This window comes from Mustela erminea, chromosome 3 (assembly GCF_009829155.1).
Source record: "Mustela erminea isolate mMusErm1 chromosome 3, mMusErm1.Pri, whole genome shotgun sequence".
In the NCBI taxonomy this organism is placed as follows: domain Eukaryota; kingdom Metazoa; phylum Chordata; class Mammalia; order Carnivora; family Mustelidae; genus Mustela; species Mustela erminea.
In genome coordinates, this window is record NC_045616.1 from 19,600,626 (window position 1) to 19,888,983 (window position 288,358).

The following is a 288,358-nucleotide window of genomic DNA, read 5'->3' on the forward strand; positions in this document are numbered from 1 at the left end:
GATCCTCCTCAAAACTCTACACCATGATTCCTGAAATGAAGATGCATCAGTTAGGATGTCCTCACTAACTCATACCCCCATCCCCAAAGTCTCTGCCAAAAAAGTGGGTGACTGGAGAAATGCTAGAGATATTTACTCGGTAAGAAGAAGCGATAGAAAGCTAGCCCTTTGGGATTTTACATCTTAGACGTAGGAAGGGGGGGGGAAGTGAAAAATTATCAACGGGGTCATGAGATGTGGACAGAGTAAAACAATGCAAATTCCATTTATTTAAATTTCTTAAAAAACTCACGACACATATTTCTATGGATTTCCACAGGTGACTTTTAATGATAATTTTTACTAGTTTAAAAAAATTTATCCAGCGGCGCCTGGGTGGCTCAGTGGGTTAAGCCTCTGCCTTTGGCTCAGGTCATGATCTCAGGGTTCTGGGATCGAGACCCATATCGGGCTCTCTGCTCAGCGGGAAGCCTGCTTCCCCCTCTCTCTCTGCCTGCCTCTCTGCCTACTTGTGATTTCTCCTTCTCTCTCTCTGTCAAATAAATAAATAAACAATCTTAAAAAAAAACATAAAAAATATTTATTCAAAAAAAACATAAAAAATATTTATTCAATCTACATATATATGCTATACTGGGTTCAACCACTTTTCTATATGTGTCTTGGTTGATTCCAGTTTTTTAAAGTTAAAGCATATTGCAATGAAAATTTGCATCAATGTAGTCCTCTTGGATGGAATTTTGGTCTTAGGATATATATTCCCATAGGTGGAATTACTGAGTCAAACTGTATGAACACATTGCTTTTGCTACATATTGTGTATTACACAGCAAACAGCTGTGTTCAGTTGTATTAGTTTAATTATGATCTCACAAGTTTTGAATGCTTTTACTGAAGCAAAATTGTTTTACGCAGAGATGAAAATTACAGTGGTATCATAAAAATGTGTATATTCTATTTTTTGTATTCTGCTACTTGAGTAACTGACAAAATCGTGTATCACGTGTCTTTATAATCTTGGCTTATATAAATTTTTTGCTCATATTTTTTACTTTATTCAAATGAGGAGCAGGACCCCATTAAATAATCTCTAATAACCACAAATTCTTTGAAAATCCTGTTTGGCGCATATGTTTTCCCAGCATGACTTTTATCTCCGTTGCTTTCATTTGAGCGTAATTTTTATTACTTTATATTGTTAACCTCTCGATGTGTTTTGAATCTCTCTTCTTTTCCATTTCTACAAGTTGGCATGCCCATAGAATGAGTACCGTGTTTATCATTTCTTCTGCATCATTTTTTATTCAGTAGTGACTTTGTCTGCCACTCCTTGGGCCTTAAATAGCATTTACAAGTCAAGGATTCCCAACCTTTATGTCCTGATTCAGCTTTTCTTCTGAGTTTTGTCCTTAGCTGCAACTGAGTCTCACAGGCATCCACCTTGCCTCAACCCTTGCTCCCCAAAACACCCAGCAGAGAGCAGAGTCAGATCCCCCACTGGCTGACCTCAGATCACATGATGCATCAACATAAAACTTCCCATTGCCTTCTCATCCCCCATAAGATACAACCCAGACTTCTTGTCTTGCTCGGTATGTCTACTTGATGGGTTCACACCTTTGAATTCATGCCACCCTGGTCCTCGTTCATTTGTTCGCATTTACACTGCAGGTTTTTCTCTCCTTAAGCCTGCTGGGTTTGTTTTACCCCAAACTTTTGCTTCTGCCGGTCCCTCAGGGGAATGCTTGTCCTTCTAAAATGTACATGCCTGCCTCGTTTTTGTCAGGTCATAGCTCAAAAGTCATCTTCTTCAGTGTCCATCCTCAGACACTTTCCCAGATCATAGAAACAAACAAAAAACAAAACAAGATTAAAAAAAAAAGATATAAAGTATCATGTTATTTTATCTGAATAACAATACTGTCTGATACCGCCATGGTTTTATGTTTTCTTTTTAGATGTAAATGGTCTGCTCTTATATTACTGAAATAAGTTTCAAGAGACTAGCCATCCTGCCTACCCCTGATCAGTTAATCACGTTTTCTCCATCATCTTGAATAGTGGAAGTAACTCAATAGTCATTTGTAGAATGATTAGACTAATGAGTTTCCCTGTTGCTGTAAATCTCAGAGTGTCATTTTGTAATGAATCTGGGTATCAGTACTTTATTTTACTTGCTGTCATTTCATTTCATGATTTTTTAAAATTTGATAGGATATTTATGGGCAAACTTCCAAGATTTTGAGGTAGGATAAGTTTTGTACACCTGTCTCTTTTCCACATCTTATTGTTGTTTCTCTCTCTCTCATTGCCACTTCCATCACTCAAATAGAGAACAAATAATTTTAGATTCTGGTCTTAGTGCTTCCAGAGTTTTTGCAAGTCTACAAATAACTAACAACAAATATCCTTATTTTCTATTTCTTTTAAAACACAAAAGATAGGGGCACCTGGGTGGCTCAGTGGGTTAAACCTCTGCCTTTGGCTTGGGTCATGGTCTTGGGGTCCTGGGGTTGAGCCCCATGTTGAGCTCTCTGCTCAGTGGGGAATCTGCTTCCCCCTCTCTCTCTGCCTGTCTCCCTGCTAACTTGTGATCTCTCTTTCTCTGTTAAATAAAAAAAATAAATAAAATCTTTAAAAGAAAAAAAAAACACAAAAGATAGCACAATATAAATACTGTCTTGACTTACACGTCTTTCATTTAATTATGTATCCTGGAGATCTTACGGAAATTTCTCTCATTCTTTCTAGTTACATCATATTCCTATTGAGAGGATGTTCCATAAGTAATTTAAACAGTCCTCATCTCTATCGATGGGAATTTGATTTCTTTTCACTATTTTGCTTTTAATAATTTGTAGAGAATTACCTTATACCTACTTTATTCGCACATGCACAGGTCTCTACAACGCTACCCAGATTAGAATTATGTCAAAATTAGCTTTGTACTTGTGATGGCTTTCCCTCCATAAACTTTACATAAGTTACATGACCATCAGTGATATATGATAACTTTCTTCATAGCTTTACCAATAGGAAATTTTATCAAGTATTTGGATTTTTACGAATTTAATAGATTAAAAATGGAATAATTTATCTTACTATGATTAGGGATTAACCATCATTAAATATATATAAAACCCATTTCTGTTTCCTTTCTGCTAGGTATTTGCTACATTTTTTCCGATAGGATTCAAGTATGTACTCAACAAACATTTCCATATTGGCAGTCGGTGTTCTATGTGTTTGAAGTATAGCAAGCATATACATGGGATGTGCATTGTGTATGTGCGTATGGATGTGTGTGTGTGTGTGTGTGTGTGAGATGTACATTCATCTTGGCCATGCATAGATTTTGATATGTAATATATTTCTAAAACTTGCCTGGGAAGTTTCTGCTGCTGGCCTGCATACAAGTTATATAACTTTTGCACTTACTGAATGAATGCCTCTTTCAGGATATATTTTTCAGTCTTCAAAGAACTGCTACTGCTGGGCTTCTTTCTGCTTTGTTTTTTCTTCCTCTTACGCAGCTTCTGCCAAATCCCACTGACCTACAGTCAGTACACGTACATTCGTTATATAAATAGTATATTTCTCTTTTACTTTTATTGAATATGGGGTGTTTAGAAGTGATCTTTATTGCCTTTTTGTAATTTAGAGGAGGAACAAGTGTGGAGGCAGAGAATTGATGTAGATAGCTATATTCATACCAAAAGTCTCTATGCATTTATTTATTTTTATAAGACAGATATAATCATACCCCCAAGTAGCCAAAAAAATCACAAAAAATAGAAAAAAATGTTGGTTCTTCCACAGTGACCCAATAGAGGATTAGAAAGATTCATTTTTCAAAGATTGCTGATACTGAAGTTGAATTCTCTAGTCAGAAAATCAAGAAGGTATAGAGACATAGAATTGGCAAGGACAAAATGGCAGCAAATCTTCTAAGACAATGTATATAAAATATCTCTCCAGTATCGTCAGTAGCAAAGAGTAAAGCTATAAAGATGTCAGAGATACTTATACCTTCAGTAGAAATGAGAATCCTGTGAAATTAGAGTCTTATAATGTTTAGCTATGGCTTTGGAAAGAATGAGTGAAGTTTCTCCTTCTCGGCAGACATCCTTTTGTGAAAAGTACTTGGGGTGGGCGTGTTAGGTCTTGGCACTGCCTGTTTTGCATAGCATATATTCCTAGGCCTATTGAGAGAGTTGGTGGTTGAAATGAAAAGGGAGTTTTGATCACAGTTCACCCAAGTAATTGAGGACTAGGTTTGATGGATATCTACCACTGCTCCCCACCCTACCCCATAATGAAGTGAGTATGGTCAATGTTTGATTTTCTGGGGCACATTAATCAGTGTGTAAATAGTGATAGTTCAAACACAAAATAATCAGGATATTCTCTTTTTCTCAGCTAATCTTTATTTTCAGACAGTAGCTTTGTAGAGCTGCTTATCACTCTGTTCTCTGCCTGAGAGGTTTGTGGTCTTCAGCAGGGAAGAGGAAGACAAGATGGCAACAAAATAAGGATATGTAACATGGTTGACATATTAAAAGCTTGAGTTTTAACCAACTAATGTCTACCTAGATCTATTCCTATGCATTTTTTGATTGGAATTCTTATGCATTTTTAATTTTATAATCCATTTGCTTGAACAAAATGCAAAAGCAAATTCACTGGTTTTCTGCTCTTTTAAAATGAGGACCTCATGGACATAATTGTGAAACCTAAGATTCCACTTGATGAATTATCCTTGGTAACATAAGACTGATGGGTGGCGCCATCTTTACTAGGCCCTAGAAGAGCAAGGTTTGTAAGACAGAGGAACCATGTAGGCACTTGCCAATAAACCAGACCATGGACTCACAGTTCAAGATTATGGATGTAGAAATGGCTATTGAGGGTGAACAAAACCAGAAAGGAGTAATCAATCTGGAACTGTGTTCAGAGTAATTTAACTCATTAAAAGAATATTATTTTTAATTTTTTTTTAATTTGACACACAATGTTACATTAGTTTCAAGTGTATAGTCTAGTGATTCAGCAACTCTATACATTTTGCTGTGCCCACTACAAATGCAGCTATTATCTATTACCATCCAATACTATTATGATACCATAATATCACATTATTATGATATTCCCTCTGCCATATCATTTATTCCCATAACTTCCACAACTGGAAATCTGTAGCTCCTACTGCCCTTGACACATTTTTCCCTCCCCAACACCCTTCCATGTGGCAACCACAGATTTGTTCTCTGTAATTGTAGGTCTGATTTTGTTTTTTTGTTTCTTTATTCATTTGGGATTTGGGAGCATTCCACAAGTGAGTAAAATGATAAGGTACTTGTCTTTCTCAGTCTTAGTTAACTTAGCATAATACCTCAAGGTGCATCCATATTGCAAGTGGCAAGATCTCAACTTTTTATGGCTGCATAATATTCCATTGTTTATATATGTGTCTATGTGTGTTTATGTATCTCCAAGTTCTATAAATCCTAAATTTAGTACATACAAGCTAGATCTTTCTTGACTATTCATTAGAAAAGTAAGTAATTGTGAATAACCTAACTAAAAGGCTACAGTATATAGTTTTAAGTCTATTTATCTGGAACTAAATCCCATCTCTGATTTTCAAAATGGGTAAGGTTTTTACAATCACAGCATCTTTTTTTCTTGAAACTGTAGATATTTTATCAAAGGAAAGCATCCTCTGGTCTTAGCTGTAATATGACACATTTGATTAATGACTGAAACTCTTTATCTATATACACAAGTAAATATGTTCAAAAATAACTTTAGATCAATGTGATACTGACAGCCAGATAATGAAATAAAATAAAGGATATTTAAAATTTGAATGGGCAACATTTTTTTTTTCTGTGCTTCATATTTCTCAAGTGCAGGCATTAACATTTTAGATGGTATTACACTCAAAAGAAGTGTGCTGCCATGTACTGAGTAACGATCAGAGAAGGAAATAAACTTTATTTTGTATGATACTTTCAAAAATAATTTTTTTTTCTCTAGCTGAGGAATATGTACCACATCTCAATTTATTGTACCCATAACCTAGAAAATCAGTGAATTAAGAAAATTATTTAGAAAATTTACAATGACAAAGACCCTCAGTGAATCAGAATGATAATTTGAAGAAAGTACACTTTCTGGCTAAATAGGTATTTCATGCTTTGAAATCAGAAGAGAGTTACAAAATTAGTGAGTTTAAGTGTGTGCACATATTTTATTTTAATGTTATGGATTTATTGTGGCAATGATCATAGTAAAAAAAATAAAACAAGGTTTTCTGTGTATATATATATAATAATAACTTTAGAATCATGTGTTTTCACCCCATATCACTTGAAAACCACCACATTTTTCTATTGTTTCCATATCTTTCTCACAATAAATGCTAGAATACTAGAATATTTTCTAGTATCCAACATATAAAGTTAGATAAAAATAAATGACTTTTTACTTACACATAAGTGTAGATTCACAGTATTCTGGAAAATCATAGTTCTTGAAGAAATGATAAAACTGCAATGAAGAAGTAGAAATTTTGAAATTACCTCATGCTACAATGCAGGTGGGACAGTGTGGACTTTCTCTTTTAAGGTGGAATTCTTCTCGGATTAATACGAAGGACCTGCCTAACCTGGTCTTTTCTCTCTTTAAGTTTGCTGATTTATAACAGTTTGTTTGTTTCCTTGTTTAATTCCTCCCAGAAAGGGTTTTAAAAGATTTTCTTTATTACACTATTTAAAAAAATTGAGCATGACTCCAAGAAGAGTCATTCCATCTACCTTATAAGGCAGATGATTGAAAGTTTACCCTAGAGGCAAAATGTTTCATATTTTTACCCTCAAACATGTCCCTATAATTATTTCTTCCTAGTCTTCCCTAGTAACTGTTCTATACAGAAGCATAGCAGGTCAGTGATCTTTAGTCCTGAGGCTTACTATTTCCTAAATCCATAAAATTGAACTAACTCCTAAAATCGGTAGGGTTTTGTTTCTTTTATGACAGAAGCACCAGAAGACCATTCAGATTCTCTCTCACAGTTTTCTACATCAGCGTTTAAGAGCTAAAGAAAAGCGCTTGGTGATTATTTGAAAATCAGGGACTTGTCAGAACCCTTAGGTGACAAACATTTCCTGTGAAGAGTTTTGTCACTCAGAGTTAGCCTTTGGCTGGAGGGTATTTATCCAGTGGCAAGACGACTGGAAACATCTCTCACCACCCTCCTTACCAACTCCCTGCCCCCTTTGTTGGTAAGAGTCACAGTTTTGCTATGAAATATTCATGTGTGGAATGTCAGTCTGCTGTATCCTGTCAAGAGGACGACAGTCTGTAAGGCAGCTGTGCATGTCAAGGAAGCACCCTTACACTTTCTGCCCAAGTACATCTCCTCTTTCTATGGGATTTAAAAAATATGCTGCCATTTTCCAGTATCCTGTGCAGCGAGCGTAGATTTTCATCAATCGGACTGTTTTCTTCTCCATTCTAGCAGAATAGTTGGCGTTATTGTCTTGAGCATTTTGAGAAGCCATTGGTGCATAAGAAGGGGGCGAAGTCATTGCCCTTTCTTAGAACTCTTCTGGAAAGGTTCATTGGGTTACTCAGGACGTATAGAGATACACGGTAGCTTTTACTGGTTCCACAATACCTGGTATTCTCGTTCTCAGAGTCTCATCCTTGAGAAACCTGTAGTAGAATCATCTTCTCAACTCCACATTTGAGGCCAAGGCAACTCCTTGGCACATGAATTTTCACTGAACATTGTAAAGTCCAAACAATTCACCTGGCATTTTTATAGTCTGGCTCTAATGTTATTCTGCTCCCCTTACTTGATCACTACCTTCCTGGAATGCTGAATTTTTTATATTCTTTGACATGCCGATTTCTGTCTCTCTTCCATGCCTCCATGGTTTTTCCCTGCCTAGACGACACTCCCTAATGTATTTGAAAAACTCCTGCCCATGCTTTAAAACCCAGTTTGAATATTTTCCCAAACCCCATCTTTTATGTAATTGCAGTTCTTGGTGTATTTCTAGAAACACATTCTTGTTGTTTTTTTTTTTTTTTTTAATCCTGTTGCAATGAAGTATTTGCTAATCTGATTCATTCTTGGATTTTGGATTCTCAAGAACAATAATTATGTATCTTCTTTTTAATCCATGCAGTTGTTGGATTTGTTTTTTAAAGAGCATTTATTTTATTTGTGACAATACGTTAGATGCAAACTTAGAAAATACTTTTAAAAAATTCTATAGAAATGTGAACACTTTCCATAATATATAAGGTAAAATGTGCACACTTCTTCCTTTAAGTGTATCTTTTAATTTAGGGATCATTTTTAGAGTTTTCCAAAGTTAAATCTGTAGCAAATCAGAGTTCATAGATTTCAGCTTCATTCATTACAATACAGGACCCAAAAATGCCCCTTTAGAACCATGAGGTACCTGTCACTTGTTGTCCCTGAAATTCAATTTGCAAGTTATTTTGAAGAGACATGTGATTTCTTCAAAAGTTCATTTAAACACTTGTTTTCTATTAATGAACCTTGATAAGAGCCATCAGAGATCAACTTTCATTAGCTTATCTTTAGGTTGAACCAAAACCATTTACTTTTCATCAGCCCGCAGAGAAAGAGAATCTGTAGCCTGAATTTCAGTGATTAACAATGCTGGCTACCAAGACAATTTTATTTATTTTTAATCTAGCTCACCCAGCATTAGTCCACTTTCTTTGGTCCTGTTTTTAGGGAAAAAAAAAAAATAAGGAAAACAGAAGGTCACCATCCTCTGCATAGAAACCCCTCATATATTTGAGGACTCTCAGTAAGCAATCTGCCTCAAGACTTAAGGATCTCTGTCCCTTTAATCTCTGGAATGACTCCTGTATTCCAAATGTGAATCATCTTTGTAGCTCTTCTCTGAACAGTATCCTGACTCCCATAAGTTGTGGCTTCCATAATGCTTTTCTAGGTGAAGAGACAGCACTTTTTTTTTTCCGCTTAAAAACAAAACATTTTCCATAGGCAGTCCAAGAGTTTCAGAATCCATTGTTTTCCAGAACATTCCTCACTAGAAACTCTTACATGTGCTCTAAAGAAAATTAATATAAATACTTAAAACTGAAAGAGATTATTTTCTTTATCTGAATAGTGTACTACTATTATATTGAAGCAAAACTGATTTTATATCCTGCAATTTTACTCAGTTTACAGGTCCTAACAGATGTGCATGTGTGTGTGTGCGCAGAGTCTTAAGGGTTTTGAATGAGTAATATCATGTCATCTGCACACACAAAGAACTTTGTTTCTTCCTTCCTGATTTGTATGGCTTTTATATTCTTACTCACTTATAATAGAATCAAAAATAATATAATGGGAATAAAGTTAACTAAGAAGATAAGACATCTGTACCTTGAAAACTATAGAATATTGCTGAAAAAAATTAAAGACAAAAATACTAAGTGGAAAGACATCCCTTATTTATGGATTGAAATACTTAATATTGGTAAAATGCCCGTACTACCCAAAGTGATCTACAGATTCAGTGCAATTCTTATCGAAATCCCAAGGCATTCTTTACAGAAAGATGTTGATGGCAGCTGACCCATCGGTCGGTAGTTACTGAAGGTTGGGGTGGTTATGCCTTTTCTTAAAATAAGACATCAGTGAAGTTTGCTGCATGAATTGACTCTTCCTTTTACAAATGATTTCTCTGTAGCACACAATGCTTTTTGATAGCATTTTACCCACACTAGTACTTCTTTCAAAATTGGAGTCAATCCTCTCAAACCCAGCCACTGCTTTGCCAACTAAGCTAATGAAACACTCTAAATTCTTTGTTGTCATGTCAACAATTTCCACAGCATCTGTACCAGCTCAAGAAACCACTTGCTTTGTTCATCCATAAAAAGCAACTCTTCATTTCTTCTACTTTGATCATGAGATTGCAGAAGTTGAGTCACATCTCTGGACTCCACTTCTAATTCCTCTCTTGGCATTTCCACCACATCTGCAGTGACTCCCTTCACTGAAGTATTCAACCCCTCAAAGTCATCCTTGAGGGTTGGAATCGACTTCTTCCAAACGCCTGTGAATACTGGTATTTTGACCTCCATGACTCGCCGATACTCTTGATGGCATCTGGAGTGGTGAATCCTTCCCAGAAGATTTTTCAATTTACTCGGCCCAGATTCATCAGAGGAAGCCTCTCTGTGGCAACTAGAGCTTTACAAAATGTATTTCTTAAATAATAAATCTTGAAAGTTGAAATTACTCTCTGAGTCATGGACTGCAGAATGGATGTCATGTTAGTTGGCATAGAAGTAACATTAATTTTGTTCTCCGTCCCCCATCAGAGTTTTCGGGTCCATTGTCACTGAACAGTAGCAGTTCGAAAAAGATTTTGTTTTTCCTGAGCAGTAGTTCTCAAGAATGGGCTTAAAATATTCAGTAAACCATGTTGTAAATAGATGTGCTGTCATTTGGGCTTTGTCATTCCATTTATAGAGCTCAGGCACAATGGGTTTAGTGCAGTTCGTAAAGGTCCTGTGATTTTTGAAATGGTAAATGAACATTAACTTCAAGCCATCAGCTTCATTAGCTCCCAATGAGAGAGCCTTTCTTTTCAAGCTTTGAAGCCAAGCACTGTCTTCTCCCGAGCTATCAAATTCTTAGATGGTATCTTCTTCCAGTGTAAGACTTCTCATTGAGATTGAAGAGGGGTTGTTTATGTAGCCACCTTCATGAATGATCTTAGGGAGATTGATGTGGCTGGTTTGATCTTCTCTCCAGACCCCTAGAACTTTCTCCATATCAGCAATAAGGCTCTTTTGCTTTCTTACCATTCATGTGTTTACTTTAATTTCCTTCAAGAACCTTTTCTTTGCCTTCCTGACTTGGCTGTTTGGCACAAGAGGTATCTTGGTTTCAGTCTGTCCTGGCTTTTGACATGTCTTCCTCACCAAACTAATTAATTATTTCTAGCTTTTGATTTAAAGTGAAAGACTTGTGACTCCCTTACATGTGAACACATACAGGCCATTGTCAGATGATGAATTGGCCTGTTTTGAAAATTATTGTGTCTCAGGAAATGGGGAGGCCTGAGGAGAGGGATAGAGATGGGGGAGCAGCCAGTCAGCGGAACATTCAGAGCACATGGCCATCACTTAAACCAACCATCTTGTGTCGACATGATCTGTAGAGCCCTAAAACAATTGCAAGAGCAGCATCAGGCATCATTGATTACATAGCAAATATAATGGTGAAAAATTTGGAATATTGTGAAAATTTCCAGAATGTGCTACAAAGTGGGAAGATGCTGTTGCAAAAATAGCATTAATAGACTTGCTCGATGCAGGGTTGCGGGGTTGCTTGTTACAAACTTTCAGTTTGTAAAGAAAAACAAAACAAACAACAAAAAACCCCCATAGTCTGCAAACACGATAGGGGGAGCACAATAAAATGAGGTAAACATGGATAACGTCTCTCCTTCCCACTGCTCACAGTTGCCTTAGGAACTCTGATGGTACGTGCAAAGGCCTCGCCTACATAGCTAAGGGAGGAAATTTAGATTTATAAGGAGATTTGAATTTGTATCTGTTGGCTTTTACTTTGTTGGTGTATAGGGGTTTTTTGGCCTTTTTTATTAGTCTATCTTCTCTTACTTATTGTCCCCATTAGAATTTCATTAGCTTGGATGCTACAACAGACTAAGCCCGGGGCTTTGTAAGGCTATGAAGGAAATGGTTGCCATGAACAGATCAATTAGGAAAGTGGGTAAAGGAGGGAGAAAAAGCACTCTCCAGACCTCTTAGAAAAGCCTTGTATGGGCAAACAAAAGCATTTAGTATGTATTTGTCTGTCTGGGTATCTATGCAGAGAGAGGGAGAGAGAGAGAGACAGAGGAACTGCAAGGAACTGGTGTATATGATTGTTGGAACTGATGAGGTAGGTTTGAACTCCATAGAGCAGAAATTCAAGAAGAAAAGACTCAGCAGACTGAGACTCCTTTGTGTATTGGCTGAAGACTCAGGAAAGGAAGATCCTGGAAAGGGAAAACAAATTTTAGACCAGTAGTTAGAATACAGTCAGGGGAATGTCAAAGTCTTTTAAAGGGTCTTCACTGATTATGCCAGGCCCACCAGAATAGGCTCTCTTACTTAAACCCAACTGATCAGAACTTCTGCACAATCCCCTCCAGCAGGACCCAGGTTGGTCTTTGATTAAAGATCTGGAGGAAAATGTGTGTGTGTTAGAAAATGGTCACTGGACCCACTTTCATCCTCTTAATAGTGTCCTCGATTTGATCTGTGAAAAAGCCATTCCAGATAGATGATGTTTCTCTGGGTCTTTCTCCTGGACATTTTCCTCATTGGTGGTCTCTTGAGGGTTGCTCAGGCCACTGCAACTCTGAGAACAGCTTTAGAATTCAGATGTTTAATATTGACCAGTTCCAGGTAAGGCTATAGATGAAACTGTTATAACTAAACTTTAATTTAAAAACAAAGCAGAGGTTCCTGGGCGACTCAGTGGGTTAAGCCTCTGCCTTCCGCTCAGGTCATGATCCCAGGATCCTGGGATCGAGCCCTGCCTGGGGCTCTCTGCTCAGCAGGGAGCCTGCTTCCCACGCCTCCACCCCTTGCTCTCTCTCAGCCTACTTGTGATCTCTCTCTGTCAAATAAATGAATGAAATCTTAAAAAACAAACAAAACAAAGCAAACAAACAAACAAAAAAGCAGATGCCCTATACTTGAGAACTGAAAGGAATCTTGGCCATTGCTCTACTTACTCCCTCATACGTCAGTGAGTTTATGTGGTTTTCCTATGGTTACAGTCATAGAGTCCTGTCTAATAACACTATTCCATGATATTCACAGGTGGAAACCCAGGAAAAGAGAAATTAAGTAACTCCATTAAGTTACTGTTATTAAGGGAGGTAGACTTGAACACAGGTGGCCTGATTTCAGACTATGTTTCTAACCTATGCGTTCTACTACCTATGCATCTTGTGACTAATGTTAAAGTGAGTTGTTTTGTTGTGGTGGTTGTTTTTCAGCACTCTTTTACTTATCATGAAAAAAAATCCCAAATTACTTTTGCCACACAGCAGTTAGGAAGATGAACCATCTAATGCTCTGTTTAGTTCCATTCCGTCTCCGCTCCTCTTTCCTCCTTCCCCTCCTCACCCTCCTCACCCTGGTCCCCCACTTCCTTCTCCTTCTCCTCCTCATCCTCCTCCCTTTCCTCTTCTTTTTAACTCGGCACTTTCTCTCTCAAGGAGAATACCTGATATGTATTTCTGGGTTACGATTTGTACCCATTTCCATATTACTCTCCTTTTCTTCTTTTTTCCTTTCTATGATTTCAGCAGATGGATTTTATTAAAGAGGTTTTTGAGATACCCTAGGGTCCTGTCCTTACCTTCACTAGCTTTCAAGCTATAACTCAGCAGAGCTTAAACCTTTAATAGGTACTCTTTCTAAATAGCTGAAACCTACAATTTTAGTTTAATATTCTTGCCTAAATCAAACACATCTATAACCTTTAGGCACGATACATACAAAAAAGTCCGCAAGTTCAATATGAATATAGAAAATTATTATTTCTTAGGCTAACATGGAATCCCCAAAGTGATATTCCTTATTGAGCTTCTCCTATAGATATTTTTCTTCGAGGTGTCAATAAGTGAGTTTTCATCCAACAGTAGGTTTTGGTTGGATTACTTCCATATGAAAAATGAAAGTATGTAAAAAAAAAAAAGACAAAAGCAAGAAACAAAAAATTAAGAGTAACCAAGAGTAACCAAGAATTATACAAACATAGAAAAATCAAGACACACATTTTTAGCAGCTTGAGATATGATTTAGGTATCATAAAGTTCTCCTGTTTTAAGTGCATAATTCATTGGTTTTCATTGTTTTTACAAAGTCATGCAACCACCCCCATAATCTAATTTTACAACATACTCATCATTCCAGAAAGAAACAGGCCACCCATTAGGCATCATTCTCCATTCACCTCTCTGTCTAGCCCTAAGCAACCTGCTAATCTTTCTGTTTCTATGGAGTTGCCCATTCTGAGCATTCCATACTGATAAGAGTCGTACAATATGTGGCCCTTAGTGACTGGCTTTTTTTTCCACTTAGGACGATTTTTTGAGGTTTATCCATGTTCCAGAATATCTCAGTACTTCATTCCTTTGTATTGATGGATAATTTTCTATTGTATGATTGTTTATCCATTCATCTGTGGATGGGAATTTGGTATGTTTCCACTTTGGGAGATATTCACAATAATGGATAATGCTGCTATGAATACTTACGCAAATGTTTTTGTGTGAACATATCTTTTTATTTGCGGTACAAACCTGGAAGTGGAATTATTAGTCATGAGCTAATTCTATAACTGGCCTTTAGGGAAACTGCCCAAATATTTCTTTGGAGAAATATCCATGCAAACCTTTTTCCATTTTTAAATGGTGTGAATTGCCTTTTCTGTTATTGGGTTGTGAGAGTTCTTCATGTGTTCTCATACAATTCCTTTATTAAAAAGAAGATTTGCAAATGTTTCCTCCCATTTGATGTGTAGTCTTTTTTGGTTTTTGATGATGCTATTTAAACTACAAGAGATGAATTTTTGGAAAAAATCACCATTTTCTTTAAATATTGACATGATGCTAAACTGATTAATTGGAGGAAGAAACACACTGACAACAATTCTAAGATCATTTAATATAAATCAGAGGCAAGATAAGAATTTCATGTTCATTGACTCTGCCTTGGTCAAGGAGCATCGAAATGACAGACTTGGCATTCTAAAATATTTGGCATGAGTGTTTATATCTGCTATCATGGATTCAGATATTTTTCTTTTCAGTTAATACTCTCAGATAATGCATATAAGAATGTTTAAGGTAAGACTTTCAAATATTATCCCAGTCTTAGTTTATAGATATAATAAGATTCTGCCTACTGAATTTTGTTTTTCTAATGAGATTTGGTTAGCCTATTCCCTAGCAAACTAGGACAAATTTCTGTAATTAGCATCATAAATATTTATAAAAGACTACAGTAGACACAATTCAGTTTTTTTGAATTTTGCATAAATGCTACCTGATTCACTGTGTCAAGTATTTCCCTTGCAAATGAGTTTTTTTTCATCCTACTTCACTCAGAATCAATAAGTCTCAGGAGATTTCCTACACCTATTAAACTAGAGATGACAAAATGTGTCAAAATAAAATACAAGCAGATTCCCAATGTCAACATTTGTCTACATTTTATATAGGATCCTGGAAAAAGAAGAGTCTCATCACAAAACTATCATAAATAATAGCAAGAAAATCACTGCATTCTTTTATCCTGCTCTAGTTGCCTTACTCATTCAGTTATCTAAAAGTACCCACAACTTTAAACTCATAGATCTGAAACTAATCACCGTAATCTAGAACTACGTCAACGTCTTTACTTTCTTTGTGCTTTTCGTGGTGAGATGGTGAGGGCTTTGAATTTTGCATAGTTGTTACAACCACGTTCAGTTTTGTAAGGAGCCCCTTATCTTTCAGTCAATGAGCATTCTTTTGAGGGTAGAGTTCAAATTAATTGACAAGTATCATGGGTTTGCCATTCTTTTATATCATGAAAATTATGTATGAGATCCTTTGTGATTTTAATAGTGGAGGTAATGGGGATAAAAAAGAATCAGGTCATTTTTCTAGGCATCATACATGATATGTAAGGAGAAACCAAGGCATCTTAAAGGATATTTAAGTGACTGAACTGAATGTAGTTACTGATGGGGCCCCTTGAATTTCCCCATCCTTTTCCATTTAACAAGATTGTCTCTCACATAAGTTTTCATTATGAAATAGATTAAAGCCATTTTTATTTTAAAATTACTGGGATACACTCCTCATAATTTGCTCTCCTTCCAGCAGATACATCAAGTGATTGATGTATTCTAAAGAACCACACACAATAAAGTAAACTGGACAAAGTATAAGTTGTCATTGGTCGTGGCAGAAACACCCTTGGTGGAATGAGGGATGTCATTGACAAAGACTGTAGCAAACCAGAGCTGTACAGAAGAAACTAGGTTGCAGTCTCATATAAACCTCATCCCTTTCTCAAGGGAAAGCCTGCTTATTTATGTGAAGCTTCTAATTTAACATAATGTGATCTGAATCCTGGTCTGTGGCATGCTCTGTGCATCTTTCATTTATTATCCTGGACCCAGCCCCTGCTGGGACAAGTCTGCCCTGGGAGATCCCACTTACCCCTTCCCTTCTGGCAGCAGCTGCCAAGACCTGTGTCTGCTTCTCAGGCCCGTGTTCGCCAAAGCAGTGATTATCCTGGACACTTGCAAAATCATGGAAACCTCATTTGCACCTAAATACAGTCTACATACATGAATAGTAATTGCTCATCTTTCTGGCAAAATTATATAAACACAGAGAAGGCACAGTCTTAGACATATTTATGGCAGCTTGGCGAAAAGTTTTCAAAAATTGTTACATCAGGCTAATAAATCTTTCAAATTTTGCACAAGGAGGTCTGTCCACATTAACCAGTGCCAACCTTTTCTTCTCATCTCCTACTGTTTCACTTCTCAAACCAAACTGCCTCACCCAGCCAAGGTCACTGAACACAGTTTTCATAAACAACATTCACTCAGCATTTGCCATGCATGAGACGCTAGACTGAGGGCTTTATGTGAGGGAAGAAGATTCTGTATAATCATGGACAGGTGGTAATGGCATAATAATGAAAAAGAACACAGAGGTTGTATTTAAATATTCTTGAGTTCACATCTTGGTTACCGCTCATGCTAGCCTGGACGTAAGCTTTTTAAACGTCAATTGCTTCATCTTTGTAGTAAGGTTGGGAGATTTTAAGTAAGGTTGGGAGATTTTAAGGGACATGTCCAAGGAAACAGAGCCAACAACATGGAGCATAAATACTCAAACCCATGTCCTTTGTCACTATGTTTTACTTCACCATCATTCTCTTGTAGCTTTGCTACTTACCACAAGAGTGTTGAGACCCTTCATGATTTTGAAAAAACTGTTCCACTCGTATCATGGATAGGAATGGACTGACATTATATGGTGTTTCTGGACAACTGAAATCCCATAATGCATCTTTTTAAAAAAGATTTTATTTATGATTTTTTATGAGTTTTGAAATTTTTCTTTATATATTTATTTGAGAGAGAAAGAGAGCACATGTGCATGTGTTGTGTGCATAAGTTGGGGGAGATGCAGAAGGGGAGGGAGAATGAGGGGTAAGAATCCCAAACAGAGTCTGTGCTGAGTGCAGAGCCTGATGCAGGGCTTGATCTCATGACCCTGAGATCGTGACCTGAGCTGTAACCAAGAGGCAGAGTCTCTGCTGCCTGAGGCAGCCAGTTGCCCTGTTCTACGATGCATCTTACTGGAATACCATTCTCCAGTGTTCCCCACAGCGTGTCCATCCCTGTCCATCCTATTGTTTTCCTTACCTCCGCTTTCGGAAAGAATTGTGTGAACCGTGCGTTGTTAGGCATATGTGCAGGGCAGGGGACGGTGGGGTGTATAGGGGAAGAAGTGAGGGAACTGTATCTACGTAGTGAGTGCAAAGAAATAAAACACTTTGCTCCTTGTTCTACCTTCAAGCTTTGTTGTAGGTGCTCATTAAATATGAGGACAAAGTGTGTTTCAACTTCAATGATTGTCTTTAATAAACCAGAGCCTTTCAGCTTTAATTATGCTTTTAATTCTAGTACAGACTGTGGCAAGTAGAGGTTAAGGAGGAGAGTGAACGAGAGAAGATAAAGAGTGTTTTTTTGCTGTTACTAAAATCTGAGTAATAACTGCGAAGGGTTACGCAAATGAATATAAATCCATAGGTCTCTAGAATGAACTTGTCTTTTGTTTTGTTTCATGAAGAACTTGGAGTGAACTCTTGAGCTCTTATCATTAGACGTACTTCATCCAAAACCATCTGACAGGCTAGATTAGAGGAAATCAAATAGATTTTAAAATGTTATTTTAACTCTCTTTATTGGCACTTGGTGCTCACACAAAAATGTAACTTCACAGAGCCCTTGCATTGTCCACGATAACCTGAAGATGCTGAAGAGACAGATCCTTGGATTTCATTGAATTGACACTTACTTTTATCCAGTGGAGTGCAGGTCAAAGGCACTCCATAAACTGAATTTGTAGCTGTAGGAAGCAGTGTTCTGAACCAGAAAACAGGAAAGAGTATTAATCAAAAGTGAAAAGGTTCAGCTAAGAGCAGAACAGCCTTGCAAAACGATTTTAAAGATCACTTGCCCTGCACACAATTATTTTGTAGTTGCAGCTCATGCCAAGATTTTAAAGAACACTGATAGAAAATTTCATTATTCAAGTATGCACTATATATACAATGTAATCCCAGTCACTCACCAGGGCAAGGCAGAGGTGACATAAAGACAGACTATTTAAAAAATCAAATTGTCCCATATTGTACAAAGTGAGCTTTCATTGCAAATATTTATTTCCATTATGAGGTCTATAGGGACATAATATTGTCAAAATGAGAGTAGTTTCTGAACTGAATAGACTTTTATGGATATTTTAAAATATGTCTCTGAAGTGATGAATGACTGGTGCTATTATTCCTTATTTTCATTTTTTTCATGTATTCTACCAGTTCAGGAAGGATCCAATTTAATATAAATTCCCATCACAGTCTGTAACTTCCTCTTCATTTTCTTGGTAGAAACCTGAGACCCTGCTTCAAACACGGTTAGCCTGTTAAAGGTGTTGAAGACACAGTCGTGTCATTTTTAAAAGACACTTATTCTTTAAAGAAGAGGTAAGGTTGATAGACTGAGAATGAAGCCTCAGATACTCTATGTCATGGAAAAATAAAGATTTCTTTCTTTCTCTCAAATGCCAAACCAGTGAACCTCATACTTGCCCCAGAGCTTTCTATAGAAGGTTGTCAATATACAGCTGGCAATACCTGTCATTTCAGAAAACAACCAACCTTTTATTAAAATGATAATAGTAGCATCAAGTGAAGAACCACTCATGAGGTTAAATGCATTGTTGTTTTGTTGCCGTAACTAGTTGAACTAAAGATATTTTATCAATATGCTCTTTTTTTAAAAAAGATTTTATTTATTTACTTAATGGGGAGAAAGGGAGAGAGAGAGAGAGAGAGAGCACACAAGTAGGCAGAGAGGCAGACACACAGAGAGAGAAATGCAGGCTCCCCACTAAGCAGAGATGCCAAAATGAAACTCGATCCCAGGACTGAGGGATCATGTCCTGAGCCCAAGGCATATGCTTAATGGACTGAGCCACCTAGGTGTCCCCAGTATGCTCTTTCCCGTTAGAAACCAATCAGAGATTTGTGTCTGCTCACCTGGCAAAATATAGAGCTGTTGTGGAGAAATAGAAAATAAGTATAAATCTTCAAAGTATTGTAAAATACACTTTCAAAAAGAATCCTGTGCAGGAAAGAGGCCGTGTCTTTGGAGACTCACCCCCGGCTCCAGGGTTTCAAAATTGAACTGGTTCTGGTTTCCTCAAACGAACTCTGCTTCCAAATCTCATTCCCTGAAGTAGAAGCATTTAGGTCAGTTCTGCAAGATTTCTTTCTGACTCATCCAAACTATTATTCCTTCAGAGGAATCCAAGCAAACAAATGCAATAAATAAAATATACTATACAATGAAGTCACTACATACCTCAGACATACTCTAATGTAAGTGGCATTGGGTTTTTCCATAGTTACTTTATTATTCTTCTGGGAAGTTGTCTTCATTTCTAGAGATTTTCTGCATTTTTATCTATGTATTTCTAGAGATTTTATATATATGTGTGTGTGTATATATTTCCATCATATTAATGTATGGAATTATGTATGTATATGTTTACATATGTACATATGTATTATATGTATGGTATTATATGTATTGTATCTAATATATACATAATTATATGTATATAATGTATACAGTCTATGCATATTATGTGTATATATACACATATATGTATATATACATTTCATCATATTAATGTATAGAATTATTATATATGTTTACATATGTATGTATTATATGTATATAATTATATGTATATATGTACATAATTTTACATATATTATGTATATATGTATCTATATACATAATTATATGCATATAATGTATACATTATAATTATGTATATAGATACATATATATATATTTTTTCCATCATATTAATATATGGAATGTCAATATATAATAAACTCTCAATAATAGGAATTTTTCATTCTTCCCATATGTGTTTTCTACAGTATATTTTTTCATTTTAAAATGCTTTTCATTCAATCATCAAATATTGATTAACTGCCAGCTATAACTATATATATGACTGTAAGTTTTCAACAAGTGCTTCCTGTGTGCCCATGATGTGAAAGAAATATGGTGGGATTTGGGTATAAAAATACATGGTCTTGATGGTATTACCTTCCAAAAGCTTATAAACTGCAAGTTAATGAGCTAAGTGCTGTTCACAATTAAAAGTCACTGTGTAATTTTAAATACTTCAGTGCAGTCATTAAGGAAATATTACCACAGAAAATCGAATAGCTCATTGTGAGCACATTATTTACTTTGGTTTAGGCAGAGAGCATTTAAAATACAGTTGTGTCACACCTGACTTTAAGTTGGCGAACTTAAATATTTTTTCAAATGTGAAGGTACCTGATTTTGTGGACTATTTTAATTCCCCAGTCCATTTCTCATTGTTATTTTTAATATCAGGACATGGTAAAATATGCTGAACGAGATTTCTTTAAATAGGCCTTAATGATGAATTCCTTAGTAAGTGAAGGAATAACCGACTGAAGGATTAGTCGGCAGAGGGAAACACAAAGTTATTGGGGTTTTGCACACATTTGGAAATTTTTATGTTGAGGAAATAACTACTAAAAGCTGCTATGGATTTCTAGGACTTTTTTTTCTTCTTTAAATCAGTCGTGGTTTAATTGAAATTTTCTCTCTCTCTCTCTCTCTTTTTTTTTAGTACTTGCTATTTATTTTTTTTATTATGTTATGTTAGTCACTGCACAGTACATCATTAGTTTTTGATGTCATGTTCCACAATTTATTGTTTGTGTGTAACACCCAGTGCTCCATGCAATCCGTACCCTCCTTAATACCCATCACTGGGCTCACCCATCCCCCACCCCCTCCCCTCTGAAACCCTCAGTCTGTTTCCCAGAGTCCACAGTCTCTCATGCTTCATCTCCACTTCTGATTCCACCCGCCCTTCATTGTTCCCTTCCTTCTCCTAATGTCCTCCATGCTGTTCCTTATGTTCCACAAATTCATGAAAACGTAGGATAATTGACTTTCTCTGCCTGACTTGTTTCACTCAGCAATATGCATCTTCAGAGTCAAAGTCTGCTTATCACTGGTGCTTGAGACCAGGGGCACTTACGTCATAAAGAGCTGTTGAACTGCAGCTGCTTGAGTCTTTTGGACAGGAATTGGCTAACCTTGAGGAGGGAAGCTACAGCCACATGCAGCGCTGGGAGAACGCTCTGCCACAGTGATGGGAACTGGGTGAAAAACTACTAATACTATGTGATATATGTTTTATTTATTTATTCATTTATTCATTCATTTATTTAAGTTCAGTTAATTAACATATCATGTATCATTGGTTTCAGAGGTAGAGGTCAGTGACTCATCAGTCTTAAGAAATACCCAATGTATTTCAAAAACAATTTACCGTATGTAATTCAAACTAAAACCAAAAGCTCCTAGAAGGAAACGAACAGGTAAATCTTCATGATCTTGGCGTCAGCTGCGAAAAATAGAGAGATTGGAATTCCATCAATATTAAAATCTCTTGTGCATCGAGACTATTATCAAGAAAGCCAAAGGACAGCCTACAGAATGGGGTAAGATATTTGTAAATCATATGTCTGATAGGGGTTTCATATCGAAAATAGATAAAGAACTCCTTCCACTCAACAGAAAACCAAACCTCTCAGTAAAACCTGGGCAGAGGACTTGAATAGATATTTCTTTTTCTTTTAAGATTTTATTTATTTATCTGACAGAGATCTCAAGTAGGCAGAGAGGCAGGCAGAGAGAAAGGGAAGCAGGCTCCCTGATGAGCAGAGAGCCTCATGTGGGGCTGGATCCCAGGACCCTGAGATCATGAGCTGAGCCAAAGGCAGAGGCTTTAACCCACTGAGCCACCCACCCAGGTGTTCCTTGAATAGATATTTCTAAAAAAAAAAAAAAAAAAAAAAGCTAGTGGCCAAGAACATAGGAAAAATGTTCACCATCAGCAGTCATTTGGTAAATACAAATCAAAACTGCACTGAGATACAAGTTTAACTTTCAAAGATGGCAATTTTCATCATCACCACCATGATCATCATCATCATCACATAACACATCCTGGTGAGGGTATAGTATGGCAGTCCTTCAAAAGCTCAGTATGAAATTATATGGCCCCATAATTCTAATACTATAGACAGAGCCTCACCAGAATTGAAAACAGAGACTCAAACACATAGTTGTACCCAATGTTCCTGTAACATTACTCAAGATAAACAAAAGATAAAAATAACTCCCTGTCCATCAACAGAAGTGAACCAACTGTAATACACACATACAATGTAATAGTGTTCGGTCATAAAAAGAAATGAAGATCAGCTACATTTTACAGTATGGATATACCCTGAAGAAATTATGCTAAGTGAAATAAGCTGGACACAGAAGGACAAATACTGCATGAAACGTCTAGAATAGGAAAATTTATGGCACTATAAAGTCCAGTAGAGGTGACCAGGGACTGGAGACATGAATAGGGAGTTACTGCTTAATGCTTACATGGTTTCCATTTGGGGTAATGAAAACATTTTGGAAATAATCTAGACAGTCACACAACATTGTGAGTGTAAATTTATAATCACTGACTTATACCCTGAAAAATGGTAGAAAAAATTACAAACACACACATATATATATAACCACAATGTACATATTTTAATTTGCTTTATTTAGTTCATTTTAACTTACTTTATCTACTTGGATAAACATAATAGCTCTACAAGGAAAACAAATGTATTATTACTATTCTATTTTCCACTAACTATGTCAAGAAATTTTATTGAGTGCTATAATGTTCGAGGCCCTGATTGAAGAACTCTGCAATTATTAGCTTAAGTATTACTCATAGGAATCCTATGAAATAGGAATTTTTGTTACAATTGAGAACAATGAGAGGGAGGGGTTAAGCAACTTGTTCGAGGCTCAGCAGAGAGCCAGTGGCCAAGGAGAACAACAATGTAGGCATTCTGGTTCCAGAACTTCTCCTGAACTTGAGGCTTGACCATTTTGACATTCTGGACTTATATGACTCATCATAAAAGCAAGTGTAGTGGTCAGATACAGTCCACTGAGTGCCCATGTACAAAGGATATGAATTTTTTTTTTTTTTTTTTTTTTTTTTTTAGTTCTTTGCTTCTGGGCAATATTTTTACACCGTCTACCAATTCTCCTAGGAACTGATCTATTTGCTTCTACTACTAGTTGTTATTAGAAGGTGGCCAGTGGTTATCATCACTTTTGCATTCAAAGTATAGGCGACATGTCTCATTTTCAATCTGCCACTTAGAAATTGCTCTTTAGATGGTGAGCTTTCCGTGAGTGTGGGATGGCAACAGGACAGTTGCTTTATTTAGTTCATTTTTACTTTTTTTTATCTACTTGGATAAACATAATAGCTCTACAAGGAAAACAAATGTATTATTGCTATTCTATTTTCTTAACTATGTCAAGAAATTTTATTGAGTGCTATAATATTCTAGGCCCTGATTGAAGAACTCTGCAATTATTAGCTTATGTATTACTTGTATGATGGGCTGTGCTCCTGAAGAAGCTTTTTCCACTCCTTTTGAACTTTCTGTCACTGTCTCTGTCATCTTCACAGTGACATGAGGGTAGACTACATTCCTTCCTTGCATACTCTCTTTCACCTCTGTGTCATCTGTGTCCCCAGCACAGGGCCCAGTGCTTGGTACATGGTAGGTGCTAAGACCCTGTGGTTACATGGGTGAATGTAGGAATGATGCAAACACCCCTGAGTAATTTTCTTTCTTCTTAATTTTTTTTAAAGACTTTATTTATTTATTTGACAGAGAGAGATCACAAGTAGGCAGAGAGGCAAGCAGAGAGAAAGAGGAGGAAGCAGGCTCCCCACTGAACAGAGAGCCCAATGGGGGACTTGATCCCAGGACCCTGAGATCATGACCTGAGCCGAAGGCAGAGGTTTAACCCACTGAACCACCTAGGGGCCCATCTTTTTCTTAAATTTTTAAAAGGTTTTATTTCTTTGTTTGACAGACAGAGACAGAACAAGTGGGGGAAACGCGGAGGGAGCAGGAGAAGCAGGCTCCCCACTGAGCGAGGAGCTCAGTGCAGGGTTCAGTCTCAGGACCCTGAGATCATGACTTGAACCAAAGGCAGGCACTGAACTGACTGAGACACCCAGGTGTCCCCCGACCCCGGCCAACCCAACTAATTTCCTAAAATCTCTTTAGAGTATTCTGTTCTATTCTCCACATCTCAGTTATTCAGAGGATCGATTCATGTCCTTCATAGGAGTGAAGACACGATGCTCAAGTGTGAGCTCTCCCATATTTCTGCAGGGCCGAGGATCTCACAATTACACCTTATGTTGTTCTCTCTTTGGAGTATACTTGCTTTCAATTTGAATGATTTGGCGATATGAAATATATCATTAGCTATGGAAGGGATTGTGTAGAAGGATAAATCATTTCTGGCCAGCATGAAGAAAGGACCTCCTCTCTTTGCACTACTTTTTGAATGAGTCGGGGCAGGGCTAGAATTTGGCTCGGGGTGAGGGATGTGGGGTACTGAGTGTGCCCAGTGTAGGGAGGTACTCACCCTTGAGGCGTGCAAGGGCAGGGTTGCCATTGACCTGGTCATGACAGAGAGTGTCTTCTGTTGTTTGCACCCTTAGTGACCCTCTTGGCCTTGGAACCGGTGCTCTAAAAATGGTGGCATTGGACTAGATGTAAATGAGCCTGGAAAAGATCGCCAAGGGAAGCAGAACGATAATCTGTTGATGTAAAGAGAATATGGCGGTGTTTAAAACAGGGGGAGTCACGGGGTGCCTGGGTGGCTCAGTGGGTTGAGGCCTCTGCCTTCGGCTCGGGTCATGATCTCAGGGTCCTGGGATCGAGCCCCGCATCGGGCTCTCTGCTTGCCAGGGAGCCTGTTTCCTCCTCTCTCTCTCTCTGCCTGCCTCTCTGCCTACTTGTGATCTCTGTCTGTCAGATAAATAAATAAAAATCTTTAAAAACAACTATCATATGATCTCCCTGATATGAGGAAGTGGTGATGCAACAAGGGGGCTTAAGTGGGTAGGAGAAGAATCAATGAAACAAGATGGGATTGGGAGGGAGACAAACCATAAGTGACTCTTAATCTCACAAAACAAACTGAGGGTTGCTGGGGGGAGGGGGTTTGGGCGAAGAGGGTGGGATTATGGACACTGGGGAGGGTATGTGCTTTGGTGAGTGCTGTGAAGTGTGTAAACCTGGTGATTCACAGACCTGTACCCCTGGGGATAAAAACATATGTTTATATAAAAAATAAAAAATGAAAATTAAACCGTGAAAAAAAAAATTACCACACACAAAAAAAATCTTTAAAAAAAAATATATAAAACAGGGGGAGTCTTGCTGGTGCATGGCCCCCTTCAACATATTTTGATCAAACTCTTCCTGGCGCTGGTGCAGACGGGCTCCCAGTAAATCACATGGCTTGGTTGGCAGCTGCTTTGTCTCCAAGTTCAGGTATCCCATGATCATGGCCTAAGACAGAACCTGACTCCTGAGGCAGAAGAGCTGAGACCAGATCAATAAAACCTGGCAGGTACTAAATGTTGACTTTGAAAGAAGCCTGGGTTCTGAAGATTCAAGGTTGGGGGGGGGGGTCTACACTTGCCAGTTTTTTGTAACTCCGAGCGTCCTGTGGTGGATATGCTAGATGTAGTCTATGGAACGGAGGATTTGTAATATTTTAAAATAATGGCAAAGTGCTGGACGTAATTAAATGCCATTGTTTATCAAGTGCCACAAAATAATTTTTGCTCATGGATGAGTACAGCTACAAGAATAACGTGTTTGTCCCTGGCCAGGAGCCCTGCACTGAAAAATACCCAGGTTATCACCCAGATTTCCTCACTTGCCTTTTTACCGCTATCGGGCGTCATCCCACTTACCAGCCTCCTTGTGCGCCCTGTGTGATTTTGTTGTTTCAAGAGCTTGCGCCTGCTTCTCTTTGCAGAGGGCTGCCCTTGGCTGCCAAGTCCTGTCATGCCCTCCCGCACAGAAAGTTAAGGAGGGCCTGGGGGTTTCTGCCCCTCCCCAGACCGTACCTAGCAGAGCCCAGACTCCTTCACATGTGTAACCTGGTCTTCCTGACCTGCTTCCTGGCTCTCTTCTGAGAACCCCTCATCCTCTCCCTCCATAATGCAATCCTTCCACTACCCTCTCTATACACCTGTCCTTATACCTTGGGGTCCTCGTGCTGGAAACTGTACCTGTCCCTACTCATCAAACAACTAACTCTGACTCATTCTTTTTCTTTTTTTTAAGATTTTATTTATTTATTTGACAGACAGAGACCACACGTAGGTAGAGAGGCAGCCAGAGAGAGAGAGAGAGAGAAAGAAGCAGGCTCCCTGCTGAGCAGAGAGTCCGATGTGGGACTCGATCCCAGGACCCTGAGATCATGACCTGAGCCGAAGGCAGAGCCTTAACCCACTGAGCCACCCAGGCGCCCCACTCTGACTCATTCTTAAGGTCTCAGCTGAACATACAACCTTACAGAAAATTTTCCTTATCTCCTGAATTTAGAAGTGCCACGGATACAGTCCCAGAATGCTTTCTGCTTTCTGGGCAAATTCTCTTATCTAATAACTTTCTCATCCACCGGCCTTTGACCTTTGTGAGGAAAAGGAATACAGCTTTTGGTTTCACTGTGGTAACCCTAAGGTGTAGCCCAGGGTTGAAACAAAACATAAACGAAGCATAAATAAATATGCATTGACTTTAAGATTAAATGGATGAACGTATTTGATTAATTGATCGATATGTGGCTTATAAATATAAATCACTACATGTTATTTTCTTTGTTTATAGGCTTATTCAGTAGGCTCTGTGCACTGCCCCTGTATATGTTCTTAGCAAGGTTGTTAATACATGTATGGCATGCTCCCCTGGTGAAAAGAGTGCAAAGCCATTTTTGGAATGAACACTTAAACACATAAAAAATCAAATGTTTAAAGATAAATTCCTATTGATTTTTTTAAGGAGTGAGGGCTTAGGAGGTAGCCAAAAATTCATGCTTCTTAGTGGGACCTAATTCCTAACTTCAGTCCATACCTGGACCCAAAACTTGTCCTTCTATCTTTTCTCTCAGCTTAAATGCCATCGTTTAAATATTTTAGAATAAGGGTTGGGTTGGATCCAGTGCCACAAATACTCATTAAATAGTCTGTGAACATAGCATGTCTTTCAGACAAAGTCAGAGAGACCTTTTAAGATTTTTTTCTAGAGTGGAATTTTCAGAATGATGGAGTTTACATGGGAATCTCCCCAAAAAGCAGAGCCTGAGAAAAAGGTTGTTTGCAGATCATTTGTTTTGGTATTTTATCCCATGGAGTGAGGGACTCAAGAGAATTACAACAGAAGAGAGGGGAAGTCAGAGCACCTGGGTGGCTCAGTCCTTAAGCATCTGCCTTCAGCTCAGGTCATGATCCCAGGGTCCTGGAATCAAGCCCTGCATCAGGCTCCCTGCTCAATGGGGAGACTGCTTCTCCCTTTTCCACTCCCCTTGCTTGTGTTCTCTCTCTCTCTCTCTCTCTCTCTCTCACTGTCTCTCTGTCAAATAAATAAAAATCTTAAAAAAAAAAAAAAAAAGGAAGGAAGAAGAAGAAGAGAGGGGAGGCCAACATAAGAACGTGTTCTCATCCTCTGGATACCACAGAGGTCATTGTACTTGAACTCTCTGAGAAACCATGGGCATGAGCTGGGATTGTCCAGACTAAGGCACAGAAAGGGAAATGATTAGAACCTAGCTTGGGTAGCACCTTGGTCAGCGTTGTTTCCCCTTATAGATTCAGTTACTCAGACTAGAGTCCTGGGTGATTCCCACAAATGTCACATGCTAAGGGTTTGGAAAAGCCCTGGGGCATAAATGTGAAATATATTCAGGCTACAAAGAGGAAAAAAAAAAAAATTGCCCCATCAATTGTGTTCTCCACATAGGAGCTTTTTGCCTCAGCAATGTCTGGATCAAAGTTAAGCCTAGAAGACATGAATAGGAGAGCCAGAGTTACTTAAAGCAGTTGGCCTGTGAGATGAATTTCTACATGGATGTCTTTTGTTCGGTCATCCCAGGATCTGATTTTCTTCGATTATTTGCCAATATTTAAAAATCAATGGAATTTACATCGTGATATGCTTTGCTTCCGGGAGGTGGGGTCAATATCTCTCCCAGATGTGTTGAATTTGGTCATCCTCAAGTCTAATTGTTATCCCAATTATTTCCCAGTGTTCAGACGTGGGTTCACAGAAGAATCTGGATTTTGTGCTTCACTTCCAAAAGTGGACCATGGAGAAATTCTGGGTCTACATGACCCCAGGGCTGGAAGGAAATTGCATGTGTTGTTTTTTGACTCCTGTTGTTCCCTCTTCCCGTGTGTGTACCTGTCTGTCACTATAGATCTGTGCATTGGAGATAGCTCTTCTAAGACTGGAGCATTAATTAAGGTAGATGGTTAATGTGTTTGCTCTCTCAGAAACACCCATTTCTCTCTGCATCTGTACCCTGAACAGCTGATTTGCACAGACTGCCTCCTGTGGGCTGCATTTCCCATGTGGTTTTTGGGTTGGTTCAGCCAAGAAGAGGCAGTGGAAGAGATCCGAGGGCAAGAAGAACAAGACGGGGAATATTTACTCCACTCCCTCCCCGCTTCAGCATCACAGTTACAAAAATGGTGACATCCATGTCTAATCACCATTCCCCTGAGCCTTCTCTGATCCCTAGCAACACAAGAGTCCTCTGCCCTTTTCACGGTGTTACTAGCTGCTAGGTACCTCAGCATCATTTTTGGGTTCCTTTGGCCCTGCCCTCCTTTCTGGAAGTTGCCCCCTCATTAAACTCTATTCAGTGAACCTATTTGAGGCTGGGGTTCTGCCTAATGCCTATTGTGGTATTATAATTATTAATAAGGGAGCCACCCCTCTCTCTCCCCTGCAGAGAAACCGCAGGCCATTCTATTCTGAGATCCTGCTTCTACCATCCAGCCCTGTTTTCCTACTTAGCTGACCATGTGCACTATGGGGGCTGAATCTGCTGCCTTCCTTTGGTGTGCGCTGTCTGCTATGACCTGACCGCGGCTTGATTGACCCCTGGGCCAGGAGGCTCCGTGCTGGGCTCTCAGGTTTCCCGATGTCCTTGCCAAGGCTTCGAGTGGCCATAATGAGTTTCCCACGGACCAGCTGCAGCTCACCCTGGCAACCTGGCAGCAAGCAAGGGTAGTCAAACCTCTTATCTTGCCTCCCTCCTCCAGAGCCCTGTTTGTGATTTTTAGATTGTTTACTTTCTTGGTAACAGTCCACCTGCAAAGGCCTGCGGAGACCCTGTTTTGATCCTGGCACTGCGGGGCAAAGCTTCCTGCAGAAGAAGAGATGCTGGAAGCTTGATGGAGGCTGTGACTCTGAGTCCTGCCGAGTTTGGCAAGATGAGTAGGCTTTGGAGCAGGACTAGGTCCAGCTTGCTAGGGACGGGCGCCTCACTCCCCAGGTGTCCGTCAGGTCCTAAAGACCACCTGGTCCGGCTCGGCTGTCTGCAAGCCCTCTCAGACCCTTGTCAGATGCTCGATTTCAAGAGCTCATCAAGCTCCGGTTCTTCACGCTGAGTCACAAAACCAGAACAAGAGAGGCTGGGCTTGAACACCTGCTTGGCCAGTTTGGATGAGTTCCTTCAGCAATTCCTCTCAGTTTTTCTGGCTTTAAAATGGGGATGCTTATCCCATTTAGGAGGTTGGGCATTTATAAGTTACATCCGTTGCTTGTCCATTGTCTGTTCTATAAGGACCCCTCAAACCATAGTAGTTTCTTTCCTAAGAGGAAATTTAAACTCTTCTTCCTTACTGATTGTGGAATGCTTGCCAGCATTGCCCAATTTTACTCAGCCATGAATCGTAAGAAAAGTGCTCAAGATTGTGATGTGTAAAAGCCGTACTACCTGGGTTGACCTACAGCTCCACACCTTTCTAACTGTTTGACTCTGGAAAAGTGTCTGATCTTTGGCATTTTAGTGTATTGTCTCCAGAATCATATAGATGTGGTTCACATTCCTGCTTTACACTCTTACTAGCTGTGCAACCTTAGTGTCTTAACTGGTCTGTGCCTCAGCTTTCTAATCTATATGTAGATCTTAACACTGGCTCTCCTCTACCTCATTGGTTCTTTGAGATAATTAAACAGATTACTTCTTAAGCAAGGTCTTAAAACTGCCCTATTCGACCAAAGTCAGCAAAGACTGCTTTCTTCGTAGAGTTGGTGTGACGATTCTTACAGAGTTATTGCGATTGTTAAGCAATAAATTGTGCAGAACCAAGATGAAATTGCCAAAATGTGTCCGTATAGCAATCTTGTGTCTCCTAGTAATTAACATACGAATATATTTAAGAACACATACAGCATAATGGATGTAATATGAGCGCTCAGTAAATGTCACGTGGTATCATCTCACTGTCTTGGGAAGATAAAACACCACAAGTGACACTCCTTTTTTAGGTGGAGATGATCTAATTAGGAGCACTCTCTTCCCAGTAAAATCCCCCAGTGCCACCTATGCTGCTATATTGTCTTGTAGGCATAGGATGTGGGTCTCTCTGCTCTGAGTGTTACAGGCTCTCTTTCCTTATCCATCGCATTTCTTGATTCTAACTGCTGATTGTTAAACAAACAAATTCCGTTCATATGGCTTCACAGAGACTTACTTGGCCAAGATCTTCCCTAAAGAACATTGTGGGGGTGGGGGGTATTCTCCTCCAGCCCCAAAGCTCTGGGAGGCTGTGTACTGACTGAAATTCCATCTGGTTTGGGCCATTTCCAGCTTGTGGGCAAGTTAGGATTCCATGGCTAGCTAGCTTCAAGGTGGCCGTTTGAAAACCCCCTTCATTCACCATCCGCAGTTGGCTCCTGACCAACTGCCCCCTTGAAGTGATGGTTATTTCAGTAAAGAATTTATAGCTTTTGGTGTGAAGCAAGACAGCAGCTGGCAGGAGAAAAAACACAAAAAACACAAAAATCCCTCTACGGGCCCTTTCATTGAGCTTAGCTAAGCATGTACCACTTCAGTCCAACATCAGAAAAATGGGATGGTAGTCTCCCCAGGAAACAAGGCAGCTTTTACCAGAGCCCCAGGGAGGAGGTTGGGGAGAGGTCACAGGGAAGCCTTGACAACCAACACTTCTTGAGAGGGAGCCTGAGGAACCTGTTAAAAGGGCTTTTTGCTAGATATTTTGTTTGAGAGTAGAGATTATACAGATAGACAGAAATAGCCAAATTTATGCAACCATTGTTCTCAATAGAACCCTGTGTTCAGATCTCTCTCCCTGATTCTAAGTGGGGCTGGATGACAGTCTCTGCAGAAGGTGTTTTAAAACTCAGACGAAGTAAAGGGACTCGAGGAAGTAATGGCCAGTTGTGTAAAAATGTGCCAGGAGAGAACAAGGAGAAATCCTCGCCGTAAAAATATTTTTATTTAATAATTGGAAGGACGGAATGAAACACCTGCACTTTATAAATCAAAGTTACCATATGGCATATAACATTTGCTAGTAATTTTTTTTTTAATTTAGCTTTATTTTTTCAGTGTTCCAAGATTCACTGTTTATGCACCACGCCCAGTGCTCCATGCAATACGTGCCCTCCTTAATACCCACCACCAGGCTCACACCACCCCCCACCTCCCTCTCCTCCAAAACCCTCAGTTGGTTTTTCAGAGCCCACAGTCTCTCATGCTTTGTCTCCCCCTCCCATTTCTCCCAATTCAGCACAGTCCTGGAAGTGAAGCCTTTCAGAAAGTTTTGCTATAGTGCAATGCCATTTTGCACTGCTTTACTTCGTCCTGCGGCCTTTTTTTTTTTTTTTCTCCTGCCAGATTTGAAGTTAATAGATCATAAAATGGTACTTTAAAGTCTATTTCGAACTCTTACGAGTGACAAAAATACAAAGCAGAGCAAATTTCAGAGACATGGGTGATAGTGATAAATTCATAGTTGAGACATTAGGATGATCTCCCTATAGCTTTTCCTCCACTTTTTATGTTGATTCTTCAGGGTCACTGGAAGCAGTAGTTTGTCAATGGCAAGCTGGCCATAGCTAAGGATCTGTCCATTTTCAGATACTCTGCTGTAGACAGCTCTGGCATCCGGGATTAATCTGATAGAACATTTTTTCCAACCATCCTTCCCTCTCTTGGGAAGGAAAAAACAGTAACAAAAATGCATCACGATCCCTACTGAAGTCGCTATTAATTACTCTTACTTTTGGTAAGTGGAAGAATAGTTTTTCTCTCTCCTCTTCTAAAGATTTTTATTTATTTATTTGCCAGAGAGAGAGCGAGAGAGAGAGCGCGCGCGCAAGCAGGGGTAGTAGCAGGCAGAGGGAGAATAGACTCCCCACTGAGCAAGGAGCCTGGTGCAGGGCTCGATCCTAGGACCCTAGGTTCATGACCTGACCTGAAGGTAGACACTTAACTGACTGAGGCACCCCAGCATCTCTATAGTGCCTCTCTTAAAGACAAATAGTAAGTCACTGAATCGATGTCATGAACACCTTCCAGGATCCGCCCCAGGGGTCAAATGCCCTATCCCCGTTTACTTCCTGAGTATTTCATGCTGAATAATTCTCATACCTTAACGTCAACACTGACTCAGCAGTGTGGGCACACCGTTGTTAAAAATGAATTTTAGGGGCGCCTGGGTGGCTCAGTGGGTTAAGCCGCTGCCTTCGGCTCAGGTCATGATCTCAGAGTCCTGGGATCGAGTCCCGCATCGGGTCTTCTCAGCAGGGAGCCTGCTTCCTTCTCTCTCTCTCTCTGCCTGCCTCTCAGTGTACTTGTAATTTCTCTCTGTCAAATAAATAAATAAACTCTTTTAAAAAAAAAATGAATTTTAGGTGGGGCGCCTGGGTGGCTCAGTGGGTTGAAGCCTCTGCCTTCAGCTCAGGTCATGATCCCAGGGTCCTGGAATCGAGCCCCACATGGGGCTCTCTGCTCAGCGGGGAGCATGCTTCCTCCTCTCTCTCTGCCTGCCTCTCTGCCTACTTGTGATCTCTGTCTGTCAAATAAATAAAATAAAATAAAATAAAATAAAATAAATGAATTTTAGGTGCACATCTGAAAGAAGGCTGCTGTTTCTGGCAGAGTCTAAGTAATGCCATTTTTCAAGTTTCTCAATTTGTTGTGAATTGCCTTTGGTGTCTTGGCATATGCTTTTGAATATTTGCACTGATTCTAGCTCTTTGCCCTCTGATGGTGGATTTAGTACTTGTGGTTGTCTAAAGGGCTGTGGAAGCCAAGACTTGTACAAAGGAGCATGGGCAAGCTTTATTAGAAATAGCTGCACTTATCAAATATTAAATTCCTTTCTTCCATGTTTGTAAACTCATGAGTCATATACTGTTAAACAAAGGAGTATATTGCCACTATGGTAGCTTAACCAGAAAACTTCTACAGAGTTATGTATTGAGGCTGATGTGCAAACCTGACTCGCGGAACCAGGATAAACTTAAGATGAATGAAATGGGTGCTTCCAATTGGCTAGATATCCAGCAATAATTTTATTTTCTTTTTCATTTTTTAAAAATTTATTATTTTTTTAAAAAACAATTTCAGAATTTTAATAAAATGTATTCTTTTTTACAGAGCAAAAATTAAAATCTCATTAAGGAAAAATATCAGTATAATTTTATTTTCTGTATAAGTTTTATGTTGGAGCAAATACTTATAAAAATCCTGCACAGAAACTCAAAGCTTGATAGGTAAAAGGTGATTCATATTGAACAAAAGAGATTGCTACTGACAGCATTTCAGACAAAACGAAATGAGTTGTGTTAGAAAATCTCTCTCATCTCTAAAATTACAATGAGATGTCAGTTTAAAGCCACACGTCAATCTCGTACGGTTTGCACACACACACGGAGTTTGAATAGATAGCAGACAACATACTATGAACAAGTTTTTGGTGAAATTTACCTTATGTCTGCAACAGAAAACATTTTCACAATTAAAAATAGGATTTTAGGGGTGCATGGGTGGCTCTGGATGAAGCCACTGCCTTCGGCTCAGGTCATGATCTCAGTGTCCTGGGATCAAGCCCCACATCGGGTTCTCTGCTCAGCAGGGAGCCTGTTTCCCTCTCTCTCTCTGCCTGCCTCTCTGCCTACTTGTGATCTCTCTCTCTGTCAAATAAAATAAATAAAATCTTTAAAAAAATAGGATTTTACACCCATTTTCATATATTTTTCTGTATCTTTTTCTCTGCCTCTTCTTTTTTTTTCTGCCTATTTAGCCAAATTGTAAAGAAGCAAATTTTCCATCCATAATATATTTACTATTTCCATGAAAATAAGTCAGAAAACTGTTTGTACTATTTGTTACAATTTATTATAAACTGTCTATTAAAATTAAGATGGAAGCTTGCAAAAATATTCTTTGACCTTGCATATCCTTATAAGGAAGAAATTATTTTCTTCCCATTTCCAGCTAATAATTATTTTTGGACATACTTTAATTTTCTCCCTCATTTTCTCTTTATCTTCTGAATCTTTTTCTGAAGCAAGGAGAAATTGAGGAATTTGTCTTTTTAAAAATTTTGCATTGAGGTAATTGTAGTGAAAACAGTCATTTGACTAAATTGTTTTTTCATAAAAAACTTCAAAATATGAGAATCAGTTATTAATAACCAGCTTTAAAATATGCACGGATCCATCATTTAAAGTTAAAATGTCAGTAGAACTCTGAATGGCTATAGGAAGTCATGGAAATTTTGTCTGTCACATCCAGCTCTCATGAAGTCAGTTTTAATAGATCTCAGCCTAACGCAAGCAGTGGTGACTCTCACCTGCAGAGCACCATACGATTTTCTGTCTCAAGAAAATGATGTAAACACTTGAATAAATTACCTTCAGAAGAAAGACACAGTCAACCCTCCTCCTTGAAAAGGCAAAGGGTTCTCCATAAATTGAAACCTCACAATGGACAAAGAAATTATAATGTCTTCTAAAATACTGTGGGCTTTGATTTGCTTTCTAACATATTTTAACTTCTTTTTAAAGAATGGTAAAAGAAGGAAACAGAAGATTTGGCTTATTTTTATTTCTCATGAGGGAGAAAAGCTCATAGAAATGAAATAAATGAGCTCAGTAAAAAGAAATGGTAAATTCTGAAGTAAATAGGTGACTATTACTTGAGCTCAAGCCAAATACATAACTACATTAGTGACCTCGATTCTTAAACAAAGAAGCAAAATGCAATAGGTCAGGGCTTTTTTGTTTTGTTTTGTTTTGTTTTGTTTTGTTTTAATCTCCGTAGTGAAGATACCGTTGTGCAGAATTACAGGTCAAATTAACAAAGCGATTCAATTATTAGACTGCCTGTTGCTGAATACGATAGGAATGATCTTTAGGGCAAAGAAAAGGAGACCCAATGCACTTTTTGTTGCGACGGAATAAGGAGGTTAAATCATTTCCTCTGCAGAAAGTGATTATCAAGCTGAATAAAAACAGTCAAAAACAACTATTTAAATGCCTGGGAAAGAGATAACATGTATACACTAAATAAGAAAGGATGTTTATTCTTGAAAACTACGAAGCATTCAGTGAGAACCTTGGGAGCATTGGCAGTCTTGATTGGCGTGGCTCTTATCACAGCTGATCTGTTTGGGCAAAGTCATTGGGCCATTGTGGGGCAGACCCCGAAAATCAGCAGTCTGGCTACTGCCACTAGAGGCAGCTCCCTTGAAGTGAAAGACTGTGTGTAAAAGTGGTAAAGTCAGTGACAAGTGAACAGGGAGGGCCAGCAGCTCTGCTACCATAAATTTTCGGGCCTGAAAGGACAACCCAATAAATGATAGCCAGGAAATTTTCCAAGAAGTCTCAGAAGGTAAGCCATCTGTAGGACTCTGGGTGAGCTCTCTCCGTTGCCTGGATGGAGCTAGGGCTGGCTCATGCACCATAGAGACTGAAGGGAGTCCAAGGTATACCTGCATCGTTGGCCAAGGAAATCTCTGCATACATTCAAAGGAGACATGAGAGGACATGGCAAAAAATAAGAGCCAGAAGAGACTTGAAAATGGCCTCAAGTTTTTTTTTTTTTTTTAAGATTTTATTTTTATTTATTTGACAGACAGAGATCACAAGTAGGCAGAGAGGCAAGCGGGTGTGTGTGGGGGGAACAGGCTCCCTGCTGAGCAGAGAGCTCCATGTGGGGCTTGATCCCAGGGCCCTGGGCCGAAGGCAGAGGCTTTAACCCACTGAACCACCCAGGCGCCCTGGCCTCAAGTTTTAATATGTTCCTAGGTCACACAGAGATCTATCAGCAGAGACTGGAAGACTTATCAGTTGGGTGCATTTGAGTGCAACATCTGATCAGTGTTTGGTTGAAAACCAGTATGTGCAGACCCAGGAAAAATCCCTAAGGATCTAGGTTTAAAAATAAAAGCAGCAACAATGATAAAAAGCTGAAAACAAAAATTCACGTGACAGGGAAAACAGATTTTATGGATTTAATTCAGAGAAGTTAGTTATTAAGCAAACAAATCAAAACAATTATAATCCTCTGTAAGAAAACATCAAAATCCAGATAAATACATAAAATGTCATGTATTTCACAAAAATCTTCCAAGACAAGCGAAGACATAATTTGAAAATGTGACTGATACTGATGGGAAAAAAAAAAAAATCAATAGAACCTGCCATTAACTGTTTCCAGATACTGGGGTTTATAGACAAACACTACAAATCAGCAAGTACTTCATATTTTCAAAGAACAGAAGGCAACCACATTTAAAGATCTAAACAAAAGCACCACAACAATGATTCAACAAAGAACGAATATCAGCAAAGAGATAAAACTTAAAGAAACAAAGCAAATAGAAATGTTGATGGAATGGTTAACAAGGTTGGAGTAACTACTGAAAAGTTAAAGTATGAGAACTCAGTCATTTTCAAATGCTCTGGATACTACAACCTAAGCCCATTAAAAAAACAGGTTTTTCCCTACATGTGTATTGCTGTCTATGTTATTTAAAAAATACTTGATGTTTATTGTGCCTGTAAGTGGTACTTTGGTTATAGAAAAATACGTTTTGGGATTTTCTGGGAGTTTTTTTTTCATCCTACCTCCTCCCACTCCAGAAATACTCACTTGCTCAAACGCAGTAAGTAATCTATCTACCCAGCACATTGTCCAAAGTATCAAAGAATAAACCCAGTTATAATAATATTTTTATGATCTAAGTAATAAAGAACAGATTACTTAGATCGAATACTTAAATTGATACATTGTTTAATATTTCCAGGAGAACAAGACTGAAAATCCACTGATAGATGAAGATTTTATCAGCCTTCTACTAAAAGAAACCAGTTGGAAATGGTTTCTGAATCCATTTGTTCATGTGTTGGTGTTAGTAACTCTTGCTTCTTTGGACTTGTGGTTTACTCAATAAACTAGAAACATCATGGGTTGAATTTATTTCTGTTAAGCAATTCTATAACAAAAAGCAGTGTGAGATCCAGGAAAAGTAAATACAGTGGTATGAAGAGTGTTCAAAGTGTTCAGGGTTGGACAAGAGTACCCACACTCTTAGGGATCAGAAGAGCTTCATAGAAGAGTGGCGGAGTGTTGACCAGTCTCTGCATTCCAGATTGTGAGTGAAAAACAACATCTTACAAGATTGATATGAGTGTGTTATATAACATTTTTGCAGGGAAATGTGGAGCAAGAGCTTGGAAAGCAGATTGAGGTTAAAGGGTTGAAGGCTAGACTAAGATCAGGACCTTGGATTCCTTTACTCAGCGGCTCAAAGATCATCAGTGGTTCCCCACCGCTAAATTCAAAAGACTGTGAAAATTCAGTGTGATAGTCATGTAGAAGACGGATTCGAAAGACAAGATATTGGAGGCAGAAAGATTTCAGAGCAAGGCATTTTCAGAACAGAGAGCTGGCATCAGAGGAGGCCTGCTGATCAGTTCCAGGCTCCCCAAATCAAACCAAATGTTAGGCTTCATTTTTATAAACATGGACGTCCCAAACTCTGACAAGTTTCCATGCATAATTGAAAAGCTGGTGACCCCTGACTCAACTTAAACATTTTTCAGTGACTTTGCATTTTTCTTTTCTATCTTACAAGCTTCATGAAACAAATATTTTCAAAAAACTTTCATATATATCTTCTAACAATGTAATTAAACCTGTAGCTTTGTTGTAATATATATATTTAAATACTATACACTATCATAAAAATGTTATATATAGCACCATCTGTTGGCTAAGGTATCTTTAACAGATGAAAAATGTTTTATGCAAATGAGATTAGAATATCATTAAGTTTGAACAGAGAAAAGAAAAACAGCTTTAATTTCGATTAGGAAAAAGTAAACTCTCTATGTGGTCACTGAGTAGTAATGAAGCCTGATAATTCAGATTGTTTTGGCCTCTGCAAACAGTAATAGCATCAATTATGATAAATTGGCCGAGTAATAGTTTATTTTAGTCAGAAATGATAAAAATGACAAAGCCATACCCTATACATTTTAAGCACATGAATCTCACCAAAAACATATAAACAGTGAATATAGTCAGTTTGAGGATGAAATGTAATGTACAAAAAAACTTTCAAAACAGCAACACCATTTAAGATGCATTTAGAAGTTGGAAATTAACCAAATAATGAGTTGCTTGCATATTTCTCCTTCCTTTGATTTGTGTATATTCAGTGACATAATATGTATGGTATTGTAATAAGTTAAAATTTTAGTTATATTTCCTTGCATATCCTTGGGAATTCAGGAATGAAATGAATCTCTGTTCTTTTCTCAGTATTGATCTCTTTGTAGTATTTGTGGTAAAGACATAGGCAGATACTGCTTTGGATTATTTTTTCCTGAGAGTTCACCTCTTTCCTTTAAGAAATACCAACAACTTGGGGTGCCTGTGTGGCTCAGTGGGTTAAGCCTCTGCCTTTGGCTCAGGTCATGATTTTAGGGTCCTGGGATTGAGCCCGGCATTGGGCTCTCTGCTCAGCAGGGAGCCTGCTTCCTCCTCTCTCTCTGCCTGCCTCTCTGCCTACTTGTGATCTCTCTCTGCCAAATAAATAAATAAAATCTTAAAAAAAAAAAAAAAAAAGAAAGAAAGAGGGGCACCTGGGTGGCTCAGTTGGTTGGACGACTGCCTTCAGCTCAGGTCATGATCCTGGAGTCCCCGGGATCGAGTCCCGCATCGGGCTCCCAGCTCCATAGGGAGTCTGCTTCTCCCTCTGACCTTCTCCTCACTCATGTTCTCTCTCACTGTCTCTCTCTCAAATAAATAAATAAAATCTTAAAAAAAGAAAGAAAGAAATACCAACAACTCAAACTTACCAAAGAAATTTAAGTGTACTCTTTCCAAATGTTGGGTTGTCACCATCTGGTCTGTCAATAAAACAGCAACTGTGAATTGAGTTTCATGACCTGATGCTAGACAATCCCTATCTTTAAGGAGCCTATACATTATTTTATTTTTTTTATTATTTTATTTTAATTTTTAAAAGATTTTATTTATTTATTTGAGAGAGAGAGACAGTGAGAGAGAGCATGAGAGGTTAGAAGGTCAGAGGGAAAGCAGTCTCCCCATGGAACTGGGAGCCTGATGTGGGGCTCGATCCCAGGACTCTGGCACTCCGGGATCATGACCTGAGCCAAAGGCAGTCGCTGAACCAACTGAGCCACCCGGGCGCACCAAGGAGCCTATACTTTAAAATAAGTTATAAGACTTGTCCATAAAGAACAATTATAGAAGCAAAGGTAGTGTGATTGTACTATGCTGTGGATAATGAGGATAGTAAGTGATCTGCTCTCAGATTACAATTACTTCCTTCTTTTGAAGCTTTCGTTGATTTTCCAATAGGAGTTAAGAATTCCTCTCAATTGTTGTCATGCATTTCTGTGTTTCAGGACGTACCACAACCACAGTGTACGGTGTCAGTTCTTCTCTAGACTAGCGTTTTTATCTATCTTTAAGTGTGCTACGGTGAGTGCGGTGAATTGTGTCAACCGATGAATCACAGACCTGTACCCTGAAACAAATAATACATTATATGTTAATAAAAAAGAAATAAATAAGAAAAAACACTCTATAGAGAGCTTATCAGCTAGTATGGTTTATGATAGATAGAGTTGGCACAATAAATATTTACATGTAAATTAATGTAAGAGTGCATGATCTATCTTTCTTTCATGAGAAGTAGAGGTAGTTGCTCGTCTTTATGTTTCCAAAGGATTTTTTTTTTTAAGCTTGATCCTAACACTAGCTGTATTTATTTGAAAAGATGTTTATTCATATTTAAGTGCAAGGGCAGAGATTATGTCTGCAATACCAAGCCTGGGCATTAGCTATGTTTTAAATAAATTTCTATCATATGTTGATGATGCTTAAAAACAAGGTATCAGAATGGGTAGATCTAGAAAACTGAGATACTACAGTTTGCCTTTGATTTTACTACAAATCAGTTGGGACCACAAATATTTCCTATCAGGCAACCAAAACTCAAAACTTTAGTTCTCCACCTAATATTTTTACAGCTCTTCCTCTAGTTCATTTTTGTCTGGGACATATCAGTCAATCTCCTTGGTATGTAAAAAAATATTGGAAAAATTTATTTTTGTATTGGATTTGTTATTTTATTATTATTTGCTATTTCATGCTTTTACTGTGACAGTAAATGTGATTATGAATACCATGCATCCTTTGAACTAGCTTTATGCACCAGAATAAAAATCTGTAGGGGTTTTACCAGGACGGTAACCATGTCGATATTTTTTTTTCTTTTAAGATTGTGAGTCTGACTGTATATCCTGGAAAAAAAGAGCAAGTACTCTTATAAAGCTGCGTTAAGAAGATTAGGTATATATGCCAAATAATCTCTGATAGATTGTAAATATCCATTAGATATCTGTAGACATTTTTCTGGATGTTGAGATATAGTAGTGCATATAGGGATAATGCCTTTGCCCTCAAGGTGCACATGGTTTTAAAGATGGGAGAAAAGAAAGAGAAAGGGAAGGAAGAAAGGAAAAAGGAAGAGAGGAAAGGATGAAGAGAGGGAGGGAGGAAGAAAAGAAGGAGACAGAAGAGAGAAGGAAAAGAGAAAATTCAAGTAAAAGTAAATGAGGTAATTTACTGTAGTTACCTAGAATAATAAGTTGCAGTAAAAAAAAAAAAGTTAAATTAGTTAATGCCAAGATTAAGTGGAGGAAAACTTTAAATACACTGATCAGGGGAAGATCTGAGAGCTGAAATACAGAAGGGGTGAATGAAGAAAATAAGGATGAACAATGCTATAAAGTAAAAACAGACCAAAAATCAAGTCACCAGTGATCCATTTCCTTGCGTACAAGTTTACCTTGCATATCTGAAGTGAAACAAAACCATGTCCTTTAGAGGTTCTACCAGATTGGGTGATCTGGAGTTAGGGCAACACAACCCCTTTCCCCTCTAGATTTCAGCTCTTGGTAGAGCACCATGCATTTAATGGCTGCTGAAGAGTACCCAATGACCGGATCTGAGATTTTTTTTTATGGCCATATGTTGCCTTCTCTCTTTCTGGACAAGAATGGTTTTAAAATAAAACACATTGCCTAAAATCAGGACAGTAAAACCACGGAGACCATTATGTAAGGCAAGTCCATTTTTAAGCCTAACAAACTTGAAGGTGTCCCTTCGAGCAGGAAGTACCTATAATGGGAAGAAATAGCTTCATTACCGTGCCCTTTCTTGAAGAATAAGAACTATCAAAGCAGCTGGCTGTGTCTCAGGGGGTATCATTTGGGCCTTTGAGAGAAAATGCGAGACTGTTGGTCTGGTTTGAAATGTTTGTACGCGGTCATCTAAATCCCTGAAGAAACTTTTAAGGTTCTGGCTAAGGCTGCTGCTATTGAAAAGAATAAATATGTTTTCAGAAACTTCGAGCAATAGAGAGGGAAATAATTCACCTGTAACCTTTTCAAAACTTTAGTTTCCTATGGGGAGCACGAATTTGGTCTTGTGCCTCATTTGACTATCAATTTTGAGTTGCTTCATTAAATTTTTCACTGGGTTAGGGCCAGGTTTCGGGGAAGGGGAAGGCAAAGCGTGGAGAATTGAAAGCAGCTCGGCTGCTTTCGATGTATGTTTTTTTCTGCTCTTTTGCAGTTTAATATGCTTAAGGGTTTGGGGAGAAAGGGTTGGTTACCTGCCATGCGACAAATCCTACCATCAAAGCCATAAAATAATTGCATTATAAGTTATAGGTAATACCTACAAAGAAATATTTATTTGTATTTTATTTATTGATAAAATTATTAGATAAAAATTGATGTAATTATCAATTAGATTGATAAAATTATTATTATATGATAAAAATTCATATAAAATATGAAGGGCTAACTGGCATGAACATTTAGTTTTACAGTCTGGCTTTGCAAGTTGAGTTGCAACTTTGCAACATAGCCCAGTTCAAGTCTTGGTGTATATTAAAGTAGACGTTGTCTATCAGAAACGTAATTCTGGAAATTGAGTGGCAGACATGATCACCCTTTATTTATGGGAATTACAACAGTTTTCACCTGTAAACTGTTCCTCAGGTATTGCCTTATCAGTCCTTAACATCATCATCACAATCATCATCACTTTCCTTGAGATCTGTATGGGAGCTGATATGTAGCAAGAACTATTCTAAGTGCTTCATACACTTAATCTCATTTAGTATTCATGGTTACATTATAAAATCAGTATTCTTTTATGGTTATGTTTCATGGATGAGAAACAAGGAGGCTTGTTTAAGTAACAAGTTCAAGGTCACTCCCCAAATTCCCAAATTGTACACAAGGTTATTTTCAGCATCTATCAAATAGCCAATGGACAGATTCAGAGCAAAATGTAAAGTAGGAGAATTTGGTTTTCTTTTATGAATGTTTCCAGTGCCCTGTGATCATCTCATTTCTCTTATAGGAGCAAGAAACAAATGTGATGCTCAAATTAGAGATGTCTTCTCTGAAAGCACTAAACATTCATGGTTTCATTGCTTTCTGTTAAAACAGTTTATTAAAATAATCTCGCTTACTGGGATGTGGGCTATGGTAGATTTTTCTTGTCAGGAGGTTGAGTGGAAGTGACAAGTTGTCCCTCTTTTCTCTTATCCACATGCAGAAATACCAGTGGCAGAAAGTGTTAGCAATGTGGCGCACTGCTTCTGAAACCTTGTACACATAGTCTTAAACAAGTGGGATCCTTATAAGTCTTAATAAAGCAGAAGAGTGAGTCCAGGAGAGTGAAAAGTCTTACTTGCATTTCTGTTTTGTAATCTTAGAAGCCCTGGGTTTACAAAGCAGAACTCCGAGATCTTAAGAGTTCTAGAAAAAGTGAACCAAGAGGTTTTTAGTCCTCTCAGGGTGTCTGTGCAGAGACTGAAATCCCGCAAAGCTGTATTGGTCATAGAAAGTGAGGAGAGTATTACAGAGTCACTGTGGTCCAGAACAATATCTGGGTCAGGGAAACTGCAATCCTTTGCCATGAGCAGGTAACTGAAGGACCAAATTCTCCACCTGTTAACTTGTCTATTAACTCTATCTGTTAAACTTTAGTTGATATCTCAGGGCTTCCCCAGATACTTTTAAAGATACATATGCATTAATTATGTCCTTCACAACTTGCTCAGTGCGCCTCTCCAACTCAGAGCATAATAACACAGTCATAGGATCACTTCTCGGTCTTTTGGCTAAGATCAAGTATAATAATACAGCCATAGGAACCGTTCTCCTATGGAGTTTTGAACATAGCATCCTAGTTTGCTCTTGACCTGTATCTTCATCATTTACGACTGCAGCTTAATTTGTTACTATGAAAATAAAATTACATAAAAATAATTTTATGTAGACTCTGTGCATCATAGCTAAACACTCTTGTTACAGAATTTATTATATTTTTTGGCAAAGGATCCTGGATCATGAGCCAATAAGAATTTCAAAGACAGCTAAAAGAAATATCATAGTAACACAGTGTCTGGTGGTGAGGTGGGTTAAAGCAGGGAGCGCTGGTATGTTGTGTGGAAAAATATACAAACGGTTATAAAGAGGGGTCATGACACAAGTTCACTCACATTTAAACAGGCCAGAAATAAAAGAATCAGGTTATTTCTGAAAGTCGTTGTGAGTGAGATTGATGCTTCTGGTCTTGGGAAATCAATACTCTGTCGTCTCTGTAGTACATCTTGATTTGTAATTCATACAGTGTTATGAAATGTTATAAATCTTGAGGAAGAAAAGGAGCTCATAGCCTAAGGAGTTCATGCAAGAGAAACTAAAGTTAGAGGAAAATAATGACTATCCCAGATTTTACACTTGTTTGCTCCTCTTTTTCCTACTACATCCAGCTTTATGCTAAACAGTCATGAGATCTGTCTGGAGAGATCTTGGGAGGTCAAGCCATATTTGCTTCTCAATTATTAAGAGTCTGACTTACACGTTAGTCAATATGTAGAACTGAGAAAAGTCTATATTTGATGAGACTCAGTTTAAGAAAATAAATACGTTATTTTTTTAAATGGAATATTCTTAAAGATTTCATTTCATTTCATGACTTATGTGTTGAGCACGTAGGTGTCAGGAAGAAGATAGGAATAAGATCCAGTTTCATTTAATAGGTTAAATCTGATATGGTATTTCAAATTTATGTATGTATGTGTGTCTTTGTATGTAAGCTCCATGCCCAGTGTAGAGCCCAACACAGGGCTTAAACTCACAACCCTAAAATCAAGACCTGATCCGAGATCAAGAGTCAGACGCTTAACCCCCTGAGCCACCCAGGTGCCCCTTTATTTTAAATTTAAATGAAAATGATGATCTAACTTCTTGGAATGAAGCTAGTTTCTCTGCCCTCACATATAAAAGTAGTACTTGCTTTATTAAGAAACATACAAAATAGATCATTAATTCTTTTTTTTTGAAGTGTTATTCTAAATTCTGGGTCTGATCCATTTCATTTTAAGGTACATTGTGTAATAACTAAGATTCTGACTTTTTAGAAAGAAAGGACTGTATCCTTTATCTACTTGTAGCCTGCATACTGGATAGAAGAATTTAGGCACATATTAGGGTCACAATAAATAAATATATAAAAATAGCATAGCACTGTATATCATAAGATAGAATAGATTATTTTATTTCTTAACATTCAGTGAAATCTGTCTACACATAATAGCAGAAAAATATACTACCTTCATTATTGTTTGTAAGTTAAAAGCAAACAAACAGTGGATTCTGACCACTTTAGCTGCAAACCAAGTGTCAGATGTTAAATTCCACCCTGGGTCAGATAATAAAAGTTTTCTATCCTTGATACCTGTCCATATTCAGCCTTTCATATTTCTTCACACTATCAAAGAGCCCCTCATCATAGTGATTGGAACAGCACATGCCACAACACTCACTGTTACAGGATCAACCAAACCAAAGCATCCCTTATTTACAAATAAGTTCCAGCTACCAACCTACCCAGCTATCTGCCAGTCTGGCTTAGAAGAAATCTTGGCCATTAACAAGTTCATTAGTCCTCATCCAGAAGAAAAGAGGATGGCTTTTCTGTAACGTGCTAGAGCCAGTGCTCATGAGAGCCACTTTTGCACATCTTTCTCGAATACTGCACTCAGTGACCCAATATTAGTAGCATTAAATTGAGCTTGGTGGAGGTATTTACAACATGGGAATGGGCAAACCGTTCAATGTCTTTTACCCTGAAGGTCAGTTAAAAATTTACTAGCCTAGGGGTGCCTGAGTGGCTGAGTCAGTTAAATGTCCAACTCTTGATTTTTGTCTCAGTTCATGATCTCAGGGTCATCAGGTCTAGCCCCGTGACAGGCTCCACACTCACTGGGGAGTCTGTTTGAGATTCTCTCTCTCCCTTTCTCCTGCCCTTTTTCAAACAAATAAATAAATCTTTTAAAAAATGTACTCATCAACCACTAGTTTTCTCCTTTTTAAAAAATATTCTTCTTGGGACGCCTGGGTGGCTCAGTCAGTTAAGAATCTGCCTTTGGCTCGGGTCATGATCCCAGGGTCCTGGGATCAAGTCCCACATCAGGCTCCCTGCTTTGCGGGGAGCCTGCTTCTCCTTCTGCATGTTGCTCCCCCTGTTTGAGATTTCTCTCTCTCTCTGACAAATAAAATTAATAAAATCTTTATAAAAGATATTCTTCTTATTCTATCTCTTATCATTTTTTAAAACATGTAGCTTTTTAAGTATTTTTATTAAAACCTAATAATTGTAAGTGATCATAGCCTCAGACAAGCATATCAAAATGAGACTTACAGATTTATTTTTAAAGAGTTATCTTAGTTTGTGATCATTTGCAGTAACTGTAAGCAAAAGGGAACACGTTGCTACTTTCAATATTGTTACAAGTATGTATTTTGATACATTGTGTTTCCATACTCAATATCTGACAGATCTTATGACCTTTGATAATTAAAAATTTAGGAAACATTTCTTCATATCTGTGCCTATAACTGTTTGGGCTCTGAATTTTTCTTCTTCTTATTCTCTCCCTGCTAATCTGCACTTTTGGAGTTGTCTTCAAACAATGCTGAGTTGCCAAATAAAACCAATTACCTTTCATGTTGAAAGTATTAACAACCACAAAAACATATTTTTACAGATCTGTTTAACCATTTAGGCTCACTGACTTTGTTTAGAGGGCATATTTTCCTCCTTTATTTTCTATGTGGTCCTAGAAATGAGAAAACATTCTCTTTCTCCTCTTTAATCTAAGTGGAGTTATGAAATAAGTATGGAATTCACATGGGATGCTTTCCATTTGTTCCATTATGTGTGTCAGAGTACATATGATTTATACGTTACTCCTTAAGTCAAACAGCATTAGTTTTCTTTGAACATCTGGCTGGCATCTGGGAGATCTACTCCATGCACTATTAATCAGAATATCATTGTGAAGTTTGGGTAATGACCGATGTGAATAGAATATATTTCTATGCGGTAAAGTTCACTTTATTGATTTAATACTACGTGGCGTCCTGAAGTACTTTGGTTTTCAACACAATTTAAATACGTTGCCAAAGCTTTATTTATTTAGTAAATTTACACAATATTTTTCTTCCAAAGTGCTATGTAGTAATGGCAACCAGGCGAGATACAAAAGGCACTTTGTCTTCCCTCTCTAGTTATTTTTACTGAGCACTTCCCTACAAACTGACTGCAAAATCCAACAGCTGTCTGGTTTAAGATGCAATGCACTCTCCTTCTTTCCCCCCTTCTGGACTCTTCTGTCTAAATCTTGACACTTGTGCTTGTCTGTTTCTCCAAGTCTCCCACCCACCCCTCTCCCTGCCTCTAGATCTGTCTCTCTCTCTTCATTAGGAATCAAGGCAACCTCCAATGAAGAAAAGTAAAGACCTAAGAATGAAATTACTTTTTAATATCTTGATACATCTTCTCTTGAGTTTTCATGCAACTTTCCTCTCTAATCTACATGAACTGTTTGCGTTCCTATTGCCCTTCTCAGGATGTCTCCTTTTCCTATCCTAGTTTAAAGTTCATTAGGATGGGGGATTATTTCTTGTTGTTTAGATGTCAGTCTGTCTCAGCTGAGGAATGAAGAATAAAATAAGATAAAATAAGGAGAAAATGATAAAATTGTGAATTAAGATGAACACAAAGCTCATAGCTTTTGGTGTTTAAGTTATTTTTAAAAGCATTTTGTAAACCCCATCTTTCAATTAAAGAATGGACATCATATTTAAATTTTCTTCTCTTGGGCGCCTGGGTGGCTCAGTGGGTTAAGCCGCTGCCTTCGGCTCAGGTCATGATCTCAGGGTCCTGGGATCGAGTCCCGCATCGGGCTCTCTGCTCAGCAGGGAGCCTGCTTCCCTCTCTCTCTCTCTGCCTGCCTCTCCGACTACTTGTGATTTCTCTCTGTCAAATAAATAAAAATAAAATCTTTAAAAAAATAAAAAAAATAAAAATAAATAAATTTTCTTCTCTCGATTTCTGGTACTTTTATATTTTCTCGAATATCTCTCTGCTTCTTAGTCATTTGTTAATCTTCTAAGGGTAGAGATTGCATTTAACTCAGTGCACAAAGAACATGGTGCTGAATAAACACCAAAGGTATATTGCTCTGGTAATCAGAATAATAGTTAAATGTAACCGGTTTTATTACTACTCTTTCCCTTTACTTATGGTAAAAAAAAAAAAAAAAAAAAAGCTTGGCCCAGTGAGAGGCCAAAGGAGAGCATGATCTCTAAAGTTCCTTTTCCTTATGACACACCTCTAACAGTAGGACATGAATATGTCTGTAATTTTGAACTACTGATTCTGAAGCCGACTATAGTTGTGAAGGCAACAGGAAAATCTGTGGAGCATAGTCCTCTGGGCAAATTAACTCCTTTAGCCTTCAGGATCACTAGTGACCCTGCTCTCTCCATCACATCAGATCATCTCTGAGATGTCAGGGATCAATTACCAATTCCCATTTGCTTGAGAAATAGGGTGGAGACTAACCCTAAATTTAAACAGCAGTGTATACTTTTTATTTCTGTGAAAATACGAAGTTTGACATTTCTTTCTAGTTCCCATCTCATTTTCCAGGTGCCTTTGCCCCATGAGGTCTTCCCCAGATATGCCTGTAGGAGTCACTGGTTAAGGAACTCCTTTACAGGTGTTCAGCAAGTGCCCTGAGAGTTGGTGTCTTGGAAGTGGTTTACTTAGATGCTGCCCCAGGAAATCAGAGGCTGCTGTTTAACCTGCAAGAAGCCTAATACGCCAATAGTGGCTACAGAATGAGAGCAATCTGGGTGTTGTTCATCCCACACATTGCCATTAGGAAGAAGGCAAACCAGCTGTAGATTATGCGGAGTTGGAGCAACAGAACAACCAATTTTATTCTTTCCTACCATTTTTTTAAAAATCAAGTTTAGCACTTAGGAAGTCACAAAGCAGTGCCATATCTAACAGCTGTCACATATTAAAATCATTTAAATAGATTGAACTCTACTTCATAAGCAAAAATAAGACATACCTTATACAAGGAATTATCTAACAGAGAGTGACCTAAGGAGTAATCTAAACAAAGGAGAGCAGAGTGGAGGTGCAGAAAAGGAATGACCTCTGATTTTGTCCGGACTGTGACACTAACACCCCTGACCCCCTAGGGGCTGTTTTCTCTAGGTTATGTAGGTCATTATTATGTCAAGCAGTAAGGTGGCAGTTGATTGTTTAACTGTTGTATTCTGAGATACATTTTAATTTTTTGTACATATGCACTCATAAATGCTGACATGTTCCCTTCTCTAATTATACTATTGTCCTGGACAGTTTCACTTCTGAGATGAGAAATACTAAGGGGGAAAAGAAGGAGGAGGAAGGAAAAACAGCATGAAATATCAACATTCCTTCTTGCTGTAGTCCAGTGGGAACTCCAGTTCTCTTGGGTTGGACAGATTCATGTTGATGGAACCAACTACATTTATATCTACATTTGGAGATGTGAGAACAGACAGAGACAGGAGAGGAAGAGGAGAAAAAAGAGTTCAGCTCTACTGAAAACATACCATGTAATTTTTAGAACAGAAAAAGTGATGGATAAGTGGGGAGAAAATCATATTTTTGAGGGAAATGAAATTATTCCACCATTCCATTAACAAAGCTGAGTTGAGCTCACACAAATGTGGTGGGCGTGTGCACACACACACACGCGCACACACACAGAGTAAGGGACTGCTAGTCACTCTTTGGTGCATTTATCTCACTATTGAGAATCAAAATCTTTACCTTGAATGGGACTTCAATGCCTAAATTCTAGACAAAAGCAGAAATAACTGTTTTGCGAAATTAGGCATTCTCATACCAAATTTTCTAGTCCTCTTACAAATTCCCCATGAGAGCCAGGGATTTGAAACTCAGTTGGCTTGAGTGAAGGGCTGTACCTTTCCTTGATCCTTGCTCTGAGCTCGTGGGCAGTCATGAAGTTCTCATTTTATGTGATCTCATGGGTGAGAAAATTGCACACCTGCTTGGCTCACAATGACCTACATTTTGAAGTCTAAATACATAACAGATGCACCAGAGGATTCCATTCTGGGAGGACTTTACTTACAGATTCAGGCAGTTAACACATCCCCCACAGTCCTAATCCTATCGCTATGCTGTAATGATGGTGTAGATTGGAAAAGTTGGCATTGTGTATTCCTCAAGGACATGAATCCACTATTTTCCCCACATACTTGTTAGATATGCTCAATAAAACATACAGCCCATACATTTAAAATATGAGACAGTTTTGTACATTCTGTTGGAAATGTAATATAGTTAAGCATTTCAAATGACAGCAACAGTGGACAGGTGACGTTCTATTTGCAAATCTTTCTAGAGCCTATCAAGATCACCATATCTGTCAGATCACTCTTGAAACCTACTTCCTCTGGAGAATTTCCCTCAACTAATTGGAGAGTGATGCTGAAGACCCGGGAGATGGAAATCCCACAGAGGTTCTGTCCTCACAGTCTCTCCGAGCACCTTTGTTTGGCTCTACAGAATCAAAGTGCTTCATTTTTTCCTTCTGTTTTTTCCCAAAGTAGTTATTCTGTGCCATTGCTCTTACTTGAGGCAGATTTCATGTATCAGAGTTTCTCAAACTTCATTTAGTTGTGTAATCCAATAAAAAGTTGACCAGATGCAAGTATAAATTCTCCTCCTAGGTTTGAAGTTTCCTGAAATGGACTCACTTTTATACTCAGTCATTTGTTTGAGAGGGAAATGTTATATTTTTACTGTAGATGTGAAATTCTTATTTTTTAATAAATAGAAGATTCACATCCAGGTCCATCAATGAAAAGAAAGTGATGTATTTGAATTCAGCTGGAGTCATTTGCCAGGTAGTTTAAGGACTGATTTTCCATTGCCAGGAAAGGATCCCGAGAAGCAAGTGGTCCAGAGATGCTAAGGACTTTAGAGTACCGTGGTGAGATTTGCCCCTGATGTAAGGAAAAAAAAAAATTTTTAAACTAGATATTCTTCAAAAGAATAAAAATTAAAAAGGGATAATTTTGTCCTTTTTCTCCACTGATGTGCTAGTAACACGGACTAGAATCATCTAAGGTTCCATCGCTGTGTGTGTCTCACATCTGGGGATACCCTGTTTTATTGCTGGATAGTATTAAAGTGATCTATAAAGCAGACAATATGATGTAAAGTTTAGTAAATTAAAAAAAAAAAACCTCTAATCAGTGATAATAATTCAAATTCGTGGTTACTTTTTTGGCTTAATGCTTAAGAGTGCCTATGTGGGAGTTTCCTGGGGACTGGTAGTGCTTTTTATCTCAGTGTGGTTGGTAGTAACATGAGCATCTTTACTTTGTGAAAACAAATCTAGCTGTAATTTTAATATATGTGTCTTTCTTTTTTTTAAAGATTTTAAATTTATTTTTGAGTGGGAGCATGCACGCACAAGTGGGGTGAGGGGCAGAGGGAGAAGCAGGCTCCCCTTGGAGCAGGGAGCCAGATACAGGACTCGATCCCCGGACATCAGGATCATGACCTGAGCTGAAGATTTCTCCTTCTTCCCTTCACCCTTGCTAGTGCTTGCATGTGCACTCTTTCTCTCTCTCTCAAATAAATGAATAAAATCCTAAGTAAAAAGCATTGCCACCCAGGCTCAGTGGGTTGAGCCTCTGCCTTCAGCTAGGGTCATGATCTCAGGGATCTGGGATCTGGGATCGAGCCCCACATTGGACTCTCTGCTCAGTGCTCCCCGCACCTCTCTGCCTGCCTCTGCCTACTTGTGATCTCTCTCTCTCTGTCAAATTAATACAATCTTTAAAACAAAAAACAAAAAACATTGCCCTAATGCAACTCTGTGTTCGGTGACATCATGATGGTTACCTCGAACTAGCCAACTGGTGGGTATATTCACACCACGAAAATCAGTGGACATTATAAATCAGGGTTTCTTTTATCCCTATAGGGCCACTCACTAAACATTTATAGCACAGAACTGCTAAACCCAGTGTTTCCACAATGACATCAGGATCAAAAATATTTGTAATTCCTACAGCTAAGAAAGGACTGATACCAAGAATATGCAAAGATTCCTACAAATCAGTAGGAAAAAGATATACACACAAATAGAAAAATGGGAGATTGGAGCATTACAGAAGGAGATCTCTAAGTGACCAAAAGGCATAAAATCAGTTTTTCTTCATTAGTCATTAGGAAAAGGTAAAATCACAGGAAGATACAAATGGGAACCCATGAGAGGGGATAAATATACTTTTTTAACTGACAAATCCAAATGTTAGTGAAGATGTGAAACAATTAGAGATTTCATACCCTTCTGGTAGAAATAGAAATGTGTGTAAATATTTTTTAAAACCCCCATGGTATTATTTCCTAAAGCTGAATGTATGAATACTCTGTGTCGTCTCCGTTCCTTTCCTAGGTATGTCCTCCACAGGAATGCATACATTAGCTCATCACAGAATTCTTCACAGCAACACAAGTCCTCATAACTCAAAGCTGAAAACCAAATGTCTGTCAACAGGAACATAATAACCATATTGACATGTAACAATGGGGAAGATTGAACTGTAGCTGCATACAAATCATGGGTGAATTGTATGAAAATAAAATTGAGAAAAAGAGGGGCCCTGGGATGGCTCCATCACTCAAGTGTTTGACCCTTGGTTTTGGCTCAGGACCTGATCTCAGGGTTGTGAGATTGAACCCCCTGTCGAGATTATGCTGGGCGTGGAAACTGCTTCAGATTCTCTTTCTCTCTCTGCTCTTCTTCCTCTCTCTGTTTCTCTCTTCCTCTTTCTCTCTCTTTCTCTCTTTCTCTCACAGACACACATACACGCACACATAGTTGTAATTACTGTGGGTTACCACTATGGGAAAGCTAGTCTAGGATGTTAAAAGTCAGGATAATGGTTACCTTATTGAGGTTACTAACTGGGAGGGGCCGCTCAGAAAACTCCTGGGTGCTACAAAGCTTCTGTTTCTTTAACTGAATTCTGGTTACATGGCTGTACTTTGTGAAACACTGTTACTGACTGCAGGATCTAAGTTTGGGGCATATTTTCTCTCTGTTAAAAGGGGAGATAAGCGAATGTTGAAGAGATGTTAAGTCTATCCGAGATTTTCTCCTTGAGATGAACAGAAGGAATGAGAGAAAGTTGAAAGTAACCATACCTAAAGATTTAGGCACACTCCTATGTGTATATTATACTTCAATAAGAAGTTAAACTATAAAATATTAAGAAATGTATTTGCACACCTGAAAAAAAAGGGGGGATACAGATGGTATATACTTCTAGGTGGGCAGATGCATGACTTGAAACAAGGTCACTAAGGAATCTGTCTGATGACCCAGGTTTGTCTTTATTCTGAGTCAAGTTCCCCAGTAGTTTAAGGCTTCTTCACCTGGAGTATGCAGTTGTTGTTTAAGTTTGGCCCGAGTGGTTTCTCAGTTCTCTAAGAATAGGAGAGAGCTTTCCCAGGAGTCCACAGCAATTTTACCTTTGTACGTCACTGGTCAGAAGTTGTTCACAGTTACTACCAAGAAATTCCTAATTTCCATTCTGGGAACAGGCTTGCCTGGGTGCAAATTCTTCAAACGTCATGCTATTTAACAGTGTGGGGCAGGTATAATAGATGTAGAAGCCTCACTCCTAACACCCAGTGCACTCTGGTACTCACAGCTGGACACTCCTTAACTTGTGTTCTATACGTAAGCCCATTTTTTAAGCCTGGAAAATTTTCATCAGAGAGCTCATCAAAATTTACATGGTGATACAAGCATTAATTTTTGATCCCTTGAGGGACACCTGGGTGGCTCAGTTGGTTAAGCTTCTTTCTTTGGCTCATGTCATGATCCCAGGGCCCTGGGATCGAGTCCCCTCTCCCCCAATCAGGTCATGATCTCAGTGTCCTGGGATCAAGTCCCTCATCAGGCTCTTTGCCCAATGAGGAGCCCGCTTCTCCCTCTGTCTGCCACTCCCTCAGCTTGTGTTCTTTCTCTGACAATAAATAAATAAAATCCTAAAAAAAAAAAAAAAATTCTAGGGGCACCTGTGTGGTTCAGCGTGTTAAGCCTTTGTCTCCAGCTCAGGTCATGGTCTCAGGGTCCTGGGATCGAGTCCCACATCGGGCTCTCTGCTCAGTGGGGAGCCTGCTTCCCCCACCGGCCGGCCTCTCTGCCTACTTGTGATCTTTCTCTCTCTCCTTCTCTCTCTCTGTCAAATAAATAAATAAAAATCTTTAAAAAACAAAGAACGTTCTTGACCCCTTAGGAATCAACTCACAATCAGCTTTGCAACTTGTCCTGAATGAAATTCATAATACTTTAACCTTCACAGATAAGCTTCAGTTCTCAATACAGTAGCCTAATTACCATATAAAGAAAATAATTCATAATAAAGTAATGATTCTTTCTTAAAATACGTAGGAGTAACTACACTAGTTGACATAATGACGGAGCTAGATACTTGCCAACATTTTGTAACGAAGAGAGGTTTTATTTAGGAGAAGGAAAATATTGATCAATGGGCATTTTGACATGTTTTCTTTATACTTGACATTTTAACATGAGGCCCAATAAGAACATGACTGCCAGCTACGATTGCCAGATGGATAGAGGTAACTTAAGTTACTCTGGCAACTTAAACACCATGGACAGCAGTGTCATGAATGAAGAGATCTTTGAAATGGTGAATAGCTCTTGAGAAATTTCCAAACAAAACAAATTCGAATCTTCTCCCTGAATTACCAAGAAGTAGCATTTCTAGAAAATATATAAGTTTTAATATACATTAAAACTTAAAAAAAAATCTTTCGGCTTATATGCAAAGTGGAGTTAGGTTCAAGTTGTATAAAATTAGTGAACAGATTTTTCTTTGGTATTCTTTTGGGAAATTTTACATCACAGAATGCACAGACCATTTCTTCATTGTGCAGGATTACATTAATACTGGAAGATATCTGGACACTGTCCAAGAGCTCCACCCATTAGATGCCAGCAATGACTCAGAAACATTCTGACAACTGAAAATGCCCCCCCTCCTCAAATTTCTAAAACACACCTAAAACACTGTTAAAATTAGATAAACATAGATCCTTAAGTTAGATCTGGTTTTAAATCCTTACCCTATCCCTCATGCTTGTGGGGACTTAAGAATGTTAATGCAAAGGGGGTGCCTGGGTGGCTCAGTGGGTTAAGCCTCTGCCTTCAACTCAGGTCATGATCTCAGGGTCCTGGGATTGAGTCCCGCATCAGGCTCTCTGCTAGGCAGGGAGGCTGCTCCCTCCTCTCTCTCTCTCTCTGCCTGCTTCTCTGCCTACTTGTGATCTCTCTCTGTCAAATAAATGAAAACTTAAAAAGAATGTTAATGCAAGGCCTTAGTTTTCTCTTTTGCAAAAGAGAAATCATATTGTAGCCTTGGTTTTAGGATTGATGAACTTACAAAGGCATAAAATAGATGCTCTCCAGAAGTTATTTTCTTTATCTTTCCAATCATTTTGTCTCTTGTTTCTTTTCCCCTTTATTTTCCCCCAGATTACTTGCTCCGGCATCTTTATTTGCTAAAAAGCTTTTACCAAGAGGGGAAAGCATAAATCAAAAGTAGAGTGCAATCCAGTATAGAGGACTTCAGCAACCATATGGAAAAACTATGAAAGGAGATAATTAATGATCCTTTCTTTCTTAAAAGGGGATAGTTGAAGTTTGGTCATTGCTATACCTGTGCATTATCTCTTGAGTTCTTAAGATTTGTAAAATAATCTAAAATGTTTATCTATAGCAGCTTGAATTTCATCCTTTACTTAGATCAAAGACACAGACCATGTAAATAGCCCCTTTCCACAAGACAGGTAGAAAACTTCATTATGGAAGATTTTTTTCAAAATGACAAAGCCAAGTAAATTCTCTAAGTTAACCACTCAGTCCCTGCAGTGATTGCATTCAGTTTTGCGCATGTGTGTGTGTGTGCGAGCACGCAGTGTGTCTTTGTGCATGTGTGTAGTGAATTCACCAAGGGGCCCCTTAACTTCCTTTTCTCTTGTTAGAAAGTCACAGACGTCAAGGGGAAACTACAACAGCATTTTTTTTTCCCATTGGTTGATTAGAAAATCCTGATGGATTGGCTAAAAATTACTGGGGATTATTCCTTGGGAATGTTAGAAATACTTTGTTGATGTTTTCCAACTGTAAAACTGTCTTTTCTTTCCTGTAGTTGAGGTTAGTCTCTGACATGGATGTCTGCGTGCCTTAGGTGGTTTGAAGGATGTGAGTATAATATACTTAGAGGTCACCAAACTGGCGACCCCCATACCACCAGTTGCCCTATATGTAAGCAGTCTCTTAGAAATTTTGTATTTGTTTTTCTATTATTTTTATTTTTGGTTAGATGTTCTCCCAATAAGTGAATTCCTATAAGTAAAGTATAAGAAACCTATTTTATACACACACACACACACACACACACACAAAATATATTCGGTGCAATACATCCGTATTTTAGAAGGAGTTACCTTTTTTTTTTTTTTTCTAAGTAGATTCCATGCCCACCATGGAGCACAACACAGGGCTTGAATTCACAACCTTGAGATCAAAAATGGAATGCTTAACTGACTGAGCCATCCAGGCACCCCAGAAGGAGTTAAATTTTTAAAGATGAAAGTATTAGTACAATAAAATTAATCCTTAAGTATTTTTTTATTCTAAAATGAAGGTGCCATATTGAATACTGATATATTGTTCCTCAATAATTCATAGGTGCTCAATTTGAAATAAAATTCAGTCTTGGAGTAAAATCCTAGGTGTTTGATTGCACAGCCTAGTTTTTTACACTTAGGGTTTATTTTGTTTTATGTGATTGCACAGCCTAGTTTTTTACACTTAGGGTTTATTTTGTTTTATGTGAAATATACAAATCTTAAAATATTTAAAATGTTGAATATGTAAGAGATGCATGTATAATAAAAGGTATGACAAACAGGCTCACTGAAGAAACAACAGATTTATGGGTTTTTTTTAAAATGATTTTTATTATTTACTTGTCAGAAAGAGAGAGAGCATGAGCGTGAGTGGAGAGCGGGGCAGAGAGAGAAGCAGGCTCTGTGCTGAGCAAAGAGCCGGATATGGGACTTGATCCCAGGACCCTGGCATCATGAGCTGAAGGACTATGCTTAACCAGCTGAGCCACCCAGCTGTCCCCAGATTTGTAGTTTATAGAAATAGGTTTAAATAAAGAAGTGTAAGGGCTTTATACAAAAATATATTCTTGAAAGTCACAAAATATATCCTAAACAGATTAAAGGATACAATAATATTTTCATTGCTGGGAAAACTGACCATCTTAAAGAGACCATTATTCCTGTCAAAGTTCTAACAAGTGTTGGGAGACATTAACAAATTTATTATAAATTTATAAAGAAGTATAAATGTGCAAAAATAGTCAAGGATACATTTAAAACTGGGAAGGAGAGATTGATTTCCAGATATTAACACCTTTTTTTTTAAAACCTGAGTCATCAGAATTGGGCTCTACAAAAGCAGAAAAAGTCAAATAGATCAATGGTACAGAGCATTGAGAAACATAACTGTGTGAATCATGAAATCCTGGAATATAACAGTGGTGGTAGACCGTTCTTTTCTTTTGATGCTGCAATGTGTGTTACACCTTTTTTGCCTCCCCTCCACCCCATTTCATATGGGAAATCCACTGTCCACCCCATCGTCAATCCCCTGTAAACAGGGCAAAGTTTTTAGCATTGTAGCTCTTGAAAAGAATGAACTAGAACAGTTTAGCAATTTGAACAGTTAGAAACACAGTGTTGCCATGAAAAGAAAATCCAGTGGCATGATAAGGTACACACTTGAATAGAATTTACATGATACTTTTTGAATCTTCAAGCTCTATTGAACATACTTGTGTGTGTGCATATGTCTTTTTAAATTATTAAATTGCTCTAGAAGTTTTTGTACACAGTTTATTACTTGGATGGCTCTTAGAGGGTGGAGGAGAATGGGATAGAAAGAGGGAAGAGTCGCCTTATCTACCATACTCTCTTTCTTCTCTAGAATGACATTTGAAGAATTTGAGAAAACCTATCTTTTTTTATTTTGAGCAGAATGCACAGAGGTGTTTATTCTGTTTTTGTTTATTTACTTATTTAGGATTTTATTTATTTGCCAGAAGGAGAGAGGCGGGGTAAGCAGATTCCCCGTTAAGCCTCAATCCCAGGCTCTGGGATCATGACCGGAGCCGAAAGCAGACACTAAACCACTGAGCCACCCAGGCACCCCATTACCTGTTTTTAAATGTTCATGTTTTGTTTTTTAATATCAAAAATATAAAATCTGCCATGTTGAGTACTTTTTTTTTTTAAGATTTTATTTATTTATTTGACAGACAGAGATCACAAGGCACAGAGAGAGAGAGAGAGAGAGAGAGAGAGAGGAGGAAGCAGGCTCCCCGCTGAGCAGAGATCCAGATGCGGGGCTTGATCCCAGGACCCTGGGATCATGACCTGAGCCGAAGGCAGAGGCTTTAACCCACTGAGCCACCCAGGCGCCCCAGTGAGTACTTTTTAAAAATGTTTTAGTGATGGGTATTTTTGATTAATACAGTAAAAACAAATTTAGTTTTACTTATGAAATAAGCCATAGAGAACCTGGTGAGTTTCATTGGATGTATTAGTGCCAACCATGCGGACACTGATGTGTAGAGCCAATTACAGGTCACTCTGTTGGTGAAAATGTGGATATTCTGACTGAGAGCCATAATTAGGCAAAGCTCTTGCTGAACTATAATTCTGTCCTAGGTGTCTAGAGAAGGTATGCCTAGAATCAAAAGGGGGAAATCTTACGATAGTAAGTCATTAATTCTCTTACCATAAATTACAGATTTGACCTCCAAATCTGTTATTTCTCTGCAGAAACTATAGTAGGTGGTATTTTTTAAAAGTCATATTCTGTGAAGTAGTAAATTTCAGGCTCCCTACTACCGGCCATCATAATTTTTCAAAACATAAAACTCTCTTCACTAATGCGACTGGACTTACCTAAAGTTAAAAGATATATTTACTTGTTGAAAAATTTATATAATTGCTTCTGTGCCAGAATATAACATGCACAGACAGATATAAAAGTATTGACATTTGGATTTAGGCATATAAGAATTTCTCTTTATTAGATATTTCTAATAAAGTAAAGGGGGGAAAAAGCAGCTTCCTAGAGGAGAAAGTTTTATTTTGGAGGCTCCTGGCAGTTGTAAATTTCAAGAAATTTTACCATGTAAATCTTCTATGCATATGGGACTTCCTTTGTCAAGTATAGAAGGTCTCTGCACACGTCAGATCTAAAGTTTGCTTTGTAAAATGATCGTGTTTCTTGACCTGTCATATTAAGTGAATGTCAGGGATTTCTGAGTTCTCAACTAAGCTGTTGCTTATTTTATCAGGAGCATTAGAGTGAGATATGGAAGGAGGTAGGGGACTGGGGAGACTCCCCTTATGAGGTTACTCAATAACTAATCAAAATATTACGAACACATCTTATACTTCTGTATCTCTTAGAGAGAGGAGATGCAGTTGGAAGCGCTTTAAAAAATGTTCACATAGTAGGGGCACCTGGGTGGCTCAGTGGGTTAAGCCTCTGCCTTCAGCTCAGGTCATGATCCCAGGGTCCTGGGATCGAGCCCTGCTTCGGGCTCTCTGCTCAGCAGGGAGCCTGCTTCCTCCTCTCTCTTTGCCTGCCTCTCGGCCTACTTGTGATCTCTGCCTGTCAAATAAATAAATAAATAAAATTTTTAAAAATGTTCACATACTTAAGTTTCACAACCATTCTCTGAGATTTTACAAATGAGGAAATAGAGTCATCGGGAAGCGTAGTAACTTGTCCATGATCCCACAGCTAGGAAGTGGGAGGACTGGGATTTTCATTCAGCCATCCTAAATCCTGAGTCTTATTCTTGGTTGCTAGATGACATTTCTGCACAAAAGTAAACGCAAGGTTGTAAAAAGATATGATAGAAATCAAACAAACAAACAAACATGGGGACTGGTTGTGTTTTTTCTATCACTTTTGTTGAGTTGGAAATCTATTTTAAGACTTCTATTTCTTGGGGTGCCTGAGTGGTTCAGTTGGTTAAGCCTCTGCTTTCAGCTCAAGTCATGATCCCAGGGTCCTGGGATCGAGCCCTGCTTCGGGCTCTCTGCTCAGCAGGGAGCCTTCTTTCTCTTCTCTCTCTGCCTGCCTCTCTGCCTACTTTTGATCTCTCTGCCAAATAAATAAATAAATAAACCTTTTAAAAAAAACGACTTTCATTTCTAACCAAAATTGGTCTTTCTCTCTCTCATTGCCTATCTTAGTTCATGCACCAGAAATCATCTAGTAATACAAACCGAAAAACGTCGACCTTACATTCCTACCACTTTCTTACTTCCCCCTTCTAATCACTGACCAAACCCTGTGTTTTATGCATGTGCCTTTCAAACCAGCTTTCATTTCCTGAACACCTAGGGCCCCAGACTGTGCAAGTACCTTTTTCGCTGATGTATTTATTTCCACAGGTGACGTTGGTGTTATCATCACTGCCTAAGTCCATAAAGTTTCATTAGTTTGCTTAAATAACTATTCTAAGAATTCACTGAGCGGAGATGACATCTGGGTCCTTATTGAAAGCCCATGTTTCTGCAGCTACAGCACCCTGTATTAATTCTCAGATAACCACAACAGTATAACCTAGTTTTTCAATCCCAACTCCATACTCCTGTGGCATAATTTCATTATTGCCTCATCTCCATGTATCTATACAATCTTAACAAGTTTTCCTTTTCTCATTGTTGAGGAAATTCTCTTACTGTCAGCCACTCAAATTCTGCTGACAGATTATTACCTAAAGGACAACTTTGATCATGTTACCCATGTGCAAAAGAGCATCCTCACTTTCTAGAAGATGCGTTTTCCTACATTCATGAGACCTTTCACATGTCCACCTACTTCACTAGCTCCTTACTTACCCACACTACCTATTCTCCCCGGTTCCCATATACTCTCTCTCTCTGTTCCAGTGAAATTAATCCATGGGCGGGTCTCTGAAATGCATGTCTTTGCTCCACATTTATCTACGTGTGTTTATTCCTAACCCCTTTGTTGTGGTTGTCCTTGAATTTTTTTTTCTTAAACTGTTAACTCAAGTGTTACTGTTTCATGGAATCTTCTCCAAGTTACTGTTCCCCTTACCCTAGTCTGAGTTACCTATCACTCTCCTCAGTACGTAATTTTCTTTTTCTTTACTTTTTTTTTTAAGATTTTATTTATGTATTTGACAGACAGATCACATGTAGGCAGAGAGGCAGGCAGAGAGAGAGGAAGGGAAGCAGGCTTCCTGCCTAGCAGAGAGCACGACATTCAGAGAGCCCAACGGGGTCCCCTCCATCCCAGGACCCCGAGATCATGACCTGAGCCGAAGACAGAGGCCTTAACCCACTGAGCCACCCAGGCACCCCGGTACATAATTTTCTAAAAGGACTACGTCATAATTGTTTGTTTTTCTTCTGTTTAGGTAGGATTGCAACATAGGAAATTTCAGGATAGAGTTTTAAAGACAATGACATTATCAGAGTCTTCAGATTTTAATGAAAGAACCAACAGCTGCATTTCTGAATGGGGTTAGCTTAAATTATTATGTGGGATCGTGGGACAGGTCATACCCTCACAATTCCAATTTGATCGCATGAAGTTAAGCCAATAAATATTTCCTAAATAGGTCTGTAAATGGAACACTGCTATGAAAGAAGAGTATATTATCCTTTGTTTCACTGGGAAAATAAACTCTTTTTAACTAATGAAGATAGGCATTTACCCACAGTATGAGTAAACAATGATTTTTTCCTTGTGTAAAGAAATATTATACATGCCTCAGAACAGCAAATGTATTTATGTGATGCATTAGTTTGAATACCAAACTCATAAGGTTAAATTAACCTGGTTTCATGATAATAGGGAATTATAGTCTGTCATTTACTCAATGGATACTTACTGAATGTCTTAGGTAGAGAAGGAAAGGGAGGGAGAGCTCAGTCATGGGCACATTATGAGATGTGACTTCCCTGGGTGCTGTCCAGCAGATGAAGAGTAGATTGACTAAGAATAAGTCGTGGACAATGAAAAGACAACAACAGGAAGCAGTTTGAATATGCAGGTCCTTGTATGCTAACCTTAGAAGATTTGAAATGATCTTGAAAGTATTGCAATCCTTTGGAACGTTTTAAATAAGGAATGTCATAAATGGATTGTAACTTTAGGACTATCCCTCTGGCACCATCATAAAGTTTAGATTGGAGAAGATTGGTTACGTGTAGTGGCTGCAGGGTAAACTGATGGTGGGAAGAAAATATTAGAGGCTGGTCAAGTAGCCTGGAGAGGAGGCATGTAGGATCTGTGGCACTGGATAAGGGGTGATGAGGAATTAACACAATGAGATTGTTTCTACAGGATAGTGATAATTGTATTAGTTTCTTATTGCTGCTATAACAAATTGCCACAGACTTAATGAACTAAAATAACACAAACTTATTCTGAAATCTATTTCATTTGGCTCAACTTAAATTGAGAGAGAACTGTGTTCCTCCGGAGGCTGTCAGGGAGAATCCATTTCCTTCACTTTTCTGGTTTCTAGATTCTTCTAAATTCTCATGGCCCCTCCCTCCATCTTTAAAGCAGTAGTGTAGCATCTTCAAAACCCTCTTTTTCAGGCCTCTGCTTTATGACCCTGCCTATCTCTTACAAGCACCTTGTGACTGCACTGCAGGTACTGGGATAATTTTCTCATCCTGAAATCCTTACCTAAATCACATCTGCAGGATCCCTTTTGCCAAGTCGGGTAGCAGCTCCATATGTTCCATGGGTTCAGATGTGGACAGTGTGGAGAAGGGGGCATTGTCCTGTGAACCACAAAGATAAAGGAAAGAACCGTTGCGTTTTGGATGGACTGTTCATTTATTTGTCTCTGAAGTGTGAGTAATTGTTGATGCCTTTCTCTGAACCACAAAGTAAAGAGGTTTGAGGGGAGAACAAAGGAATTTATTTGTGAACTCAAATTTTGAATGTGGGCTAACTCAATATAACAGTATAACAAGTAGAAAGTTGGCATAGATATTGAAAGCTTAAAAAGAGAGACTTGGCAGGATGTATTGATTACAGACTCAGCAATAGATCCATAAGGGGTAGGAGTGCTACTTCAGGTCATTAAAGAGTGACTCGTTCTGGACTAACCCTTCCTCCTGTAAACAGCTATAAAACTTGACAGATAACACAGGGCAGTGGTTTCTAGGCATTGGGCAAATATTGAAGAGATACTTGAATTTCCCCAGTTCCATAAAATGTATTGATTTTGAGATCCAAGAAAGTGAACACTAAGCAAGATAAGCAGAAAGAAAAACACATCTAGATACACCAGAGAATATGCTGAAGAAATATTGTTAAAATGTCTTGTACCTATATTTATAAATACCATTCTGATAAAAAATGTAGGAATTCTGGGTCGGAGAGGACAACAATTATTTACTTAGAAAGTGTCTTAGTATAGGTTCTCCACAGCCTTTTCCTCCTAAAATGGTATAGATGAGGGGTGTCTCTAACAGTGTATAGGAACTCCAGAAATGGGAATTTGGAGCCACAGACAACTGTCCTCATTCTGGAGAGGCAGAGTGACCTTTGTTCTAGATGTTAAACAAATCCTGTTTGAATGGGGGAGGGGAAGTTCCTAGGTTCATTACACTTAGAAATGTAAGCAGCTGGCTCAGAGGGTTAAGCCTCTGCCTTCAGCTCAGGTCATGATCTCAGGGTCCTAAGATCGAGCCCCACATCGGGCTCTCTGCTCAGCGGGGAGCCTGCTTCCCCCGCCCCTCCCTGCCTGCCTTTCTGCCTACTTGTGATCTCTGTCTGTCAAATAAATAAATAAAATCTTTTAAAAAAAATAACTACCAAGGATTGTTTGCCCTTCGCTAATGCTTTAGCTCACTTGCCAGCAGCGTTTCTCAGAAAGCCTTGATCATGCCAACACCTGAAGAAATTGTTTCCCCACAACTTTATGGCAATACATTTGATCATGTAGATGAAACTGACAAGTTTCTTCAAAACTATAACTTAAAATTTACACACACACCTCCCAAAAGAAATCTGAATAGGTCTATACTTGGAAAAATTAAGAGTCATTCTCATTCCTATGAAGGAAACTGGGAGGTTGAAGTGGTGAATTCTGCCCACATTTAAGAAAAAAAAAATGCCCAATTTACATAAACTCAGAATATGAAGGAGGAGAAAACAATTTCTAACTTATCTACTGAGACTGGCATAACCTGACACCAGAACCAGATAAAGACATACAAGGGGAAAGAAAAAAAAAAAAGTTGTTGGTCAATATCTTTCATAAATATAGAAGTAAAAATTCTCCTCAAACTATTAGGAGGTTTAAATTAGCACCATATTTTTAAAAAAAAACTGTTTTGATATTAATGATATCCATGAGTGTTTATCCCACAGTTCTCAAATCAGTCACTACAGTTCATGTGAATAAGATAAAAAATAGAAATTGTATTATCATCTCAATAGATGTAGAGAAAAATTATTTGACAAAATTCATACCCATTCATGATAAAAAGACTCAAGAAATGGGGGTTACAAGAAAACTCTCTAAAGTTGATAAAAGATACATAAGAAAAACCTGTATCTAGCATGATTGTTAATGGAGAAATAGACTTTATTCCTAAAATTGGGACTACAACAAGGAAATTAATATTAATTAATATTTGCATTCAGGGTTATTCTTATGTTAACATTTCTGTTTCTAAATATATAATAGTTCCCTATTGCAACTGAAACAAATTAGCACAAGTTTTGTGGCTGAAGGCAGTACAGATGCATTCTCTTAGGGTTTAGGAGGCCTAAGGTCTAAAGTCAAGATGCTCTTCTTAAAGGCTTTCGGAGGGTCTCATCTTTGCCAGCTGCTAATGGCCATTAGCTTCCACTCCTTCACTTGTGGTTCTTTACTCCATTTTAAGGTGAATCACTCCAATTTCTGGTTCCATTCTCAAAATTTATTTTCTGACTATCCTTCTGCTCTCCACTTATAATAATGACCCTTTTTTATTACATATCAACGTACCTGGATATTTCAGGGGGATCACATCTGAACATCTTTAATCACATCGGCAAAATGTCTTTTTATTATGTTGATAATACGTTTGCAATTTACAGGGATAGCAATATGGGAATATTTACAGAGCTATTACCAGTCAAACAAGTAGAAAGCTTATATATAGTATTATACTTATTGGTGAAATATTGAACATTTTCTCCCAAGATCTGGAATACAATGAGGAGGTCAAGTAGTCGGACAACTTAGTTGGAAATTCAGCCTCCCAGATAGAATTTGTAAGGCTTCTGTGTCCCAGCCTTAGAAGTTACCCATCATTTCTCCCACATTCAGTTAGTTACACCAGCCCAGGTTAAAGGGGGAATTCAAATGTATCTTTCAATGCAAGGGGTGGTAGAAATTCTCTCCCACCATGTTTTCTCTTCAAATTGATAATGTCACTACATTATGAATCAGAATCACAGCAAGTTTTTCTTTTTTTTTAAGAGAAATCAGCAGTCTGATTCTAAAGCTTCCACTAGAAATGCAGAAGATGCAGAATATCCCAGATAATTTTGATAAATAAGAACATATTTGGAAAACACATGCGACCTTATTTCAATACTTACATGAAAACCATAGTCAAGACAATATGATTTTTCTGTAAAGTTGGAGAATTCAGGTATAGGTTCACATATATATGGTCACTGGATTTTCAGAAAAGTTACTGACATGATGGAGGAAAATGGTATTACCAGCAAATAGTGCTGGAACAACTAGAAATTTGCACAGAAAAATATGTCCCGGGGCGCCTGGGTGGCTCAGTGGGTTAAGCCGCTGCCTTCGGCTCAGGTCATGATCTCAGGGTCCTGGGATCGAGCCCCACATCGAGCTCTCTGCTCAGCAGGGAGCCTGCTTCCCTCTCTGTCTCTGCCTGCCTGTCTACTTGTGATCTCTCTCTGTCAAATAAATAAATAAAATCTTTTTTAAAAAAAAAGAAAAAGAAAAAGAAAAATATGTCCCATGACATCACGTGAAATTGAATACAGAAGATATTCTGGGACCTTGGGATGACGAAGATTATTGATAGGACACAAAAAGTACTAGAAATAAAAGAAAAACTTGTAAGTTGGACTCATCAAAATTTTAAAATTTCTTCTTTTCTGAGGACATCCTTAAGGAAATGAAACGGTAAGCCAGATACAGGGAGAAAATACCCGGGAGACATATATCTGACAAAGTATTTCTAGAATAACTCAGTAACAACACAAGAATGCAATTAAAATGAGCAGGCAAACTACTTGATTCAACACTTTGCAGTAGATGACATGAATGGCTAACAGCACTTGAAATTATTCTCAACATCACATTCAACTGGGATATGAAAATGAAAATTGCAATGAGGGCCAACTTCATAGCAATTTGATAGGCAAAAATCAAAAAGTACGGGTAAGGGGCACCTGGGTGCCTCATTCAGTTAAGTGTCTGCCTTTGGCTCAGGTCACAGTCCTGAGATCTAGCCCAGCATTGGGCTTTCTGCTCAGTGCAGAGCCTGCTTCTCCCTCTGCCCTCCCCCCCCCTCATGTGCGCTGTCTCTCTCTCTCCCTCTCAAATAAAAACATAAAATCTTTAAAAACAAACAAAACCCCCCAAATTATGGGTGAGACCGGTGGTGAGTTTTTGATGTTGCTTGAGGACTTATAAAATGTAAATACTTTGGGAAACTCTTTGGTTGTTTCCTATAAGCACATGGTTGGAAATAGATGTCCATTAGCATAAGAATGAATAAGCAAATTATGGAATATTCATTCGATTGAATACCGATCAATAATATAAAGAAAGGACTTAACGTATAGCTGTATCTCAAAAAAAGCAATGCTGAACCAAAAAAAAAAAAAAAAAGCTTTACACAGAAGATATATTTACCCTTTTCCACTTAGATGAAGTACTAGAATGGATAAAACTGCTTTGCTGAGTGATTGTTTCTGGAAATGGTGGAGGCATGAATGACTATGATAGGTGTTGAGGGAAATTCCTGGCATTACAGTAACATTCTAGAATGTAAAAGGGGCTTATGTTGCACAGGTCTTTGCATTTACCAAAATTCAACAAATGAATATCTATCTTTGTGTACCTCCTATCATAAAAGGCAAGTTCTGTTTTTTACAAATTCTATGAATACTGAACTTTGATTACTGATAGGCATACTTTAATCTCCAGGGAAAAGTGAACTGGTGTCTGTGATTTATTTTGATGTTTGCAATGTACTTTGGATGGACAATAGGTCCGATTCATGAGTAGATAGATAATTCAACGAGTATACGAAAACGTTAATAGTAGAACACAGATGGTGTGTGTATGAGAGTTAACCATACAGTTCTTTCACTGTGGCTGCATGTTTGACATTGTCCACAATGACATAACAGGAAAAAAAAAATGTTTAAGAGATTCTATGAATGCCTGTTCTTAATACATCAAAATATTATATGTGTAATAGAATCCATAACTTCTTGCCAGCTGTTGTGTTGCATTTCTTACAGCAACCCTCCCTGAGGAAAGACTATATGGCCCTGTCCTCTTGCATTCAGTGTTGGGCATTTGACTCATGAGTAGAAGTGATGAGTGTCATTTCTAAACAGAAAAGTTAAGAACCGGAACACAGTTTGCCACGTTGTTGATGTTGTTCTCCCTCTGTTATAAGCCCGGACTTCCTCCAGACAAATTCTCCTCTGTGAGCTCAGCACTCCTCTAAAGAAATATAGGGCAGAGCTGTCACTGATCCGAAATGGACGTGCACGAGGACAAACAAAACAAAAAAGAAGTAATTTCTTGGAAGCCCCTGAAATGTTGTTTGTCGCCATGGCATAGCTGAATCTTTTCTGGTGTTGTGAGGGAGAGGAAAGGGTAGAAGAGAGATGATCGTAGTAAGTAGGGAGGTAGGTAGACTTTGCGTTCACATTAAATAATGAACGCATTTTAGGAAAGTGATTGAGCATCTGGGAGACATTAGCTTTGAAGTTCTCCTGTTCCATCAGGTAACCAACATGAATAACGTGAGATAGAGTTTTTAGATTTTAAATTCTCCACTACTCCCAATTTAGCTGGGAGTAGTCAAAATATCTCCAGTAGTACAATATCCTTTGGGGGATATAATATGGCTTCTCTTTATCTCTTCGTGTCAGTAACAACAGCCAGCTGCCCATGTGTGGCAGATGTTCTTTTAGAAGCTACGTTGGGTATCTTGGTGATTTATATTAGCATTTGTATTGAGGGACCAGGGCCGGAGGCATTAAATTTTGTTGATGCAAAATTAATCCAGAGACAAAATGTAAAGTGATCCCAATAAATAGCACAGTTTATCATGTAAGGATGCATTCCCTTACACTAAAATGTCTGATTCTCTATTGCCTCACCTTTGAAACTTGGATTTTTTGCCATTGCATTTTTGGGGGGTAAATTCCATATTTTCACTATAAATAGCATCCAACTTCTTCTGACCCAACATTCGAGTTTATCAGGCCTCTCAGTGCTACATATTTATGTCTTTAGATGTAATGACCCTAAGAGGGAAAAAAATAAATAAAAGGAAGGAAATAATGAAAACACAAAATCTTATAGCACCCCTAACCTAATTACAATTTCAGGGAACATCTAACATATTAAAAAGGCCAAACCAATAATACTGCATTAGTAGGGTTTTCTTCAACAATGACATTGATCTTTTTTGCTTTAGCAACATAAGAGATTCTTTCTCCAGTGCTGGAACTTGGGAGGAGATAAAAAACATAGAATGACAAGATTGAGCAAAGAAAGACATACTGGTCACAGGGAAAATGAAGAATCACGGGGTGGAAAGAAACAATATAAATGCAGATGTGGGATGATAGAAAGCCTTAAAAATGAAGAAAAGACTGACATAAGGTAAAGTACAGGGGTGCATTTCTTTGGAAGATGAATTTTATATGACTTGGATGGCAATCATAGTTGTGGCTTAAGACCAAAGAGGAATTAGGGTTTTTTTTTCATTAACCTTTTCCTAGATCTAGTATAGAGGAGCTGCCTGTTTGATGCCATTCAAGCAGGCTCCAAGTATTGGTTCAACCCAAAAGGGAATAGATTCCTCATTTAGAAAAAAGAGAGGTTCTTCTAGTAAATTATTGCAATAGATAAGAGGTAATTCAACGTAAAATGGCTGGAGCTATTGAAATATGTAAAAATGTGGCAGTGAAATGTAATGGTCTGGTTCTTTTTCTGTGTTGTTGCCTTTAAAATTCTTTTTTAATTTTTTATTTTTTTATTTATTATTATTATTTTTTAAGCAGGTCTGTGCTCAGTCTTTGAAAGTGGCCTAGGTATGAGAGTGGGCAATCTCTGTGTCAAGTTAGATGGCTCACAGATCAACTCCAAGCCAAGAGAGTCTGATAATCCTGGAAAGGACCAGTTACGTGGTGGTTTTTAAAACTCTAGCTTTTATTATTGGAGTTGTCATAAGAGAAGTAACCAGTATATCTCTGTTGGGTCTCCTTGTCTGTCTGGCATGTGGTGCTTCTGTTCTTTTCCTGCTTTCCTTTTGCCCCTGAGAACTCTTCTCTCATTTTCATGGGTTAACACTAAAACAAGAAAGCAATACTTTGTCAGCTCTTGTCTCCTAATTTGTGCATGTATGAGCTTGGATCTGAATGTGTTTGTATGTGGAGGACACGGGAGACGGGGTAATAAGAAGAGATGATGTAAAAAGAAACAACGTCATGAAAACTCTGAAAATCCTTATTTGGAGAGAGAGATGAGACAGGGGGAAAAGACCTAAGGAAGAAGGGTACAAAAAAATGTTTCCATGGAGATTTTTGGTCAGTATTCACATTAAAATAAAATTTGGACATATCAGATTATACTTTAAGAGGAAGAACAATTATGGGTATGCAATGGATGTTCAAAAGAGACTTGAAAGAAACATGCTGAAATAAACATCCTCCCACCACTGCTTTGTAGTAGAGGTGAGAACAATAGGATGAGAGCAGTGGTTAAAGGTTAAAGAAACACAGGTGATCTTAGGACGGACACAAAGTAACAAGAGATTTGAGAAAGTATGTTCTAATGTTTGGTTTTGTTTTCAGAAAAGGAGATGGGGGAGAAGTTCAAGTAAGCGGGAAGTTTAATCAAACTAAGGGTTGCCTCAGAGAAGGAAACAGGGTTGGGGGTGAGGGGCAACAGGGAAAGAAGGAGATTGATTGAAAAAGTTGAGTGGACTTGTCCAGGGAGGATTTGTAAGCTCTCGTTCAGATTGGATTTGAAGCTAAGGGGAGAAAAATCAGTGAAATGCTTAGAGGAAATAGTTGATTATTGCTCCATTTTGTGTAATCATGAAGTAGCCTGGCCTGAAGATGACCTTCCAAAGCTTAGAGAACCATGAGAGAAAAATTGTACCAGAGGGAACTGTAGTAGTGAGGAGTGGAAATTAGACTTTGCTGGTCTAAGGTTCAACACGAGGGTCAGTTTTAGCAATTTTCCATAACTATCATTCATCTGAGACCACAGACATGGTGATGGAGCTCTTCTGGAGGTCAACAAAAAAGAAGTAGACACAAGCCTGAGAAATAAAGTCTGAGGTGAGGTTTGGGGATACTCCAGAGATCTACAGCAACAAGGATTTGGTGGCCGAGGTATTATTTCCTTCTGTCTTAAACAAGGAAGGAAGGCATTTCAAAGCTTTCTGAAGGAGAAAGTCAGTTCGAGCAGGAGTTGAGAGTTCAGGCAGGGAAGTTAGAAGAAATGCTGGTATAAATGAATGGGCATTGGATTGTTGCAAAGAAGAGATACTCATTTTAACTCCAGCCAGATTCCATACCCCATGTTCAGTGACACTGGTGACCTGTGTATGATCTAGAAAAAACTAACTTTGGTTTTTTTTGTTTGTTTGTTTTAATTTATTTTTTATTTATTTTCAGCATAACAGTATTCATTATTTTTTCACCACACCCAGTGCTCCATGCAATTTGTGCCCTCTATAATACCCACCATCTGGTACCCCAACATGTTTGTTTTTTTAATTGAAATACAGTTGACATACAATTTTATATTAATTTCAAGTGTATGATGTAGTGATCAACTGTTGCCTGTGTTAGGAGATACTCACTGCAGTTAGGGAATTTACCACATATCCCTGTACAAAGTTATTATGATATTATTGATTATTTTCCCTATGTTGTACTTTTCATCCTCATGACTTATTTTCATAAGACTAGAATAGTTTCACTTTAATGGTTTAAGTAAAATGACTTTCTATTTGGAATTTTTTTTCCACTTCTTTTGAGTAAACAATGTACTTTCCCAAGAGTATCTTCTTGTTTTCTGAGAATCCCAAGAGGAGAGGAGGAAAAAGTACAGGTATGGCTGGGAGTTGGGGTGAAGAGTGGCTCCTTCTACAGATAAAGAGGAAAGATATATGGTATTAGCATCTAATACTGAAGGTCAGCCAACGGAGCCCGTACACAGTAAGATGTCCCTTATGACCGAGGAGGGAACATCTGAGTCACATTCTCTTATTGTACATGTTATCTGATGATTGTGATAGATTGGGTTTTAAAATCTATGGTCATGGCTGGAGAAGGAAAATAGCATTAAATGAAACTTTTGGAAGAGTCTAACCTTCCCCTGGGGCTTTGTTGATGCACATATGATTAACAAAAGCTCACAACTTAATCTTGCTGTATTTGTCTGAGCGCAATTATTTTGGAGACGACTCAATATTCTACTTCAAACTAACAGCATAAGACGACACTGCATCCTTTATGAGTTTTCTCATTGTTGCAAAATGGCACATTTCCCTTTATTCTCGACGAAATTGTCTAAACCCAGAAACAAAAAAAGGTGAAATCACATCACTTGTATATATATCCCTCGGGGTTAGAAATTAAGCCACACCGGGGGGCTTGAGGAAAGGAGATGTGATTGAAAATGTAGTGGAAGGGAACATGGTCACCCCCCTCTCTTCCAGGTGACAGAAAAGTGAGGCTAACCCACTTTTCTTGAGGTGAATGGTTCCTGCCATTCAACAAAATTGTGAGAACCCAACAGTTGAATATGATGCTTTTTCAATAAAAGTTACTTAACATGACTGTTCAAACGGTGGATTAGGACAGTTTCTGGGCTCAGAAGGGGAAGGCTTTGGAGCTGTGCAAACATGCTGTGAGGGATGAGCAGAATATTTGACCCCACTGTGCCCAGGCTTGTACAGGCTCACATTCTCTGTTCTGCTGTAGACCATTATGATCTGAAGTTAAATACTACTGCTCTAATTCTCAAAATTACATAGTTACACTTTTATAAAGGTATTTATACATGGATTCAAAGCAGGTAAGTATATCCATCTCCACTTCCGGTTGTTCTTTCCCCCTTAAAAAGTGGGTTGCCTTGTTTCCTTTGAATCATCATTTTTAGTTTTGAAGATTTCATGAGATTTTAGGATGTAATGCAGTGTACCTATAGAATACACACACACTCAAGTCACCTTATTAAAAAGCTTCACTTTTAACGATAACTTTTAAGATGATTCAGCGTCAAGAGATAGGCTTTGTATGGGTTGGTTGAACTTTGATGATTGCTCCTGTTGCTTTTTAACTTGTAGGTCATGTTCATAATTAAACCCTTGGTATATATGAAGTGGGAGTAGAGGTCAGAGAGGTAAAAAGGGTTAGAAGGAGATGAGAGGCCTGGGAGAAAGTAGGCAGAGGTGGATATGGTTAAGAGTAAGAAATAAACCAGAAAACAAGCAAGAAGTGCGAAGTAAGGACTTTGCAATTATCCTGTGGCATGGAAGCACGTATCTCCGTAACAGAATGCTGAGAAGTCCATTTCTAGTCTGTGCTGAAGGCAGGATGGGGGAGGTGGGTACCCTCCACCTTCTTTCAAATCCCAAACCTCATTTACAGAGTGAATTCCCATCTTTCTTTATAGTTTTTGTTTATTTACCATAAGAACAAAAATAAATTAATGGTGAGGGGAAAAGGAAGAGGTGGCAAAGACGGAAAAGGACATATTACATTGACTGAAGACCCTTTCACAAAGAGGTTTCTTATTCTCTCGAAAGACTCTGTCCTGCAACCTGAATCCACACCTTAATCCCAGGGAAGTTTCTTTTGAGGTAGCTGCAGCTCACCCAGGAAAGAGGATTGTTACTCTGAGCTCATCTCTGTAATGGACTGACCCGTGTCTGTGAAGCCCATTTTTGAGGTGTGCTCTGGAGTTCAACCATCTTTGAGGTTATGCAGCAGCTTTCAAAAGTAGGGCTTGGTACATTGTTTTGACATTCATTTCTGACCTCCAGAAAACTATTTCTGGTCCTTAGAACAACTGTCAAAGGGTGACAGCTTTCTAATAAGCTGGTTATTGGTGCAATAAATAAAAGCATTCCCAAGGCAAATATGCCTGTCTCTTTCAAAGTGCATAAGATACACATGAGGAACTTCTGTTTGCATCTACAAAGGCTTGTGAAATGTTGAAATCTGTCTTTTCACCTTTGATGATTGACAGTTGAGGTGCCTGTTTTATTTTCCTTAGGGGGACCCACCAATAACTTTGGTGTAAAATGGAGGCAAAGGATGCCTCGGTGGCTCAGTTAGTTAAGTGTCTGCCTTCAGCTCAGGTCATGATCCCAGGGTCTTGGGATAGAGCCCCACCTGGGGCTCCCTGTTCGGCGGGGAGTCTGCTTCTTCATCGGCTCCTCCCCCTGCTTGTGCTCACACACACACTCTCTCTCTCTCTCTCTCATTCTAACAAATAAATAAAATCTTAAAAAATTAAATGAATGAAGGAAGGAAAAAAATAGGTGGCCAGTTTAGGAGTTAATTGTTTCTGACTTGACTCGAAGGATAGGCATACCTAGTTGAAAGGTGCACGCTGAAACCCACAGAAGCAAGTCATCCAAACAGATTTTAAAACTATAGTTGTCTTCTTTTTTCTTTTTCAGCATGAAAACCTCTCATAGCCACAGTTCGTTTTAAAAAAGAGCAGAGCCCAGTTTCCAGCTAAGCAGGCACTGAGAGCCTTGTGAAACTTCCTTTGTGTTCTTCGTAATATCACACGTTAAAATTTTGCATTCAAAACACAAGCGGGTGATCAAACCCATGTACAACGGAAAGTGATTTCTTCTGGGGAGAGCGAAGCTGAGGGGATTGTGGGCCCAGTTTGGCTTGGAATTTTATCTGCTCTGGTAACCACCTCCTACTGAATTTTCCTTTAGAACCTCTGAAGAAACTGTTAAAAGGGGTTCTCTGACCTTCTCGGTGTGTGGCCAGATTTTCCTGCCATTTCGGGTCAAATTGGAAATCGTGGGTCATTGCATTGTGTTTACGCTGGTAGACAGGTGCCCTTCCTCAGATTAAGCATTCATATAGTAACTCATGATGAAAACAGCACTGAGGATCCCAAGGACAATAAATGTGGAAAGAGAAGTAAACAACTCTTTCTACTAGCCCCTTCTGTAAAGCTCCTGCCAACACCTGCTCTCCAGGCTGAGGCCAAATGAAAGTTGTAGATGAAATTGGCGGCTGACAATCAAGGTCACAGATCAGAGAGGAACGCAGTGTATCTGGAGGTGAGACTGTTACACTGTTCCATTCTGCTTCTCAATGGCGATATTAGCCTAGCCACCACCTCACACAAAATGTGTAACTACAAAACAGTTACATCAGATGGTAACATTTGCAACTACATATAGGATTTTATACTCAGTGAATAATTATTGAATGCAGGAATAAATCTTAAAATGCATTACTGGGTGATTTTCTTTCTTTCTATATTCTTTCTTTCTTTCTTTTTTTAAGATTTTATGTATTTCTTTGACAGAGAGAGACACAGCAAGATAGGGAATACAAGCAGGGGGAGTGGGAGAGAGAGAAGCAGGTTTGCCGCTGAGCAGAGAGCCCGATGTGGGGCTTGATCCCAGGATCCTGGGATCATGCCCTGAGCCTAAGGCAGACACTTAATGACTGAGCCACCCAGGTGCCCCTGGGTAATTTTAAAATATGTTTTCTTTTGTAATCTCTTTAACAAACACTAAGGCCTCTGTTTTATGGATGAGACAAGAGATATCCAGATCATTCAGGTGATTGACTTAATTCCGCATGGTGTAGTAAATGATAGAGGTGGGAAGGAAATTAGTTCTGTTTTGCTATTCTCTGCTGATTTGTTTGACCTGTGTTGTATGGAAAATTAATTTCCAGCTGCCAATTATCCCAATTGAGTCTGCCCCCTCTATAGCTGAGGCCATAACCCTATTGAAGATGAAGATGTTACATGATTTTCCTATACCCTTTATTTGATTGTCTTTCCTTCCTATTTAAGCTCACCCAGGTTCTTTGGAATCTCCAGCCTTTGCCAGCAAAGATTCTTGTGGGCCCAGAAGGCCAGTTCATCATTACCCAGGTTAAAGTACAAGATGATAAGCACCTTCAATTTTATTTGCCTATATTTTTTAAGAAGAGACTTCTAGGGAAAAGACCAGATATATCTTCATATTCTAAGGACACTAAAGAGATTAATTTCCACTCTTATATCAGAGACAGTGCTAATGATCTACTTAGGGAATAAAAGAGAGAGTAAGACAAAGAGAGGAGGGTCTCCCATTTCTTGTGTGAGAAATTCATTTGTTTATCTACTTGTCCAAGTTTCTTGAGCATCTTGTATGTGATAAGGACTGTGTAACACTCAAATGACCCTAAGGATGAGCAGGCCATCACATATTCCCTACACATGGGTGTGTGGGGGGTGGGGGGAATCTGCACCCTTGAAGTGATGGTCATACATTGTAGTAACTCTCTAACAGTTACCAGGATACCAGAGCCTCAAGCTTTGATTTCTGCCGACCTCAGATGGAATAGGTTCTTCTCAGATGGAATAGGTTCCATTCTCCTGTAGGAACATAGAAGGCAAAATATCAGTGCTTGGAGTCATTGGGAAAGGGGAGATGTGGCAAGAGCAGGATTCAACTTCCGTGCTACTGTGGAGCTGGATACCTTCCCCAGGAGGACCTGAGGCCCCTGCTCAAGTCAGATGCCCAAGTCATTTGCACTAATAGGAAGGGTCACCATTACCATTGCCCAGTTTGGAGGCCATGGGGTGGATGATAGCTTGTTTAGTCTCATCTGTGGGGAATTAGGGACTACTGTGTGGAGATAGTAGCAACCCTTAATAGTAAGAGGGATTTATGATAATCTGGTTTTGGGAAAAGAAGAAATAGCGAGGATGGCAAGACTTCTGGCCTTGATTCTTTATACTCTCTGGGAATACTGGGCTGGAAGTCTCCCCTGAAACTTAGAACTCTCTTCCCCAGTAGAGGTGGGACACTCATGCTCTTCCCATAGCTATGAGGCACCATGCAGTTTCCCCTAACAGCTCAACTGCCATCACATATGAACACACTTTGGACAAAGAAGGTTTCTAACCAGGTGGACCAAAAGTTCAGATTTCTTAAAATGCCAAAGAATGTGTTGATTCTGGGAGATCAGCCGACCACTGTTAGGCCTCCTGGTTTGAGCTTCAAGATTTGTTAGCTAAAGTTGTATGTCTCTGACTTTGTGTGACTCTTTCTCTGTTTCAATTTTTTGTATCAGAGCAGGGTCTCACAGAGCACCAATGGCAATCCTGTATGGTTCCTATGAAAGTGGACATTTACTTACCCTCCTCCTGTACCTTATCAGTCCTAGAAGCCTTGGGTATTTTTGGGTGTTCTGAACTTTGTAAGGACAACAGGTCAGATTTTAGGATCCTCTTTAGATATGTCTTCAACAATCAGAAGTCCCTTTGGCAACATCGTTAGAGAAAGAGTGAGGTTGCCCTCACATTGGTCAACACAAAAATCACTTCACTTGAATCACTTGAAGTGGGGCTCCTGGGTGACTCAGTCCATTAAGCGTCTGCCTTCGGGTCAGGTCATGATCCTGGAGTCCCTGGATGGAGACCTGCATCAGGCTCTGTGCTCAGCAGGAGCCTTGCTTCTTCCTCTCCCTCTACCTCTCCCCTGTTCATGTTTGCTCTCTCTCTCATATAAATAAATACAAATCTCAAAATACATTTTAAAAAGTCACATAAAGATAGTCATAGAAAGAATAATATAGGGCACCCTGAGTGGCTCAGTTGGTTAAGCATCTGCCTTTGGTTCAGGTCATGATGCCAGGGTCCTAGGATTGAGCCCCGCTTCAGGATCCCTGCTCAGTGGAGAGTCTGCTTTTCCCTCTACCCTCCCTGCCCCCCTGCTTGTGCTCTCTATCTCTCTGAAATAAATAAAATCTTTCTTTAAAAAAGAATATATTTGGTAATGGGCTGATGAGCTGTGTTTGAGAGGACAAGGTCTTTTTATGTCACATTTGCCAACGTTTGCAGTATACTTTTACCATGTTAGTTTAATGACTGGTTCTCAAAATTCCTGAGTGTTTAACAGTTGGCTTTTGCAAGCCATTGTAAGCTGGCCCCGGGAGACACTTTATAACTACATATTTTCCACAACAAAACAAATGTAGTTTGATAGATCTCATTTACTTTTTTGGATCAATGAAATTAATTACAAAGAGATCAATTCTCCCTCGCCATTTGGGTCCAGTCTGCATAAGAACTGGAACATTCTGTTTTGTCTGGCAGGCCATGGAAGCACATCCCAAGGGTTCCCTTACCCTTACCTGGGATACACTGTGCCGAGGTTACAGACTAGAGAGATGTCAAAGTCAGATGCTCCCAGAGCAAGCATAACTGGATCATCAAGAAAGGAACCCAAAGAATTGGCAATGACATGGAAGTCAAAGCACTAAGAAAGTAAAGATCAAGAATTCTAAAGAACCTGGGAACAAGAGAAAGGATTTCTTTTTCTCTTTGTGCTTTCATTTAATACTAACCAATTTTTGCCCTTATGGACCACACACTCTTTTAAGGGGACGGAGAAATCAATGTACAAGTAATCAAAAAACACATAAGGCAATTGGAGATAGCAGTATATGTAAAAATTAGTGAAAGGAAATTAAATAAGCTCATGAAATGGAAACTGACAGGGTTGAGATTTAACAAGGAATTCACTGAAGCTCATTCTGAGAAAGTAACATTTGAACAAAGACTTCAGCGGTTAAGAAGCAAGCAGCAAAGCAAATCTCCAAAGTTGACCAGAGAGAAGCAATTGAACAATATAGAGTATTCTAAGCCAGAAAAATGCTCAGTAAGTTCAAGGACACCTATTGTGGCTGGAGCCTGCTAAATGATCATGGAGAAGATCAGCAGACAATGAGCCAGAAGGATGAAGCAGGAAGATCACATGAGGTCTCAATATGCCATAAAAAGATTTAGTGTTTCTTTCTAATTTTAATGAGAAGTGTTTGGAGGGTTTATAATAGCAAGTGATACCTGATTTGTCTTTCTTTCTTTCTTTTTTTTTAATTTATTTTCAGCACAACAGTATTCATTATTTTTTCACCACACTCAGTGCTCCATGCCATCCGTGCCCTCTATAATACCCACCACCTGGTACCCCAACCTCCCACCCACCCGTCAATTCAAATCCCTCAGATTGTTTTTCAGAGTCCATAGTCTCTCATGGTTCACCTCCCCTTCCAACTTCCCCCAACTCCCTTCTCCTCTCTAACTCCCCATGTCCTCCATGCCATTTGTTATACTCCGCAAATAAGTGAAACCATATGATATGTCTTTCTTAAAAGACCACTCCATTTTCTAATAGGGCATTTGTATGGCAAAGGAATCATTAAATAGATGAGTGTGGGAGGGTCTGGAAAAATCCAGACAGATAACTATGGTTGCTTATCCTACAGTCCTAGCACAGATTTGCAGATGGACATAGCTCCAAGCGGTTAAGAAACAATCTTGGCTTTAGAAGGAACTGACCACTTCTGCATTGAAGGAACATAGAATCACAGGTTTTTGTTAGCTTAACTGAGAGCAGTAACACCCACTGGTACAATGTTTCTTGCACAGCATAGTCCGGACCAACCTTGATTCAATGCTTGAATGAAATGAAGCCTGCCTCAACTTTTATATTGATGGTTGCTACTATAGATCATTGGTTTAGTCAGCAAAATGTTAGCAGAAAAATGGAACTTGGAAACTCTCTGACAAATAACGCCTCATAGTATAAAGAATAAAATGTAGCAAATATCTGTTCCCTGAAGAAATAAATTAAGGAGAGACAATTCATTTTCTGTTTAATTGGATAAAAAGCCCTTTGCGTGATGATTTTAATTGTGTTTCCCATGGGCAGACAGACATTTCATGAATTCACCATGGATTTAGAATGTCATAGACAACAAAAGCATTTCTTCCATTATGTCTATTTATGGATCCTAAGTTTCAGTAATTAACTCAGAAATGGAATAAACCATTTTTAATTAACCTGAAGATACAACCTTTAAGAGATTCATTTTTCTGTAAAATTTTAAAAATGATTCATTATGAATTAGTTCACTTTAATTACACAGAAATAAAATTCTAGATTGAGGTTGGAGTCACATATTAATGTACCTCAAAATTCATTAATATTATTTACCATTAAGAAATACATTTGAAAGATGTATTTGCAAGTCTTGCTTGTGGTGAATTTTCAATCTTGTAATTATAATGATAATATAATGGCAATAAAATACAGTGGCTGGCTGTCATATGCCTTTGAAGTATTTCTCTTTAAAATGTAATTTCTTATACATGTCTAGAAATCAGATACATAATGGTTTTATTTCCAAGTTTATTGCCTTACGCTGCTTCAGACCTACAAAGACCAACGATACACTTGTAAAAAAAAATAAGTGATTATGAATTCATTTTCTTACCTATATAATTAGCATCCAGTCATTAGTTATTGACAGTAAGTACAATAAGTAAAGCATTTATCTTTGTATTGATAACATGTCAGTATTATCTGAAACACATCCATACACATTCTATGTAGCTATTATTCTGGGCATGATATGTCTTGCAACAAATCTTGCACCTAACTTTTTTGATAGCATTTTCTGGATTCAGTATTTGTGCAAATAGTGGCTTCTGATTTATACTGCATTTACACTAATAGCAGTTGCTAATACTGATGACTGGGAAAATAGGACCCTAAAAAGACAGAACCAGAAAGGGAGAGCTAGAGAGAGAGAAGAGGGAAGAAAGACAAGGAGGAGGCAAAGATCATTAACACGTAAGAGAAGAACTAGAAGAGGAAGAGGAGGGAAAGAGAGGCAAGAAGGCAGCCAAGGAGGAGATAGAAGAGGAGGGGAACCTGCTGTCCTCTGCTTGGTTCATTGGCTGAATCTGAGAAGTGAATTTACCACTCCCCTTGCCCAATATAAAATCCAAGTTGGGTGTTCCCTTTCCAGCCATCCTGATAAAATCAAAACTTTGTTGAAGACGCTATGACTTCACATAACCTTCTACAGGTCATTTTTCATAAGGAAGTCAAGTATTTTTTAAGTCAAATATAATATTTTTTAAGTCAAATTGAATTTTTTTTTTAAATTTTATTTATTTATTTTTTTTTTAGAGAGAATTTTCTCTTCCTTGGAATTATACAATGTTCTTCTACCTATGGAAAACAAACTCATTCAGGTTATTTTCCCATTAGAAAGTTTTTTTATAAGGACGCATCCAGATGGCATGGATCGGGCCTCTGAGAAACCTAATGGAAGACAAAGAGATCGGCCTGTGAAGAATGGGAGCTACAGGTAACTGTGCCTCATGATGGGATCCTTGGGAATTCAGCTGAAGGGATTATTTGGTCATCCTCTAATGGCAGAATTTTTTCGTTCTTCGTTTGCTCCTGTCCGTGTCACTTAACTTGTCTTGTTTATTCTCTTGCATAAACCAAGTCATCCACTTCCCCTGGAGTTTTCATTTAATTACCATCTTTCTTATTTGGAAAGAGCTTTGGCATTGTACCATTAAGAAGACCCTGGGCAAACCTAAACATGAGCTCCTTTTTGAGCTTCATGTCGCTCATATCCAGTCAGGAGGTTGGGTCGTGCGTTGCCACAGATTCTCTTCCATGATGTCCTTGGGAATGACTGCCATTTTGATGCTTGGCGACTCCAGTCACTGAATTTTTAAAATAGGACTCCAGTTACATCTCTGAAAGCCGCACCTTCCAGAACCTTAATATCTTGGTAATCCAACTGTTGGAAATAAAAGAAGGACAGCATCAAAGGAGGAAAATTTCATATAAAGTTCTTATGACAGTCCCTTCATGTTGGAAAGTGAAATGTCTCTTGTAAACAAGCCCCTGAATTTCTGAAAGAACATCCATTTCAATATATATATATAAATATATATATATATACACACACACACATACATATATACATATATTTTTTTTTTCTGGTGTATTTTGTGACCTAAACAAATAAGGTCCCAGCCCCTTCTTCCCAACCCCAGTCTTAAATTATTTAAAGAAATGATTTACAATTAAACTAAATAAATGCCAGTGGGATTATGAAGAATTTTCCATTTGAAATTAAATGGTGATGTCTATTTTCTGATACTGTTTGCTCTGATAAGAGACTACTAGGGTTGAGAATTAAATACTGAGAAGCACTAGCCAATAGTCATGATATTCAGTTTTGGTGTCCAATTTTATATTGCCTTACAGGGATGAAGACCAATGACGTAAGACTGATTTTTTTTAAGATTTTATTTATTTATTGGACAAACGGAGATCACAAGTAGGCAGAGACGCAGGCAGAGTGAGAGGGAGGAAGCAGGCTCGCCACTAAGCAGAGAGCCCGATGTGGGGCTTGATCCCAGGACCCTGGGATCATGACCTGAGCTGAAGGCAGAGGCTTTAATCCACTGAGTCACTCAGGCGACCCCATAAGACCGATTTTTTAACATCAGCTTTTGACCTAGCTCAGTCAGTTCTTAAGGCAAAAATTGGTCCATTGGCCAAGGTATCTGAGGGTATTTTCCTTACTTTTTAGCGCAATGGTGCTCTTAGAATGAACCGTACATTGGCTTGCTTGAAATGTTACTATAATTTGGGAATGAAAAATTGCCACCTGGAAGAGAATATTTCTCAAGAACGATAGGACAGCACATACCATGGAATTATAGTAACAGCAGCTGAACACTGATCCATCTGGAAACTTTAAACAATGCATCTGGCAATTTACAGGTAATAACTTGCCACTTTTGACAGAAAAGGTCATAAATATTTCTTATTATTACCAAACAAGACACCTGTGAGCTCGGAGCAAACCCTTATAAATCTAGGGGCCGTACTGGCTGGCTGTCCTGAAGTAAACATAAAGTCAGCTAATCTTTCAAATTGGAAAATGCCATAAACATGCAAAGAAGTCATAAGATTTGTGAATAAAAGTAAACTGTTTGACAGCAGAATGTCGTTGGATTTTAAACGTAAGTGGGTATCGGACATGGTAATCATGAGTCCCTGTTTTCACGTGACTCTCTTGGTATATGCCAGTTGACTTGCTGAATTGTTAAAGGTGTAGTACTCCTTTTACTCTCAAATGTGTCCTTGCCCCATGTCGAAAGGTAAATTATATCCTATCCTTAGTCTTAATACTCCTATGCTCCAAAAGACAAAAAGAAGCAAGAAGAACTGAAGAAGAATTTAGGCCCCCTGCTGTTTGGAAATCAGATAGTGAAAAAGCTGTTTAGTTTAGCTGGGGATATTAGTCCTTTAGTGTCACCTGACAAGTTATGGTCTACTTTAAGGAGATAAGGAAGGCTTCCAGGGAAAGCAAGCTGGACTGAGACAGACAAGTAGACTGATGGATGAATGGTTGGATGGAGATAGGTAGATGGATGATAGACAGATGGTAGATAGAAATAGATGTTAGATAGAAGATAGTAGATAAATATAGATAAAACAGGTGCTAGATGAAGAAAGGGATGGTAAAGACCTACATGATAGAGGGGAGGGAGAGAGTTACATATACATGATATGTCTAACGAGGTCAACTCTGTACTCAGCTAATTGCAATTCTTCTAATGTTCTTTCTGAGAAGTAATGCTGAGCTACTTGCATTTTCTAACTCCCTAATGATGTAACTTTCTTTTGAAAATCAGTAGAGTATGTTTTATGCATCCTCTAGAAACTCAAGCTAAGGAAGAAATTGTTTATAAAAAAAAAATCTCAACTCAAGCTTAATTTTATAAAGATCAGGAATACCTATATTGAGCACAAGAAATTCGACCTTCTAACTCAATTAACTTAGTATGACCAATTCTGAAAGATATCTTTATCACATCATTGATAATTTGAAAGATACAACATTTTCAAAGGAATTGAATTTTGAACCATTCAACCTCACTAACATCCCTTTTGAGCAAATGATAAAATTTTATTGCAATGAGTAATAGTTTGTATCAATTACAAACCAGCTAGCTCCTCCTCTCCTTTGTCGTGGACTGACTTTCCTAAGTTTTGAATTTCATTTTTGCCCTAAAATAACTTACTCAACAAGAGCGGCTAGAATTTTCTATATAATGAAAATCAAGCCATTAAAATCTCAGGTTTTTGTCAGCAGACAAAATTGAATTCAACCAACAAAGAAAAACAGGTTACAAATACTCAGATCATGCTTTTCCTGAAGCAGCCAGTATACCTGCCACGGAATCTGATCAAGGGTGGGACTCTGAAGAACATTGGTATAGTTTCAGAATGATCTTTTAGGAAGCTAAACTAGAATGTTTGCAATTAGTGTGCGTGCATGTGTGTGTATGTGTGTGTGTGTTTTGACAATACGGCAAAGCCATATTGTATAGGTATATACATCTTGACTAAAATCCACCTGTGTGGCAAAAGGAAGGAAGAAGAATACTAATGTATTAATTATCTTCTTGCCCCAGTTAACCATGCATGTTAATTAAGATGGCTTATTTCATTATCACCCCAAGATATTCATGTAATACCTGAAATTCACACGTTCTTTTAAAAGAAATATTGCCTTCATTGATAGGAAATTAAGCAACATATTAGTACATTCATAATTAAAATTAAGATATAGAGTATTCTCAATTTGAAATGGCTACTCTCCAAAAGAGAAATATAAATAAGAATTTAAGTAGTGGAATTGAAAACTTTATTTGACTTAAGCCACTGGTTACATCTATAGTTATATTTTTTTAAGACCATCTTTATGTCTTTATATATACCTGTATCACTATGTTGCTGTTACTAGCTGTATAACTAGATAAGTTTTCATTTGTTCATCTATCCTTACTCAATAGAGCTGCTTCAAGGGCATCTTGCAGAAAGGGTAGTGGCTTGGGAAACAGATGAAAAAACACTCACAAACCTCTTGAGTTTATAGATCTCTACAAGGCTTGTCTTGATTGGTGGCAGGTCAAGAAATCCATTCTTAGGCACCAGGATTCCTACACTGTCATGTCTCCAGAAAATGCCAAGTCTGGGTGTCACACTAGCTTAGAGGACCGATGTCTCAGACATGACCCATGAGAGTCTAACTTGAATATGCATCTCATCATATCAAGTACCTCTCCTTTATCACAAAGGAACATTTTCGCTTATATTGAAGACAGTTAGCATTGCTACACTTTATGTTTCTTTCCCTTCTCACCCTCCTCATCTGGTGAAGGTTCTCATTTCCATGGAGGTCAGGAAAAAGGATCAAAAAAGGATCAATGGCATTAAGCTGCCTAAGTTTGTTTGTGTGTGTGTGTGGGTGTTTTTTTTTTTTTTTTTAGTTCAGTGAGAGGAATCTTTAATGGGTTCCTTCTAAGTCTCTGAAGAATATTTTGTAATTGAGTTATGTGGAGCCCTAAATATCTGCAAATGCTCATTTTTAGAGACTATATTCCCCCCTTGTACAACTTGTTTTCATGCCTTTTTTGATTTCCTACTTTCTTTTATTGCCAGGTGATCAGTCCTTAAAGGCAATGGCCCTTCCTCATAGAAATGCTTCCAGACATTAGATGGAGAATATCCCTCTTGAGACCTTAGCTAGCATAATTAATTTGAACTTCATATGCCTCTCTCCCTAGGAGAGAGGAATGGTCTTAGGTTTTGAAGTCCCAGGTGGACCGAGCTACTTATAAATTAAAATACCTTACTTTGCTTTTGTGTAATATGGGTATTTTATCTATCTCAAAGTGGCAACAGTTAAGAAATTTGAAATCGTAGTAACAAATATAGGTCTGACTTGCTAAAAATGGAACATATTTTAGAGGGGGCATCACCTCTTTCCTGTCTCTTGTTTCCTCCAACATCTGGTGGTGCCATGTGTCCCTAGTCTGGCAAATACCTGGGACAGTTGAGTTTTTGTGTTCAAAGTTTAAAACACTTTTCTGTCTGACACATAGGAGGTACTCAATATAATTAACTTCTTTTTTAAGATTTTATTTATTTATTTGACACAGAGAGAGAGAGAGCACAAGTAGGCAGAACAGCAGGCAGAGAGAGAGGAAGAAACAGGCTCCCTGCAGAGCAGAGAGCCCAATGTGGGGCTCAATCCCAGGACCCCGGGATCATGACCTGAGCCAAAGGTAGAGGCTCTAACCCACTGAGCCACCCAGGCGCCCCTATAATTAACTTTTAAACACTTTCCATTCTGCCAAACAAACATATCTATCTTGAATAATACAAATGCATTTATCTCAGTGTACTAATGGATTAAGTGGGTCCTTCAATGCCTTAATTTTCTTGTTCTTCCTTTTCTTCCCTGTGGAACACTAGGATTAAAACACTAAAACATTACAGAAGCTAAATTTCATCCATAATTTTACATATATCTAAGCAGAATCTATTGCTTTTATTTTCTATATGTTTGAATGTATATAATTAGATATTTTTAATGTATGTGTATATTTGTATATTATTACTTTCAAGTTTTGAAGTTACTGTTTTCAAGAGTTCGTCATGTCCTCATAGTTGTTGCATTTACGGTTGCGTAATATCCTAATTAACAACGGTTGAAAACTTAGGAATATTGCCAGGATTTGCCATGATAAATATATGTAGCTTATCTGATAAGCTACATATATTTATCATGATAAATGATAAATATAGGGGCGCCTGGGTGGCTCAGTGGATTAAGCCGCTGCCTTCGGCTCAGGTCATGATCTCAGTGTCCTGGGATCGAGCCCCGCATCGGGCTCTTTGCTCAGCGGGAGCCTGCTTCTCTCTCTCTCTCTGCCTGACTCTCCGCCTACTTGTGATTTCTCTCTCTGTCAAATAAATAAATAAAATCTTTAAAAAAAAAATGATAAATATAATGTAGCTCATAAACAGCTTGCTTCATGTTTTTTTTTTTTTTTTCAAAAATTCTAAGTGAAATAATTGAATGGCTCTTGGTAATCACTCTCAGTTACTCTTAATAGCAATATGTGTAAGACCAGAGAGGGCTTTGTGGGTGTAGGGAAAGAAAAATTGTTATTCTATCCTTAGAGTTCTTCTAGCTGGACTAAGAATTAAATTGTCATGAGACAGATGAACAGGAGAAAAAAAAACACACAAGGTTTTATTATATGTGTATGGAGGTCTAATCATAAAATTGAGACTAAAATAAGTGACCAAGGCAGGCAGTTTTTATACAGTTTAGATAAAGGGACAATAAATTTCTGAGAAATTGACAGGATAAAGAAAACAGATGCTTGGGGGCTTTAATTTGCAAGGAATTCTAAATAGAATATGAGTTGAGGCAGTATCTTAGCAAGAAAAGTAACAAGGTGGGGTGCCTGGATGGCTCAGTGGGTTAAAGCCTCTGCCTTCTGCTTAGGTTGTGATCCCAGGGTCCTGGGATCCAGCCCTGCATCAGGCTCTCTGCTCAGCAGGGAGCCTGCTTCCTCCTCTCTTTCTCTGCCTGCCTCTCTGCCTACTTGTGATATGTCTGTCAAATAAATAAATAAAATCTTAAAAAAAAAAAAAGTAACAAGGTTCGTTGCTACAGCTTTCTCAGTTTTAAAATTCCTACCTCTGGTGGTAAGGATGTCTTTTGTACTTAGGATAGGGAGGGTACATTTCATTTGGAAGATTTATTTGCTGCTTTTGGGGAGAGAGGGGAGGGTCCGAGTATCTTTGCACAAGCTACTTTTCTAGTAGCTTCAAGACAAAATAATCAGTATGCCATTGTATGTATTTTGGACAGCCTGTCCTTGGCCCCTACTGTTGTAACACCTCTGTCTTTAATCAAAGGACCCGTTTTAAAATTGGACTTTAATTAAAAATGGCTTCCTAACGGCGAATGTCAGGGCAATCCCTTTGAGCGGCAAATGCCTTTGACTTCTGGAATCCTTCCCTTAAGCATAGGACTGATAGCCTTACTCATGAACTTCCCAGTAAATCGCAATAGAAATCTGAGTTCATTCGACAAATGAAGATTTCCGTGCCCAGTAAGATATATTTGTCAAGACGGTGACTTTAGTATGTAACTATTTTTTTTTACACGTACAATCAATGGTGCTTACCTAGAAAACGCAAATTCTAAAGCATTTCACAAATAATTCACCCGGCACAGGAAGCTCATCTTCATATTTGAATTTACCCATTGTCCTCATTTGTCTATTCTGAAGCCCTATTTTGATTACTCTTAACATCTTCACTCTTATCTGAAAAGTATGGCATCTTCCTAATGCATGTATTTTTTCCTTTTAGAATCTCAACTCATTCTCAAGACAGAGGGTTCTTTCCAGAAAAAAATAAATTGCCCACTTAGTGCATATTTCATTTCCTTGGTATGAGTTTCTGTGTTCAACCCAGTTAGGATGTGTTTGACTTCTCTCTCTTGATTTATGTCACTTTCTTTTCCCTTTTCTGCACAGCCCTCTTGCCTTCCAGCCTTTCCCATTCATTTGAGGATATGAAGGCTTGATACAGGTGAATTGGTCTCCCCAAAGACAAAGAGTTTGACACAGATAGCAGAAACTTTCCTATAAAGTTGTATATCAGATGAGGAGTTGTTAAAAGGAATAGCTGCCTAGAGCATCTCATTTCACATTACCTGGAGAAGGAGTTTTTGTCAGAAACCATCACACTGCATAGGTGAAAATACGTTGCCCAGCACATCCACCGACAACACATTATAGACATTACTCCCATGAATAATTGAAATTGTTTCCCACAGAGTTCGCATTATTAGTATTCATTTGAGCAACACGATAATAAATTCGGAGAAAAAACTCACTCTGAATATTTAATAATATTTTGCATTTTCATGGTATGTTATATTTTGGAAGCGAGGTTTAATGAGGTGTAATGAATTAGCGAGTTGCATGGGATGTACCTTGGAGGCAAATCAAGCTCATTATGCCCATTTTGCAGTTTAAAAAACAGAGAACATGAGAGAGGAAGGGATTTGCTCAGTATATTTCTGTGACCATGTGACATCAGAAGCAAAGGATATAAAATCTTTTATAGTCAGAAGACATTCTCTCAGGAAAGGGGAAATTAAGATAAAAATGTAATATATGGTCTTGCTTATCAACATTCAAATATCCAAATAGCACTGACAGTTCTCAGGATGGTAGGAGAAGCACAGAAAACTGGTTTCTTGGTTCTTTAAAATTCTTCTGTAATAAAAATGATTATAAGTGGGTATTAGGCATCTAAGAAAACTCTAGAGTTGTGGTGATTTTTAGGTGATTGGTCCTTGAGATTCAGGTCATGAGTAGTCTCCTCATACAAAAACCAGTTCTACATGCTGATGTGTGGGCTTGCTAAAATGCATGAAGTTCAGTGTCGCCTAAGGACCCTTTTGTCTAGAACCCAATTTTAAAGCGTTTGTACCTGCCAGTGGAGCCAGGCATTGAGGGCAATTAAAAATAGTTCCTAACTGCTGAAAACTAACCAAGTGGTATTTCCCAGTTTGTCCCAGATATTTCTAGTTTGTCACTTCTAATTAAGAGAAAGGATTCTGATGTCAATAAACAGTGTGTATATGTAAATGTAGACTAAATATATAAACTACATATGTAAAGTATATGTATAAACTATATATATATACATATATATATAGCCAAAACCATAAAGAAAAGTAGTCAATTCTTATAAAACCATAACAAAACTATATTTATATAAATGAAATTCTTGTAATACCGTAACAAAATTATATTTACATTTACGCAGAGACCTAAAACATATATGTACTTATCTAGTTGTATAATTTTTGTTATAGAAAACACAGTTTTCATGTAAGTTATCCCATTATTAAGATGGTAGAGTGTGACATCATTACATTTTTTTTTAAGATTTATTTATTTATTAGAGAGAGAGAGTGTGTGTGCATGAGTAGAGGGAGGGGCACATGGAGGGAGAGAGAGAAGCAGACTCCTGCTGAGCACCGAGTCTGAGACGGGGCCTGATCACATGACCCTGAGATTGTGACCTGAGCCAAAACCGTAAGTAGAATGCTTAAATGACTGAGCCACCCAGGCATCAGTATAAAATGAAAAAGTAAGTAGTCTGAAGTTTCCAGGTACCTTTGCCATATTTTAGTCCACGTCCCAGAAGTTTGACCTTTGACAAATGTCAGAGTCAAAGCAAGGAAGTATTCACTTTGGAGAAATTAAGTCCTCTTGGTGGACTAAAGACACCAATAGGGTTTTGGAAACAATACATTAGTACTGAAAGAACCTAGGAGATCATGTACCCAACCCCTTCAGAATGATTTTATCTAATGTCCCAGGACTTATTAGTGGCAGAGATCAATTTAGAGTCTTAATCACTCGGGGTTTTTTGTTTGTTTGTTTTAATTTTTTTTTATTTATTTATTTGACAGACAGAGATTCCAAGCAGGCAGAGAGGCAGGCAGAGAGAGGAAGAAGCAGGCTCCCCGCTGAGCAGAGAGCCCGATGTGGGGCTCGATCCCAGGACCCTGGGATCATGACCTGAGCCGAAGGCAGAGGCTTTAACCCACTGAGCCACCCAGGCACCCCAATCACTCGGTTTTTCTTTCTTTTTTTTTTTTTTTTTACACTTTCTTCATCTCACGGCTAGGTGGGAAATGGCAGCAAATTGAGAGCTGGCACTTTTAAATTAATTTTTATATTTCACAACTATATGTTACAGTGTCAAAATGCTCATTACTTTAAATATAAACCCGATAGCTGTGGAAGCTTACTGTGTTAACCTCTCCCCATCTGTCCCCAGCTCCCAGATTTTACCCGTTCTGTTGTAATGGTGACAGAATAAAATTCTGCCCCTTTGGTTTGATGTGTAAGACATAAACTTATTCCTCTCCAGATGCATATTTACCTTTTATTTACTTTTGATTTTCATGGCCAACCTGTATTCTAACCAAACCGAGTTATTTATTTGGAAGTTCTTTCCTATTCTTTCTGACCTCCCTGGTTTTGTTCACGCGCTTGTCATCGTGTGGAAATCTATTTATTCTCTTCCCCGCGCAGCCTGAATCTCCTCAGTAGCAAAGCTAATCTGAAATTCCATATGTTCCGTGGAGTTTTCTCTGAACCCCAAGCTGGAATTGAGCTCTCTGTTCTCTGAACTTTAAGGCCTCTCTTCACCTAGAGTGTACCCATTTTTTTTTTTTTAAATCACATATAACCTGTTAGACGGCAAACTCTTCAAAGGTTTGATTTTTGGCTGCTTGATCTTTGTAAGTCCCGTAACACTCCCATGGTGTAATGCTTTTTCTTCATTCATTCATCTGGTCATTCACTAACTGATTCAACCAATTTTGCTTTAGGATCCTCTTTGTGTTAGACACAAACACATAATAGTACTGAATGAGTACTCAGTAACTGTATATATATAGACAGATAGATAGATAGATATCTATAGATACCTATAGGTATACCTATAGGTATACCTGTATATAGGTATATATAGGTATACCTATAGGTATACCTCTATACCTATATCTATATATATATACAGTTACTGTATGTATATATATACAGGTATTTATAGTATATATATACTATATATACAGGTATACCTATAGGTATCTATATCTATCTATCTATCTATATATATTTTTAATAAATAGGGATAGCTGAAAAGGGGTCAGTTTGAAAGGATCTAGTAGCTGAGTAAGAAGGCTACCCAACAAGTGAGATAAAATACTCTTCTTTATTAGATTTTAATGCAGGTGAACACCCGCTGTTGTTGGAAAGATCCCATATATGGTGCTATAATGGCAACCTCTAGCAGACGCACTGGTCGTACCTAGGTAGAGAATATATATGTACTTTACTTTGTAATACAGATCGTTACTTTGCTTTCTTTGCTATACCATAATTAAATTAGCGTTTGTGGTTCAGAAGTTAACATCACTTCTGAGGGGCTGATTTCCACTCCCCTCTGTATACTTACTTATCTCTTCCATATGTAAAACAGCTTCCTTTGAAGTTAGTAAGAGCTCCCATGTGGCAGAGATAAAAATATTAACAATAGTTCCTTAAAACTCCTAGGAGATGCATAAACAAGAATACTTCAATAAAGACTTAAGGAAATCTCTTTGCAAGACCAGAACAGATAAATAAAAAAAAAAAAACTTCCAAAATGTAAGTAAGGAACAATCACATATCGAGATTTTTTTTACATATCATGATTTTTCAGGCAGAAGGTAAATATATATATTTATTTCAAACCCCAACAATTAATTGCAAATACCTTGAAATAGAACTCATGAGTGTGTATATGCCAAACACCCATATTATATGCCAGTTTTGACTTATTTAAAATAGAAAAATGCTATTTGTCAACATTTTCTGGAAAATGCAATTTTCACCATTCATTTTTGCCTTTGAAAGATGGAAGCATACTTAGAATATAATGTTTGATACCTTTCAAAAGCCCCTTTAAAGGCTGATAAGCATTCTTCATGGTGTATATCTTATTAGCAAAATGGAGCCCAGAATATCAGTTGTTAGGAACTAAGATAATCTTTCATGGGCCAATTTATTCTTTTCTGGAGGGGAGAAGAGCCGGGGGAATTGTACATCAGTGATGGAAATTAAAAAGGAATTAAAAATATTATCATAGTTACACACTTGTTGCCAGCTGCGATGTAAATAGAACCTACACTTAAATGAAGTGTGCTAGTTCTTATCCACTCTTTCTGTGAACTGAATCATGTTAGTCGACTCAGCTGGTAGGAGCTGGTAGGAGGAGGTAGGAGCTGGTAGGTAGGAGCTAATAGGTAGGAGCTGGGCTGTTGATTGTTCCTCCCGGGAGGGCTGATCGCAAGCTTTGAAGAGTTGGCTCAAATTATGCAACCCACTGGAGAGTTGATACTGTCTAACTCCTTCACAAAGTTAAAAATGTATGTAAATATGAAGGTTGTAAATAGGATCATCATGAATTTTCCTCTTTTTAAAATGTTTTCTGTCACAGTCTGTTTAACACTCACAGTCTTTTCTAAGGGGTGCCTGGTGGCTCTGTTGGGTAAGCATCTACCTTTGCTAAGTTCATGATCTTGGGTTCCTGAGATCAAGTCCTGCACTCAGTGCGAAGTCTTCTCCTCCCTCTCCTTCTGTCCCCCTCATCCACCCATTCTCTCTCTCTCTCTCTCTCAAATAAATGAATAAAATCTTTTTTAAGTAAGTCTTTTCTGAGAAGATAACATTATATTTCTTAAAACTGAGTAAGCTTGGTTACATTGTTACATGGAAATCTCTTTTTCTTCTTCATATTCTTCTAGCAATACCATTGTGGTCATTTGTTTTAATACAGATGAGACCAAAGGACCTCCGAACATAACTTCCTTATTTTCTCTTTTCCATCTGTTCCCTTGTCACTTTCTTAGTGTGATTTTTTTTCAACTTACTAGATTATCATATTGACTTGAGCGTTTCCAAGTGTGCTTATAATCACTGAACTATCTGCACCCTATAACCAGATATTTAAATGGTTCCACTTATTCCAAATCAGGTATTTTCTATTGATGCTTAATCCTTAATGAATCTTTCATTTTGAAATCACCTCATTCATAAATTTGCATGTTTCATTTGTAACATTATCTAATATCTAATTAATCTAACTAATCTAATTAATCTAATATCACATTCTTTCCTTGACCCATGTATTTTATTTTATTATTTAATTCTAAAAATTAATTAATTAATTAATTATTTTATTACCATTACTCATACCCTCCCCAATGCCCATCACCCAGGCACCTATCCCTCTCACTCCCCTCCCCTCCAAGAACCCTCCGTTTGTTTCATGAGATTAAAAGTCTTTTATGGTTTGTCTCCCTCTCTGGCTTTATCTTGTTTCATTTTTCCCTCCCTTCCCCTATGATCCTCTGTCTTATTTCTCAAATTCCTCCTATCAGTGAGGTCGTATGAAAATTGTCTTTCTCTGATTCACTTATTTTGTTCTGAAGGGTATGATGCTAAGCAAAATAAGTCAATCAGAAAACAACCTATGTATTTTTAAAACATATGAATGTAAATTTTATTGACTTCTTTAGTGTAAGAGGCTGTTGTGTAAAATTGCCCCAGGATAAAATGAGAGACTTTAGAAAGGAAGATCCTTAGTTCTATTTTCTTTTCCTAATATTCTACAAATGTATTTTATGATATAACGGTCCAGGCATAATAAATGATGATCAGCTGTCCAAGAGTAGAGCTGTAAGGGTTTAGTTGTCACTTCAGGAGTAGTGTCATAAAGAAAAGTGAAGGAATATCAACAGTCCTCCGCACAATTGCAGTGTAAGGACAATCAAGTAAAAAAGATCAAATTCTACTGGAAGGAGAAAGGAAAATATGATTTTTAAAAAATTAAATCTCATGTAAGTCTAATAAGATATAAGGATAAAAATATGACAATTATTTAGCATGTAATTTGGATTATAATATGCACATAAAAGTGCATAATTCATGAGCATAAGTATTAGTAAATTTTGACAAAGTAGTAGAATCATTAAAGCATCATTCAGGTAAAATAATAGAATACTGATAGTCCCCAGAAACCCTCTTTATGTAACCACAATATGGCAACCACCTCAGTAAAGTTTACCATATCTTGACTTGTTATCATCATTTGATTGCTTTGCTGGTTTTGAAATATTTATGTCTTTTTTCACCCAGTATTATGTTTGTGATTCATCTGTATTGATGTCTGTGAAAATAATTATTCTCAGGGCACCTGGCTGGCTGAGTCCGTTGGGCATCTGCCTTGGGCTCAGGTCATGATCCTTGGGTCCTGGGATCAAACCCCACATCAGGCTCCTTGCTGAGTGGGGAGTCTGCTTCTCCCTCTCCCTCTTCAACTCCTCCTGCACATGCTCTCATTCTCTCTGTCAAGTAAATTAACAGTTAATTCTCATCAACATATATATACATATATACACATACTTATATGTATATATATGTTAGTAGACTTTAGTTTTTAGAACAGTTTTTAGTACATAACAAAATTGAGAGGCAGGCACACAGATTTTCCATATACCCTCTGCCTCCCCATATGCACAGTCTCCCCCTCATTATCAGAATCTCCCACCAGAGTGTTACAGTAGAGTTCCCTCTTGGTGTTGTAAATTCTGTGGGTTTGAACAAAGGTATAATGACATGTGTTGCTGATTATAGCATCATAGAGTTTTTTCACTGCCCTAAACATCTTCAGTGTTCTACCTACTCATACCTTGCTTTCCCCAACCACTGTCAGTCTCTCAGCCTTTTTAGGCATTACACAGATGTGCTTTTTCAGAATGTCCTACACTTGAAATCATACAGTATGCAGACTTTTCAGGTTGTAATTTTTCACTTACTAATGTGTACTTACATCTTCTTCTCCTATCTTTTCATGTTTTATAATCAGGAACTATTTTTTTCCTATTTTTTTTTTTTAATCAATCTAAAGTTTTCAGTTTTCCGAGTGATCACATTTTATCCATTTACCTACTAAAGGATATCTTGATTACTTCCAAGTTGGGGCAATTATAAAAAGAAGCTGCTGTAAACATCTATGTGCAAGCTTTTAGTCAGGGATCAGTTTTTTTTTTTTTAACTCCTCTGGGTAAATCTAAGGAGCATGATTGCTAGATCACTTGGTAATAGTATACTTAATTATATAAGAAACCACTATACTGAATTCCACAGTGACTGTACCATTTTGCATTCTCGCCAACAGTAAGTGAGAGGTCCTTTTCCTCCATACTCTTACCTGCATTTGGTATTGTCACTATTCTGGAATTTGGCCATTCTTGATTCAGAGTCCAGAGTGCTCACCATTACACCATGGAACCGCCGAATTTGGCCATTCTAATAGCTGTACAGAGGTATCATTTTTTAACTCGGGTTTGTCTGATAGTGTATGATGCAGAGTTCTTTTTTATATGATCATTTGTCATCTTTATATCATCTTTGGTGAGGAGTTCTGCAAAGATCTTTGACCTGTTTTCTAATCAGGTTGTTTTCTTACTATTTTAAGAATTCTTTGTATATTTTAAAGAATAATCCTTTATAAGATATGCCTTCTGCAAGTAATTTCTCCCACTCTATAAGCTATTTTTTTCATTCTTGCAACAGTGTCTCTCATAGAGCAAAAATATTTAATTTTGGTGAAGTCCAGCTTGTCAATTATTTCTTCCATAGATTACACTTTCATGTCCGATCAAGAAAAGCCATCATCATAACTGAAGTCATCTTGATTTTCTCCTCAGTTATCTTCTAGGAGCTGCATAATTTTATGGTTTTACATTTTGAGTTAATTTTCATGAAGGTGTTAGGACTATGTCTACATTTTTTGCATTTGGTTGACCTCTTGTTTCTGTATCATTTGTCGTGAAGACCCTCTTTGTTCCCTTGTATTTCATTTGCCTCTTTGCCGGATAACAGGTGACCATATTCATGCAGGTCTTTTCTAAACTTTCTATTCTGTTGCACTGATCTGTGTGTCCTTTAACCAGTTCCACATTGTACATAATAATGTAGCTTTATCATAAGTCTTGAAGTTTGATAGTGCCAGTTCTTGAACTAGTTCTCCTTCGATACTGTGTTGGCAGTTCTGAGAGTTTTGATTCTTCATGTAACCTTTAGAATGACTTTATTGCATCCACAGAATAACTGGGATTGCATTGAATTCACAGTTCAATTTTGGAAGAAATCCTGACTGTATTGGGTCTTCTTCATCATAAGCATGGAATATCTTTACTTTTTTTTTCTCCTTTGATGTCTTTTATCTGAATTTAGGCGATTCACTCATGGATCTTGTACACATTTTTTAGACTTACCCCAAAGTATTTCATTTGAGGGGTGAGTACTATTAAAATGGTATTGTGTTTTTAATTTTAAATTACATGTGTTCATTGCTGGTATATAGGAAAACAGTATTTTTTATATGTGTCTTTTCTTAAATTTAAGTATAATTGATATAAAATATTATGGTTGTTCCAGATGTACAATATAGTATTTGTCACCACAAAAAATATAGTTAAAGTCTGTCACTATACAATATTATTGATTCTATTTTAAAACTGGAAGTTAGTACCTTTTAATTCTCTTTATATATTTTACTCATCCTCCCTCCCTTTGGAAAAGCAATTGATTTGTGTATATCAACTTGGCATACTGCAACATTGTTACTATTACTTATTAGTTTGAAGTTTGGGTTTTTTTGTCAGTTCTTTCAGATTTATAACATGTAGTCTGTGAACCTCAGGATACTTTTAGCTCTTCCTTCTTAATCATTAAACCTTTTATTTGCTTTTCTTGTCTTATTGCATTAACTAGGACTTCTAGTATGATGTTGAAAAGAAGACGTGAGAGAGGGGACATGCTGTTTTGCTCTTGATCTTATAGGGAAAACTTGAAGTTTTTCACCATTAATGATGATGCGCTGTAGGTTTTTGTATACATTCTTTATCAAGTTGAGTAAGTTCCCCTCTAGTCTTCGTTTGCTGAGAATTGTTATCATGAATGTGTGTTTGATTTTGTCAGATTCTTTTTCTGTATCTCATGATGTGATAAAATGATATTTCTTCTTTAGCCTGTCCCTGTGCTGGATTACATTAATTGATTTTTGAATGTTGAACCAACCTTGCATTCATGGGATAAATTCCATTTGGTCATGATATGAAATTATTTTTGTACATTATATTTTGTTGAGAATTTTTGAATTTATGTTCATAAGGAACTGGTCTGTAGTTTTTTTTTTCTTATAATGTATTCATCTGGATTTGTTATTAGGATGGTATTTGTCTCATAGGATGAGGTAGAAAGCATGAGCTCTTCTTCCATATACCAAAAGAGACTACGGATGTTAAGTAGAAATTCTCTCTTAAATGTTTATTAAGATTACCCTTGAACCACTCTGGGTCTGGTGTTTTCTGTTTTGGAAAGTTACTAATTAATTTTTTAAGTAGATGTACATTAGTTTAGCTTGTGTATACCTTATGACTTTCAGCAGATTGTGTCTTTAATGAAATTAGTCCATTTCATCTAGGTTGTTGAATCTTTAGGTATAGAGTTGTTCAAGTATTCCTTGGTTTCAACATCCATGGATATGTAGTTACATTCCCACTTTCACTTCTGATATTAGTAATTTGTGTCCTCTCTTTTAAGTGAATATGGCTAGATTATCAATTGCATTAATCTTTTTAAAGAACCAGCTTCTGTTTTCATTCATTCTTCTGTTGATTTCCAGTTTTCGGTTCCATTGATTTCTACTCTAAATTTTATTACTTATTTTCCGCTTACTTTGGATTTTAGTTGCTCATCTTTTTCTAGTTTCCTAAGGTGGGAGCCAAGTTTATTGACATTAGGTTATTCTTGTATCTCATTCACATATTCACATACTCAATGTTATAAACTTCCTCCTAAGCACAATTTTCCTGTAGCCTATGAATTTTAATAACTTGTGTTTGAATTTTAATTTCATTCATAATATTTTTAAACTTAAGATTTTTTTTGACCTGTTTGCTATATAAAAGTCATGGTTTAATCTCCATGTACTTTGTAATTTTTCATCCCTTACTCTGTTATTGATTCCTGGCTTAATTCCACTGTGGTCTGAGGGCAAACATTCTACATTTTCTTTCTTTTTTTTTTTTTTTTTTAAGATTTTATTTATTTTTTTGACAGAGAGAGATCACAGTAGACAGAGAGGCAGGCAGAGAGAGAGAAGGAAGCAGGCTCCCTGCCGAGCAGAGAGCCTGATGCGGGACTTGATCCCAGGACCCTGAGATCATACCTGAGCCAAAGGCAGTGGCTTAACCCACTGAGCCACCCAGGCGCCCACATTCTACATTTTCTATTCTTATACATTTAAATTCTGTGTTATGGCCCAGAATTTATGAATGTTCCATGTGAGCTCAAGAAAGATGTGTATTCTGCTCTTGTTGGATGAAGAAGTATACAGATGTCCATTATATGTAACTGATTGATGGTGTTTTTGAGTTCAACTATGTCCTTCCTAATTTTCTGCCTGCTGGGTTTGTCCGTTTCTGAAAGAATGCTTTGAAGTACCCACCTATAGTAGTGGATACATTAATTTCCCCTTACAGTTTCATCATTTTTTGCCTCACCTAGTTTGGCTCTCTGTTATTAGGTGTCTATAAGTTAAGGATTGTTTTATCTTCTTGGAGATTTGGCTCCATTATCATTCTTTATCCCTGATACCTCTCCTTCATTTAAAGTCTGTTCTTTCCTAAAATTAATGTAACTATCCCTGCTTTCCTTTGGTATATATTAATATGGTGTATGCTTCTTCACTTATTTACTTTAATCTATAAGTATCCTTATGATTAAAGTGGGTTTCTTGCAGACAATATGTAGATGGTGTATATATATATATATATATATATATATATATATATTTTAATATTTTTATTTATTTGACCGACAGAGATCACAAGTAGGCAGCGAGGCAGGCACAGAGAGAGAAAGGAGGAAGCAGGCTCCCCGCTGAGCAAAAAGCCCAATGCAGGGCTCCATCCCAGAACCCTGGGATCATGACCTGAGCCGAAGGCAGAGGCTTTAACCCACTGAGCCACCCAGGTGCCCCTTGGTATATGTTTTTGATCCACTCTAACAATGTTTGCCCATCAGTTGGTATATTTAGACCATTAATGTTCAAAGTAATTATTTTATACATTGGGATAAAATTCTGTCATATTTGTTCTTGTCTTCTATTTGTTGATCTTATTCTTAGTTCCAATTTTTGCCTTCCACTTGTTTCCTGCCTTTTACAGCTTTAATTGAGCATTGTATGTGATTCCATTGTCTCTCCTCTTAGCTTGTGGATTATACTTAAGTGTTTTTTTTTTCCCAGTTTCCAGAATGTATTTACAACTAGTCCAAGTCTACTTTCATATTATACTATGTCATTTCACAGATAATGTATTTTAAGTGGCAAAATAATCCTAACCTCCTCCCCTTCCCAGCCACTGCCCATCCTTTGTATCATTGCTGTCAGATCTTGTGGTCTTGAGTTCTAACCCCATATTGGGCTCCCCACTAGGCATGGACCCTACTTTAAAAGAAATCCTATATAAGCAAATATGAACTTGCAAAATATATATATATATACATATGTGTGTGTGTATATATATATACACAAATATATAAATATATAAATATAAATAAATACACATATATATTTGTTTACATAATAAAATATATTGCTGCCATTATTACTTTGAGTAAACTTTTATCTGTTAGTCCAATTAAAGCTAAGAAAAACAAGTTTTTTTTAATACTTTAACATACACCTTCTTTGATGCTCTTTATTTATGTCAATCCAAGTTTTGATGTATTTCATTTTCTTTTTCTCTGTCTCTGAAAACATTTCTTACATTGCAGGTCTCCTGGCCATAAATTTCCTCAATTTTTGTTTACCTGAGAAAGTCTTTCTTTCTACTTTACTTATGAAAAGATTTTGCAGGGTACAGAATTCTAGACTTTCTTGTCAACAATTTGAATATTTCATTATATTCTCTGCCTGACTGCATAGATTTTGAGAAGCTGGATGTCAGTCCTCTCTTTCCTCCTCCTTATGTAAGATTCTTTTCCCTCTGAGTTCCTTTGGATTTTTTTGTTTGCCTCAGATTTTTTTAATATATTGAATATATGATTGGGGAATATATATATATATATATATACATATATATATATATATATATATACACACATATACTTTTTGTGTTGAGTTTTTTTTCTGAGATATCTGGATCCATATGTTCATATTTGACATTAATTTGGAGGAAATTATCATTAGTTTTCACATATCTCTTCTGTTTCCTTCTCTTGTTCTTTGTTGTCTGGAATTAGCACTGCAGGTATTAGACACTAATTGTCCCACTGTTCTTGGATATTCTGTGTTGGAGGTTGTTTTTTTTTTTTTTCCCCTTATTTTTGTTTTTTAAGTCTTTTTCCTCTTGGCTTCTCAGTGGTTTCTATTGAGATATTCTCTAGCTCAGAGACTTCTCAGCTGTGTCATGTCTACTAATAAGCGCATTAAGGCATTCTTTATATCCATTACAATGTTTTTGATCTCTACCATGTTTGGTTTGGTTTGGTTAAGTTCTTTTTTGTAACTTTTTTCCTTCTGATTACATTGACTGTGTGTTTTTTCATCGCTAGTTTATCCATGAGAGTCTTCAACATATTAATCATACTTGTTTGTTTTTATTTTTAAGATCTTATCTATTAGAAAAAGAGTGTGTAAGCATGGGAAGGGGGCAGAGGAAGAGTGAGAATCTCAGGCAGACTCCTTGCTGAGCAGGAGCCCAGTGTGGGGCTTGATCCCATGACCCTCAGATCATGACCTGAGGCAAAATCAAGAGTTGGATGCTTATCTGAATAGCCACCTGGGTGCCCCAAACATAGTTGTTTCAAATTCCCAGTATGATAATTCCAACATGTCTGTCACAATTATTCTGGTTCTGATGCTTGCTCTGTCTCTTCATATTGTCCTTTTTGCCTGTTGTATGTTTGGCAGATTTTTTTATCTTGATGCTAGATCTGTTGTACTTGTCAAGAGGAACTGTTACATATTATTCTTTAGTAATGTGATGGCGAGGTGTTTGGGAAGAGAAAACAGTGTCTAGTTCCATGATGAAGTCTCAGTCTTCTAGTAAGCCTGATTCTCTTGACTGTGAACTTCAAGAGTGCTTCTCATTTACCTCTTCCTCTTAATTACAACAGTTTCATACACTGTTGTAGCCATCATGGCACTATGGTCTTTTTGGACTCAGAGACCAGCAGGCAAAAAAGTAAGTGATCAATCAAAAGTAAGCTAAGGCTATCTGGCCCTGATTTTTATGAGGAGTAAAAGCTGGTGAAAATTAAAGAAAGTTAACGACCTAAAAACATGCAGAGATATTCCTTGCTTACAAATTACATAGCTCAAAACTTTTAAGGTGGTGTTTCAAACTGATGTGTAAAAGAATGCAATCCTACTTACAACTCCAGCAGATTTTTTTTTCTTTACCTAGTGATAAAGGATTCTAAAATTGATATAGATGAACAAAAATTAGAATTGTGAAAATAATTTTGAAACAAAAATGTTGTTGAAGGACTTAAACTACTGGATTTGAAGACTCATAATGGAAACCCTTGTGATTTCTTTCTTTGGGGTTCTCTTAGTTCTGTGGCACTATATGCTGGTCCATAATTATTGTTATTATCATTTTGTCTTGCCTTAAGTGATGGCTGGGTTAATGTGGGTATAGTAGCTGTTTGTTTTATTGATTAATATCTTCAATAAATATGCCATTGTGCATATTTTGCATGTTTGGATTTCTAGCTCATAAAAATGCAGACTTTGAGAAAAATCCAATAAAGTGTGGGAGGAAGGAGTTAACCTAGAATTCACATCATGGTTTAAAAGGAGTTGATTCTGAAAACCACCTTAGGAAATGTGAATCTGGATGAAACAGCAGACTTAAAAAATATGAAGTAATTAATTTTCTATTAAGTGCTAGGGCATACACTAACAAATCTTCCTAAAGTAATTGTTATTCATGGTGGATCTGGGTTTATTCAAGCTGATGACAGGCATTTAAACTTGATCTGGTTCTATAGGTCCCTAGTAGAATTCTATGGCTTTCTCTATAAGGGACCATTCATTCATGGGTTTATTTATTCAATACACATGTATTTCACACCTAATATATTACAAGCACTTTGAGAATATTAGGGATAAAGAATTATGTAATAAATGCAGAACTTGCTCAGAAGGAGTACATGGTTTAACAAAATGGACATTATTATGAGTTCAGTGAAGAGGCTATTAAGTAACATGTTCCAAGAATGCGTGATCCATCAAATCAGTAGTAGTACAAAGTAAAGCAGGTGTGTTTTTTTATCTTACATATTAATAGATATTACCAAGATATTTTTGTCACTTGTACATAGTAGACAATGCATGCTTTTAATGACTCATGACAGTTTTCTGGCTATCCCTATGATATACAGCCAGTCTAAATTCTTAGTTTTTACAAAACTTAAATGGAGTGTAAGTTATATGCATAACTTAATTTGAATATTTTTTTCCTTCTTTCCAACACTTACATAACCTATTGACATCATTATGAACCTTCATAAATTCATAAAGCAATGGATTTACTGCAATTTTAGGTCAACTTTTTGAAGAGACATTTGAATAGATTCTAATTATGTTGTAATTATACACAGCTTGTATTATTGTGTGATTTCCCTTGACCTGTAATTTTTTTTTATATTTAAACTTTGTTTTATTTTTTCAGGGTCCCAAGATCAATTGTTTATGCATCACACTATTTATTTATTTCTTTGAAAGAGAGAGAGAAAGGAAGAAAGAGAGGAGAGAGTGGGGGAAGGGACAGAAGGAGGGAATCTTCAAGCGGACTCCCCATTGAACCTGGAGCCTGAGGAGGGGCTCAGTCTCATGACCCATGTGATCATGACCTGAGCTGAAACCAAAAGTCGGATGTTCAGGCAGCTAAGCCACCCAGGCACGAGCTGACCTGCAATGTTTGACAATAGATGTGAGTTGAAATTCTGGGAAGCATGTAGTCTTCAAATTCCAAATCCTCTAGGTTTACCTGTAGCAGCCCCTCACTCCAGGGACCCTCTTGAAAGATTGCCTGGACACTGAAACTTCCAGGAATGTCACTGCCTCCTTCAAGCAGAAGTTTAGATTCTAGTCACTTGACACCTGTCCTACTCCAAGTAGTTTCAGATCAATCCAATTGCCTCTGAGCCACTGGAGGTCTAATTAAACAATAACACTTCAAACCTTCTCCTGTCCCATGTTGCACTAACCAAGGGGGGAATTTCAGAAACATTTCTGAGGCCTCTTCTGTCTGAAGGATGGGTTCATAGGTCAATGAGATGGGTGTCTGTGCTTTTACTATGTGTAATGTATAAAGCAAGGCAGTTCTCCATTTTGTGATTAAATGGCAAGAAAATGTTATCCAGAATTACTTTTCTATCCCATGCCTTGTAATATTCAGAGGTCTGTATAGTTTTATCAAAAGGCAAAAAAGGAGAAACAGCAACCATTAGCTACTGTCCCTAAGCTGATAATATGATAATTTACCACAGGGTGTTTTTAGACCCCAGGACCCTGAGTGGGTCAGGCACTAGGCTGCGTCAGGGAACCCCAAATTGAATAAGACATAGTCTTCTGTGAGGTGTAAACTATCTGCGGATGGCCTTCTCCAGAGTTTGCTTCTGTTTCTGGCACGTTCTTTCCTTAAGGATTTAGAGTGTTTCTAATGTTCAAAATTGTATTTAAATCTTTGAGATAAGTTTGTGTTGTTATTGATAGAACAAGATAGTATATTCTTGCAAGTATCCAGTGCAGAATAGCTTAGGTCTCCATACCTGAACAACACTGTTTGGATTGTTTTTTAAAAGAAACAGAAGAGTGACTTCTCATAATAGTCTCTGGAAAAAATACAAAATACAGTTTAAGAAATGGTAGTCTCTAAGCCTAAACCCCCCCATACCTAATAAGATTTGTTCCTATCAATCAGGAAAATGCCAAAATAAATCTAATTTGCACTTTGTCTTAACTGCCCATTAAGTCAGATGAGATGGGCAGAGAATTTCCAGGCCAGGAGTGTTCTTCATTTTTTACGGAGGAAGAATTGAAACGCCCTGGTATTTTTTAGAAATTATTTTGTTTTCACACAAGAAATGATGTTCATTATAAAATAAAATAAAAAAAAAGAATCTTCTACTATGTATAATAAAACTGGAAAGCCTCTATGTTTTCTCAACTAAATGTTTAATGTAGTAAAAACTATCTCATTAGGAGGAGGGTTCAGTCTGTAGGGCAGACAACACCAAAAGGTGAGTGTTGAACTCATTTAGGTTCCTAAGTGTAATTGTAACTGGGGAGGTGTTGTCATATTCAGAGAAGAGTAACCAGAAGGCTGGGACCTTCAGAAAGCATAGGAGCCCACTGAAGGAATTGTGTGGGTTTACTCTACAGGAAAAGGAGACTAAGGGGGAGGTTGGACTCTTGACTTCAAATTCTTTAAAGGCCACAAAGCAGAAAACAAAGTAGACTTGGACCAGGCACCATAGGACCAACTTGTGAATGGTAACAAGGAGATAGCGCTTCTGTTCTGTCTTGTGTGAAAATAAGCTTCCTATCAGTTGATGCTGCTCAGCTGTGAGATGGGCTGCCTCTGAAAACAGAGCTTTCTACACAGAATACACCTCAGAAAGAACTCCATGGCCGTGAGTCAAAGGTACTGCAATAGGGTTTTCAGTGTTACAGAAGAGTTATATTCTGGGGTCTTTCTTTTTGGGGTGCCCCTCCACTTCCTCTACTTGGATCTACCTCACTTTCCCTCTCATTTCAGACATCTAAGTTCATCCAGGCAGACCCCTCACAATACATGAGGAACAAGTTATTGGCTTATGACAGATGGCCAAGACAATGGTAGCAAGTATTTTCAGCACTTTTTAAAGGGAACCTCAAACTTCTGGAAGCTGAGAGCCCTTGGCACTCTCTCTTCCCAGAGCCCATGAATCTAAGAGACACAGGCGCTGGGCTTCCTTTTGCTTTGGTCAGGAGACTGTATCTCTTCAGTATCCCGGGCCTCACACCATTTTGCTCATGTTAAAGTAAACAAACGTTATTGCATCTATACCACATGGAAATACCTACTTTTTCTCAGAAAAATCCATCAGAAACTCTTGAATGAATACAAAGATACCTGAGATGCTATTTATACCTCATACTGCCTGAGTACAAAAAACAGTCAAAGCATATGAGACTGTCTTTTCTCATAGTCACCGAGTATCGCCTCCTCCTCCGTTTCTAATTTCAGTCAAAGAGTTTCAGAAATAAAAAGAAAAATAACTGAACAGTATGAGGAGACAGATGGCTCAGCTGATGGCGAAATCCATTTGACTTTTACCACATTGAGAGATGGAGAGCTTGATTAATAGTGGGTCAGCTGGGGAATAATATGAAAAGAGATCCTACTTGGGGAGATGTTTCTTAAATGGATATAAATACCTGAAAATAGCTTCATGTCAGTGTCCCCTGTGGAATCACCAATTTGCATCACCCTTCCTAAATTTGAACCTGCTCAAACCAGCATCAAAGTGTTTCTAGCATTAAGTTGAGCACATGAGCCAATATAAGGCTATTTTAACAGCATCGACTGATGAGGTTAAAAAAAGAAAAATGCAATTGAGAACTTAGTCCCTTTCCCTGGATGGCACTCTAATCTATTACAATTAACAGAGAGAAAAAGGATCAAAGAGAGTCTGCCTATACAGATTATTGTTAGAATAATAGAACTTCAGATTTGGAAAGAGCCTGAGACTTCTAACCAATTACCTTAAACACACACACACACACACACACACACACACACACACACCACCACCAACAACAAGTAAAATTAATGAGGCTCCAAGGAATGAAGTGATTTTGCTGAGACTACACAGTTTTTTAGCAAAACGTAGGCTAGAACCTTAGAATTATAATCTATTTTGATATCCACTATCTTTCTCACTGACCTTTACTGTGTTTATAATCAGTATCTCACAAGTTTGGTAGAATTATTGTTTTGTTTTAAGTTGGAGGAGACACTGAACATGAAATTAAATGTGCTTGTACTGTCAATGTATGTGAAATTAAAAATCAGATATCTTAGCGCTAACTCATGTGTATGGCATTATTTAAATGCCATTAAAAAGAACACATCTCCTGTAAAAGCTTGGGATTCATTTCGATGTGTGTTAGTTTTAATCAGAGTTATTTCTAGATATTGGTCTAACCAGGGGAGACAATTTTTTTTTTAAAGATTTTTATTTATTTATTTGACAGAGAGAGATCACAGTAGGCAGAGAGGCAGGCAGAGAGAGAGGAAGGGAAGCAGGCTCCCCGCTGAGCAGAGAGCCCAATGCGGGGCTCAATCTCAGGACCCCGGGATCATGACCTGAGCCGAGGGCAGAGGCTTAACCCACTGAGCCACCCACGCACCCCCAGGGGAGACAATTTTTAACTGAACAATTGACTTGTGATCATGGGCCAGATAGTTGGTGACAGGGAGTTTTGTGAAACCAAATGTAGTACTGGGTGAAAACAGCCATAGAGGTAAGGATGATAGAGCTAAACTTTCCTGGGGAGATAAATTACAAGGAGTAGAAGCACAACAATTTTGACTTCAATTTGAGTTGAAGTACTCAAAAGGTTAAGAGTATTGTGGTTATTTAACAATGACATGTTACATGGATGATTTTCTAGCAAGTCTTCTCTCTCTCTTATTTGACCAGACTGGAGTACTTTTGCAACTTTGTTCAGAGTGCTTGTCTCATTTGCTCAAGAGTATGGTTCCAGACAGACATGCACACACACACAATGTCTCTACCTATAGCTGAGTAATATCAAATAATATCATTTGACACATGTATGCTACAGATCCGTATATGTGGTGTTTTCTCTTTTGTGCATTTGTTATAACTTACAGCAAAGCTTCGCATATATGGTGTGTCAAATCATGTCTTCTGTGTTATATCACTCAACTAAAGGAAAAGGCTGATATAATATAATTAGTTTCTTTGTGGAGAGGCCATTTGTCCCCACTTAAAAGCTGATCCTCGTAATTTGAATTGAAAATTATTTGTAGGGGTGCCTAGGTGGTTCAGTCTTTAAGCATCTCTCTTTGGCTCTGGTCATGATCCTAAGGTCCTGGGATCCAGCCCCATGTTGGGTTTCCTGCTCAGCGGGAAGCCTGCTTTTTCCTCTCCTACTCCCCCTGCTTGTATTCCTTCTCTCACTATGTCTCTCTCTGTCAAATAAATAACTAAAATCTTTAAAAAATTTTTTTTAAAAAGGAATTTATTTGTAAAATTGGATTAACCAAATCGTTACATTCCCAGTTGCCCATTTTAGGAAAATTTTATGTTTTGATAGTTCTTTTCTGTCTGAGAAACTATTGATTATCTCTTTATAGTCCCTAGACTGAGATAAAAAAAGGTTTTTTTCTAAATGTGTATAGAATAGTTTTCCTAAATGTGTATAGAATAGACATATGGGTTAGGAATAGATATGCCTCATAACTCTTTAAATGCTTTAGATTTGTGCATTTTCTTATATGTAAATTTACCCCCTGAAGATACAGAAATCTACCTACAGTTATTGAACTCTAGTTGATACTGTGTATGTCAAAGGATTTAGTGGCCAATGTATTGATTTCCACAAGTTATTCTGAAATGCATCAGAATAAAGATGGATTCAAATAAACATAGTTGCATGGACAGATAGACATGATCCAGCAAAATGTTAACTGTAAAATCTTTGAGGCCGGTATTTGGGTGCTCATTGCACCATCCCATTAACATTTATGAATATTTAAATTTTTTAATGAAAAAAGAATTTACATTAAAATTATTGGAAAAACTTAGATATGCCCAAACCATGGCTATTGTTAGAGAAGTTCCTTCAGGATTCTCCAATCTCAGAGCAAACTTCACAGTTCCAGTAAAAACAATCTCCTTACATTTTAAATTTAAGAAATGAGGTGTCACTCAACCAATTTTCAACTCTAATAACTGTGGTCTCAAAAATGGATGGACCTATTACTTCAGGTAGAGTACACCTAATGTTCACCTACCTATAAATGCTTGTTCAGGATACCAACTCTAATCAACAAGCCAGCCTACCTGCCCCATTAAGCTAGGGATACAGTGAGCATTCACGTTGCTCTGACAGGTTTCAAGGAAGCCAGGGCTGGTAACTCTCTGTCAGCTGCCATGTGAAACGCTGGCATTTTAATTATGCCTTAGTTCAGATTCTTGAGCAGATCTGATGTCACTCTCTGGCAACCCTTGGCTTACCTTCAAGTGCAGGGCAGTGGTCTTCTGCCTAAGCGAGAACGTTTGTCAGATCATTAAACTCTCATAATGGAATGTCACCCAAAACAGTCCTGGACTATGTAAATACGCCTTCACTAACACAGCTCCACGAATCTTTAACCTGCGCTTTCTCTGTGCCAAGCCTCATGCTATCTCTTAAGCACAAAGATGAGAAAAACTGTGGGATACGGAGTTTTTAACCAGAGTGTGAGTTTAAAAAAAAAAAAAAAGTTGATCACTTGTCTTACCTTAATTTTTTTTTTTTTTTAAGTAAACAGCGCTATGAGAAAGGCATCTATTTTGTTAGATTCTCAAGTTGTAATTTAATTATCAGGGTAGACCATCAGATAGACTTATATCTGTATATATTGAATTTTGATATTACAGTTTCTGGTTTAATCAAGAGAAATAAAAGAATAAAAATTACTTCTGTCTTGATGCTAAAAGTAATCTCGAAGGCATGGTATATACATATTCCCTGTAAGGTCAAATTAGTCCATTAACCTTAAAGTCAGTATTAGCAAAAATTTTGATACTGTAGAAAATTTGATATGCTGCCTCTCTCCAAGATTGAAAATCGTATCATTTTTTTTTGCCTAGATTGACAAGGAATTCAAAGTGAAATTAAATGTTTAATAACAGTAACTATATTGCTTTTCTATTTCCATTTTAACAATTGTAATAGGTGAGGGTTTTAAAAAATGTGATCAACCGAAATCATTTTTAGAAAGAGGATGATCGGGCGCCTGGGTGGCTCAGTGGGTTAAGCCGCTGCCTTCGGCTCAGGTCATGATCTCAGGGTCCTGGGATCGAGTCCCGCATCGGGCTCTCTGCTCAGCAGGGAGCCTGCTTCCTCCTCTCTCTCTCTCTGCCTGCCTCTCAGTGTACTTGTAATTTCTCTCTGTCAAATAAATAAATAAATAAATCTTTAAAAAAAAAAAAAAAAAAAAAAAGAAAGAGGATGATCATGAAAGACATAAAATATTAGTCACTGGCATAAAAAAGTCACTTGCATAAAAATATTAGTCATGGTTTCAGCCAAATATATGCTAGAGATCTTAGATTAATTTGTTGAGTTGTATTTGAATTTATTGCCTCGATAAGAATGTCACCCTGTATTTTCAGACTACACAGTACTTTCACATTATTTATAAGTCCATGCAAAATACACACGAAAATTAATTGAAGGTTTTTTTTAATTAACTTTTTAATTTTAATTCCAGTATCGTTAACATTCAGTGTCGTCAGGGTTTTAGGTATACAATACAGTGACTCAGCACTTCTGGACATGACTCAGGGCTCATAATGATACGTACACTCTCTTCCCCTCGTCTCTTTCCCCCATCCCCCACCAACCTCCCCTCTCGTGACCATCCGTTTGTTCTCTGTAGTTAAGAATCTGATTTTTGGTTTGTCTCTCCCTCTTTTTCTCTCTTTTCCCCCTTGCTTGTTTGTTTTACTGCTCAAATTCCACATATAAGTGAAATCTTTAGAGTATTGGTCTCTCTCTGACTGCCTTATTTTATTCAGTATTACGCTCTCTCGCCCCTTCCAGGTTGCTGCAAATGGCAAAATATCATTCTCTTTTTGGTTGAATCGTATTCCACGATATATGCATATCCCATCGTCTACGTCTTCTGTTGATGGACACTTGGGTTTTCATAATTTGGCTATTGTCAATAGTGCTGAAATGAACAGAGGGGTGTATGTAACCCTTTGAATGAGTGTTTTTGTATTTTGAGGGTCAATGCCCAGTAGTTGATTTACTGGAACAATAGGTCGTTCTATTTTTAATTTTTTGAGGAACCGCCACACTGGTGTCCAGAGCGGCTATACCAATTTGCATTCCCACCAAGAGCATACAAGGATTCCTTTTTGCCCATACTCAATAACAGCTGTTGTTTCTTAGGGTTTCGGTTTTAGCCGTTCCGACAGGTGTGGGGTGGTATCTCCATGTGTTTGTATTTCCCTGATGATGAGTGATGTTGACCATTTTTTCATGTCTGTTGGCCATTTTTGCTCATATTTCCCTTGCCTCAGGAGACACATCTAGAAAAAAACACTGCTGCAGCCAGTGTCAGAGTCCTGTCTCCTAGGATTTTTATGGTTCAGGTCTCAAATTTAGGTCTTTAAACTATTTTGAGCTTACTTTTGTGTATGCTGTAAGGATGTGGCCCTGTTGGATTCTTTTGCACATAGCTGTCCAGTTGGCCTAGCACAGTGTGTTGAAGAGACTGTCTTTGTCCTCCTCCTTTGTTGAAGATTAATTGACCATATAATTGTGGATTTGCTTCTGGGTTTCCTCTTTTGTTCTGTTGATCCATGTGTCTGTTTTTGTGTCCATACCATCCTGTTTTCATTACTACAGCTTTGTAATAGAACGTCCAGTCTGGAATTGGATACCTCCAGTTTTGTTTTTCTTTTAAAAGGTTGCTTTGGAGGGTGCCTGGGTGGCTCAGTGGGTTGGGCCTCTGCCTTCAGCTCAGGTCGTGATCTAAGGTTCCTGGGATCCAGCCCCGCGTTGGGCTCTCTGCTCGGCAGGGAGCCTGCTTCCTCCTCTCTCTCTGCCTGCCTCTCTGCCTACTTGTGGTCTCTGTCTGTCAAATAAATAAAATCTTAAAAAAAAAAAAAAAGGTTGCTTTGGCTATTCAGTGTCTTTTGTGGTTTCATACAAATTTTAGGATTGTTCACCCCAGTTCTATCAAAATGCTATTGGTATTTTGATAGGGATTGCATTAAATGTGTAGACTGCTTTGGGTAGTAAAGATACTTAACAATATTTTTTTCTTTCAAACTATGAGCATGGATTATCCTTCTTCTTCTCTGTGTTATCTTCAGTTTCTTTCATCAGTATTTTATAGTTTTCTCAGTACAGGTCTCTCACTTTTTCAGTTAAGTTTATCCCTAGTTATTTTATTTTGGTGTCCATGTGACAATTGCAAGCAGTTGGGATTGTTTTCTCGGTTTTTCTTTCTGATACTTCATTATTAGTATTCAGAAATGCAACAGATTTCTGTACATCAAGTTTATATCCTGCACATTTACTGAGTTCATCTACTAGTTCTAGTGGGGTTTTGGTGGTCTGTGTGGTTTTCTGTATACAGTATCTTGTCACCTGCAAATAAGGAATGTTTTGCTTTTTCCTTTCCAATTTGTTTGCTTTTTATTTCTTTTTGTCATCTCCTTGCTGTGGGTAGGACTTCTAGTACTATGCTGAATGAATGTGCTGAGAGTAGACTTCTGTCTCTTGTTCCTGACCTTAGCGGAAAAGCTTTCTGTTTTTCTCCATTGAGTATGGTGTTTGTTGTGTGTTTTTCATATCAGGTCTTTATTATGTTGACATGTGTTCCCTCTAAACCTACTTTGTTGGAGGCTTTCGTCATGAATGAGTATTGTACTTTGTCATGTGTGTCACTTGCAATTATTGGAATGATCATGTGGTTTTTATCCTTCTCTTACTGATGTGAAGTAGCATGTCGAATGACTTGCAAATATTGAACCACCCTTGCATCCTGGAACAAATCCCACTTGCTCCTGATGAATGTTATTTTTTAATGTATTGTTCAAATCAGTTTGCTGGTGTTTTGTTGAGGATTTTTGCATCCATGTTTATCAGGGATATTGGCCTATAGTTCTCTTTTATAGTAGACTCTGTCTTGCTTTGATATCAGGATATTCCTGACCTCAGAGGATGAATTTAGAAATTTTCTGGGGTGCCTGGTTAGCTCATTTGGTTAAGTGTCTGCCTTCAGCTCAGGGCATGATCCCAGGGTCCCAAGATTGAGTCCCACACCAGACTCCTGGCTTGGAGGGGAACCTGCTTCTCCCTCTCCCGCTGCCTGCCACTCCCCCTGCTTGTGCCCCCACCCCATCAAATAAATAAATTAAATCTATTTTTAAAAAGAAATTTTCCTTCCCTTTTTTTTTTTATTTTTGGGAATAGTTTGAGAAAAAGAGGTATTAGCTCTTTAAATGTTTGGTAGAATTCACCTTTGAAGCTGTCCAGTCCTGGACTTTTGTTTTTTTGTGAGTTTTTAAATTGCTGATTCAATCTCATTGCTGGTAATTGATCTGTTCAAACTCTCTCTTTCTTCGAGCTTCAGTTTTGGTAGGTCATATTTTTCTCTAAATGTATCCATTTCTTCTAGGTTGTCCAATTGAAGCTTTAAAAATAAATCACTGACATCATTTGATAGGGCAGCAAATCATATGTGTGTAGGCATTCTAAAGTCAGAAGAGGGTCACTTTATTTTTATCTGTTGGTGGGTGATGTGATGACATTTATTTTCTCCTCTCCATGTCTCTTAAAGTTGAAAAATTAGCTGCGTTGCTTCTGATACAGGTCCAGGGAATGAGAATTGAAAAGAACTAGAAGCATTTTCTTTGACAAACATGGAGCTTCCTAATTCATTTTTGCATTGTTATTGTTATCCATCTTCAAGCTATGTCATGGCCTCCCACATATATGCAAAGAGATGGTGGCCAGAGCAGAGAGAGAGAGGGGTGAGAGAAAGAAAGGAAGAAGGGAAAAAGAAAGAGAAGGAGGTGGGGAGAGAGAAGGGAAGTGTGGTTTTATAAGGGCTTATTTTTCAATACTCTATCCATCTCCTGGTCCGAAAGATGCTGGGAAAATGAATGACGTAATGGTAGCTGTTAACACTCAGAGTGTCTCAGCAATTTTTTTTGTTACTTTAAAATAGTATTATTAGTTTAATAGTAACAGTCTCTGAAAAGTAAGCTTATTTCATTGATTGATCCCTGGAAAACAGTCCCTTAGGTAAGTTTTGGACAGCTTATAGAATTTGTTTCATTCTGGTATTGAAATGTCATCCTTTCCCCCCAAAGATCTTTTGGTTAAATATTTCATCATTTAGGCAGCCCTTAAGAGTTTTTTTATCTCAGGGAACGAAAGGCAATATAATGCTCCATTAAGTCTATATAAGTAATTGATCTATATTATCAGTCAATTATAAATGACTTAATCCCATCGATGCTTATTATTCTGGAAAATATGGGACAGAGTTCACTTGTTTTATTCCATATTTAATACATTTCAGAATTATAATACTTAATTTCAAAATTACTAGCTCTAACTCCACAAGTACCATATTATTTGTTTCAAGGTAACATTAGCAAATAGCGTTTGGCACTAATATTGTAACAAATTTATACTTATTCTCAACTGAAACCACCCAGTCTGTCTCTCTTTACTCAATTCTTTTCTGTAGTGGGTAATATTCAATATTTCAAGGTCCGCCTTCATTTTAAATTACTCTTTTTAGTGCATTCAGCAAAGCATAATACCAAGGGGTAATTATTGTTGCCTATCACTCTTAGAAACATTTAAATTATTTGATGACTGATTGAAGAATTGGAGATTGGAGAATATGATATTTTATTCAAGTTAAATATGAGATACTCAGGAAAGGAGAGTATATTCAGGAATAGTAAAGCCCGTTTATCTCCATCAGAGTGTATGCCCAATAAAAAGCTCCTCTTTTGAGGGTGTTTCTTTACTTGATCTTGGTATATCTGTGAGTGTCGTGATGAACAACAGCGTACCTATCTGATACACAGACTTTGTGCTAGTCTGACTCATTTTATTCTCACAACATCTATTACGTAGTCCTCTTGTTCCTTCCATTGTATAGATGAAGAAACAGAGGCACAGAGTGTTGAAACATGGCCAGTGTCATGACAAGTAAAAGGCCGAATTAAGAGCAGAACCCAGTTAATCTCCTCCAGTATCCATGCTCCTAAACCCTTCTCTGAATGCATTGTAGAAAAACACCTATGGATAACTTAACAGACACTGACGAGCTCTCACAAAGGCAATGTAATTGGTAGCTTCATGGCAGTACTCTTTCAACACAGAAGCATGCGTTGTGTGATCATGAAGTGTGACTGATGCCCACTCTTTTAAAATCCAAATACCAAGAAATGAATTAGACTTTGGCAATTTAGAATACATTTGAATGTTGACTACGTCCCATTCCGTGGTTTATCTCACTCCTTCTTGAGCACTGCCAAGATTTTTACACAATGAACTCTTAGCTTTTATCTTATTACTAAAAAATCTACCTCTGTAGTTTTAAAAAAAATGTGTACAAAGATATTAGAAGAAAGCTCATGTTCCAAATAATTAAATGGATTAGACTTGTACTACATACAAGATACTATATCCAGTATTTCAGGTGAATCATAAACAAATAGCATGGTCTCTACTTTTGTTGAGTATATGGTTTAGAAAGGGAAAAGATGCTAGAAGCAGGATCTTTGGGAGGTAAAAATAGATGGCCAAGTCAGGTCACAGAAACAAATGCTCACAATAACGAATAAAAATCAGCAAGTGGGTTAAGAAGGAGGTACAATCTCATGTCATATAAACTGCAAGTTTTAACTAATGAGGGAAAAAAAAATAAGCACGTTTTGGTGCTTCACAAGGTGGTTCCTAAAAACCTACCACAGTTAAAAATGGCACAGAGGAGAAGTCAAGCTGAATGCTGAGAGTTTTCCATAATACCTACCAGTGCAGAGGAAATCAGATAGGGACATAGAGGCAGCCATGGCAGGATTTTAGAAGAGCACCATCAGAAGGTAGCTAATTTTGCAGGATCTAGGATTACATTGGAGGAAAAGCTAAAGGATAGAGAAAGGAGATGTTCCCCTGGCCTGAATGGCCATGTCCCTGGTAATAGTCTGAGATTAGAAAGCACAGGTCCGGATATCTACACCACCAGTCAAGCTTCCCTCGTCTGCAACCCTCTCTTATCTTTAGACTACACAAAAGTTGATAAAATATTTTAAGGACTGTGGTAGAGGAAAAAGAAGCTTTCATGGCAGGAAAAAGACTGAAGAATGTTCTTAGGCAATAAGAAGGTTTGGACCTATCTGCCCATATAATCACAAAGACATTAAAAGACATAATACAGCAGCTGTGTCCAACAAACAAGCAATAAATACAATAGAACACTATGCAAACTGGGAACAAAGACCAGACTGGGGAAAAAAAAATAACTCAAGGACAAAAGGAAACTTTGTCTATATTATTTCTGTTAATTTCCCTTGAAGAATATGTGTGTAAGAACATAACTTAAATAAGCCAAAAGGTGAAAAATGGGATGATAAAGCAACAGAGGAAATCAGGTACAGGAATAAATGCTATTGAAAGTCAGACTGATAAGACAGTGAAGGCTTCAGTTAATCACATTATAAAGAGAGAAAAAAAATCAGAGATTTTGAGTAATAGAGGGAAGAGGATGGATAGTGAAACAGGATGCACCTAAATAAAGGTAATTGAGACCCTCTGAGAAAGGAAACCCATTGGAATGAAATAGTGGACAATTTTCCTGGAAGGAAAGGACTTAATCTGCATTTCAAAGACATGCATTTAATTATAGGAAAGATGATACCATGTCAGACACCAAGACACAGCCTGGTGGAGTTACTGAACCTCAAAGATTAAAAAAATAAATTTTTCATTGTGGAATCAGACAAAAGCAAGTTACCTTCAGACTGGCATCCACAATAGTATTTGATTCCATGAAATAGTAAAGAAATGTATATGAAGTGCTAAGGGAAAGGTAAACCTAGAATATCATGCTTGGCTAGGTGGTCATGCAACTGCATGAGAACACCATTCTCATCCATAAGAACTCGGCTAATTGTGGTTCTCTTGTTAGTTGTCTTGCTAATGGGTGCCCATCAGACCAAAACAACTAACAGTGGAAAAAAGCTTCTGTCAGTTCCACAAACATGGAAATTGGGGACCCAGGACTACAAACCAGGAATGTAAAGAAAATGATATCATAGTTCATTTTACAAATGTGGGTTCCATTGGCCAGCAGAATCAGAATCACTGGGAAACTTGTTACAAAAGCAAAATTTGGGAACCACCTCTGACCTACGAATCAGAAACTCCAAGGATGGACCCCATATTCTTGATTTTAGTATGTTTTCCAGGTAATTCTGGTGTTCGTTAAAGGTTGAGAACCATGAGCTGGAGTATTCCTTGTAGGATAGGTGTTAATACTCAGAGGGCAAAGGGTAAGGGCAGTCTAGATTATCTAGGGATAGGATTTTCACAGCATTCCTGAGGCTAGGAATCCAAATAGCATGCACAAACTCTGGGGCTAAAGTTATGAGCTGATTCTACATATCCCTTCAAGTATTGATTCAGCTGCTGTATCTGCTTATGAAAGATTGTCCAACATGGAATTGGCCATCTTAAAAAGTTAACCATGACCAGTTGAGTCCAACGGCTTCATGATAGGCAACTGAGGAAACAGATGGCATGTGTGTTCAATTATAGGTAATATGAGCATATAGAAAGAATGATAGAAAATGTCAAACAGGTGTAATATCTTGTTAGGACTTCTCTCTACTCTGTGGCTCTTGCCTTGAAATGGGCTAACATCCTCTTGCAGGTGAACTGGGATATATGCTGCTGGTCTCTAAAATCAAGGGTTCTTTCATCTGACAAAGAGAAGCAGACACTAAATGTTGGAAAGAAAATATTACAATTCTGATTCCTATTTTAGTCTTCTAAAATTATTATTTGTGTGTATGAGTCATAAACTATAAATTAGTACATGATGTCATAATAAATATACATTGGGGGAAAAAAATCAGAGATCATGGATGAATATCTCCTGAAGCTATTGTTTGATGAAATCTAGCCGACAGTGAAATGAATTAAAAAATATGGTATTTTCGAAGTCATTTAAATGAAGAGCACACACCGTGTACCTTGGAGAACTGTGGTTGCACAACAGAAAAGTGTTGTTTACCTTGAGAAAGACAATATTTGCCATACAACCAGTGTTGGATTGAAATGTGGGAAGAATCACGATCGCCATATTGCACAAGTCCAGGGGGAGTCATTGCTTTAAGATAAAATGTGAATGGTGTTTCTATGCAGGAACTAAAGAGGAATGCAGGAATTCAATGAGGAAGGAGTGGAATTGTCAGGAACAAGTCGCTTATCATGTCTCATCAGGTAGTCAACCAAAACTGCTTAAAACTGAAACATAAAATTGAAAGTACATAATGGCTCTACCCTGAATAATTTTTGTATTCTTTCAAACACTTAATTTTTATGTCCTTCTATCTTTTTCACAGAAATAATTGAAGTTTATTTAAATTCCTTTAGTTTTTCATTCAGTCTTATTCTATTGAATTCAAGTGAAAAGAAATGAACATTTTAGTTGACAATAGCATGCATTGTAAAATCCCACTTTGTGGTACTTATCTGTGAGTAATTTCTTGTGTTCTTTCATATTTTGCCGGAATTTTTAATAATGAGCATTTACCAAAAAATTCGTTATAATTAAAAAATTTTTTAAAGAAAAGAATGTTCTTTCTTGCACTGTCACTGGGCCTCTCATGGCCCCATGCTTTCCCTCTACAGCAAAAGCAGTTCAGTCTTATTTTGCCAGTCAATGGATACTTTGTTATAAAGCCATGAAGTTAATCTTGTGTTCAGTTATAAACACTGAGACTTCTTGTCAAGAATTTCTCTCCAGCTTAAATTTACAGAACTTCCTATAACAAAAACAAAATGAGCCGTTAGAACAATCATCGTCATCCTCTTTCTAAGGGACATTATTGAAGGGAATCTGTTTTACATATGCTGCCATAATAAAACTTCTCTGCCATTCAGACCAACAAATCAACACACACACACACACACGCACGCACACGCACACACACACTTTGATTCTACTAGTTTTGGGGAAAAATTTTATAAGGGAAATATGTGAATAAAAAGAAATACAGAGATACGAGGGAAAAGTGAAATATGATATCATGAATTTTAATTCTTAGTATATGTCCACCCCCTTGAGGAAAAAGACCCTATCCATCTCAGTGTATACATAGTATACAAAAAAGTTTGATTAAGAGCATGTGTACTGGGGTGCCTGGGTGGCTCAGTGGGTTAAAGCCTCTGCCTTTGGCTCAGGTCATGATCCCAGGGTCCTAGGATCAAGCCCCACATCAGGCTTTCTGCTCAGGGAGTCTGGTCCCCCTCTCTCTCTGTCTACCTCTCTGCCTACTTGTGATCTCTCTCTCTGTCAAATAAATAAATAAATAAATAAATAAATAAATAAATAAAATCTTTAAAAAGAAAAGAAAAAAGCATGTGTACTAATGTGATGTCAGAAGTGCCATATTGGAGCGGTTTTGTAGGGGAAAATCCCACCTCAAATCATCAGTGTAGAATGGGTGGAGGGCGTGGTCCTTAGTCCTACAGGTGCATCTCTACCTATCACTTTTATTGGAATTTTGTATTAAGCATTTTTTTTTCTAATTTAGGAAGTAATAATTACGTATTATAACAATTTTAGGAGAGGAGACAGTCTACTGAAGGAAGGGAAATGTCTGTAAATATGATTATTTTATCCCAAGATAAATTTGACCAAAGAAGCAAAGACTGGAGGGAATTTAAATGCACTAAACATTTAATATGTAACCAAACCTTTTACTTCCTTGATCTATGTGCCTTTAAAGAGTTGCATCTAATTTCCTCTTTTGAGATAAGTAAACTGAGGCTCAAGGAGGTGGTATAATTTTGTGTAGAATTTGAGGACTAATTAGGTATAGAGCCATGTCAGACCATGGCTCAGCATTTTCTAAAGCCCACCCAGAAAGTTCTATACTCTTAGGCTTTAACCCCAGCTGCCCATTTCTGTCCCATTAGAAATTTTCAAAGCCTTTCAATGCCAGCAAGGACAGAGAGATTATAATTTGATTGGTCAGGAATGTGACTCAGGTGTTGGTCACTCTTGAGTAAATGTAGCTCTGAGACCCCATCCTTTTGCCTGGGATCCAGATTATAAATATTTTACCTTTGGTTAGTATTTTCAGTGAAAATAAAGATACCAGATACTTTCAATTCTCCTGTCAGGTGTGGAATTGCCCAGCCAAATTTTAGTACAAGACATGAGAACAGGAGAAAGCATACTATATTCTAGCCGATACATGCTCTGACCATATCCACTCTAAACTTAGACCCAGCATCAAAATCCACCTGGGACCTCAGCTGCCTTCCACATATTTTTGAAGGTAGGGAAGGTTTGCTGAAAGAACCGCTGTCAGATTTGCATTTTATTGAAATTTTTATGAAGTTCCAGGTCTCAGCATTTTATTCTTATCGACAAGGACTCGATCAATTCAGTTGGAAAGGTTCTCTTCAATGAAGAATCCGAGTGAATAAAATAAACGGAAACATCTGCCCGAGCCCAGAGCAGCTTTGTGGGTTGATTTTTGTCAGAAGAGCCAGACCCGAGGTTAATCAGCTCTGCCCTCACCAACAGATGTCACTGCAGTCAAAAAAGAATCAACCTTGAGGTTCTCATGCTGTGGGCAGTACAGTCAAATCAAGGTGCTAAAATTTAGTAAAACGAAAACACAAATGTTGTTTTTCCTTGTACACACATGTACCAGTTTCACTTAGTATCTTTCCTTTGCCACGTCTCTCCCAACTTCCCCTTCTGTCCCTCTGGGTTATTTCTGAAGAAATGAACCTTGATGTGGAAAGAACTGTGGGTAGCATGGGGTGCGGGGTTATAGCTAACTTGGATGGACTTACTATTGGTTTCATGTTTTTTGGTGTTCATGATGAGTATTAGTGATATGGATTTTTTTTAAGGATTTTATTTATTTATTTGACAGAGAGAGAGATCACAAGTAAGCAGAGCAGCAGGCAGAGAGAGAGAGGAAAGCAGGCTCTCTGCTAAGCAGGGAGCCTGATGTGGGGCTCGATCCCAGGACCCTGGAATCATGACCTGAGCTGAAGGCAGCTGCTTAACCAACTGAGCCACCCAGGCACCCCAGTGATGTGGATTTTTACAGGTGAACAGATTGTAGTATCTCACTGAGACTTGCAAAGCAGCTAGACATCCTTAGCTAATTCAGGAAGTCCTGAGTGAGGGGAAAAAGCAGTGACACAGAAGAAAGAGCAAAGTAGGAGATCTAAAGAAAACTAAGAAAAGGAAATGAAGATTGATCTGACCCCACAAAGTCCACTGTAGTTACCCACCACTGGGAAAGAATAGAAACTATCCCAGAGGTTGAAGCGTAGGAAGAGGCTGCTCTAGGGACAGACACACAGGGTCCCCTGGAAATGTCAGTCCAGAAGGAGAAGCAAATGTCCCACTTGCTTCCTACCAGCATCGAAGCATGTTGAATGGAGATTCAATCCTGGAAAATCTGCAAAGGTTTGTGGATATGAATCATACCTAGAAATTTGTATTTTGTCATCTCTCAGGATGTGAACCAGCTGGACATGAAGCAATGGTCTTCTTGGAGTTCAAACTCTTTAGATTTACAATGGAAATAATATGTTAAGAAGCACTTCTCAGAGTTTCCAGATCTTATTGGAAACCACAGTTAAAAACAAACAAGCATATCCTTGCTTTGTCTCCTCCTTAAATACTATTTTTCAGTGAAACCAGCAGAATGAATGATCTTGTTGCAATTTTTCAGAGCTGATAAAGGAAACAGTCATGCATCAGAGCTATTGAACACTTTAAACATCCACTAAAAAGTAGCAGAACAACCTTCCAAAATATTTGTTCCTCTAAGTAAGCAGGAGAGAAAAGTCCTTTGTAGCAAAGTATTTGTTTATGGACTGAATGGTTTAAATCCAAGTGCCCATGCCACCGTCCATGAGGTAGAGTTAGAAAATATTTATTTCTATCTCAGCAGGGATATTAAATTTCAAGTCTCTCTAATTTTTTCTCTACTTCTTTTTAAGAAAAATAAATATAACAAATAATATGAAAGCCTACTCTAACAGAAAGCAAGCAGTAGATGATTCTGAAAAAAAAAATGCTACTCTGACAATTATTGGCAGGCAATACCATTAAAGGGACATTACTAGGCTAATTCAGCCTCTAGTTGCATGTTGTATTAAATGAAGATAGCTCATTATTTCGTGGTCAGACATTTTAATACTTAGCCTCAGGGCATTGGGGTCTAGTGGTATTTTTTAAAACAAATATAATAAACATTTGCAATCCCACAGATACACTGAACAATACTTTCTGGTGCTTTAGAAGCATCAGTGTCTCTATTTGCAAACATACAAATATACATACAGAGAATTTTGCAAAGCATTGAGAATCTGAATTTCACAGAGCAACCTCAGATCAACTCTGATTGCTGTTATGTGTGGTCGCATTATGTCCACAGTGTCACACCACCTTTAAAGGAGAGCAGGGAAGTCACAAAAAATTGTCAGATGGTAAAGGTCAGAATACTGGAGGTGGGGAGGGAATAAAGAGAAAAAGCAGTTATTGATCTGCAGTACATCTGTGAGGAACTAAAAGGAACAATGCCATACTCCATAAGATGAGAAAATGGATCATTGAACTATATGACTCAATGCGTGTGGACCCCAGAAAATTCATTCTGGAAAATTCTATGCAGGAAGTGGTCAAAATCCTTAAACAAATAGACCAGCGGATGGAATGTCATAGCACCATGTAATAAAACAATGGCCATTGGTCCTATGATGAATATATGTATATCCTGAGCCAAGTTGTACACTTGAATGCTGCCCCTTTTGAACCTTTTCTTCCTACCCAGTAATATGCATGTGCGTAAGAGACCATTACTTCATGTCTCAGACTTAGGGTAAGAAACATAAGCTACATAGATACTGAAGTTGGCCAAGAAAAGAACAAACAAAACAAAAACAATTGACATGAGAGTTTCCAGACCTGAATATGAATCCCTGATTTAGTCCTTCTATTAAGTGGGGCAACTCTTCTATATTCCAACATAAAGATAAGAATATGAACTCTGAATTGTGGCAAGTAATAACACTGTGTGTGTGTGTGTGTTTTCTGTATAAGGTCCTTGTGAATGTTGTATATTAACTAGAGAAAAGTATCCTTTGTTTTAAAATGATTTATTAGGTGATCATTTTAACTTCTCTACCACAGCTTGTTGCTCTTAATTTTGTTCAGGTTTTGTCAGTCTTTTAAGAATTCAGGTCTTTTTCTCCAGTTGTATTGACTGAGTTCCATAGCTGATTTTTTTTTTAATTAAAGTATACTTGATATACCATAGTCTATGAGGTTTAGGTGTACAACATAATGATTTGACAATTACCTGTGTTACACTGTGTTTGCAGGATAAGTGTAGTTACATATGTTACCATACAGTGTTAGGAGAATATTACTGACTTTGTACCCTATGCTTTTCATGTGATTTGTTTATTTTATAACTGGAAGTTTGTTCCTCTTAATCTCATTCTGCCCATTTTACCCACCCCCATCCCACTTGCCTCTGACAACCACCAGTTTGTTCTCTGTACTTATGAGTCTTTTGTTTTTTGTGTGTTTTGGTTTTTAAATTTCACATATAAGTGAAACCACAGACAGTTGTCTTACTCTGTGTGACTTATTTCATTTAGCCTAGTACCCTCCAGGTCCATGTGTGTTGTTGTAAATGGCAAGATCTCATTCTTGTCTCACATCTGAGTAATACTTTCTTTCTTGAAAGTAATACTTTCAAGTAATACTTTCTTTCTTGAAAGTAATACTTTCAAGTAATACTTTCTTGTAATACTAGAAAGTAATACTTTCATGTGTGTGTGTGTGTGTGTATGTGTAGACTATATATATAGTCTCTCTCTCTCTCTCTCTCTATATATATATATATATATAAACTGCATCATCTTCATTCATTCATCCGTCTTTGGGCACATTGGGCTATATTGTAAGTAATGCTATAATGAACATAGGAATACATATATCTTTTTAAATTTGTGTTTTCATTTTCTTTGGGTAAATACATAGAAGTGGAATTACCAGATCCTATGGTAATTCTATTTTTAATTTTATTTGTTCATTTATTTGAGAGATTGTGAGAGCACACAAGAGAGTCGCAGAGGAACAGAGGGAGAGGGACAAGCAGACTCCGTGCTGAGTGCAGAGCCCCGTCCTGGGCCTGATCCCCTGACTCCAAGATCACCACCTGAGCTGAAATCAAGAGTGGGGCACTTAACCGACTGAGCCACATAGGAACCCCTCTATTTTTAATTTTCTGAGGAACTTCCATAATATTTTCCTTAATGGCTCTGGCTATTTATATTCCTACCAACAGTGGAGGAGGATTCCCTTTTCTCCACACCCTTGCCAATACTTCTTATCTTTTTTGACACTAGCTATTCTGTGTCTGTTCTTATGCATAGATGCATGTCCCATGTGCACTAGAGAAGAATGTGTATTCTGTTGCTTTGGGATGGAATGTTCTGAATGTATCTGTAATGTCCATCAGGTCCATTGTGTCATTCATTATTTATTTATTTATTTATTTATTTATTTATCTGATGGATAGAGAGGTCACAAGTAGGCAGAGAGGCAGGCAGAAAGAGGAGGGAAGCAGGCTCCCTTCCGAGCAGAGACCCCGATGTGGGGCTTGATCCCAGCAACCTGGGATCATGACCTGAGCCGAAGGCAGAGGCTCAACCCACTGAGCCACCCAGGCACCCTCCAGTGTGTCATTTAAAGCCTTTATTTCCTTATTGATCTTTTGCTTAGATGATCTCTCCATTTCGCTGGGAGGGGGGTGTTAAAAGTCCCCTACTATTATTGTAGTATTGTCAATGCGTTTCTTTGATTTTGTTATTAATTGATTTATATATTTGGCTGCTCCCATGTTAGGGGCATGGATATTTAAAATTGTTAGATCCTCTTGTTGGACAGACCCTTTGAGTATGATATAGTGTCTTTTCTCATCTTTTATTACAGTCTTTGGCTTAAGATCTAATTTACCTAAGGACTGCCACCCCAGCTTTCTTTTGATGTCCACTAGTGTGGTAAATTGTTTTCCACCCCCTCACTTTAAATCTGGAGGTGTCCTTGGGTCTAAAATGTGTTTCTTGTAGACAGCACATCAATGGGTCTTGTTTTTTTATCCATTCTGATACCCTGTGTCTTTTGATTGGGGCATTTAGCCCATTTACATTCAGGGTAACTATTGAAAGATTAGAATTTAGTGCCACTGTATTGCCTATAAATTGACTGTTACTGTATATTGCCTCTGTTCCTTTCTGGTCTACTACTTTTAGCCTCTCTCTTTACTTAGAGAACCCCTTTCAATATTTGCTGTAGGGTTGGTTTGGTGTTAGCAAATTCTTTTAATTTTTGTTTGTCCTGGAAGCTTTTTATTTCTATTTTCAATGACAGCCTGGCTGGATATAGTATTCTTGGCTACATATTTTTCACATTTAGTGCTCTGAATATATCATGCCAGTCCTTTCTGGTCTGCTAGGTCTATGGATAAGTCTGCTGTCAATCTAATATTTCTACCACTGTATGGTAGAAACAAACTTCTTGTCCCAAGCTCCTTTCAGGATTCTCTTTGTCACTAAGACTTGTAGTTTTACTATTAGATGATGGAGTGTGGACCTATTTTTATTGATTTTGAGGGGGGTTCTCTGTGCCTCCTGGATTTTGATGCTTGTTTCCTTTGCTATATTAGGGAAATTCTCTATTATAATTTTCTCTAATATACCTTCTGCTCCCCTCTCTCTTTATTCTTCTTCTGGAATCCCAATTATTCTAATATTGTTTCGTCCTATGGTATCACTTATCTCACGAATTCTTCCTTTGTGGTCCAGTGGTGGTTTCTCTCTCTTTTACTCATCTTCTTTATTCTCCATCATTTGGTCTTCTATATCACTAATTCTCTCTTCTGCCTCATTTATCCTAGCAGTAAGAGCCTCCATTTTTTATTGCACCTCATTAATACCTTTTTAAAAATTTCAACTTGGTTAGATTTTAGTTCTTTTACTTCTCTAGAAAGGGCTTTTATTTCTCCAGACAGCATTTCTCTAATATCTTCCATGCCTTTTTTGAGCCCAGCTTGCAACTTGAGAATCGTCATTCTGATCTCTAGATCTGTCATATTACCAATGTCTGTATTGATTAGGTCCCTAGCCTTCAGCACAGCCTCTTGTTTTTTTTTTTTTTTTGGTGGTGAGTTTTTCTGCCTTGTCATTTTATCCAGATAAGAATATATGAATGAGAGAGTAAAATACTAAAAGGGTGGCAAAGACCCTAGAAAAATATATGCTGACCAAATCAGAAGAGATGCGAAAGTGGGAGGAGAAAAAAGGGTGGGAATAAAAAGATTATATATAATATATATTTATTATAAATAAGAAGATTATATATAATTATATATAATATATAATTTAAAATAATATATAATATATAATTATATATAATATATATAAGATTATATATATAATCTTTCTATTTCCCCCCCTTTTTTCTCCTCCCAGTTTCGCATCTCTTCTGATATATATATATATATATATATATATATATATATATGCTGGCGAATAGAACGGAGCCATCCCCTTGATTTTGGGTGTATTCTGGTCTCTTGAAGAAACTACCTCCCAAAACTTTAAAGAAAGAAAAACTTACATATATACAAAAATAAGGGTAAACATGATGAAGGGATGGAATATGACTGTAAAGATGAAAATTTAAAAATATTCTAAAAAAGGAATTGATAAATTGGTTGGAAAGAGAAAAAAAGAGGAGAGAATGTGCTCAGACTAGAGCTAGATTTAGAGTATATTTTGATCTATTTATTAGAAGAAATTATATCCCAAAATTTTAAAGAAGTAAAACCTATATGTATATAAAAAATAAGGTTAAATACGATGAAGGGGTAAAATATGACTATAACAATGAAAATTTAAAAAGATTTTTTTAAAGATATTGATAAGTTAAAATAGTTAAAAAAATGTTAAAAGAGGAAAGAGGAAAAGTTAAAAATAGAATAAGAAAAAAATAAAATTAAGGGACACCTGGGTGGCTCAGTTGGTTAAGCAGCTGTCTTCAGCTCAGGTCATGATCCCAGCGTCCTGGGATCGAGTCCCACATCGGGCTCCTTGCTCAGCAGGGAGCCTGCTTCTCCCTCTGCCTCTGCCTGCCATTCTGTCTGCCTGTGCTCGCTCTCTCCCCCTCTCTCTCTCTGATAAATAAATAAAATCTTTTTAAAAAAAAGAAAAAAAAATTTTAAAAATTTAGCTTTGCAAGATTAAATGATCATGGGGAAAAAAGCCATGAATTCTCTGCCTTGCTTTTCCCTAGCTCTGAAGTTCTGTGGTTCTCCTTAATGGGTAAACTTGGTAGTGGCTGGAAATTCTTGCTGAGCCCCCTGCGGGAGGGGCCTTTTGCCGTGATTCTCAAATGTCTTGCCTGAGGCGGAACTGCATTGCCCTTGCCTGGGGCCAGGCTAAGTAATCTGCGCGGGTTTGCTCTTGGAAGCTTTTGTTCCCTGAGCGCTTTCCATAGAGCTTTGTAGGCGGAGAATGAAGATGGCGGCCTCTCAGTAACGGCTGGGAAGAGCGGAGAGCTCAGGGTCCCACTCCTCAGTGCGGCTTCAGAGAAAAGCAGTCACTCCCATCTCCCTGGTCTCCGGCCGCAATCCGAGCTCACCCGGCCTGTGACTGAGCGTTTCTGTCTCTGGCACACCCCTGTCTGGAGTCTCCAAACCCAGCAGATTTCTGCTGTGCGCTCCTGCCGCTCCCCGCAGAAGGAAGGTGAGTCTCCCGGATCTTCCGTTTGTGGAGTCCCTGCTCAGAGGAGCCGTGCTGTGACTGTGCCCGGGATCACGGTTTATGGTAACCCTGAGTTGACAGCTCACTCCTCAGCTCTGTCTCTGTAGCCGGCTTCCCCGCTCTGATACCTGGGGGCTCTGCCACACTCAGATACCCCCGGTCTTTCTGTGACCCAAAGGGTCATGAGGCCACATTGTCCCCACAAAGGTTCCACCCCCGCTTAGCCTCTGGAGCCACGTCCCTCAGTGGAGCAGACTTCTAAAGGTACCAATTTGGTGCTCCGTTGCTCCACCACTTGCCGGGAGCCGGCCCCTCCCCCCGCAGTCTATCTTCCCATTGCTTGGGATTCACTTCTCCACAGGTCCTACCTTCCACAAGTGGTCGCTTTTCTGTTCCTAGAATTGCTGCTCTTTCTCTCTTCTATTTCCTGTTGAGTTTGTAGGTGTTCAGAATGGTTTGATAACTATCTAGCTGAACTCCTGGGACCTAATGCTATTTCAGTTTCCTACTCCTCCGCCATCTTGCTTCCTCCCTCTTTGGGAATTTTAAATGGGGAGCTGTGTAGGAACATAAGCAATGGACTGGAAAGCTTGTGTTCCATCTAACCCTGGGCCATCTGACTCCACGCTGGTTGACATTGGATGGGTTACTTATCTTCTCTAAGTCTCATTTTTTTCTCACTCATAAAATGAAGATAAGAACTCATATCGTTATTTTAAGAATTCATTGTTTAATGAGGGCTCAGAACCATGCCTCATAATGTATTCAGGTAAATATTGGATGTTATAAGTATTAGTGGCTTCTGGAAAGTCCCACACCCAATTCCCAAAGCTCCTGGACACATCAGCTATAGCCAGGTTAGGTGTAGATGGTTCAAGAAACGGTAGGGCATTTTCAGCCATGGTGGATGGCTAAAAACTTCCTTTAATTGCCTAGTCATCTGAATTATATTTTCTGCTGCTCCCATGTCCAGGAATCCTGACAGAATTATTTTTCCCAAAAGTCTTTCTGAGGACGTTATTTGGTTTCATAAGGAGCTCAATTTTCTGAATTTAAGTTAGAATTTAGAATTAAAAAAAAATAGTTTTACTAAGAGCCCAAGTCTCTTTCTGTATTTTGAAGTCATATGAGAGATTATGATAAAACATAGGACTTTAAAAAAAAAAAACCTACTGACTTATTGTGTACCTTGAATGTGTTGTTTATGGTAAGCAGTAGGAGACACAAATATAATCACCCAGAATATTTCTGCAGTGAATCTTGTAGGTAGAAAGAAAATAAACAAAATAATAGCATTCAGAGTGATGCTGCTATTATTGAAAACTGGCATAAAATTCTGTGAGAACTCAGAGGAAGAAATCCCTGATTCTTTCTGGAATCTCAGAAGAATTAGTAGTTACAGTATAAATGTTAAGTCATGATTAAAGAACAATTTTTCCAGTAGATTGTGGAAAAGGGAAGATCTTCCAAACATATAAATGCAAAGAAAAATGATCCAATGACCTTTTCAAGCAACATGAAGCAATAAAATGGACCAGATGTGTGTGTGTATGAGTGTGAGTGTGTGTGTATGTGTAACAGACATTAATAGTTTATAGGAAGATGAGTGATGCTGTCATAGAGAAAACTTTCTATAGAGTGGAAAATGAATTCAACTGAGGAAAGAGAGGAAGAGTAGGATATTAAAGAAATAATTAAAACAGCCTAGATAAGACTAGATTAAGCACTAATTTAAGATGGCAGCACTGGAAATGATGAAGAGAGAACAGATTTAAGGGATGTCATAGTTACAAAGACTATGGGGATATGGCCTGATGACACTGAGGGTGTGATACTAACATAAAAAAGAGCTTAAGTATATTTATTAAGGAGGAGGAAAGATGATATGCTTAAATACTGAGAGAATTTTGAGTCAGAAATTTTATTTATTTTTTATTTGGGGGATCAGAAATTTTAGAAATAGGTGTATTTGTTATCTTAAGCATGACAAGCTTGTTTCCTGGACCAAACCCTATCTTCTCTATGCTTCAACCCCTTAGATGCAGAGTAACTTGGAGGAGGCAGAGATAAATTGACCTAAAATGATTTTTAGAGACATTATAGACCACTAGTCTATTTGAGGCTAGCACTGTTCTAATCCACACCTCAGTCCAAAGAAGAAATCTTGCAGAAATAAATATATTAGACTGAATATACATATATATTAGACTGAATGTTATAATAACTTCACCTAATTCCTGCAAATTCTACCAATGATTGACCCACAATGCTATAATAATGCTGAGATTTTCAAAACACAGAAAAGTGAAAAAGAAAAGGTAGTGAAATAGTTTAACATATACAATTTTGGAAACTTCTATATATATGTGTATATTATTGATATATATTTATTTAAATTAGAACTTTCTAATTACTTGGCACTTACATTCTAAAAGGTCCTATTCTGTCCCAGACTACTTCACTTATATTTTCATGTAAGGAAAGCTGTATTTCCTTAAGAAGACCATGAAACAAAATGAACAAGATAAATATGGGTACAAAAATTCAGCCATTCACAATCATTTAGCTCGACAGCTGTAGTGTTCAGCCATGACCTACAGAAAATCTCTTAAGAGCAAGTATTTTACCTCAAGGGCTAGCAGTATAATTTACTATAACCCATTATTATATGGGTACATGTGAGCTATGGTGCCTGCTTTGCAGAGAGCTAAAGACTGTAGGAAACTACTCTGAAACTTCCAGAAGTTAGAGACCTTTGGAAAAGGTCTAGAGAGTCAACTTTGGATCCTGGGTTTCCAGAAGACTGTTGTAAATAAATAAAAACCCATGCCATGGATATGAGAACCGTTAGAGAACAACGGGAGACTGTGGGAATGGAAAGACAAGAGATCATAAAAACAAACTTGCCTTATTCATAAATAAACCTAGGAATGGCCCTTGGCTACATGGACTTGATTATGTTTGCCTCTTCATTTGGACTTTAGATGGCTGAAGTTATTCACTGCTGTCACCTTAATGAGAACAGATGGGAGAATTCTCTTTTGTTAACCATAGTCAATGTGCTTTTCATGAGATCCCTAGAGTGTACTTACCTTATCATTGGAAGTTCATAACCTTCAACTAGCATTTCCCCCTTTCTCCTTCCCTCTACTCCCTGGTGACTAGTCTTGTACTGTTCCTATGAGATTGACTTTTCTAGATTCCACATGTAAATCATACTGTAAAGTATTTGTCTTTCTCTATTTCACTTAGCATAATGCCTTCTGGGTTCATTCATGTTTTCCTAAATGTCAAGATTTCATTCTTGCACATTGTCCCGACATTGATGGCACTTGGGCAGAATGAACAGAAGCATGATAGGTGGGATTTCCAAAATGTTTGCTTGAAGGCATCCCAACCTCATCTACAGAATTCACTTTTATTCCAAAATACTATCCCTGTACTTAGGTTATCTCATTGACCTGAAGATGAGGAGATGATCAAGGTAAATTTGACCTAATCACTCTGGCACATAAAAGCAAAGAGCTTTCTCTGCCTGGTAGAAGAAAAGGAAGTCAGAGAAACATCAAGCCTGAGAGGGACTCAGGGTGGCATGATTCCTTCCAAGATGAGTGGGGTCCCATGAGAAGGAATATGGATCCCTCTGGGGACTTGAGAGTGGCACTTGGTTGAGAGCCAGCAAGGAAACTGGGACCTTAGTCCTGTACCCACATTTTGAATTCTGCCACCAATATGCATGAGCTTGAAAGTGAATTCTTTCACGGAGTTCCACATGGCAGCCAAGTCTAGCCAACACCTTGATTTCAGTTTTGAGCATGAATTTATTCAAGCTCATTGGTATCTACAAAACGTGAGCTAATGTTTGGGTGTTGAATCAAGCCACTAAGGTTGTGCTAATGTGCTTCCCAGAAATAGAAAGCTAATGAGTCCTACTAGTTATAGACCAAAAGGACTGGACATAGAAGAGGAATCACAAGAAACAAGAGAGCATGAAGGGAATAAGATCCACAAAAGAGATGGGCAGAGATGAGAGTTACATGAGGAAGACTCAAGGTTTCCCACAGTGGAATGGATACTCGTCCATTTGATTTACATTTTAGAAGATTTTTTTATTTATTTGACAGACAGAGATCACAAGTAGGCAGAGAGGCAGACAGAGAGAAAGGGCGAAGCAGGATCCCTGCTCAGCAGAGAGCCTGATGCGGGGCTTGATCCCAGGACCCTGGGATCATGACCTGAGCCAAAGGCAGAAGCTTTAACCCACTGAGTCACCCAGGCACCCCACGATTTACATTATAAATTAATAGAAACACTCCTTTCCCATATCTAGAGGAGCATCCTGTGGTAAAGATATAAAATTATTTTCCCCACTTTGTGCAAGAATTGTTGAGTAGGGAATTGCAGTAACCTGGGCCAGGAGGAAAGGTAGAAATTCCTTAGAGTGGATGAATACATAAAAGCATACTTACCCTACCTTAAAGTACTCTGTTTTTGTTTTTGTTTATGTTTTTTTTTTCCTAGATGGAAACTGGGACATTTTGAAGAGTAGAAACTATAAAACATCTCATATTTCAGAGGCAGCAGAGATCAGATGTTTTCTATGGGCTTTAAGATATTACCAAGTAAATCTGTGGATAAAATCTTGTGCTTGACTCTAATGATAATATACTTGCAACTGAATGGCATTAAATTAAGATCAGAATATCAAAGGTTGGAATATATCTGTGTATCTATATCTGTATCTATCTTTCTATCTCTATATACATACATACTCACAGAATATATATACACACACACTTTCTGAAGACTACCAATTAAATATGGAAAAATCATCACACATATCTACTGCTAATCCTATCCCAGATCCTACTAAAATGTGGAATGAGGAGTTTTTGGAAATCAAAAGCCTGAAAGTACAAAGAAAACAGGGAGAGACAAACACAGCAACACAAACTGGAAACCAGAAAGCATTTGGATGAATGGTTATTGACTTACGAGTGGTGCTAAAGACCAGAGAAAACGGTAAAGCAGAGATGGGGGAGGCCAGCTCCAGGCACATTGATGATTTAGCACCTTGGAAAGACTTGAAAATTGAAGGCACCAGGTACAGCAACTAGTAGGGGAGCAGGTGATGTTGAGAACAGGTGTGTTGTTTTAGTGACTTTCAGATCATATACCACATTCTATAGAGTTGCTACTCTTCCTCACTCTTCATGGCCAAAGACTGGAAATTTACTTCATGGAGATTGGTGGAGGCTCTTGAATCTTGGAAACACTACTTACAGCTGAGGAAGGGATATCTTATTAAAAATAGGATTCAGAGCAAGACGGTATACTAAATGGAGATGTCTTTGGTTTCCTTCTTTCACTAGACTCTGAGTGTTTGCAGTTGAATTTATAGTACATGGGACATTAAGATAGGGGTTGGAGGGGTGCCTGGGTGGGTTAAAGCCTCTGCCTTCAGCTCAGGTCATTATCTCAGGGTCCTGGGCTCTAGCCCTGCATCAGGCTCTCTGCCCAGCAGGGAGCCTGCTTCCTCCTCTCTCTCTGCCTGCCTCTCTGCCCACTTGTGATCTCTGTCAAATAAATAAATAAAATCTCTTTTTTTAAAAGATTTTATTTATTTATTTGACAGAGAGAAATCACAAGTAGATGGAGAGGCAGGCAGAGAGAGAGAGGGAAGCAGGCTTCCTGCTGAGCAGAGAGCCGGATGTGGGACTCGATCCCAGGACCCTGAGATCATGACCTGAACCTAAGGCAGCGGCTTAACCCACTGAGCCACCCAGGCGCCCCTAAATAAATAAAATCTTAAAAAAATGATAAGGGTTAGAAGGAACGGTCTGCTGCCTGTTTTTTACAGTTTTATTGCAACATAGCCACACCCTTCATTTATGTATTTTCTATGGCTGCTTTTGTGTTGCAAGAGCAACTAGAATAGTTGTAACAAAGGCTATGGAGCTGATAGAGCCTTGCTATCTGGCCTTTTATAGAAAAAGTTTGCTAACCTCTGGACTAAAGAATTTTCAAGGGAACTGACTGGGACACAAGACAAAAATCTATAGATTTAGAGTTACCAAATGAAAGTGCTCTGCAAATTTACTCTAAAACAAGGGTTTGACAGAGCCTACCGATGCAAATAGAATTTATCAACATCTTTGCATTGCTTCACTTCCCAGTACATACAAAAGAATAGTCAAGGATTACCAGACATTTAAACAAAGTTTCTAATATGAAAGACAAAGATGAAGGGGCATAAGAAAAGAAATCAGAATAAAGAGAGTCAATGAAAATAGTAGAAGAAAACTCCAAAACAAGAAGAAAAGTATGCATACATATGTGTATCCTTAGAAATTATAAGATAAACTAAATTTATATATATATACACATATTTATATATTTGTATATTTGTAAATTATATACTTGTATATATATATATACAAATATATATACAAATTTGTATATATATATATATATATATATATATATATATATATTTGTATGCAAGCTATAGATAACATGTATGTAGATACCATTAGAAATTCAGTTGCCTCCATGAACAGGAACTGGGGCTAGATAAGAAGGGTACTGGGACGCCTGGGTGGCTCAGTTGGATAAGAAGGGTACTGAGGGGCACCTTGATGGTACAGTCAGTTAACTTGGTTTCTGCTCAGGTTGTGATCTAAGGGTCATTATATTGAGTACTGCACTGGGGCACTGGGCTCTGCCCTCCGTGTGGAGCATGCTTAAGGTTCTCTCTGTCCATCTCCCCTCTCTCCCTCTATATAAATAAATAAAATCTTTTTTTTTTTTAAGTACTGAGATAAGAAAAGTTTTCTTTTTTTTTTTTAAAGATTTTATTTATTTATTTGACAGACAGAGATCACAAGCAGGCAGAGAGGCAGGCAGAGAGAGAGGAAGGGATGCAGGCTCCCTGCTGAACAGAGAGCCTGATGCGGGGCTCGATCCCAGGACCCTGGGACCACGACCCTGGCCGAAGGCAGAGGCCTAACCCACTGAGCCACCCAGGTGCCCCAAGAAAAGTTTTCTTGAAAATGAATACAAATAACAAATGTCAAGATTTCATTCTTTTTGGTGGCTGGGTAATTTTCTGTTGTGCATACACCACAACTTTATCCATTCATCCATTCAGAACCCGTGAGGTTGTTTCCCTATCTTGGCCATTGTGAATAATGCTTCTGTGGATATAGCACTGTATCAAAGAGAAGATATCTCTTTGAGATCTTTATTTCACTTCCTTTGGATATAAGCCCAGACATGGATTTGGTGGATTATGTGGCCATATATATACACATATACACACAAAGGTAATTATGTGAGGCGATGGAAGTATTTACTAACCCTATTGTCCTAACCACTTTGCAGTAGAATTCACATGTAAGAAACCATCATGCTCTCTACCCAAAACTCACATGGTGTCATATGTCATTTTTGTCTCAGTAAAGCTGGAAAAGGGGGAAAAGAACAATATATGGTATAAATTTAAAAATTGCACTAAATAATCACATTCAGGTAATTTGCTATAGGGAAGAAATTTTGAATGCATAAATATAAACTCTTATTTTTCTTCTTCTGTTTCCTGGTCTAAGAAAGGTTTTTGTTTTGTTTTGTTTTTCTGTGCTTCAACAATGTGTTACACACTGTCTGAAAAGAGCTCTTCAACTTTGTAAAATTTTAATCTCTCAATAATGTATTTTCCTTGGTCACTAGAAACTGTAAGGGAAAAACTATAAGTCCACCATAATTGCAAGATTCAGTAGTGTTGTCAAATGAAAGAAAAATACAGTCAATAATATTCCTGTGTAAAATAATATGATCACTTATAAAAATGAAAAAGTGGTCCAATTTGTAATAGAAAAATGATATATTTTTTACAGTTTATACATATATAGTCTTATGGTTTAATATTAATATTCATGAGCAGTTTTGTGATCTACATAAAGAGCACAAAGAAATACTAGAAGACATAATATAAACCTGAAAGGATACAGATATCTGATATATTTCTGTTTGGTAGAAAGACTTAAATGTTTTTAAATGAATAATTATTCCCTTATTAATTTAGGAATTTAGCATATTTCAAAATAAAGTCCCCAAAATATTCTGAAATATTGGTAATCAATTTTTTTCTGAGGTTCTCATTTGTGTCTAGGGTAGAGAGAAGGAAAGGGAGAAAAATTGTATGTCTTACTACCAATTGCAAGTTTTAAAATAAGAATGCAAAAGTAAATCTTTGTACTTGCGAGCTCGTGTTGACTGCCAAAATATTTTTGTTCCTAGTGCTATGCTGGAAGTTTTCACATCTGGGACATGTATTAAAAAAATGGTAGGGGTACCTGGGTGGCTCAGTAGGTTAAAGCCTCTGCCTTCGGCTTAGGTCATGATCCCAGAGTCCTGAGATCGAGCCCCTCATCGGGCTCTCTGCTCCGTGGGGATCCTGCTTCCTCTTCTCTCTCTCTGCCTGACTCTCTGCCTAGTTGTGATCTCACTCTGTCAAATAAATAAATAAGATCTTTAAAAAAAATAAATAATTAATTTAAAAATGATGATTTTTTTTTTATTTATATGGCAATCTGAAGATAGTTGACAAAACTCATTATGGAAAAAAAAAAACAAACACAGTAACAACAGCAAATTAAAAAAAAAAAAAAACTACCAGCTCTCCCAGGGGTGGAAGGGATCAATATCTTGGTGTACTTGTGAACTATATCCCACTTTCAGGATGTCCTGTTACACACGAGGTGAAAATCTCTGGCTAATGCTCTGGACTACCCTCACTTTTCTTATGAAAATGACAGAATTTGTGGGAATAGGTGTATCATGAGCAATTAATGTAAAGAACACAAAAAGAACTGCAGTTCTAGCTTAAGTCCTGCCTGAATCACCCTGACATCATTTTCTACCTTGGGAAAAAATGAGGCAAAATAAAATCAAGGGAGGAGAAAGAACCCAAAGTTATGAATCATCTGTGTCATTCCCATAACATTTTAATTTTTTAATGTTATCTAAGTTATTTATGTACCTGTCTTACTTTCTCACTAGCAGTAAAATCCTTCAGTGCTAGGTCCTTGAGGATCACATATACTATATGTTTTAAATAAATTATAAAGATAAAGGGAGGTCAGGTAAAAGAGAGAGAAAGAAACATAGAAGAGAGAGAAAAAAGACTGAATAAAAGAAAGGAAAGGGGAATAAATGTATTTTTATATGTGCTTGTCTTAATAAATGCATTACAAAGTTAACATTCATTAACAGGGACCATGAATCCTATTTTTTACTTATTTCCTCTTATTTAGCAGCCTGCCACTAGTTGCATAGTGGTAACACAGTAGTTATCCTATAAAAGAAGGAGTAGAGAACACAGGGGGGAAAAGAAAAAAAGAGGGTGATTTTGGACTCATTTAAGAACTGTCCATTTGGTGATATGTAAGCCCTGCGGCCATGACTGAAATACAGACTCAGAAATAGTTAAGTTCACAGTACTTTGCAACCTGCTGTAAGTTATTGGTGAAGCAGTGACATTCAATACTTCTTCAAGTCAATAGATACATTATGGATGAGTCCTTACATTTTCTAGTGAAGTTGTCCCTGTCCTTTTGTATCAATTCTCTGTTACTTAGTTCCTGCAGCAAATCTGTATTAGCCAATATCGGTTTGATTTAGAAAGAGCTAGTAGATAGCACAGCAAAGATTCTCACATATAAAAAGATGGAAGGCAACTTTGTCCTTAGCTGATAATGATTTTTTTGGGAGGGGGTAAGAAAAATAGGGTGAAGTTGAATATATTTTATAACTGTGGATCAGCTTTTTTTCTCTTTGCTTTTTCTAAGTTATAACATTTAGGAAAGGTGGAGAAAATTCACATAGTTTCCCTGCATATAGAAATCATGGATTTTTTACTTTACATCTATTTACTCCCCTTTGACTTAATATGATTAAATATGATTAAATGTTGATTAATTCAGCTGTGTTTATTAACAATTAAATCTTTCTTAATTTTGTAAGTGAACCTAATTTTAACACATTATTTTATAAATTTTATGAATTCAATAGTGAGTTCAGTATACTTATAATGAAAATATTTCCTTTGGAGGGGTGCCTGGATGGCTCAGTTGGTTGGGCGACTGCCTTCGGCTCAGGTCATGATCCTGGAGTCCTGGAATCGAGTACCGCATCGGGCTCCCTGCTTGGCAGGGAGTCTGCTTCTCCTTCTGACCCTCCCCCTTCTCATACTCTCTCTCTCTCTCAAATAAATAAATAAAATCTTTAAAAAATATATTTCCTTTGGAGATCATAGATAATATTTTGAAGTCAAATAAACTATCAAAAAATATTTGGGAGAGTCTGATGGTGGGTATTAGGGAGGGCACATATTGTGTGGAGCACTGGGTGTGGTGCATAAACAATGAATTCTGGAACACGGAAAAGAAATTTAAAAAATAAAGAAAAGAATCTGCCTTAATAATATTAGAAAAACCATAATTTTGTCTTGAATAGTTTTACCATAATTTAGAATTATGTGCAGATTTCATCACTGTTTAAACACATTGGTCAGACTATTAAAAAAATCTGTAGTTATTATAACCATTGTTTACCACAAGCATATTTATTATCAACTTTTCTTTTTTTTTACGCCAAATAATGTTTACATGGGTATATGAGCAATGCTCTTATTTTACTAGGGGGGAGAACCAAATAATGAGAAGATAGGCTGACAAATATGTAAAAATGTACTTAATGCTATTCAGTGTGATTTTTACATTGATTCTTAGATTAAAGAATATTTATCTTTGAGTAGTTTTGTGTCACTTCACCTCAAACATTGGGATGTATATTTGCTTGATATAGTCATGGACTCAGGTGTTTAAAAGGTACAAATAAAATACATAGCTCTGAAAGTCCTTAGGATTTGGAGAAGCTTACTGATACTCCGATATTTGGTATATGAGTAAGATTCATCTTAAAGTAACTTATCCTTAATAATATTTTCCTCTTCTTCTTTGAATCACAATATAAAAACATAATTATGACCAGATGGACCTAGAGAACTCAAAGAAGGAAGCTTGGTTTTATGAACTCAGCAAAGTGGCTCACTGTTGGTTATCTAATATAATGTAAAAACTCATTGCTAGTATAAATGTAACCCTAAAAGATGTCTATATTTCCTTTGTAGGCTAAATATATTTAGTTTGTGTAAAATTAGGATGCATTTGCTCCATCAAAGCTAGAACTTTTCTACCTAATGTGGGATAAGGATACTAGTAGAATCCCACTGATGTATTAAGGAAATAACAACAACAACAACAAAAAATACATAGATGTCAGCCAAATGCAGTTATTAAAAACTGTATTGACACATGCTAGGAGGTGAGGCTGTAAATTTTGCATAGGGAGAAATACTGTTGTGAGCATAGTTTGTGAACATCACCATGGCAATGAGTAATAAGCACACCTTTGTGCAGCCTTGGAATATGGTGGTGGTACCAACCCACTTTCAGCAGGGCGTGTACTTGGAGCTGTTTCGGCTGAAAGAGAGGATTGTTCTGAGCTGAATGCACTTGGACTTCAGTAGGAGCAACAGATTTTTCTCTGTAATTGAATCTAACTGGCCTGAACTAACCTGCTCCAAAGTACCAACCCTACGGGTCCTTGTCTACCTGTGTCAAAATCTATTTTTGATAGGTAGCAGCCTGAAATAAAATAGGGTCACAATTTTGTGCATTTATTTTTTGTTAGCTTTTTTTCTTTCCCACTCCGAAATTTTTTATTTGAACTCCAGTGAGTTAACAAGTGAGTGGAAACCATTTGTTCCTTAAAGACAAGGGGTTCCATCCCACTGGGGGAATAGTACCCATTTAGACAGCTTAGGAAGTGGTATTCACTGAGCCTCCTGATGCTCCCCTCTCCCATCTCATGCGGAATGGCTTGTGTATCAGGAACAGCGACTATAGTGTCAAGATGGCATCCACGATCTCCATATCATGCTTTTAAATGTGGTTATGTAAAGGCTTCAGGTGGCTGGATTACCATGCCAGACTTGGTTTTGAATCCCAGTATCATTAAATGCTATCTTGAGCAAATTAGTGAAATCCCCTGGGTTTGAGTTTTATCAGCAATAAAACAATAACATGAATGACAAGAGGACATATAAAACAAGAATAGTAAGATTTATCTTACAAAGTTGTTGTGGAGATGAACTGATTATCTGATTCAGAGCAAGCACCAGAAAGTTCTTGTGCATGTATTCCTTCACCCCACAATATTAATTAAATGCCTCTTTTCCACACTTTGAGCCCATAACATGTTTATCATGGTGGACAATACACAGTCATTGTTATCTCTTAAAGTTGCTTCTGCTTGTTCCCCCATATTTCCTGCTCCTTCTCTAGCCTCCTGTGTTGATCATCTGTATGAGAGCAATGAGAAAATTGTTAAGAAATACCTCCCTCAAAATTTAAGTCAAGGAATTGAAAGCAAAGGATTTGATAAAACACAACTTCTGGTTAATGTGGTTTGGATACTAAATTATTGGCACCCACCACTTAATGCCTGGCTTTATTCCTTCCCTAAACGTATTTTTACACTTTGGTCAATGTAGACTAGTTATCATGATGTTTGTGAGTTTCATGACTGATACAAGTTAAGATAAAATAAATGCAAAAAGTTAGGAGAACTGTTATGAAATACTAGGTAGAATGTGCTATAGGGTGTATTTTCCCTTTCATCTTATAAATGTATTAATACTGAAGAATAACACTACAAAACCATTGCACATACTTACTGTGCTGGACACTTGTTTTTTGTTTTTTACGTTGTTTCAGTTGGTTTTAAATATTCTCTTAATCCTCAAAGCAACCATATGAAGCAAATAAATTAATTTGATACATGACAGATAAGAGAAATGAGGCACACTGTAGGTTACTTCTCTACTTTTAAGTGAAGAGACCAGCATTCAGCCGTAGGTTATAGGACTTTCAGAGGCCAATTGCATCTCTGCTAGGGAAAGTTCAAGAAAAGCCACAAGCAATGATGTAGCCGGCTGTTGCATTCCATACCGTGTGTACATGCCCAGACCTTTCAAGACAATCCTACTTGGAAATGAAACTGAACGAGGCTTGTCATTCTTCCCTTCAAGTTAGCGTGGGAGATTGGGCAACTCCTGCCCCTCCTAAAGTCTAGGCAGTCTTCCTGAAAAGAATTAATTTGGGCTTTTCCTTTTGGGTATGATTCTAATTAAGTGTTGCCCTCTATTCCGCAGTGTTTTTATTTTTTATAGCAGACTACCACAAACTTAACAGCTTAAAACAATACACATTTATTCTCTTCTGGTTCTGAAGGTTGGAAGTCCAATGTGGGTCTTCCGCTGGGCAAAAATCAAAGTGTGGATTGTTGCCTCCCATCTGGAGGCTCTAGGGAAGAACCCCTACTCTTGACTTTTCCAGCTTCTGGAGGCTGCCAGAATTCCTTGGCTCATGGCTTTATCTGTCATCCTCAAAGCCAGCAATGTAGCATATTTCCTGTCTTCTCCTTGACTCTGGTCTTCCTGTCTATGTCTTATAAAGACTTGTGTGAACCCATTGGCCCACTTGGATAATTTAAGCTAATCTCCTCATCTCAAGATCCTTGATTTAATCACACCTGAAAAGCCCTCTGTCCTTGTCAGGTAACCTATTCACAGGTGCTGCGGATCACAAAGTTAATGTCTTTGGGACCACTCTCCGCTCACGAGACCCTGTGTTCCCGATTTGATATTTGATTTATGATGTGATTGTTCTTCCCTTAAGCAAAGCTCATGACGTGCAAAGTGGCCTTCAGTGACTCCAACAATTTCCTTCTCCCCAATCACTGCTTCTTCAGCTAATCTTGCTGACTGATGTCTCTTTTGTAATTAAGAACCTTTTGGTTGGAAACACCAGGGGTTATATTAAAAAATTCTTTCACTCTATGGGAAGCATTCATTATATAGGCCAAATCGATAAAACCTTTATTAGTCTTTTTACCAGTTTTACATAGAATGATAAATCTGACACACACTCAACTCATGGCATTGGAGAGTCATAGTTTTTCTAAGTCCTGACACACTGAGATGTTACAGAATTTAATTTATATTTTTATAAAACTTAAACTTGGTTCTTCACATTTCCAGTGAGAGGCTGCTTTCAGATGAAGTAAAAACGAAACGTGGTCCTTTGAACTGGGCACTCTGTGTAGCAAAAATATGACTTTGTCAAGACAGTGATTGGAATGGTCTAAATTCCATGTACTTCCATAACCCTATCTATTTCTGGAAACTTCTCTCACTCTTTCCCTGAGCAGCAGCCACCCTGGCCTCTTTATGATGCTTCATGTACATACCTATAACATTCTCTATATAGGGTCTTTGTATCTCCTGTTGCCCAGAAATCATAGAGCTTCTTCATTTTATTCAGGTCTGCTGAAAGACCACCTCTGCATGAAGGATTTTGTGACACTTCTGCCTGTAGTTGTCCTCAAAACTATGCTCTCACCCCACTTTATTCTCTGGATTCTCATTAATAAGGGCATTATATATTCTTATAAAATTTCATCAATCTCTGTATCATCCATGGGTACGTCAGCACATCAGAGTCCCAGCAAATCTGGGATGTGGCATGAGAGTCTCTGATCTGTTTCAAAAATAGCGTCACACAAAAGAAACATCTAAGAGGTATGTAACAGACCGGGGTGGGGGGGGCAGGGACCCAGATCTAACAAGGCCAAGCAACATTTTCAAGGTCAAGGTCACTCCAAATACCTGTCTAGTACCTTATGTCACCACTGTTTCCAAAATGTAGTTTGATCTTACTGTCTCAGTCCACCTTTGATGTATGAGGACCTCCTAATCAGACATAAAAATGCACAGAGAGTTGGGCTAAAAATCTTTCACACACTTTTATGCCTTTTTTCTGGTGTATGCAATAGAAATAAGGGCTGAACTCCTTTGTAGTAATTAGCCCTCCTTGCTCCTCCCTGTTGAGTGCTACTGTCTGGCCTCTGCCATGCCAGGATCCTTTTACCTCCCCCCTTGATACCAGGGAGTCTGTTTGTATAGCAGCATCTCCTTGGGCCAAACTCTGTGTAGAGAAATAGTCACCCATCCTCAGGAGCTTATTTCTTATGACTTCAGTGTGGGGAACGTTTTTCAGTGGAGCACAGTCAGATGGTGGGGTCTTCAACTGCACATAATAAATGCACTGTAATATCCCTATGTCCCCGAGTCTTCTGTACTTGGCATGAATACTTGTCCGGGTTTCAGTACCTTCTCCTCATTAACCTGAGGTCATTGGGCAAGCATCATGGGCCCTACCCCCAGAAGTGTATTAATCTGTCAACTTTGAGATAGCCCCCCACAACATCTCACATTTTGGTCATCTTCTCTTATATCATCTCTTTTACACGATTTTAGAAACAAACTCTCGTTTACTCCTAAGCAATGAATTAAGTCTAAGGTGACAGGACCTCATTTCTGTTATGTTACAAATTGTAACACATCCAGGGGCACCTGAGTGGCTCATTCTGTTAAGCACCCGACTCATGGTTTTAGCTCAGGTCATGATCACAGGGTCATAATATTGAGCCCCACTTTGGGCTCAAGGGAGTGTTCTTGAGACTCTCTCCCTCTTCCCTTCTCCTCACTCACTTGCTCTCTCTTTATCTCTCACTTATAGACTTTCTCTATTTATAAAATAAATAAAAATTTTTAAAGATTTTTATTTATTTGACAGGGAGAGATCACAAGTAGGCAGAGAGGCAGGCAGAGAGAAAGAGGGGGAAGCAGTCTCTCCGCTGAGCAGAGAGCCTGATGTGGGGCTCGATCCCAGGACCCTGGGATCATGACCTGAGCTGAAGGCAGAGTCTTAACCCACTGACCAGGTGCCCATAAAATAAATAATTTTTTACTTAAAAAAACATTGGAATCCATCCAGTTAGGAGACTCTCTTTCTCCCTTACTGGCTTTCGATGAAGCAAGTAATTGTGTTCTGGTTGCCATACAGTGAGGCCACATGCCAAAAAACTGAGGGCAGCTGCTAGACAGCCTAAAAAAACTGAGGCTCTCAGTCCAGTAGACCATAAGGAAGTAAATTCTGCCAGCCACCACATAGATTGGAAGTGGAGTTTCCCCAGTCCAACCTTGAGATGAAACTGCAGCCCAAGTCAATACCTTATTGAAGTCTTCTGAGACCTGGAGCAGAGGAGCCAACAAAGCCATGTCCAGACTCTTGGCTCATAGAAACTGGGATAATAAACATGGGGGTCTTATAAGCCCTGAAGTTTGTGGCAGTTTGTTATAACAGTATTGGTTAATGAGTTAATATTATTAAGGGTGGTTACATATTCCATTGCTAGAACACAGTATCGTATCCAAAAGCGTCCTCATATGTTGTTGACTTTTTCCATATCCAGACTTCCAGCTCATGCATCCCTCAGTCCAATGCCTTCAAAATCCATTCAGCCTGTTTTCCTGCCAGTACACACAAGTCAGGTCTTAGAATTCTTCATGAATGAATGCTGTTTCCTCTCATAGCAGAAAATACATTCCATGCTTGAGTTGCCCTGTGGCTATTGGCCTACATTCAGGAAGGAAATGCACAGAACATGTTGAGTAAAACAAGCTTAATTTTGCATGGCCCTTTCTTGGGGGAGGTCTTCATGGTGTTTCTAGATAAGAGGAGGCCCCTCATTTATAAATGAGAGAGGGAGCTGCTTCTACTGACCCAGTGTTTATGGGGGAGTCAGGGAAAGGGGTTGAAGAATATCAAGTCTCTCCAAGCAAATATCAAGGTCCCACTATTTTCTTAGGCAGTGAGTCTCATATATTGTCTCAACTGAGGTTCTAATGTCCTTAAAATTATATCCCGAGGCCTTCTTGGTTATATGCATGCTTCGGGTTGGTAGTTGCCCAACCTAAGCCTGTCATTTTATTTTCTTAAGGCTTTCAAAGCATTAAAGCAGATAATCCTTCATTGCTTACCCTTGTCATTGACCCCATGAGGTCCAAATGCTACAGATGTCACAGAGGCCACTACTTCACTCTTGCCTGTGTGCCTTCCCAGCCTAACTCATAAAAATTCTGAGTCCTCAAAATGCTGTAGATGGACTACCCACTTTGCATCAATAAGAGGGTTGTTAGCAATATCTCACTGGTAAATAATCCAGTTCCAGAATAATTCTCTGGGTGTTTGTTCTCTGTCTTACTTGTTGCTTGCCTGGTCTCAAACATCTTAGCTTGAGCTCCCTCTGGGAAGCAGAACTGGAGAAAATGGGCTTGATGAAGCAATTTATTTTGACCAGTGATCCCAGAGAATGGAATTCTACAGAGACAGAAGGTTACTGAGTTAAGTCACTGCTATAGGCAATCGGGTCCCCCCCACCCGGACTTACAAGGAATTTGTTTAATATGTGTCTCAGAATTGTTCACCTGAAGAATAAAAGAGGTACTGATTCTTCTTTTGGCTCCCATCACCAATCAGTAGAGGGTAGACCTATAGTCTTTCCAACATTTCTGAATTGCCCCTGAACCTTGTGAAGGAAGCAGACTGATAGGTACTGCACACCATAAAAGGAGAAACCAGCAGATAAAGGAAATGAGAGAGGACCAGATCACACCTGAGTTGAAGTGCTGATAGCCTGGTTTCCCATTCTTGGGTCAAACTCTGTCAGCTCCAGAACTTTTTTGACATTCTTCTCTTGCCATCCCTTTGTGTATTATTGTTGATAAAGGGGAGTGTAGCCTGATGTTTCTACCTTCTGTGTAACTCATCCTGGGGTCTAGATAATTTAAGAAGTCTGTCTTTGTCTTTTCATTTTAAATTTCATTACCTTTCCTGGAACAAAGTGGGACGTATTCATTTGCAATTTCTATTCTTCTTTCATTTCAATTTAAAAAAAAATTTTTTTTTGAATTGTTTTGATAGTTTAGATGTGTTTTCCACTCTAGTGAACAAATTATCATGAAAATTAAATTATTTTCTGTCTGCCTTATTTATTATCTCCTCCCAGATGGTTTTAATCTTTTATGATCATCTGCTTTCACAGTAATTACATCAAGGTTTTCCTCTGTGTCACTTTATGGCTTATAGCCATGCCCATTTTTAATTGGATTATTTATTTTACTGTTAAGTTTTGAAAGTTCTTTATATATTCTAGATAATAGTCCTTTGTCCGACATGTGGTTTACCAATACGTTGTCCCAGTCTTCAGCTTTTCTTTTTGTCCTCTTCACAGGGGCTTTTGCAGAACAGAAGCGTTTTTGACAAGGTGCTGTTTTTAGTCTTCTCTCTTCTGAACCGTCTTATGTGTATTTTCAATTGTAGTACTTAAATAAACGGGTATGCTTGCAGATGCGTTTGTCAAATGGGAAAAGTGGAGAGGAGGACAGACGGATGATTTCTGGGAAGGGGTGTGAGTTCAGATCCGGAACATAATAAGAGGAATAAGAGGGATCACCCACTGGCAGGTGAAATAAAACTGTGGAGAAATCGATATTAGGGAAGGTGCATAGTTACTGGCTGCTGGAGCGACAGGTTGAGAGAATTGTAATCTTACAGCCGTTATTTCCTTCAAACGAGAAAGCTTTTGTCTTGCTCAGAGAAAGATAAGAGTAGGTAGTTTCCGATAAAATACAGGCTTGAACTAAACGTGAGATAAGGATGCTGTTTCGGAAGCTCCTCATGGGGCTTAGGTGAGCATTCTCAAAATCTTTAACCAAACAACCTGTTTTATTATGTGACTTTAGGAAATTAAGATAATTTAAATGCCTTAAGAGAGTCTAGTGCTTGGCAAATCTACCCAGGCCCCAACACTCTTTTGTTGTATGTATTATACTCATATAGTATAGCTCATATATTATGCTCATATAGGTTTGAGACTCCCAACTTGGGACCTTGATTATTATGACTTTCACCTTAGCTCGTCTCTCTTCTTGAAGCTGCTTGAAACAGAAGCAGGAGTCATCACCTTAGGCACTTCCTGAGCAAAATAAGGTTTCAGTGTCTCATTCAGACCCAGTTCTGGCTGACTTTGAAGACTGTGCTCTTTCTAATATTTCTATCCTACAGCTGTTGCCCATAGAAGGCATTGCTATTTTACTAGTTATTTTAAGTACAGTGCATTTGTGTTGAACAATTCAATCTGTCATGTATATATTTTTGTCACCAAAGTTGTTCACTATCAATAGGAGGTACAGTCTTTATTATAAAGTAGAGGACACATAGTAACTTCATGGGCCAAGCAAGTGTCCACATTCTTCGTTTTATCCAAATTGGTGCAAAAATAGCAAAGTGGCAGATGGGGATTTTTGTAGTACTTGTGACTGAGGAATGAATCAGGAAAGCATTTGTCAAAAGCTCATAGTCTTTAATGGGAAGGAGATAAACAGGAAAGAGCCTATCTGCAATATTCTGAGTAACTTTGAAAAATGTGTTTTTTTTTTCCGGAGCAGCAAGGATCAGTCCTAAAGTTCTGCAGAAAATAGTTAAGCATGTTGCTTTTCTGAATTACATATAACAAAATTTCTTTTTTTGGAGATATGAGAGGTCAGGACTTGTTGAGAATGCATCGAATGTACTCACAAGTAACAACTGAGCATTGACTTGGCTTCCATAGATAAATAATTTCAAGGCAAGAATGTGAAACATATTTCCAGCTTGCAGTGGACAATATCAGAATCAGAAGTTGTAGTGCATATAATATGATCGAGTTTAACACTAGGGAATTCTTAACATTGCCGGATGATGAATTATACAAAGGAGGTCACAAGGGTTCCAGTCTTAAAGTTAGAATGTGAACTTAATAGAATTTTAGCATTAGTGTCATTCCTTACATATTCAACAATGCAGATTTTATTTTATTTTTTTTTTTAAAGCTTAAAGACATACAGCAGTGCTAATTTTTTGGGACACACAAGGAAGCCATTTTAACACTTTAAGCCTTTGTAAGCTAGGTAGTTATGCACTGCTCTTATCTCTTATCTTCTTTGCAGATGTGTCAGCAAAGATGTGTTGGGAGAAATGTCCGAGGTACCTGGAAAACCTAAAACAGCTATGATCTTGTCTCATTGTGAATCAGAGGTTTCTACTTCATTATCAATAGGCAGTGGTGGAAAAGGAAATTGTGTTAGAAAGCAACATTTAATTTTTTAATGCACTTGGTCTTATACAGTAAGAGTCCATTAAATGCTCGTGTTAGACTGAACCGAGTAGTGTAGCAACAGTAGGTGTTTTTGTTGTTTCCTTCTAGCAGATATTCCCTTTGCTTTTTCCTGCCCATCAAAGTCCTACTGTTCAACCTCACGCAGCCTTGCCCTTACACGCCCCAGCCAGCACCTTTGCTCATATAACTCCTATTGTTGAAGGAATCTATGACACAGTCCGTTTTCTGGTGCATGTACTGTATTTCTTAAACTAAGATGCGATCTGTTAAATAGAGAGATCACGGCACAGTAAGAATGGAAGAGTTTTGTTTTTGTTTTGTCCTCAAAATAAGAATTCTTCTACTACCACTAGAAGAGTTCCAGTTCCTTTCAGATTGGAGAGGGACCAGTATTATTCATTCATTTATTCATGTATTTACTCTACAAATGTTTGCTGAGCACCTATTATAAGATAAGCACTGACAGATATTTTGGATACTGCATTCTTCTCAGGACGTAACACATTATCTTGCATGTTTTAGGTTTTTGATGATCATTAACATAATAAAAATAGATTTTATGGGTCAGTTTTAATACTAAATTGTTTCCAAAGGTGAATTATCCAGAAGCTCCATTATATCTGAGTACACACACCATAAAGGCAGATTTCCGAGCTATGAGTCCAATATTACAGAAGCTGTTAAGAAGAGCATGCCTGATGGACATTGGGGAGGGTATGTGCTTTGGTGAGTGCTGTGAAGTGTGTAAACCTGGTGATTCACAGACCTGTACCCCTGGGGATAAAAATATATGTTTATAAAAAAAAAATTAAAAAAAAAAAAGAAGAGCATGCCTGGTTTATGGGAGAATACTTTTTTTAAAATGTTTAAATTTTTTCATTTATTCATTTTATTTATTTATTCAGAGTACAAGCCAGGGAGTGGAAGGCAGAAGGAGAAGAAGACGCAGGCTTCCTGCTGAGCAAGGAGCCCGATGGATGACTCGATCCCAGGACTCTGGGATCATGAACTGAGCCAAAGGCAGACGTTTAACCAACTGAGCCACCCAGGCATCCCTGGAGAATATATATATATATATTTTTTACCAAAAATGCTTGAAATAGAGTCCCAACTTGGGGCTCAAACTCATAACTCCTAGATCAAGAGTTGCATGCTCTTCTGACTGAACCAGCCAGGCACCCCCCTAGAGTCATTTTTTTTAATGCATAGAATTTTAAAGAATGGGGGAGCCTGGGTGGCTCAGTGGGTTAAGCCGCTGCCTTCGGCTCAGGTCATGATCTCAGGGTCCTGGGATCGAGCCCCGCATCAGGCTCTCTGCTCAGCAGGGAGCCTGCTTCCCTCTCTCTCTCTCTCTCTCTGCCTGCCTCTCTGCCTACTTGTGATCTCTGTCTGTCAAATAAATAAATAAAATCTTTAAAAAAAAAAAAAGAATTTTAAAGAATGTAAGTGGTTGATCTTTGAAAAAGCAGGCTATTATTTTGAGGACCTGAGAAAGACAGAAATATGTATAACAAAAGTAGTGGAGGGAAAGCAAAATAGGTTGAGCTGAGTTAGCAAAGACTCCACTGGTCCTTCCTCAGCCCTTGTATGCTAACATATTTCTGTCCTTCTAGCTTTTTTTTTTTTTTTCTATTTTTAAATTTAAATTCCATTCATTAACATGGAGTATATTATCTGTTTCATTAATCAGAATCCAGGAGACCAGTGGATCTGGAAGGACCAATCATCAAAAATTACCCTAGATCCCTCATTATTTCTCTATACATTAGAACCTGGCGTCCTAGAACATAATAAAATGCTGTAAGAGAAGTAATCCAAGGATGATTATGAACTGGCAAATTCAATTTTGAGAGCCATATTTATTTATTCTTATTTTATTTTTAAGTTTATTATTTATTTTTAAGTTTATTATTAAAAGATCAAATCAACACTTTACAAATGGGACAATATTTTTCTTTTTCTTTTTTTTTTAGATTTTATTTATTTATTTGACAGAGATCACAGTAGGCAGAGAGGCAGGCAGAGAGAGGAAGGGAAGCAGGCTCCCCACTGAGCAGAGAACCTGATGCGGGGCTTGATCCCAGGACCCTGGGATCATGACTTGAGCTGAAGGCAGAGGCTTTAGCCCACTGAGCCACCCAGGAGCCCCGACAATTTCATTTTTAATGAAGGTATTTATTGGGAAGTGATGTTTAGTACATGGAATTTACAAAGTAACTAGCAATTGATCTATGTATCCAGCTTTTCCTTTTGGATAGCTTTATTAATTTATCATTTGTTGTCAGATATTTTCAAGTGTTGATAGTTTTGACACTGTCCTAGGCACTAGGTCTATAGTCTTGTAGTCTCGACTATTTCTGTCTTTCTATCCTCTATCCCTTGTTTTTTTGTTTTTTGGTTTTTGTTTTTTATCCTTTCATTTGCTGGTAAAAAACCTATTGTAACAGTGAAAATGACTTCAAAAATTCTATCATCACCACAATCCTCCTTGGAGCTCCAGTTATGCAAGTCAAAATCTCAAGAATTATCTTTGGTCCTACATCCACTCCTGTGTTCCATATTCAGTTCACTGGCAAGTCATGGCTTGTATGCCTCCTAAATATATTTCACATCTGTCCATTTCTTTCCAGTCTTGCTGCCAACACATAAGCCCGGAAGGCATCCTTGTTACTGTCCCTTCCTTCAATGTCTCCAGCTTCCTCTCTTGTTTCTCTCACTTGGTATTTTACAAGGCCCAATCAGAATAATCTTAAAAATAATAAAGCAGACTACATTATTACTGTTCTTAAAGCCCAGTGTTTGTTTCCTATTGTACTTCATATAACATTTGAATTTCTTTTTGTTTTTTCAGTGTTCAAAGATTCATTGTTCATACACCACACCCAGTGTTCCATGCAATACGTGCCCTCCTTAATACCTACCACCAGGCTCACCCAACCCCTCACTCCCCTCCCCTCCAAAAACCCTCAGTTTGTTTCTCAGAGTCCACAGTCTCTCATGGTTTGTCTCCCCCTGCAATTTCTCCCAACTCACTTCTCCTCTGCATGTTATTCCTTATGCTCCACAAGTAAGTGAAACCATATGATAATTGACTCTCTCTGCTTGACTTATTTCACTCAGCATAATCTCCTCCAGTCCTGTCCATGTTGATATAAAAGTTGGGTATTCATCCTTTCTGATGGAGGCATGATACTCCATAGTGTATATGGACCACATCTTTCTTATCCATTCTTCTGTTGAAGGACATCTTGGTTCTTTGCACAGTTGGGTGACTGTGACCATTGCTGCTATGAATATTGGGGTACAGATGGCCCTTCTTTTCACTACATCTGTATCTTTGGAGTTAAAAACCCAGTAGTGTAATTGCAGGGTCATAGGGTAACTCTATTTTTAATTTCTGAATTCCTTTTGTGACATTCAGAATCTTCATGTTCTGGTGCCTTTTTGTATTTTTAATCATATTTTATTACATACCCTTTTACCTTTCTGTATTGGTCACATAGGCATTATTTTATTTCTTAGAACCCATAAAATGCCTAGAGGGAAGAGGCCTTGCCTTGTTTCCATCTGTCACTCAGAAGACTGAGGAGAGTGTCCAGAATGCTAGAGATACAGAAGTAGTGGGTATTGAAGGGATGAATAAGAGAAAGGAAAGGAAAGGGAGGGGAGGGGAGGAGAAGCTGTTTCTAAACACCAGTGAGAACAGATGTTTGAACTTAAGCCTTCTCTGTGTTCTCTGTAGAGAACTGAAATGTGTACATAATAAGCAAGTGCAGAATTATCCCAGGTTATATTGCAAAGGACAGAGGAGAAAAGTATGAGAAAAGCTAAGAGATAATAGTACAGATCCAGAATTTTCTTTATCAGTCTAGTAAGAGTTATAGAAGAAAATAAATAAATAATGAAAAAGAGATAAACAATTACAGAATAAATAACAGGGCACAAGCTCTCAAAGTTGAACAAGAGTCCAAGTCTTCATACCGAGACACTCCTCAAAAGCCTTGCAGGATTATTAGGGGGAAAAAACCCCCAAAACTCAAGGCTGGACATGCCATCATAAAATTTTAGAAACATAAAGAGAAAAGACTAAATAAATAAATAAATAAATAAATAAAACCCAGAGTGAAAACCAAATGAACAACAATCAAAATTCAAAAATAGGTTTTCCAGAAAGAAAGAAATATTGTATTAGCATTGAATTTCTCAATAACAACCTCAATTTCTGTAAAACAGTGGAATATTGTCTTCAAAGTTCTGATAGAAAATGTTCTGAACCTGAATGAGTATATTCAACCAAGTTAACATTCTTGTGGACAGACAAAAAAAAAAAAAAAATTCAGACAAACAATCGTTCAGTTTTATTCCCAGTATAAAGCAAAAACAAAAACCAAAAAAATGAAATAAAAGTCCCAGATGATGTTAATATGAAATGTGGAGGAAGTTTCTTGCCTTGTTAAAAAGAAGTTAAGTTAGAGGTTATATTATTTCATAACACAAAACGGTTCTTAAAAAATATTTAGCTCAGTAGAAATATTCTCTATATGCAGGCATTGTGTAAGTCTTTTATAATGAGATTGTGTTTATTTATAACCGAGGTATTTCAAAATCAATATTATAAAAAGGCAGAGGAATGATGAATTGGAAACCAAGGAGGAGGCCGTGTGGTCAAATAATGTGGAGACATAGGGTCTGAGCCTTCTATTTTCCTGAATAATTAACCAATGAAATAATGCAAAGTTATCTGCAATATCAAGCTTTATTTTCTTAACCTTGATTTTCATTATATCTGACCTTGGCAGGCAACTGGTAAAGGAAGGATTGATGAATCACCTGGGACTTTAAACTCAGTACAACTAGATGTATAAAACCATGCTTGGCTTTATTAAAACCCAGTCGGATAAAATGTATAAAAAAGATAGAATAATGTAAGGCTCCAAAGAATTTCATATCAAATGTTCATTGCCTGATTGCTGGCCTCACCAGTCATCACTTTGATGTATATTCTGTATAACCTTCTATCACTGTGTTTCATAAATTTTCCTCCCTAGTGGGTTTTTTTTTTATTTTTTTAGATAAAGGAAAGAACACAAAATAGAATCAGGTTTAAGAAATTAGAATTTTGTAAAACACTGGAGACCAAATATGAGTAGGATTTGGTTTTTCTTTTTTTCTTTTTTTTTTTTTATAATTTTTTATTTTTTATAAACATATATTTTTATCCCCAGGGGTACAGGTCTGTGAATCACCAGGTTTACACACTTCACAGCACTCACCAAAGCACATACCCTCCCCAATGTTCATAATCCCACCCCCTTCTCCCAAACCCCCTCCCCCCAGCAACCCTCAGTTTGTTTTGTGAGATTAAGAGTCACTTATGGTTTGTCTCCCTCCCAATCCCATCTTGTTTCACTTGTTTTTGATGGAGTGTTCCGTGATTCATTGTTTGCATATAACATCCAGTCCAGTGCTCGCTGCAACACATGCTGTCCTCAATACCCATCACCAGGCTAACTCATTACCCCAAACCACAACCCTCTGAAACCCTCAGTTTGTTTCCCAGAGTCTAGAGTCTCTCATGGTTTGTCTCCCCCTCAGATTCCTCCCACCACCTTTTTTTTCCCCTTCCTTCTCCTAATGTCCTACATGCTATTCCTTATGTTCCTCATGTCAGTGAAACCATATGATAATTGTCTTTCTTTGCTTGACTTATTTCACTCAGCATAATCCCCTCCAGTCCCATCCATGTTGATGTAAATAGTGGATATTCATCCTTACTGATGGATGAGTAATATTTTATTGTATATATGAACTGCATCTTCATTATCCATTCATCTGTTGAAGGGCATCTCAGTTCCTTCCACAGTTTGGCTATTGTGGACATTGCTGCTATGAACATTGGAGTGCATATGGCCCTTCTTCTCACTACATCTGTATCTTCAGGGTAAATACACCGTAGTGCAATTGCTGGGTCATAGGTAGCTCTATTTTTAAATTTTTGAGGAACCTCCATACTGTTTTCCAAAGCGGTTGCACCAGCTTGCATTCCCAACAATGGTGTAAGAGAGTTCCCACCTTAAAAGTTGATGTCCAGATACTAATTGCTAATCATGCCTTTTCATAAATGGAAGGAAAAACCTTTTTATTTCTGCTGAGGTTTTGTTTTCATTATGAATTGTTAGTGTGTTTTATCAAAACCTTTGTCTGCATCTGTTAAATTATTTCTTATGTTTTAATTCTTTTTATTCCATAGGGTTTTTTTTTTAATTAATTTTTATTTTTTATAAACATATATTGCTGGGGGGAGGGGGTTTGGGAGAAGGGGGTGGGATTATGGACATTGGGGAGGGTATGTGCTTTGGTGAGTGCTGTGAAGTGTGTAAACCTGGTGATTCACAGACCTGTACCCCTGGGGTTTTTCTTATTAATGATTTTACTGATCACCATGATTTGGTTTTTCCTATTAATGACTTTACAGATCATCATGATCTGATAAAAATCTTTCTTTGAAATGCGAATGATAACAGCTTTAAAGTGTATAAAGCAGCATGTTGTTGGGTCTTAATATGCAGTAACAAATTTTCTTTGGACTTGGGAAAATATTCATGAGGGAGGAAATGTGAAAACTAACATGTGTTTCTATATAATACTATTCTGGGTGCATCCTGTTCAATTCACAAATAATTTCCAGTAGTTTCACTCCACTTTCAAACAGGATTTCATAATGACAATTTCCTTTTTGATTTAATTATGTTCCTCAATTCTCTTTCTCGTTTTGAAAAATGTTCCCTGATGATCTGCCACGTGAAGCATTTTTTCTAGTAGTGGTGAAAATATAAGGAGGGATAAATGATCTTCCCCCAAGCTTAAAGAGAAAAGGAATCAAACAAATGAAAACGTGCTATTGGAGTGGAGGTGAATATCGCAATTGTGTTTCTTCCCTGCAGAATTTATCCCTTCACAGACAGACACAAACTAGAAACAGTGGCTTTCTGGGCACACAGAACCTGTTCACTGCAACTTTTAGTTTCATACTCATCATTGAGTATTTATCATAATTATAAATTATGAAGTGCCCACAGCCTCCTCTTCTATGGTAATGGGTGATCTTGTATAAAAATTCCATATAAGACAAGGAGAAATGGAAAATTGAATGAAGATATCATGAAAGAGGTTTCAGAGAATAATTAGAAGCCTTTGGCTATCTTTTTAACTAGACAGAAAACAATTTAGAACCCAACCGTCCAACATTCATTTATTTATCTGTTCCATTAGCAAGAACTTGAGGGTGATCTGAAGGCCCTCCCTGCCTACAGCTCTCTTCTGGATGTTCCTTTTTAAAGGGGACTCAGTGTCATCCACTCCTCAGATTCAGGGGTTCAGGAATGGGACCCAAGGTAGACCCATGAACCATCACGGTTCAGAACAGGAGTTCTGCCAAACTTTGGTGACTCTTAACACCTGGTGGTGACTGACTGGACTGATGAGCTATCCCTCTTGGGGACTTTCAGTGTGAAATAAAGGAGGTACCAGAATTTATTAAATACGCAGAAGCTGGGACCCAGAGAGAGGCTGCCATAAAAACACAAGCTGTGAGAAAATAGGTATTAGAATGAGAGGGGAAGAGTGGAATGTGGACTCTCTAGGAAGTTGTGGCTGCCACAAAAGAAAGAGAGTAGCTGGATTACCACGAGCATGAGACACTAACGGAGGAGTCAGGTGCTTCTCTTGAGGATAAGGTAGATAAACTCAAGTTAGAGGATATACTCTTACTTGTTCTGTACTTTGTGAGCCTTGCTAGCAAGACTGTCGATACTTCCAGTAGACTTCCTTTCTCTCCATTAAAATCTTGTAGTAAGTCTCTCCTCACTCCCCTTCCCCCCTCCCACACCTACCAGTTGCATTAACTAAAGTAATCTGAGAGTGTCTCTGTCCCTTACTACACAAGAGAATCCTTTCCATACATAGAAGTGGTCTGGAACAAAATAGACCTGACTCTAGGTTTCCGTTGTCAAAGTCATTCCAGGTCTGTTTTTCTCTACCACTTATGCTTATTGAAGGATTTATAGACTGGCTTACTGAGGGCATACCTTTACTAATAGAATCCACTGTCCTTACATAGGTACAAACAGCCCTCATGTCATGTTTTCTGTAGCCTCCTGTTAGCAACACTGTTGGTGTGAACAGCTACCATTATGGCCATTCATGGTTGGATAGTGGTCATGACCTATACAGTTTGCTTGAAAGTTGCTTTCTAAGTTTCATAAATGTTTTCTTTAGAAACAACCTTATGAAATGTTAAGAAGCTAAAAAGGCCAATGTTTCCCACCAGAAATTAATATTTTCCTTGGAAAAATTTGCTTTGAAAGCCATCATCGGTGGTCTGTTTTACCCTTTGTTTCAAATTGTGTGCTTCTAATCTAATGAGGTAAATTCCCTAGGCAAAATAATTCTGATTTGCTTTTAATAAGATTATTACTTTTATAATCTTCAATATCCCTTAATATGCTTTTAAAATCTCTTCGTCTCTTTTTTGATGAGGGGAAAACCACATGGCAGGTAAAATGTTGTGTACTTGAGGGTCATTTCATTCTGACATGGTATTCATGATGATTATCTGAAAATGAAGGACAGGGACAATGCAGGAAATGCTGACCTAAAGTTACGTAATAATTTGTTAGTTCTCAATAGTGTTATTTCAAAATAATAAGAAATGTATTATCAGCCAGAAGATGAATTAAACATGCTTCTAATTAATGTCACTTCCTAAGATTTCTATCATGTGAGGGTAATTGAAAACATACTGCATTATAAAATAGATCAAATCAAGAAAGTTATGATTTTCTAATGGTTGTTCACAGTTTTTGATAACCATTGGTAGTATGTATAGGTGAAAAAGGTTACAAAATTATTTAAAAATGATAATAAGTTTAAATCATAAGGATGATAAGTGAAGAAAGTTTCCCTATACTGGATAATAAACCATCCTCCAACTCTCCCATACTAAAATAAAGCAGAATTTCACACAGAAGGGAAAAATCAATCGATAGAATAGAGACTGAAGTAGTAGTTCCAAATATATGTGTAGTTATATGTGACACAGATGTCATTAAAATGACTTATATATTGATGGTGCTGGCATAGTTGGTTATCCATATGGAAAAAATACAGCCTTATACCTTATCCCACTTGTAAAAATGAATTGTAGATGGATTGGATAGAAATTTTAAAAATAAATATAAATAAATAAATGTACTGAGCAACACTTATTAAAAGATAGAACATTCAGAAGCCATAAAAGATAATACAGACATTCATTCATCCAGAAAAGATTGATCAAACACCCACTCTGTGACTGGCCACATTCAAGATGCTAGTGATTCTCTAATAAATAAAACAAAGAGCCCAGCTTTTGATAGAGTGAACATCCTTGTGATGGGTGCCAGGCAAATAATGCAATAATTTTAGGTAGTGATGCTTGCTGCCAAAAAAATAGCAGTTTTGGACTATTTTACCATATGAACAGGAATGGGAGGCTACTTTAGATAATATGATCAAAGAAACCACTCTAAGGGGTACGTCATTTAAATTGAGACCTATATCATAAGACATACCATAGAAAGTTCTAGAAAAGGGCATTACGCAAAGAGAAAAGTGGAAGCCTAAAGTCTTGGCAAGTGCAATGACTTACAGAATTGAAAGCCACGCAGTGTGGTGAGCAGAATGTGGTGAGCAGGTGGGATTCTGGTAAAGAGTTCGAATTTGACTGTAAGTACATTGGCAAGCTATCAACGAGTTTCAAGCCCAAAATCAATTGTTCTGATTTTAATTATAAAACTATTCTATTACTCTGATGTTCACAGAATGGATAGTATGGGACAAAATGGATGAAGGGAAGTTTTGCTGGGCATCACCCTAACTCTGGTAGCAGCTGATTGCACTTTGGTTAGAAGAAAAGTAACAGGTATCTAGAGAAGCAGATTTACACAGAACGTACTTGACAGAATGGGCTGAAGGAGGCAATGAAGGGTATGAAGGAAAGAACAATAATGGGTAAGGATTTTGACTTGATCAGTTGAGATAATGAAAGTGCCTGTGGTCTACTGAGATGGGGAGGGATATAGGAATGGCAGGGTGTGTGGCATGGAAGCAGAATAGCTCTTCTGGATGTGGGAAATTTCCAATGCAAATTTGACCTGTCAATCAAGGTGCTTTGCTGGCAATTACACAGATTGGTCCAGAATCCAAGGAAGAGGATATTTAGGACTAGAGACGTACAGATATTTACAGCCACAGGACTAGATGAGAGCACTAAAAGAGAATATATAGATAAGGAGGAAGCGTTAAGATATATTTTCCTGCATAAAGATTCAAGTAAGAGGGCATAGCTAACATAAATGGTTGAGTGTTGAAGGTTAAACTAGAAAAACATCTTCAATATACTCCAGCTAAGGGTAAATATGTCTAATTTTAAAAGTGCTACTATAGATCAAGAAAGAAAAATAAGATAAACAGGTCAATTAAAAAGACAGATAAAGGATTTCAATGCTCTTTTCATAATAGAGGAAATTCATTTGGTCAATAAATACATGAACAGATGGTTAACCTCAGTAGCAATGAGGGAAATGCAAATTATAACAATTGGATATCATTTTCATTCATCAAGCTGAGCAAAAGTTAAGAAGAGCATTAAATCTCTATCTGGTAAGGACTTTTGGAACTGGATACTTATAAATTACCATTGAGGATATGAATTTTTGGAGAATCTTGGGAAATAAATTTGGCCTATTCCCGAATTGAAGATACATATTCTCTAACTTGGCAGTTTTCAGTTTTGGGATTCTATTTAAAGTGCTTAAAGACATGTTTATTGAGATGTTGATTAGGATAATTGTTTTAGAATAATGAAATAAATTGAAAGTTCATCAGGGGGAACAAAATATAATATATTCATGCTATGCAATATTATGCTGTTATAAAAAAGAAATATTCTAGGTATTTGCAATAAATCTGATTTTTTTGGCAATAAACCTGTTTTTTAAAAATGGAATTTAGAATCTTTTAAAGCAAAGTGTGTGTGTACATGCATGTGTGTATTAAAGCTCATTACTTTGACCTCTGTGTAACTTTAATTTTTTAAACAATGATGTACTACCTTTGTAATCACATTAAATATAAGTGCAATCATCATTCAAAAGGTAAAGTATAGGTTTTTTTTTAAGAAAATGGGCTAAATACACTTTTTGAAAAGATTGATATTAAGAAATTCCTCTGATAATTGTTTGTTACCATCATGTGAACTTACTGTTTTTAATTTAGCATAATTAACATGATATTATAATAATTTCAGATGTACAACATAGTAATTGGACATTTAGATAGCTTATGAATGCTCCCCACAGTAAGTGTAGTTAGCATCTGTCATCATACAGAATTATTATAATCTGATTGACTATTATTCCCTATGCTGTACTTTTTTTTTTAATTAATTTTTTATTTTTTATAAACATATATTTTTATCCCCAGGGGTACAGGTCTGTGAATCACCAGGTTTACACACTTCACAGCACTCACCAAAGCACATACCCTCCCCAATGTCCATAATCCCACCCCCTTCTCCCAAGCCCCCTCCCCCCAGCAACCCTCAGTTTGTTTTGTGAGATTAAGAGTCACTTATGGTTTGTCTCCCTCCCAATCCCATCTTGTTTCATTTATTCTTCTCCTACCCACTTAAGCCCCCATGTTGCATCACCACTTCCTCATATCAGGGAGATCATATGATAGTTGTGTTTCTCTGCTTGACTTATTTCGCTAAGCATGATATGCTCTAGTTCCATCCATGTTGTCGCAAATGGCAAGATTTCATTTCTTTTGATGGCTGCATAGTATTCCATTGTGTATATATACCACATCTTCTTGATCCATTCATCTGTTGATGGACATCTAGGTTCTTTCCATAGTTTGGCTATTGTGGACATTGCTGCTATAAACATTCGGGTGCATGTGCCCCTTTGGATCACTACGTTTGTATCCTTAGGGTAAATACCCAATAGTGCAATTGCTGGGTCATAGGGCAGTTCTATTTTCAACATTTTGAGGAACCTCCATGCTGTTTTCCAGAGTGGCTGCACCAGCTTGCATTCCCACCAACAGTGGAGGAGGGTTCCCCTTTCTCCGCATCCTCGCCAGCATCTGTCATTTCCTGACTTGTTGATTTTAGCTATTCTGACTGGTGTGAGGTGATATCTCATTGTGGTTTTGATTTGTATTTCCCTGATGCCGAGTGATATGGAGCACTTTTTCATGTGTCTGTTGGCCATCTGGATGTCTTCTTTGCAGAAATGTCTGTTCATGTCCTCTGCCCATTTCTTGATTGGATTATTTGTTCTTTGGGTGTTGAGTTTGCTAAGTTCTTTATAAATTCTGGACACTAGTCCTTTATCTGATATGTCGTTTGCAAATATCTTCTCCCATTCTGTCAGTTGTCTTTTGATTTTGTTCACTGTTTCCTTTGCTGTGCAAAAGCTTTTGATCTTGATGAAATCCCAATAGTTCATTTTTGCCCTTGCTTCCCTTGCCTTTGGCGTTGTTCCTAGGAAGATGTTGCTGCGGCAGAGGTCAAAGAGGTTGCTGCCTGTGTTCTCCTCAAGGATTTTGATGGATTCCTTTCGCACATTGAGGTTCTTCATCCATTTTTAGTCTATTTTTGTGTGTGGTGTAAGGAAACGGTCCAATTTCATTTTTCTGCATGTGGCTGTCCAATTTTCCCAGCACCATTTATTGAAGAGGCTGTCTTTTTTCCATTGGACATTCTTTCCTGCTTTGTCGAAGATTAGTTGACCATAGAGTTGAGGGTCTATTTCTGGGCTCTCTATTCTGTTCCATTGATCTATGTGTCTGTTTTTGTGCCAGTACCATGCTGTCTTGATGATGACAGCTTTGTAATAGAGCTTGAAGTCCGGAATTGTGATGCCACCAACGTTGGCTTTCTTTTTCAATATCCCTTTGGCTATTCGAGGTCTTTTCTGGTTCCATATAAATTTTAGAATTATTTCTTCCATTTCTTTGAAAAAGATGGATGGTACTTTGATAGGAATTGCATTAAATGTGTAGATTGCTTTAGGTAGCATAGACATTTTCACAATATTTATTCTACCAATCCAGGAGCATGGAACATTTTTCCATTTCTTTGTGTCTTCCTCAATTTCTTTCATGAGTACTTTATAGTTTTCTGAGTATAGATTCTGTGTCTCTTTGGTTAGGTTTATTCCTAGGTATCTTATGGTTTTGGGTGCAATTGTAAATGGGATTGACTCCTTAATTTCTATTTCTTCTGTCTTGCTGTTGGTGTAGAGACATGCAACTGATTTCTGTGCATTGATTTTATATCCTGACACTTTACTGAATTCCTGTATAAGTTCTAGCAGTTTTGGAGTGGAGTCTTTTGGGTTTTCCACATATAGTATCATATCATCTGCGAAGAGTGATAATTTGACTTCTTCTTTGCTGATTTGGATGCCTTTAATTTCCTTTTGTTGTCTGATTGCTGAGGCTAGGACCTCTAGTACTATGTTGAATAGCAGTGGTTACAATGGACATCCCTGCCGTGTTCCTGACCTTAGCGGAAAAGCTTTCAGGTTTTCTCCATTGAGAATGATATTTGCGGTGGGTTTTTCATAGATGGCTTTGATGATATTGAGGTATGTGCCCTCTATCCCTACACTTTGAAGAGTTTTGATCAGGAAGGGATGCTGTACTTTGTCAAATGCTTTTTCAGCATCTATTGAGAGTATCATATGGTTCTTGTTCTTTCTTTTATTGATGTGTTGTATCACAGTGACTGATTTGCGGATGTTGAACCAACCTTGCAGCCCTGTGTGGTGAATAATCCTTTTAATGTACTGTTGAATCCTATTGGCTAGTATTTTGTTGAGTATTTTCGCATCTGTGTTCATCAAGGATATTGGTCTATAGCTCTCTTTTTTGGTGGGATCCTTGTCTGGTTTTGGGATCAAGGTGATGCTAGCCTCATAAAATGAGTTTGGAAGTTTTCCTTCCGTTTCTATTTTTTGGAACAGTTTCAGGAGAATAGGAATTAGTTCTTCTTTAAATGTTTGGTAGAATTCCCCCGGGAAGCCGTCTGGCCCTGGGCTTTTGTTTGTTTGGAGATTTTTAATGACTGTTTCAATCTCCTTACTGGTTATGGGTCTGTTCAGGCTTTCTATTTCTTCCTGGTTCAGTTGTGGTAGTTTATATGTTTCTAGGAATGCATCCATTTCTTCCAGATTGTCAAATTTATTGGCGTAGAGTTGCTCATAGTATGTTCTTATAATAGTTTGTATTTCTTTGGTGTTAGTTGTGATCTCTCCTCTTTCATTCATGATTTTATTTATTTGGGTCCTTTCTCTTTTCTTTTTGATTAGTCGGGCTAGGGGTTTATCAATTTTATTAATTCTTTCAAAGAACCAGCTCCTAGTTTCGTTGATTTGTTCTATTGTTTTTTTGGTTTCTATTTCATTGATTTCTCTGATCTTTATGATTTCTATTCTCCTGCTGGGCTTAGGGTTTCTTTCTTGTTCTTTCTCCAGCTCGTTTAGGTGTAGGGTTAGGTTGTGTACCTGAGACCTTTCTTGTTTCTTGAGAAAGGCTTGTACCGCTATATATTTTCCTCTCAGGACTGCCTTTGTTGTGTCCCACAGATTTTGAACCGTTGTGTTTTCATTATCATTTGTTTCCATGATTTTTTTCAATTCTTCTTTAATTTCCCGGTTGACCCATTCATTCTTTAGAAAGATGCTGTTTAGTCTCCATGTATTTGGGTTCTTTCCAAACTTCCTTTTGTGGTTGAGTTCTAGCTTTAGAGCATTGTGGTCTGAAAATATGCAGGGAATGATCCCAATCTTTTGATACCGGTTGAGTCCTGATTTAGGACCGAGGATGTGATCTATTCTGGAGAATGTTCCATGTGCACTAGAGAAGAATGTGTATTCTGTTGCTTTGGGATGAAATATTCTGAATATATCTGTGATGTCCATCTGGTCCAGTGTGTCGTTTAAGGCCTTTATTTCCTTGCTGATCTTTTGCTTGGATGATCTGTCCATTTCAGTGAGGGGAGTGTTAAAGTCCCCTACTATTATTGTATTATTGTTGATGTGTTTCTTTGATTTTGTTATTAATTGGTTTATATAGTTGGCTGCTCCCACGTTGGGGGCATAGATATTTAAAATTGTTAAATCTTCTTGTTGGACAGACCCTTTGAGTATGATATAGTGTCCTTCCTCATCTCTTATTATAGTCTTTGGCTTAAAATATAATTGATATGATATAAAGATTGCCACTCCTGCTTTCTTCTGATGTCCATTAGCATGGTAAATTCTTTTCCACCCCCGCACTTTAAATCTGGAGGTGTCTTCGGGCTTAAAATGAGTTTCTTGGAGGCAACATATAGATGGGTTTTGTTTTTTTATCCATTCTGATACCCTGTGTCTTTTGACAGGGGCATTTAGCCCATTAACATTCAGGGTAACTATTGAGAGATATGAATTTAGTGCCATTGTATTGCCTGTAAGGTGACTATTACTGTATATGGTCTCTGTTCCTTTCTGATCTACCACTTGTAGGCTCTCTCTTTGCTTAGAGGACTCCTTTCAATATTTCCTGTAGAGCTGGTTTGGTATTTGCAAATTCTTTCAGTTTTTGTTTGTCCTGGAAGCTTTTAATCTCTCCTTCTATTTTCAATGATAGCCTAGCTGGATATAGTATTCTTGGCTGCATGTTTTTCTCGTTTAGTGCTCTGAAAATATCATGCCAGCTCTTTCTGGCCTGCCAGGTCTCTGTGGATAAGTCAGCTGCCAATCTAATATTTTTACCATTGTATGTTACAGACTTCTTTTCCCGGGCTGCTTTCAGGATTTTCTCTTTGTCACTGAGACTTGTAAATTTTACTATTAGGTGACGGGTTGTGGGCCTATTCTTATTGATTTTGAGGGGCGTTCTCTGAACCTCCTGAATTTTGATGCTCGTTCCCTTTGCCATATTGGGGAAATTCTCCCCAATAATTCTCTCCAGTATACCTTCTGCTCCCCTCTCTCTTTCTTCTTCTTCTGGAATCCCAATTATTCTAATGTTGTTTCGTCTTATGGTGTCACTTATCTCTCGAATTCTCCCCTCGTGGTCCAGTAGCTGTTTGTCCCTCTTTTGCTCAGCTTCTTTATTCTCTGTCATTTGGTCTTCTGTATCACTAATTCTTTCTTCTGCCTCATTTATCCTAGCAGTGAGAGCCTCCATTTTTGATTGCACCTCATTAATAGCTTTTTTGATTTCAACTTGGTTAGATTTTAGTTTTTTTATTTCTCCAGAAAGGGCTTTTATATCTCTCAAGAGCGTTTCTCTAATATCTTCCATGCCTTTTTTGAGCCCGGCTAGAACCTTGAGAATTGTCATTCTGAACTCTAGATCTGACATATTACCAATGTCTGTATTGATTAGGTCCCTAGCCTTCGGTACTGCCTCTTGTTCTTTTTTTTGTGTTGAATTTTTCCGTCTTGTCATTTTGTCCAGATAAGAGTATATGAAGGGGCTAGTAAAATACTAAAAGGGTGGCAACAACCCCAGGAAAATATGCTTTAACCAAATTAGAAGAGATCCAAAATTGTGAGGGGGGAGAAAGGGGATATAAAGAGGTTCAAAAAGGAAGAAAGAAAAAAAAAGAAAAATGAAAAAAAAAAATAAAAGAAAAGAATTAAAAAAAAAGAAAACACCTAAGAAAAATGTAAAAAAGTAAAAATATATATATTAGATAAACTAGTAAAAAATCGTTAAAAAAAGAAAAAGGTAACAGTTTAAAAAAAAAAAATTTTACCCGAAGGCGAGAAAAAAAAAACAAAAAATGAAAAAGAAAAAAAATTAAATTAACTGCAAGAGTAAAAAAAAATCACAGGGAAAAAGCCATGAGTTCCGTGCTTGGCTTTCTCCTCCTCTGGAATTCTGCTGCTCTCCTTGGTATTGAAACCGCACTCTTTGGTAGGTGAACTTGGTCTCGGCTGGATTTCTTGTTGATCTTCTGGGGGAGGGGCCTGTTGTAGTGATTCTCAAGTGTCTTTGCCGCAGGCGGAATGATACCGCCCTTACCCGGGGCCGGGGTGAGTAATCCGCTCGGGTTTGCTTTCAGGAGCTTTGGTTCCCTGAGCGCTTTCCGTAGAGTTCCGGAGGACGGGAATACAAATGGCGGCCTCCTGGTCTCCGGCCCGGAGGAGCCGAGAGCCCAGGGCCGCACTCCTCAGTGCGCCCTCAGAGAACAGCGCCAGTTACTCCCGTCTGCCTGACCTCCGGCAGCGCTCCGAGCTCACCGAGCCTGCGATCGGTTCAAGGTAACACCGAGCTGTGAGCTTACTGTCGGCTCTGTCTCTGTAGCCGGCTTTCCCGTTCCAATACCCGCAAGGTCTGCGACACTCAGACACCCCCGATCCTTCTGTGACCCTGCGGGACCTGAGGCCACGCTGAACCCGCGTGGGCTTCGTCCCGGTTTAGCCTCTGGAGCGATGTCCCTCAGCGGAACAGACTTTTAAAAGTCCTGATTTTGTGCGCGGTTGTTCCGCCGCTTGCCGGGAGCCGGCCCCTCCCCCCAGGGTCTATCTTCCCGTCGCTTTGGATTCACTTCTCCGCCAGTCCTACCTTTCAGAAAGTGGTTGTTTTTCTGTTTCCAGAATTGCTGTTCTTCTTCTCTTTGATCTGCCGATGGATTTTCAGGTGTTTGCAATCTTTAGATAAGCTATCTAGCTGATCTCCGGCTAGCTGAAGTAGTCTCAGCCTGCTACTTCTCTGCCATCTTGACTCCTCCCTATGCTGTACTTTTTAATCCCTATAATTTAGGTATTTTGTAACTTGAAGTTTCTACCTCTTAATCCCCTTACCTGATTTTGCCTCTCCCTCCACTCCTCTTGCCTCTGGTAACCATCAATATGTTCTCTGTATTTATGACTCTATTTTTGTTCTTTCGTTTTGTTTGTTAATTTTTGTTTTTTTGGATTGCACATATAAGTGAAATCCTTGGATATTTGTCTTTCTCTGACTGACTTATTTCACTTAGGATAATACCCTCTACATTCATCTGTTGTCGTGAATGGCAGGATCGTACTTTTTTAATGGCTGAGTAATATTCCATCACAGCTTCTTTATCCATTCATCTATCAGTGAACACTGAGTTTCTTCTACATCTTGGTCATTTTGCATTATGCTACAGTAATTCTAAGGGTACATATAGCTTTTCAAATTAATGTTTTTTTGTTTTTTCCCTGTTAAATGCCTAGAAGTAGAATTGCTGGATCACAGTGTATTTCCAGTTTTTCATTGCTTGAGCAACCTCTGTATGTTTTTCCATAGTGGCTGCACCAATTTACTTGCCCACAATAGTGTGTGAGGGTTCCATCTGCTCCGTATCCTTCACACTAGTTGTTTCTTGTCTTTCTGACACTAGCCATTCTAATCAGGGTGAGGTGATACCTCATTGTGGTTTTTATTTGCTTTCCTCTGATGATGAGTGATGTTGAGCATCTTTTCAAGTTGTTTGTTGCCATCTGCATGCTTTCTGTGGGAAAATGCCTATTCAATACCTTGTTCCTTCTTTTAATCAACTTGGTTATAGGTTTGTTTTGGTTTTAAGTTGTATGAATTCTTTATATATTTTGGATATTAACACCTTATTGGGTATATCATTTGCAAATATCTTATCCCATTCAGTAGGTTGCCTTTTCATTTTGTTGGTGGTTTTCTTGGTTCTCTGAAAGCCAAGTTAGTGGGATATAGTCTTAATTATTTATGATTATTTATTTTTGCTGTGGTTTCCCTTGCCTAAGGAAACATATCCAACAAAAAATATGGCTAAGATTGATGTCCAAGAGTTGACTGCTTGTTTTTTTTTTTTTTTTTTTTTTTCTTTTAGAGGTCTTATGGTTTCAAGCCTTCCATTTAGGTGTTTAATCTGTTTTGAGTTTATCTTTTTGTATGGTATAAGAGAGTGGTCCAGTCTTACTCCTTTGCAGGTAGCTGTCCAGTTTTCCCAACACTGTGAAGAGACTCTCTTTTCCCCACTCTATACTCTTGCCTCCTTTGTCATAGATTAATTGACCATATATACTTGGGTTTGTTTCTGGGCTCTCTACTCTGTCCTGTGGATATATATAGGTCTATTTTTATAGCAATAACATACTGCTTTCATTACTATCATTTTGTAGTATCATTTGAAACCTGGGATTGTAAAATCTCCAGCTATGATCTTATTTCTCAAGATTCCTTTGGCACTAGAGGTCTTTTGTGGTTTCATACAAATTGTAGGACTATTATATATAGTTTTGTGAAAAATACTGTTGGTATTTTGCTAGGGATTATATTAAATCTAAACATAGCTTTTGATAATATGGACATTTTAACAATGTTCTTTTAATCCATAAGCACAATATATCTTTCCATTTATTTGGGTTGTTTTCAATTTCTTTCATCAGTGTCTTATAGTTTTGATAATATAGGTCTTTTACCTCCTTGGTTGAATGTATCCCTAGAGATTTCATTCTTTTTGATGGAATTTTAAATCATACTGTTTTCTTAATTTCTCTTTCTAATAGTTTATTATTAGGGCATAAAAAACACAGTTTCTTTTTCTGTGTATTAATTATGTATCCAGCAAGTTTACTGAATTCATTTCTTAGTTCTACAAGTTCTTCAAGGGAGGTTGTTGAATTCTCGATATATAATATCGTGTCATCTGCAAATAGTGACAGCTTTGGGAAGCCACAATATAGTTGGTCTGGAAATAAAGAATACTTTATTCAAAGGCAAAAATAAAATAGTATAATATAAATACAGAAAAATAAGAATCTAGCCAGGAGCTTTGGTGCTCTTCAGAAATGAAAGCAGAGAACCGATTTCATTAGAGTTCTGTTTGCCTCTCAACAATGGAGTCAGGACACTAAGAACCATGACTATCAAAACATAACAGAATCGGGGCACCTGGGTGGCTCAGTGGGTTAAAGCCTCTCCTTTGGCTCTGGTCATGGTCTCAGGGTCCTGGGATTGAGCCCCACATCAGGCTCTCTGCTCGGCAGGGAGACTGCTTCCCCCTCTCTCTCTCTGCCTCCCTCTTTGCCTACTTTTAATCTCTCTGTCAAATAAAAGAAATAAAATCTTTTAAAAAAATCACAGAATCAATTCACTTTGTATTTCCATGCCTTTGTTACTACAACAGATAGTTGATTTATAGACATTTTCCATATTAGACTATCCTACAATTTGAATCTGGTTTTGCCGCTTCCTAGCTGTGTAACCTTGGGCAAGTTATTGCAATACTCCTTGCCTTTGAATCTTTGTCTCCAGAGACTAATAGTGATACAGAACCTAATTCTGATGGAAGATAACATATCTGTCCCATAATAATAGTAATAACAATAATACTTAATAACAATGATGAAGTTACTAAGTGTCTTTCATCTAAGTGCTTTGTAGTTACCAAATCTTTTCTTCTTTGGAACCTTATGGTTGAAATACTTATGAAAACAGTAATACTATTATCCATATTTCAGAGATTATGAAATGTTCCTTTAACTGATAGTTAGCTCATTACCCAGCTAACATAGTGGAACCAGAATGCCACCCTGAGCAATATTGTTCCAAAGCTATTCATTTTTGCACTTGTCCTCATTAAAAAGATCTCCATCCTTCTCTACATCATCGCTAATTCCTATAGCATGTTGGAGGCATGAGGGTCAAAAAGCAAAATAGCCCAAGTGAAGAAGAGGAGATATCCATTCACAGTTCATGCATACTGCCCAAAATTCACATGTTATTGCTTAATCAAGTACTGTATCCCTTTATCCAGTCTTCTATACATGCATGTCTTTAATCTGGACAATGATAGAGTAATCTCAACAGCATGAGGTATTCCAGGATTCTTGATTTTTGCCAGTATTTATGGCTAATAAGAGAGTACTCATATTCCATTCGTACCTCTCTTTCTGATCCCATAGTAAACAATCAATGCATACATATTGACCTGAAGTCTTAATAGTACCCAGTCCTTTCCAGTCTGCCAAGTTGATTGGCATGTGTTTCAGATCAGGTCAGGTTTCAGTGGGATAGATGTCATTTACAAATTCCCTCTGGCTGTCTCACACCACTTAATTTTCCATGTTCCTGCAGATGTCTGCTTGCGGTAAGAAAACTCAGCTCTTGAGTTCAATGCAACCAAAGTATTCTTCTTGTTAGAGAACATGGAGATCCACTACAGAACAGCTCACAAAAACACTGGGCTTATCAATAATCTTCACCTTGGCATAAATTCAGTCATAAGGGATCCAAGGTGAATGGTGTTAAAATCTAGGAAAAACAAAGGCAGATGGACAGTTTACACCAAATGGTCCCCTGGGCATAAGTATGCACAAAAAGATGCAAACAGTTGAATGAAAGTGGAAGTCTGTTCAAGATGTGATTTTACAAGCTAGTGGAGACCCAAACAAAAAATGTACATTGCATTAGGATTTTGAAGGTCCCATTTGGCATTATCTCATCAGTTTTCTTTGCCTGCTTTTTTAAAAAAATAAATCACATTTGTTATAGGTATTCAACTTCTGCATGTCCTTGCTTTCCTGAGTTAATTTTTTAAAATTTCCTGACAAAAGAGGAATATTGCAGACTAGAGTATTGTAGTCAGCTACTTGCTTAACTTTTCCTCTTCTGAAATGCAGCTATACAGACAAAGTGCTGACAGGTCAATTACTATGAGGAGGGTAATATGGAGAAGTGCATTCTGGGGAAGGCACTAAACCTACCAAGAAACACATGACTTAATCGGATGGTTCCTGATACCTGTCTCTACAGGTGAGACTGATATGGGGCATGATGATGTGTAATGATTCAGTATATTATTATTGTGAATAAGCACTCACACCTTAAAAGTGAATATACCATATCGAAGGCAGGACTCATGCTCTTACAAAGGACCTCTGGTCATCTCATGCCCTGTGTTTTGCAACTATTGCCCGAGATTTGTATAAATTATTTAGCAAGGATGTACTGAGTGTCAGCTCTGTACCAGATTGTAACTCAGTATTGTAGTGTTGACAGTGGATAATAGCCCGATGTATGTGAAAACGAGAGCAAGATGTATGAGGTAGAATGGTTTAGTGAAAATACATTGTTGCATTTTATGGGACACAGTGCAGTCTGAATTCTTTGAGGACTGAGATAGTTCGAGGAGGAAAATTGGAATCCCTAGAGTAGCTACCAAGAAAGGAAAGCAGTAACTAAAATGACAATGGATAAATTAGAATTAGAGTTTTAATAAAATAGTAAAAAAAAAAAAAGGGAATTGCAGAAAGAAAATAGGAACAAATAGAGGTGACATGGATGATAAACAGCAAATGCTGAAATCAGTTAACGACAATAATTTGATCAAATGCAGATGGGTACACATTGTATAAAAAAATAAGGTGCAAAATATATTAATGCTGGGAGACAGACTTTGAATATGAAGACAGAGATGGTTTGAAGCCAAATTAGGGTTAAAAGATGTGTCATGCTTACAGCACAATCCAGATGTAGGGACTGTATTATTATCAGATAACATTGATTTCAAGATGGAGTATTAGAAGAGATCATGCTAAAAGATACTGATGAAAAATGTCTAATTCAAAAGAAAGACTTCACCATTAAAAATAGACATGCACCTAATAACTTATCTTCAAAATGGATGAAGCTGGTATTGATAGATCTTAAAGAGAAAAAAAAGACAAATCTATAAATGGAGTTGAAGATTTTAACACCCTGCATTGGTATTTGGAAGAAACCTGGACAAAAAGACCAGTGTGGATGTAGAAGACTTGTGAACAACATTGGAATTCACCTTGACCTTACCTACTTGCATTTACGTATCACTACTAGGCAACAGTTGCAGAATATAGTCTTCTAGGGTATACATGGAATCTTCATCAAAAATGGACTGTATATGAAGTCACAAAATACAGAAGACTAGAATCTTGCAGAATATAATCTCTGACAGCAAGATAATTAAATCAGAAATCAATTAACCATAATGTATGTTGAAAAGTCCCAATATTTGAATATTGAGCGTCATACCTGTACATAACTCATGAACCCAAGAGAAAAACTGCAATGGAAATGAGAAAATGTTTTAAACCAAATTATAATGAAAATGCATCATATCATAATTTATGAGATGCAAGTACAGTGTTTTTTTTTTGTAGGAAATCTATCAAATAATTTTATTAGGAAAGAAAAAAATCTACCTTTAGATTTTGTTCTCTCCTAAAACTTGGGGGCATAAAGATATGTCAAGTTCTCCATCTGTTTTTAGGTTAATATATTTCACTGGTCCTGACTGGCAGAGAAATTTTCTTAGGAAAAAGAGCCCAGACATTTCTTTTTTTCTTTTTTTTTTTTTTTTAATTTTGAAGATTTTTATTTAGTTATTCGACAGAGAGAGACACAGTGAGAGAGGGAACACAGCAGGGGGAGTGGGTGAGGGAGAAGCAGGCTTCCCATGGAGTAGAGAGCCTGATGCGGGGCTCGATCCCAGAACCGTGGGATCATGACCTGAGCCAAAGGCAGACACTTAACCACTGAGCCACCCAGGTGCCCCGAGCCCAGACATTTCATAGAGATTGCTTCCTCTTCTATTATTCTAATTCTATCAGTACTTCCATGAGTCTGTTAGGATCACGCTTCTCAGCCTTCATAGTGGATGTCCCTGCCCTACCCCTATCCCACTGGGATTCAGTGTCCCCTAAGCTCTGGAGCCAGAGGGCCAGAGGGCTTAGCAGCCTTATTGCACTAACCACTGGAGCTTAGAATTCAGCATTTTCATTAATGGACACATTTCATGTTGGACTAGGATATTTCCTTGAATCATCAGATAATCTCCAAGCCACCCTGTTTCCCATTATTCTTCCAGCTCTCTAGCCCTGGGATTCTCCCTGTCCCACTTTTTCCCCTTGTTAGGATGAGGGTTGTAAATCCAGTCCACTGGCTGTAGCTAGCATTTTACCCTGGCTCAGGATATCCCTCCCCCTTCCTTAAAGGCAAGGGGGTTAGGGCAAAAAGATGATGACATTACCGTTGAAAATGGTGTAGAAAGATAATGCAAAGACAGGGTTCTGTATCATGTCCCAGGGTATACAAACGTGTTCTGTTCTTTTCTCTTATCCATTGCGATATATAAATATATATCAATATATAAATATTGATAGTACACTTAAAAAGTGTTCACACGTTCGCACGTGGAGACCAGACAGGAGAATTTCTGCTACCTACTAGCTCTTTGGCAGGTAGGAAGATACTTCCTTTCTCACCAGCCGAAACAACCTGGGGCCCTCAAGCTTTTCTTTATGTACCTTTTTCCTTGCCACATTTCCCCCCCCCACCGAAGGACTCTCTTAAAGCCATTCCATCTGTTTGTTTCATAGGCCAGGGGTCCCATGGCAAGAGCCCTGGTCTATTAACTTATAGCTGCCATTATGTCTTGTAGGCTCCTAAGCTTAAGGGATTACAGTGAGCTCCCCACTCATACTTTGTTGCAGAACTTTCCCTTTTCTGAAGATCAAGGCTGAACAGTGTCCCTTCTGGATTCTGCTGAGACGTGAAAAGTGCTCAAGGGTCATGCCAGCTGTCATGATCGTACTTAAAATTTCATCCCATCGTGCTCACTTGACAAAATTTCTTCTCCCATCAGAAAACCCATTTCCATGGGGAAATAGAGAAATATATTTACTCTCTGATCGGCATACTACCTATTTTAAGTGTCAACCACACAATCCCCAAACCACTTCAGTAAGATAAGCAGTGACAGCAAAGTCAGAGCTAAAGATTTTTCTTATTAAAAATTGCTGATTGCTTTTCCTTTCAGTGCAAAAATGGGCACCTTCTATACAAAGCCTGGCAATTCCAATGTAATTAAAACACATCCATTACCTCAGTAGAATCTGGTGACACACTAAACTAGTTTAAATGGGCAAGGAGACCCCAAAAAAGATTTTCAAACACCAGTGAGAAGTAATTTCCTATAATTATTTGATAGTGATCAGGGCAAAGAAAATTTCATGAAATAATTTCTATTTCCATGATCAATAGGGGGGTCTTTGTTGATACATTTAAAATAGCTGGTAATAGGTAAAGAACAACCCTCTACAGATGATATCAACAGGCTATATTATGAAGGTGTTGTGCCATATTTAAAAAAATTTAGTCAGCTTCAAAAATCCACTTTGAAGTGTGATACTAATTATTGCATGTGAGTTTATAGATCCTTCTTCACACCTAACTTTACATTATAAGCACTGTTGCAATTATAGGTTTACTGCCCATCACCAAAGGTGCCTACAGTCCTTGGCTGGACCTTAATGCTGCCGTTGTAGCCTATGGCTTTTCTGACAATCTGAGAAAGGTGGCTTTTACTTAAAAAAAATTTTTTTTTAAATATTTCCCTTCCTTGGCTATGATGTGAAGAAGGCTGAAGCATGAGCAGATTTATTATGGGGCAGAAGACAAAAAGGCTGATTGCTGACAACGGAAAAACCCCCAACAACAACCAAACACAAATTAATGTCCTGCCTTTTGGGTAAAATCAGAGGCATAAACCTGGTGATCAGAAGAGGCCCTAGATGGTTTAATGGATAAGTTGATAGAATTTAAATGTTAGGAATGTTCATCTAGAGGTATAGGTTTCTCAGTTCTCTGGGAAGATCAGAAACTCTTGAGTTAATAGAGCTGGGTCATCTAGGGGTCTTATTCTGCTGATTCTTCTGTTCAGAGTGGCTTCTTCCTAGTTGGCCACCTGGTCTGTTTCATTTTATATATATATTTTTTCTTCTTCTTCTAGGTATTATGGGAGGTTCTTTGAGATTCCTAGATCATGGCTTTGCTCTTTGTCACACAACAGTAACCAAACAGTATCCTTAGGAAGGGTTAGAATTGCTGAGCCTTCTGGATCATATTAGATGAGTGAGTGCATTTATTGGTTTTAACAATTGTACTTAATGTTAAACCTAGCTACAATTTATTTGGGGAACTCCTAAGTCTCACAAATCATGAACCCTAATGATTTAAGTTCCCAGACATTCGTTTATTAGGAAGGCATTATTTACCTTGAAATATCCATTCTCTATCAAATCTGACCAAAGGAGTCAAGGTTGTACCCAGTTTGTCTGGGAAACTATCTCACAGAGCTGGATGATAATCCCAGGAAATGATCTAGGAATCAAAAGGGTGCGTGTATGCAACTGAATTTTAGTTCAGGAGCGAAGTCAACTGGCTTCAGATTCCCAGGAACACTTATCTCTTGTGTCAGTGATCTCTGGACATTTCCATAGTATGGAAAACATCAGCCTCCCTCCATCTAATTTGGCAACTGGGACGGACTTTCTAAGACATTCAGAGAGGCAGAATTTGCAGTGAGTTGTGTCTCATACAAAACAGTTATCTTCTTATGCCTCAAGGTTTCTAGTTAGACCCCATGTTACTCTAGCTGACAGTTCTACGTTGAGGATTTTTATTACATTGCAAAGCACCCATGGGTTTTCTAGTCTGGAAAAACAAACAAACAAACATGAGTTTTACCCATGGCTCTATCTTTTTTTTTTAAAGCTATGTAACCATAGGCATGGTGCCTCACCCATAAAATAGATATATTTCATGAAGTTAGAAGACATATAAGGTGATGTATATGGCAATAACTTCCATACTGCCTGACACTCAGTAGTCCAATAACTACCACTCAGTAGTATCAATAAATACTAATATCCCCTCCATTTAACAACAGCAACAACAACAAAAGGGATTCTTCTCTTCTTTGCTTTTTAGCATGTACTTGTCATACTTCCTCATGTTGAAAACCAACATCTCCCCTTCTACTACGATAAAGGTGCAGCTGTATGGAGTCTGATCAAGTATTTGTTGTTAGGTTTTGGTTACAAGAGACTCCAGTTCAAATTTCAGCAGGAAGAAGGATGCAGTGGCTCACATGCAAACTTGGTGTGTGGTTTGATCAAGGACATAAATGATATGACAAGTGTTCAGTTTCTCTCCCTCCATTCTTAAGACTGCTGCCTCATTATTGACCCATGTCTCAGGCAGGATTTATTCCTGCTGTCACTCCTACCAGAAACTATATGTATTCTCTTTTATATTCAATAAGAAATAGAAACTTAGCTCAGACCTGTGTCCCAGAATTGAGTATCATTGACCTGATTAGCTTGAATTACATCAGATGTCCACTTTGGCTGGAAAATTGGATTTGTTTATTAGTAGAGTTAACTTAGAGTCCTCTTGCATAACCATACATGGGTTTTTTTTTTTATCCAAATATCAGAGCTGGGAGATTTAAGCTTCTAATAGGAAAATGAAAGTGGGGAGTGTGTGGGAAGAAAGCTAACCAAAAATGGCCACCAACCCAGAATTTAGTCACCATCCAAACCCAACATAAAAGCTTTCCTTTATGATGCTGCATATTTTCCAGGTATATGCTGCCTTTCCAGAACGTGGGAGAGGTCTCCTTAATCAGTGCTCCCAGAGACATTCTCTTAGTTCTTTTTAGTGAACTCTTCCTCATTCTTCAGCAGAGAGGACTTTCATGAAGCCTCAGCAGGAGGATTCAGAAATATGGCATAAACAGTGAAATTAGAGGTGCCTGGGTGGCTCAGTGGGTTAAGCCTCTGCCTTTGGCTCAGGTCATGGTCCCAGGGTCCTGGGATCGAGCCCTGCATTGGGCTCCCTGTTGAGCAGGGAGCCTGCTTCCCCCTCCCCGCCTGCCTCTCTGCCTACTTGTGATCTCTCTCTGTCAAATAAGTAAATAAAGTTTTTTTAAAAAAACAAACAGTGAAATTAGAATCTTCGTTCCCTGGATCTGCTTCTTACCAAGTATAGGAGTGATCATCATTTTATGCTAGAGGAAACAATGCCATCTTTCCCCTGTGGAGGATAAAACATACTGAACAGTGTGCTTGGCACATAGAAAGTGTCCGATAAATTAAATAATGGCTCTTCTTACAGTAATGGGACCGTTTTGGGAGGATTTTTCTGTAAAGAATTTCTCAGTTTCTCCTAGGCAAAGCCTTTGTCTCACATCTGTTACTTTGTCCCTCAGACAAGCACACAAAAATAAGTGAAAGCATCATGAGAAGCAACACACACCTTCCCCCGTATAAAACGAAATCCCTGGCAGTACCCATTTTTACTTCTACCACCCCATTAACATATTAACTTGTGTAAAAAATTGTCTGCCAGCTATTATTTATCATAGATTACACCATAAAATGCTCATTCCAAGCTCCAGTGGTGTTGGATATTAACAAAATGGCACCATTGAGATGGTCTGGATGCTTTCCGTGTGACAGAGGGATCAGTGAAAATGTGGGAACCTGTATAGGAAATGGATATTGTCAGCCCTGTAGGAGTTCCTCAGGGAGGAAATCATTGAATTGGAATCTGAGGCAAGATCTTCACCTATGGTAAATTCAGGTTAGCTCTGAGACATATCTGGTTAGAAGCTCTGGAAAAAATAATACTCTCTTTTTTTTTTTACCTCTAGATATATTGAGGTATAATGGACAAAAATTAAAGAATTTAAGGTGTGCCCTGCAATACCTTGGTGTGTCTTTATATCATGAAGTGATTACCACAGTCAAACTCATTAACCATTGCCTCATAGAGTTACCCTATTTTTTGTGTAGTGAGACTTGAGATCTACTCTCTCAGTAAATTTCAAGTATAGGATACATTATTCTTACCTATAGTTACTGTGCTGTACAGTAAGTATCTAGAACTTAACCATCCTCCACAAGTGCAAGTTTGTGCTCTTTAACCAGAATCATCTCTCTGTTTTCGCCACCCTATGGCCCTCGGCAACCACCTTTCTACCCTCTGGTTTTATGAGTGTGACTTTTTTAGATTGCACACATACGTGAGCGATACACGTTCTAAAGGAAGCAACCTGTTTGTAGTCATGGGCAAACTTAGAGATGTTCTGGTATCTCCACCTGGAGAGAAGTAGAGAAAAGGCAGGTGTGTGCCAACTAGAAATATTAAAGCAAAGAGTGACAACCAGAGCACTATAACATGTAGGAAAAATGGGAAGAACCACAGTACTGGGAACAGAAGATAACAAGTTTTACCTGTTAGAATGACCAGCGCTGCCTCTTGTGAGATTCACTGGTCTTTTATTTATTTTTCTTTCCTCTCTTTTTCTTTCATCAACATAACCTCAAATCAATGTGATTATTTTTCTTCTTATACTTCACTTCAGATCAGATTTTCCCTCGTGGCATCATTTCCTGCTGCTGAGAAATGAAAACACACACACAGACACACACACTCACACACACTCTTTTACATTTTTATATGATTTGCCAATAACATTGCTTCCAATTTCTCCAGTACTGCTATCTTAGCATCTGTAAGCATTTGGCATTGTCATTCTCATAAAAAGCACAGTCTGCATCCTTCCAAATTATGCAGAGGTTATCGAGGTATAACAGTGCTACATCTGCTTTGATTCTAATAAATTCCAAACTATGAGTGTTAAGTCCAAAATGTCTCTCTTCCGTAGCCCATGCCATGTATAGAGAAAACACTCATTGTCTTTGGTTCTCTTGGCTACTTCCCAGATCGCTTCATAAGCAAGTGGTTTGAATAAAAAGAAAAGTTGCAAGAAACACTCTTTAGTCACGGGGTAGTTCTGAGACCATAGACCAAGTTAGCAAGGTGTGTAAATGGGAAATTGATAGAAGGAATGATGACAGCTTGAGGTGAAATTGTTAAAAATGTATCCATGTTATGGATTTGCTTTTTCATGAACCTGCGAGCACCTTGTAGCTACAGGTACTTAATAAAATACTTTCCTCCCTGCAAATGTTTCTAATAAATAACACATAGGGTTTCCCCCTGGTCCACCCCAGGAAGGAGGAACTACCTTCTTCTTGCAAGTATCTGAAGTGAATTTCAAATTAGGAGATGGTTCCTATACAGCCAAGCAATGCAAATTTTTAGGGGTTTTTATTTACAGTATCAGATTGTGTCTTATAGATGATATCCCTTCATCTCCACTTGTAACTTTATTTTTCGCACCTAACTTTTAAGAGACATGATCTTAGGGAGAACTAATCCTTAGAGGAAGGACTGAAGCCATAGTAAAGCTGGGAATAAGGCTCTAGGAATTTTCTGGCTAGTTTTGCTATATTCATTTAAAAGACAGTTCCGGACACCACATTGCTTTGCCGAATTTTGGTATCGTGAGTAAAGTAATTGAGATTGAAGGACATGAAAAATAGTACTTTTGTATTGTCGGCCTTTTAATTGCCACAGCTGGACATATGTTATCTTTAATATCTACAGGAAACTCCTGCGAGGTGTATTTTAGCAAACGAAGAAACTGAAGCTGAAACAAGATGAAGAGTAAAAGCTTAAGTTTACTCAAGACTAGGTGGATTTTTTGTTCTTTGGGCATTGAGTTTGATAAATTCTTTATAGATTTTAGATACTAGCCCTCTTTCTGATAAGACATTTGCAAGTATCTTCTCCAATTCCTTAGGCATTGGCTTTTGGTTTTGTTGTCTGTTTCCCTTTGCTGTGTAAAAGCTTTTTGTCTTGATGAAGTCCCAATAGTTCCTTTTTGCTTTTGTTTCTCTCACCTTTGGAGGTTGCTGCCTAAGTTCTCCTCTAGGATTTTGATGGATTCCTTTCTCACATTGAGCTCCTTCATCAATTTTGAGTTTATTTTCATGTCTGGTGTAAGAAAGTGGTCCAGTTTCATTCTTCTGCATGTGGCTGTCCAGTTTTCCCAACACCATTTGTTGAAGAGACTGTCTTTTTTCCATTGGACATTCTTTCCTGCTTTGTCGAAGATTAGTTGACCATAGAGTTGAGGGTCCATTTCTGGCTTCTCAATTCTGTTCCATTGATCTGTATGTCTGTTTTTGTGCCAGTAGCATGCTGTCTTGTTGATGACAGCTTTGTAATAGAGCTTGAAGTCTGGCATTGTGATGTCACCAGGTTTTTTGTCCGTTTGTTTTGTTTTGTTTTCCCACCATTCCTTTGGCTATTTGGGGTCTTTCCTGGTTCCATACAAATTTTAATATTGTTTGTTCTAGCTGTTTGAAAAACCAACGGTATTTAATAGGGATTGCTTTGAATGTGTAGATTGCTTACAATGTGGGTGGAACCAGAGGTTATTAGGCTAAGTGAAATCAGTCAGAGAAAGAAAAATACCATACGATTTCATTCATCTGTGAAATTTAAGAGGTAAAAGAGATGTACATAGGGGTAGTAAAGGAAAAATAAAATAAGATGAAAATTGAGAGGACGGCAAGCTATTAGAGACTCGTAAGTATAGAAAACAAACTGAGGATTGTTGGAGGGGAGGTAGGTTGGGGGATAGGTGGTATTCCTACTTGGTGGAAGGCATTAAGGAGGGCAGTTGATGTGATGAGCACTGGGTGTTAATGCAACTGAGGAATCACTAAATTCTACCTCTGAAACTTAAAAAAAAAGACTTAAAAGAAAAATGGAATGAGCATTTGAAGCTCATAAAAATTTTTTAAAAATATTAGATAAATAAATAAGAGTTTGGAGCTAGTTCCCCTCTGATTCCACAAACCATTGTCCTCTTACAAGGCTACAATAATCAGCCCTTAGATGGTAGTCCTAGCAAAGATTTTGGCACTATGTTCAAGTAAAGATTCTTGTCTCCCAAAGAGCAGTTCAAAAACTTTAAAAAGAAGAATTTATTAAATGCCTATCTTAGGCCAGTTGAAGGAACTGATGAAAAAAGATACTTTTTTTTTAAAGCAAAAAGGTGAACTTCTATTACATTTAAGAAACATAAAAGCCTCTAATGCAGAAGGCAAAAATAAATGTAAGAATAATTACAGTGCAACATGTTGAATAATTGGATATATGGAGGACACCTGTTACTTTATCTAATACTCTAGTAATTGGCACTAAAAGCATCTTGAGACTAAAGGTGCTCTCCTGATCAAATATTGTATTTCCTATACAGCCTACTATTTAGATGAGTATCCCTTGCGTTGCTGAAGAAAAATCACAATCAGATGGTTGAAATCACTGTTCCATAAGTGACATTATTAACTGCACTGCCAAGATATAAAAATACTTAATTTTTAAATGTTTCCTCTGGATATTAAAAGTAACCTAAAGCAAGAATCTCTGTGGGAAAGACATTTACATGGTATACAATCTTTGCAGAGCATCAAGGACCAAACATCCAAAGATGTGGGGGCCACTCCATTTATTTTACCGTTAGCAAAGGACTGGAGATCTTGGGAGGAAATGGGAAATGGCTTGTAAGAATCTTCAAGTAAGGTAGTCAGAAGCTAAGTGAAAGGTAGTTCAGGCAGAGGTCAATAAAGAAAGATACTTTTATTCCAATGAACACGAAATTAATGGAATATTAGAAGTTAGCAGTTATGGTGGTAAATAATAAAGATAAGCATTCAACACCCAACAGAAATTTGAAAACACTTTTGATTGATAGACAAAAATATTCCCTGAAAGAAGTTACTCATCCTGAGCTAGGTTGCTTAGAACAATCCATCCTTGGAGCACAAGAGGATGTGGTGGTCAGGTGTCATTGAGAGGATCCTTCTGGATCCTTCTGTGTGTTACTTGGCAAGAAGTAGGTGCCTGAGTGTATAACACAAAGAAGATGCTATTCCTGAAAGGAATAGTAGCAGTCTTTTAGCCAAGTGCTACTCAAACCATCTATTAAAGTCCCATTTTTAAAAAAGAATTCTAATCCGTCAGAAACCAGTTTGATAATAAATGGCAAAATGAAATAAAATCCGTGCAAAATACAAACCCAATTTTTAAAAAAATATTCAGTAGACATAAAAAGTACATTGTCCAGTCATTACAGATCTCCTAAATTCTTACTCAGTTTCTGTATTTACATTGTCATGGACCAGTAACATTTTGTCAACTTTGCCACCCTATTCTTTGAGTGATATTGGTTTAGTCTACTGACAATGTATCGGCCAATATAACATTAGCTGTGGTAACATATACATCCCTAAATAAGTAAGTTTCTGTTTTGCAAACAACACTCAGAAGGGGTAATCTTCAATGCAACAATGATAGGGGTAAGATTCTTCCATCTGGTGACTTTGCCACGCCTAGTGTGCCAAACGTGGCATCTTAATCCAGGTGTTAAAAGGGAAAGAAAGCCTGCATAGTCACCTGCCTTTTAAAAAGCCTTGGCCCAAGAGAAATGCAGATTACTTCTACTCATATTGGTGAGAATTAGGCACGTGAATCACACATAGACACAAGGGAATCTGGGCAATGTAATGATTGAGTGGGCAGCTACCTCCCCCGAGTAACTATAGATTATGAAAGAGGAAGAGTAAGCTGTGTTTGTTGGCCAGTTCCCTCTGCTTTGCCTCATCAAAATCTGAAGAATGTATGGTTTCAGTCTATCTCTCATTAGAAGAGTTATGACAACAAAAAATAATTTTAATAATGACAAGTAAGAGTAAGTATGTATTGTGAACACCCTGTATACCAAACACAGAGCTAATGACTTTTAATTATTTTATTTTAAATAGATAAATTGGAGTATCAGTACTAGTAATGATTTGTCAAAAGTTTTAGGGTCTGATTACCTCTAGGAAAACTAAGGAAAGGAAGTTCTGGAATTTTATGACTGATGGTTGGATTTTAGGGGGAAAAGAAAACCTAATGGAGGGGTGTGTGTGTGTGTGTGTGTGTTTACTTCCCATTTTAAATATATCATCAACAGGGACACAGGATTTTAAACCTATGCCAGAGGTTATAAAGTGAGTTTTTTTTTAACTTGTATAGTATTTAAGATTGGTAAGAGAATGAGTTAAAACAGTGTGTTTATCTTCCCACTGTGGCTGGGAAATTTTTAAGACAATAAGAAGTCTCCTATCATATGTTTTGGCAAAATTTTTCTATGATTATTTATCACCATCCCAGGATGGATGGGGCACAAGGAAAATTTCCATAGTTAACAAGTCAAAAAGTCATTTGGTCTGACTTGGAAAACAATATCACATGGTTTTCCAAGGAGAATTTTAAAACATCTTCCTAAACATTGAAATTTTCCTTTTCCTTCCGAAAAAATTATTTTGACTTGGAGTATTCTGGGTTTGACATCACAAAAAGAAAATAAATATGTCTGAGATGAAGTGGGAACTAGAAAAGAGGAAAATAAAATGAGTGTGCTTACTTTGCCCTGTATTATCTTACCTTCAAAATGGAAAGTCCAGAGCTGTATTTTTGGCTGCATTGATGTGTCAACAAAATCATTTGAAGAGACATTTTGCTTTTGTGTTGTTGGTTTCATTGTAACATACGGAAAACCTATATAATCTACAACATCATAACTTTTTTTGAGACCATCAGAGAATGAAGGTCATAAGGTAACCAGAAGAACTGAATTTCAAAGAGGGTGAGACCTTCTTTGGAGAGAAAAAGATGCATGTAACCTTAGACAGATAAAGGAAGTCAGGTCTCCATGAAAATAGGAAAGGAGGGGGGCACCTGGGTGGCTCAGTGGGTTAAGCCTCTGCCTTTGGCTCAGGTCATGATCCCAAGGTCCTGGGATCGAGCCCTGCATCGGGCTCTCTGCTCAGCAGGGAGCCTGCTTCCTCCTCTCTCTCTCTCTCTCTCTGCCTGCCTTTCTGCCTACTTCTGCCTACTTGTGATTTCTCTCTGTCAAATAAATAAATAAATAAATCTTAAAAAAAAAAAAAAAAGAAAAAGGAAAGGAGGAAACAACTAAACTATAATAGGTTCTTATAGACTTAATGATGACAAATCCCTGAAAGCTTCAGATTCAAGCCGGTAGGGGGAACAGGGGCCAGCTCTTTTCTGCAGGCCTATATATGGGTTCATAAGAAAGACTGGGGGTAGAGCAGAAGATGTGAGTAAGGTGTGAATAAGAGCCTTCTTGGTGTCAGACAGGCAAAGAATCCTCTTCTCTTCCTAGATCTATCCCGTTTTAAGCTGCTGGGGGAGGAGTGGAAAACATTTTTATAACGAGGGCTCAGGTGTGAAGCACCCCCCTGAAAGCTGAGGGTACAGTAAGAACTCCTAGTCAGTCAGCCATGGGGGCATTGCATGAACCACACTAAATGAATTAACAACATGTCACTGCTGAAATTCGATGCACTGAAAGTAGATCTAGCAACCAAAACACAAACTCAGTTTAGCTACTAACCATTTAACTTACTGACCTAATCCCTATAGATTCTCAAACAGGCTGATGGAAGAGGGATACTCATTTCTAGGTTTCAGTGCTATTGACTTAAGTCTCTACTGTCCTTCTGCATGCAATGGATAGAGTTTAAATTAAAAAAAAATTGAGACCCCCTATTAAATGATAAAGAAGTTAGAAGCAGACCCGAAGAAAACCCCTTGCTTGGAATTATTCAAAAAGTTAGTAAATAATCTGAAATAATGGGGAAGCTAGAAAACATACAAGAACAAATGGACAATTCCAGTATGAAAATGAAAGTTCTAAAGATCAAATAGAAATGTAAGTTAGAGAGAGATAAATGGATAAATGGATAATTCAATAACCTTTATGGGCAAAAGGAGAAAGAAGTACTGATTTTGATGGCCAGTCAATTAAAATGGCCCAATGGAAAGGAAGGAAAATGACCAGAGTGGAAATACAACATAGAATGGTGTAATGAATACTTTTTGGCAATATCAAACAGTCTAACACAAGATCAGGTAGAATAAATGCTTAAAGAGATAACGGTGGAGAATTTCTAACTGCATCTTATAAATATAAACAATGAACTCCACAAGAATTAGCATTCTCACACTTAGATATACGCAAGAGAAATGAAAAATTATGCTTCCCTGAGGGTGCCTGCCTGGCTCAGTTGGTACAGCACGTCACTCTCCATGTCAGGGTCATGAGTTCAACCCCATGGTGGGCATGGAGTCTCCAAGAAAAAAAAAAAAAAGAAAGAGAGAAGGATAGAAGGCAAGAAAGGAAGAAAGAAAGAAAGAAAGAAAGAAAGAACGCTTACCCACAGACAAACAGTTGAATGTTTATGGCAGTTTTATTCACAACATCCACAAATTAGAAAAAGACCAAAATATCAACTGGGTGGTAAATGGATACAAAAATTGGGTTATATCCATATAGTGGACTAATCCTCAACAATCAAAAGGACCAAACTCCTGATACATTCAACCAAATGTTTGAATCTCAAAAGCACAGTGCTGAGTGAAAGAAAACAAGATACTAAATCAACTTGATTCCATTCATTCAACGTTCTGGAAGAAATCAGATCACTGGTTGCCAAGGGCTGAATGGGAGGAGGGAAACTTGTCTACAAAGGATGGTTATAAAGGAACTTATAAGGGAATTTATAACTGTGAAAAGGAAACTTTTTGGAGAGGTGGAAATATTCTAAATTTTCCTTTGAGAAGCAGGAATAGGACTTACAATTTTCAGGTCTCTTTGAGCTGTATACTAAGGAAATGAAACTTTTTTTTTTTTATAAATAAGTGATACTTCTGTAAACCTAATTTATATAATCTGGGAGAGATTAAGAGAAGTATGGAAGTCCTAGATGGAAATATTTTGATAGAATAAGGTCTCCTGAGCACCTTTTCCCCTAAAATTATGGGGAAGTCTTTTTGCTGTGTCTTAAAAAATGGAACTTCCTGGATTTATTAGTTCACTGTTAGAGTTGAAAATAGCCAAAGTGGGGTTTTAGCTATAACTCCAGAGAATAGTTTTTGAAGAGCTGTCAATGATCTAGAAATAATAAAGTGACAGACTTGTAAGAAGAACTCACACATTGTGATAACACTTCTTATCTGTAATACTCTGTCTGTAAAATGTTCTAAGACCTTTAACAATTTTTAAATGGTCCCCTTAGGATCTTTGGAAAGACATCATCTTTTAAGTTACATTGAATTGCCTCAAATTGATTATGAAGAAAATAGGAATTACAGTTGAGAGGAAGATTGTTGTTTTACTTCTTAAAACATTATAAATGTTACTAAAAGCTGATTTGTATCTTTTGACCCATAATTTTACTTTATCAATCTAAAACAAGGAAGAAATAGAGAAAATCTTTTATTTTTTTATTTTTTATTTTTATTTTTTTTAGATTTTATTTATTTATTTGACAGACAGAGATCAGAAGTAGGCAAAGAGGCAGGCAGAGAGATAGGGGGAAGCAATCTCCCCACTTGAGCAGGGAGCCCGATGCAGGGCTCGATCCCAGGACCCTGGGATCATGACCTGAGCAGAAGGCAGAGGCTTTAACCCACTGAGCCACCCAGGTGCCCCAGAGAAAATCTTTTAAAAGGAATGAGAGGGTTTATAAATATTAATTCCTATACTAAAAAGTTTGAAATATCTTAATTTTTATTTTCCCTAAACATAGAAATTATTATGAAAACTGTAATTAGCATCAATACATTGTGTTGCTCTCTTTAAAAAAAAATTATTTATTTGACAGAGAGCAAGCAAGAGAGAGCATAAGCAGGGTAAAGGGTAGGGGAGGGCAGAGGGAGAAGCAGACTCCCTACTGAGCAGGGAGCTCTGTGCTGGACTCATCTAGTCCCAGGTCTTCTGGATCATGACTTGAGTCCAAGGCAGACGCTTAACTGACTAAGCCACCCAGGCACCCTGTGCTGCTCTCTTTAAAAATTATTAAAAGGTTGTATATTACCAAGGAAAGCTGAAGACTATAATGTTAATACATATGCAGCAGAATACAAAGTTAGCTGTGGAATGTGATTATAATTATGTGAAAAACAAAAGCAAATACATTTGTTCCAGGACTGAAAGAATAATGACTATACTATTTTTTTTTAATTTCACTTATTTCTTTCACTTGCATAGTACTAATCAAGGCTGACATGAAAAACATTTTTGAAAATTTTGTACTTTCACCTATTTGTCTCCCAAGTAGAGACCAGAGGTGCTAAGGTCATATATTAAGTCACAGCTCTGAGCTAATGGCTTTATTCTTGTCTAAGCAGCAAAGTTGTTCTCAGTGGGAAAAGATAACTGATAGAGGGGATGGTTCCAAGAGGGAGAGTCCTAGGATGGCTTTAATTCATAAACTTTTCTAACAATTTTTTTTTAAGATTTTATTTCTTTATTTGACAGAGAGAGATCACAAGTAGACGGAGAGGCAGGCAGAGAGAGAGAGGGAAGCAGGCTCCCTGCTGAGCAGAGAGCCCGATCATAAGCTTTTCTTATCATTGTGGTTTTCCCTCTGTTGGAGCCTGTAGTCACGCATAGTAAGCAATCCGAATCTGCAGTGCTGTTGTTACATGGGTTATCTACTGCTGCATAACAAATTATCCCCAAACTTACCAGCTTAAAACAACAAATATTTCTATCTCACAGTTTTTGTGGTTCAAGAATCTTGATGTGACTTAGCCGGGAGCCTCTAGCTCAAGCTGTCATGAAGTTGCATTCAGGCTCTTGGCAGGGTTTGTGACCACCACAGAAGATTTGGCTGAGCAAGGGGAATCGGTTTGTAAGGCTGGTTGCAGCGAGGCCCTGAGTCCCATCGTAGGCTCATAGAGGATCCTCAAGGCATGAAACCTTATGAAGAAGAGTGGGGAAGAGGGGGAAGAATGAACAGGGAAGGAAAAAGAGAGTGAGAAAAAAATGAAATCATCCAAGATGGAAGTCACGGTCTTTTTATAACTTAATTTGAGAAGTGGCGTCATACCTCTTCTACCAAGTTCTGTTACTTAGAAGTAAGTCAATAAATCTAGCCCATATTCAAGTAGAAGACGTCACATAGAGGCACCAATACTGGAAATACAGAATAAGACCGTGGGGCACTGTTGTGGGGGGCTGATTTTAAAGATTGCCTCCACAGCTTTCTTCAGTTTTTCTGTTCTCTTCTAAGGTTCACCTTGGCACCATAGGCGCTCTTGCCCCTTTTCCATTGGCTTATTCTGGAGTTGGCTGACACATACACATACATGCTAATTTGGTCGTTTCTAATCTTGATTAGTGACATTAACACATTGGTGCTTCCAGCCCTATTTCTTCTCAAGTGTGTTAAGCAGCACTCTTTTTTAATCACAATTTTTATTCCGAGTGATTAATAATAAATGTCATTTATTTGAGGATCTCTAAGAAAATCTTATTTTCAAGCTGTTTACATTGGTAATTCATTGAAAATGAGAGTCAACAGATACTGAGCTTATTTTTGTTGAGTTGCAGAAAATCAGTCATTATTTATAGAATAGATTGACAGAATATATCTTAATGACTGAGTGCCCAAAAATGTAAAGCATATCCATGAATATAATCTACTATGTAGGCAATAGATGCTGTAGGTAATCTTAATATTCCTAGATATTTCTTATTGCTAAAGTAGAAATAGGACAACTTAGTCTAGAACCCAAACTTGAGCCCTCTAGGATTAAAAAAATAACCAAAAACCCAAATGTTTGACTTAATTTAGAGTAAGAATGACTTAAGCTTATTCAAATAAGACTCTCTTGGGTTAGCTATGCAGTCCACCAAAATAAAACATGGCCAGTCTGTTCCAATGGAGAGTTGTGGTTACCTTTATAATTGACTCATGGATAATCCATGAGTCATACCTTCTCCTCCCCTAAGTATCCAACCCTTAAGTTGAAAGAGGATGCTCTTTTGTAGAATCTATTCACTCATTCTCCTCACCATAATTTGTAGCTCCTGAGAAAACAGCCATTTCCTTAGATAAACTCTCTTTTCCCTACCACATGGAGTCAGGACACCTGAATCATGTTGAGACATTCGCTGTGGCCCATTCTGTAGAAGAGAGTCCCTGGCTTAGGATGGGGTACATGGGAGCCAGTCAGAGCTTTTCTCTATAACATCTTTTTTTTTTAAGATTTTATTTATTTTTAATTTGACAGACAGAGATCACAAATAGGCAGAGAGGCAGGCAGAGAGAGAGAGAGAGAGAGAGAGAGAGGAGGAAGCAGGGTCCCTGCTGAGCAGAGAGCCAGACATGGGGCTTGATCCCAGGACCCTGGGATTATGACCTGAGCCGAAGGCAGAGGCTTTAACCCACAGAGCCACCCACATACCCCTATAACATCTTGAACACACTAAAAAGAAGAGCCCTCCCCCCCCATGGGGCAAAGGTAAGGTAAGAACTTTGGAGCTGCCTGTGGTTGTCCTTGTTCCTTAGTCAAGGAGTTGGTGGTGTTAATGAGGCAGACCCATAGGAGCCAGGGAGCACCCGGGTGATCTTCATGTCCCCCGTGTCAGTCATCTCTGAGATCTGGTCCACCTGCTCTTCCTCATACTGATTACAATAAGTGGTCAATAACCTCTTTCTCCTTTTTGGTCTCAACATGGTTGAATTGGGTTAACATTACCACATATCATCCCATCTTTGCTCATGCAGAAATACTAGTATTCACATATGATCAGGAGGTAACAATATGAATGACGTAAAGACTTCAATTAAAATGGACGCCTGGGTGGCTCAGTTCGTTAAGCGGCTGCCTTCGGCTCAGGTCATGATCCCAGCGTCCTGGGATCGAGTCTCACATCAGGCTCCTTATTCTGTAGGGAGCCTGCTTCTCCCTCTGTGTCTGCCTATGCTCGCTCGCTCACTCTCTCTCTCTCTATCTGACAAATAAATAAATAAAATCTTTAAAAAATTTTTTTAAAAATATGTTATTAAAAAAATAAAATAAAATGGACAATAAATCAGCAAGAAAACTAAATAGTGATCGTATAGAATTACAGGAAATTATAGTATAACTAACAGAGTTTGGGTGAGCCTGCAGCATAATGGTACGCATTTAAAAAAGAAAAAACAGAAATGGTTATAGTTTTTTGAGAGCTAATTCTGTGTCAGGTGCTGAACCATGGCTTGAGTGTATATGGATAAGCCTTCTAAATTATTACCTTCGTGAGTATTTTCAGAAATCCTGTGAGCTGAGAATTGTAATTTTCATTTCCCTAATGAGGACTCTGAGACTGGGAATGGGGGTGGGTGGCGATGGTGACCGTACTGAACACCAGGGCATGTAGTAAATGCAGAGTCAGAATTGGAACTAAGATCTGTGTGACTCCAGATCTATGTGAAGCTATGAGTCCAAAGTAAAGCAGATTAACTTTATTCTGCAGGCAGTGGAGGATGAGTAAATTTTGTTTGTGTGTGTTTTTAAAGCAGAGCCTACCTTTGTGAGATGGTTGTGGAAGATGAGTTTTTACAGCCATGTGCAGAAATGGATCAGAGAAGGGCGAGGCGTGGATGTTAGAGAGACATTCAGGGACCTCAAGAAACAGTTCATGTGTGCAATGCTCCTGGGCAATAAGTAATCTTACAATAAGTAAGACTGCGTGTCAGGAAACTTCCCACCATCTGTGAAATGGAGGGCCAGGTTTTGTATGTATGGCTTACTGTTCCCCAGGAAAAGTGTACAATAGATCCTCACCTCAGATGATGAAGGCAAATATGTGAGATTTCTTCCCTGATCAAGCCTCACATCAGCGAAACCATCCTTTGCTGATAGAACAGGAAGTAAAAGATACAAGTGTCCCTCACGCAGATTCAGCGATGCTCGGCTACCCAGTTTGGAATCACTTATAATTTCCGAATTGATTTATAGTTATTGCTTGTCCCTATCCACCCAGTCCTCTAGAAAACAACTTAGGCTCACAGCTTACATCTCATTATTTCTAGTTTCTTTCTCCTTGCTTGTATTTTGAGATCACTCAAAAGTTAAGGGACTGATTAATACACTTTATCATCGTCCTAGTGAAGACTACACACCTTTACCATCTGTTTGATTTTTCTAGACGTTCTTGGGAAGGAGTGTAATACAAAGACAGAGTGAAGTGAAATCCCCAAACAGCCTGAATTTCAAATTTCAGAGTCTGATTTGACTCTTCAGCCACATGCTTTATAACATGCCTGAAGAAATCATGTGGTTTCGGCATACCCTTGTTAAATACCTAGTGTGTGTCGGGGCATCATGTTGTGTATTAGGAGACAAAGCATCCCCCACCTACTGGGCTTTCAGCTTGGTAAAAGATTAAGTCTGTGATCTCAGTTTACTTGAGGTTAATCCCTGGATGGAGACAAAGGACACGTTTATGCAGTAAATCATGAATACAGCATTTTTTTTCAGACCCCGGGAATTAAAGCCCACTTGGAGATTCAGGTACCACTAAATACCATGAAGATGTCAGTGACAGAAGCCATAGATTCTCTAATCATCCTTGAAGGATGGTCAGAACACACATTGGCCCTTTGAGATACTTCTTCCACAATGACAATTTGGATTCACACTGGACCACCCATATATTAGCCGCCCGTCAGATGGCCTTCCTGGTTCTGTGCTTCTTTACAAAGCTCATCCAATTAACCGGATGTTAATTCTTCTGTGCTCCTGCTCCAAGGAGGACCACACCAGTACAGAAATACAACCTCACTTGAATTTAAAGGAAGTAGCATTACCCTAGAAATGGAAGGAGGAAGAACTCAGTGTGGGGCTATGACATCAAACCGATTATATTCAAACAACTCGGTACTAGCTTAACATCTGGATTACATATATTAATATCTATGTTCACCATAGCGAGGTTATGGTTGTTTTAGTCCAGCCTTGTGTATGAATGCAGAAATGTTGCTCTTGACATCAGAGACATTTCCAGAATTTCTTGAAGGAGAAATTAGGGTTGGCCATGTGATTTCAGATGGTCTAAAATGGGGTGTTTGCTTAACACTTCATTTAAGTTCAAAAAACATTTTGTGGCTTCTAAACAAGAAGCGTGGGGGCTCTGGACCTTGGGAGGGTAATTTGAACCCTCATGGGGCCAGTGCCTCTCCCCACCACCCCTTTTTCAACCAGTTACTGCTGCTACTCCGTGACACTTTGGCTATATTAGGATGTCTAACAAAGTCCAAGTTCAGCCAAGTTAAGCACAACTGGTTTGTGGCTTTAAATTTCAGACAATTTTCGATTATTTTTATCTACCCGACGTCAAACAAGCATTCTAACTGAAATTTTCACAGAAATAACAGAACTGGTCAATTGTGACACTAGATAATAATGGCCCAAAGCTATATTGGCTACATTTAGAACAAGGAACCATATTAAAGCCAAATATACAATTTAATCATTTGTAAAAAAAAAATCAAAGGAAGTCATAGAAACTATCTCAGCACTTATCTAGAAATTAGTGGGGGTTGTAAATTTCCAAGATGACATTTTTTTATGTGTAAATGAATTTTAGCAAATAATCTGGTCTCTCTACAATGAATTCTATCCAGTTTAAAAATGTTTCTCACAGAATTATAAAGAGATAACATGTCTTTAGGCAGTGAAAAGAGCTTTTACTGAGTGCATACTGCAAATTTCTAATGATAGCTCCTATTTACTGTTCATAATGTGCCCAGCACTATTGACTAGGGTTTCACGCATTTTCTCATTACTCAACATTTTGATGAGAAAATTGAAATACTTATAGACTGAGCAATTGAGCGAGGTGATGTGTAAGAACTGAAGCCCTAACTTAAATGGGTGAGTCTGATTCCAGGACATTGGCTTCTAACGCCAATCCTAGGAATCATGGAGGAAACAGAACAGTGACAGTGTAACTCATTTAGACTTGTTGGTATAGTTGCATTTAGTAAAGAAACTCAGAATCACATAATTTTTTTTTTTTTTTTTTTTTTGCTATGTTTTCAGCTTTGGCCATTGGGATCTCTTCCAGCAGGCATCTGTGCTGATCTCCATCTTTGACAGACTCCCATTTTTGTGATTTTTCTTTTGAGTACTTCCTTCCTTTCTGGTGCTCTAAGGTCCCCCAGATTCATCTTGTATATTTCTACCCCAGAGCTAGAATCATCCTTTTCTCCTAGAGCCCTCTCTCTCTTATTGGAGAATGGTATCAGAAACCAAGATCTGGGTAATAGCTGTGAGGCCGGTCATGATAAGCGGTCATGACAGGGGTCAGCAGACAAAGCGAGAAGTATTTTGTGTGTATGCTAACTCACATAAACATCTCTATAAATATTTCTGTTTATATCCATCTCTATCTATATTAAGCTGGACATACAAGGTCATATTAATGACTTCAACTCTAGTTCACTGCTATATAGAGCACTGTAGCCTTCTTCCCTTGCTTGTCTATAACCTCTCACTCCCAACAGTGAGAAACATGTCTCCTAACATCAGCCATCCATTTACGTATTTAAGTACACATGTATAGGGTTTTGGTATCATAGTACCCGTTCTATCCTAGAATTCTCTGGCCTCCTAGATGATTTTTTTTAACGGCATAGATTAAGATTCACACTTTATGTGATAAAGTGTTATGGATTTTCACAGATTCACAGTGCCAAGTATCCACTATTGGAGTATCGTGCAGAATAGTTTCACATTTAAATTAATGATAGAGAATAAACAAACATCCAGTACAGATGAATCTCAAATGAATTATGTAGCTACTATGTAAAGCATAACCCATCATTTCCTTAAGTGTGGGGATGCACCTAGTGATTTCCTTCCCAAAACTATGGTATACAGAGGGGGAACTGTGACCAAATAGTGGAGACATCTGCAAACACTAATTCAGCCAGATGGTCAAGGTTGGCATCCACAGTGGTAAAGCATGTTGGTGTCATGTACCATTGCTGTGACAGGAATGGACCTTTATCTCTGTGGCCTTCCTCCCCCAAACTCATAACTCCAGTCTAATTTTGAGAAAGACATCAGATGTAGCCCAATGGAGGGATAGTCTGCAAAATATCTCATTAGGACTCCTCAAAATTGTCAAGATCATCAAAAATAAAGCAAGTCTGAGAACTTGTTTCAGTCTAGAGGAGCTTAAGGAGACAAGGATGACCAAATGCAGTGGGTATCCTGGTTGGGACCCTAGAACAGGAAAAGGCCATTAGGTAAAAAGTAAGAAAATCTGAATAAAGTATGAACTTTAGTTAATAATGGTGTATCAATTTTGGCTCATAAGTTTTGATCAAATTACTGTTTGCTCATTCTAGAAGGAACTGAGAGGGAATATATGGGAACTCTCTTTACTAACTTCACAACTTTTCTGTAAATCTAAAACTATTATAATATAGAAAAGTTGATTTTTAAAAAGTAACATTAAATATAAAGAATAACATTTAAGGGCACATAAGTCTAGCAGAGGTGGCTTTCTTGGTTAAGCTTCCAGCTTCAGCTCAGGTCATGATCTGAGGGTCTTGAGACTGAGCCCCCCAGGGGGCTCCCTGCTCTGAGTGGAGCCTGCTTGAGATCCTTTCCTTCTTCCTCTGCCTTTACCCTCAGCTAATGTGCATACTCCCTCTCTCTCTCTTAAATAAATAAATCTTAAAAATAAAAATAGCCAACTTTCTTCCTTAATTCACATGGGGGGAAAAAAAGGAATAACTCATAGGATTCCAAACTAGAATTTGAATGATAGACATAAGCAACTGTGAGGCAAGAAGTTGTTCTAAACTGGAGGTGAGTTTTGGGAAATAGTTGGGATAGAATTTTTAAAATAAGTTCAAATTCTCAACATACATAAGAAAGACATGAAATTTAATGACCATCTTTTTTTTTCAGGAATATACAAATATTTGAAGAATGTAACTGGCAAATAAGATTTAGACAAATATAAGCTTTACAGGTTTCTGGAAAAAGACGATAGTGCTTTTTCAGAGAAGATGTAAATGGATCTGCTGAATTCTGTTGGCACATTATAGTAACTTCCTTGAGAAGGCCAAGCATTTTGAGATTAGCTAATGTAATTTTACTTTTCCTATCCCAGACATTTCCCTGAGTTCTGCATAGGAGACTTATTTAAAGGTGCTTGCTTTTGCATATCTTTGAAAACAAGGCATTTTATAACAACCCAAAGATTTTTTTTTTCTTCCAGCAGTCATTATGTTTCATATTCTTTTCTTCATCAATAGGCAAATCCATGGGGTATTTTATTTTCCTTCCTTGTTAGGCAAAGTTTGTCTGAAGTATTTCTTCTGTCTAACAATGAGAAATTTTGGTGCCTCTTAACGTTGGATTTGCATCCTGCTGAAAAGCAGTTGGTTTTGTACATTTCAACTGAGCACCCATCTCCCCATTAATTATGATTTTACTCTCAGTTTCCTCAGAGTAAGGAAGGAGGGGCAAAAGATAAGATGTATTGGGTTGACAGCCTTTTCGAAAGTTTCTCTTTTCATGACTGTTTTAAAGTCACAACTTTTGACAGTCATGACTCTAAAGACAGAGCACAAAGTGACAGTGGTAGCTCTCACTAAGGGAAAAACGAGGGCTTGCTAATTTTTGAGCAGGTCTTACAATATATGAAAAGATTAAATTCCAGGAGGTAATCACATCCTACTTCTGGTTGATGATAAGACAGGCAGAGCTCATTCTGGATGGAGACAGAGAATCTCAACAACCGTTAGAGCCAAATCCCTAAAATGGCCGCCAAAGTTCTATCTCCTAGTGACTAATTCTTACACAGATTTCTGCTTAAATATAGCATCATGAATGCACAGCTGCAGAGGATGTGCAAAACAGCCAAAATTGTACACATTGCAATCTGTGAGGGATTTTTTTTCTTTCCTTTTTTGTCTGGGGTGTTGTTTCAAGCACCATGTGGATGCTGTCTTTGGCAACCTGCCATTTCTCCAGCGCATTCATAAAACAATGGGAATGGCAGTACCTGGGTGCCGCTCACAGAGAGGCGTATAATGTGAAACAGCTGCTCTTCCATTGAAACCATTATCGAGTGTCGGTCTGAGATACGAGTGGGCATCAGTTTGAGAATTGTTGATAAATAATGACAAAGTGGGTTTGCAGAGAAGCGATCTGAGGTTCCTCTCACATTTTTGCATAATTGCTGACTCTGAGGGGGCTCTAGAAGAACCTTCAGTGTCTGTTGGGAATGTTCTCTTTATTGACTTTGGCACAAAATGTAACAGCTATGTCCTTGTTGAGCAGAATATTCTACAGTGAGTTTGGAGAGATCATGGTCCTTAAGGATTAGAGTTTATAGGATGTACATAATTGGGAACAGAGAAATCAGGGATTTCCAAACGTTCATGGACCTCTGAGGTAAAGGCTGGCTTTACTGAAGATAGAAATTATTAATCACGTCCTTTGGTGACAGTTGGCTCGTGTGTTTTTGTGTACATGCATGTGTATGTGTGTGTGAGGGAAATACCATTCCGTGGCATATTTAGCAAATATTTTAGTAAACATTCATTACACCCCATCTCTCTTTCTATATATATGTTAGGCAGTGAACTAGAAAAGAAGCTAAAAGAGAGTGAAGCATGGACATGCCTGCCCATATGGAGTTTATTTTTAATGAGGGAGACTGACTTTCACATAGTGATGTGATAAATATAAGAGAGGTATGAACATAGTTGATTCTTTCTTTTAAACTCCCAAAGTACCCACATTGCTCAGGAGATAGAAGAATTAAAAGAAAAAGCCTCACAGGAAATAACATTTGAGCTGTTTCTTAAAGAATCAGCAGGTCACCTAGTTGAGCATATGGAGACGTGTGGGCAAAGATTTGAGGAGACTGTTTCAGGGGCCAATCATATTATCTGCAAAGGAAGGCCCAAACTACAAAACACGTTATTGGAAAACAGTAGATTTGGAACAGAAAGTAAGCATGAAGTAGGAAGATGCTGATCCTGAGAAGTGGGATGTGTTTGTGCTTAGAAGTTTGGACTTGACTGGAGGCCAGCCTTGTCCTGTGGACTCCTACAAAAGAGTTCCCCAAAAATGCTCTGTTGGAAAAAAAAAAAAAGTTTTCAGTGGAAAAATGCATTAGTAAAACTGACATATAACTCCATCTTAGATATTTATGATTCATATTAGGAAATAAAAGGCTTGGAGAAGACTTAGAATAAATAAAGCAGTTTAACTAGGCAATCGGGAGCCAATCAAATGACGTAAAGCAAAGAAATGTGTTAATAAGGGTTATTTTTAGGAGCAAATTCTTCCAGCCTTGTGGAAAATGAATCACATTAATGAAGACTGGGAGAAGAGAGCATTATCAGCGAGTCCATGGGACAGCCATGAGTCTCTGGGGGGAAGAAGGGACAGCAGGGATGGGAAGGGTCAGATGTGTTTCTCAGGAAAAAATAGGATCTGCTCATTGAGAATAATGGAGAGTGTGAATGTAGCAGCATGTTTGCTTTTGGACTACAGTAAGTTTGTGGGAGGAGTATATTGCCATAGTGATGGTGGTAAAATTAGCTATCATAAATTGAGTATCTACTCTGTGCTTTACACTGAGCAAGACATTTTAAAAATCATCTCATCTTCTCTTTGCCACAACCCAGCTAAGTAGACATGTTTGAGGGAAATGATCTTCATACAAGAAAAACTAACCTCTCATCACTTACAAAGCAACTAAAAGAGCTGAGATAGGGTGGTTTGGCCAACTCCAGAGGATCTGTGCTGGCAGCATTGAAAGCAAGTGCACACACTGGAGAAGAATTTGTGACTGGAGGGAAGTCTCAGTGCAGATTCTGTTGGTGGCAAAGTCTGTTCACTGAGGCCAACACCCTTCTTGGGGAAGAGAGTCATTTGACCCTTGCTTAGTCATTTGAAGACTAGAAAATTGGGAGCATTAGGAGTCGGGGGTTGGGGAGATGGATGTTAGGAAATACAGTGTGAGGCCAAATGTGTGCACTGCTACCCAGAATTTGCAAAAGCCCTTCAACCAGGACACTTAGGTCTTCACAACTTTTTCTAAAAAATAAAAAATAAAAATTAAAAAAAATTTTAAAAAAATAAGATGAAGAATGGAGTACTTTTAAAAGCCAAAGCTGATGGCATAAAGCCCTTGTATGTTTGTGCACCTAACTTTTTGGTCAATACTATGGATTTTCACGAAGACCTTAATTTTATTCATTTCAGACCTGATTATCAAGTAAGTTGTAATCTAGTAAGTCAGAATTCAGTGATAGAATGCACAGTCTGTGATGAGCATAGGGTGCAGCTTAAGCCAGCATGGAGAGAGAAACAAGGACTGAACATAGAGAGAGCCTTAGGAGAAGCTTAGGAAAAAGGATAGTCCTTTCTGGAAGAGAAAACAAAACAAAACAAAACTTTCAAAGAGCGCAGGCAAGAAAAACAGACACACATACACACACACACACACACACACACACACACGCACGCACGCACACACGTCAAGGGTATTTTTTCGTCTTCTCTTCATTCCACAAAATGAACTAGGTGCCTTCTGGATGTCAGGCTCTGTCCTTCAGTCTGGGTAAACTAAGACACGTAAGACATACACATGTACATGGAAATGCTGATCTGATATTCCCTACCTAGCCTCTGCTGTAAAGACTTACAAGATATCCTTTCTTTCTCAACAAGGAATCCTTTCTCTTTTGTTCCCTCTCTTTTCTTAATTTAAATTCAATTAGCCAACTTACAGTACATCATTAGTTTCAGATGTAGTGTTCAATAATTTATCAGTTTCATATAACACCCAGCGTTGATCACATCCCGTGCCCTCCTTAATGCCCATCTCCCAACCTCCTCCCCTCCAGCAGTCCTGTTTGTTTCCTAGAGTTACGAGTCTTTCATGATTTGTCTCTCTCTGATGAATTCCCATTCTTTTTTCCCTCCCTTCTCTTACAGCCTTCTGTCCTTTTTTCTTATATTCTGCATGAGTGAAACCATATGATAATTATCTTCTTCTGATTGATTTATTTCACTCAGCAGTACACCTTCCAGTTCTAGCCACGTAAATGTAAATGCAGGATTTCATCCTTTTGATGTCTGAGTAATAGTCCAGTGTGTGTGTGTATGCCACATCTTCTAACATCACACTTGACAGGCTGCCCAAAAGAGAGCTGGGGTTCTGATGTACTGTATTTGAGTGTGGCCACAACTGTAGAACATGATGAGGGTCAGAATGCCCAGTGGCTTAAGAGATGCTGAAGCCTAGAGCCCTTCCTGCTGGGTATTTGTTGCCGTACAGTGATTGCTGGGGGGATTTTGGATAAAAGCACAGAACTTTTTGAAACATTAATGGGTTGAGTCTTGTTAACATAGAACCACTCTCAGTGGTTCTCAGTCACTCTAACCCTTAAAGCAGTATTTCTTAGAATCCACTTCTTTGTGGGGGGAACTAGCAAAATGTATGGAAGATAGAAGTGAACAGAGTCATTAATCTTGAAGAGGTTATAGCCAAGTGAATGTAGACAGATCAGAGAGTCAGAATTTGGAAACATTGCTTAATGATAAATTTTTAAATACATAACACTGTAAAGTGCATTGAAGTCAGTAGTCTAAAATATAATTAACTCTAATACATCATTTATTATAAACAGCTACACAAACTATAAATCTGTATTCTGGAAACTGACGTCAAGGCATCCCTTTCATGCAAGGATTAACACAGAGATGAGATATTCAGCTAATTTGTAACAACATTACAAAAATGTCTCTTTCTTGGGAGGAATACAGACGTAGATGGCTCTTTCTCAGGTTCCAATGTAGGACTGGATAGGAAGAGGAGCTCCAGTCAGAGGATACTCTTACTTTTTACCTTGTTGTAGATTAAGGCAATAATCTCAGTTTTGACGGAAATTAAAGGTGTCCCTCCAAGGAGAAGAGGAGGGAGACTTTCAGTGCTCACAATATAACGAGAGAGCTTCTTAGAGTTAAAGCAACTACTTACACTGTCTCAGCTGATTTCATCAAGGCTAGGAATGTATAAAGCAGGTACTTTTGTAGAGAGAAAAACCCACAGAAGAAAGATGAAAGTAATAAGAGTGGAAGCCCCAAAGACAAACTCACTTCATTATTACAATATTGCAGAGAAGGCCAGACCTGAATGTAAACACAGTAGCATGGCCAAAATGAGGGAAGACTAACCACTTTTCTTCCACCGTCTATGCAGACACCATTAACTGACTTAAACTCAGCTCCAAAAAGGACAAAGTAATTCTGTTCATGCTGAGGAGTCCCGAAGGATTTTAAAATCATGAATTTAAAATCACGGAAACCACAGGCATGTTAACGTGGGTATCTGAAAGAAAATCCTAAAGCAAAGTTTATCACCCAAGAAGACTCTTTTTCATGGGGCTATAGCATCATATGCTTGGAATTGATTAGATTCATGATGATATTCATGGTAATTTTATTTTAAAATGTCAAACTAGGATCAAGAAGCTAACTGTCTTATTTGACAGATTGATTCATGATAACATTTTCTAGCATAATAGTCATAATAACGAAACATTAGTAAGTCACTCAATGCAAGTTGTGTGTATATGTGAAAGACATGCCAAAGCAAAAACAAAACAAAACAAAAACAAAAACAAAAAAAATTTTTTTAATAGTACATAAACACTAAAAACAAAACAAAATACAAAACTTTAATGCCTGGGCCATTCCATCTGCATGAAAATCTCTCTTGTAGGGTGTTGTCGACTAAATACATTTTACCCACACACAGAAAAGGGCATGTAAGTGAATCAGGATTTTGAGTCATTCTACAACACAAGTTTTTCTCTCTGCTCTCCCATTTCTTTTCCCATCTCTAAATCCGTTTACATCAATTGAAGCTCAAGACAGTTTTCAAATCATGTCCTGATTCTCTAAATGACCCCATCTGAATTGACATCAGAGACCATGACAGGTAGCAACGGATGTGAACATTGTCCAGCCCAGGTTTCTGCCAGAAGTTCTGGGTTTCCTTCATTTACACCAAAAGGAAAGTTCTCTTTGCAGCAACTCAAACATAATGCAGGCTCTAACACACTGAGACATCCTTCCCCTCCCTGTGCCTGCCATGGAAGTCCTTGGCTCTTTCCTTCAGGCATGAGTGCTGGAGGATTTTAGGAGCTAATTGTAACTGATACTTGGAAGTCTAATCACAGTGACAAAGAGAGAGTGTTTTCTAAAGTGCCTATATTGCAAACATGAGATACGGTTTCAGGAATGCTGGAGAGTGGATACTTGGGCTTTATATTTGATTCTAATGAGGTCCTTTGAGTTCTGATACTTATTTTGCAAGATTAATGCTGACTATAGTCAATACAGTTAAACTTGAGCACTTCGCTAAATTTCACGCTTACATCTGGAAGAGAAAAGAATAATAGGACGTTTAAAATATAGAGTAGGTAGTAATGCTTTTTTGACAGCTTATTGTGCTGATCACCAACCAAAATAGCTTGATAAAAGGAAAAAAAAAGGACCATTTCCCTTGAAGTTTCAAATTATTCTGTCTTCCTATAAGCCTGGAAGATATTGGCACAAGGAAAACTCCATTTCTGGTATCCACTCATCTGGATAGCTATTGTGCTTACGTGTTAAGTATAACATGTAATCCCGCATACCTGTTTTTTGTTTTGTTTGTTTTTATGGGTGTGTCTTGCTGTTGGAATGATTGCCACCGACCTCTAAGACTGCCATAAAAACAGGTTCCAATACAGAGCTAGACAATGATCAGAAACAGTAACAGCCAAGTGGCAAATCCACAAAACTCAGAAAGACCTCTGACCATATCTGTTTATCTATTTAGAAGTTTCCTGTCACCCATATGTACCATATAGACAGGTGGCTTGAGGTTAGGGGGATCTCTAACTATGTCATCCTCAAGAAACCTTTGAGTACCTCTTGGGTTTGTGGAAAGTCTTCAAGACAGTAGGGACAGAAGTGCAGATCTGTGGAAAGATCCATCTTTATAGTCTGGCATCCGTTTTGAGTCCTATTCTGATCCAACTATATGTGTGATCTTGGTCAAGTTCCCTTCCTTGACTGTCTGTTTTCACATCTATAAAATGAGAATACTAACTCCTGACTTTCACTGATAACTTGTAAGTATTCAGTGAGATGAAGAATGAAAAGCCCGTGGCTTAATAAAAATTAGTTGATGAAAGTGTTATAATTTTCCATGCAAGTAGTTTTGAAGTTTTAAGGAGAAAAGCCTACTCTCTCTCCCCATTTTTATCTGTTCACCTCCCCATGCCTCTGTGGGGGGGGGGGAGTTATAATACTAGAGGCAAAACAAATAGATCTCATGGGAATGGATAAATTTATGCTTGCTCTTGGATTCTGTGTCAGCATCTCTTATATAAAACCCTAGATGGTCCTGCCCTTCCAAAAAGGGAAATTCTCAATAATAAATAAATTAGTCTGGTCCTCCATTGAGAGCAGCAAAATTTCCTGCTTGAAAGATTTTCTTGGCTTCTAAGAAAGATATGCATGCTGCTTTTTTGCCTTTTCCAAAACCCCCTCCCCTTCCCTCCCTAAATCACTCCCCACCCCCACCCCCACCTCAAAAATATGTATCATCATCGAAGCCCAGTTGCTCTGAGTTGCTTTGCTCATTCTACCCCTGGGCCTTGGAGAACACTCTAAAACCACTGCAGTTGCAGAGGTATACCACAGACTTTTAAGTAAGACTTTTTTTTTGAGGCCACGTGCCAAGAGCCAGTTCCAACTACACCAAGAAATCTAAACCATGCCACAGTAATATGCTCACCCTTCTGTTTCAACAACTGTGAGGTTCTCCTCACCGTGATGACAACAAGGCTTTTTGAAGCTCTCGACCTCAGACCAGGATTCTGTGGCAAATCTTGATCACCTAGTGTTGTTGCATCATTGGGTTTTTAATTGAAAATGAACCCAATGCTGTTTAAGTATGTTTTCCCGGAGTGTTTCAGAGCACTTCAGAGGCTGCAAGATAAAAGGCGAGCTTCAGAAAATTCTTCTTTCTCTCCACTTCTTTTTTTAAGTTAAAGTGGTTTTTTGGGGGGGTGGGGGGCTCTGGAATTAAAATAAAAAACATTTAAAAAGTTAAAAAAATATTTTGGGGGCTTATTTCCACTTTTCTGTCTGTTTGCTACTTAAAACATTTTTGAGTATAAGCTTTGAAACCCTATGTACATCACTTCTCAGCTCAGTAACTGCATGAAATCTGAAATGCCTTAACACTTTGGTTCTATGTATCCCTACCGTAAGTACATGATTACTTTTATTAAAAGAAATTTTACATGTTCACAATCAGTGTGAATCTGCTACTCTAATACCATGAGCCTCTTCCAACTTGGAAAGAGCCATTTGGGGTTTGACAGGATTGACACACGCATCTGATAAGGCCTCCTGGAAGGAGTATTAATATTCTAAATGGCCCTGATTTCTTAGTGCAAGAGTTTCCATCTCTGGCATTTGGTTGGGAATGATTGCACATGTATTGGACTTTATACCCTGAGTTGATTTTCTCAATCATGGAATGACTACCAAGGCCAATTTCAATAGGTTTTATTTTTTTTCTACTAATATAAGGATAGAGGTTAAAAATGGTATGACCTATTTGTTTTCAGTGTCTTGAGCTGACCATGAAACTTTAATAATTTTGAGTCAAAAGTCTTTCAGTATATTATATAACCAAGTGAATAAAATACCCTTGGGCCTTGGGAGTGACTTTGAACTGTCATTGTTTCAAGTAAAACCCCTTTTCTATAGTCTTGAAGATTGAACACTGACTCCTTTATATTCTACCAGAGATGAATGTTCTCCAATTAGTAATTCTTTCCCAATTAGCTTTCAAACACTTAAATCACTAAAAAATTCTTATTACTACCTTAAGCATAAAATACATGTTTTGTAAAACTATTTCTTCTTGAGGAATTCACCAAACACTTAAAACCTAGTCTTCCATCTTGTTTCAACAAATGAAATAAATTGTATGGAAAAACAGGAAAGGGCCAAATATTGGAATCTCCAGAAAGGAAAACATACATCATTTCACCTGATTTGGAGAGTAAGTGTAGTACTCTGCTACTGGCTTGAGAAAATAATACTTTATCAGAGTGGGGGGTGGAAGCATGTTTGTAATTGCTTTGCCTAGAGTCAAGAGGACATATGCATCTGACCTTAATAATATTAACACACCTCATTTTAAAAAGCAGACATACCTACTGCTCATAAATACATCAATTCTCAAAACAAAACAAAACAAAACAAAAAAACAGAAGAGGGGTCTGGCACTTTACAATTCTTTTGGAAAACACATTTCCCAAATAAACTATTGCTCTGGCCAGGTTGCTGAGGGGGGCCACTATGAGATGTGAAGACAGCTTCTTAGGCATTTTATCCAACACAGTTGTGAGTTTTAGGCAGTGAATGTAATTCAGTGGCAAACTGTACTGAGGGAATATTGTGATGCATACATACTTGATCATTTTGGGTAACAGTTATACCAATCATCAAAGTGAGGGAGATGAAATAAGATAATGCAAGATTTATTTTTAGTTTTTTTCCAAAGCCAAAGCTTTAGTATAAATCTCATTAACCTTCTTTACTCACCCAGATATATACATACTACGTATGTTGATGTATACTTTTACATACATATGTATATATACATACTGTATATGTACACTATGTATATTATATATGTATATACATGTATATATGAATTTCTTATAACATTTATTTGGAAAACAATTACGTGCAAATCCTAAGCAAAAAAAAAAAAAAAAAACAAAAAAGATTACAATTCGAAGTGAGCTGCTCAACACTTAAGGATTTCTCTGTCACAGATTCTGTAAATCTATACTCAAAAATTTGGCAGGATATAGCATGTAAACAGTAAATTACCTATGTCTTAACTTTTTGCCAAGACCTGTTTAAAGGCAAGTAGCTTGAGCTTTTCTGGGTCTGGTTGTTGAAATTTCAAATGTGAAAAGTACCTCGCTTTGTTACCCTACAAAATATTTTTGGATATGAAAAGACTAGTTAGTAGGGAGAAAAATAAAGCCAAAAATATTTAAAATGGCCTATAGAAGGGAAACATCCAAAATGACTGAGTTCTTGCCAAAGAAGGATTCAGTAAATTAAAGAATTTTTATACTTTATATGGATCTTAAGCTAATTGTAATAATATATTGGGTAAACACTCTTCATAATACCATATGTGAATTTATCTTATTAGCATTTTTCATATTTCTAGTTCCCAAGACTCATTATCTCCTATATTCTCAGCACTATCCATCAGAACACAGAATGTTGGCTACAAAATAAAAGTCTGAAGATAGGTTTATTGAGAATTAAAATAAATCTATGAGAAATGCCAGCATATTCTCTTTAAAATGATCATACATTTGGGAATTTCTATAACACTGATTTGAAAGGCTTCTTTCTCTTGTTTTCCAAAGAATATCAGTAATCACCAGACTTGATACTGGATCAGAAAATAAAACATGATTTCTGTGATTATGTGTTTAAGTAAAGATTAATAGAGATTGGTAGAAAAGTAGGCACAAATAGAAATTGTTCATTCTGAAACAGGGTGTTTTATTCACTTGACTTGACATCTGTTATGTGACGGGAGTTACCATTAGTGAAACTGTGGTTCAATCCTGGAGCTCTGTTTGTCATACAGAAATAAAGTAGTTCAGGCAGAAACCAAATTCTGTATGATAGGGATGTTAATGAAGAGAGGCACTGAGTAGCTGTGAGGTCCAAAACAACAACAAAAATTCAAAATCATTGTAGGGTCTATCAGAGCAAATATCTGACATCAGATCTCCGGGACCGGCTTAGTACAAAAGTCCCATCTGATTCTCAGTGATGCAAAACCACTCTAAACTCTTACTTTCCATGAGCTAATTTTAACAGAAATACAACTAACATGAGATGTATTTTTGTATAGCAGAGATCACTGCTGATCGAATAGTAGTCTCGTTGTAGGATGGTCTGAGTTCTCTCACAGGATGTTCCTGAATGTGTTCAGACAGCCCTTCCCATGGAGAAGTCTGGACCAGCCTGGTGAGGGAGGGCAGAATGCTCTCTTCTCCCTTAGCTTATGACTCTAGGGGAGGATCAGCATCCATGTCCATACAAGTTAGGAGGACTTGAGGTCATCAAAATAGTAATGGCTGATCAAAATTGGGAAAGAAGTCCAACCAGAGGAGACCCAAGTATGTATATATACATGGAAGATAGATAGTTTATCTGTTTCATTTTCACAGAACAAGAGGTATTTATGTGTCCTAAAATTGCATTTCCCACTTACCAACATACCTAAGAGAGCTCCGAAACATTTTTGTTTCCTTTTTTTTAAAATTAAACTGACAAGTTCTACTTGCTCCATAAAAAATTCCAGAAAAAAGTGAAAGTCTTCTACAAGCTTTTTGAAAGATACTCTCTTTAAAAATGCCAAAGAATTGGGCACCTGGGTGGCTCAGTGGGTTAAGCCTCTGCCTTTGGCTCAGGTCACGATCTCAGGGTCCTGGGATCGAGCCCCGCATCGGTCTCTCTGCTCTGCGGGGAGCCTGCTTCTCTGTCTCTGCCTACTTCTCTGCCTACTTGTGATCTCTCTCGTCAAATAAATAAATAAAATCTTTAAAAAAATGCCAAAGAATTATGGAAATATGTCTATGGGTGTGGATGTGTTTACACTCGTGCATAACAGAATAGTGAATGTAAAATTCACAACAATGCTTACTTCTGGAGAGGCTGTGGTGATGGAGGTAATTCCACACTAGTTGGTGAAAGGTTGGTGTTTCATTTTAGATGAGTGTCCCCTCTATCTAGTCTCCCTACCGCCTCTCATCTGTACCTCTTCCCAGGCAGGTCTCCTAAAGATAGAGGCATTGGAGAGTTGCCTCCTTTAGCATAGCAGGGGTCTCCAAAGCCTCTCCCAAGTTTGGCCAGCCTCAGTTTTCCCCTATCTCTGCCTGCTTTTTCCTGTTCTTAGTTTGTATATCGCCTCTGGACCAGCTATGTATTATTTGCTGTTGTATTTCTTGGGTTGAGTTATGCATATATGGGTATTTATTACATTATGAGTTGAACAGAAAGTAAATGAAAGAAAGGAAAGGGGACAAAACCACAGCTGGATGATGGAAGTGAGCATTCTCTTTCTGGTAGTTTTTCCTATGCTTTGTGACTTACCACACCATAGGCTTTAGTTCACTTTTCCTCTTCTGCTTCTAACTGGGGCCCAGCCAGGAAATTTATCCTGCATGTTTTCCTGGAAGACATAATCCTCATTGACATTATCAATACTGGGAGCACTGCCCAGGGAGTGAGATTCAATATTAATTATTATTACTTATCGGGCATTGACTGCGTACTTTGGATGCTCTAAAACACAGGAGACAAGGTCTCAGGCCTGAGGGTGTGCATAAAGCTTCAATTAGTGAGACAAGAGAATTGAGCTGATACATGGTTAGGAGAGTCAGGTTGTGTTCCCTCTGCTGGTTGCCTAACTATTTCTCCTCACATAAGGCTAAAACACGACCGGGTTGCATTCAGTCCTCCTGGAGACCTTCCTTAAAGAACATATGAATTTACTGTTGTTGTTTTTTACTTTAATTATATGTTTGTCTAGTTTTAATGAATGTCTACATCCTTACTTATAGGCACCTTTTTTTTTTTTAAGATTTTATTTATTTATTTGACAGACAGAGATCACAAGCAGAGGCTTTAACCCACTGAGCCACCCAGGCGCCCATTTAGGCACCTTTTTAAGTGCTGCTATTGGAGGAATGCTAGATGATCCACTCTCCTACCATATTTCCAATAAAAATGCCAACATATGTCATTGACTGAGAAACTTTGTTTCTCAGAATATGGTAAACAATTTATATATATATATATATATATATATATATATATATTTTTTTTTTTTTTTAATTTAATGTTCACTGATTGAAAAAACTGCCGGTCCAGTCTTCTCCATGGGAAGGGCTGATACTTTTGGTATCAGGGTGAGACTTTTAAGAGTAAGAAAAAGTAATAAGCATTTTGAAATGGGAGGAATAAAAAAAAAAAAGCAGAATCCTTTTTAGGAAGAAAATTCTCATTTTGTTACTGGGCATATTTAGATGTGAAAAGTGAATTTCCTCACTTGGCCAGCACTCTCATAATCATTTCTGAGGAGAGGCTGTAAGTGAAGTTCTGCCCGTGGACATAAATGGAAATATGGAAGTTTGCATTTGGGAACTGGAGTACCTAATATATTGAGGTCCTTTTCCTTTGGCAATATAGACAGAGGTAAGGAAAAGAGGAGGAGAGTCCCACAACAGATAGGAGGGGGAGTCCCTCTGAAAGGCAAGTCCATCAAGATGTTCCCTAGGGCAGAGCAGAGCCAAATTTTTCAGGACACTAATACCTAATATACTATTTTAAGTATTCTAGGTGTCGTTGTAGTCCTCTCTGCTAACCCAGATTGGGAGCAAACTCACATTGTCCCGACATTGATGGCACTTGGGCAGAATGAACAGACGCATGATAGGTGGGATTTCCAAAATGTTTGCTTGAAGGCATCCCAACCTCATCTACAGAATTCACTTTTATTCCAAAATACTATCCCTGTACTTAGGTTATCTCATTGACCTGAAGATGAGGAGATGATCAAGGTAAATTTGACCTAATCACTCTGGCACATAAAAGCAAAGAGCTTTCTCTGCCTGGTAGAAGAAAAGGAAGTCAGAGAAACATCAAGCCTGAGAGGGACTCAGGGTGGCATGATTCCTTCCAAGATGAGTGGGGTCCCATGAGAAGGAATATGGATCCCTCTGGGGACTTGAGAGTGGCACTTGGTTGAGAGCCAGCAAGGAAACTGGGACCTTAGTCCTGTACCCACATTTTGAATTCTGCCACCAATATGCATGAGCTTGAAAGTGAATTCTTTCACGGAGTTCCACATGGCAGCCAAGTCTAGCCAACACCTTGATTTCAGTTTTGAGCATGAATTTATTCAAGCTCATTGGTATCTACAAAACGTGAGCTAATGTTTGGGTGTTGAATCAAGCCACTAAGGTTGTGCTAATGTGCTTCCCAGAAATAGAAAGCTAATGAGTCCTACTAGTTATAGACCAAAAGGACTGGACATAGAAGAGGAATCACAAGAAACAAGAGAGCATGAAGGGAATAAGATCCACAAAAGAGATGGGCAGAGATGAGAGTTACATGAGGAAGACTCAAGGTTTCCCACAGTGGAATGGATACTCGTCCATTTGATTTACATTTTAGAAGATTTTTTTATTTATTTGACAGACAGAGATCACAAGTAGGCAGAGAGGCAGACAGAGAGAAAGGGCGAAGCAGGATCCCTGCTCAGCAGAGAGCCTGATGCGGGGCTTGATCCCAGGACCCTGGGATCATGACCTGAGCCAAAGGCAGAAGCTTTAACCCACTGAGTCACCCAGGCACCCCACGATTTACATTATAAATTAATAGAAACACTCCTTTCCCATATCTAGAGGAGCATCCTGTGGTAAAGATATAAAATTATTTTCCCCACTTTGTGCAAGAATTGTTGAGTAGGGAATTGCAGTAACCTGGGCCAGGAGGAAAGGTAGAAATTCCTTAGAGTGGATGAATACATAAAAGCATACTTACCCTACCTTAAAGTACTCTGTTTTTGTTTTTGTTTATGTTTTTTTTTCCTAGATGGAAACTGGGACATTTTGAAGAGTAGAAACTATAAAACATCTCATATTTCAGAGGCAGCAGAGATCAGATGTTTTCTATGGGCTTTAAGATATTACCAAGTAAATCTGTGGATAAAATCTTGTGCTTGACTCTAATGATAATATACTTGCAACTGAATGGCATTAAATTAAGATCAGAATATCAAAGGTTGGAATATATCTGTGTATCTATATCTGTATCTATCTTTCTATCTCTATATACATACATACTCACAGAATATATATACACACACACTTTCTGAAGACTACCAATTAAATATGGAAAAATCATCACACATATCTACTGCTAATCCTATCCCAGATCCTACTAAAATGTGGAATGAGGAGTTTTTGGAAATCAAAAGCCTGAAAGTACAAAGAAAACAGGGAGAGACAAACACAGCAACACAAACTGGAAACCAGAAAGCATTTGGATGAATGGTTATTGACTTACGAGTGGTGCTAAAGACCAGAGAAAACGGTAAAGCAGAGATGGGGGAGGCCAGCTCCAGGCACATTGATGATTTAGCACCTTGGAAAGACTTGAAAATTGAAGGCACCAGGTACAGCAACTAGTAGGGGAGCAGGTGATGTTGAGAACAGGTGTGTTGTTTTAGTGACTTTCAGATCATATACCACATTCTATAGAGTTGCTACTCTTCCTCACTCTTCATGGCCAAAGACTGGAAATTTACTTCATGGAGATTGGTGGAGGCTCTTGAATCTTGGAAACACTACTTACAGCTGAGGAAGGGATATCTTATTAAAAATAGGATTCAGAGCAAGACGGTATACTAAATGGAGATGTCTTTGGTTTCCTTCTTTCACTAGACTCTGAGTGTTTGCAGTTGAATTTATAGTACATGGGACATTAAGATAGGGGTTGGAGGGGTGCCTGGGTGGGTTAAAGCCTCTGCCTTCAGCTCAGGTCATTATCTCAGGGTCCTGGGCTCTAGCCCTGCATCAGGCTCTCTGCCCAGCAGGGAGCCTGCTTCCTCCTCTCTCTCTGCCTGCCTCTCTGCCCACTTGTGATCTCTGTCAAATAAATAAATAAAATCTCTTTTTTTAAAAGATTTTATTTATTTATTTGACAGAGAGAAATCACAAGTAGATGGAGAGGCAGGCAGAGAGAGAGAGGGAAGCAGGCTTCCTGCTGAGCAGAGAGCCGGATGTGGGACTCGATCCCAGGACCCTGAGATCATGACCTGAACCTAAGGCAGCGGCTTAACCCACTGAGCCACCCAGGCGCCCCTAAATAAATAAAATCTTAAAAAAATGATAAGGGTTAGAAGGAACGGTCTGCTGCCTGTTTTTTACAGTTTTATTGCAACATAGCCACACCCTTCATTTATGTATTTTCTATGGCTGCTTTTGTGTTGCAAGAGCAACTAGAATAGTTGTAACAAAGGCTATGGAGCTGATAGAGCCTTGCTATCTGGCCTTTTATAGAAAAAGTTTGCTAACCTCTGGACTAAAGAATTTTCAAGGGAACTGACTGGGACACAAGACAAAAATCTATAGATTTAGAGTTACCAAATGAAAGTGCTCTGCAAATTTACTCTAAAACAAGGGTTTGACAGAGCCTACCGATGCAAATAGAATTTATCAACATCTTTGCATTGCTTCACTTCCCAGTACATACAAAAGAATAGTCAAGGATTACCAGACATTTAAACAAAGTTTCTAATATGAAAGACAAAGATGAAGGGGCATAAGAAAAGAAATCAGAATAAAGAGAGTCAATGAAAATAGTAGAAGAAAACTCCAAAACAAGAAGAAAAGTATGCATACATATGTGTATCCTTAGAAATTATAAGATAAACTAAATTTATATATATATATACATATTTATATATTTGTATATTTGTAAATTATATACTTGTATATATATATATACAAATATATATACAAATTTGTGTGTATATATATATATATATATATATATATTTGTAGGCAAGCTATAGATAACATGTATGTAGATACCATTAGAAATTCAGTTGCCTCCATGAACAGGAACTGGGGCTAGATAAGAAGGGTACTGGGACGCCTGGGTGGCTCAGTTGGATAAGAAGGGTACTGAGGGGCACCTTGATGGTACAGTCAGTTAACTTGGTTTCTGCTCAGGTTGTGATCTAAGGGTCATTATATTGAGTACTGCACTGGGGCACTGGGCTCTGCCCTCCGTGTGGAGCATGCTTAAGGTTCTCTCTGTCCATCTCCCCTCTCTCCCTCTATATAAATAAATAAAATCTTTTTTTTTTTTTTAAGTACTGAGATAAGAAAAGTTTTCTTTTTTTTTTTTAAAGATTTTATTTATTTATTTGACAGACAGAGATCACAAGCAGGCAGAGAGGCAGGCAGAGAGAGAGGAAGGGAAGCAGGCTCCCTGCTGAACAGAGAGCCTGATGCGGGGCTCGATCCCAGGACCCTGGGACCACAACCCTGGCCGAAGGCAGAGGCCTAACCCACTGAGCCACCCAGGTGCCCCAAGAAAAGTTTTCTTGAAAATGAATACAAATAACAAAAAAAAAAAGATAAATTCTGGAAGATAAAGTTTTTAAAATCTAGCAAGTAGAATAATAAAATAATTCCATAGATTTCCTAAAACAGAAATACCAATGGTTTGCAAACTGAGAAGAGCGATTATTCCCTGGGGTTCTAATACAATAACCACTTAATCAACAAGTCACCTTTTCAAACTGAGCAGAATTTACATAATACAGAGTTTGGAAAAAGCACTAATAAATGGTCAATACAACCAGTGCTTTGTTCTAATAATCTGATTATAGATCAGGTATATTATATATATAACACACACATATATAGTTCCTCATATATCTATATGGCTTTTATGTATATATATGAACTTATATCTAGAATATAATCAGTTTGTGTATTATATAATTTTATAAATTATGTCTGTAAGTATAAATATAAATTATACATATACATATAAAATTTTGCAAAATTAAAAAAATAGAAATTGCACATAAAATTCCTGATTTTTGGTTTCTCTTAAGCCATCAGAAAACATTGCCATATAAAGATCCTTATATATGGTAATAATCCACTAGAATTAAAGAAAGGTTTTGGGGACATCTGGTACAGTTAAGCACTGGACCCTTGGTTTTGGCTCAGGTCATGATCTCATGCCCATGGAATCAATTCATACATAGGGATCCACACTCAGGGTGAAATCTGCTTCTGATTCTCTCTCCCTCTACCTGTCCTGCTCATGCTCGCTCTCTCTCAAAGATTTAAATAAATAATTAAAAAAAGGTTTTGCATTCTAAAAAGAGTGCACATTCTCTACTTTTCTATAGTCTCTACCACTCCCCTTTGTCTTACAAAAGTCTCATCCGCTTTGTTCATTCTTGGCACTTTCCTGTCCCTTATAGACCTTGATGTTGGAAACTCCTGGATCATGTCTACTCCCCGAAAGCATCTCTGGTTATTCCATTCCTTGGAGATGGCTGCTTTCTTGGCACGCCTGTATATTTCTTAAATGCTTCTCTTACATTCTTCATATTAGCAGCAACGCAAACAAATGAATATAGTCTATAACCAAAGGCAAGTTTAGATGTCTTTCTCCACTAATGCTTTGATTTTTGAGATTTACTTAATTATTTTAGAGTGAGAGGGGGTTAGGGCACAGGGAGAGGGAGAGAGAGAATCCTCAAGCAAACTCCCTGCTGAACACACAGCCTGGTGTGACTCAATCCCAGGACCCTGAGATCATGACCTGACCTAAGATCAAGAGTTAGTTACTTAACCAGCTGAGCCACCCAGGCCCTCCACTAATGCTTTTTAAACTCCTTTAGTGTTGGATGAAGTCTCATTTGGTGTTTCCCTCCCAAGAACTTAGCACGGTAAAGAATAAGTACTCAGCAAGTATTTTTTTCAAGACAGTAAATGAGTAGGTAATTAAGTTTTCCTGGAATGTATTTTCAGTAAGTTCAATTTATCATTTCCATGAAAGTGACAAGTATACAAATATAGCTCAAGTGAGACTGTCATGTGGAAGAATCATTTAGAATTGTCACTTATGTATAGAAGAAAGTTTTTGTATTTTACCCATCACAGATAAATAAATTTGGTATTTGTCAAACTCAGCATTGGGTACTGTCAGTGTCACTAACGCATGTGCTTTCCTCATATTTTCTGCAGTTATCTTAATGGAGTCCTTATTTGGACCCTCACACATGTAGCCATATGGAAATAAGTTGTCATTTGAAATGACCTTGTATCATTACTTCAGCCTCTTAAAAACACTTCTGTACTCAGAGCATGAAAACCAGGCTTCTTAGTGATAGAGTGATTTGTTCAAGAGCAGGGAGATACTGACTCTCATGGCCAACATATTTAACCCAAATTAGTTAGGAGATCGTAAATTGGGGGGGCATTGCTCTCTTTAAGTTGGATAAAATAGAGTTTCATCTCATGGACTCTTGGTCTCGGGTTTGTTTGAATGGTGTAAGCAGCTGGCTCTAAGAGATTAGGCAAAATGGACTAATATTCAATATATTGGCTTACTAAAATGTAGCTGTTCAAACAGAATAAAAATTGACTAATGGATTACTTGTGAAATGACCACATAACTCCTGATAGGCGGCCCTAACATTCTTTGTTATCATTTGATCTAGAAGGAGAGAAACCGTCCTTGTACTCCTTAAATTTGTAACTTCAGTTAACCTTCTAAATACTCCCGCTTTTGTGTTGTATTCCTGAGCTCTGGGGAAAAAAAAAATGAGTGATAAGCTCATCAAGAGAGTTAAAAGTGCAGTGGCTGCATATTAGTCTAATGGAATTGTCAGGTCTCATTAATAATAGGTACGTATCATTTGCAATCAATCAGCTCTTCATTGATAGAAACAGCAATGCTGTCTTCATTTTTTTAAAAATGCCATTTAGTTAGACTGAGATTCTTTCTACATGTTTTGTAATTGTTTTATAAACCATTTTAAAATTACTGTCATTTTTACTTTTTTAGAAGAGTTCATTTCTGTCATATCAATGCGACTGCAGAAGAATCAGATTAAATTAAAAGATTTAGTTTGGATGATTTATTCACCACTAAGTGGTTTCTTCTTTTCTTGAACCTTGGTAAATCAGACAGTAATGTCATAGTTTGAAGGTAGAGGCATTTTATGTTACTCATTACATGTGTGTGTAAAGAATTAAAAATGAGCCAGCATGACTGATGGTGGCCCGCACATGGGCAGGGAAATATGTTAAATTAGGGGTTAAAGGCTCACTTTGTAACTCCCCTTGATTTCTGAAAATTTCTGCTAAGCCAGTGAGACTGTGAGGCTAATCTTTCTATTCTTAGAGACTTTCTAAGAATCTTGAGCCAAGAAATATCTTTTCCTTCCATTTCCTCCTCCAGAACAGGAAAAACATAGAAGTTTCAAGAAGAAAGTGAAAACCAATCTCTTTCAAAATGCTGAAAAATGTAAAATATAATTAGTTTTGTTACTTGCATGCCTGTTATTTTAAACATAATTTTAGAAACATGTAAGGGTTTCTGGTATCATTCACTAGGTTCCTTTTTACAGAAAACAAAATATATGGCCTCAGTGTTATTGCATAAACCATTAATTTTTAACACTTCATCAACAGGTTCCTTTATTTACAGCTAGTGGACTTGTTAGTAAACATCTAAATGATAAATTTTCTTTTCTTTCAAGTAGAGTTTTTACTGAAGTATAATGTGCCAGTGGAAAAGCACACAGATCGTGCTTATACAGCTTATTCTGCATAATTCCACACAAAATGAGCCTTCCCGTGTCACCAGAACCCAGATTCAGAGCTGAAGCTTTACAGACAACCTGAAATCCTTGCTTATCTCCCCCCAGGGACTATCCTCTAAAAGTAACTAAAATCCTGAATTCTAACACCTACATGATTTGTTTGTTTACTTGTTCTCAAAGTATAGTTGTATTCTTTTGGCTTTGAGATGTTTTTAAATTCATCCATGTTATTGCCTGAAGCAACAGTTGGTTCTGTTCTCATCATGTATCCTGCTCCATTGTATGAAGTGTTTGACTGGGTTCTCCTTAGAGGTTATGCTCAATAGTATTGTCATGACACAATTAAATATGTCTTCCTATTGAGCAAACACCTGGGACTGAGATCACCAGGTCAAAAGGTAAGCATATACTCAGCTTGACAGATTTTGCCAAATCATTTTCCAAGGTGATTTTTCTGATTTTTATTCCCACCAATGGTGAACGAGAATTCAACTGTTCTACCACCTTGTCGACACTTGGTATTGTCTGTCTTTTCCTTTCAGCCTTTCCTGCAGGTGAATAGAGGTATCATATATTTTTTTTTAAAGACCCCATTCATTTATCCGACAGAGAGAGATCACAAGTAGACAGAGAGGCAGGCAGAGAGAGAGAGGGAAGCAGGTCCCCCGCTGAGTGGAGAGCCCGATGCGGGACTCGATCCCAGGACCCTGAGATCATGACCTGAGCGGAAGGCAGAGGCTTAACCCCCTGAGCCACCCAGGCGCCCCGAGGTATCATATTTTGATCTAATTCTCTTTTCTCTAATGATTATTTAAGCATCCTTTCTAATGTTTACTGGCAAGGTTGTTCAAAGTATTCTAAGAGTTTGAGCAAACTCAAATCTCTTCTGAATGGGTTTGTTCACATTGGGTTCAAACTGTCTTTTTATGAGAATGAGACCATGCTAGCAGATCTGAAGTCTACATGCCATCAGGAATAAAACTGTTAAACAGAAACCTTTCTCTTAAACGCCCCCAATCTCGTCATGCCTGTCTCCAGACTCCTGTAGAAATAGATCGGCTTAGGGTAAAGAGGGATTGGACAGATATAAAAGATATCTAATGAAGCTGAAAAAAAAAAAGTCATGGCATTTATAATTTTGTTATTGTGGAAGGTATGTATAACCTCAAAAATTGCAATCAAAACAGCAGACCAAAAATGAACACTGTTAATAAAATAACATAGATCACCCAGAATGAAGACTGAGAAAGTGATTGGACAGAATACCGTCCTTCCTTGGGTTCTGTGTCCACATTGATGGAAACAAACCCCCACAGAGTTCAGCTAACAAGTACTGTTCTAAATACCAGAGCACATGCAAATGCTTAGGGCCTCCAAAAGATAACAAGGACCCTAAAACAGGAAAAGAGCAATTACTGGAGGGCAGTAATGGAGGACAGTAGTAAGGGCCACACAGAAAAGAAATAGAAACTATTCTCTTGGCCTCGTTCTGACACCTTACCAGGTACTTAGCAGAGAATGCCTAGCAGACTTCATTAGAACAAAGCTTTATAGGACTTCATATCTCTACATGAGTGGAATGATCAGGTATGGGGGGAGAAGCACTAGAAGTGATTGCGCTCTTTAGACAAGTTATCTTTGCCCTCTACTTAAATACAGGCACACTCAAATGCCCTAAGCAAAGGCATATCTAAGACAGACTAAATTAAGGAAGGACAAAGGAAAAGAGAAATAATTGGAACAGATCATTTATAAAGTGAATGAGAGAGAACTAATTAGCCAGTATATAGCCAATGTCTTCTGTGCTCAGAGCTAGGGAGTGAAGGACCTGTTTGGGAGGAAGTTTACAAGCCTGGAGAGAAAGATGAACAACTCAGCAGTAATTCCACTCCGCAATCCTTAGAGGCATCCTGTGCCCCACGAGGCCCCATGAGCACACCATGCAAACGGAGCCACAGTGTTGCTTACACTCCACTTTGTCTTTGTCAACCCAGAATTTTCTGTGGAGCCAATATAAACAGAAAGGGCCATTGTAACATGGTCTTTTCTTTTCACAATACGACTATCTAACCAAATTCCCAGCTGTTGCTTCTAGTGAATGGATCTTACCCTTTTAGCATTTTGAGAGATACGGCTTCTCCTTGGCCTTGTCTGGCGACTGTGTTCTTTTTGCCACACCCGTTCTCTGTTTCACGTTTTAGAGAGACACATTTCTTTCCAGGGGAATCTGAGTGGGTGGGAGAAAGGGCTATTTTTCCCGTTGGCACGCGTGTTGGGCATCTGTGCTATGTCGCAGTTGAGACCGCGTGCCGGTTATTGAATTATATATCAGCCTCACTTAATGTGATCCCCACATAAAACTGTCCACCCAAACATACACATTTATATATACATTTTTTTTTATTTTATAGTTAGGGAATAAGGGTCTTTCAGCTCTAAAATAACAACTGGCAGATTGTGGTTGCTGCCTGCCTACTGAATAGTTTATTGAGAGCCTAGTTAAATTAACATGAGCTTTGTCATAACACTTTATCTTTGGAACAGGATTCATGATTTGGCTGGCATTTTTCCCCTCTTACTCTACTGTTAAATATATTTTCATTCTATTAAACTCAGCCTAGGCTTAACTCAATTAGTAACTTGGACATACCATCTTACCTAACTTTTTTTTTTTTTTTTTGGATTTAAGAATTCAGGCTTGAGAAATAAACTTGCAGGTCTAATGAAAGGTTGTGTGATGTTCATTTTGAGAACTCTTTAAACACATTACATTAAAGGGAGAAACGGCCGTGTTCTATTCATTAAGACGTTGGACCGGCAGGGCGGTCCACCTGTCTTTATGAAAGAGTGTTTCTTTCGAGCATCCATCATGCCTCCATGGACCCCTCCGTCTTGCCTCTGGGACTCTTTAAATCCATTCACTTTATTCTACCTGTGCAGACAAAAATGTGGTGGGACAGAGAAAGGAAATCACTTGTGATCTCAGAGTGGTATTGGAGGGCAGATTAGCACTTCCAAGCCTATGAGCTGGGTCACATTGAGTTTCCACACTAAAGAATTATTCTGATTATTTTGATCCATATAAATCCATATAAAGTCACTCTTCTGTGACTAGTAGGATACCCTGAAGGCATCTTCTGGAAAGTTCTACCTTCTGGATGCTCGCAGACAGGCATGTTTTGTTCCATCTCTCCTGTTCTCAACTCACTTCTCCGTAAAGAGTATAATTAAACATTAGCTTCTGGGCTACTGTATACAGGTTGTCAGCAAAGACCTAAGATCAATGGACAAATCAAGGCATAAGTCCAGGTTTCATGAATAAATTTCCCCAACCATGAAATTCAAATAGGTTCATCTGGATGCCTCACCGAAAGCTAGGGTAGGAAGCCTCCCAGATACAATTGCAGGGAGCAGCTTCAGCAGGGAAATAATGGTCTGGCAGATACAGTTCTCCATGAGGGGTAAGTGACAGCATTGTGAGCTGGAATCAGGACTCATTACAGGAAATACTGAGCATTTGTCTCAGACTCTACCACACTGCGTCCCCAGGCTTCCTGAGGGAAGGAATCCAAATGAATACATCTGGGACATAATAAGCCAAACCACAGAGATTTTGTGCTGAGAAACAGAAAGCAGCCATGCTGGAAGTGAGCCAAGGTTACAGTAAGGCATGAGCGTATCCTATAATATGGATGTCCGAGATGAAATATGGACATGCCCATGTGATGGACGGCATATGGCCGAAACAGAAAACACATCTGCCCTGTGACACTGCGTTCCAGGCATCTACACATGGGAGAGATTTCTGTAAAGGCAGAAGGGCTCAAGAATGGAAAACAAAGCAACTGAGAAGTTGATTTTGATGAAAGATTACATAGGTTAAATAGGTTGCCTGTTGCAGACAGAGAGGCAGCTGAAGGGTTAAATAAGACCTTTAAGGAATGTGTTCTGTATAGTCCTAACCTCCAGCAGAGTTCCTGGCACATACTTAGTGTTCAGTAGATACCCGTTAAATGAATGAATAGCTTTCAAGTATGAACTTGACTATTAAAAAAACACAAAAACAAAAAAGAAGTCCCTGTTCTCTACAAAAACATATAACCCCAAGATATTTTTAGTACCCTTCTTTAGAGGATTGATAATTAATTTAAATAGAACAGACTCTGTTATTATCTCTAACAGAGACGAAACTTATATACTCTTCTGATGCACAAAGGGAAAGTGAGCTTCCTCATGATGCTGCTTCCAACATCTTTGTGGATGTGAGACATTCCAGGCCTGTGCTCAAGCCCCATAAATTGTGTTAACCTTCACAGACAGTAGCAAGAGCTTTTTATATGTTCGAGATCATAGATCCTTTAGAATGAATTGCAAACTATGAAAGCTTATACCCCATATGCCACCCAGAACCCTATTGTTCCTCATGCTTGGATGTCTAAATAAAAATTACACTTCACCGTATTTATGAAGACTTTTGGCTTTGCCTTGGCTTTGTCATGAATAACTTCAGCAACGGAATTACACTGTAAATCTTGGCTGATTTTTAAACAGCCAAAATGCATTCGCTGTAGAGCCGCAAACATTTAACGTGGCATGCATTTGATCGAAACTTTAATAAAATGCAAGAAAAGATATATGTTTCCCATATGGAAAGTTGGAAAAGAAAGGATAATGCTGTGGCTCTACAGTGCCATGTTTAAATGGCTGTCTCTGGTAAAATTAATCCAGAGTCCTAGCTCTGGACAGGAGATCAAAGGGAGAATTAGGGAAACTGGTGCCATCTCTGATGGATCCCCTGCAGGTGAGACTAACAGAGAATAATTTTTATCAGAAGCTCAGGAAGTAGGAGTCCTGAAGGACTCCGGAAGGGTCCATTCAGTAGTTTCCTCTTTCAGCCGAGCTTGAATGCTCTCAGAAGATGCATGCATATTGTCTGCAGAGCTTTTGGACATGGTGATGGAGTCTGTTTGGTGACCAGTCTGCTCTCTCTGACCAGCACTCAGCAGACACAAAATAAGAAGTGTAAGAAGATGTAAACAGACACAAAAGAAGTTTAAGAAGATGTAGATGATTGGAAAAATAAGCTTACCCACCTAGGAATGGGCTGCCATGCCAGTAGATTACATCTCTGTTTCTAAGTAACTTAAATTAAGGTCCTTCATGGTTAGCCTATTCTTGACTCCAACTCCTAGATGAGTCATCAGATGCAGTCATTCCCGCACTGAATTCCTCCCCGATGCAAGGTACTTTTTTAGTGTTAAATCATCATTATGGGCAATTATTAATTTACTGAGATGATATGGATGCAATGTAACCATGAAGAGCGACACACCTTATATCATTTCAAATTCTCAAAATAAAAGGAGGATTTGAAATGGTCATGTGGGCCTTCTACTGGTTCCATAGTTCCCACTTCCTGTTCCACCCTGGGTAGGGTAGCTTCAAGCCACGCCCCTCCTGCATTACTCTTCTCTTTTAGGAATTAGCACTGATGCCCCAGCCACAAACTCTGGGTTTCTCTCAAGCCTACCCTCCTTGCTTTCTCCATGGCATTTGTCTATTTGTTCATTTCCATTTTTGCTAGGTTCCAGGACACTGAATTACTCTATCCTCCCCCCCCCTTTCTCTCTGACCTTCACTTGCTATCTACTATTCTTATCCCTTTAGTGTAAATCTTTTAGTGTAAATCTCACCTAGTTCTGCCTTCAGACCACTTTTCTTCTGCTTCTGGTGTCTGTCCACTTATTCTGTCTATCAATTAACCATGCCTTTCACCCCTCACTTGCAAGAACCATCTCTCCATGAATGTTCAGTCATCATCTCAAATCTGATGTGTCTACAATTAATCATCTCCTTTTCTCTCCTTGTATATATGTTATTTTGCTTTTTCTCCCCAGGATCTTTATTGAGAAACTGGGACAGATGTTATGGTCCCAGTCAGTTTGTAGTCCCACTACAAACCTAGTGCTAAATTTTGTAAGATGGTATACTACTATGTTTACTATATTTTACGTGTTCCCTTTATTTTCTACTACTGCTACTAATAATCTAATTAAGAACCGTCTTCTCTCTGTTGTGGCGAATGCCAATAAGAGGATCTATTTCACTACAATTCCTTCTTTGAATTCTTCGTGTGCAACAGTGGGGAGAATGTGGCTGAAGAGCACAAATCTAGTCAAACTCTCTGTAATCCCATAAATTTTGTTTCCAAATAATTCATGAATAAGTGAAGTGTAGGAAACACAAGGAAGATTAATTCCAAAGCAGAGGGCACTGGGTTCGATGAGAGGAAGACTGGAGGAAGTCTTAAAAAGTAATAACAAATATTGTCCATGAAGAAACTGAGGAACTCTCTACCTATGGTAAGGTATGACCAAAGGGATCATGCTATCTTTAGGACATATAAAGAACCATAATGTCTTTATCTAGATCATTACTCTCCTCTACACCTTCCTTTCTTAACTCCTCAGTATCATTCTTTAGATAAACATTCATAAAATGAACATACTGCTCGAAGATGTATTGTGGGATTTAATCAATTTCATGGTTGTTGACATAGACCTGGCAGGTGAGGAGCTAGTGGGCTCATAAAGCTTAGGGTAGCCTCAGCAAAACTGAGAAGCTTCTGTGCTGGGCTGAGTCATTGAGGGATGCATTCCTGATGCATCTCCAAATATCACCAGGTCTGTTTTGTGTCAATAATTAATGACTATCTAGAAAGGGTTACCACTGCTATTAGTACTGCTGTTACGGGTTGACAGCCCTTCCCAATCTGTATCAACCAGATTTATTTCTGAAGAAACATTTTGATGCCCCCAAACCTTAGGCAAGAAAATTACTCCATCTTTTGGGAAGGTCTCCTTCCAGCTAACAATAAAAATCACGAATTTTTTTTTTCAAATCCAAATAAAATACCATTTTCCATTAAACCTTCCTAAGCCACTAGGAAAGTTTAGAAAAGTTTTGGTCCTTTGTATTTTATAGCATCTTGCCTGAACTATTCTGATCGATTATATGATGTCATGTGTCATACTTCTGTATTTCTAATGTATTCTGTAATCACTGAGTGGAACTTCTCTATTTTTTTTTTTTTTTTTGAAGAACACAGACTATGGAATCAGAAGACTTGGATTTGAGAAACACCTCTGGCATGTATGAGTTCTGTGATGGACTTTGAGTGAAGTCCATAACCTAATTTTATAGTCTGAAAAGAATAATAGTAACGATCTTTACGCAAACACATGGTCCTGATAGCTTTGGTGACCTCTCTGTAAGTACTTTGTAACTGAGAACATGCTCTGCAAGCATTACTTCCATAGTCCATCCCACAGTGCATCTGACTGGTGTCTCTTATGTATGAGGTCCTCAGTAAATACTTGCAGAATCAAATTGAATTTCAACCCTCCAAGGTGAACTGGGAAATGCTTATTGAACCAAAATTTGGAAAATGTACTTTATATCCAAAGATGGGTTTTAGAGATAAATGATTCTCCAAATGAATACAAACTGACAGGAGCTTGTATTAGCAGTAGCTCAGTATCTGAGTATAAGCAACAGTGTATCTTCATCATTTTTATTTGGCGTTATCAAGAAAATAGAAGATATTCAGGCTTGATTGTATTGCCTTCGGTTTCAAAAGACAGAAAGAGCACATTTATAAAAGAGAGACGAATAGATAGTGAATGAGAAAAAGACAAATTAATCACTGGGGAGAGAGACAGAGAATATGTATCTCCAGCCCAATGAATACTGTGATTGCCCTTGCCTCTATCACATTAGTGGGGCAAGGGAACATCCCAAATAACAAGGAATCATCTTGCCGTAGAGAAATGCTGATTTTGATAAGAAGCAGAAATGCTCTCTGAAATCTGATTGAACCTAGTCATACCTTAAGTTTGAGGAGAAGAAATGAGGTTGGTTTGGATACTAGGTGCTGCATATTTAATTTTTATGGAAACCATAGAATGTATGTACTGTTGTCCCCACTCAACAGTAGAGGAACCTGAAATACAGAGGTGGCTTTCTTGCTGATGTCTGAGGTGGGATTTTCAAGAGGCCCTGAAGTCATGTTGAATTTGTGCATAGGGAGACATGAGTGGTGCAAACGTAAGATCCCTGGTCCCTGCAGAAACAAGTGTGTCTCCAATTCATCTGTGACATTTATCTCTCAGACCTGAGAGGCAATACTCTGGTCCAGACATCAGTGTTCTCATGGAGAAGACAACCATAGTCTCCTTGGAGACCTAGAGGGCTTCTCAGGAAGAAGACCTTAAGGAGAGAGAGCTTGAGTAATAGGGCAGACCAAATAGCAGTAATAATATAGTGTCTAGCATTTTCTGAGGGTTTATTGTGTGCCAGGCAGAATCTCTCATCCTTTACAACTATCTCCTCACAGAATGCCCACCACACCCCCATGAGGCAGGCGTTCTTAGTATCCCAGTATGAATGGCCCAAAAATGGAGACAGAGGTTAAATACTTTGTCCACCGTTATACGAATGATATCTGTTGGTTCCAAAGATTTGCTCTTCCCAGTTCACAACTGTGCCTTCCTGCTGCCTTAACCTTCTCAAGTAACTGAAACTGGTCAACTGTTGGGTGACAAGTAATACACCTGGAGGTGGTTGTAAAAAATCTGATGAGTTGGGGACCAGTCTGTGGTCCCAAAGATCCAAACTTTCCCAAGCCTCGCTATGGGCAAATGGAATTACGGGCCACTTGGGCATGTGGAAGATGCTTATGGGGCTCATGTTCTTAGAAAAATGTCCTTAACTTTCTGAGATGTGAGGATAGAGGAAAAAATGTTTTTGCTTTTGCTTCTGTTTCTGTTTCATTCTAATGCCTTCATCAATATCTCATCAAAGCTGCTATCATCCAAGATTGTGAATCTTTTGGCTCATCTCTACCTGATTTATTTTCTTCTGCCTTTTAATAATGGATGTAGACAGTAGGATTCTCTGAATAAGTAGCAGAGAGGAAGGAAGAGAAGAATAAGTAAGGAGGCTGGAGAAGCGCGTGTCCAATGGCTGTTTCCTTTTAATGTTTTGGAGACCCTGGCCTATGGGAATTATAAACTGTGAAATACGGGATTGTCTTTTGATGATCTTAACTTGCCAGAACATTGTTCTTTATCCATGAATTTTCTCTTAAAGTAGCCCTCCTACTTGTGAAGATTGCTTCTAGATCTTTCTTTCCTAATACAGAGCAAATGAATAATCATGATTTAGGGGCGCCTGGGTGGCTCAGTGGGTTAAAGCCTCTGCCTTCGACTCAGGTCATGATCTCAGGGTCCTGGGATCGAGCCCCGCATCAGGCTCTCTGCTCAGTGGGGAGCCTGCTTCCTTCTCTCTCTCTGCCTGCCTCTCTGCCTACTTGCGATCTCTGTCTGTCAAATAAATAAATAAAATTTAAAAAAAAGAATAATCATGATTTATAGCAGTGGTTCCTAAACTTAACCTTTTTGTGTGATTGGCCATGTCAGCAAGACACCTAATGATATCTCTGGAACCCCTTCTCAGAATGGTGTTTTTCAACACCTAAAATATTTTTAAAATATGTAAAAAAAATTAAAATAATATCATACACTAATAACAATAAAGTTATTTGGAATAAAATTATGTTGTTAACTACCTTAAAATAATATTCTAGTAGAAGTTGTTTGTATTGAAATATAGTTATAAAATGCTAACCAAATTTATAATATAATATGTGTCCTCTAAGTGGCACACTAAAGTTCTGGCATCCAGTATAATAATTACTATAAGTTCTAGATAGTGGTGAAGGTGAACAATATTTTGCCATTTTTGCAACAACCAAATATAATAATATCTGCCATTTCTATTGGTGGCAAAGTCACGATGGCTGCTAATATTACTGTGCATGTTGCATACATTAGTAATTGAAAAATCATACTGACTTTTAGTTAGAGATTAGTGAAAATAAAGATGTGCTATTTCTTCATCCTTGATTTCCCTTCAGAGATATCTTGGGGATTCTGTGGACTCAAGGCTGAGAACATTAAATTAAGTGGTGTCCTTTAGATGCGACATCAGACTTTTTTTTTTTTTTAAGATTATTATTGATCTATTTGAGAGAGAGAGGAGGAACATAAGTAGGGGGAGCAGCAGATGGAGAAGCAGACTTCCAGCTGAGCAGGGAGCCTGATGCAGGGCTCGATCCCAGGACCCCAGAATCATGACCTGAGCCAAGGTAGATGCTTAACCCACTGAGCTACCCAAGTGCCCCCCAGATTTTTAAGCTTATGAGTGATAAACAGCTGAATCTTAAGAATCAGTTGTTAGGTGGGAGAAGTTTGGGCAAGCCATTGCTTTCTTTGCATTCCTAAAATCATGCCATGAACTAGGCTACCTGCTACATGCACATACATTCCAGAGAGTTCTTTTATTCTCACCATTTGCCCTCAAAAGGGCAGCAAAGTATGTGACTGCTGCTCAAATAGGGTCATGCATTTAACAGTTTTAATTCTCATTTAAATTCACATCTGGTTGTCTATCCAGGTATGAATCAAAAAAGGGAAGAAATCACAGGCCTGGTAATTTTGAAGTAGAGATATCTGTACAATGGGGTGACCTATAAGAAAGGCATCACAGGGGCGCCTGGGTGGCTCAGTGGGTTAAGCCGCTGCCTTCGGCTCAGGTCATGATCTCAGGGTCCTGGGATCGAGTCCCGCATCAGGCTCTCTGCTCGGCAGGGAGCCTGCTTCCCTTCCTCTCTCTCTGCCTGCCTCTCCATCTACTTGTGATTTCTCTCTGTCAAATAAATAAATAAAATCTTAAAAAAAAAAAGAAAGGCATCACAAAGCACATGTATCCTAAAGATACAGAGTGACATCAGATCCCACAAGGTATCCTGACCCCACTATCAGATGAGGAAGGCAAAGAAGAGGGCCAGTTGAGAGCCCCGCCATTCTTGGCAAGGCAGCTACCATACTAGAACTTAGTATCACTATGAGATCTGGATGTGGCGTAATAAGGAAACCGTTCTTTTAATCCATGCTCTGGAATGGCCTTATAACTCAGGTGATTTATTAATGAGATCTTTTGGGACTTGGATGAGATTCAACACAACCTTATGAATTCTGTCCTCTAAAAAGCCTTTAAAGGAGAAGGTCCTAATATCTTTATTTTTTAAATTTTTTAATTAACATATAATGTATAATTATCCCCAGGGGTACAGGCCTGTGAATCGCCAGGTTTACACACTTCATAGCACTCACCATAGCACATACCCTCCCCAATGTCCATATCCCAACCACCTTCTCCCTAACCCCCTTCCCTGGCAACCCTCAGTTTGTTTTGTGAGATTAAGAGTCTCTTATAGTTTGTCTCCCTCCTGATCCCATCTTGTTCCATTTTTTTCCTTCCCTACCTTCTAAGCCCCCCACTTTGCCTCTCAAATTCCTCATATCAGGGAGATCATATGATAATTGACTTTCTCTGATTGACTTATCTCGCTCAGCATAATAACTTCTAGTTCCATCCACGTCGTCGCAAATGGCAAGATTTCGTTTCTTTTGATGGCTGCATAGTATTCCATTGTATATATACACCACATCTTCTTTATCCATTCATCCACTGACAGACATCTAGGTTCCTTCCTTACTTTGGCTGTTGTGGACATCGCTGGGGAAAGGAAAAAGGTCTGCCTTATATAAGTACTCAAATGGCAAAAGAGCCAATAAGAATATTTGAAGTTTTTTTGTTTTGTTTTGTTTTATTTTTTGGTTCTTTGGGAGGTTGATTCCTAAACAATGCCAAGAATGGGACCTATTTAGCTACTGTGTTAATGTTGTTGAAGGTGGAGTGCAAAGGCTTCAGACACAAAGACATGACAAGAGCCTCAGGATAGATGTGTATGTTTATGTATACTCAGGCTTATACAAAGCCTTTGCCCACTACCAAAGCCTCTGGGTACATTTGCATAATTAAAAACAGACACGTTATCAACGTGCTGGAAAAACAGCAATAACTAGATAAGACCCAGACTTAGGCTTGTCTGAACATTCTTGGTAAAATTCTTGTTCCTGGTGAACTCTGCTAATGACAATGACCTGAGCAAGTTATTGGACATATCCAATGCCCTGAGGGTCAGAGGACTCTTTTCTTTTGCATCAGCATAGTGTGGGAGCTTGGACTAGGAATAGCCTTTCCCATGTAGAACTTTTTTTCTCGTGATCTCTAAATTCAGCAGAACTCTAAAGGAAGTAAGTGGCTTCTTTGGGAGAATAAAACAGTATCTGCTAGTTGTATCCAGAAGCACTCAGGGAGTTTAGCTGTTCAATTCCGATTGCATTTGTAAGACACATCCAGGGCAGGAGGAATTTCAAAGAACCAGCTGTCTGGGGCTGCCAGCTAACTCCCTGCATGCTCGCCCACCCGCTGGCCCTCTTTCTGTCTCTCTCTCTCTGCAGCCTCTTCAAGGAGGGCTCTAGGATCCCTTTGCTCCCTCTACTGTGAGGATCTAGGGAAGCTTCTTTCTACCTTAAATTCTCTGTGTTTTCATAAAATTTAGCCAGAGCACCCAGTTACATTCAAAGCATTAATGTCTTGTGTTTTGTGGCTCCATTGATGTAATGCTGGCAGAACTTTTGAAAGAACTGCTGATAGACAGGCAAAAAGGATTTCCCTGTGGGCTTCCACTTACATACTCCCAAGGGACAGACGCACTGTCTGCAGGGTGAATAGGGCTCAGGCATTACTCTAGCTGTCTGAGGCAGTAAGCACCCATTTGCTCTAGGAGTGGGAGCAGGGCAGATCTTCTGTCCACGTGCATTGTGGACACAACCCAGAAAACATATGCTCTTGTAACAAAAATATATCCTGTCACTTCCCCTTTCTTTAATAGTTGAAAAACAGAGTCCGGGATCTGGCTGAGTCAGAGAACAGGAATCTTTGGTTGCAAAATAATTAGCCTATGGAAATTCCATCTTCCTATATTAACACGCAAAAGTATCAAGATGTTCAACCTTGGTAGATTAGAATGCTTAATTTTTTAGTTGAAAATGTTGATTGCCCCAGAAATATGAGTTGGTGTTGAGGGAGACCTTTCCAAGTCTTGTGACTTGAAATCATTGGTTGGCTTTGGGCTCTGAGTTTTCTTTTGCCCTGTTGGCACCTCTCTGGGGAATGTCATACATGCTAAGACACACTGGCATCCTGCATCAACAGGGCAATTAGCACAGCTAGATAAACCCTTGAATGGGGATAAGGTGAAATGGAGATCAAAATATACACAAAAATGGAAAAGTTACTTCTTTACCACAGATTTCCTGCAGGGACTGTGACTCTCATTCACTCCAGTTTCCGTAGTTCTGTGTTCTGTACCATCTTGCAGAGAGTGAGACATTCGTCGACTGAAAGTGCCTGACAACCTTGAGGCTATCCACTGTCAAGTTCAACTTCAACTCACATTTTTCCATTCCACTCTATTTTCTCCTTTACACCACTTGTGTATATGCCTCTATCTTCCATTAGATTTTCTTTAAGCTCCTGGGAAACCTAGATCATATTTTCATTCATCCTTATATATTTCCAACATAGCTCTAACACAGCATTTTATAATCATTAATTATTAAATAAATACTTGTGGGAGACAGAAACAGAGGACATTTTCCAAAGTGAGCTACATAACATGATGGCAGATAGTTATATTATCTTAATAATGTAATTATTTTATGTTTATTATTAAAATTACATAATGTACATCAGATTTGCAATCTCAAGGATATCCTCATGACAAGTTATAAATGAGAATATCCACAGAATGAATATTAGCAACATTCAACAAATACTGTTTTATGAGAATATGGCAAGAATTTCTACACTGGTGTGTCTCAGAGGCAACAGTGAGGAAAGCAAGGGGTCCATGACTAATGAGTATTTTCTACCATCATTGGGTTTGAGGGGGTAAAAATAAAATGCTGAAGGCAATTTCAGAGCAGGGAGTAGAACCCAGGACTCTCCAAAGATGCTGGGAGTTTGAGCCTATAAATACCCTACATCTTGACTTTCTCATCTGAAAAAGCAAGTGATTGCACTAGATGGCATGGTCTCTCCTGTGCCCCTAAGACCATATGTAGGAACCTAATGAATCTGTTTAAAGATGGTCATGTGTGCTTTAAAGACCAGCTATATTGTTGTTCTGTGTCTGTGTGTGTGTGTGTGTGTGAGTGTGCACGTGTGCTTTAAGTAAGTTCTCCTTGTTCACTCTCAGGTTATCCAACATGGCTCTGATCCAATTTTCTGCCAACCGCAATATGATCTGTCTTTTTATTATATAGGCCAGAATGTGAGGATAAGCTGATTCGGGTCTCTGGCAAGTCAGGTCTTGAAATGCTACAGCTCTCTTGATAGTAATTCAAGCAAGTTTCGATGTCCTTGCAGAGTATGTGGATGTAGGTGTTTTATTTGTTTTTTTCTCACCTGTAGAAATTAAATTTTTAGATAGTATTCTCCTCTTTGTAAATAACATATTTTCTGTAACCAGTTTGTGCTCCCATATGTTACTCTTGATGATATCTTTCTAGGAGGGACTTACAACCCTGCTTCATCAATAAACAGAGATTTCTGTTTCTTCCATGAGCTTAAAAGTAGTAAATTTCCTCTAAATAAGGCTCATGGTAAATGTAATTAAATTACAGATTCAAAGCACATATTTATAAAGGTACCATGTTATGGAAGATGCTAACTGATAGATTATTTCCCAATGGATATAGTCTCACCAGCCTATATTTCTACCCAATCCAAATGTTGATGGTCTCTGCTTTCCTATATATAACTTCTAGAAAGTGAGACTTTTTGAATGAAAATTCTGATATGTTTCTTAAATCTTTTCTTCTTCTTCTGACTTAAACTTCCTTACCCGTCCACTTTGTGGAATCTATTTTTATGGATGATTATAAAAAGATTCCTCTTGTTATCAGATCTGTTTAAAGTATAAAATGAATAGACAATTTTAATTCATCCCTTGCATGAAACTACATGAATTTCAGCAATCTAATATGAAATGTAATTGTTCTAGTAATGCTTGAACCTGGCCTCAGAGGAATGGTATTTGAAGATCTCAGTGGGACATTAATTCAGTTGAAATTGTTATGTCTCTTAGGGCAGCCCCCAACTTCCTGATTTTTCTTTAGTGATATAGTATGACACCGTGGATGTATGTTCACAATCAAATTTACTCTCTTAAACAGATGATACAGCAAATCTGTAATTCACCTAGGCCAGCTGGCATGAGCTAAGCAAAATACCTTATTAAATGAAATGTTCTGAATTACTTGGTGGAGTAATACAAATCTGTTTATCTGAACCTATAGCTGGCAGTGTAAACCTTCCTCTGAGTTCATTGCTAACATTCCAAAAAAGAAGGTCACTTTCCTGAAGGGGGGCAAAGAGAAGAAAAGGGATAAGCAATTCAGTTCTTTCAGATCAATGAGGTGGGCTTTTGTACAATGGGGCAAAATAAATCCACTAGAGACCTTGTCTCCTAAAAGGAGAACTGAGGGTTTTCCTAACCAATCAGTGACAATCAACAAAGCATTAGCAGATTTTCTACAAATACTTCCTTGAGTATCTAAAATACCACTTCTTGCCTTAAAACCTACAGAGCAGCAACTCAGGACTCTCAAATAGTGATTTTTTTTTTCAAGTTCATTGAAGTGTCTTGATTATCCATTTCCCTTTGGCAGCCAAGTCATAGTCATAAGGAAAACATCCATGTATTTAGTTTGCACCATGACCCCAACCATTGCTTTAGGTGCCATCACAGAATATCCTTATTAAATCTTCTTAATAACCATATGATTAAATTGTTGTTGTCCCTTTATCCAACGAAGGCGACTGAGACTCAAAGAAATTAAGTAATGTTTCCCAAGGTCACACAACTAATCAGTACAGAAAACGGAATTTTGATGTAGACTAACATGGCTCCAAGGTTCATGTTCTCTGCATGTATCATGGTTCTCAAAACACTAGATTGAGCCCCACAAAATTGCTGTTTCTAATTAAAAAACCAACAGAAGATAGGTAACTACATGAGTCAACCTAACACATTTGGAGCAGCTGGACTTTTAACAATGCGTAGAACCACTGAGTGGCAACACAGGCGAGGGTCTGAGTTTAACAGAGCACAAGACCTCAATAACTCGCTTTGGAAAAATTTGTAGAGTGTGTTTAATATAGTGACCACTGTACTTTCGACCAGAAGGTTCAGCAGTGCTTCCCAAACTCATCTGTACCTACAATGAAGCTGAGGCTGACTACCTTGGTCTGAGATAGGGCCTGGGTTTCTGCATTTCTAATAAGGTTTTAGGTGATGACAGTGTTGCTGGTCTGAGAACCATATTTTTTGAATAATAAGCCATTACACACCTGTTCTTAAAAATGAGCATCCTCCTCTTCAAGAATTGTCTGGCACCCACAGCAACTGTTACTAGCCTCGAAAATTAAATAAGAGTAGTCTGTGTGATGTTTGGATCTCCCAAGCAGAGAAGTGAGGGCTCCGTGGGGGTGGGGGCCAGGACTTCGGGACTCTGCAGGAGTCACCACAGCACGTGATCTGGCTCTTTCCAGACTCTTATACATAGGAAATAGAGAAATTATTCCTTTATCCTAGATAGGTACCACCACATCTGTGATAAATGATGCTAGTTATAAGCAGTGAGGAAAAGGGAAGACATTCCCGTTATAGTTAAACCAGGGAGACTGTTACGTTTTAAACCTTGTAGGTGGCAGTTCCTCTTAAACTCTTGCTCAGAACTGAGCTGTCCTTTCTTGAGCGCAGTGGTCTTTTCCTCAGGTTCAGTATACACAACTATAAGCATCCATGGATATTTTCACATTCAGTCTGGAGATTTCCTTAGCTAAAGCCCAAAAGCTGATTAAGTATACTTGTCTTGCAAATTATTACAGTTCAGGGTTTGCCAGTTGTGTTTCTACTCTGTAACACGGGTGGTTATTTTTCCAATTTCTCTTCGAGAAATTTCTGTGCTGTTTTTCCAGACGTCACTAAGAGTTTCCTACCCATTGTTCTGTGTCGCCTTCACTAACAATTGATTCACAGCTCTTCCAGCTACTTCCTGCTTCCTGGTCCCAGGCCTAACGCTGCTTGTTTCGTGTTTTTGTTCAGCAGCACTGTGCTTCTAGGTATCAATTTCTGTCTCAGTCTTTGCTGTATAACAATTTACCCTGATACCTAACAGCTTAAAGTATACATTTATTTTTATTTTCAAAATTCTAAGGATTTTTGGAACTCTGAGCCAGGTACCGGTAATCTGAATAACTCTCTCTATATATGTATATATGTACATACATATATATTATATTTATTTAAATGTATATTTCTATAATGTATTGTATATATAAATTTCCTACCAATCACAGTATTGCAATCCCCAAATAAGATGATTCTCCTTTGAATAAAAACCACAGGGCTCATCTTTTTTTTTTTTTTAATTCTGTTGCCTTTTTTTTCTTTTTCACTTTATTTTACAGTTACAGTAATATTCTTTATCCTAACTGATTTCATTTGGCTAAGGACGCTTATTGAATTACCTGTGTAATTTAACAATCATGTTTTCATTTATTCTGTAAATCCCACTCTCAATTATTTTTTTTATTCATAGCCATATGATACTTTTCATTTCTTTTTTTTTAATTTTTTATTTTTTATATAAACATATATTTTTATCCCCAGGGGTACAGGTCTATGAATCGCCAGGTTTACACACTTCACAGCACTCACCAAAGCACATACCCTCCCCAATGTCCATAACCCCACCCACCCTTCTCCCAAGCCCCCTCCCCCCAGCAACCCTCAGTTTGTTTTGTGGGATTAAGAGTCTCTTATGGTTTGTCTCCCTCCCAATTCCATCTTGTTTCATTGATTCTTCTCCTACTCACTTAAGCACCCATGTTGCATCACCACTTCCTCATATCAGGGAGATCATATGATCGTTATCTTTCTCTGCTTGACTTATTTCGCTAAGCATGATACGCTCTAGTTCCATCCATGTGGTCGCAAATGGCAAGATTTCATTTCTTTTGATGGCTGCATAGTATTCCATTGTGTATATATACCACTTCTTCTTGATCCATTCATCTGTTGATGGACATCTAGGTTCTTTCCATAATGTGGCTATTGTGCACATTGCTGCTATAAACGTTCGGGTGCACATGCCCCTTTGGATCACTATGTTTGTATCTTTAGGGTAAATACCCAATAGTGCAATTGCTGGGTCCTAGGGCAGTTCTATTTTCAACATTTTGAGGAACCTCCATGCTGTTTTCCAGAGTGGCTGCACCAGCTTGCATTCCCACCAACAGTGGAGGAGGGTTCCCCTTTCTCCGCATCCTCGCCAGCATCTGTCATTTCCTGACTTGTTGATTTTAGCCATTCTGACTGGTGTGAGGTGATATCTCATTGTGGTTTTGATTTGTATTTCCCTGATGCCGAGTGATATGGAGCACTTTTTCATGTGTCTGTTGGCCATCTGGATGTCTTCTTTGCAGAAATGTCTGTTCATGTCCTCTGCCCATTTCTTGATTGGATTATTTGTTCTTTGGGTGTTGAGTTTGCTAAGTTCTTTATAGATTTTGGACACTAGCCCTTTATCTGATATTCGTTTGCAAATATCTTCTCCCATTCTGTCAGTTGTCTTTTGGTTTTGTTAACTGTTTCCTTTGCTGTGCAAAAGCTTTTGATCTTGATGAAATCCCAATAGTTCATTTTTGCCCTTGCTTCCCTTGCCTTTGGCGATGTTCCTAGGAAGATGTTGCTGCGGCTGAGGTCAAAGAGGTTGCTGCCTGTGTTCTCCTCAAGGATTTTGATGGATTCCTTTCTCACATTGAGGTCCTTCATCCATTTTGAGTCTCTTTTCATGTGTGGTGTAAGGAAATGGTCCAATTTCATTTTTCTGCATGTGACCGTCCAATTTTCCCAAAACCATTTAGGCTGTCTTTTTTCCATTGGACATTCTTTCCTGCTTTGTCGAAGATCAGTTAACCATAGAGTTGAGGGTCTATTTCTGGGCTCTCTATTATGTTCCATTGATCTATGTGTCTGTTTTTGTGCCAGTACCATGCTGTCTTGATGATGACAGCTTTGCAATAGAGCTTGAAGTCCTGAATTGTGATGCCACCAACTTTGGCTTTCTTTTTCAATATTCCTTTGGCTATTCGAGGTATTTTCTGGCTCCATATAAATTTTAGAATTATTTATTCCATTTCTTTGAAAAAGATGGATGATACTTTGATAGGAATTGCATTAAATGTGTAGATTGCTTTAGGTAGCATAGACATTTTCACAATATTTATTCTTCCAATCCAGAAGCATGGAACATTTTTCCATTTCTTTGTGTCTTCCTCAGTTTCTTTCATGAGTACTTTATAGTTTTCTGAGTATAGATACTTGGCCTCTTTGGTTACGTTTATTCTTAGGTATCTTATGGTTTGGGGTGCAATTGTAAATGGGATTGACTCCTTAATTTCTCTTTCTTCTGTCTTGTTGTTGGTGTAGAGAAATGCAACTGATTTCGGTGCATTGATTTTATATCCTGACACTTTACTGAATTCCTGTACAAGTTCTAGCAGTTTTGGAGTGGAGTCTTTCAGGTTTTCCACATATAATATCATATCATCTGCGAAGAGTGATAATTTGACTTCTTCTTTGCCAGTTTGGATGCCTTTAATTTCCTTTTGTTGTCTGATTGCTGAGGCTAGGACTTCTAGTACTATGTTGAATAGCAGTGGTGATAATGGACATCCCTGCCGTGTTCCTGACCTTAGCGGAAAAGCTTTCAGTTTTTCTCCATTGAGAATATTTGCGGTGGGTTTTTCATAGATGGCTTTGATGATATTGAGGTATGTGCCCTCTATCCCTTCACTTTGAAGAGTTTTGATCAGGAAGGGATGCTGTACTTTGTCAAATGCTTTTTCAGCATCTATTGAGAGTATCATATGGTTCTTGTTCTTTCTTTTATTGATGTGATGTATCACATTGATTGATTTGCGGATGTTGAACCAACCTTGCAGCCCTGGAATAAATCCCACTTGGTCGTGGTGAATAATCCTTTTAATGAACTGTTGAATCCTATTGGCTAGTATTTTGGTGAGAATTTTCGCATCTGTGTTCATCAAGGATATTGGTCTATAGCTCTCTTTTTTGATGGGATCCTTGTCTGGTTTTGGGATCAAGGTGATGCTGGCCTCATAAAATGAGTTTGGAAGTTTTCCTTCCGTTTCTATTTTTTGGAACAGTTTCAGGAGAATATGAATTAGCTCTTCTTTAAATGTTTGGTAGAATTCCCCCAGGAAGCCATCTGGCCCTGGGCTTTTGTTTGTTTGGAGATTTTTAATGACTGTTTTAATCTCCTTACTGGTTATGGGCCTATTCAGGCTTTCTATTTCTTCCTGGTTCAGTTGTGGTAGTTTATATGTTTCTAGGAATGCATCCATTTCTTCCAGATTGTCAAATTTGTTGGCGTAGAGTTGCTCATAGTATGTTCTTATAATAGTTTGTATTTCTTTGGTGTTAGTTGTGATCTCTCCTCTTTCATTCATAATTTTATTTATTTGGGTCCTTTCTCTTTTCTTTTTGATAAGTGTGGCCAGGGGTTTATCAATTTTATTAATGCTTTCAAAGAACCAGCTCCTAGTTTCGTTGATTTGTTCTATTGTTTTTTTGGTTTCTATTTCATTGATTTCTGCTCTGATCTTTATGATTTCTCTTCTCCTGCTGGGCTTAGGGTTTCTTTCTTGTTCTTTCTCCAGCTCCTTTAGGTGTAGGGTTAGGTTGTGTACCTGAGACCTTTCTTGTTTCTTGAGAAAGGCTTGTACCACTATATATTTTCCTCTCAGGACTGCCTTTCTTGTGTCCCACAGATTTTGAACTGTTGTATTTTCATTATCATTTGTTTCCATGATTTTTTTCAATTCTTCTTTAATTTCCCGGTTGACCCATTCATTCTTTAGAAGGATGCTGTTTAGTCTCCATGTATTTGGGTTCTTTCCAAACTTCCTCTTGTGGTTGAGTTCTAGATTCAGAGCATTGTGCTCTGAATATATGCAGGGAATTATCCCAATCTTTTGATACCAGTTGAGTCCTGATTTAGAACCAAGGATGTGATCTATTCTGGAGAATGTTCCATGTGCACTAGAGAAGAATGTGTATTCTGTTGCTTTGGGATGAAATGTTCTGAATATATCTGTGATGTCCATCTGGTCCAGTGTGTCGTTTAAGGCCTTTATTTCCTTGTTGATCTTTTGCTTGGATGATCTGTCCATTTCAGTGAGGGGAGTGTTAAAGTCCCCTACTATTATTGTATTATTGTTGATGTGTTTCTTTGATTTTGTTATTAATTGGTTTATATAGTTGGCTGCTCCCACTTTGGGGGCGTAGATATTTAAAATTGTTAGATCTTCTTGTTGGACATACCCTTTGAGTATGATACAGTGTCCTTCCTCATCTCTTATTATAGTCTTTGGCTTAAAATCTAATTGATCTGATATAAGGATTGCCACTCCTGCTTTCTTCTGATGTCCATTAGCATGGTAAATTCTTTTCCACCCCCTCACTTTAAATCTGGGGGTGTCTTAGGGTTTACAATGAGTTTCTTGTAGGCAACATATAGATGGGTTTTGTTTTTTTATCCATTCTGATACCCTGTGTCTTTTGATTGGGGCATTTAGCCCATTAACATTCAGGGTAACTATTGAGAGATATGAATTTAGTGCCATTGTATTGCCTGTAAGGTGACTGTTACTGTATATTGTCTCTGTTCCTTTCTGATCTACCTCTTGTAGGCTCTCTCTTTGCTTAGAAGACCCCTTTCAAGATTTCCTGTAGAGCTGGTTTGGTGTTTGCAAATTCTTTCAGTTTTTGTTTGTCCTGGAAGCTTTTAATCTCTCCTTCTATTTTCAATAATAGCCTAGCTGAATATAGTATTCTTGGCTGCATGTTTTTCTCGTTTAGTGCTCTGAATATATCATGCCAGCTCTTTCTGGCCTGCCAGGTCTCTGTGGATAAGTCAGCTGCCAATCTAATATTTTTACCATTGTATGTTACAGACTTCTTTTCCCGGGCTGCTTTCAGGATTTTCTTTTTGTCACTGAGGCTTGTAAATTTTACTATTAGGTGACGGGGTGTGGACCTATTCTTATTGATTTTGAGGGGCATTCTCTGAACCTCCTGAATTTTGATGCTTGTTTCCTTTTCCATATTGGGGAAATTCTCCCCAATAATTCTCTCCAGTATACCTTCTGCTCCCCTCTCTCTTTCTTGTTCTTCTGGAATCCCAATTATTCTAATGTTGTTTCGTCTTATGGTGTCACTTATCTCTCGAATTCTCCCCTCGTGGTCCAGTAGTTGTTTGTCCCTCTTTTGCTTAACTACTTTATTCTCTGTCATTTGGTCTTCTATATCGCTATTTCTTTCTTCTGCCTCATTTATCCTAGCAGTGAGAGCCTCCATTTTTTATTGCACCTCATTAATAGCTTTTTTTATTTCAACTTGGTTAGGTTTTAGTTCTTTTATTTCTCCAGAAATGGCTTTTATATCTCCCAAGAGGATTTCTCTAATATCTTCCATGCATTTTTCAAGCCCGGCTAGAACCTTGAGAATTCTCATTCTGAACTCTAGATCTGACATATTACCAATGTCTGTATTGATTAGGTCCCTAGCCTTCGGTACTGCCTCTTGTTCTTTTTTTTTTGTGGTTAAATTTTCCGCCTTGTCATTTCGTCCAGCTAAGAGTATATGAAGGAGCAAGTAAAATACTAAAAGGGTGGTAACAACTCCAGGAAAATATGCTTTAACCAAATCAGAAGAGATCCCAAATCGTGAGGGGTAAAAAGGGGATAAAAAGAGGTTCAAAAAGAAAGAAAGAAAAAGAAAAGAAAGAAAGAAAGAAAGAAAAGAATTAAAAAAGGAAAACAAATAAAGAAAAGTATAAAAAAGAAAAAATATATATATTAGATAAACTAGTTAAAAAACGTTAAAAAAGAAAAGGGTAAAAGTTAAAAAAAATTTAGCAGAAGAATAGAAAAAAAAGAAAAAAAAGAAAAAAAATTTAAATTAACTGCAAGACTAAAAAATCACAGGGAGAAAGCCATGAGTTCCGTGCTTTGCTTTCTCCTCTTCTGGAACTCCGCTGCTCTCCTTGGTATTGAAACTGCACTCCTTGGTAGGTGAACTTGGTCTTGGCTGGATTTCTTGTTGATCTTCTGGGGGAGGGGCCTGGTGTAGTGATTCTCAAGTGTCTTTGCCCCAGGCGGAATTGCACCGCCCTTACCAGGGGCCGGGCTGAGTAATCAGCTTGGGTTTGCTTTCAGGAGCTTTTGTTCCCTGAGCACTTTCCGTAGAGTTCCGGAGGACAGGAATACAAATGGCGGCCTCCTGGTCTCCGGCCCGGAGGAGCCGAGAGCCTGGCGCCCCACTCCTCAGTGCGCCCTCAGAGAACAGCGCCCAGTTACTCCCGTCTGCCTGACCTCGGGCCATGCTCTGAGCTCACCAAGACTGCGGCTAGTTCAAGGTAACCCCGAGCTGTGAGCTCACTGTCGGCTCTGTCTCTGTAGCCAGTTTTCCCGTTCCTATATCCACAAGCTCTGAGACACTCAGACACTCCCGATCCTTCTGTGACCCTGCGGGACCTGAGGCCAGGCTGACCCCGCGTGGGCTTCGCTCCGGTTTAGCCTCTGGAGCGATGTCCCTCAGCAGAACAGACTTTTAAAAGTCCTGATTTTGTGCTCCGTTGCCCCGCCGCTTGCCGGGAGCCGGCCCCTCCCCCCGGGGTCTATCTTCCCGTTGCTTTGGATTCACCTCTCTGCCAGTCCTACCTTTCAGAAAGTGGTGGATTTTCTGTTTCTAGAATTGCTGTTCTTCTTCTCTTTGATCTGCCGATGGATTTTCAGGTGTTTGCAATGTTTAGATAAGCTATCTAGCTGATCTCCTGCTAGCTGAAGTAGTCTCAGCCTGCTACTTCTCCGCCATCTTGACTCCTCCCGATACTTTTTATTTCTTAAAATGTTCTTCTAAGGCCATTAGTCCTATAATTGACATAGTATTTACTTTCTTTTTTTTTTTAATATTTTATTGGGGCATCTGGGTGGCTCAGTGGGTTAAGCATCTGCCTTTGACTCGGGTCATCATCCCGGTGTCTTGGGTTCAAGCCCCACATTGGGCTCCCTGTTCAGTGGGAAGTCTGCTTCTCCCTCTACCCTTAACCCTTTCTCATGAGCTCTCTCTCTCATTCTTTTCCTCAAATAAATAAATTAATTAAAAAAAAAATTTTAAGTCATCTCTAAACCACTGTGAGGCTCAAACTCACTATCCTAAGATCAAGAGTCACACACTCCACCAAGTGTTTATTTTCTGAATGTTGTCAACCTTAAAGATAAAACAGCCAGCTATTTCACTAGCAAAATGAGTTTATTTGGGAATAGTGGAGGAATTGCCATATAGCACCTACGAGCTCCAGTGAACCATAGGGTAATCTAAAGAGACAAAGGGAAGGTCAGCTTGTATTAGGTTTGAGGAGGAAAGCGGGGAGGTTATTTTGAACAAAAGTTCACTGGGGAAAAACAAAAGTCCGAGGCTGGAGCAGTTTCTTTTTGGCGGCAATCAGCAGCTAGGGTGTTGTTGGGGCTGAGAGAGACCTTCCTTTTCTTAAAAGTAGGAGATGGGTTTCCTTTGTGAAAAGTGCCTTCCTTCATCACAATCTTACTTTTTCCCCTCTATTTTATTTTGTCTAATTTTATTTTATTTTATTAACGTATAATGTATTATTTGTTTCAGGAGTATGGGTCTGTGATTCATCAGTCTTACACAATTCATAATGCTCACCACAACACACACCCTCCCCAATGTCCATCAGGATCATTCCCAACTTCTTTCTGTTGGTGCTACCGTCCCTGACAAGAAGTACCTGCATGAGAGCTCCCCCTTCAGGCCTCCCCCTTATTTTAAATGACTTTGCCTTTATTTATTTTCACAATGTAAATTTAAGTTAGGCAACATGTTAACAAAGGAAGAACTGAGTTACCACCTTTAGTTTCCAGAGTTTTTCTTGAGTGTTCTAACTAAAATTATCCCTTTAAATCATTCCAAGTAAAACAAATAATGATTTTACGTAATTGGGATTTTTTTTTTCCCACCTAGGAAATGTAACCAATTACTTCAACATTGAAAATTTAATTCATCTTAGAAAGATTGGAGTGTACATTTAATCATGAAGTTTATCCATTTTCTGGTAGGGTCTGGAATATTTGATTATAGAAATATTTTAATAACATAATTACAAAGCAGTAATTATAGTTTTTATTTGTCCCTGACAACTCAGAGCATAATTGTTCTCATATAATAACATAATCAATCCAGTTACTTATCTAGTAACTGCAATTATTTTAAACATAATGAAAAGCCCAGTCATAACAAGGGGACTAAAATAATGTGTCATTAAATAATGAATGAATGAATGAATGAATGAATGAACCTACCTCAGCTCCAAAGCCCTGAGGCCCTCTGCAATGCATTGTTGTTCTTATTCTATTAACAAATAGGTTCAGAACACCAGTTTATACCAGAGATGTTAAGGCTAGAATAGCAAGGAAATCACTGTCCTCCTTGCTCTTAGGGACCAGGAGATGACACAGGCAAGGAAAAAGACAATCACAACCCAGTATGGTTTTGATTAGAGGCATTGGAAGAAAAGTTCTCTGTAACCCAATGTGAAAACTGCAAGTCAGGAGCAAGGGAGTAAAATAAGGTTTCCCCAGAAAGGAGCCTCTAAACTGAAACCTGGGGGCACCTGGGTGGCTCAGTGGGTTAAAGCCTCTGCCTTAGGCTCAGATCATGATCCCAAGGTCCTGGGATCGAGCCCCGCATCAGGCTCTCTGCTCATCCAGGAGCCTGCTTTCCCCTCTCTCTCTGCCTGCCTCTCTGCCTACTTGTGATCTCTCTGCCAAATAAATAAAATCTTAAAAAAAAATACTTAAAAAATACATTTAAACCAAAACCTGGAAGTTAATCAAAATTGATCATGTAAAAGGTGTGGTCAAGAGGGATAGGAAGGAAGGGAGGTCATGCAGGGAGAGGAACAGCATTTATGAAGACCTAACAATGACAGAGAGAGTCTCTCGAGGACTCCTCTCAGTTCTGTCACATTGGGGTCAAATTTCAAGCAGACTGCTTCATCTGTCTGGAATTTCTTACCCCACACCATTGCAGTGTTCAAATTACCTTTACTCATATAACATATAACCCCATTTCTCTCCTTATCACATTTTACTTCTTCAGAGAATGAAGACAAAATTAAGCTCATTTTTCCTATATAAATGGTCCCACAGAACAACATATTTTGCCTTTGTCACATTTGTCATATTTGAATCAGATAATTAAGCAAAGACCTGTTTATTGCCTGTTTGTTCTCATTGAGAGTCTCAACACTCCACCAAAGCAAAGTATATGCCTATTTTCATAACCAAGGCTTGTGAAATGCATTTCACAGAGCTGACTTTTTTTTTTTTTGGTTTGATAAATGTATGAACAAATAAGAAAGTAGTCATTGTTGGCCACCACGTTATTGCTATATTCTTTATCTGTATCAGTACTGTGGTACAGGCATGGATGAGACTTCTAGAATTTATTGAATATTGGTATTTTGTATGGAGGTAATAATTAAAGGATAATGCTACAAGAATATTGTATAAATATTGAAGAAATATTGGTCAAGTGATATACCACAGATTCTAAGCTAAAAAGTAAAATAAATAAAAGAGATTGTTAGAGATAGAAAAAGTACAAGATTAATAGGACTTATCATCTCCAAAAAGATACTTAAAAAGAGCTGGAAAAAAAATAAAAACATATATGAAACGAGCCAGACAAAAAACAGGTGTAGAAAAGGAGTAATGAGAGAATTATAGGCCCATTCTTCAAATATATATCTCCCTGTTAATATTTCCCAATAGACTGACTCTTGGTTTTCATCTTTACAATGTAAAAGAATTAAGGTATAAATATACATTTTCAACCAATGTTTACAAAGGAAAATTTTCATTTATGTACTTTTAACTCAGTATAATATTCAAAAGTTCTCACTCTTTTTTCAGTTCTTATTTTCATAATTTATTTTCATTTTCCTCCTTGAATTACTTGGCTATACATAATGTATAAAAATGCTTACTCATTTTCAATTTTGAGGATTATCTTCTGGTTGCCCATTGTGGATGGGTATCAAGACTCTCTCTTGTTCTTTCTTCAGTGCCACTCCACACCTGCTCCTTTTCATACCCACAGACTCTCTAATATTATAATTGAGGTTAGATCCATGTCCAGCATTTCTATCAATTTATATTATTATTACTACTACTAAAGGTATCTTTTTACCATAATCCAGAGGGAATGTACTTTGTCTTTCTTCTGGTTGGGTCCATTGTTTCTTGGGTCCCCAGAATGTCTCCATTCTTGGTTCACTTCCTAATTATATGAGATCAGACCTACAGTAAGGTCCTGAGAAAGGATACATATGGGATCATGGGGAGTGTTCTTACATGATGGTTTGACTAGATAAAAAATAATTTGTGTTTAGAATTTTGAAGGCATCAGCCCCACCATTTTCTCCAAGCCATTCTGATATTCTGATTCTCACCTCTTACCATGGGGCCGTACATCCCCTCTTCACCTCACACCCACCTTCATAGAAACTTGTAGGATCTTATGTCCATCTCTAGTCCTCTGAGATTTTTCACACTTGGTGTGGTCTGGTTTGAGCATGTGTAGGTAATCAGCATGGTCTTTCAACTTAACAGTGAAAGATCTTTGGTTCTTGGAAACTTTCTTGAATTATTTCTTAGATGGTGTCCCCCATTTGCTGATTTTTTTTCCACCTTCCATTTGTTTTGGAACTTCTTGAATTAAGATCCTAAACTTTGGGGCACCTGGGTGGCTCAGTGGGTTAAAGGCCTCTGCCTTCAGCTCAGGTCGTGATCCCAGGGTCCTGGGATCAAGCCCCGCATCGGGCTCTCTGCTTAGTGGGGAGTCTGCTTCTTCCTCTCTCTGCCTGCCTCTCTGCCTACTTGTGATCTCTGTCAAATAAATAGAATCTTTAAAAAAAATCATAAACTTTTGGACTTTTTATTTAATTATATTTTTCTCAAATATTTTCCATCTGTGATTGGGGTATGTGTGCACATGTGCATTCTTCTTAGGGTATTTCTTTAATTTTCTATCATTCTGTGAGTTTTAGAAGTATTCCTTTCTGCTGTCTTTAATTCTTTATTTTCAAGAGCTCCTTTTTGGTTCTGTGAGTACTCTTCTTTAAATTTTTTTTGAGTATTCTTTTATAATCACAACCTACTCTTGTTTTATGGATTCAGTATCTCCTTTTGGCCATCTAAAGGTATTACTGATAGTTTACTGGAAGGAGTATTCTCATGCACTTTATATTGCTTTTGTTTATATGTATGTGCACGAGCATGTGTTGGTTGTTATAAATTTTATATTAAAGTCTCCTCTCAGATACTATTTTTAATTTATTTTGGTCTTTGATTTTTTTGTTAAGGACTTTATTAGATACTGAGTAATCTCTGATTTTCTGCTAGTATTAAAGATTAGAATGCTGAAAATAGGATTGGAACCTCCTAGACTTGCTGACTAGTTTTCACGATTAAGTGTGCTGCCTGAGCACATAATTTTGTAGCTTTCCTCTCTTGCCAGCTTGGTCCAATTCACTGGAGAGGGATGATTCAATCTCCTGCCAACGTTCTGGAAGCCAGTTGGCAGAAGAGGGTTCAGGAGCCTCAGGAACTGGTATGCAAATACCAGTACCATATTTTAGTACAGTACTCCCACTCAAAACTGTGGCTAATTTCTCCCTTGAAGTCTCTTCTGTTTACTTTCCTGAGAGAGCAAACCTCCAGAGTTCTGCTGAAGTAGAATATGGGTGGTTGCTTGGCTAGAGCTAGAGGAGGTCTCGCTGAGAATGAGGGCTAGGTCAGAGATGTGCACAGCTTATCAGGGGACCTTCCTGGCTTCAACTAAACATTCAGATTTAGAACACTAACATGGGCCATGCTAGTACCAGGCTGCACAGATAGATACATGCAGGAACAACAGCTTGGCAGGAGGGCAACATCAAGCATCCCAACAACAAGCAGCCATGTAGCTGTTCACACAGTCATCCAGTATCCGTCCTGAGCCTAGATCACAAAGCAAGGTGGGAGGTGAGCTCACATTAGGAGGTGCAAGGGTCATCTTGGCCAGAAAAACTCATGATCTGTAGAAGGTGATAGCTTTTATAAGAATTCTGTAGACATAGCTTCCAGAGCATGCACAAAAGATATCCCAGTTTTAAAAGCCACCATACTCAGGGAAAACTAAATCTAAATCCAATTCACATATAGTTTCTCAGGGGTCATTTTTGTCATAAGCAATATGTATATACCATTTTTATAAGCTACTGGACAAACAGTTAGAGATCTAAATGAATTTCAAGTTCTGCAGCCCCAAGGAATGGATATTATTAAACCATTGGCACAATCCAATCATTTCTTTTACATTTTTGTTATTATTGATGAAACAGGAGGGAAAGAAATAGATGGAAGGAAATGTGGGGAAGTTGGCAGGTTAATGTAGTGTGATAATAAGGGCATTTCTATTTCTATATGCTCCAGGAATATGAGGTAAAAATACAGTAACAGAGTAAGGGTGGGGAATGAGTTTCAGGTGATTAGGAAGGTGAGGAGAGCAAGTGTGAATTAGTCCTTTTTGATAAGTCCATTTGATAAGGACATCAACTCCTCTCAGAAACTGTTGTATTCAGGATTGTTTTTAATTGAAAAAGATCGTATCTTGCTCAGGATAGGCTCAATGCAATAACACATGAAATTCAACATGGATAATGGTCCAAACACAATAAAAGTCTGTTGAATGCTCACATAAGAGTTTTAGGCAGGGACATAGGTTAGTGGGATGACCCTCCTCCATGCAGTCAATTTGGGATACCTAGGGCAGAACCTCTGCCATCTACCATACCTGGATGGGTCTTCTTTCTTTTAGCCAGAATGGAAAAGTCCAAGGAGGTGTGGGTGGTTTGAAGTAGACCTTAGAATTCCACCAACTGGGACAAAGGCAACTAGCCCCCTTGAAATTCAAGCAGGGCTAAGTAATATAATCCAGCTATGTGCCCACTTATAATGAGGAAAATACAGATTTTTTTTGAGCTGTAGTATGGACATTTAGATTTTAGAATGATTTCTATTAAATACAGTCTATTGAATATATAATAGATAGTATTTTAGCATCCAAGGGTATAGCCAATTTTTTTAAAGAGCTTATTTGAAACATCTAATTCCTTAAGAAGGGCAGGTCAGTGAAATGGTATTTTGAAATTGAGTACTAATAATCTCAATAGCATCGCATTAAATGAGAATCATCATGTCATTATGATAGTGATTTACATGTATACAACACAAATGCATACTGTTCTATATAAAACATACTCAACTTTGCAAAAATAACCATAGGTCAGTTACCTTCATAGTAAATGAAGTATTCACCCTTATTTTTTTCTATTTTATTTTATTTTATTTCTTTTCAGTGTTCCATAATTCATTGTTTATGTACCACACCTAATATTCCATGCAGTACATGCCCTCCTTAATACCCACCACCAGGCTCCCCCAAACCCCCACCCCCTCCCCTCCAAAACCCTCAGTTTGTTTCTAAGAGTCCATAGTCTCTCATGGTTTGTCTCCCCTTCCAGTTTCCCCCCAACTCCCTTCTCTGCTCCATCTCCCCATGTCCTCCGTGTTATTCCTTATGCTCCACAAGTAAGTAAAACCATAAGATAATTGATGCTCCCTGCTTGACTTATTTCACTCAGCATAATCTCTTTCAGTCCTGTCCATGTTGATACAAAAGTTGGGTATTCATCCTTTCTGATAGAGGCATAATATTCCATTCTATTTATAGAATATTATCCATTCATCTGTTGAAGGGCATCTTTGTTCTTTCCACCATTTGGCAACTGTGGCCATTTCTGCTATGAACATTGGGGTACAGGTGGCCCTTCTTTTCACTGCATCAGTATCTTTGGGGTAAATACCCAGTACTGCAATTGCAGGGTCATAGGGGATCTCTATTTTTAATTTCTTAAGGAATCTCTGCACTGTTTTCCAACGTGGCTGTACCAACTTGCATTCCCACCAACAGTGTAAGAGGATTCCCCTTTCTCCACATCCTCTCCAACACATGTTGTTTACTGTCTTGTTAATTTTGGCCATTCTAACTGGTGTAAGGTGGTATCTCAATGTGGTTTAGATTTGAATCTCCCTGATGGCTAATGATGCTGAACATTTTTTTCATGTGTCTGTTAGCCATTTATATGTCTTCTTTGGAGAAGTGTCTGTTCATGTCTTCTGCCCATTTTTTGATGTGATGATCTGTTTTTGTGTTTGTTGAGTTTGAGGAGTTCTTTATAGATCCTGGATATCAGCCCTTTCTGTATTGTCATTTGTGAGTATCTTCTCCCATTCTGTGGGTTGCCTCTTTGTTGACTGACAAAGGATTTACTTTGTTGTGCCGAAGCTTTTGATCTTGATGAAGTCCCAAAAGTTCATTTTCATTTTTGTTTCCTTTGCCTTTGGAGACATATTTGAAAGAGGTTTCTGTGGCCTATGTCGAAGAGGTTACTGCCTGTGTTCTCCTCTAGAATTTTGATTGATTCTTCTTGCCTCATGTTGAGATATTTTATCTACTTCAAGTTTATTTTTGTGTAAGAGAATGGTTGAGTTTCATTTCATCCTTACTTTTAAACATTTTTTTTTCATCTTGATGGCTCATTTTCATAGTTGTGTACCTCTTTAAAGTAGGTAACAGAGTATTTTACTCAATTTTATATGGCACCAAATTTCCACAGTGGGAGTGACATTTTAAGAGATCAAAAGAAACCAAATATCAAAAGAAACCAAACCAATTAGAAACATCCAATTTATTAAAATACTTCTGTAACTTTGCCTGACACTGGCTGAGGTTCTATTCTTTGGTTATCTTGCTTTTCCTAATGGAACACGGGAGCTGCCAGGAAATGGAACAAACATCGTTTTTACTTCAAAACACACTTTACGACACTAAAATAAAATAATAATTAGAAAATAAATCTTTTTAACACCTACATTAAAATGAAATGCTAAAAAGTATACCCCCCTTAGTTCATAAATGTGAATTATTTTCATTTAGTCATTAATTCTACCAGTTTTATACACAGATCCCTTTTGCCTCATTTACAGTGGTTTAAAGCACACCTTTTTTTTTTCTTTTTAATAAAGTGACTTCACAAAAAAGGAGAAGAAAAAAAAAGGGCCAACTCAGTGTTTGATCGCCTGTTTCCATTCATTCACATCTTTCTGTAAAATTATCCTTCAGATCTAACGGGTTCCAGTAAAAGATGAAAGTTTTCATGGTGTGTGAGCCAAATGCACATTGCTTTTTTTTAAAGTTAAACAGGGATGAAAGGAAAATGCTGTCCCTGCACTTTGATTATTTTTGCATATGTGTAACTTAGAAGGTGACTGTAAAAATTGAAACTTTCCATGGATCTAGTTTGCAAAAAGGAAGCCTCTCATGGCCAATTTAGAAAAATAAACATCAAAATTCTGAAAGTTGGAAAAATTATTCCAAGGCCAGTTCTGGGTCATTCAAACATTTCAGCTCACCCTCATGAAATGCCACTCTTATCTATTGCTGAGGAAATTCACACATACAGCATAACTATCTTATACCCAGGTGGTGGTGGCATTTTTGATAGTTTATGTGTGTGGTGTTTTGTTTTGTTTTGTTTTGTTTTGTTTCTACTCTTGGGTTGCAGAATAACAGTGAACTTAAGTGATTCTGAATTTCAACACTCCTTTTTTGCACAATGTATCAGTGTGTCTCTAATCCCTGGACTTTAGGAATGAAGATACAATTACAAAGGAGCATAGGTCTGAGTATGTTCAGACATACTTACTTCCTACCCTCCAGTGGGGGATGAGAGGTAGAAAGAGATGGAGAGAGAGAAAACAATGTACATTTGCTTAGCCCCTAAAAATCATCAAGAAACATATTTCTCACCAGAGGTTAAAACAGACAAAATGTCCATGTATCTAATTCTATTTGAGAGAAAAGCCAAACATTTGTGTTAATGTTGAGTTACATTTCAAGCCCTATAAATACAAGAGCTGGCAAGATGTTTCGTTGCCAAGTGATGCTTGTTAGAATTTAATAATAAAAATGATATTACGGAATTAAAAGTGACCCTAACATCTATCTTGTAAACCCTCCTTTTCGTGGATGAATGAAGTAAAACCAAATGCTATTATAAGTTGAAGATGATGAGAATCAGAGGTTTGAACTCAGTGTAATGACCAAGATTAACTGACACAAGGTGCTAACTGGTATGTCATCTTGCTGGGTTTCTAATATTATACCATAACAAGCATAGAAACTGAGGACCACTTTGCTGGAAACCACAGGCAGGATGCCAGGACATGTAGATTTTTGCTTTTCTTGGGTGAGGGCGTCATGCCTCATGTATTACAGAGATGCTGTATCTCCTAAACATTGTTCCCTTAAATTTTGGTGATATATTGATTTCCCTGATCAGTATAAAGACCTTTGATGTTGGACCAAGGAGCATGTCAGTGAATCACTTTTTTTATGTTTCAAAGTAATCTAGGAACCTACCATCGGAAAGTCACATCTTTTTTTTTTTTCTTCTTCTTCTTCCAAAATCAGCAGTATGAACACCACTGATGTCCTTATTCAATGTAAACATCAGGACAGGGAGGGCCCATGAACACACCACCATCCACCAATCCCCACTTCAGAAATCCTTCATCCCACAGACCACCAAGCCCTGTCCCCTCTTTCCCCTCTAGCACCACGCTTTCTTCTTCTTTCACACCCTCATTATCATTCTTCCTTTTTTTTTTTTAAGATTTTATTTATTTATTTATTTTACTTTAGAGGAGGAGCATGAGAGAGAGGGACAAACAGATTTCACTCAGAGCACACAGCCCAATGTGGCGCTTGACTCCACAACCCTGAAATCAAGACCTGAGCAAAATCAAGACCTGACTGAGCCACCCAGCCACGCCCCCCCCATTATCTTTCACTTGGTCTCTTTGTCTTGTCTCTTAAGTCTTGCCCTACACCATTGCTAGAATGGTTTACATAAAGTGCATGTCTGATCACACTATCCTCTCTTCCACATAAAGGCTAATTGTTTTGTGGTTTTACCCTGACTAAGGAATGAAGTCCAGACTCTTTTACGGGGCACTAGACATAATACCTTTGATCTACCTACTCCTTACCCTTCATTTCCTCTAGTTCCCCTGTGATACCAAACACCAGTCAATCGTGGTCGCTTCGGCAGCACATATACTAAAATTGGAACAAACACCAGTCAATCAAAAATGCTTCCTCAAAGCCACATCATTTCCTCCCTGCTTTCACCCTTCCTTTCATTTTGTTTACCATACTCCCTGCCTCCCTTCTCATCTACTTTTAAGAATCTTTGCAATTAAACTTCTAAAATTAACCTATTTAACACACCTCTGGCATACCTAACCATCACCTAGATAACAGCCTTGCCTGAAGAGGAGAGTACCTTCCTTCAACACTCCCTGCTATAGTTTTATGATTAGTTTTAAAGTTGAATTTATCCCACACCCTTAAAAAGTAGCAGACTTTGAATGATGAATTAAATGCCTGGTTTGTGCATCAACAGAGATATTAACATAGTGAGATCCATGGTTCACACCCACTCATTTTTTCTACATGGAATCATACTTGGATTTGGAGGAATGAGATTCCAGTACCACCCCCATGTAAATTATATCTCCAGAGTGCATTGTATACCTTGGGGAAACAGTGACTTTTAGGTAACTCTGATCCTTTAGAGCAAATGCAGATCGAATATGATGTTAGACAATTGACTGATGGTTCCACTGATATTCAAGTGACTTGATAGTTAATGTAAAGGTGAATGGCTTCAATACCAAGATGAAAAAATGTGCTGGACTTATATCTGAGTCATATATTCTCATTACTGTTGGAAAGAAGGATTTGTGTTTGGCAGATCTTTTCAGTTACACACTATAAAGGCAGAAAATGTTTTGTTCATCCTGGCAAGAACAATATTTTCCCTTTTAGATTTATTTTTAAAAATAAGTTGCTGATTGAAAAGTCACCCAGGTAAATCATCTTCTATAGAAGTAATGACATTCCCAGGCCAGCAGGCTTTAGTTCAAAATACTAAACCAGGCACCGTCTGGAATATTCATTTCCAAACACTGCCAATGGGATCAAGCCCTGGCATGCTCAACCTATATTTGAATGAGTAACATACTTTTAAAATAGAACTGGCAAATCAAAACCTTTAGATTTCTTCCCTTGACTCAGATGCACTGAGGTTGCTTGAGGTTGACTTTACTTTTTAATAGGAAGCATCAACACCTGGCTGCATAGTCATCATGGAAGAAGGTGATATTTAATTGGTGTTATTTGTTTATTTATTTATTTATTTTTAAAGATTTTATTTATTTATTTGACAGAGATCACAAGTAGGCAGAGAAGCAGGCAGAGAGAGGAGGAAGCAGGCTCTCTGCTAAGCAGAGAGCCCAATGCGGGGCTGGATTCCAGGACCCTGGGATCATGACCTGAGCTGAAGGCAGAGGCTTTAACCCACTGAGCCACCCAGGTGCCCCTGGGGTTTTTTTTTTAAAGCCCACAAAGTTGTCCAGAAGTGAAGTCAGTGCTTTAAATGTGTATTAGATGGCCTTTGAATGTGCATTTCAGTGCTCCTACTCAAAATGGTACTGTTAACCTCACCTAGATTTCATGCTGCACACACCATTCTCTCAGAATCATGTGATTTTGTATAAAGGGAAGGAAATTGCATGAGGATAAGGAAATGATCATCTCTTCAATTTCTTCTGTAGCTCCCATTCCCTCTTTAATTTATTCAGCGTTTATTGGGTGCCTGCTATTTTCCTAACAGCAATACTTAGGGATACAAATGCAAACATCAGTGTTCCTTACTCTTGAGAATTTCAGTGTATGAGAAAAACAGATATTAAAACAAATAATCATGGTGTCCTGGGAAACGTGGGACGGTATAGGCATGCAGAGAATGTTTTGGGACAAGGGAAGGAAAAGCCACATTGGTCTGGGAAGTTGGGGAGAGATTCCCAGAGATCACTTTGGGCTTAGCCTTGAAGTGTGAGTAGGATTTAAACCAGAGCAAGAAGAACAAGAACACGTTAGGTAAGGCCCAGTCCAGAAAGCCTTGTAAGGCTGAGTGTGCTTACATTAGTGCTAGCCCCAATTAACTTTGGCTAGAAGAATACACCTTTCTCAGAAATCTTGGTGTAATTATAGGATTTCTGTAACTGTAATGAGAACACAATAGGAATATAAATTCTGAGCAGTATAACACAGGAGAAGTGTGTGGTTTAAGGCATGTGGTTTGGAGCCAGACTGCCTGGATATGGCTTCCAACCTGAACCCATAAATGCTGGGAGTTCTTTAATTGCCATTGGCTTCAGCCTCCTGGCCTGCAAACGGAGGGAGATATATTAGTAACTGGCTTATAAACACTATTGTCCAGATTAAATAAAAGAATCCTTAAGAATTTCCAAGAAAAGTGACAGGTATGTGAAAATTTTCTATAAACATTAGCTGCAAATGGTTGATTTACTCACCTTCTTAACAGTATTGTTGAGTTATAACTTACAGACCATACATGGATACCACCCATTTGAAATGCATCAGTCAGTGATTTTTCAATAAATTTGTGGTGGGGCCAGCATCCCCTCAGTCTAATTTTATAATTTCTTCTTCCCTTCAAAAACGTACCTGCTGATATATATTCACTGTTTCTGCCATCCTGTCTAGTCTAACTAAAAACTAATCTCATTTCTGTTTCCATAGATTTACCTCTTCTGAATAATAAAGTAGTCAGAAAGGGACACCTGGGTGGCTCAGTCAGTTAAGCATCTGACTTTGACTCAGGTCACTATCTCAGCATCCTGGGATTGAGCCCCACATCAAGCTCCTTGCTCAGTGGGGAGCCTCCCTCTCCCTCTGCCTGCAGCTCCCCCCTGCTTGGGCTCTCTCTCCCTCTCTATCTCTCTCTGTCTCTGACAAATAAATAAAATCTTAAAAAAAAAAAAAAGTAGCCATAAAAGCTGTGGTCTTTGTGTCTAGCTTCTTTCTGTTGGCCTCATGTTTTTAAGCTTTGTCCATGTCGTAGTGCATACCAGTATTTTATTCCTTTTTTTTTTTTTATCTCACAAAATATGTTATTCCTTTTTAAAGCCAAGTAATACACCATTGCATGAAATGCTGTATAATTTTATCCATCGGTTAATAGATGTTCTGACTATTCTACTTATTGGATACTATTGATGTTACAAAGAATATTTATGCACAAGTTTCTCCATGGATGTATATTTTCATTTGTCTTGTTTATGTACCTAGGAGTATCATTGCTAGGTCATGTGTTACCCCTATCTCTAACATTTTGAAAAATTGCCACACTGTTTTCCAAAGCTGTTGCACAATTCTACTTACCATGAAGAAAATGCATGAAGGTTTTAATGTATCCATATCCTTACCAATAATTGTATTATCTCTTTTTGTGAAAAATGCCATTGGAATTTTGATAGAAATTACATTTAATGTACAGATAGGCTTGGGTATTATGGACATTTTAAGAATATTGACACTTTCTGACCCATGAACATGGACTATTTTCTACTTATTTGTGTTCTCTTTGATTTCTCTCATCAATGTCTTATAGGTTTTGGTGTATAGATCTTTCACATTTTTGGTTGAATCTTTGTTTTTGATGCTGTCATAAGTGATAATGTTTATGCACCACATCCGGTGCATAAAGAATGAATTTTGGAACACCAAAGAAAAAAGAAAGAAACACAAGGAAAAAATGATGTTTTATTTATTTCTTTTTCAAATAGTTTATTGTTAGGGTAGAAATATAAGTGACTGGTATGTTGATTTTATATCGCAAAACTTTACTGAATTCATTGATTAGTTCTAATAGTTTTTTTTTTTAGAGTCCTTAGGATTTTCTATATGTAAGATCAAGCCATGAGTAAACAGATACAATTTTACTAATTACTTTTAGATTTGAATGACTTTTATTTCTTGCCTGATTTCTTCAACTAAGACTTCTAGTACAATGTTGAACAGGAGTAATGAGATTGGGCACCTTTTTCCTGTTACTGGTCTTACAGGGAGAGCTTTCAGCCTTTTACTGTTGAGTATTGTATGATTTATGCACTCCTTAGATGTGACCTTTATTGTGTTGAGTTATTCTTAGTTTACACCCATTCTGTTGAAAGTTTCTATCATGAAAGGATGTTAAATTTTGTTCACTGGTTTGATTGTATGCATTCATAGGACCATATGGTTTTTATGTTTCATTCTATTTCGATATATCACAATAATAATTGATTTCCATATGTCGAACCATCCTTGCATCTGGTGATAAATCACACTTGATCATGGTGTTTGATTCTTTCATTGGGCTGATGAGTTTGATTTGGTAGGATTTTGTTCAGAATTTTTACATCCATGTTCGTCAGGGATATTAGTATGTAGTTTTACCTTCATGTAGTGTCTTTATTTGGCTTTGGTATCAGGGTAAAGCTGGTCTTGTAAAATAATCTTGGGAGTGTTTCTTCATTTTCAAATTTTGAGAAATATTTGAAAAGGTTATTTATTTAAAAAGTTTCTTTATTTGAAAATATTTGAATAAGTTCTTTAAATATTTGGTAGAATTAACCTTTGAAGCCATCTGGTCCTAGGCTTTTCTTTGTTGGGAGGTTTTGATTACTAATTCATTCTCACTACTCATTGTGAGGCTGATCAGATTCTGTTTTTTCTTTCCTTGGTCTTGGTAGGTTTTATTTTCTTAAGAATTAATTTGTTTCTTCCAAATTGCCCAATTTGTTGGTGTATATTTCTTCCTTGTGGTCTGTTACGGTTCTTTATATTTCTATGGTATAAGTTGTAATGTCTCTATTCATTAATGATTTTATTTATTAGAGTTCTGCTTTTATTTTGTTCTTTTCTTTGTGGATATAAGAAAAGACAAGAAAACGATAAACAAAAGTTTGTCACTTTTGTTTATCTGAAGACAAAAACAAAAAAACTCCTGGTTTCACTGGTGTTTCTATGTTTTTCTGATCTCAATTTATTTCTGCTCTGATTGTTGTTATCTCCCTCTTTCTGGTATCGTTGGCTTTAGTTCTTGTTTTTTGTTTTGTTTTATTTTGTTTTTAATTATTTTTATTAACATATAATGCATTATTTGCCCCAGGAGTACAGGACTGTGAATCATCAGGCTTACACATTTCACAACATAGACCATAGCATATACCCTCCCCAATGTCCATAACCTAGCCACTCTATCCCCTAACCCCCACCCACCAGCAACCCTCAGTTTGTTTTGTGAGATTAAGAGTCTCATAGTTTATCTCCCTCCTGAACCCATCTTGTTTCATTTTTCCTTCCCTTACCCCTCAAGCCCCCAACTCTGCCTCTCAAATTCCTCATATCAGAGAGATCATACAATAATTGTCATCCTCTTATTGACTTATTTTTCTCAGCATAATACCCTCTAGTTCCATCCAAGTTGTTGTAAATGGCAAGATTTTATTTCTTTTGATGGCTGCATAGTATTCCATCATATATATATACCGCATCTTCTTTATTCATTCATCTGTTGATGGGCATCTAGGTTCTTTCCAAAGTTTGGCTACTGTGGACATTGTTGCTATGAACATCTGGGTGCACATGCCCCTTTGGATCACTACATTTGTATCTTTAGGATAAATACCCAGTAGTGTGAGTGCTGGGTTGTAGGGTAGCTCTATTTTCAACTTTCTGAGGAACTTCCATGCTGTTTTCCAGAGTGGCCGCACCAGCCTGTATTCCCACCAACAGTGTAGGAGGGTTCCCCTTTCTCCGCATCCTCACCAACATCTGTTGTTTCCTGATTGGTTAATTTTAGCCATTCTGACCGGTGTGAGGTAGTATCTCATTGTGGTTTTGATTTGTATTTCCCTGATGCCGAGTGATATGGAGCATTTTTTCATGTGTCTGTTGGCCATCTGGATATCTTCTTTGTAGAAAAGTCTCTTCATGTCCTCTGCCCATTTCTTGATTGTATTATTTGTTCTTGAGTTTCATGAGTTCTTTGTAGATTTTGGATACTATCCCTTTATCTGATATGTCATTTGTGAATATCTTATCCCACTCTGTCAGTTGTCTTTTGGTTTTGTTGACTTATTTCCTTTGCTGTGCAAAATCTTCATCCATTTTGAGTCTGTTTTTGTGTGTGATGTAAGGAAATGGTCTGGTTTCATTCTCCTGCATGTGGCTGTCCAATTTTCCCAACATCATTTGTTGAAGAGACAGTCTTTTCCATTGGACATTCTTTTCTGCTTTGTCAAAGATGAGTTGCATAGAGTTGAAAGTCCATTTCTGAGCTCTCTATTCCTATCCATTGATCTATGTAACTGTTTTGTTCCAGTACCATACTGTCTTGATAATAACAGCTTTGTAATAGAGCTTGAAGTTTAGAATTGTGATGCCACCCACTTTGGCTTTCTTTTTCAACATTTCTCTGGCTATTTGAGGTCTTTTCTGGTTCCATTTAAATTTTAGGGTTATTGGTTCCATTTGTTTTTTAAAAATTTATGGTATTTTGATAGGGATTGCATTAAATGTGTAGATTGCTTTAGATAATGTAGAAATTGTCACAATATTTGTTCTTCCAATTCATGAGCATGAAACATTTTTCCATTTCTTTGTGTCTTCCTCCATTTCTTCCATGATACTTTATAGTTTTCTGAATATAGATTCTTTGCCACTTTGTTTAGGTTTATTCCTAGGTATATTATGGTTTTGGGAGCAATTGTACATGGGATTGTCTATTTAATTTCTCTTTCATCTGTCTTGCCATTGGTTTATAAAAATGCAACTGATTTCTGTGGATTGATTTTATATCCTGGCAACTTACTGAATTCCTGTATGAGTTCTAGCAGTTTTGGAGTGGAGTCTTTTGGGTTTTCCACATATAGTATCATATCATCTGCAAAGAGTGAAAGTTTGACTTCTTTGCTGATTTGGATGACTGTTATTTCCTTTTGTTGTCTGATTGCTGAGACTAGGACTTCTAGTACTATGCTGAATAGCAGTGGTGATAGTGGACATTCCCTGCCGTGTTCCTGACCCTAGGAAAAAAGCTCTCAGTTTTCCCCATTGGCATGATATTCCCTGTGGGTTTTTCATAGATGGCTTTGATGATATTGAGGTATGTACCCTCTATCCCTAACTTTGAAGACTTTTGATCAAAAATAGATGCTGTATTTTATCTAATTCTTTTTCAGCATCTATTGAAAGTATCATGTGGTTCGTGTTCTTTCTTTTATTAATGTATTATATATACATTAATATTATTATATATATTATAAATTATTTTATTAATGTATATAATGATTGATTTGGCAGACGTTGAATCAACCTTGCAACGCAGGAATAAATCCCACTTGGTAATGGTGAATGAGCCTTTTAATGGACCTGTTTGATCCTATTGGCTAGTATTTTGGTGAGAAATTTTGCATCCGTGTTAATCAGGATATTAGTCTGTATTCTCCTTTTTGATGGGGTCTCAAGGATATTAGTCTGTAATTCTCCTTTTTGATGGGGTCTTTGTCTGGTTTTGGGATCAAGGTGATGCTGACCTCATAAAATGAGTTTGGAAGTTTTCCTTCCATTTCTATTTTTTGGAACAGTTTTCAGGAGAAGAGTTATTGATTCTTCTTTAAATGGGTGGTAGAATTCCCCCGGGAAGCCATCGGGCCCTGGGCTCTTGTTTGCTGGGAGATTTTTGATGACTGCTTCAATCTTCTTACTGGTTATGGGTCTGTTCAGGTTTTCTTTTTCTTCCTGGTTCAGTTTGGTAGTTTATATGTCTCTAGGAATGCATCCATTTCTTCCAGATTGTTAAATTTGCTGGTGTATCATTGCTTCACAATATGTTCTTATAATTGCATTGTTTTGGTATTGGTTGTGATCTCTCCTCTTCATTCATGATTTTATTAAAATTGGGTCCTTTCTCTTTTCTTTTCAATAAGTCTGGCCAGGGGGTTATCAATCTTATTAATTCTTTCAAAGAACCAACTCCTAGTTACATTGATCTGTTCTTCTGTTCATTTGGTTTCTATTTCATTGATTTCTGCTCTGATCTTTATGATTTATCTTCTCCTGCTGAGTGTAGGCTTTCTTTGCTGTGCTTTCTCTAGCTCTTTTAGGGGTAGGGTTATGGTTGTGTACTTGGAGACCCTTCTTGTTACTTGAGAAAGCCTTGTATGGCTATATACTTTCCTCTCTGGACCGCCTTTGCTGTGTCCCAAAGACTTTGAACAGCTGTGTTTTCACTTTCATTTGTTTTCATGATTTTTTTCAATTTTTCTTTAATTTCCTGGTTGACCCATTCATTCTTTAGTACGATGCTCTTTAGCCTCCATGTATTTGAGTAATTTCCAAATTTCCTCATGTAGTTGAGTTCTAGCTTCAGAGCATTGTGGTCTGAAAATATGCAGGGAATGATCCCTGTCTTTTGGTACCAGTTGAGACCTGATTTGTGACCAAGGATGTGATCTATTCTGGATAATGTTCCATATGCACTAGAGAAGAATGTGTATTCTCTTGCTTTGGGATAGAATGTTCTGAATATATCTGTGGTGTCCATCTGGTCCAGTGTGTCATTTAAAGCCTTTATTTCCTTGTTGACCTTTTGCTTAGATGATCTCTCCATTTCACTGGGGGGTGTGCGTTAAAAGTCCTCTACTATTATTGTAGCATTTTCAATGTGTTTCTTTGATTTTGTTATTAATTGGTTTATATAATTGACTGCTCCCATGTTAGGGATCTAAAATTGTTAGATCCTCTTGTTGGACAGACCCTTTGAGTATGATATCTTCCTCATCTCTTACTTCCTCATCTCTTACTATAGTCTTTGCCTTAAAACCTAATATCTGATATAAGGATTGCCACCCCAGCTTTCTTTTGATGTCCATTAGAATGGTAAATTGTTTTCCACCCCCTCACTTTAAGTACGGAGGTGTCCTTGGGTCTAAAATGAGTTTCTGATAGACAGCACATTAATGGGTCTTGTTTTTTTATCCATTCTGATACCCTGTGTCTTTCAATTGGGGTGTTTAGCCCATTTATGTTCAGGGTAACTATTAAAAGATAGGAATTTAGTGTCACTGTATTGCCTATAAGTTGACTGTTACTGTATATTGTCTCTGTTCCTTTCTGGTCTACTACTTTCAGGCTCTATCTTTGCTTAGAGGACCCCTTTCAATATTTCCTGTAGGGCTGGTTTGGTGTTAGCAAATTTTTAAATTTTTGTCCTGGAAGCTTCCCCCCCCCCATTTTATTTTATTTTATTTCTTTTCAGTGCTCCAGCTTTCATTGTTTATGCACCATACCCAGTGCTCCATGCAGCTTTTTACATCTCCTTCTATTTTCAGTGACAACCTGGCTGGATATAGTATTCTTGGCTGCATATTTTTCTTGTTTAGTGCTCTGAAAACACACACACACGCGCGCACATGCACACGCACACACACGCACATACATACAAACATATCATGCCAGTCCTTTCTGGCCTACCAAGTATCTGTGCATAAGTCTGCTGTCAATCTAATATTTCTACCATTGTATGTTACAGATCTCTTGTCCCGAGCTGCTTTCAGGATTTTCTCTTTGTCACTAAGACTTCTACATTTTACTATTACATGATGGGGTGTGGACCCATTTTTATTGATTTTGAGGGGCGTTCTCTGTGCCTCTTGGATTTTGATGCATATTCTCTTTGTCCTATTAGTGAAAATTCTCTATTATCATTTGCTCTACTATACCTTCTGCTCTCCCCCTCTCTTTCTTCTTCTTCTGGGATCTCAACTATTATACTATTTTTTTCATCTTATGGTATCACTTACCTCTTGAATTCTCCCCTCATGGTCCAGTAGTTGTTTCTCTTTCTTTTGCTCAGCTTCTTTATTCTCTGTCATTTGGTCTTCTATATCATTAATTCTTCTATATCACGAATTCTCTCTTCTGCCTCATTTGTCCTAGCAGTAAGAGCCTCCATTTTTATTGCACCTCATTAATACCTTTTTTACACAACTTGGTTATACTTTAGTTTTTTTTAGTATCTCCAGAAAGGGACTTTATTTCTCCAGAAAGGGTTTCTCTCTATCTTCCACGTCTTTTTTGAGCCCAGCTAACACCTTGATCATCCTCATTCTGAACTCTAGTTCTGACATATTACTAATGTCTGTATTGATTAGGTCCCTAGCCATTGGTACTGCCTCTTGTTCTTTTTTTATTGTGGTGAGTTTTTCTGCCTTGTCATTTTATCCAGTAAAGAATATATGAACAAGAGAATAAAATACAAAAAGGGTTGCAAAAACTCCAGAAAAATATATGCTAACCAAATCAGAAGAGACCTGAAACCAGGAGAAGAAAAGGGTATAAAAATAAAAAGATATATAAATATATATATCTTTATAAATAATTTATCTTTGAAAATAATTATAAATATATAAATACATAAATATATTTTAATATATTTATAAATAAATATATATATAACTGATATACATTTATACCGGTATACATTTATATGTATAAATAAATAAGTAAGTATAAAAAAACTGAGCCTCCCCCTTGATTATATATATATATATGTGTAAATATATAATCAAGGGGGTGTCAGGTTCTATTCACCACTCTAATATATCTTATATAATATATTAGATATATTAGAGTGGTGAATAGAACCGAGCCACCCTCTTGATTTTGGGTGTATTCTGGTCTCTTAGAAGAAAATACCTCTCGAAATTTTAAAGAAAGAAAATCTTACATATAAGGGTAAACAGGTTGAAGGAATAGAATATGACTTTAAAGATGAAAATTTAAAAAGATTCTGAAAAAGGGACTGATAAGTTGCTTGGAAAATTTTTTAAAAAAGGAGAGAAGGTGCTGAGGCTGGAACTAGATTTAGGGTATATTTTGATCTATTAGAAGAAATTATGTCCCAAAATTTTAAAGACAAAAACCTGTATGTATACAAAAAATAAGATTAAATACAATGAAGGGATGAAAAATGACTATAACAATGAAAATTTTAAAAGATTTTTTAAAAGAAGTTATTGATAAGATAAAATAGTTAAAAAGGAAAAATTTTAAAAAGTAGAATAGAAAAACAAAATTAAAAAAAAATTTAACTTGGGGTCACCTGGATGGCTCAGTGGGTTAAAGCCTCTGCCTTCAGCTCAGGTCATGATCTGAGGGTCCTGGGATCGAGCCCCGCATCGGGCTCTCTGCTCGCGAGGAGCCTGCTTCCTCCCTCTCTCTCTGCCTGCCTTTCTGCCTACTTGTGATCTCTGTCAAATGAATAAATAAAATCTTAAAAAAAAAAAAAAGAGAGAGAAGAAGAAAGAAAAAAAAAATTAACTTGGGTCCCTGGGTGGCTCAGTTGGTTAAGCAACTGCCTTTGGCTCAGGTCATGATCCTGGAGTCCTGGGATCAAGTCCTGCATCAGGCTCCCTGCTGAGCAGGGAGTCTGCTTCTCCTGCTGACCTCTCTCATCTCATGTTCTCTCTCATTCTCTCTGTCTCTCTATCAAATAAATAAAATCTTTAAAAAGAAATTAATTTTGCAAGACTAAAAGATCATGGGGAAAAAGCCATGAATTCTATGCGTTGCTTTCCCCTAGCTCTGGAGCTCTGCAGTTCTCTTTGATTGAAGAGCTTGGTCTTGGCTGGATGTTCTTGCTGATCTTCTGTGGGAGGGGTGTGTTGCCATGATTCCCAAATATCTTTTCCTGAGTCAGAATTGCAGCACTCTTGCCAGGGGCCAGGCTAAGTAACCTGCTTGGGATCGTTCCCAGAGCTTTTGTTCCCTGAATGCTTTCCGTAGATGTCTGGAGGATGGGAATGAAAATGACTGCCTCCCAGTCTTCGGCTGGAGACGCTGAGAGCTCAGGACCCCACTCCTCAGTGCACCCTCAGAGATAAGCAGTCACTCCCTCCCGTCTCCCTGGTCTCCAGCCATGCTCTGAGTTCACCCAGCCTGTGACCAAGCATTTCTGTCTCTGGCTCAAAGCCCCGTTTGGAGTCTCCAAACCCTGCAGATTCCTGCTGCACGCTCTTGCACCACTCCTCCCTGCTTGAAGAGCAGTGTCTCAACTGTGTCTCGGATCACAGTTTACGGTAACCTCAAGCTGAGAGCCCCCTCCTCGGCTCCGTCTCTGTAGCTGGCTTTTCTGCTCTGATACCTATGAGCTCTGCCACCCTCAGACACCACTGCTCTTTCTGTGACTGCAAGAGTCCTGAGGCCATATTGTCCCCGCAAGGGTTCCAGCCCCTCTTAGCCTCTGGAGTGATGTCCCTCAGTGGAGCAGACTTCTAAAAGTTTGATTTTGTGCTCTGCTGCTCTACCGCTTGCCGGGAACCGGCCCCTCTACCCACTGTCTTCCCATTGCTTCCAATTCACTTCTCTGCATACCCTAGTTTACAGAAAGTGGTTGATATTCTGTTCCTAGAATTGCTGCTCTTCTCTTCTGTCTCCTGTTGAGTTTGTAGGTGTTCAGAATGGTTTGAGAACTATCTAGCTGAACTCCTGGGAACTAATGCTGTTTCAGTCTGCTACTCCTCTGCCATCTTGCTTCACTTTAGTTCTTGTTCTTTAGTTTTGGTAAACTTTTAGCTGTTTATTATTTGGTTTGTGTTGTGGAACTACCAGCTTTCTCTCAGTTGTTTTCCATGAAATCCGCAGTGCTCTTAGATATGTAGTTCTCCATGTTCTGTTTCAAATAGATTCAGGCCCCATCAATTCTCATGGCCTGCCTTTACCCTGAGCAGAATCCCAGAACTATGGCACTGGAGTGTAGGGGTGGAGCTCGGTTTTCCTGAAGTGACATCCTCACTCTAGGAGTCGTCATGGAGTGGACATGACACCTCCTGGTCTTCTTTTTCGCCCTTCCAACATAGAATTTCTACCCTAGAAGTAATCTGAGGAACAACAGTTGGGGCCTCTTTATTCTTACCCTGACACATTTACAGTAGAGCTTTTATTCTTTACATAGGTATACAATGGGAGGCTACAGACCTTATCTTTTCAGCGTACTTAGCTGGAATAGAACTTCTGCAACATACAATGGGGGATGAGAAACTCTAACATCCTGCCTTTCCATGGGTGAAATCCTATCCCCAGAGTGGATGTGACATAGAGAGCTCTTATCTTCTTAATTCTCACTTGACAATTGTAGGATGTTAAGGGTAGAGCTTCTGTGTTACAGAATTGGTGAAGTCAGGGAATTTGGTGGTGGTAAGACCATGGTCAAAATCACAGTCATGTTCTTGATGAAGTTTAGTAGATTTTCTTTAATGAATGTTTCTGCATTTACTGTTTTCCCTTTGGACAAATTACAGAGACTTTAAATAATTGTTGGTTTGATATTTTTTATTTAATAGAATGATTACAGATTAAATTGTTGGGGGTTTTTTTGAGTAGAGAGCTCACCAAGATTCTCATGTTTCTATTCAGGAGGTCTTACTCCCTATAACTGTTGTTGTCCATGCATTATTTTTTCACTCTTAAGACAAAGCATTCATCACTTCTGTAGTTGTGTATTTTGCCATCTATTTTTAATAAGAAACTACATTTCTTCATGTTTGTTAAGCCCCTGTGTAATTAAAAAGTAGTGATATGGCCATATGTTTTGAATCTGTCTTATAGGCCCCTCTCAGATAGTCAAATTTCTAATTAGAATATTAAAGGATGTAACGACCTTACACAGAGGAAAATAGACTCTATAAAGCCTCTTTATAAAGCAGCGTTTACTGGAAATGTGGCAGTGTTAAGCGAGAGTCTGTAGACAAGAATAGAACAAAGTGTGTGCTCTTGAAATTGGAGACCATAATGGAAACAGAGACATAATAAGGGTTATGTGCAGAAAACTCCCATTCAGCAGAGGTCAGTGGAGTGTATCTCTGTGGTAACAACATGAAACATATACCCTCTACCCCTCCAGCTGCTGCCATCCCAGCAAGGAGAAAACCCTTACCTGATCATAAATTTACTGCCGGAGACTCAGTTTTAAAGTAAAACTGACTGTGACCTTGAATACACAAGGTTAAATTTCCTCTCTGGCATAGACTGAATGTTCATGTTCCCCCAGAGTTCTTTGCTGAAACTCAATCCCCAGTGTGACAGTATTGGGCATTGGGGACTTTGACAGGTGACTGTCATGAAGGCAGAGATGTCATGAATGGAATTAGTGACATTATAAAACCAACTCCAGAGAGTTCCCATGCCCCTTCTGCCATGTGTGGACCCAGAGAGAGGGCCCTCCTCAGAACTCAGTTATGCCCCATGTCTTGATCTCAGACTTCCAGACTGCAGAACCACTAGAAATAAATTTCTGTTATTTATAAGCCGCCGAGTCTATGGTATTCTGTTACAGCAGATACCCTCCAACCCTGCATGAGGAAACCAGATCAAAGTTCATTTCAGTTACAGACATAAAAGGAAGTTTCCTATTTGATCACTTGAATTTTGTGATTGAAAATTCATACCAGCTGCATTGTCTTGCACATTCCCTATGTTGATGCTGCTTGAAAAATAATAATATAAAATACAAGGTGAAAAGAAACATAATGAATCAAAATTTGCCCTCGTGTTTTTAAAAACACTAATATATGGTGCTGAAATATTAAACATAATAGACAGGTACCTTCTTAGGCCAACTCCCATAGACACACACACACACACACACACACGCTCAGTTCAAACATACTCATAAAAAGTTGGCTCTTAAATTTCTATTACTATTCCAGACTAATGTTGACAATGCATTAACATTAAATGACTGAAATTATATATAATAATTCCTAAGATTCCCCATTATATATCACTTATAATAATTGGGACAGATAAACCAGACTAGAATTCTTTTCTCTCCTTTTTTCTGTGAAGGAAGGATATCTTCTAAAAACCCATACTATGTAAGTAGACCACTTGGGAAATGTCTAAACAACTTAAGAATATACAAAAACTTTTGAAGCAGCACAAGATAATTTATAAGCTTTTATTTGTAAAGGCATTGCTGCAAGTTAATGTAGAAGACATTCTTATCTTTTCATTTAAGCAAGCCCCTTAGGACAATTAAAATGCAACAGTGAGGTGAGTTCTACTTACTGTATTCTGAAAGAAAGTGCAGTTGAAATATACTGTTTTATGCCTGACTGCTGAATTCAAGACACAATAGTTTCTTATAGAGATTTATGAGTTCTCCCTTCTTCTCACACCTTGATCTTGTCAATTAGCACCTATTCTTTTTGTATCTTTCTTCAGTTACATTATCTTTCATTCTCAAATTTTTTTTTTCAGAGCTCAGTACTTTTTCTTCTCCTTTGTATATTTTCATCCCTTATACTTAAATCCTTCCTCCACAACATTTCTTCAAATTGGAGCTTTCCAGGTAAACAGAACAAGAGTAAGCAATTCCTCTTTGGGGACTGTGTCTTTAGTTCTCTCCACAGACAGAAACTATCTTACCTGATATCTCTCTGCCACAAAATTCTGCATGTGAAATAAAGGACTCGGGCATGTTTATACTGTGATGCAGTGGTTTTTTTGTTTGTTTGTTTTTTGTTTGTTTTTGTTTTGTTTTGTTTTGTTTTGTTGTTGTTTTTTAATAGCTCTGAATGCTGCATTCCATGATGTAATAGTGTCCATTAGATTTTAAAGGACCGAGGTCAATAAAAGTGGCATGAACCCACTTCCCAGCAGCAACATAGATTTCCTTATTCCTTCCAAATGGATGTCCTAGTGGGATTCTCTTGGAGCTGGCAAGGGACTGCTATATAGGAATAGGTTCTGCATTCTGACACACACTTGGATAATAAGACAGTGATGATCAAATCTGCCTGCTGGAGGATCATGGCAACGCTCTGTGGTTTCTTCAGAGGCCATGGCCATCAGCAAAGGCTTTTTATTTTATGAGCTATCAATAGTGTGCTAGCCTCCAGAAGATAGAGTTACACTTATTTCTCTGATACAAACTTTACTGCAAGTAACAGCACTAAAGATTATTCATACATATCCAATGTCACATTGTTAATAGGAGTTTTGAAACCCAGGATGAAAAAGAGTTTGGCTATTTAATTTGCATGTGTTTTCCATCACCTTGCAAACCTTTTAAGATTGCTTGTTGGGAATTCCTTTCTAGGAAACACTTCATCGTTCTTATGTAATAAGTTATACACTTTCTCAATAAATTAATGTTTGAAAAATGCTTCTTGTATGTATATATGTGTGTGTATTCTTTATTATTGCCAAATTCTTTTAAACCAAGTACTCTAAAATAAGGATGACTTTTTGCATTGTGGCTGATGTGATCACTGGCGTAAGCTGTCAAGTCTCCTTGGCATATGTCCTAAATCTCTAAGGTGCTATACAGACTGGGTCTCGGAAGTGCTGTCTGGTTATTTTCTGTTTGTGCAGAGCCTGTATTGAATTTTCAGAAAGAAATAGGTGGTGTAGGCTTATTCTAATTTCATATAAAGCTCCAATACAATAAGTCATATATTATTCTATATGACCTCCCACAATTGGAATTTTATGTTAATATAATAATAGAGTAGAATGTTTAAGACCTCTTGAAAGCACATCGAAGCTTCAGTTAAGATGTTGTCTATAAAGGAACCCCTGGCATTGGGAAAACCACACAGTTAACAGCCTTTCTTCTGCTTGCGGAAGCTCGTGAGTCTTTCTACCCTCACCGCCAAATATTTCAACTCATCTTGGAGGCAGTGGTTTCTTCAGAAGATACAAAAAAAATATTGTGTTATGAGTAGTTGATATTAGGTATTTTACTTTTTAATGGAAAGCAAGCTGACCTTCCACTCACATAAGAAGGAAGTCTGTGGCTCTTGTGGGGAAGATGTCCACCTTACAGAAGGGAGATGTGATCTCTAAATCTATGGCCACAGATTTCTTTGATAGTCTTCTCTAGTCAAAAAACAGTCTATCCCCTCCTTTTGAATTTGAATGCCTTATGAAGGACTCCATTGCTCAAAAGGGTTTGGTAGAGGTAAAGCTATTTGATTTCCCAGCCAAAGTTACAAATGTAACACAGCTTCCAGCATCCTTCTGGACCAATCAGGTTTTTTTGACCCCTGAACTCCAAACAACTTTTGAGTCCTCAAGCCACAAAGAACGGCTACATGTAGGCAGACTTTACAATAGTCAAAGCTGGGCACACAGTAGATAATGAGAATTCATTGCTAGTCATAGGAATGAGATATCTTCCAGTCCTAAGCCAATCACATAAAGAACGCAAGTGAAAACTGCCCAGCCAAATACTTCCCAAATTCCTGATCCATAAAATAGTGAGCATAAGGGGCGCCTGGGTGGCTCAGTGGGTTAAAGCCTCTGCCTTCAGCTCAGGTCATGATCTCACGGTCCTGGGATCAAGCCCCACATCGGGCTCTCTGCTCACCAGGGAGCCTGCTTCCCCACTCCCCACCTCTCTCTGCCTGCCTTTCTGCCTACTTGTGATCTCTGTCTGTCAAATAAATAAATAAGATCTTTAAAAAAAAAGAGTGAGCACAAGAAAATAGTTGATTTCTATCAGTTTTTAAGTAATTTGTTATGCAACAATAAACAACTACAATAGGAAGTAACCACTAGTTGTCTGAAAGCTCAAAAGAGAGATCTTAAAATGAATAATAGTTTGGAGTTATTATATTTGGGACTGGAAGAATTTTTTTATCATTTAAAAAATAAAGATCATTAATTATTATTTGAAGACATCAGAGAAAGTAATGAGATTGTCTTAGATTTCATCCTGGGAGGAAAGGTGTGCCTACAGAGCTGATTAAAGATAGCAGTTGTAAAAAATAATTATGCTTCCTTACATCCTGCTGAGTCTAGCTTTTTTAATAAATCCAGTTCCAATCTGCACAGAGTACCACCACCTCCATCACTGCCATTACCATTACAAAGAAATTAGTGTGTCCTGATTAAGTTGTTAAAGTCCTCTACTAAAACACATTTATTTTGGCAGGCATAAAGGACACATCTTCATACTTCTCCTTAACCTACTTTTAGTGATTAACTAATTACTGTTGGGTTAGTTGGAGATGATTCCATAAAAGAAATCCTTTGGGAAGAGATATTGTGGTCCAGGGAGCCAGATTCAGGGCCTCAAAATAATGTAGAGGAAGAGAATTGAAAGAATCAGAAAGAGAGAATAAACCCAAAAGGCAATGATTTGGTATTTTCCTAATTCCATCGATATACTGAAATTATATTATATTTGAATTATCTTCTGCTTTTTTTTTTTTTTAAGATTTTTTTATTTATTTGTTAGAGAGAGATACAGAGCGCAAGCACAGGCAGACAGAGTGGTAGGCTAGAGGCAGAGGGAGAAGCAGGCTCCCTGCCGAGCAAGGAGCCCGATGTGGGACTGATCCCAGGACGCTGGGATCATGACCTGAGCCGAAGGCAGCCGCTTAACCAACTGAGCCACCCAGGCATCCCATCTTCTGCTTCTTTTTATGTGAGACCCATCTTCTTCCCCGAATGATAAAAACAATGAGTTTAAGCTTCCTCTGTAACTGATGCACAGTGGTAGAATCTTGCTAGCCATGATTTACCTCTCTATTCTAACAGAACTTGAGGAAGATTTTAAATGAACTGCTCTCTTAATTATCTTACAAAAAAGAATTCCCTTTTGTTCCGATGCTCTACAAATTTGACTCGGAGTAGTAGTTCAAATTCTAAGGTAATCTCCAATGATGCACATCCTTGTACAACCGCCCCCCCCCCCACTTGGAGTATGGGTCCGCCCTGTAAATACGTTGACATATCATTCCAGAACTGAGCTTTATAAAGGTGGATTCTCTCTTTCTGGCTTTGAAGCTTTGAAGATGGGGGCTGGAGCAGGAAGCAGAGGGCAGGGAATACAAGTACCATCTATGATCTATCTGACAGCCACCACCAGCCAAAAACCAGTGAGAAAACGGGACCTCAGGCCACAACTCATAAGAAACTGATTCTGCCAACAACTCAGTGAGTTTGCAAGCAGATTCTTTCCCGCAGTCTCTAGAAAGGAGCACAAGTCTGCTGACTCCTCATTTTCACCTATAAGGCTCTGAGTAATAGACCAGCCACATCATGTCCAAACTTGTGACTTACAGAACTGGGAGATAATAAGTAGATATTCTATGAAGCTGCTAAACTGAACATAATTTGTTCATAGTAATAGAAGACTAACATGGACAATAGACTGTAATTTTACTGTATCTAATGTGGTTCCAGAAACGTAAAGCTAATTGCGTATCAACATTTTTTAGCATTAGAAATCACTTTTGTATTAGTATTAATGAGTCAAAATAAAGGCCAAATACACCCCAATAAAATAATTATTAGGTATCGTTGGGAATTAGCTTTAAATAAATTTATCCTATAACTACTTTTTTTAAATTGTTTTCATCATGACAAGTGTCTTATTTCAACCATTCCTTCCCCCTCCCTGTTTGTTCTTACAATTAAGAGTCTGTTTTTTGGTTTCTGTCACTTTTTCCCTTTGCTTGTTAGTTTTATTTCTTAAATTCTACATATGAGTAAGATCATATGGTATTTGTCTTTCTCTGACTATTTCACTTAGCATAATACTCTTCTAGCTACCTCCATGTTGTTATAAATAGCAAGATTTTTTTTTAGAATCTTGTGATATTTTTATTGAATTTGTATTATTCTGATGTTTTTTTTTCTTAATTCTTAATTTTTTATTTTTTATAAACATATATTTTTATCCCCAGGGGTACAGGTCTGTGAATCACCAGGTTTACACACTTCACAGCACTCACCAAAGCACATACCCTCCCCAATGTCCATAATCCCACCCCCTTCTCCCAAACCCCCTCCCCCCAGCAACCTTCAGTTTGTTTTGTGAGATTAAGAGTCACTTATGGTTTGTCTCCCTCCCAATCCCGTCTTGTTTCATTTAATCTTCTCCTACCCACTTAAGCCCCCATGTTGCATCACCACTTCCTCATATCAGGGAGATCATATGATAGTTGTGTTTCTCTGCTTGACTTATTTCGCTAAGCATGATATGCTCTAGTTCCATCCATGTGGTCGCAAATGGCAAGATTTCATTTCTTTTGATGGCTGCATAGTATTCCATTGTGTATATATACCACATTTTCTTGATCCATTCATCTGTTGATGGACATCTAGGTTCTTTCCATAATGTGGCTATTGTGGACATTGCTGCTATAAACATTCGGGTGCACGTGCCCCTTTGGATCACTACGTTTGTATCTTTAGGGTAAATGCCCAATAGTGCAATTGCTGGGTCATAGGGCAGTTCTATTTTCAACATTTTGAGGAACCTCCATGCTGTTTTCCAGAGTGGCTGCACCAGCTTGCATTCCCACCAACAGTGGAGGAGGGTTCCCCTTTCTCCGCATCCTCGCCAGCATCTGTCATTTCCTGACTTGTTGATTTTTGCCATTCTGACTGGTGTGAGGTGATATCTCATTGTGGTTTTGATTTGTATTTCCCTGATGCCGAGTGATATGGAGCACTTTTTCATGTGTCTGTTGGCCATCTGTATGTCTTCTTTGCAGAAATGTCTGTTCATGTCCTCTGCCCATTTCTTGATTGGATTATTTGTTCTTTGGGTGTTGAGTTTGCTAAGTTCTTTATAGATTCTGGACACTAGTCCTTTATCTGATATGTCGTTTGCAAATATCTTCTGCCATTCTGTCAGTTGTCTTTTGATTTTGTTAACTGTTTCCTTTGCTGTGCAGAAGCTTTTGATCTTGATGAAATCCCAATAGTTCATTTTTGCCCTTGCTTCCCTTGCCTTTGGCGTTGTTCCTAGGAAGATGTTGCTGCGGCTGAGGTTGAAGAGGTTGCTGCCTGTGTTCTCCTCAAGGATTTTGATGGATTCCTTTCGCACATTGAGGTCCTTCATCCATTTTGAGTCTATTTTTGTGTGTGGTGTAAGGAAATGGTCCAATTTCATTTTTCTGCATGTGGCTGTCCAATTTTCCCAGCACCATTTATTGAAGAGGCTGTCTTTTTTCCATTGGACATTCTTTCCTGCTTTGTTGAAGATTAGTTGGCTGTAGAGTTGAGGGTCTATTTCTGGGCTTTCTATTCTGTTCCATTGATCTATGTGTCTGTTTTTATGCCAGTACCATGCTGTCTTGATGATGACAGCTTTGTAATAGAGCTTGAAGTCCGGAATTGTGATGCCACCAACTTTGGCTTTCTTTTTCAATATCCCTTTGGCTATTCGAGGTATTTTCTGGTTCCATATAAATTTTAGAATTATTACTTCCATTTCCTTGAAAAAGATGGATGGTACTTTGATAGGAATTGCATTAAATGTGTAGATTGCTTTAGGTAGCATAGACATTTTCACAATATTTATTCTTCCAATCCAGGAGCATGGAACATTTTTCCATTTCTTTGTGTCTTCCTCAATTTCTTTCATGAGTACTTTATAGTTTTCTGAGTATAGATTCTGTGCCTCTTCGGTTAGGTTTATTCCTAGGTATCTTATGGTTTTGGGTGGAATTCTAAATGGGATTGACTCCTTAATTTCTCTTTCTTCTGTCTTGCTGTTGGTATAGAGAAATGCAACTGATTTTTGTGCATTGATTTTATATCCTGACACTTTACTGAATTCCTGTATAAGTTCTAGCAGTTTTGGAGTGGAGTCTTTTGGGTTTTCCACATATAGTATCATATCATCTGCAAAGAGTGATAATTTGACTTCTTCTTTGCCGATTTGGATGCCTTTAATTTCCTTTTGTTGTCTGATTGCTGAGGCTAGGACCTCTAGTACTATGTTGAATAGCAGTGGTGATAATGGACATCCCTGCTGTGTTCCTGACCTTAGCGGAAAAGCTTTCAGTTTTTCTCCATTGAGAATGATATTTGCAGTGGGTTTTTCATAGATGGCTTTGATGATATTGAGGTATGTGCCCTCTATCCCTTCACTTTGAAGAGTTTTGATCAGGAAGGGATGCTGTACTTTGTCAAATGCTTTTTCAGCATCTATTGAGAGTATCATATGGTTCTTGTTCTTTCTTTTATTGATGTGTTGTATCACATTGACTGATTTGCGGATGTTGAACCAACCTTGCAGCCCTGGTATAAATCCCACTTGGTCGTGGTGAATAATCCTTTTAATGTACTGTTGAATCCTATTGGCTAGTATTTTGTTGAGTATTTTCGCATCTGTGTTCATCAAGGATATTGGTCTATAGCTCTCTTTTTTGATGGGATCCTTGTCTGGTTTGGGGATCAAGGTGATGCTGGCCTCATAAAATGAGTTTGGAAGTTTTCCTTCCATTTCTATATTTTGGAACAGTTACAGGAGAATAGGAATTAGTTCTTCTTTAAATGTTTGGTAGAATTCCCCCGGGAAGCCGTCTGGCCCTGGGCTTTTGTTTGTTTGGAGATTTTTAATGACTGTTTTAATCTCCTTACTGGTTATGGGTCTGTTCAGGCTTTCTATTTCTTCCTGGTTCAGTTGTGGTAGTTTATATGTTTCTAGGAATGCATCCATTTCTTCCAGATTGTCAAATTTATTGGCGTAGAGTTGCTCATAGTATGTTCTTATAATACTTTGTATTTCTTTGGTGTTAGTTGTGATCTCTCCTCTTTCATTCATGATTTTATTTATTCGGGTCCTTTCTCTTTTCTTTTTGATAAGTGTGGCCAGGGGGTTATCAATTTTATTAATTCTTTCAAAGAACCAGCTCCTAGTTTCGTTGATTTGTTCTATTGTTTTTTTGGTTTCTATTTCATTGATTTCTGCTCTGATCTTTATGATTTCACTTCTCCTGCTGGGCTTAGGGTTTCTTTCTTGTTCTTTCTCCAGCTCTTTAGGTGTAGGGTTAGGTTGTGTACCTGAGACCTTTCTTGTTTCTTGAGAAAGACTTGTACCGCTATATATTTTCCTCTCAGGACTGCCTTTGTTGTGTCCCACAGATTTTGAACCGTTGTATTTTCATTATCATTTGTTTCCATGATTTTTTTCAATTCTTCTTTAATTTCCCGGTTGACCCATTCATTCTTTAGAAGGATGCTGTTTAGTCTCCATGTATTTGGGTTCTTTCCAAACTCCTTTTGTGGTTGAGTTCTAGCTTTAGAGCGTTGTGGTCTGAAAATATGCAGGTAATGATCCCAATCTTTTGATACCAGTTGAGTCCTGATTTAGGACCGAGGATGTGATCTATTCTGGAGAATGTTCCATGTACACTAGAGAAGAATGTGTATTCTGTTGCTTTGGGATGAAATATTCTGAATATATCTGTGATGTCCATCTGGTCCAGTGTGTCGTTTAAGGCCTTTATTTCCTTGCTGATCTTTTGCTTGGATGATCTGTCCATTTCAGTGAGGGGAGTGTTAAAGTCCCCTACTATTATTGTATTATTGTTGATGTGTTTCTTTGATTTTGTTATTAATTGGTTTATATAGTTGGCTGCTCCCACGTTGGTAGCATAGATATTTAAAATTGTTAAATCTTCTTGTTGGACAGACCCTTTGAGTATGATATAGTGTCCTTCCTCATCTCTTATTATAGTCTTTGGCTTAAAATCTAATTGATCTGATATAAGGATTGCCACTCCTGCTTTCTTCTGATGTCCATTAGCATGGTAAATTCTTTTCCACCCCCTCACTTTAAATCTGGAGGTGTCTTCGGGCTTAAAATGAGTTTCTTGGAGGCAACATATAGATAGGTTTTGTTTTTTTTTGTCCATTCTGATACCCTGTGTCTTTTGACAGGGGCATTTAGCCCATTAACATTCAGGGTAACTATTGAGAGATATGAATTTAGTGCCATTGTATTGCCTGTAAGGTGACTGTTACTGTATATGGTCTCTGTTCCTTTCTGATCTACCTCTTGTAGGCTCTCTCTTTGCTTAGAGGACCCCTTTCAAGATTTCCTGTAGAGCTGGTTTGGTGTTTGCAATTTCTTTCAGTTTTTGTTTGTCCTGGAAGCTTTTAATCTCTCCTTCTATTTTCAATGACAGCCTAGCTGGATATAGTATTCTTGGCTGCATGTTTTTCTCGTTTAGTGCTCTGAAAATATCATGCCAGCTCTTTCTGGCCTGCCAGGTCTCTGTGGATAAGTCAGTTGCCAATCTAATATTTTTACCATTGTATGTTACAGACTTCTTTTCCCGGGCTGCTTTCAGGATTTTCTCTTTGTCACTGAGACTTGTAAATTTTACTATTAGGCGATGGGGTGTAGGCCTATTCTTACTGATTTTGAGGGGCATTCTCTGAACCTCCTGAATTTTGATGCTCATTCCCTTTGCCATATTGGGGAAATTCTCCCCAATAATTCTCTCCAGTATACCTTCTGCTCCCCTCTCTCTTTCTTCTTCTTCTGGAATCCCAATTATTCTAATGTTGTTTCGTCTTATGGTGTCACTTATCTCTCGAATTCTCTCCTCGTGATCCAGTAGCTGTTTGTCCCTCTTTTGCTCAGCTTCTTTATTCTCTATCATTTGGTCTTCTATATCACTAATTCTTTCTTCTGCCTCATTTATCCTAGCAGTGAGAGCCTCCATTTTTGATTGCACCTCATTAATAGCTTTTTTGATTTCAACTTGGTTAGATTTTAGTTCTTTTATTTCTCCAGAAAGGGCTTTTATATCTCTCGAGAGGGTTTCTCTAATATCTTCCATGCCTTTTTTGAGCCGGGCGAGAACCTTGAGAATTGTCATTCTGAACTCTAGATCTGACATATTACCAATGTCTGTATTGATTAGGTCCCTAGCCTTCAGTACTGCCTCTTGTTCTTTTTTTTGTGTTGAATTTTTCCGTCTTGTCATTTCGTCCAGATAAGAGTATATGAAGGAGCAAGTAAAATACTAAAAGGGTGGCAACAACCCCAGGAAAATATGCTTTAACCAAATTAGAAGAGATCCCAAATCGTGAGGGGGGAGAAAGGGGATAAAAAGAGGTTCAAAAAGGAAGAAAGAAAAAAAAAAAAAGAAAAAAAAAAGAAAAGAATTTTAAAAAAGAAAACAAATAATAAAAATATAAAAAAGAAAAAATATATATATTAGATAAACTAGTTAAAAAACGTTAAAAAAGAAAAAGTAAAAGTTAAAAAAAAATTTAACCAGAAGGCGAGACAAATTCAAAAAATGAAAAAGAAAAAAATGAATTTAACTGCAAGACTAAAAAAAATCACAGGGAAAAAGCCATGAGTTCCGTGCTTGGCTTTCTCCTCCTCTGGAATTCTGCTGCTCTCCTTGGTATTGAAACCGCACTCCTTGGTAGGTGAACTTGCTCTTGGCTGGATTTCTTGTTGATCTGCTGGGGGAGGGGCCTGGTGTAGTGATTCTCAAGTGTCTTTGCCCCAGGCGGAATTGCACCGCCCTTATCAGGGGCCGGGGTGAGTAATCCGCTCGGGTTTGCTTTCAGGAGCTTTTGTTCCCTGAGCGCTTTCCGTAGAGTTCCGGAGGATGGGAATACAAATAGCGGCCTCCTGGTCTCCGGCCGGGAGGAGCCGAGAGCCCAGGGCCCCACTCCTCAGTGCGCCCTCAGAGAACAGCGCCCGGTTACTCCCGTCTGCCTGACCTCCGGCTGCGGTCCAAGCTCACCGAGCCTGCGACCGGTTCAAGGTAACACCGAGCTGTGAGCTTACTGTCGGCTCTGTCTCTGTAGCCGGCTTTCCCGTTCCAATACCCGCTAGCTCTGCCACACTCAGACACCCCCGATCCTTCTGTGACCATGCGGGACCTGAGGCCATGCTGACCCCGCGTGGCCTTCGCCCCAGTTTAGCCTCTGGAGCGATGTCCCTCAGTGGAACAGACTTTTAAAAGTCCTGATTTTGCTCCTCCGTTGCTCCTCCGCTTGCCGGGAGCCGGCCCCTCCCCCCGGGGTCTATCTTCCCGTCGCTTTGGATTCACTTCTCCGCCAGTCCTACCTTTCAGAAAGTGGTTGTTTTTCTGTTTCCAGAGTTGCTGTTCTTCTCTTCGATCTGCCGATGGATTTTCAGGTGTTTGCAATCTTTAGATAAGCTATCTAGCTGATCTCCGGCTAGCTGAAGTAGTCTCAGCCTGCTACTTCTCCGCCATCTTGATAAATAGCAAGATTTTATTCTTTTTATGGCTGAGTAATATCCCAGTGTGTGTGTGTGTGTGTGTACACAGACACATTCATCTTTATCTATTCCTTAGTTGACAGACCCTTGGGTTGTTTCCATAATTTGGCTATTATAAATAATTCTGCAGTAAACATGGGGGTGTGTGTAAACTTTTGAATTATTTTTTGTGTAATTTTAGGGGAGGAAATACCCAGTAGTGGGATTACTGGATCATAATGCATTTCAATTTTCACTTTTTTTTTTTTTTAAGATTTTATTCATTTATTTGACAGAAGGAGAGAGATCACAAGTAGGCAGAGAGGCAGGCACAGAGAAAGGAAGGGAAGCAGGCTCACCGCTGAGCAGAGAGCCCAATGTGGGACCCAATCCCAGGACCCTGAGATCATGACCTGAGCCAAAGGCAGAAGCTTAACTCACTGAGCCACCCAGGTGCCCTCAATTCTCACTTTTTTAAGGAACTTCCATACTGCCATACTGTTTTCTACTGTGGCTACACCAGTTTGCATTCTCACTAGTAGTAGACCACTGTTCTTTTCTCCACATCCTCACCAGCACTTGTTGTTCCTTGTGTCTTTGATTTTAGCCATTCTCACAGGTTTGAGATAATATTTCATTTTTAGTTTTGATTTTCATTTCCCTGATGTTGAGTGATGTTGAGATCTTTTCATGTGTGTGTTGGCCATCTGGACATCTTCTTTGAAGAAGTGTTTTTTCATGTCTTTTGCCCATTTTTTAATTAGACTGTTTTTTAGGTGTTGAGTTGTATCAGATCTTAGAAATTTTGGGTATTAGTCCTCTGTCAGATATATCTTTTGCAAATATCGTGTCCCATTATATAGGCTGCCTTTTAGTTTTGTTGATGGTTTCCTTTGCTCCACAGAAGTTTTTTGTTTGTTAGTTCACTTGCTTGTTTTTGGTGTAGCCCCAGTAGTTTATTTTTGTTTATATTTCCCTTGCCTCAGGAGATGTATCTGGGAAAATGTTGCTGTTGCTGCCACTAATGCCAGAAAAATTACTGCCTGTGTTCTTTTCAAGGATTTTTTTGGTTTCAGGTGTATATTTTGAGTTTATTTTGTGTATGATAAAAGAAAGTGATCCAGGTTCTTTTCTATTTTTCTTTTTCTTTTCTTTTTCATTTCTTTACTTTTCTTTTCTTTTCTTTTCTTCTCTTCTTTCTTTCTTTCTTTCTTTCTTTCTTTTATTTTTGCATATAGCTGTCCAGTTTTCCCAATATTGTATGTTGAAGAGATTATTAAAGACTAATTGACCATGTAATTGTGGGTTTATGTCTGACTTTCCTATTCTACTCCATTGATCTATGTGTCTATTTTTCATACCAATACCATACTGTTTTAATTACTACCACTTTGTAATAAAACTTGAAATATGTCCTTGTAATACTTCAGTTTTGATTTTCTTTTTCATGATTGCTTTGGTTAATTGATGTCTTTTGTGGCTCCATACACATTTTAGGATTGTTTTTTCTAGTTCTGTGAAAAATACTCTTGGTATTTTGATAGGGATTGAATTAAATATGTGAAAGCTTTAAATAGTGTAGGCATTTTAGTCATAATTTGTTCTTCCAAGCCATAAGCATGGAATATCTTTCAGTTTCTTTCTATCATCTTGAATTTCTTTCATCAGTGTTTTATAGTTTTCAGAGTACAGGACTTTCACCTCTTTTGTTAAGTTTATTCATAGATGTTTTATTGGTTTTGGTGTAATTATAAATGAGATCGTTTTCTTAATTCCTCTTTCTGCTACTTCATTATTACTGGATAGGAATGCAATGGATTTTTATACACTAATTTCATATTCTGTGACTTTATTGAATTCATGTTTTAATTCTAGAAGTGTTTTGTGTAAATCTTTAGTGTTTTCTATATGTAGGATCATGTCATCTGCAAAAAGTGAGAACTTTACTTCTTATTAGTTTGAAGGCCTTTTATTTCTCTATGTTATCTAATTGCTGTTGCTAAGAATTCAAGCACATGTTGAATAAAAGTAGTGAGAGTGGACAGCCTTGTCCTGTTTCTGACATTAGAGGAAAAGCTCTCAGTTTTTCTCCCTTGAGTGTGATGTTAAATGTGGGTTTTTAACAAAAGGTTTTTATTATGTTGAAGTGTATTTCCTCTAGACCTACTTTGTAGAGAGTTTTTAATCATGAATGGATGTTGTGCTTTTTCAAGTGCTTTTTATGTATCTATTTAAATGATCATATAGTGTTTATCTTTTCTCTTATTGATATAATGTATCATGTTGTTTTGCAAATGCTGAACCACCCTTGCATCTTATGAATAAATCCCATTTGGATTCTGGTATGTGAATTTTTTTAATGTATTATTGGATTCAGTTTGCTAATACTTTGTTAAAGTTTTTGCTTCTACATTCATGAGAGATACTGGTCTGTAGTTCTCTTTTTTGGTGGTGCCTTTATCTGTTTGTTTGGTTTTTTTTGCATCAGGGTGATACTGGCCTCATACAATTAATTTAGAAGTTTTTTGTCCTCTTCTACTTTTTTTAAATAGTTTGCAAATAAAAGGTATTCACCCTTCTTTAAATGTTTGGTAGAATTTGCCTGTGAAGCTATCTGGTCCTGAACTTTGGGGTTTTTTTTTGGGGGGGGGGTTGTTGTTGTTGTTGTTGTTTTATTATTGGTTCAGCTTCATTGCTGTAATTGATATGTTCAAATTTTCTATTTCTTCCTGCTTTAGTCTTAGTAGGTTGTTTCTCAGAATTTATATATTTCTGAGTTGTCCAATTGTCTTGACATACAGATTTTCATAATATTCTATTACAGTTGTTTGTGTTTCTGTGGTGTTGGTTGTTTTTCTCCTCTTTCATTAGTGATTTTGTTTATTTGGATTCTCTTTCTTTTTTTAATTAGTCTGGCTAAAGATTTATCAATTTTGTTGAGCTTTTCAAAAAACCAGCTCCTGGTTTCATTGATTTGTTCTATTGTTATTTTAGTTTCTACATCATTCATTTCTGCTCAAATCTTTATTATTTCCTCCCTCTGGCTGGGTTTGGGTTTTGTTTGTTGTTCTTTATCTAGCTCTTTGAGGTACAAGGTTAGGTTGTTCGAGAGGTTTCTTTTTTCTTGAGGTAGTTGTGTACTGCTATGTGTTTCTCTCTTAAAACACTTTTTGCTGAATCCCAAAGGTTTTGGGCTGTTGTGTTTTCATTTTTATTTGTTTCCATGTAATTTTTTACTTCTTGTTTGATTTCTTTGTTGAACCATTTGTTGTTTAGTAGCATGTTCTTTAAACTCCATGTTAATAAACCTTCTCTCTCTGTTCTTTCCAGATTTTCTCTTGTGTTTGACTTTAGTTTAATAGTGTATGACTACTTTTCTACTTCAATATATATTCTGTGTCTCACTGTTGTCCTCTTTCACAAGACATGTTTAGGCATGTTAGCAATTAGTTCTCTGCAAAGAATTTAAATAATAACTCTGACCAAATTAATTACCAAAATATGATCTTTACTCCTTCTTTGGGGATAAGTTTGATTTCAACTAACACTTCAGTGGGACATGAGCCTCAGCCCCTTCTCTCTTTTGTGATATTTTTTCCCCTAAATTTTATTTTCTCTTTTGGAAGGGTGTATATCATGCATTCATGTCTGTTTGTGTCTCCTGTGGTTACATATGGACATTCTGATCCTGGATTCATTTAGATGCTGTCTGTTCTACACACAATTGGCTGAATTTCCAGAGGGTCCAGGTCCATCAAAAGCCCCACTCAGTAAGTGACTAAATAAGGTTCCCAGAGAACTTCTTCACTCCTCTTGAAAATACTCTTCTCACTTCTCTCTCCCAATGATTTATAGCCAGTTTTCTAGAAAACACAATACAAAGCAAATGGTTACATACCAACCCTATGTCAGAGAATGCAATCCCAGAGAACTGTTTGTGATGAAGAAAGAAAAGTATGGCAAGGAAGGACAGAGAACAAGTGCATGAAGATATTGGCCAAACTAGTCAAAGATTCAAGATAAATTCATTGTTCAGACTCATGAAATATCTGTAGAGAGGCTTTATAAGAAACTACTAGATTTTATAGTGTCTGGAATATTGTGGACCTGGGGAAGGAAGGAAGAAACTTTTGCTAGACTTCTTTTACCTCATCTCCATGTGGTCAAAATCCATCCCACATACCTTAATGCCTGTGCTGTTGTGGACTGTGACCAAACTCTACAGGCAACCACTGAGGAGCAAAGAGCCTGTATGAATCTATTTTTGCCAACTCTACCTTGTAGGGCTTTTCTACAAGTAGTGGTACTAAGAAAAGTAGCAACCATCTGACAAATGACCGAACAAATGAAACAAGCCGTTTTTATAACTCTTCTGCTGGAAAATGAAAGAAGAACCTGAGGCTTTGGATATGGGTGTGGTAGAAATGATCTCAGGTTTCACAAAAAACGGAGTCAGGAACATCCCAAAGCTCATTACCTTACATGGAGATATGTATAAAAGACAATCAAGATTTGTGCTTTACCTTATAGTTTACACAGTGAACAGAGGAGACACAAGATATTGAGGTGGTATCTTACCACTGGATTCCTGCTTTTATACATTCTCCTGCATCTTTTAATCCATGCCTCCATCCTTCCTTAACCACTCACTTTTCCATGGTGATCTGTGAAACTCATGGTCTGATACGATCTAATTCTTAAAACTCTCAATCTCCCCTCTGAAGGAACCTTTCTGTATGTCTCTCAGTTTATCCAGAAATTAACTTGAAATTATCACAGAGCTAAATGTAAAAGTTGCTACCATAACATTTCTAGAAGAAAACACAGGGGAAAAAAAAATCTATTGGCTTTAGATTAGACAGTTACTGGATACCAAAAATATGAAAACTGGTTTTCATGAAATTATTAAGTTTTATACTTCAAAAGAGAAAGGAAAACTAGCCAAATACTAAAGAGAAAATATTTGCACATTATATGTGTGCTTAACGTCTTGTATCCAGCACTGATAACTCAAAGCTCAATGTTAAGAGAATAACTCCAGGGGCACCTGGGTGGCTCAGTGGGTTGAGCCTCTGCCTTCGGCTCAGGTCATGATCCCAGGGTCCTGAGATCGAGTCCCACATCAGGCTCTCTGCTCAGTGGGGAGCCTACTTCCCCTTCTCTCTGCCTGCCTCTCTGCCTGCTTGTGATCAATCTCTCTCTCTCTCTCTCTCTGTCAAATAAATAAATAAATGAAATCTTTAAAAAAAAAGAGAGAGAGAGAGAATAACTCCATATAAATTGGCAAAAGTATTTTAACAGACACTCAACCAAAGTCATGTAAATGGCAAATAAGCACACAAGAAGATATTCAGCATCATTAATCACTTGGGAAATGAAAACCTACATTCACACAAAAATCTTTACATTAATGTTTATAGCAGCTTTATTCAAAATTACTGAATTATTAAAACAACCTGAATGTACTTCAGCTGGTGAATTGGATAGACAAGTTCTGTGATATGTCCATACTGTGGAACAATGAAAAGAAGAAATTCTTTTTGTCAGCAATCACATGCATAATTCTCAAATGCATTACGTTAATGAAAGGAACCAAGCACAAAAGGTTACTTATTCTATGACTGAATTTATACAATGTTCAGGAAAGGGGGAAAAAAAAACACCCTACTTATTAAGAAACAATTGATGTACATTATAATATAAGTTGAAGACATACAGTGTGATGGTTTGCTTTACAGATATTGTGCAGTGATTGCCATGTTCGTCAATGTCTATTGGCTTACAGAGATAGAATAAAAAGAGGAGAAAAAAAATTCTCCTTGAGGCGCCTGAGTGGCTCAGTGGGTTAAAGCCTCTGCTTTCGGCTCAGGTCATGATCCCAGGGTCCTGGGATCGAGCCCCACATCAGGCTCTCTGCTCAGCAGGGAGCAGGCTTCCTCCTCTCTCTCTGCCTGCTTCTCTGCCTACTTGTGATCTCTCTCTGTCAAATAAATAAATAAAAAATCTTAAAAAAATATTCTCCTTGTATTGAGAACTCTTAGGATCTTCTCTTTTAACAATTTCCTATATATCGTAACAGCTGTAGTCATCATGTTGTAAATTATATCCTTAGTACTCATATGTCTTCTAACTGGATGTTTATAGCTTTTGACCACCTTCCTCTAACTTCCCCAAAGTGAAGTGAAGATAATTGTAAAAGACAAAGTTTTCAGAGAAAAAATATAGACAAATATTTTCCAGATATTAAGGGCGAGAAGTCGTTCACTAAAATGGATAGGACAAGGGAACATTCTGAGGATGAAGGGAGTGTTCTGTATACCAAATGTGGTGTTGGTTTATACAACTCTACATTTTTCATTGTTTATATAGTTCCTTCTTCATCTTAACTTTGTGTATTTGTGGGTTTTTTAAAAAAGTTAGATCATAAATTTACTGTACATATTTTTTATTTACCTAGAGTTTCTACTTGTTGTTCTACTTTATTATCAAGAGTATTTCTGCTTCTGTAGAATGGAATCTCTTTCTAAATGTGGAATTTTGTGAAATTTTTTTGAACTTATGCATGGGAATAGCCATGGGATTTATTTTCCTTCTTGATCTAGTTTAATTGTTCCTTGCTGTCAAAGTTTCTTTAAAAAGCCTCAGTTAATTTCTTTCTCTTAGTTTTGCTAGAGTTGAGGATTCAAGATTGATTCAAAAAAGGTAAATCATTAAAAGATAAAATGATTTAGCCATGCTCTTATTTGATGAACTAGGGGGTGAATTGACTCAAGTTTGTTAATCCTCCAACGGTGAAGTTACTGTTACATTGTCTTCCGGCATCTTTTGCTAAATTAATACCTTAACTAAAGAAGATTATCTGCCTTTTGTATGAAATCTGTTTATTCTTTGTTCTCTGTGACTTTCTCTCTCTCTCTCTCTCTCTCTCTCTCTCTCTCAGTAGTCTTTAGTACTGACTGTTTGTGTTCTACAACTGAACCATGATATGTCTAGACATGGTTTTTTGGTTATTCATTGTGCTAGACATTCCAGTCTTGTCTTCCAGGTTACTTTTTTTTTTTTTTTCAGATATAGAATTTTGTTTTTTCTGTTATTTCTTTAGTTTTCTTTCCTACCCTCTCATATACACCCTTTAATTTTCTTTGTTCTCTCTTTTTGCAGAAGCTATTTGAGAAGTTTAAATTGCTTGTATTCTCTTGTGTTTCTTGTATTGGTTCATATGTCCTCACTTTTCTCTTAGATTTTTCATCTTTCAGATTTTGCTCTTTGATATAAAAGATTTGCTAGATTTTTTTTCCAGGTCTCCTATTTAACTGTTTCATTTTGACAAACACATGTGTGATTTCAGAAATGACCCTATAATCCTCTGATTACTCTGTGTACATAATGGCTTCCAACAATTTCAATACATTTTAAAGTTTTTTTCTATCAGAGTATTAATCAGAATTTTCCAAAATTATTCTTCTAATTACCCTAAATATATACTTTTTTCAAGCATCATTGCTTAATTTATTTATTTGGATTATTATATTTGGGCACATTGTGTTTTTCTCTAATCTCAGGTCATCCTGGTTTTCTGTTCATAACTATAAGGAGAAAGTTTGAGTAATCAAAATCTATTGTTGCTCAGCTTTTTGTTGTGAAAAGGAAGTGTTGACTATCAGACTGTATTTCTAATTGACCTTTGATTTGGAAATTATTTTCAAGATAACAGAACTCTGTATAAATAAAAATGTTATACAGAATGCCCATATCCTTCATCTACATGTACCTGTCACTAGCTTTTTAGCTAATTTTGTTTGTTCTATCTTTGTATGTATAGATATGTAGGTTTAGCTACTTCTGCGTGAGTTTCATATATCATTGCCTTTTACCCCTAAATACTTTATTGTGCATTTCTTAAAGATAGAAATAGTCTAATGTCTTTATAGCATTTTGTCCTTTCTAGTACAGGACCCCATCTGGAATCAGGTATTTCATTTAATTGTAATTGTCATGTTTCTTTATACTCCTTTAATCTACAGCATTCTTATAGTCTGTCTTCCTCTTCTATGTCACCGATACAGTTTAAACAATATAGTCTCTCCCTTTGGGAAAAAAAAGTTCTTACTTTATGTTTGATCCTTCCTCATGATTAAATTAAGGGCCTGCATTCTCACCTGGGATAATGCACAGGTGAAGTTTTGTCCTTCTCAGGGCATCACATCTGGAACTACATATGATCATCTGTACCTGGTTAGTTAATGTTAATTTTGATCACCCGGTCTCAGTCTTATTAGATTTCTTCACTGTGTAATCATTGCTTTTTCCCCTTGCAATTAATAAGCAGTCCGTGGGGAGATCTGTAAAGATCTTATAAATACTTAATCCTCATAAAAATTTTCCTTGGACTTACCATCTATTGATGATTCATATTTTATCTAATCTGTCCCAACGGTTACAAAATAATGATTTTCCTCTGTATTTATCAACCAGCTTTTACATTCTCCTATAAGCAAGCACCCTCAGTACTACTCCATTTATTTATGCACTTAATATCTTGTTATTGTTGGTGAGTCTGAATTCTTATTTCACACTCACACACACACACAAAATGTAATTTTTTTTTTTTTTGCTGTATTTTATTATTTTGCTCCTCAACTGTTGTAAGTTTGACCAGTCACATCCCCTTTAGGCTGGCTCCTTCATCCCTGTGACATTCCCTGATCATTTTGGTGGGAGTGAGGGGAGGGACACTTGCTTTTGTTTTGACACAGCAAGATGTTCCAGGGTCATCTTTTACCTCTTCTGTCCGTGCTCTAAAAAACAAACTCTTCTCTGACAAGGTCTTCATTCCTTTTCTGTTTTGTTTTATTTTCATTTTAGGCTGTGGGAAATTTCTGCCTATGACAGTTTTATGTTTTGGGAGATGAGAGGAGAGGTAGATATACTTTCATTGTCTTCCAATTGTTCCCTCAAAGCTCGGCCTCAGTTTTTATAACTCTGTTTAACGAATAATAATAATAGGAGACGTCGGCTCTGTGGATTGATATTATTTCATGAGTCAAAAGACTTCTGCTCATTGGAGACTAAAGAATCTTTAAATTGACTTCCAAACTGAAAGAAAGCAAAAACAATAGACATACGTTTAGAAGGCAAAAAGGAATCTCTATGGAATTTTGCTCTGATGAAGAAAATGATATTAGTTGATATTCATGCTAATGGTAGACTATGATAAGATATACTTTTCTTTCACATTCTTTTTCATTTTTGGGCTTACTGAAAAATTCACTCATCTTATTTTATTCTTAGGGGTGGAAGACAACCATTGATAAATATTGGTGGCTCTTCCATTCCCAATATGTTTATGTGGGTATGTTTTGTATGGAAGACAAACTGCTATCAGGCATTCACAAGCATGTGTTGAAAGAATAAAGACAAGCCATTGACATCTTTTGTAAGGAAGGAAATAATTTTAAAGTCAAGATAGAAAAAGAAATTGGAAAAATTCTTATCAGTTTTATTTATATCTTCCCAAGCTAATTACATCAGGAAAAATAATAAAATTTTGCCATAACAACATATGCAAATTACATAATAAATAGCCCTATGGTGCATTTAATTTCATTTTTAAAGCAAAGCAAAACAATGATAATTTGTCCTTCCTCTGGGTTTAGCCCAAAATGCAATTTTTTTTATGGTAACTTATTTAACAAGGATGGTCCCTGTCTATAATCTTCAAAGTATATTGGATGATGAACATTTTCAAATTACATGGTCTGCAGTTCCTGGTTCCACTACATTTACACCTGCTTTCAGACTCACTGAACTGCATTTGATGAGGCTGCATTTGGTCCAGAATCTTTCTTTGGGTACATAATTGAAACTGTTCTACCAAATCTGTTTCACTTAGACAGTCTATAGTCACATCATTCTGTCAGCCACCAAGAAATACCTACACTGCCACAGACGCTTAGCATGTGTGCTAAAATGCCATTTAATCTCTTTTCGGGGTGTGGGTGACATTCCACCCAACTGTTCAGTGACAGTCTAGGATGACAGGTTCCATGATGAAAAACTGACTATTCCAATGGGTACAGTCTCTGGGGATCATGAGTAAGAATTCAGACATGAACATGTTGCATAAAAAGGAGTATTAAACACACTGGTCCCCAGTTTCAAAAACACATGTCTAAAAAGCTTCAAGTGAAGACTTTCATCTGCCCCATCAGTTACAGGTCTTAGTTGTTTGGCTCCCAATTCCTCCAACAGGGACTTTAGAAAGCATCAGAGGGCTTAGTTACATAAACAGGTACTAACTACACTTCTCTCAACTCCCCCTTTTTTTTTTTTTTTTTTTTTTAAACTCACTACTTAGAAAATGATTGATTCATTTCTTTGGTCAGGCATAGAGCAATAATGGCCAGATTCTACATTTACCTTTATTCTGTATCAGAAGAAAATCTCTGTCTAGGCTTTCTTCAGTAGTACATGTTTAGCCAAAAGGGAAAAATGAAAAAAAATATTAATTCACTAGAGGAATTAATAACAGAGAAGACATGCTAAAGCAAAGGGCAGCATTTGTTTTATTCTGGTCATTGTCAAGATGAATATGAAGAGAAGTAGATGATGTTGTCAGAGTAAGCCCAAAGTCTCTGAATGAAAAATGGGATGTAAACAGCAGAGTCTTGAGAATGCCGAAGAACATATCAGCAGCCCTCTTTGATGGAAATGTGAATCAAACATGTAGACTAATTTTGTTCAGTTTTCATTTAGATGCAGGACTCTGAAACGATGCATGATAATGACATGGACTCTAAGAAAACTGAGAGAGAATGGTTTCTAAACAGGGCACAATAGCATTCTACACTCTTAGCCAGAAAATCTAGGCTAAAATCCCATTGCCTTATCCACTATGGGACCTTAAGCTAGTCCCATAAACTGTGTTGTACCTGCGCTTTCTCAAGTACAAAACAAGCTGTAGTGATGAGTCATCTCTGTGCCCCAAACATTCTCAAAATGGCCAAATGAGAATACATTTTGTCACCTAGAAAGTGTTCCGCAAATTGAAGCTGTTTCTAAAACAGTGAGCTCTCCTCAAGGAAGATTTCTTTGTTTCCTAGGTTGGGTTAGTTACTCTATCCTATATGGTTTCGTGGCATACCATGCTTCCCTCTAACTCAAAGACATAATTATAACACGGTGTGATGAATGCTCTCTAACTTGAAGACAATGAGCTAATATGGGGGTGCATCTGATTTATTTCTATATCCCTGGTGCCTAAAAGAGTGCATTTCACTTAATGGACCTTCCATAAATTTGTCATCATATTGTTGTGTGACCAAGTACGATCAATTCAGAATAGAATGTGAATACACTTATATATACACAAAATCATAAGTGTTAAACAAAAAGGTAAACACAAAACCCCAAAGTTAATCCATCACTCCCCCATCCCAATCAAAATTAGTTCCCTATGGTATAAAACTAAAAAAATACATAATAAACAAAGACCATGGTTTGTCATTACAGGAGGCAGTAGAAGACTTGGTGATGTAATTTAAAATCAGGGTTGGCTGAGTATTTGGACAAAAGTGGGTCCAGAAAAATTCAGACATCACTTTCTAGCAACCAAAAAAGAAAAGTCAGAAAGAAAAGAAGAAAGTATTAGCACACAGAAGAAAAAATACAAAAACTTGGACCTGATACAAGAACAGGGAAACCAATTCTTTTTCACCCTTCCTTTATGTGTTCAATGAGTGAGCAGATGTTTTTGGGATAGCCCAGTGATTGCATAGGTGATGTGTTGCTCTAGGAAATTGTGTCCTTTTTGTGTTCTGAACACCCAACTTCCAATGTGCGAATGTTAAGAGGGGGGTCGTTTTCACTCATACTAACAAACAATTTTTGGATAATACCTGGGTGTCTGAGAATTCAGCTGACACAATGTTCCAGGAGATAGAATCATATTTTACAGGTGGAGGGTTCAGTCCTACAAGGCTGCTCAGCCTCTGCCTCCTACCACTGCCCCCCGCACCAACCTTCAGATGTCAGTGGTAGGTCCAGATTGTTACCTATATTACAGACCAACTGACTCTCACTAAGAGGTTCCTACACCCTCTTCCTCAGATTTGATTTATTTGCTAGAGTGACTCACAGAACTCAGAGAAACACTTTCTTACTAGACTACCAGTTTATAATAAAAGGATACAACCCAGGCACAGCCAGAAAGAAGAGATACGTAGGACAAGGTATGAGGAAGGTGTACGGAGCTTCTATGCCCTCTCTAGATGCGACACTCTCCCCAAACGTCACTGTGTTTACCAACCTGGAAGCTCTCTGAACCTTTTCCTTTTGGGGTTTTTTGGAGCCTCTACACGGGCATAACTGATTAAACCATTTACCATTGGCGTTTGATTCAACCTCAAGTCCCTGTTACCTCTCTGGAGGTCAGAGAGTAGGCCTGAAATTTTCTGTCCTCTAATCACATGGTTGGCTCCTTTGGCAACCATCCCCATCCAAGCCATTTGCAAAAGTCGCTTCATTAACATGACAAAGGCACCTTAATCATTACTGACACTTAGGAAATTCTGAAGATGTTGATAGCTGTGAACCAAAAATGGGAGACAGAGACCAAATACATATATATTCACACGACAATATGATGGCAACTTTGTGGAAGGCCCATTAGGTGAAATGCACTATTTTAGGCATCAGAGCTACAGAAATAAATAGACACATTCATATAGATAGATAGATAGATAGATAGATAGACACACACACACACATATATGTATGTATGTACATGTGTGTGTGTCTATCTATCTATATATCTTAAAATCACAATATCGCTACATGGTTCCTATTATAATGGCCCAAGAATACAAGGATAAAGAAAGAAGCCACTTAGATTGGGAACTTGATAGCATTTAATGACTTACATATTATGCTTTTTCTCACTAATTAAACTTGAATTCATATAAGTTGAGGTAACATATGTTAGCAAGAGAAAGGCTCTTCAGAGTACTTGTCCAGGGTTGCTAGTAATATTCATATGTTAGCAAGGCATATAGTCTTAACAGAAAACTGACCACAGTTTGTCTAGTTTTGGGTATTATTTATAATTCAAACCCAATTCTTTGTTAGCTTATTTTAAATAATGCATGGCCTAATGTTTACTCTTCCCCTAGGATACTATTCTTTGATGATTCCATTCTTTTCCCCCAACTTAGACTCATTTGACTTTTCTTAAATTACATTTTATTATTTCTACCAACATTGAGTTCAGATACAAGATTTTCAGTTTTCAAGTATTCATAACACTCATTTGCTTATTATTTATTACTTAGCCAATTAAATACACATGCTCCTTTAATCTTTCCTCATGCATAAATTTCTCCATTATATGTATCATTATTTTTTTTTTGAACTATTTCCAGATGTTCTCTGTTTCTGCCTCTAGGATCTCACTTAGCTTATGGGGTTGTTAAGTGCTTAGAAACCACTAGAAGACCACCAATTAGGGCTAATCACCTAACCAGAGTGATGAGACGAGAGATTTAAATTATTGAGCTTTTATTTTTCTTTAATAATGTTTTATAGTTGATAAAGGAAAACATTCCTTTCTACCTTATGGGATGGTTGATTCATCTACCAATCTTGTTTTTTTGTTGTTGTTGTTGTTTCTTTTTCTTCCTTATTTATTTATTTATTTGTTTGTTTGTTTTTTAAGAGAGGAAGGAGGAGAGAAAGAGAAAGGGAGACAGGGTGGCAGAGAGAGAAGGAGAGAGACAAACTTAAGCAGGTTTCATGCCCAGTGTGGAGCCTGAGGGGGCCCAACCTCACAACCCTGAGATCATGGCCTGAGCCAAAATGAAGAATTGGACCCTTAAATGACTGAACCACCCTGGCGCCCCTATCCATCTCATTTTAAATAATGTCTAAGACTCTGGGGGAATGTCATGATTTAGGGAGTAGAATCTTGAACTGGCACTCTGGAAACCTGAGACCTAGGGGCTCTGCAAAATATGACTATAGGTATCATAGAATGTTTTTCATTTACCTGGACAAATAAGGAAACGATATTACCACTGTAAATGGCTGCCTTGCTTTCTTTGTAGAGCTGTTGTGAGCTCCAAGAGCGCCAAGTGAGATACAGGTGATAAACTTGCCTTGTAAACTATAGTACTTTAAAATTCTAAAGTAGGATTAGTCCTTCATGCTTCGCACATTGGCATATAAAACTGGAAACACTGCTACTTTTTCATGCCATCATTTATAACTGAGTTTAACTCGGTG